The following is a 247,484-nucleotide window of genomic DNA, read 5'->3' on the forward strand; positions in this document are numbered from 1 at the left end:
TTGCAACTCTGTCATTAACTTGCAGCACAATGCGATGTTCTTAAGAGTTCACTGCTCTAGAACTCATTCAGGTTGAAAGTGTATGGTCTAGTGGAGTCATGGCTATGAAAGATGATATTTTAATTTGCCCTCCTGGCTTGCTATCCTTTCTCCCCACATGACCTTGACAGACAATGAAGCCTTAACATGAATGAAAGCTGGTTAATATTTAATGCCCATTTCTATTATTACTTAAGCTTGGAGAAGCAGAGCTGACATACATACTTGTTTTACTTGATTGTGTGTGTGTGTGTGTGTGTGTGTGTGTGTGTGTGTGTGTGTGTGTGTGTGTGTGTGTGTGTGTGTGTGTGTGTGTGTGTGTGTGTAAACATGATTTAGTTATTGCTAGGATAGAAACCTTTTTTTGTTTGGAGATAACCAACAGAAAGGTCTAAAATTATTAGTGCTGTAATGGTTAAAAAATTATTATGTCAGCATCAGTAGGAATGACTCTGGAAAACAAATCATTAAAAAAACTGAAAGTAAAAATAGCTCTGGATGATCATTTCTTTGAGATTTCCCTTTTCCTAATATTCCCTTTTTGGTGCAGTGTGAGAGAACAGGAGAGGCAGAGAGTAATGGAGTAATTGTACTCAGACTATAGGAAGCAGGCTTTCTGGCTTCTGTCTGTCAGAGGCAGCTGGTTTGTCACTTCATTTAAGAGTCAGATGTCTCAGCCACCTGTGTGAGGGCTCGTACATAAGCTGAAAAATGTTCCATTACAAAGGCTGTAATGGAGTCCAGGAACAAGTAGTGCAGACAGGGAACTTCCTTTTAACACATCTTTAAACTGAACGTACTTTTAACACGTCTGTTCCTGTTACACTGAATCACTATCAAGTGGGCTTCAGTCTGTTTTCACTGAGCACTAATATAGAGAATTTATGCCTGATTGCAAAGATGGCCTTGTGCCAAGAAAGCTGACTTCTATGACAACTTCATATCAATATCTGTGTCTCATGTGAGGACTAATTATGTAATGAAACCACTGCACTTGCTCATTGCCATCTAAATTAGAGTCTGGTAACTCAAAGGCTAAATTAGAAACTGATATGTTGCTGTACTTTTCTATAAAAAATCCTTCTCATCTCATCTTCCACCACTGGATGACGATAAGTACAGAAATACAACAGAACAACAGAGAAGGTCTTTATGAGTTTACCTAATAGGAACAATGAGTGTGAGCACACATTGCTGGAAGTCTGTCAGAATTTTGCTTTAAGACCTGATCTAAAAATTGTCACCCACAGCTGCCACTGATGGCTTCCAAATTGAAAATTAGCCTTTGGATGTGTTTCATGTTAATGCACTGTGTAGATTTTCTCCTGAATTGATTTAATTTTAATCCAAATAACAATGCCTCGCAATCTTTTTACCTTCTTAGGTAACAGCCAAAGTGCACACACTAACAGTGTGTGTGCCACACAGAAACTAGCCCCAGTCTTTATTATCTCAGCCTTGTTTGCATCCAGTGTCCATCTCTGCTTGCCAGCATTTGCTAGGCAAATTCTGAACATGATTCAGGTTGACCATCCTTCACCTAATGTCCTGTGAACTGCAGCCGGTAACAGGGTCCACAGAAGTAAATCGCTATGTTGTATTTCCCAATGAGTTCATTAAGAGATGATTTTGTTCTCATTGCAGTTATTGGCGTTATAAATGTTTTAAAGGTGTAGCATCCTGCAAAAAAAAAAGACAAAAAAGATGTAGAGCTTGCAGAAGACATTTTGAACAAGGGTTCAAACTTCAAAAACACCAGATGGTATATTTTCAGTAAAGGTCCCATACTATGCCCCTTTCAGCAAATTGAAGCCTCAAATAACCCTAGAGTATGTCTTTCAGTTTTTCAGCAAAATATACTACAAAGACGGTTCATTTCACCAAGACTGTATAACCCTTGGTTTTAGTCTAAACGAACTGTGTCAGTGTCTGTGGTTTTAAATGCAGAGGAACTGCTGCTGTCCACACCCCCTTCAGGAAGAAAACTCTCTCTGCGTCCGTAACTGACAGCACAGAGCAGAACAACTGACCACTTGTTGTTAATATGTAGTCATAATGGGCTGCTTTCACTCACTAACAGAAACAAAAAGTTAAGTAAAGGAGAACAGTAATATTGTGAATTTGGCTGTATTTAAATACAGTATATGTGAGCACAGAGAGCAGGAGAGAAGCTAACAAACCACAATACTGGCCAAGTTTAAGTAGCACAGAAGCATATAATGTGACATGCGAACACAGTAACCAACAAAGTCCTTGTTATTTTTGGTTAGATATTGGTCTTAATGTTTCCACCATCTCTGAAAGTCCCTCAGTGTTAGTTTCCACAGAGCTCTGACCTGTTGGTATACTATCAATATTAATAGAGACATTAGCCACATTAAGTGCACATCATGCTAACACTAAGCCATCAAAAATGAAAGCATTTCACTAGATGCTTAGTTCCTCAGATTCTGGGACTGCATGAAGACTTTTGAGTTCAGTCTTGCAGCTAACAGCAGAACATTTGGTGAGCTTTGCTTGTGCTTGAGACATTTTAGACTAAGCAGAAGCAGCTCCACTGTAAATTTACCTAGTAAGCTGTGAGGCAGCAACTCATTAGGTATGACTCACCTAAAGCCAGTGAGGGGGATATGTAACTATACAAATTCTGTGCTAGAGGACTATTGGTTTGTGGTGATAATCAGCAGTTCAGTGAAACTATGTACAGCTGGAGTCTGTCTTGTGGGGGGCTTGAGTAATGGCAGAGGTAAACATCTTTATATCTTAACAGCTTTAAGTCCACCCCTCCAAGTTTCCAATAACCACAAAGCAAAAAAAAAAAAAAAAAAAAAAAAATAGATTTCCATCATATGGGACCTTCAATGCAGCTTAGTAGTCCTTTCTTTTGATTCTCCATGCCTGTTCAAAGCCTATAGGTTGTTTGTGTGAAGAGTACACCACATTCGGCCTTGAAATCCTGAGAGAAGAAAAAACACAGCTGATTTGAAAATAGAACAGCAACAGTGTTACTGACATCATCAGCTCAGTAAGTTCTGATGAACACAACTGTACAAATGCCTTGTAACAAACTAAAACAAAATAAAAAATAAAAACCTCACTGGGGGCTTTCAGTCACATTATATAAAGCGTACCATGTTGCCTTTTATTTATAAGGATCTGTAAACAAGAGAGAATTTTCTGAGAGTTGACAAAGCAGAGCCATTGAGGATAATGACAGGCTAAACAGTACAGAAAAGTAACTGACTTGAACTAAACTTCATGTATAAAATCAGTGGCATGCCACTTTAAAATCCTTGTTTCCTTGACATCATAGGAACCACCAGTGATTTGGTTTGCCTAATTCTATGCAGCTTTTCCTGCTGCTTTACCTAAAACAAATAAAGTGGATTATTTTACATAGAAGAAACTTTAAAGCCCATTCTCTGCTATGCAGTGAAAACAGGTGGAATCATCTCACTACACTGGCAGATTTCTGTAGTGTGGGTGCCACCTTTGACAACAGAAGGATGATTATACTGTAACATGACTGCTCCTACTCATTTTGCTGTACTCTCCATCTCGTCCTTTCCTGTGTCCTGCTGTACTGCGCTTTACTGCACTGAGCTGAGCTTTGCATCTAGGCCATGTAGGCAAGCAGCCTTCTGCTGCGAGTGTCTGAAACTGAGCTCTGTACTGGGAAGAGAGCAATATAATCAGGGCAGGGTTTTATTTAAAGGCTGTAACGTGGGCAGCGGCAATTCTCAGGGGTTTTGATGGCTCACAGCACAGCTCTCATAGAGGTGATCAGACCTCCTACTAACTTTTAACACCTCAGCCTTTGCTACCCCAACTTGGAATCTGGTGCAATCTGGAACTTGATAGTCACTTTCTGCAGAACACTTCATGGTTTCTTAGAAGCATCATAAGTGATATTGAAGGATTGGAGAACAGCAAGACAAAGGGATGCTTTAAGCAAAAGTTGATGGCAGGACGGGCATTACGATTTAATCCTGGAACCAGGAATTCCAGGTTCCCATATCTAAACTGGAATCCTGGTGTCCGGGAATGGGACACAGGGAAAAAAATCAGGAATGTGCCTGTTTCATTTTGCAAGTGCTGCCTGTACAAAAGTCCCAAAAACAGAGATAAGTAAGATCAAACACTTTCCCAGGAATGTCTTGTAAGTTGCTTCCTGACTGTGAAATTGTTACATTCTGTGTCTGAACTTTAAGTAGCATCAATTTGTCACTACTATATTATATTGATGAAACAAATCACTTGCTTTAAGTTGCGATAAAACACCTTGTGACATCTCGTATACATTTGGCCAGCCTTGTAAGAAATGGCCTCCCGACAGAATGCATCACCTGCTTGGGCCTACTTCATTCACAAAGGTGGGGATAAAGCTAAGTGCAAGAAATGTTTTAAGAGCTTGTCGACGGCAGGGGGCTCAACAGGAGGGCTCGTAAAGCATAAGATGTTGGTTCATGATGTGGTCATAAAGCGATCAAGCAAGGAGCCCAGAGCATTCTATACCAGGCACTACTAACTGCACCACTGAACTCAGTTGAATCAGAGTGAAGCTTCTCCTCTGCTGGGAATTTTGTGACCAAAATCCGAGACTTGGGGATATTCTTCGAACTAGACCTCGTATTCCTCAAGAACTACCTCCAGGCAAGGAAGAACAAGACAAAGAAGAACTAGGTAAAATCTTTGCACCATTCTGTTTTGTAGGTAGTATAGTATACATTGTGACTAAACAGACCAAAGACAAGTTTTATTGAAGTTATAACTTTTCCTAAAGTGCCTGCATTTCCACCATTGTCCATTGTGTAACTTGTGTTCTGAATATACCAAATTAAGATAAGTTTTGAATAAAGAAATTGATTTATCTACGAGTTCTTGTTTGTCTGTCCTTATTTTTATTTTTTACCACTCCATGAAGGCCATGTTTGTAAGCCGACTCCAAAATTCATGCCATTTTCCAACAAATTCTATGCTGTTATGAAAATCAGGAAATTGCTGGTTCCCGGTTATAGACTACAATTTTTCCCGGTTATTATATATCAAAACCTTACATGCATCTGTTTTGCATATATCTCCATTTGTCACATGTGTTTATGTGTGCAAGATTAGTGACCTAATATGTTTCATTAGTGCTGCAAAAAGTGTAAGTCACACTTCCTGATGTACCTGTAAAAACCTGACAGAGAGGAACCTCATTCATGACATTTCTTTTTTATTTTTTCTGTGAATGTGACCCTTTCTGTAGATGTCAGAGGCCTGGCTGCTACAGGAACAACAATAATGACTCCCATTATAATGTCAGGATCAGCACAAAAGCTGCAGCACCAAAAAGTACAAACTGCTCTAGAAGTTCACCAAAGATAAACATTCAATGGTAAATGGTTGCATCTTCAGAAATGTATGTGTAATAGAAGGAAATTAGCTTTTCTTCACAGGCACAAATCAGATCCACATCTGCAGAAGGATGCAAAATGTAGCTCAGTGGGGATACAGCACAGGAAAAAAGGTGTCTGCTACAGTTTTAAAGCCACTGAATGCCTGGTTTCTGATTCTGAGTGTTTTGTTTATATTAAAGTAACAGCCACGTGCCAGAATTCAAAGTTTCCCAGCAGAGCAGTGCACTGGATTGAGATGATCAGTCTTATTGACTTTACCCTTCAGTGGTTTTAATATTGTGGCTGATGGGTGTATTTGAAAGACACTGGCAGTGCACATACAGCTCTCTGGTCAGTGTGCCAGATTTGCAAAAGTGTTGCTAAAGAGAGCTTCTGTCTTGTAGTATCACACATCCAGAGAGCTGTTGAGTACACAGGTATAAAACAGAGGGGCAGAAGGAGAGAGTGTGGGAAATGTGAGAGTTTGAAAGTCTAATATGTGAGAAAAGGAGGAGTTGGATTCCCAAAAGTGCTCTTAGGACTGATCTTGAGAAAAGTTTTTTCTTTCTTCCAAAAAATCTGATTACACAACATTGTGCTGTTTTCTTGTTGTGATATTATATAAGTTGTCAATAAGGGCATATACACAAGGACAATCAAAGCAAATGTTTTTACTTAATAGGGCTTACAATGAAAGAAATAAAGATTTAGGCTGCAAATATAATCATAGTTCTGAGGTTTATCTTCTCAACAATTAGTGCTTGATGGCTGTGTTAGAGTTATCATTTTCCAGACAGCTCTTTACTTCAAAACTCATTGCACATTTTATAGTACTTTTTCTATTGTGTATTTAGTTTTGGTGGATTTTAGGTTTCCATGTCCTTGTCAGTGGCTTCAATGGCTGCTATGTGATACTAAAGAGATACATGTCAGCTGCTTTTTTTCCCTAACAAATTAATATCTAAGATGTTTTCCAGTTCAGCTATTTCTTTTACGTCAAAGTTATACTTGAAAGTTTTCTAAGCCTCTGTGTTTCTCTACTTGTTCCCCACATCCTCCCCAGCAGATAGTCCCTGACAAAGGGTCAGATTTGCACTTAGGTGTAATAACAATCTTTTGAACAATTGCAGAGTAGCAGGGTGAACTTTTATGACACACTAGACTGGCTGTCAGGGTCGCTGATGGGTAATTTGTCCCATAATCAGACACATCACTCTTTACTTCTCATCTGGAGGAATAAACCTGCTGGTGGTTTGCTTGTTAACACTGTCATCAGCAATGGGCAGACTTTGTGTTGCCAGATTGTTCTCCACACTTTGCTGGAATGTTTTGTTTTGTTTTTAGATGAATTAATCTTGTAGTTGAAGAACAATGTCAACACATCTCATCATCTGCGGAACTGAAAACCAAATTTTCGGTGCTTGATCTGTGTAATAATATCTTCTTTTCAATCAGATTTTATTTTATTAAAAGTCTGTATTTGCTGCTCTGGTTGACAATCAATATGATAATGATCTTAAAAACAGTCATTACTATCATCATCAAACCTTTCTGCAGAACTGTTTAATTTGATATTCATTGTACAAGGCTCTTTTGATTATAAGTTTAAGTTCACATACATGTCAGAATTCAAGTTTTGTCAACAGAACACTGATGATCAGTGTTATTCAGTTCACTTGTCAGGGGTGTTAATGTGGTGGCCAACTGATGCATTTAATGAGCTAATCATATACAGAAAACCAAAACCTGCAAAACAGTGACCATGCCTGTCACATTAATATATGGGGGTTCTGTGCCTTCTCCATGCATCTATACACCATGAACAATGGAGGAAAATTGTTTAGTTATTTTAATCTTTTAATTTTTTTGTATTTTTTCTATAGAGCATGGTTTTAGTTTTGTTAAATGAACTTTTTTTTTTTTACAGTGCCATCTTAAGCCTTTGACAACTGTGCAAACAGTTGTTGCTATCATGCTACTTTTCTATTCCACTTGGAAGACTATGTTCCGTCAATGCCTAGTCGACTGGTGTCTACATGTTCCACATGTGTACATTTCTGCTGAACATGTGCATTGCTGTCCTTGTAACAAATGGTAGTGGACACAAAATTTGGACTGCAGGGGTTAATGTGCACTCCCATGGACTTGGGCAGATGTTCAAATTTATGTCACGCAGACCCCAGTAGACCTTCATGTACTCGCTGACAACAGAAGTATAGCATTGGCCTTGATTATGCTCTCCTGGGGGGCTCACACAGACAGCTACAGGCACCACAGAGACATAGTTATCGATTTATTTTATTTCTATACTCTATTGATAAATTATCTTTTTACATAACCCAGGAAGTTGGGGAGCGCAGGGTCAGCCACACTAAGGTGTCCCTGAAGCAGACAGAGTTAAGAGTAAAGGGTTGCTCAGGGACCCAACATTGGCAGCATGTTGGTGCTGGAGCTTGAATTCCTGGCCTCCTGATCTCTAGGTCAAAGCCTTAACCCCTGAGCTACCATGATGAAGATGAAGATAGGAGTATAGTGTGCTTAATATACTAAATTCTAGTCTGCATGGAATCTGCTTGGAGGACTGTGTTCCAGTAGGTTGTAAATACATGTTCTGTTCATGCACACTTGTAGTGTCACACTTGCACAAACTGTCCACGCAGACACACATTTTGGGCTGCACTTACACATCTTGGGGGTCAAACTGAAAAAAGAGCACACTCACAGTCTTAGAAAGTTTTACATTGGTCTTCAATGCCTTTTCGTATTATATTTAGTGAGCTGGACCCTCCCTTTGGTTATTGTACTTTGCACCACCTGATGTAGGACCGTTTAGTCTTGCTGGAGTCTATCGTACAGAACCAAAAGCAGAACTCTTGAGTACTTTGGTAATTCACCAGAGTCAAGAGGCAACAGAAGAAGACCAGATCTAGACAGTAGTCATCATTTTCTGTATGCCCATCTGTTGTTGTAGAAAAGATTAAAATAGCACAGGGCCCACCCAGAGTTCTCATAGGAGGACATACATGTGTGAGTGTGCACCAACATTTATGCTGTTTTTTTTAGTGTCAGATCCTCAAAAATGTAGGTTCTTCCAGCAAAAACAGCAGGAAATTTTCCATCCATTTCCCCTACACTCAAAATATGCTTTCCCTATTTCTAATTGAACTGTGCAGAAAGATATTTGAGCAGAGTTTGACACTTGAAGGGTATTTTCTCATCCATCTGCTTCAGGAAGAAAAGCTGTTTTGTATTTACACATTTAACACATCATGCATACAGATACATGGTATATAACCACTTTGTCATCCAATTTTGATGTATGACTTACGTATACATGCAGGAACTTGAAACCTCCAGTGCCTGTACACTAGAGAACAATATTTACATATCCATAGATTCTGGATTTATTTAATGTGACAAATCCAGTTGTACATTCAGCAGCGTTTACACAGAGATCACTATTTGTTTATTGAGTCTTTTTGAATCTTTGCTGCTCAGCCCATTTCATCAACATCATCCACCAGTTCCATGGTGACATAATGAGTTGAGTGATCGTTTAATGGCCTGCAGTCTCATACAGTCCAGAACAGATACTTACACATGTCAAATTAATGCTTCAACAAGGTGAACTGGTGGAAGAAGTTCTCAGATCCTTTATATGAGCAAATGTATTACTACCATAATGCAAAAATACTCCAGGTTAATGTTTTACATTTATAGCTTAGATTAAAAGTGCTACATCATGTAGCATTGACAGAACCATATGAATTACACCGTTGGACTGTTTTTACAGATACATTAAGGTCCAAGTAGGATTTTAATGCTGAAACTTTATAAGTATTTGTTATACAGTGGGATGGGAAATTATTTGATAAATTGTACATTTCTGCAGTGTGCAAATGCAAAATCTAAATTAAAATTATGTCCTTAAAGTATCTCTGTATAGTTACTTGATTAGAAGAGCCCTGTCTCAAATTAAAATACAGTTTTAATACCTTCTTATACATATAAATGTTGGGTGGTTTAATTTACAGCAATGCATTTTACACCAATCAGCCAAAACATTAAAACTACTTGTCTAAAATTGTGTATGTCCCCATAATGCCACCCAAACAATAGTGACCCATCAGCCCATGGACAGGAGACCTTTAGGTGTCGTGTGGTGTCTGACACTGGGATGTTGGCAGTGGATTCTTTGGGTCCTGTGGGTTACTGGGTGGGTCCTACATTGATTGGACTGGTTCTGATGCACCCTGCAAATGCTTGATCAGATTGAGAACTCGGGGAAGTCATTGTCTTGGGCTCTTGGTCATGTTCCTCAACCCATTGCTGGGCAGTTTATTGGTGTCAGGCTGCAACTATGTTTTCATGACTGGTACTTGTCAAAACAATATCCACATAAATGCCAGGACACAAAGCTTCGCTGCAGAATATTGTAACCAGATGATCAATGTTATTTGTATCACCTGTCAGTGGTTTTATTGATGTGGTTGATCAGTGTATTTCATGAGCTAATAACATATATAAAACCTCCACTAAAAGTAGCGGAGGAAAAATTACAGCATTTCTGTTTGGTATGTAGTGGAATAGGAGCATAAGTAAAGCAAAGGTACCTCAAAGTGTACTTGGTTGAGTAAACGTATCCAGTTTTTACTATTGACAGGGAGGAACATTACCAGACTACAAAATGACATGAAAGCATGAAGAAGATGGACATGGTGTGCAAGCCCCTCTAGCAATAAAACTAGAAACTCCTAATTTGGAGAGTGCAGTCAACTAAAATGTTAGAACAAGTAAGTGGAGGCTGTCACTGGATTTGATAGAAACCCACTGTGTTTACAGATGTGTTTGCATGTGTGACTGAGAATAAGATAACTGGAGAGACAGGAGGTGAGCTGTAAAAGCGTGACACCTCTCCACCCCCGTCCACTCCTCAGAGCTCAGCCAGAACTTTGAAAGCTCCAGCTCAGCTCACAGCTTGTTAGGCTGGACTGTCTGCTCATGTTGTCCCACCCACAGACAAGCTGCAGCCTCTCACTCTTCTGGTAGCTTGTGTGGTGCCTGTGTGTGTGTGTGTGTGTGTGTGTGTGTGTGTGTGTGTGTGTGTGTGTGTGTGTGTGTGTGTGTGTGTGTGTGTGTGTGTGTGTGTGTGTGTGTGTGTGTGTGTGTGTGTGTGTGTGTGTGTGTGTGTGTGTGTGCACTACACTATGCACACTCTCACTCCGCTCACATGTGTGCTTCTGGGATTGCCTCGTCCTTTTCTCACATTCCATTTGTGAATTTCTTTACATAACTGCATATTCCTCCTCTCACAGACATTCTCTTAATATTCTTCACTGCATAAATCTCCAGTGTTACATCACATGTGCCATTTATGTCTGATAACAGTAAAGTAAACAGTGACTCTCCCAGGCTGCCTCCTCAGGGAGTGGAACACTGAATGAGAGAGTCATGCAGTACATGTGCAGTGTTTATTTGAACAGTCCTTCCGGACACTATAAGGGAAAGTCATGGGAAGAGTGCAGCATTTTAAACACAAACACAACTATTATGTTGGCTTTCCTTGAGAAGGAGAAAGATGGATAGCAGAGAAACAAAATGAATTAAAAATGAGGTGTCAGGCAGCCCATATGGGATCTGAGCAGCTCCTCCGGCCGGTCTATAAAAAGAATGAGACTTCCCAGAGGACCAGCACTCCCTGAGGAATCAACATCCGTCGGCCTAATCTCTAACCTCCATCACTATCACTCCTCCTCTCTTCCTCTTTCCACTCTCCTCATACCTGCAGCCATGGAGACACTTTTGGCTGGAGAGCACCACTAAGTCCACAATGGAAGCCCTTTCCAATGATATTATGACATGACAAATTATCAGGGTTAATTATCTGTCTGAGTCTGATGGCGTGACAGCTCATTAAGGCAATACAAGGCAGCATAATCTCCCCTGTCCCTCTCTTTCTCTGTTAAAATTCAGTCTGTGCTGCGAGGCCTCTGATTGGAAACATCCCTGAGAAGATAAGCTGAGCATGACCAGACAGGCAAGGTCAAGAAGCAAAGCAGGTACGATCTAACATTCATGACTGAGCATGCTTGTGTGTCTCAACAGCTCCAAACAAGGCAAGGGAGAAAGGTTTCTCTACCACTGAGCTGTGATTTCACTTTGCTGTGCAGCTCCATAAAAACCGATAACAAAAAAACAAGGTGAAAAAGACTAATGGAAAAGCATTTAAAATGGTTGTATTTTGTAGAGGATGACAACACAGCAAAATAATGACTCTTTGATTTAGAACTGGCAAAGTGTTTAAGTTAATGTCCTTGTCATTTTGAACGGAGCAGCTCCAGACTGTACTACATCGGTGTGTGTTCATAAAAATGTGTACTATACAACAGTAAGACGCAGGCATGACAATGTAATGAAAAACTTCTTTCCACTGAAGAAGCACAGGAAATCCATTTACATATACTGGATCCATGGGCAAAAATACAAATCATATGAACGAGAGGAGGGCAAAATAAATTCCAGAATGAAGCCTTCAGGAGGCTGTTGATGAAATGAAACTGACTCAAACTTTGGATCTTTCTTGTTACCTAAAATTTTATTTGCAAATGTTATCATTCATAACATTACCAGTGTACTGTCAGCTTGTCAGCTTTTAATTACCAAAGCAGTGAAATGTCTGTCAGTCATCTGAATAGTTTAAATTTTCTTAAATGTTGTACAGTATCTGTGAGAAACAGATGAAACATTCTTCCAAACCTAGTTAACACCTGCCAGGATTTCACTTAAGACTGAGAACTGAATAAAATTCAGTCTGATCATCAACGCAGTCAGGCAGTTTTTATAGGGGTGTCCAGGCTGAGACCATTACTCACACAGGGGTGGCACAGAAATTAATATTTAGTTAATATATTTTTGTCCTGCTCAACAAATCACTTCAGCCAAAATAGTCTTTTTTTTTGGATAATTAATCACTTTATGCTTTCATGACTGCCAAGCAGAAGTACACCATGAGGATATACAGTAAGTTTCTTTATGTAACCCCTTAACCAATTAAAACAAAAAATCCTTGAACAGTTGCTTCTAGTTACATGCTTTTTTAAATTGGCTGGTATTACAACTTCAATTATATTAGTTTTAATATACAACTACAGTTATGTTATTAAGCGCATAGCCCTAATGGCCTTCGCTATATGTGGTTGTTTGGGGTGACCCTTTGATGTGAGGTCACTGTGGCTTTCATTTAACATCTCTATTTGCCCACTTATCAACCAGCTGAAATGCCTTTACAATGTCAATGTGGCTCAAAACCCACAAATTTCATTAACCATTTTTGTTTACTTGTTGGTTGAGATGGAGACAATGTTAATTAGCGTAAAAGTATTTCTCCAAAGTCAAGTTGCATTGGTAAGTTATGTTCATTATCATCATCTTTGACAGCCCGTCCTGCATTACAGAAATGTCTGGCTTGTTTGTAATCATCTTGGTCAAACATAAGTGCAGGATGTGGCTTCAGTGTTTCCTCAAAATAGTGAAAGGCCAGTTGGTTTAGTAGAACATTTGCATGCAGAAAGATGAAATCTATGATCAACATGGCTAACTGACCAAAATAAATGAATGAATGAATGAATGAATGAATGAATGAATGAATGAATGAATGAATGAATGAATGAATAAATAAATAAATAAATAAATAAAAGCAGGGCTGCTTTACTGTGCTTTCCAAATCAAAAAGTTTCTGCTATGATCCTTCTGTTTTTTTCTATTGGTCCCCCTTGTCATTGGTCAGGCTTCAAAATAACAGTAAATTATATTATCAATTTTCACTATTGCATAGCCCAGTGAAATATAATGTAAATGTAAATATTCAGTCAGTGTATACAAATATTGATAACAGTCAGTGAAAAAACGGTTTAAACACATTTTAAACAGAGACCATCATTTCATTTTAACATATTTTCAGCATAATAATGCTCAAAGGTTCATACTGACATACATATACATTTCTAATATGTCCCTTATGTGACTTTTTAAAAATCAGGAACTCATTGTCTTGACTTCTCCTCACAGCTTTTTGGTCAGTTTGTTTTCATTCATTAAAAGTCATTAGGTTTCATTTGTTCACAATATATTCCATTATCATGGCTTCCTGCTCTGAATATTCAACCTGGATTTTTGAATTTTCTCTCACAATTATGAAATGACACCTGTTTGTTCGAAATCTATGGTAGGATTTTTATTTATGTTTATTCCATGTGTATTAAGCAGACAGCATTTCTTGAGCCTCTCTTTTCCAGCAGTTTTTAAAAAAAATCTACCTGTTCTCTTTCTCTCTGCATATATATATATATATATATGAAGAACTCTTCAGTTACTTCAGTATTTCTCTGGAGTCCAGATATTGTGAAGAATTAGCCTAATTGCACTAGACTCTTCTGTACTTTTCCACACAGTCGCTATTTTCATGTCTATTGTGAGAGTGGAACACATCTTGGATGCACCTGCCTGCAAGTCTCACTCCTCCCCTTCCTGCTATTCTTTCCTTTGCTGTATAACTCTGTAGCCATGGCTGGCAGCGCACAAACCTCACAAGTGTGGTTTAAAGTCAGTGCTGCAGTGTCTGGGGTGGATGAAAAGACATCTGCTGTTGTTTGGCATCTTTGCATGTTGATATTTATTAGTTTAGGATGTAGCTATGGATTATTTGACCAGTTTTATCTTTCAGATTTGTTTGCTATAAAACTGGGGAAAAAAATCAGCACTTTTGTCTGAATGTTACTGATACTAATGACTAAATTTAAGCTGTGGTTTTGAATTTGTTGCTGTTGTGTTTGAATGTTGGTGCTTTAGCTGTATAATATGAATATGTTCATAAAGCAGCTATATTTCAGATTTTTTGTCAAACATTTTAACAAATGGCTCTGTGTATTGTGAACATCATTGCTAATAGTGATTTTTCACCTGACTGACTTTTCAGAGCAACTTTCAGTTAATTGTTTCAATTTCTGGGCACTCAGCTTCACTGTCTGGATTATCTTTTTCTGTTCTGGTGTCATAGTTTTTTCCAAAACTGACAAAATTAGTGGCTACCAGGTGAACATGATGAAGCATTTTAGCTGATAAAAAGTTCCAGATAGCTCCTCTAGGAGTTGGTAGAGACCAAGAGAGTTAGGGTTAGGGTACGCATACAGTGGTGGAATTTTTTTTTCGACACCCTTAAAATTTTACACAGTCTCAAATATTATCAGGAAATATTTGTCGAAAAATCTGTTTCAGAAGGTGTGGCTGCATTAGACAGACACAAACAAGTACAACTTTTTTGTTTATTTTGTTTATTGTTTACAAGAAAAACTAACAAAACTAAATTCTTGACAGTTTCAATATGTCAGTTCTCAACATTGTTGGTATCAAAGTCAACAAATAACAGATAATGTGTTTAAAACTGAACAAAAATAAATAAACCACCACATCATCAAATTAATATTTAGTATCTTGCCATTAGCACGCAGTGAAGCTCTACTTCTGGCTGGTATGTTCCCCACAAGCCTTTCACACTGTTCAGGGGTAATGTTGTCCTATTCTACTTGAATTACTGCTTTTAGTTCTTCTATAGTCTTTGGTTTACGCTTTGAAACAGACCTTTTGATAATCCACCACAGATTTTCAGTGGGGCTCATGTCCAGGGATTGAGCTGGCCACTCTAAGACCTGGATACTGAACTCCTGCAGCTAATGATTATTTACATTCTGGATTAATTTCCTGTTTACATTCTACATTGATAGAAATTTTGTTATCCACAGCCCAAAGTGATATCTTTATATTTTTATGTTTGGTTCAGCCAACAATCAACTCTAAAATACTTAAAGGAAAAGCGATAAATTATTACATGACAGAAGTTGCAGCTCATTAAATGTTGGTATTTCTGTTTGATGTGATGTAAGTGATGTAAACCTGCAGTGTGGAACTTTTGTCTCCTCCTTCTGACAGTGAGAGTAATGAAAAAACACATGCTTTTGTCCTGTGCCTTTTATAGACTGTACTCCATCTCTGAACATGGAGTTTCTTTTTCATCTGCAGCATTACAAGATAACTGAAGTATGTCTTGGACCCTTCCAGGGTTCTCTGCCTCCTCTATACTCGTAAATACTGCAGTCTAATATGTCTCCAGATGGTTGCTCCCCATTTCAGATCTGGTTGACATAAAACTTCACTATTGGTGCACCAGTCCTGAAATGTCACCACAGACAGCAGATTTAAAACTCTAGTAGACTGCAAAATATAGAGAGATTAGTTCTTAGGTAGCACTGTGTGAACTTGTTCAATAAGAACTTTATTATAATCAACAACACATTTTAAAAGCTCTTCATATGTTTAGTGTGTCAAAATCTTCTGAAACACATGTAATGGAGTAAAAAGTAAAATATTTGTATTTGAATTGCAGTGAAGCAGTATGATGTAGCATGAAAAAATGCTTAAGTAAATGACATGGACCTCAAATTTGTACAATAAATGTATTTAGTTTTATAACTCAATTGCAGAAACCCAACTACAAATGAATGCCAACGTCCACTGTTCCCAAGACAAAAAGTTATAGTAACTTTAAAGCCTCCTCTGCTCAAAGTGCATTTTGCTTCGTGTTTCCTCCCTTGAATGTTTCACTGTGCAGAAGACAATAAATTATCTTTATTGTGCCTGAAGTGAATTGTGAGCACACTGAGCTGCTGATGTTAGTCATGAAAAAACAACCACTAACATTCAAACAACAGCCATCAGGAGGACGTCTCATACAAAGACACCAAGGTAAAATAAAATAAACAAGATATATATAGGTGTACACAACGACTAGCAGCAGAGAGATACTGCACGTGTCCTGTGGAAAATCTAAGGTGGCCAAAAATATTTAAGCCCAATATAATACAACACACAAAATCTAAAAACACTAAGATTTGAAATGACCAGAGTCTGTATTATATTCATTTCAATTCAATTCAATTCATTCTATTTATATAGCACCAGCTCACAACACAAGTCATCTCAGTGCACTTCACATAGTAGGTGAAAAACTCCTTGTGAAACTAAAGAAACTTCGGACAGAACCATTTTCAGGAAGGGCGGCCATCTGCCTCAACAGGTTAGGGTGAGGGTCAAGCTGAGAGAGAAAATGATAGTAGAGCAAAAACAGGCAAATAGCATGTAAAAAAACAATCAACAGTGGCAAGGTTGGTGAGACTGCAGATCAGAAACGTGTAGCTCCAGATTCAGAGATACTTCCGGAGAGAACAAAACACAAACTACAGGAGAGAGAAGTTATTGATGGTGATATATAAATGCATAGAGAAAGATGAGGAGAGGGGCTCAGTGCATCATGGGATGTACCCATCTAGACCTATAGCAGCGCAACTCTGTGATGGCTCAGGTTCACCAGACCACGCCTAAGTAGAAGCTTTGCACAGAGAGTTTTAAGTCTAATCTTAAAAGTAGACTGTGTGTCTGCCTTCTGAACCCAGACTGGGAGCTGATTCCACAATAGAGGAGCTGATAACTGAAGACTCTGCTTCCTGTGACAATTTTGGGAATTGCAATTGACCCTGAACTCTGAAGTGAAGTTCTCTATTTGGATAATATGGTGCATGGTGTGTTCTATTTAACAGCTTAAAGAAGTTTAGACTGCCTAATGTATTAATCCTATTCTTACCTCTTATTTATAATGAGATGTGTTTGAAATGGTAATTTCCTCTGATGTGCAGCAAACAGGAATGTCGTTCACATGACATGACGTGCAGAGTATGGAGCCCTCGAAGGGAGAACGATTCTCTCTGCTCACTTTAAACCTCTGAGTTTGGGTTGTATGTACCAGTAAAGTTTAAGACATCTTCTGTGTAATAGTTGCATTTTTAAATTGAAAAAACTTTTGCATGATCTATGCTTCTGGATTTTTTTCATATCTAATATTTTTAATGATGTATTTTTATGAGGCAGAGTGTTTTTATATGCATATCAGATACTGTAACTTGTTTACTGAAATATGGAAAGGGAAAAAACTACATAAAATAATAGTAATGATTGTAATTGTTTCTCAAATTATTACTGTCTTTCGCTGCACAGTAGCTCCTTCAGACATCTTGGACAAAGTATAGTGCTTAACTGCATTAGTCTTCCATAGAAATAATTAAAGCTTTCTTTTCTATCCTCTAAGGGTGCACAGTGCATCCTCCAGTATGTGTCTTTTACTTCCTGCAGGTCAATGAGTTAAACTGACAGGATAAACTTGTCGTCACAGTGTTGCACAGAATCTAATCAAACCCAGGGGAGCTCAGTCATGAAATGGATAAAACCTGCTCTCCACAGCAGCAGCACTCTGCTGACAGGGAGACAGGACTCACAGGGAGGAAGCGTGTCTCTCTCGGACTATTTGAAAAGGTCACGCATTTATTCTAAAAGAGGGAGTGTTGATATTCAAACTCAAGAGTTACTATCCATCTGTTCCACCTGACAATACTTGTCATGTCAGTCCTGAAAGACATCTCCGAGTACACACCAAACAACACCTTCTGTACTTTCACTGGGGAGGGATGTTCCTTCATCAAGGGCTGCACACTTTGCTGCCAGAGCTTCTGCCATTGAGGCGCTGATGCTCTGCTTTGCTTTGTTACTCTGTACACTGATGAGGAGATGATGAATAGAAGAGGTGCTGACAGAGAAGAGCCATCTGTCCCTCATTAAAAATGGTGGCAGGGAGGGGAGAGTCGGGTCACCGCTGGACACAGCAGCCCTAATGCAGAGCAGCATACATAGACACTGAGAGAGAAACATCTCCCCTGGGATACAAGATCAAGGATGACTCCCTGTCTGCCATAGTAACTTTGAGAGCAGAAAGACTAATAAGAGTTGTTTCCTTGTTAGGAAGCTCGAGCAGTTAGTGACTGGAGGTCTGTGAACATGCCCTGAGTCTTGTCTTACAGGAAGACATCTTTGATTTGCATCTCGTATAAGCTGTAAACTAAATCTACACTTTGGTAAAGCATCTGCTATGGTGATTTGGCAGCTTTTATTCGAATGCTAGCCTATGTGAATGTTTTTATTGTACAATCCAGGGCTACAATTGACTATTACCGGTAAAATGAGTGGCTACCTGAAATTATAGAGCCTGTAACTGATATTTTATGATAGAATGAATCAAATGACCAATATGAAATGTGCTGATTGTTATGATGAACCTACAGAAAATAATTTTACTGCACAAGAGATTCAAATCTTTCCTGCACACTATTTGACCAGCAGTAGTTTGCAAACAGATGCAGTTACAGCCTTCTTCTCCAAAAAATTACCTCATTGTACAAGTAAACTGCATTTTTAAGTATGTTTTGAGGGAAACTAGGTGAGTTTGATGATAGATCACAAATGTTTCAAATGAACATATCTTTTCCATTTATTGCATTACTTTACATTTCAGCCAACCAGTAAGATGTTACATGAGGTGGGACGCATCACCATGGCAACCCATAAAATGGAGGGGAAGCTTCAAACATGTCATATTTTAACCTAAACTATACAATTTTCCTAAACCTAACCAAGTAGCTTTGATACCTAAACTGAACAAAGCTTCTAACATGTAGGAATCATTGTGACAGGGTCAAAAAAAAAAAAAAAAGGTGTATTTTTCTACACCTAACCACGTAGATTTGGTGCCTGAACCTGAACAAGCAATGAGTGAAAAATAAAACCTTAGAATGAAGGTCACAGCACAAACCCTGGTCCTCTGGGTGAGAGGCCTGTTGCTGACTTATTCCACTTTCTTGTTGATCCTCACACAGACACCTGATTAATGCACGGTTGCTGTTTTACACTACATTTAGTCCATGGGAGTCTGCCAGGAGGACTCCATTCCATACAAGTGCAATAGGCCATATTCCATTCATGCACACTACAGCCCTAGTGATGTAAATTTTGGACTGCATGTGCACTTTTGCAGACTTTTTGAAATTTAGTCTTCTGTACTCAGGGATTCAAAAATTGTGACAATCACCTTATTTGGACTTTCACTTTGGACCAACTCTTCCAAGCTGGAAGCCTTTCCTTCCCACAGGTACATAATTGCTGCTATTATAATGCTTTTCCAGCATGCTGGAGTCTGCTTGGAAGAATCCATTCTGTACATGTGCAATAGGTCATATTTACATACATTTACATACTCTGTGCATGCACACTACTGATGACCACACGGACCATCGTCTATGTAATATAACTTCCAAAAACATAAATTATGGGCTGCACCTGTGTCTAAGTCTGGCAGAGTCCGATGGACTTAGGGAGATGGTTAAATTTACATCATACTACCCTCACGGACACAGAAAATACACTGGCTTTATATTTCAGGGAGAAGAAATTACTCCATATCTGAATGGCATCAATGTGATTGACAGAGAACGTTTTCTTCTCTTGTTTTTTAGTAAAGAGAGAAAGGACTCAAATTTGACAGAGGATGGCACGTGCAAGGAGCCCAAACCAAACTCTCTCCAGTCACCTTCAGTGGATCTGATGTTGAAATATTGTCAGCAGCCCTCAGCACACTCATTCAGTGGGATCTTACATTATTACTTTCTGTATTGCCTGCTTCTCTCCGGCCACCCCTCCCTCCACCACGCCATCTATCTCCCAGGTCACTGATTGGTAATTGGAACTGTCTGACAGCAAGTGATAGCCTCTGCTGCTGTTGTGCTCTGTCTGATGTGATGCAAAGAAGCGTGCTCATTAGTCATTTACATAAAAGCCTTTGGAGGGACTGAACGGCCCGGCACCTGATTTTCTTTAAAGGCCCAGTCTGTCCTTGGTGGTGATCAGCGTGGAATAAAGATTAGAGCAGGCAGGGGACCAACGCCAGAGCAGGACTGACTTTCAAGAAACAAACATATCGAAAGAGGTGATTGTTCAAAGCAACACTTCTACAGAAAGTCTTACTTTTCATAACCAATCACAGAGGTGGGCATCGCCATCAGTTCTGACATTGAAATGATGACACCTTTCAAAGCACACAGGCTGACTTCTGAACAAGTTCTGTCTGCATATTTACACCAGCTGCTGTAATGTCAAGTCAGATACCCAAAGTTCTGAAACCTCTGCGCTTGTTGACAGCATTTCATGCTGGAGTTAATTGGTGTAGATGACCTGTCAAAGTGGCAGCTTCTGGCTATTGCTGAAGAGCTCAAGAGGAGATGGAAGGAGCCCTGTGAGGTTGATGATCATCAGTGCTATTATTAGTGTGCTTGAAGACAAGCTACAAGAGCAAATCCAGAATACAAAATGCAATCCATCACCTTTATATGACAATAGCACCAACATTCATTATTCGGCATTGTCCTTCGTTTGCCTGAGGATAGTTCAGCTTATTGTGTTTCTGAAGCACAGCAGTCCATTTTTCTTGTGTCTGAATGTGTGCAACTGTTGACATACAGCTCTGTAGTCTTACAGTGATTGAAAAGGCTTCAAGAAGATTTAGCCCTGATGCAGTATGGTTTCACATCGTTTGGTTTCAGATTGGTTAATAAAATTATAAAAATTAAGAGCATCTCATTGTTAACAAAATTTGCATGCACAAAGTTACTCTCCCATTTGTCATTACTGGGATCACCCCAAAGCTGTACATCTTTGTGGCATAAGGAAATTACATTCTCTGGGTTTTTGGCCTCTAATAAAGATTAAAAGCTGCTCAGATTCACAGCTATGGATTGAAAAATTTGTTCCCAGTTCATCATACTGTAATGTGCCCAGAGTGAGTTGCAACAGAGGTGAGATGATTTTAATAAGCTTGGGTGTCCTGACAAAACATTGATTTCATGGGCAAAAAACAAGAGGCAACATTGTCAGTTATCAGGTTCACAAAGATGAGCATGTACACTATTCATCCTTATGTGAAAGTGAAGAAACTTTCTTTTTTTCTGTAAGTGACTAAAATATAGATTAGAGACATATTAAAGGAAAAAAAGCAGCATAAAATGTCTTATTAAGTTTTCAGGTGACCACGTGAAATCTGAACAACTTCAGCGCTCCTTGGCATTGATTCTCCAAGTCTCTTAACTCTACTGGAAGGATGAACACCTTTCTTCCAAAGCTATTCACTCATTTGGTGTTTTGATGATGGTGGTGTAGAGTGCTGACCAACACATGGGAAAAAATCTCCCAGAGGTGTTCAGCTGGGTTGAGATCTGGTGACTGTAAAGGCCATAACTTCTGATTCATATCATTTTCATCAAACCATTCACTGAACCTTGGGGGGTGGATGGGAATGTCATCCTTGAAAAGACCACTCCCATTATGATAGAAATGTCTCTTCATGTAAAGAATTTGCATCTTCCCTCTACTGGGACCAGTGGAACCAAACCATACCAGCAAATTGCTTCCCACAGCATAACAGAGCCCCCAGATCTCCTCGCTATGGGTTCAGGATTTTCCTTTACGTTGTCATCTGTCCCTATGTCCTCTAATACATGGTTCTTTATTTGTGCTCTTTTTCATTCAAATGCATAACAATGACCAGAGTCTTTTAAGAGCTGTTTGGCGGTGATTTAACATGGTGCTTCAGAGACCAGTAATTTGATTGTGGGCTGACTGGATAGTGGGCTGAGCTCTGAGGCAGAGATGCAAGAATAATGACCCTGTAATATAGATGTCAGCTTCTTTTCTTTGATGATGCCAAAGCACTGCAATAAACCATTTTAAAGGACTACAGCAAAAAAAAAAAAATCTGTTTATTGCTTATTTTGTTTGACAAGCATTCAAGAAGTGAGAAATATTCCATCAACAAAGACTAAACACAAGATAATCAAAATCTCACATTGTGAAAAATGACTTCATTACAGTAATTAACACCAGCTGATCACTAGTTGAATTTGAGATTTTTAGGTCAGGTGTTTGACAGTCAACCATGTCTTTTATTACAAACAAGTGATCTGATGCTGGTGAAAAGCTGTGAGTGCAGTATCTACTCTGCTTCTGTGTGTGGCACCAAATGCACAGCACAGACCTGCACTGGGCTGCCTATTAAACACACATCATTGGTAATTGCTTCATATGCCGCATTTGATTCCATCACAGATGGACTGATTGACAGGATGAGCCCCGTCATTGCATGGTGACTCATCCTGTCCAAAAAAGATTGAGCAGCAAACAGCATGCCTGCCTGCCTGATTGTGGTGGTGATCATGATGATGATGTGTGTGATGCTGTATTAAAATGTTGACTTGAGGGAGGAAATGAATTGTGACAAATGTAGAAAGTGAACTTTCAAAGGCTGTGTGGTTTAATTACATCACACACAAATATCAACATTAATAATTGGCCAATATATTCGCTCTGATTATTTCAAATGGTTTATTTGGGCGATATTGGAGGGAGTAAAAATGACTAATAGAAGCCACGCTGAAACAGCCTCCATGGAGTTTAACATGCAATTTGAGTTTAATGCTCTTTAACGTCACTGGTGTCCTTTGAAACACTAAAATATATGGACCGAGAGACAAACTTAACTCTAAACACATCTGATTGATTGGTTTCAAATAACTTGGTGGTGTCAAATCGAGTGAAATTGTAACGTTGAAGGAAGCATGAACACATACATTGCTGACTTAAAAGTAAAAAGTTAAACTTGTAAGTCTACAAAATGTACCATTTAGAGGTTTTGCCATTAGTTTATTGAAGCAAATCTCAGCCAGTCTTACCAAGCTTTAGATAAATATTGTATTACTGTGTAAATTACATTACTGTGTCACTTTCCTGACTTTTGTTGTGTACCATTATCTTGTTATTACCCCTTGTAGCCACAGTGCACTACTGTTTATCAAAGGTTGCATAGCCTAATTTTACAGATGCAACTCATGTGAAGTTACTTTGACATCTTAATTTTTTGAGTATTCAGTCTTGTCTGCCAAATTTTTTGAAAAGCGTACAATGTGAATGTTAGGCAGTGATTGTATTCCAGCCGCAGTAATATGATGCGTTTGTATGTTCATGAAGTATTAGATTGTAGACTTCAGGGAAGCAATTGCTTGAAAGTAAAATATCTTTAGAGGAAATCTTCAAAGCTCTTTAATCAGACACATCCATACAACACTGATTCTGAGCATCAAAGTATGTTTAGAGTTGTATGAAGCCTTTCATGGCTTTAAAGAAAGTCTAATTAATTGCCTTAGAAGACATCACTCGATTCAGCACCAGTTGGATTCATAGACTGTATATAAAAAATGGATCTAGCCTCTGGGTCAGGAAAGCTAACATGGATGTGGCTTAAACTTGCATTTTTTTTTTCAAACAGCAAGCAGGGGGCGCCTACTTTGGTTGCAGAAAGAAGTCTGATTGTATGAAGGTTTATGAGAAATTGAACTTACCTCTCACTCGATTTGTTGTTTCAGTCAACATTTTCCTGGTGAGATTATGGTCTCAAATCACTAATTTCCTTCCAGCACGATGCTCATTTTGTAAATTATGGTTCCATTCAGAGCAAAATAGACAATAAAGCAGGGTTAGTTTTAGCAATGTATCAGTGTGTATCAGTGTGTCCTCAGGTTGTTAATCAGATCCTCATTACATCAAGGCTTCAAAACATAGTCCACAAAACAACGGTAACACCATGGTTGATATGTCGATCATTTATATGCAGTCTGTGATTGGAAAATGGAGTTAGAAAGCCCTCTGTGGCGCATCCTTCATGTCTGCTCGGACAAACAGCTTCAGACTGTATTAACCCATGGACAATATATAAAAGATAGACATAGTAGTATAGTATGACGTATTTGCACTTTTTGTATTTGCACTTAGCACGTTACTTAATTGTGTTGTTTCTTTCTCTTCATTCAATCTTTTATTCTTATTGTCTTACTTGTTTTACATATATATATATATATATATATATATATATATATATATATATATATATATATATATATATATATATTATGTGTCAGTTTTCCAGTTATGGGCCTGAAGTCCCATGTTGAGGCCGGTTTACCATCGGAGTGGATGCTATAATATATATATATATATATATATATATATATATATATATATATATATATATATATATATATATATATATATATATATATATATATATATATATATATATATATTTTTTTTTTTTTTTTTTTTTTTATATACCTTCTAGATAAGGTTGGGGAAATGGAGATTGGGGCAGGTGCAGAGCTAGCAACAGCAGCAGCAGTTTTTTTCTTTCTTTTTTTCTTCCCCCCCATCAAACGTGTTTTATACAAGGTATATATATATATATTTTTTTTTTTTTTGAATTAATTAATTAATTTATTTTTTTATATATATATATATATATATCCATCCATCCATTATCTATACACCGCTTAATCCTCACTAGGGTCGCGGGGGGGGCTGGAGCCTATCCCAGCTGACTCGGGCGAAGGCAGGGGACACCCTAGACAGGTCGCCAGTCTGTCGCAGGGCTACATATATAAACAAACAAGCACTCTCACATTCACACCTACGAGCAATTTAGAGTAATCAATTAACCTCAGCATATTTTTGGACTGTGGGAGGAAGCCGGAGTACCCGGAGAAAACCCACGCATGCACAGGGAGAACATGCAAACTCCATGCAGAAAGATCCCGGGAAAGCCGGGACGCGAACCAGGGATCTTCTCGCTGCAAGGCGAAAGTGCTAACCACTACGCCACTGTGCAGCCCTATATATATATATATATATATATATATATATATATATATATATATATATATATATATACTGTGTCTGCTGTTGGTATTTCTTTTTATCTGTGATTTCATTGCAAATAATGACACAACTTGTTAAATTATGTCTTATTGAATCTGTTAAGTAACATGTTCACATTTAAAATCTTTGCATCTGTAGCAGATCTGCACTTTGGGAAATGTGTGATGACTTTGTGGCGTAAAATAGAAGCTGGGTGCAATGCATCCAGGTTTCTGCAAGAGTAGATAGTGTTTTGTTATCTGTGCATCCATCCTGAATATGACACAGATATACAATATGTCTTTCTTTTGCTCTTAGAGATTCATGTCTTCTTTACACTGTACTGCTATTTAAAATATCATTCAAGACTTGGATTTAAAATATTCAGTTCTTGTTAAGATGGCATTAAGGCAGACATTTGTCCCCAGACATAAAACATTCCCCATTTTTTCTTGGGGCTGACAAACAGCGAAGCATCCTGCTGCACCAGACTGTAAAATGATGACTTTCTCACATATGTGCAGAACCCCCAAAGGAGAAACAGGTGAAAGAGAATGGGGGGAAAGAGGAGAGAGGTTTATTAATGGCAATGTGGCTGGGCGGGGTTGACTTGCTGCTTAGGCTGCTTGTCAGGTACAGCTGCTCCAGACTATTGGCGACTCACATCACCATCATCTCCTTGATTCAAAGTCAATGGCAGCAGCAGCTGTTTGTTCCCAAGTCTGCAGCACCGGCAGCAGAACTCCATGAAAAACATCAAGACTGGCTGTTTTTCTGAGTTGAACTTAAAATAATCTTGCTGTTGTATCGAACTCTCACGTCCACAGGCACAGAGAACATCATGCCTTGTCTTAGATGGAGGTACAGTAGGTTTGTGAAACATCACGTGCAAGGTGGAGGGAAATTTCTTTTTTTTATGCTTGGGAGGCCACAGTTCATTTCCCTCATGCAAATGAATGCTGCAAGCAAAAGGGGAAGGCAAATGGTATTGGAAGGCTGACAGTGCTGTGTGGAAAATGTTGTATGACTGGCACTGAGGCTAGCACAGTCCCCCAGTGTGTGCCACAGAAGGGAAAGAGGGAGCGAGCCAAAGAGGGGGGTCAGGGTGGGGATTTCCTTTTCATAAGAGCTTTGGCATTGAAGGGGTTCTCTTGAAATGTATGTCACTGTGAGGACTAATGCAAAGTTTTTAGCTCACACAAACACAAGTTTATGGAGAACTTCATACCATAAGTCAATACTGCTGATGACTAACCAGAATCGCACTCCTTGACTGTGCATGTGAGTGGGCAGTGAGCAGCATAAGTGGAACTTGTGGATGTAGCCTCGATTGTCTGCTAGGGATCTGTCCTAGTGAGGTCTGCTTTTTAAAGTAGAAATCTTTGAATCTGAATATTGAAGGAGAGGCAAAGACAGAACCTCTAAAGCAAGCGAGAGGGCACTTGTAGACACTTAGCATCTAAGAACTTCATGTAGCCAGCTACCATCCTCCAGACGGCAGTTCTGGAAGTTACGTAAGTTCCAGATATAAATACACTTTTTTTTTTGCTGTGAGAGAAGAGGCCAGCTGTGAGCAGGGACAGAATTGGAGCACCCTGTTCCTTTTATACTTTGTGCCCAACCAGGTCCCAGTCCAGCTCCTGTGATCTCCAACAGTAGACCCATTTCAGAGTCCGCATACTGTGGGGAGATAGTGCTGCAGTAACCTTACACTTAGGATAAAGTGATGGAAGGGAAATCTGGAACACCGTTTTCCCTGCTTGTGTTCAGCTGGCTGATTCCTCCCTAGTCGACCATGAATGGGTAAATTCATCAAGCTTCTGGCATAGCATCAATAAACTGCTGATTTCCCCCAAAAGTGCCAACTTACAGGCGCTTCACATTCAGACAGTGCAGAGCAGTGTAAACAGTAAGAAGTAAATGGAGGTTTGTAATTGATTGAGGCAAGCTGATGAGGTATCATTCAGCAGGTTCAACCAATGAGATACCAGTCGAGGGAGAACAGGCACTAAAGGGCAGGAGAGTTGTAAGTTACAGTCACACCCACTGTGCATGTTATATGAGGTCACCTTTACTGTTTTCCAGGAAACGACAGGTTTCCAGGAAGTTCAAGTCCCCAAAGGGGCTTAGTAAATGAGATGCAAAATAATTTTCTGTGCACACAGAGAGTAGTCTTGCACTTTTTTCTGATGCAGTGAGGATCCAATTATGACAGAATATAAGTGATGCCTGGATTCACATGGAATGAATGTTTTGATGTGTTGTGCTGTAAGTTTATGTGTGTCTGGTTGAAATAGTCAGCTGCAGTGGACCAAAGAATGTGATTTGGACCAAAATAGATAAGGAAAATGATTTAATGCTGTAAGTAATTTGCCACAAATGATGGATTCATAAAAATGAATCATTTTAGCCCCAGGGTGCAACACTTGTGATGGCTGGGGGAAGATAAACTATCATAACAACTTTGGGCAATATTTTGCCACTAGGGTTAGGGTTAGGGTTAGATAGCACATTTTGTAAGCTGTGATATTTAACAAGAAGTCAAAGAATCTAAATATCACAAAAAGCAACAACTGGAGACTAGAAAAAGACGTGTCTAATTGTTTTTGTCTTTTGTGCCTCATTAATCATCTCACGACTCCTCAGGTGTTGAGATCCACTGTGATCTTCAACCCACTGAAGGGGCCTCAAGCTGTAGGCTGGAAACCCCTGAACCAGTCTACCAAACTGTACATAAAGTAAACTGACTGAAACTGCGTGAGCTACAACCAAAATGGTACTTACAATATACATTGATATTAATTTTAGTTATCAACTGATGCCATGTATAATAATGTATAATAATGTATCAATCAAGGAGGCACAGATATCTGTAGTTTTAATTACCATAAGTAAACTTTTGAATTCAAAACTGTATTGAATGTCAGTCAAAACCTGGGAGGAGATGCTAAGAGGAAGACTCTATGATCCGGCTGGATTTCATCACCCAGATGTTAGGTCAAATCAGGACGGACAAGGCATAGTAGGAGTCTGAAACACACACTGAACATCGCTTCATCTGAGAACTTTCACGAATACCACAGCTCAATATAACTTTTTAAAACAATTTGATAACTTTTCAGTACTATTCTTCACAGAACTGTTAAATGAAATGACAGCTGTCAATGTTTACAAGATAGACCTATATCACTGTGGACGGGGAGGATGAATGAGTGGGATTTATAGGTGTGTGTGTGTGTGTGTGTGTGTGTGTGTGTGTGTGCGTGTGCGCGTGTGCGTGCATGAGTGTCTGAAGCTGTTTAGTTAGCGGGACTGTGTGCCTTTTGTCTGATGTCTCCCTCTCTGATGCATGGTCAGTGTGTCTATTTGGTGCTGTTTTTATCATAATGTAATTATCACTGATACCTGTAAGAAATGTAAACTGCAAATTGTTGGCTTTGCAGTTTACACTGCATGAGCTACAACACTAAAATGGTACTTACAATATACATTAATATTAATGTTTAATTATCAACTGATATCATGTATAATAATGTATAATAATGTATCAATCAAGGAGACACAGATATCTGTAGTTTTACTTACCATAAGTAAACTTTTGAATTCAAAACTGTATTAAGAACATTTTTTCTTGTATTGTTACAGTGTTTCACAGACCATTATTTTCAGTAATAATATTTTGATTGGTCAATTCTATACTTTTTTAACTTTACATATATGCAATGACTCCTGTTTAGAAATCATATTGTTCAGTCTCTCATATTTTGCTAATGTAAAGCCTGCTGCCAGAAATTTGGAGGTAGTAATTGATTCTTATCTAACCTTTGAGCCACAGATCAAAAAAGTGGTCCAGTCCTACTTCCTTCAGTTAAGAGCCATCTCCAAAATAAAATTGATGTTCTCATATTCCACTTCAGAATGCAGCAGCTCAGCTCCTTACTGGTTTTAAACATCCCAACACCTCAGTTCTGACTTCTCCTGTTCGTTTTAGAAATGATGATAAGATCATACTGATCACCTTTAAAGCTCATCTGTATTTGGTTACAGGCTACATAGCAGAAATGTTGACCTCATAGGAGCCATCTCAGAGCTTTAGATCCTTAGGTGGGGCCTCTGGCTGTTTCAATGCCGAGGCTTAAATCTGAAATCTAAAGGGGGCATCAGGGACCCTGAGCTTTGGAATGACCTGCCTGAGGAGCTAAGGCTGCATAATCAATTACTTTTAAATTACTTGTTTAAACCCATTTTTATGAACTAGCTTTTATATGATGCCATCTCTTTATTGCTTATTTATATGTTTAGTAGTTAAGATTTTATTGCTTTTATATACTACCGTTCAAAGGTTTGGGGTCACCCAGGCAATTTCATGTTTTCCATGAAAACTCACACTTTCATTCATGTGCTAACATAATTGCACAAGGGTTTTCTAATCATCAATTGTGTTCTTAAATGCTGCTAGCAAACATAGGTTGCTATGTTAAATTCTAGGTATCCTACTTTTGCTTGTTCGGTCAAAGCACTTTGTACTTCAGCTCATTTTCCCTGCAGATGAACTGTCCTCTCACTGGACTTCCTGAGTTCAGACCCTGCATCTACAAACATCCTCTGAGTCAGTGGCATTCAACCTTGGTCCTGAGAACTCAAAGGATGTTTCTCAGTACCAGCACAGCCAAGAATGGACTTGAGAAGGACGCTCTTGCCAGTCCCCTTGAGAGAACAGCCTGGCTACATCGCAAGGCTGTAGAACACAGCTGTCAGAGTTTGAGACATTGTGCAGCTCAAAATGCAACTTAGTGACAGGCAGTGACAAACTATATTTATTTTGCGGTTTGACAACTCATATTCTATTAATTTTTGTTATTTTGGTATATGCTAACTGTTCCTATTGAATTTTCCTGTTTACAAAAGTGTTTATCTTGCAAATAAATACAATAAACATGAGAAAACACAACAGAAACTATTTATGTTACTGTCCCTGATCTTACAGCAGTTACAGCATCAAGCCTCCTCTCCACAAATGTCTACGCCTTGTTTCCAATTATCTGCAGCTTGAAGAAAATATATCAAGCTTTAGCAATTACTGTTTGCTGTTCATGGCTTCAGTATCTTTAGTTCAGTACACAAATACAGCAATAATTGGGAATAAGAACACAATAAACTCTGCTGTCCCTGCTGGCCATCATTCTTGTGTGACTGCCTGGGCAGTCTTAATGGTTCAAATCTCACAGATATATTTGCTCTCTCATTCTCGACTATTACAGCTAATTATTATTAAACTAGAAACAAAGCTTTGAGTTCAAGTTCCTCCACTCTTCATTTGTACATTTACTGAAAGAGTTAAGAAGTTAGAAGGGTAATTAATTGGGGATATTCAGTAATGAGTGAAACAAATGCACTAATTCAAAAAGCCATGCTGTCCATGGAAATATTTCCTTTGTGACTCTGCAGAATTGCCATCAAAATCTAATTACAGGCGATGTTTTGTCCGCTTCCCGACCGTGGTGAGGACAGCTTCTGAGTGGAAACACCCTGAAGGGTGGAGCTGCTATCTGAAAATCAGTCCGGCTCGTTTTTGTCTTGCAGCATTTCGAAGGAAAACTAAAACCGACCTAATTTACTCGATCAACATAGTCGTTGTGCAACTGGCCTCGGGGCTGCGTTCTGTTCACATTGTACACAACTAACACTCTGCGTCATAAACAGCGGCAGTTTGCATTGTATGCTGAGGGCTTTAAAACCACTGTTTGCATGTGACCCTGAAAGACACACTTTCTCCCCGTGTCAGCTGTGTTGCACTTAAACTCAAGCAGATAAATTCCCCCATCAGGAGGAATAAACGTGACAACAGACGTAAAAGTCCTGACGCTCCACAACACTAAACACTTTACGTGTCCTGATGTTTGAAGTGGCTGCGGGAGGCAGCGGCACCGTGCGCTCAGGTATGCGCAGCCAATCGGAGCGCAGGAAGGAGTGCACAACAGCGGAGAGGCGGTCCGCGCCGGCACAGACATAGCACACCTTCAGATGGAGATGAAGTAGCAACGGCAGTCGAGCAATAGTGAGACAACAGCGTCTGAACTGCGGATCGAGAGCTTTTCTTCAGGGGGGGACAGACAGGTGACATAGCAGACCGAGCCGCTTCAACGTCCATCGTTGGAAATTACTGCTAATTCACCCCCCTACACACCCCAGGTTGTCACAATAGATGGTACTCAGCTGCATGCATTTCGACCTGATCATCTAAGCCCACTCCACGAAAATGGAAAATGCGCATACTAAATCGGCGACTGAAGTTTTAGACAACTTCAGTGTGAACGAAAACACCGGCCTGACTCTGGAGCAGGTCAAAGTCGGTTTGGAGAAATATGGGCCGAACGGTGAGTAATTTTCTACATTATTTCCCTTCTTTATTTTCAGTCAGAGGTGGTGCGTATTAGAGTGTGCATCGATTCATTTGCCAGGAAACCCCTCAACTGCCGTTAGATTTCAAGCTGAGCCAGATCGTGCGCGTAAAAAGCAACCATATTCCCCGTGGCGCACAGTCAGTGGAAATAGAAGTGGCACATTCATTGATGCACATGCCTGCATTGAGTTATTCACCTCACACCGCACCGGTTAAAGTTGAGAAACGCATCTGTAAATGAGAAATACAATACAAATAAACTCATTTCATGAAGTAACGCAGCTTCCTCTTTATTCAGTCACTCCTCCGAGCTCACCTCATGTCAGGGCCACTCTAAAACTATGTCAAGTGGCTCACACAGCAGTTCCGCGCAGCCGAAAAAGCTGATATCTCATCGAAAACAAAGCGTCCCTCACTGAGTATTGACACAGTACGTGCAGCTGTGTGAGGACAGACATCCCAGGCTGTCATACACGGATCAGGAAGTGCAGAGCAGGCAGGCTACTGGGGTGGAAGAAGAAGTGCTGAAGATAATGAAACAGAAGATCTTGAACAACCTGTTTTCACTTTCAACAGTTGTGCTTTATGTGTCCTATACTTTGCAGTTCAAATTACAAGATAACAGAGAGCAGTGCCTGTGTTATTTAAAATGTACTGTTTTGGAGTGATGAAGATCACAACCAGCATGTAAAGTTGCTATTTAAGTGCCTTTTAGATGAATATAGTATTTCTGTTCAGTTGTGTGGATCATGAAGCGGCTTATACACACACACCGAGTATTTCATGCTAAGGTCGGACCTGACATCAGCACACCTTTCCCTCCTCTCCTGTCATTTGCATGTGTGGCCAAGCTGTGGAGCAGAGCGGCACATTGTGCCAAACAGTGGCCCTTTTGTTGCAGCCAGCCACTCTAGCCAGGGGCTTGTGATGACTTCATGGAAAAAAGCAACGTCTTGCCGCAGATAACATCTCTTTTGCTTTTAGCTGTGAACTTCCTGCCTTATGTGAACGCGTTGTAGATAAATACTAGAGGGAGGGAATACCCTTTTTCCATTTTGGGACTCCACTAACAACAACTAACTAACTACAACAGGGTTTATGCACTGCTTCTTTACATGCCACAGATGTTAAAAACAGCATCAGTGGGTTTACTGCTTCAGTGCATTTCTCTGCAGAGTAATGTACGGCAGCTAAAGGGCTCCTTCCCCTCTGCTCACAAACCACAAACTGTGTAGATGAGGCAAGGACTCCATGTGAGTCTTGGGGGTTTAGTTCCAGCAAGCATCCATTCAGAGCAGTTTGCAGGAGGGCGCTTACCTTGCTCCCTGACATGTGCATACTGTCTGGTTAGCAGGATCTCATTATCAGCAGGGTCATTAACCTGAAATGTTTGTCCACAAACAAGATCTCCACTGTGGGACTGAGCTCAGTGTTTGGACACAAGAGGGCAAGTAGGAGGTGAAAATGATGATCTGCTGCTCTGAGTGTCTGCATAAGAGGGCATCGACATGCTAGAAGATGTGAAAGGTTTGACTCAGACATAAGACCCGTCTGTGGGCCTGGATCTCTGGGATGGATGAGAGAGTTTAGTTGTGGCTGATTTAGTTAGTCGTCTCCTCAATTAAAATGTGATGAGAGTGTGTCTTGCCTCATTACTTCTAGAGATAATTTGGAGGTCAAAAATGGGGTGAAACCACCATGTTGTTGCATATTTTTGCCTGGTTTTGGTTTTTCCCCTCTCATGATATACATGGCAACATTCACTTGACTATAGTATCCAATAATTTGTCTTATTAGGAAGAACAACTTCAAATAATTTATTTGACTTTTTCTGGATGGATTTTTCCTTTTTATGATGTTAGGAAAACACATACAATGTTAGTTTTCAGTGCTGAGTTTATATGTAAAGACAGGTGAGAGATGTCTCTGTTTTGTGGCTTCATGTTGACGCTTTCATGTGCTGTTAAAGAGAGAACACCCTTTCAGTTGTTGATTCCTTTCTGAGATTTTGGAAAGTTAGCTTAGCCACCACATCTGGGCAGCCTTTTCTGTAGCGCTGAAAGGAGAAAGGAGGCAGCTGGCCTATTATTCACACCTTCCATTTATGGTATACTTCTCTGAGTTCATTCACAGACGCACACATCCAGCTAATTTACTGTGGAGAACTGCAAGCACCTCAATTTACAAGACAGTTTATCAATTTCATTGTGAAGTGATAGTTGGTTCTGATGTAGTGGAGGAGAGAGGAAGTCGCAAGCCTCTCTAAGACGCACGCACACACGCACACACACACACACACACACACACGCACGCATGCATGCACGCACGCACACGCATGCACGCTGTCTTGCTGTGTGTGGGTGCACTGAGGAGCTTTGTGCTGTTACAGCTTGCGGTTCTTGATGATTGTGTCCTGTGCACTCACAACCCCTATTTCAAAAGTGCGCTGCGTTCATTTTTAGAAAGTGTCAGTAAAAGGGCACATTGTTCCCGTGAGCAATCAACTTTTTTATTTATTTATTTTTTTAAGGTAAGGTCTTTTGACAGCAATTTTCAAAGAAACTGACTTTCAGGTGAAGTAGTGTCCAGGGAAGATGGCCTTTTTCACAGAATGCGTTGATTGATTCATCTTCTATTCTAACATTTAAAATCTAAAAGAAGTTCCTCCATTATGATTAAGTCCTTCAGACTTTAAAGTGTTCAAGCGTAATTGAATTAAGAAGCATTATTAATCAAAGGATGTTAAATAAATCCTTCTCTGTCTTTCTTTTTAAAAAAATTACAGCACAGCTGTATACCTTCACAATTTGGCTGTAAAAATGTCACCTGACACACCCTTCAGGAGCGGAGTACAATTGTGCAACATATTCAGGGTAAACAACCTACAAATGCATGTCATTGCATCATCATGATACAGTGTCTCATGTTAGATGTGTTCAAGATTAAGGCAATGAAAACAACCCAGTCAACCATCTCTTCTATTATCAAACTCTGTACCTGAGCCTCTGTTGATTGATTTTATTGCGTAAAAGAAGAGACCTGTGTTTTCCAAAAGTGAAAATGCAATAAACTTTGGCACCAAAAAGGTGTTTGTCTTCCGTCCCTAATGGAAATCCAAAGAGTACCTACTGTTACTGTTAGGTGATACCATCCTTGGCAAAATTCTGAATTGCTGCAGCACTTTCTTCACTCTAGTTTCTGCTACAAGTATGAATTACAACTTCCTCTAGTGGGATCTCTCTCACTGTGTTGTTTCTCTTCCTGTTGTGCAACTCAACATGAAAGCGGCCTGACTTACTCGCTCCGGTGTTTGAAATGTGAGAGACGTTGTACTGTTTCCTGCTCTTCCTCCTCCCTCATACCGGCATACTCATGATAGCACATTGCCTCCTCAGTTATGGGCCGTCGGCCTCCACTCCACTGAAAATTGTCCAGTCGAGAGTTAAACTGTGGTAATAGTATCGGTGTTATGTGGGCTGAGAAAAGAGAGTTAAAAGTAATTTAAAGTCCTTTGGGTGTTGAGTCACTTCCCTGTACTAGTGGGCTCTGTGTGTGCCTGCCCAGCTGCCTTCAAAGGAACTGTGATCCTGTTCGAGCTTGTCACTTGTCTTGCCTTCTTCCCTCCCACCTCTGCATCTGTCAGTCATCGTTATGCTCCCATGCTGAGATAATGTTGAGTCACGCCACTCGAACACTCTGCCTGGATGCTCTGCTACTGCGCAGTCCAGTCCACTGTGGAGATGGATACTCAAGGGTGTTTGTGTTTCAAGGGGTCTGCTATGTGTACACAGACCATACATGCTGTATATTACCATGAAGTGATATACATTGAAGTTCAGTAAATAGCGTTCAGAGGGAGATCTGAGCACAGGATAATGAGCTGAATGTAAAATAATGTGTGTGGCTTGTTATTATCTGGAAAAATAAGTAAATGCTAGAAAAGTCATGTGTTTGGATCTTAAGCCCTCTGTTTACATCTTTTCTGCCATCCCACACATGAGAACATCCTGCTTAGCGCAGTAGAATTAGATTTGACTTTATTGGCCAAGAATGTGAACACAATTTAGCAAATTTTTCTCCATTACTCTTACGGCACTTACACAAAAAAGCAACAGATTAAAGAATGGAAGTGAGCGTTTAGCTATATGTGCAGCTGTAGATGTGTGTAAAAGTACGCATTTAAAAGTAAACCAGAAGTTTAGAGCAAATTGTGTAGATTGTGATCCTATCATTTTAACAGTTTTGTTAAACTGGCAAGGGTAAATTTTGTGTTGTAGTTTGTGTTCTAAATTATAACACCAAAGCTTTATTTTTTAATGCAAATGTTTACAGTTCCAGCTCATGAAAGAAAACAAAAACACACCAGTCGACCCCTAAACACTAACCTATAGAGAATTTCGAATAAAATGTCACCATAATGTCACCTTTTAAGATATGATGGCTGTTTTTCAATTGTAAAGCTACAGAAATGTAGATTTTGGTTTAGATTTTTATCGAATTCTATTAAAAGACCAAAACAAAACAGGGTAGTCCATCTCTCAGTACTTTCCCTACTTCTTCTGCCTGTCTGTGGTGCATAGCCTCACGCCTACAGGTCCCGACTGAAAATGTCCATTTTTAAAAACTGTCACAAATGTAGACTTTCATTTTTAAGGGTATAAGAGCTGGGCACTGTGGTTTTTAGCAGATGTTACTTACACGTGCATTTATTGGGATAAATTTTCAGCGGCAGATTTGGTGCTCTAGTAGTGTCAGTATTGAGTACTTATGGCAGCAGACCGCCATATGTATAATTGTTTCAGAAAAACTACAGTGTCCTGATTTGTTGTATTACTGGAACATGTCGCCCAGTAGGACACCGTGGTTCACTGGTGAGATTCTAAATATTTTTGTACAACAATGGAGCTCCATGGCACCGAACAATGAGATACTGTTTATCTGTGTTGGCTGCGCAAAACAGACTTGTTTGTAGGATCAAGTCGTTATTAGTTTTGTCCTATTCATTAGGTTTGTTAAAAATATAGCATATCACTCAACTTAATTTCATTTTGGCAAGTCAAAGGAGAGTCTAATTCTACATGGGCATGCTAGAAATGTAACTTGTGTCACACCATCTGCTCGTGTCAGTTGGTGTACATGTTTTGTTTTATTCTTATTTAGTTTGAAATTTCACTACATTGATTAGATAGCATTGCCTTAGGGTTCAGATCCGTAAAGTTATACTGTACCAGGCATTTGAGTGGATAAAAGTGTCGCTCTGGTTTCTAAACCTAGAATAAACCCTATTTATAGCTTGGTGTTAACTCAGATATTTCGGTCTGCCATTTGGGGGATTGCTGACTATTTTTCACAGTATTCAGCCTCTCCATTTGGCTACTGGGTGGCTGGGTGCCATCCTGCTAGCCTGTCGAAATGTTCAAAAAAATGGCTCCTTGCACAGCAGTGACCTTAAAGAGGAAGCTTTGGGCTCTGACAAGATATCAGCTCTGTGCTAATCACCTCATGCATGTCCTGTTCAGTTGACAGGCCCTTTTCCTTTTCCTCTGTAACTTGCCAGCAGAGCTGATCGTACTGTGAAAATTAGGGGCAAGGTCCTGTTTTTGAGTGTGTTAGAGTGTTTGCTTAAACCTGAAATTAATGTGCAATGAGCAGTATATGTGTGCAGCCAGAGACCATATTTATTTACAGTATCTGCATAAACACAGATGTCGTATCTTCGGTAATTATCAGCAGTTTCACTCTATCACAGCTTGGATCATGTATGGTGGTCAAAGGTCAAACCAGTGACCTAAAATGTGTTGTTTATTTAAAAGATAAAATAAAATATACAGGACACTCGCATGCATGGGTAGATCTTTCACAGGACAAATATGAGAGTGATGCTGCAGTTTGATTTCAACATGCACTATCCTGAGCAACAATCAAAGGAAAAATCCAGTCTGTTTTTCCCTGACCACAGCTTGATGACGTCAGGAAGAGTCCAGCCAATCGGCAGCTGCAGCAGCCACTGAGCTGAGTCTCATGTTATTTGCTGTCTTAATTGGCTAGAGAAGATAAAATCTCCCATTTCACGCTAATTCTCTTCTTTTGACACAACAGTCTTTCAGAGATGAACGCCACAAAAGAGTTTATCTCGGTGCAACTTTGACAGTTGATGGAAATTCCTCTCTGTGTCCACAGCATAAGGAGAATTACAAACTGATCAGTTAATCAAACGTAGCAGCTAAAATAATATTAATTGTACTGGGCTCCTTTTCGCTCCTTTTCCACTGTTGTCCTTTTTCCTGCTGTGCATGTTAATGTATTTTGCCTCTCACTAAAATTAAACCATTATTACTTTCCTTTGTTGAGTATGCAAAACATTTCAGAGTGTTGGTCTGGATGTGTTAGCAGTTTTGAAAAGTTTGCTTAATGGTAGTTAGAAAAATGTTACTGCAGCTTCAGATCCATTGTGTTGTTGTGGAAACTCTACTGTGGGCTAAAACCAATTTTGACCTATTACATTTAATTTGACACTCTCTGGTGTGGTGCTTCAAAGACTTTGAGTTGGTATTTCAAAATTAGTTATAAAACCCTCAAATATGTCGCAATTGTTTCCAAATAATTCAGTGAATGGTGCAATTATTTCTTGTAATTAATTATGGCTAGTTATAAACTGTACTATGCTTCCAACATTTGAATGAAGGGAAAAACCATCATAAAGTATCTTTGTAAGGGGTTGGACCACCAAGTGCCACCAGAATAGTTTCAGTGCTATTTAGCATTGGTTCTCCGAGTCTCTGAACTCTACTGGATGGTGAACATCATTCTTCCAAAAGATATTCCCTCATTTGGTGGTTTGATGATGACTGGGGAGAGAACAGTCGAACATATTGACTTAAAATCTCCTATAAGTGTTGAGATCTGGTGACTGTAAAGGCCATAGCATATGATTCACATCATTTTCATCAAACCAGTCAGTGACCATTTATGTTCTATGGATACTTGCTTCTTATTTCGATAAAGATAACCGCTCAGAACACCTGTACTGTCACTTGTCCACCTAAGGGGACAAGTGGACCCAAACCACGACAGAAAAATTCCCCCCAAAGCATAACGGAGCCACCACACTACCTGATTGTAGGAGTCAATGTTTTAGGTTTTTCCTTTAATTTGTCGCCCATCTGCACATACTAATATAATTACCAGCCATTTAAAAATTGAAAACAGTTCCTCAATTGTTTACATTCCTTTAAAATTTGAAGTGGCTTGGCTTAATTCAGTGGTGATAGTGCATCAGGGGGTCGTGAAATACAGACTGAAATGAATGATGAAGGGATAGACTGTTTATAAAACCCAGATCTAGCCTCTGAGTCTAAAAAGTAAGGCCAATAAGAGGTGCCTTACACCTGCATTCTTTCTAAAAGCCAGCAGGTGGTAACTCAAGATGTCAGATTGTATATAAATCTATAAGAAAATTACCTTACTTGTCATCTGATTTACTAGTCCCAGATACTGATAAAAATGAAAGCAATTAGGAATCAGATCCTGGACATTTATAATGAAGAATCAGAGAAAAAATATAAATTTCTAAAACAATCGTATTACGAGGTAAGTCCCAAAGCTACATAATTATTAGCTACGAAAATACAAAAAAAAAAAACAGACCTCACAATCAGTAGTCAAAATATTAGACCCTGACTCTGGAAAAACAGTTAATAATCTAGATGAAATCGATACTGCATTCCAGACATACTATATAGCTCTGTATACACAATCAAAGAAAGAAAGTAAAGAGAATATAAAATCTTTTCTAAGTTCGTTGGATTTGCCCTCAATTGGAGAACATCAGAACGAGTCCCTGATATCACAAATTACAAGAAAAAAACTGGAGAATGCACTGAATAAATTAAAAAATAAGACACCAGGAAGCGACAGTCTACCAGCTGAATGGTATAAGATGTTTAGAGAAGAGTTGACTCCGGTACTTTTGAATTCTTGTAATTGGACTCTTAATGAAATGTCAGCCCCTCCCTCATGGAGAGAGGCTGTCATCTCTGTCATCCTAAAGGAGGGCAAGAACAAAACTATGTAGCTCATACAGACCGATTTCAATCTTAAATCAAGACTACAAATTGTATGCGTCCATCATGTCCAGGAGATTAGACTCCTTTATACCAGATCTAATTGACAATGACCAAACTGGTTTTGTCCGGGGACACGAAACACAAAATAATATTAGATCTTCTCTTCATATAATTGAAAATATCAGAAAAAAAAAATCAAATGCTGTGTTGATCAGCCTAGACGCTGAAAAAGCTTTTGATCGTGTGAATTGGGAATATTTGTTTTTGCTCTTGGAATGATTTGGTTTTGCTGAAAAGTCTATTAACATTTTTAAAACTTTATATTCAGCTCCTACGGTAAGAATCAGGATAAATGGACGAATTACTGATCGCATAAAATTGAAAAGATCTACTCGTCAAGGATGCCCTCTCTCACCAATCCTTTTTGCACTCTACATCTTGGCACAAGTAATAAGAGAAAATTGTAATATACAGGGAGTTCCAATAAATAATAAGGAACATGAGATAGCATTGTATGCCGATGATGTTTTATTATATATCCAAATCCAGGTGTCTGCCTTCATCCCCTTTTAGATTTCCTGCACATATTCGGTACATATTCAGGATATAAGTTAAATATACAAAAAATACAAGTATTAACATTTAATTACAACCCAGCACCTGAGGTAAAACAAAGACTACCAATCAACTGGCCTCAAGAAGCAATCAAATACCTTGGAGTTTGGTTAGCACACTGTCCTAACGCTCTGTATAAAAAACATTATGAAACCATGAATAAGAAAATTAAAGAGGCTCTTTGTAATTGGTCAACATCCCTGCTGTCCATTAGTGCAAGAATTGACATTGTAAAGATGTCAATTTTACCTAGATTACTGTATTTATTTATGTCACTACCAGTTAAAGTTCCAACCAGTCAGTTTCAAGAATGGGACAAACAAATTTCCAGATTTATTTGGAATGGAGAGAAACCAAGGATTAAATATAGTACACTAACGATCAGCAGGGAAGGAGGTGGTATGTCTCTCCCTAACCTGAGAGACTATTACCATTCTGCCCAATTAAGAATATAGTCGGTTGGTGTGATAGTGGATATGAGGCTAAATGGAAGGAGATGGAAAGTGAATGCAAGGGTGTCCCAATTAATGTCAAATTACCGAGACCATCTGAACTCCATAACCTTATTTACCTTACATACTTGGTTTGAGGTTATAAAGCAGTTAAATTTGTGGACCCAGTTAAAAACACTCAGATGGCTTGGATATGATACAGAATTTAAACCAAACAGTATAGATTCTAGATGTAGATATTGGACAAATCAGGGTATTACTGCTTATTGTACTATGATGGAGAAAAACACTTTGCATAACTTCCAGATGCTCAAGGGACAATACAATTTGCAACATCATGACTTTTATAGATACTTACAGCTATGCCAGTACTATTTAAAAGAAATTAGGAAAAACGAAGCAACTACAGAACTAAGTGGCATGATACAGTTGGTGGTACAGGCATACACTGCTGGGACTAAATCTTTAGTCTCAAAATTGTATCAGAACATCACAAAATGCAGAAGAACTACCACAACATACATCAAGCAGACATGGGAGAGAGAAGTAAATGAGAAAATATCCAATCAACAATGGGAGAGTATGTGTGAAACAATTTTTTCTACATCCTGTTCTACGTACTGACACAAGTTTGGTTGGAAGAATCTTGTTCGTTTTTTTTTGTCACTCCTAAAATGAAAGCACACTTAATATCAACGAGACGTACATGTTGGAGAGATTGTGGGGGGAAGGGGTGGGCCATCACCACATTTTCTGGAGCTGCCCTAAGATACAAATATTTTGGGAACATATTTGGAGAATTATGCAGCATGTCCTTGGTCAACAGATCCCAATGACATGCATGTCACTTTATTTGGGTGATCTACCAGAAGGAATATCAGGAAATGATAAATACCTCCTGAAAATATTATCTGTAGCAGCAAAAAAAGCGATCACTCATAAATGGTTACAATCCACCCCACCTACAGTAGATGATTTGAAGGAAATTGTTAAGGAGATTCATGAGATGGAAAGACTGACCTTCCTTCTGAGACTGAGAAAAGATGTATACACTGCAAGATGGACAAAATGGATAAAACACTTGTCAGGATAGGGAGTGTGGTTAATGCCCCCCTCTTTATGGTTCAAACTTCTCCGTAGGTTGCAAACGTCATTCACCTTCCACCTTTTGCATATTTCATGAGTCATCCAGAACTAGACACATATTTTGAACTGATTGTATAAAAATGCCCCTGTACACATTTACCAATTTAAACTGGGACTGACATTTGTGCATAGCATAGTGCTTGGCAATTTTGTTTGTGGTACTGTATGTTTGTTTTGTTTGTTTTATGTTTTGCTGCCTGTTCTTCTTGTCAAAAAATACTAATAAAATCTAAGTATCAAAAAAGAATATTATATCTAGAAAAAATGATCATAACAGGATTTTCATTGTCCACATATTAGCATGTTGGCATTAAGCTCAAAGTTAGCTTCACAAAGCCACCAACACAGTCATTAGTCTTGTTTGATCTACGTGATTGAGCAGCTTTAATCCAAAATGACAGATTCCTGGGCCTTTAATGACTGAAGAGAAGCTGCATATGAGGCCTTCATGTCCTTGTTTCATTATACAGCAGAGGAGTAATTAGTGGATGTGGTCCACTGCTGCTGTTCTGATATCAAGAGTTGCTCTCACAGGTCATTGGGGTGCCTGAAGATAACTGGCTGACTGTGGACTTTTGCCCACTTAACATGGTTGTGTATGACTTCTTCTGAGAAGGAAAGCCCTCTACTGACGCTTACGTAAATGAACATTGACTTTGCCAGACACCAGACATCTCTTCTGCAGTTACTGCAATGCTCTCAGTGTAGCAGAGATAACAATGTTAGGCTCGAGAATGAGGTACATTTATCATTCACATTTGAAATGGTTAATGCATGCAGACCTTTTCTGGTGGGGGAATACATTAGGAGATTAAAACTATCATTAGGGGTTACCATCATGGTATTTATAGGGCTGTTTTACTTTCTTAAAGTGTATGGAGAGGGATTTTGGAGCTAAAGCAACACGTCTTACTTCTGTACCTGCATACACCCACTGCTCCTGTGCCTCATTGTTCACACTTCAACTGCCTGACTGCTAGTTGTTTATGTTGGCGTGTCAGCTTGTCTGCATGCTACCATTCATGCTAACAACGTATCAGCAGCCTGCAATGGCCAGAAATGCGCTGGTCCACATCAGAACATGTGGTTTTTGATTCTTGCAGTCGAGCATGCTGCATGAAGGCCTTGCTGATTGCGTAATAGTTATTCTTGGTCAGTTTTGACAGACACTGGCACATTACCTTGTGAAATGCTTGTTTTCAATGAGTCTTCATAAGCCAAGTTGCCATGGCAACTGCTGAAAACTTTCTCATGTTTGTAATTTTCGCAAGGCAGCTTGAACTGCAGCTTGTTAACACTGCCTAACCACACTCAAATGTGATGTTTACTGGGGGTTCTTAATAATCTGGAGTGTAATTTGTTAATGGACTCTGAGTACAAAGAGAGGGGAGAGAAAGACTTGCACTGAGAGCTCCTTTATCAGCACATTGTTTGCAGTGCATATAGTTAGATGGACAGCTTCCTGCTTTGCTTCCTGAGTCTCTGGACACAGAAACCATCTCCCTGTTGTTGTTGTTGTTGGCAACTGTCTCCAGGAAGTGTCTCCCCTCTGCTCGGCACTGCTCACTTTCTGCCGTGCGTAAACAACCTCTTTTATTCATTGTCTGGGCCGGGAGGGGGAGGTGGAAAGGAGCTGTGGGGACCTAGAGAGAGCGAGAGGTGAAGTCAGTATTCAGGAATGTGCCTGGGCAAGCCTCGCGTTGACACAGCCCAGATGACTGGGAGGGAATCCTTGGCAGGGGGAAGCCGGGGAACCCCGTTCAACACCTCCAGCTTTTTCCCTCTCGTTAACCCTCTCCCCTTACCCTCTCTTCTGTCTTGTCCTTTCAGTCAGTCCATCTTTGTCTCCAGCACTCGAGTCCCAGCCAGCCTGTCTGCCATAAAACATTATACAACCAGAGAGGCACAGTAATGGGGAAACAGGCTTATGTCAGACTGGTGAAGCATGGAAAACAGTGAAACCCACTTCTCTACATTTCTGCTGCTGCTGGCAGAGTGCAGCAAAATGTCCCCCGTGAGTTCAACCGTGTCCAACCTGAACTCTATGTGATGTGTCACTCTTCACAGTGACTCATCAGCTATTATTACATGGGCTGAGGACCGTCTTTAGTGGAGCAGAGGTACAACCTCTGCACAAGGGTCAGTCTCCCCAAGAAGGTTGTTTTCTAATAGATTATGCAGAGCTAATGTTGGGTTTTAATGCCCATGTAAGAACTTATCTGTTCTTAAAGCTTGTGTGATGGGAACACTATATTCTACTGGTTTTACTATAGTTTCTGCTGATTCAAGGTGCCAGGTGTTATTCTTTTGCATATTTTCTGTATTATCTGTGTGCTCTCTAATGTGGAGGCTTGTCTCTCATCCACTCCTGTTTGTGCTGAGGAGGCAAGCTTGACCCTGACACTTTAGAGTGTACAGGAGGCCTTATCTTGTCTGTTGAAGGCCCACACAAAGAGTTCTGTTGAGACGTCAGAGTGCCTCGTTAATGGAAGAGTCAGACACAGCTGTTAGAAACTGACCCCCACCTTGTTTCCATCTGCTGTGAGGGCTAAGAGTGACAAACTTTTTTATAAGATTGAATGTCACTTTATACCTTTGCCTCCTGCTTCTGGAAGGCCCAAGTCCTGATTGCATACGTATGGTTTATTGCAATAAATAACTCAAGTGGAAAGTTGCTCTTACTATATTGTGGATGTTTAATATGCTGCTGGTTTCTTGAATTTCCCTCGAGATCAATTAGGTACCTACCTACCACCAACTTGACCACCTACAGAAAAGTTTTAGTTTTCGTCAGTTTGTAGAATTTCCACAACATCTTGCTCGAACTGTAAGCATCATCCCCCTCATCTTTTTAAATCAACTTGGGAAAATTATTCCACCTGAAATGATCGAACTTTTTCATTTTATTGGGAAAACACTAAAAAATTAACCCTAACCCAAATTGCTATATCAGTCTAATGACCACCAAAAAACGCGTTTTATTCTGAAATATCTTGATAAATCATATTATTTCTGTTTCCACTAGTGGCACATAAGTGGCTGCAGTATTTTTGTTTTTGGAAGGAGATTGCGGGCTCACGTCATGGCCCTCCCTCTTTCCAGCCCCTGCCTATACAGGGTCACGTTTGATACTCGTGCTGTACAGTGTGGTCAAAACATGCAGAGAAGCACGAGGTTTCCACCGCTCAAAAGGAGAAAACTGCCGTCATTTAGGGCTACCAGCCCACTGCCTGCTAAATATAGCTGCTTTTCCACAACCATTCTGTAATGAATGCTGTAATTCAAGCTTTTACTTTCTGTATTTACTGTATAATAAGCTTTTCTGAGAAGGCATGGATTAAAGAATAGAAATGCTGTAAAGATATTATTCTGCGGTTGAGACTCGTGCTTCCTCCAGTTTCGGGTCGTATGAAATCCCACCGTTCCTCCAAAAATATATCATGATGAAAGTTGGATCTCAAACATATGCACATAATCAAGCAGAAACCAAGCCAATCAAACTGATGTTAACAACATTCAATCAAGTTCTTCAGATGTGATGGATGTTGTTTGTTACATTGACCTGTTCAGTCATAACTTTGCGTTGGACTTGATGAGAACCTGACAAGCGCAGTGACTAAGCATGTCTGTGTATCATTGTGGTGACACTGATCAACAGTACTTGTCAATTGGAACGTTTTTAGAACATGACTGATGTGTTTTCTACTCACACCAGTGACTCATGAGTGTAGTGGGTGTTCGGATCAGAGTGGATAAGATGCTCAGCCAGTCTCAAAATGCCAAAAAACAAAACAAAAAAAATATTGCAACTTTCCCTTTTGAAAGAAAGATAGAAAGTGACAAGAGTGATATGAAAGAAATGATGAATGTGTTGGAATTCTTGGGTTTGTTTTTGTGGGATCCTACTCACTCTCTGATGCAAAGAAGCCGAGTAAATGCAGTAGACAGAATCTGCACTGAAGTAAACCCCAACAGTTTAGAGGCTGAGGCTGCACCATGAATGTCAATGACATCACAGTAGCTCTGATAAAGAAAAAGTTTTTCCTGTATAGATGATGTCTAGAATAAAGGTTACCTTTTTCAAAGGGCTGGGATTATTGATTATTGCCATTATTGTTAAATCTTTTGATTATTTCTCATTTGATTAAAAATGTGAGTAACTCTGTTGAAAAGGAAAAAAGTACAAAATGTTTATTACAAATTGCCACATGTCTAATGAGGTCTTCAGTCAGTCCAGAACAATTCATCTTACAATTGCAGAAAAAAGCCCCAAATTGTTACATCCAAGAGGCCTGAACCAGTGAATATTTAGCCTTTTTACTGATTTTTGGTTTGTTTGTGTGTATTTTAAGACCGTATCATGCAAATAATTTAAGCTTAATTTATTTAGCACTTTAACACAATTAAAACGTTTCACACACAAAACATAAAAAAACAATAAAAACTAAATAAGAATAAATGACACAATGAAACATAGGGAGATGTACCAAAACAAAAGACATGGATGGAAGTATTTAAAAAGGTTCACTGGTTTTTAGAAGCCACTAAAAACTATAATTAGTTTCCATGTTAGTTGTACTTTGCATTTATCATCTGTCTTATCATGCATGTATTAAACTGTGTGTTTTATGGTACTTGTGTCCCCCCTACCTCTCTATCTCTATCCCTCTACCCCTGTCCCTCTACCTCCACTTCTAACGCTCTATCTCTACTCCTCTATCTCTATCCCTCTACCTCTCTACCTCTTCTGTCCCTCTCAACCCGCCCGGCCAGCAGGCAGATGGGTCCCCCCACATTAGAGCCGGGTTCTGCTCGAGGTTTTTTTCCCTGTTAAAAGGGTGTTTTCCTTGCCACTGTCACCTTTTGGCTTGCTCTGGGGGTCAGGCATATGGGTTCTGTAAAGCGTCTTGAGACAATTTGACTGTAATTGGCGCTATATAAATAAAATTGAATTGAATTGAATTAAAATCAGGCTAAAGATACAGCAAATGTGACTGAATGACAAAGATTTCAAAAGGTTGGGACTAAAAATTGAAATAAGTGACTACCTTTTGTTTTGCAGTTGAAGCAAGTGTTGGATAAATAGACAAGACTCATAGTGGTTGAGAAGTGGAGTGAGAAACAAAGAAATTAAAGTGTTACTGGGGGCAAGTCATACAGTGCCCTACATGTAATCTTGTTATTTAGTCTAACTTTTATAGTGTAGGGATGCAGGAGCAAGAGTAATGTGGTACTGATGTCTACTTCCTGTTAGTAACCTGGCAACTGACATTAACTTATTTAGAGTAGGTTGATACAGAGAATTAAAATAATGTAGAGAGGAGTGATCCAATTATGTGGGTAAGACACTGCTCTGCTTTCTTGGAAAAGTTTATTCCAGGGTACTGGAAAAGAGTTTCTCACCAATCGACAAACCTCAGTTTCAGTATGGAGCACTGCGATCCATCCTTAGGCTTGCTGTAGCTGGAGTGAGGTGTGTTTCCAGGCCTGGTTTGGGAACCTCAGTCGCATCAGTGGTTTTTAGAGATGATCTGTTTCCACTGGTCAACTGGGATGAGAGTCGGCACATGCAAGCCTGAGGCCATAGTTCTCTGCTGGAAACTGGTGGGTTGCTCCCTCTGCTTGAAGTGAAGGCATTAAAGCATCTTAGGATGTTGTTTGTGTGATGGGAGAGTAGAACAATAGACAGATGGACTGGTGTAGCATCAGCATTTAGTCAGACATTGCATCACACTGTTGTGGTAAAGAGGGAGCTGAGCCAGAAAGCAAAGCCCTTGATTTTCAAGATAAACATTCCAACAATCACTTATGGTCATGAGCTCTGGGAAGTGAGTGGAAGAATGAGATTGTGGATACAAGTTGAAATGGGTTACCTCTGCAGTGCGACTAGATTCAGTTATAGAGTTGTGAAGAGGAGTTTGGACATCCACAGAGAGCTTTGAGTGGAGTCACTGTTGCCTTGTTTTGAAAGGACCCAGCTGAGGTGAATCAGGCGTCTGATTAGGATGCCTCCTGCATGCTTTCGTTTGGAGGTTTTCTGGGCATCTCCAGTTGGAAGACGACTTGAGGGTGGACCCAGAACTCACTAAAGGGATTGCATATCTCATCTGGCCTGGGAATGCCTTGAAATCCCCCAGGAGGAAAATGTTGCTGTCACTCAGTATGAATTAATAGTTAAAGATCTATAAGACAAGGTTTTAGATATTCCCTAGCAGAACAGGACTGGGCATGCTTTCTAAAGGGATAGTCATTTGCTTATGAAAAATGATACCAAGAATCTTAGTGGTAGGTTTTATAATATAGTAAAATGGAAAAAAAATGGCAAGGTCCAATCAGAAAATTTTCTTTTTTATGAGAGTTGAGGTGGAGAAAATTAAGGGACATCCAACCTTTGGTGGTCGAGCAAGCATGATTAACTGAGTGTTAAGGGGCTCTAGATGATATACATATTAAAGTTGAAATTAGTATATGATTGACCAAAAAATTGTGTTTTTTTTGGACAGTCTAATAATTGTTTCAGTGAATTCATTAAGGAAAAATACAACAGCTTCTCATCTCTTAAATGTAAATATATGTTGTATATTTGTATCTCCTACTGTTCGTCACACAAAAACAACAAATCTGAATAGACCAACATGACCATATACAATGCATGTTGAACATTTTATGAAAATATTCTCATTTTTTTCTTTTCCCTTCACTTTATAGGCCAAATGAATATTCCAGAAATTAACAGACAGATAATTGATGGTGAAACCAACTGTTATAGTCTGTAGTCTGTAAAAGATTTACAAAATACAGGGTACATGTCTATAGAACATCTGAATCTGTAAGAAATATGAGCTAAATAAAATAACTGGAATTAGTTTTATAACTGAGATACTTATTTTATGAGAGGACACACTCAATCTGCTTCATTGTAGTGCTATTTCACAGGTGATTTAAAAACAGTTGTGAGCTGACAATCGGTGATTGCAGTTAACCATTACAAGATGAGCAGTCATACTATTATCAAAGGCTTATGAAGATGTTTGTTATTGCAATATTCATGTAATGTTCTCTGACAGTTGAGTTGATACTGGATGCCTTTAGCTACAATCAGTATACTAAAGGTGGAATTTAAAACATCTTGAGGTGAGCATCCATGAATAAATCCTAGAATTGGATTTCATAGCTATTCACATCAGTAACAACGTGACTACAGACTTTAATACTTAGTAACTTGAAAAACAACAGTGTTGCTGTTGGGCCTCCCTACATGGAGCTTTTAATCATCATAACCAAGCGCAACCATTTGTATTTGTCCGTGCATCTCAAAGTCAGGCTGAGTTAATCAAATGTATTAACTGCTCTTTGTCTTTCTCCTCCACCTGACAACCCCACCCTCTACACCCACTCGACTCTCTCCGACCTGGCCAATTATATTCCTCTCCAACCGGCATGGTGTGACATCCACAGAGCTCCCAGCTGAAGAAGGTAAATATTGATTTTTCTGCTGAGCTGCGATCTTCCTCCCTTTACTGCCTGATTGCGTGTCTTGAACCTGGATCTTTTCTGTAAACTTTGCAAGTGTACACTACAGCAGTTTTCCACCCATGGACACACATCACTACTCCTCTGTAAATACAGTTATAGTCTTGCTTTACAGCTGCCTGTCATTATTAAAGAGCTAATGTCAATAGGTCTTGCAGATCCATTCCACCCTCAAGCATAAGGACACACTTTAAACCCTTGACACTGAAAGGCTCAAACTTTAAATAAAGTATGATGCATTAAGATATGTGATGTATATTTGCATATTTCAGGAAAGTCCCTGTGGGAGCTGGTGGTGGAGCAGTTTGAAGACCTCCTGGTCAGGATCCTGCTGTTAGCTGCCTGCGTCTCCTTTGTAAGTACAATGTAGTTGATTAAAATGCCAGTGACTCTCAACATGTTGGTTCTCTATGTCGATTCTCAAATGAACCCTTATGGGATTCTAGACCCTAATTGGACAATGGCCAGCCTAATAGACCACTCTATTAGTCTTAGGCAGCTTTATTTCCCTGTTAGAACTCTGCTCAACCTAGTTTGCAGTCCCTTTTCATGTGGAAACTTGTGTATTACCAGCTTTTCCACCCAGTGTTGATGGTTTCAGTGAGGGAACAGGCGCAGTACTTCTGCCGAACTGGAAACAAAACTGTCAATGAAAGCTGCCTCTGCTGCTTCACCCCAGACTGTGACCTTGGTTGGAAACCGAGGGTGGTGAAGGTCGGAGAAGGGTGGAGTGGGGGAATCCTTGCGGCATAATAACTTTTTTCCATCTATTACAGCATGTCCCTGGTGTCTCCGAATGGAATTGCTGTTGCTATTTCTGAAAGTAGGAAAACTGCTCTAAAAATGTAGATGATACAATGTATCTATAACTGTTTCTCGGTTAGCAAGAAGCTCAGGGTGCAGGCGTGGGCATGACTCTGGAGTGTGGGCTCACTTTTCCTTGTGTAAATCTGGCTCTTTTTACTTTAAAAAGATTGTTTATAGTGAAACACGGCCCATATTTCAATGTCAAATAGACTCTAAAATGCTTTAAAATGTCATTGTTGCTTGGAGAGGTTTCAGCTTAGTAACTGTAAAGCAAAGGTCCTTGTGACCTGATGTGACTTGTAATCTAAAATGTGTCACACTTCGCTGCAGTTTTTTGAGCCCCTCTGTTAAAAAATTACATCCGTAAAGTCCTTTTACAACTTTTTAGCTTTCCTGTTTACTCACTGTTTTGTATGTCCCCAGTAAAATCATATAATCAGGGAGTGGCTAAAGCTGAATGAACTGGAGTTAAACCCCAACCTCAGACTCATTTGGCTGATATTTTGAATTTATTCAAATTTGTTTCCTTTGCATGACACACCAGTGAAAGGATGGTGAGGACACCTTTATAATGTTTAATGTCAATACATATACAGAAAGAAATTCACAAACAATTAAATAAGCTATATCTTTTACAGTACCTCAATTTCTGAAGCAACTATGTTTTTTTAAAGATAAAAATATACCTTTTATGTATAAAAAGTTGCAGCAGTTGACCCTAAATGTGTTTTTTCTGGTCAATTTGGTATAAAGAAATTTTTTTTCTCTTTTGCTGAGGCCCTTGTGATGTTCGAAAACTCTGGAGATGTTCAGCTATAATGGGTCCTCTGTCAGCATGTGTCGACATTCAGTTATGCATGTGGGGTGTGAAGAGTGCAGTGTTTAAAGTTGGAAGGAGATGCTTATTTTGGTGGAGGCTTTTATTTCCAAACCCAGTGATGAAACTAGGCTTTATTTTGTCTCTGATTGCCAAGCACAAGCAGGTGATTTTCCACCAGATTCCCGCATTAAATACTGAAATCCAAAAGAAACTCTACTCTGCTCTCCATTTGAACTCCCATTCAGCATGAAAGCAGGACTTAGGTATTCAAACCACTCTCTGAATGTGTGCTGATAGTGTGAAGTGTCTTTTCAACTGTCCTTACTGAGAGGACTGCCATTGTTGCCCTCCAATCTCAGCTCAGTCATACAGCAGATTTACCGTCCCAGATGATGGGGAATGATGAGCTATCGATCGAGCTCAGGCTGCCGTGACGTATACTGGTGCTCAGTACTCTGCAGAGAATATATTCCTCAATCATTTGATAAGCCCCATCAGATCATCGAAACATAGATCTACTTTATTCACTTCTTTGTCTCTGCTGCTTTTGTGGTGCAGTCATTTTGGTTTCTACATCTGCCATTGATAAAATAATGGAAATATTAGCATGAAATCATTTCTGCATTCCAGTAGGTGTCTTTTTCTTTCATCTCCAAAGATGTATTCATTGCCTTATTAGAGTTCTTTAGTATTCAGCTACAAACTATATTTAGCTTTAGTGGAATGGCAAAAACACAGCAACATAAAAAAGATTAAGTTGTATATTAACCTTGAAAGAGTAGAGGGAGAAAAAAATTATTGGAAGATTATTAAATACCAATGACACTTCAGTTTGACATCATGGACTCTTTCGAGGCATGACTTTAAAGCAGCTCTAATCTATAGTTTTGTAACAGCAAAGGACTGCACAACTGCTTATAAGTGAACAATGTTGCTCGTAGCCAAAAAACACCCAAAGAATAATCACCAAACTGTAGTTTCTCTGTTCATAGCAACTTGAAGCTGATTATTTATACTTTTCTGGCTTATAACCTTTCCATTTTAATTCAGTCTCTCTGTCCTCATCAGTATCTTTTTTTTTCCACTGCAGGCACTTGTGGTGTCAGTCAAAAAAATGACTGTAAAATATTTTTTCTTTTAAAGCTACATTTAACTGCAGTGTTTTAAATCCTGCATTATTTTCATCTGTGTTAGCCAGCAATCTTTTTCTCTGCCTTTTGTAGGTATAAATGCTGGACTTATTGAAGCATTACCATCACCAGCAATGTAGATATGGGGAATAATAGGAAATCCTGGGTAGGATTGTGTATTATGTACACAGGGGTATGAACTCCATAGGGTGCTTTTAAAAGTTGATAATAGTTATGCCATTGTTGCGTTTACAGGTTCTTTTTACTGTCCTCGGGTGGCTAGCAAATTAGCTCTTGCAGTGCGTGTAGACAGTTTTGTTCACCCTGTCCTTAATTAGTATGACAGTAGTAAGTTATGAAGGGTGAATTGCTGTGCCTTCCATCTGCGAGCAGTAGGATCAGCAGAGTAAGAAACTGTATATGAGGACCATGTAACAACATGTAATGTAAATTGGATAATTTTGAACCAAACTGATGCTATAAAGACACAGTTTAAGGTTTAAGGTTTATTGTATACATTTTCAATAACTCAACAATGATGCTGGCACACACATAGTTTGCATCATCAGAAATCATATGCATCTCATCAAACAGAACTCATAATGGACATCTTAACTGTGTCATGTCAAAGGACCTTTACAAGGTTATCTGATTGGAAAGTAATTTAATATGTGGTTGACATCCCAAATATTTGCCTCTGTCTTAGAGGTTGAGCATAAGTTTTCATTAAAACATAGTTGAGTTTCACTATTTTAGCAGTTGGGTGTCCTGTCATGCAAACCCTCATGGTTCATTGTCAGGCACACTGTCATCCTAAAACACACTGCACCACTGAAAGAAGTTGATCTTGCTAAATCCTTATGTAAATGTTAATTTGTGTGTGATTTTCCTACCATCTAAGAGCTTTGGTGAACAGGATCTACATTCACGAATTACACTCCTGCAAAACTGGGCTTCATAAGGAGACAGTGTATTAAATTAGTCCAGTTCATTCAGTGCAATCCCAATTATTTTATTTGCCCAGTGATCTCATTTCCTGCAGGATTTAATTTATTTTTATTGCCGTTGTCATTTCAGGCATTGTCATTGTGCTCCAACATTAAATTTGTGTGGGTGTGTGTGTGTGTGTGCGCACATGTGTGTGTGTGTGCGTGCACACGTGTGTGAGGATTTTTTTATTCTAAAGGATTTATTTTTCAATCCCACTTTTCATTTGATTTAATTTAGTTTGATCATTTGAAATGAACTTGCAAATTTAAAAACTTACAGGCAGAAGTAAAAAAAGACTACTGAATGAATAGAGAAATGCTCACTACACTAATTACAACTGCATAATTTAATAATATTTGCTCTGAATCCTGACACCCATCGTAAAAAGTAAAAACACAAAAATAAAAAACAATATATGGTGTGTTTTGCTGGCTTTCTTGGGGTTTCAGTCTACTCTGAACTATCTTTCTGTTGCAGTGTGAAATGTCTGCAGCCCCTAACTATATATTTACTGCAGAAGAACAGGCTTGCACCCTCTGGCCATTTCACAGCCTTTTTGTTTTGAGTGCTCAGGTTCTAACTATTGCAGGTTGTGAGTGGATCTCTCTTGACTTCAGCCACAGTTTATCACCTGCTCTTGTAGTGGAGGTCAGAGTATCTCTGCAGTCACTATAGACCAGTCATTTCCAACCAGAGCAATTTGTACTGCAGAATATTTCGGTAGTTGTCAAATTATTAGCCAAGAGTGATCAGTAAACAGTACAACTAATTAGCTAAAAGGATTGTGTGAATACTTGACATTATCCAGACAGAAGTTAATGGATAAATGATTGAAAAAACACACAAAAGGTAAGGTAACTAATGGATAGATAATGGAATAACTAACTAAATCAGGTAAGCCATCATTAAGCTAATGGATAAACAGCTAAAATAATAAGCTAGCAGTAAGTAAATGAATTAATGCTTGAAACTTTAAGCTGATAGCAAGCTAGCGGATAGACGGTTGAAATATTAAACCAACATTAAGCTAATGAATAAATGTTAAAACAAGTAATGCGCAAACAGTAAGCTAATGGATAAATGTTTGAAATAATATGTAACAGTAAGCTAATGGATAAACAGTAGAAATAATAAGGCGGATGGATAAAAAGCTGAAGTGATAAACAATCTAAACATATGTTCATGGTGAAATAGTTAAAAGAATGAGCTAAAAGTAATAGTAAATGATTAAAATATAGTTCAAAGCAGTGGAAATGATTTGCTAAAAGTAAGTTACTTAATGGATATATGGTTAAAGTAAACATGGGTACATAAAATGTTGAACAAATTAAAAAATATGGATAAATGTCCACCCCAAGTATGAATGCAAACGTACAGCATACGTGAAAGTACTTGTGTCTGTCTGATAGAACTGTGGGGGTAAAACAGACAGAAAATGTGAGCACTTCATACTAAATGGTACACACTTATTGGAACTAAGCTGCGCTGCTCTGTCCAAATGCCGTTTAAATTTGGTTTGTTTCCTCCATTATGTCCTTCAGTAACACTCAAAAATCTTTTATTTCCAATGTTTCAAAGCAAAGCTTCCTCGAAAAATGTGTTCGAGCTGCCATTGGAGTTATGGAATGGATGTGTAACATGTTAGCTAAGCTAATGTGTGCTCTATGTTCATCTAGGTGTTGGCTCTGTTTGAAGAAGGAGAGGAGACAACCACTGCCTTTGTAGAGCCTGTTGTCATTCTTCTTATCCTCATCGCCAATGCTGTTATTGGGGTCTGGCAGGTGAGATATGCTCCTCATCCTATGTCTGTGTGTAATGTGTATACACATTGGTTCTTTCTATTTAACATCCATGTGGTTACTAAGGCTAAAAATAGCAAAGATGGTAGTAAGGTTAAAACATGTATCCTCTACCAGCTATTGCCGTGTACATGAGTTCATGGATGTCTTATTCATGAAATATATTGAAAACGAGACTGTGTTAGCAAGTGCTGCCGTCTGTATTTTTAAAGCAGTCAAATTTGTGCATAAAGTCAAATCATTAACAAACCATGGAGCTCATGCAAAATACTCTCTATTTATCTGTGTTGAAGAAGCAGCAGGAATTTTTGATGCACCCATCTCAAACACCGTTATTGGAATGAAGACATTGCTCAGAGTTTATCCTGGTTTGTTGTTTGGACACAATGTAGCAAGTCACTTTTTAAAGCAATACCAGCATTTGTACAGACATTGGTGTCTCAACAGTACATAGCATTTCTTTTACAAAAGCATCTCTTCCCCTTTGTGTGTTTGCTTTACACATTTTTTCATGATCTAAAGTAAAGAAAAACTTTTATTGTACATCATTCAAAAAGAAATTTTATAATTGTCTTTGACGTGACTTTTTCTTTTCCACATCTCTACACAGGAGCGAAATGCAGAGAACGCAATCGAGGCTCTAAAAGAGTACGAACCAGAGATGGGAAAGGTGTATCGCATGAACCGCAAGGCTGTCCAAAGGATCAAAGCCAGAGATATCGTCCCAGGAGACATAGTGGAGGTGGCAGGTTAGCTGCAGCTGCACCCAGCCAAACTTTTACTGTCACTCACTGAGACTAATTTATGCTTTATGTGCCTCCAGAGGAGGCTCATTGCTGTCACCTAGCTGCCTGTGTGCTCCTGTTGTCACTGGCATGCACAAAAACACACCCACAAAGCCTTTGCCACCCATTCATAAGTCTGGAGCCACTATTGGAATATCTCAAACTAGATTACATAAGAGTCTTTTCTCTAGATGTGCAGGTGCCAGGGCTGCTATCCAGTCATGTCTGTTTGTGTGTGTGTGAGGTTCTGTGCAAGTGTCTGTGGTCAGTTCTTGTATTTAAGGGCCGGTTTAGTTTTCCACAGCTTTCCCCTTCCCTTTGCTTTCCATGCTCTCAGTCTCACCACCTGGACGCTGCTGGATGTTTGTCAGTTCCTCACTCACACTCCTCCATGTTACATGCACATACAGACAATCTCCCTGCTGTAAACTCACCCATGTGTGGGCAGCTTTGGCTAAAAATAGTCTGGTTGTTACTCTGACTCCAGAACATCTGTGTATGCCAGAGTAAATGTGCACACACACGCAGGGCCAAGGAGATCAATTTGCCATCAACATGACCGGTTTTTGGAGTGTAATCCTCAGCTTTGCATGGCTTGTGATTCGTCTAAGCTGGCTCTGAGTGATGTGTGGAAAAAGAGGGAGAATTCAGAATGTGTGTGAGAGATTGCAGTGTTTATTCATAATCACAAAGAGTGGCATAGAGAGGGATAATACACAGCAGTGGTCGCAGTGAAGGTGTGGATTTCAGCTCAAGGTTTCAAAAGTAAAAAATGTAATTATCCATATAAGTAACTATCACTGATGGCACTCAAACCATTTCCCACAGGCAAGTCAGTTATAAATAATATTCACTAAATATTTTTACAGAGAATTTAGTTTACATTAAGCTGAAAAGACTTATCTTGTGTGTGGTTTTTGTGACGGATGGCACTTCCTTGAAATTTGAGCTTGTTACAGCTGGTGTCCTCACTCATACATGCATGCGCTCACAGCCAGGCACAGACAAGCCCACACAGGTAACTAGCACCAAAATGACTCTCCTCAGCCCCCACCTACCGCCACTACCATCACTGTCAGTGTCAGCACCAACAGCATCACCATGACAACATTCTCTGCTCCGTTCAGTTTATCTGTAGTACTGAAGTTCATGACACATGAACCATCTGCTGTTTAAATAAGGGTTTAATATTATTGCTGACTGTCAGCAGCTGGTAGTGGGTCAATGAGGACTGTCCTGTTGTGAAAGAAAGGAGGAGCATACAGCAACAATGGCTAATTTTGATATTCAGTATTGTATTATGATTATTTTAGGATTAGTAGGTGTAGGTGTAGATGTGTAGACAGATTTGCTTTTATTAGTAGAAAAATAATGACATTGGCCTGACTTAAACTCATGCAAATGTTATGGTTGATAGATGAATGACAGTTTATACCAAATATGGCATAAACTGCAAAAGTATGTCTCTTTTGATGACAAAGCAATGGCTGAAGCTGGAAATCCTGCTTGTCTCATCTACGGAATGTATTTACTGTCAAAGTTTACTTCAGAGCAGGTATGATAGCGGTGCATCTTTGTAAAATATACTCTGCATATCCAGCACTTCGTTCTGTCTGACATAATGTTGTTGCTAAGCACTTTTAAACAGGCGTAAACAGCTGAGGTAGTTACTGAACCACACTTTTCTCACTTAGAAAAAAATGTATGTCAAGCATCTTCAAGCTCACTCCACTGACTAAGACATGTAGGTATATGATGACAAAGAAAACAAATGATTGTTTTTGCTACATCACTCCATTGATTTCCCAGCCTTTCATGATCTTAAGATCAGCCTATGGTTGTTCCACCCAACTTGATACTGGGGGTAAAATAATCGCTATGGAGGTATTGGAAAAGGATGTTGTTGATCACAAGTGCCTTTGAGGAGAGAAAAGAACATAAATATATTTACTTAACTTTCCACCACTCCTGTCTGCCTGCCTTCATGTAGACTGCCTGCGATGCCAGCCATGGTTACGACACAGTTGTGATTTGCACTTCCACTGGAACTTTCCTTGGCTTTTTAAATGGTTTGACTGCCACGGTCAGGTTGTCGGGAACTCCTAGAGGATTTACACAGGACCTGAATAGAAGGAAAGCTGCAATGAGCCATTCCATGTAACAAGTCACGGTTCTCCTGCATGTGAAGGAAGATCCCTTTTGCAGCATCTTATGCAATATTTTCAGATCTTGTTTGGTGTCCAGTTTTACTAAATGGAAGGAGAGCTCTGTCTGCCCAAACAAGCTGACTTCATCATTTGCTTGGCGAGCCAGTAAATTAGTGACTACTGAGGTACAATGATGTTTTAAAATATTTTTCCTGACGTTTGAAATTCAAACTTCTAACAATAACATCCAGGCAAATTTTTGATCTTCATAATATTTAAAAGTCTGCATATCTGAACTCAGTGTGACTGTATTGAGATTTAAATCTCTCTTCTCGCACATGGAGGATGTCTGTGGGAGGCCATGGCAGAAAGGGGAGCCAGAGTCTGTGGGTAGGCGTTTGAAAAGCCTCTCTTTTCTGCTATCGGCCAGTCCTGCTACAGTGAACCTATAACCTCCAGCCATCTCCCACACAAACACAAAACACACCTCCCCCTCTGCCTCTCCCACTCTTGTTCTCTCACAATCCATGGATAGCTGACAGTGAAATGTTGAGAAATACGGAAATGGAAGTAGTGGCTGTTAAGCTACACACATTTCTCTCTCATTCTCCATCTCTGTCTCTCATCAGGAAAATATGTTGCAAAATTCACTTCGAGTCTCAGATAACTAAGGAAATGTGAAGAGGAGATGATGAAGCTCGTAGAGATGGAGAAAAAAAAGAAGATTCTGACACTTATCAGCATGAGGCCACTTTGAAAAGTTAGGTGTGCCAATAGTTAGGTGTGCCCATAAAGAAGACATACTCCTTGTTCAGTGACTTTTAGTGCGTATATGTGTAGATGCAAAGCAGAAAACGAGCAAGATGTCCAAACCTTTTCATGTTGAAAAACTGGCAGATTTAGTAGGGAGTCCTTGTTTTTGTTGTGATTAATGCTGAGAAGTAAAGACGGCTGAGGACTCTGAGTTGGCATTAATGAGACGCTTATTATACAAAGTAATGAGGAGATCTTTTCTCCTCCCTGTCATACCGGAAAGAAACAACTAAAGAATGTTACATCTGTCTGCAGCAGTTTCCCACTCCTCTGCTCTGAGATCATCATCACTGATTGCATCAAACGATCCATTTTTCACAAGTCTGCTCTGTCCTGCTAGTAAGAGAATATTTCCATTAAATGTTCAGTGTCAGGCTTTAACAAAGAGCAAATAGCCATTTTGTTTTGGGGCATTGGATGCATATAATTCTCTGGCTTTGAAATATGAGTTTAATATGCAGGCTTAATAAGGAGACTGTTACACTGTGGTGCGGAAGATGAAAGGCATTTTATACATTTAATGAAGGCTGCATCTGTAGTTTGTCTGACGTGTGAGGAAGTGGTGTATGAGAGGAACAGGGAGAGGTGCACGGAGAAGAGAGAACAAGAGGTAGGGGAAATAATCGATCATTTTAAAACAGCAATGTGACTCCATCAAGGTTGTATCGAGCTGTTGTTTACCTGCGGCTGCAGCCTGAGCCTGGACTGAACACACCAATGTTTCTTTGCTCAAAGGATTTATTTTTTGAACACTGAAATTCAATAAGGTGTAACTGAGTGTTCACCTGCAGCAATACTTACAGGTGCAAGATTTTCCTATAGGGTTTAGCACAAATCAAATCTTTAGATGGCAAACTTATTAGAAGTACATATTGTCTCTTCACTCTCCTGTATCTGTCTATTATTATATACAGTCAGCAGTAGTAGTAGTACAGATACTCATGGTACCCATAGCCTGAAGTGTTCCTGGTGTAATACCCCAGCCTTTCTTCTAGTGCCACCAGCAGAGTAACATTTTCACTTGTTTAGTGAGAAAAGTTGACATCTACTAGATGGTTGTATAGTTGTTTTGATTTATGTACATTCTCGTGACTTTTCTGAGCCCCTCTTCTGCCTTTTGATTGACATATCTCAATAACTATTGCATCAGTCAGTCTTGTAGGGGCTGGAGAGGGCAGTTAGAGACCTCTACCTCACTGCCAGGTTGTGTTGTTGGTCTCTTCAGTGCTTCGCTCTGCTGTGCCCTGGAGCAGGTTCTTGGCCAGAGGGTCATAACTATTGGATCAATTGTTGTAGAATTTGTCACAGATATCCTGCAAAACTAATGCTATCACAACATCCTCAGCTGTATTTTACACCTACTGTTTTCTAATTAGCAAATGTTAGTATGCTAGTATGTTAGTATATCAGGTAAACCAAGAAAATGGACATAATAAAGGTTGAAAGTCTGCGTGTTAGTATTGTCACTGTGAGCGGGATGGCATTTACAGTTTGCTGTGGTAGTCGCTTTTTAAGTACAGCCTCACAGCTGCTAGCATGGATGCAGATTCTTGTTGACCTTCAGCAAACGTGTTTTCTTTTAACATTTTGACATAAATTTTTATTCGTCTCAGCCTGATGTGTTTTTATTATTATTATTTTTTGGTTAGTTGGTGACAAGGTGCCTGCTGACATCAGAGTGACCTCAATAAAGTCCACCACCCTGCGGGTAGACCAGTCCATCCTCACAGGTACTTCTCATCTCTCACCAAACACCAAACAATCTTGCTTCAAGGCTTTCACCTAATTGTGAAGGATTTGCTCTTGTCTTTTTATTGTATGAACTTAGAAGACCTAAAGTCATAAGCAGTCTGCAGCAGTGTGTTTTTGTGATATTGTCTATGATAATTTGCACCCTTGAAGATCTAACCATACACAATCTAATCCTGTTTTTTTTTTTTTTTAGGGGAGTCTGTCTCTGTCATCAAACATACTGACCCTGTTCCTGACCCCAGAGCTGTAAACCAGGACAAAAAGAACATGCTGTTTTCTGTAAGCACGTCCCCTGTAGCTCCTCGAGTAATGTTTATCTTCTGCTTCCATATCAGGAAAAGATGTCATCAAAGACAAAACTGTACAACCATGACATTTGTCACGTATTTAAATGTAATTACTGCAGTTTTTTAGAAAACTTTGCATCGCTTGTCCGATGATCTAAAGCCATTTCTTTAGGGGTACACTTAGGCCACTTGATTTGGCAATATAAGTTTATATGACTTTATTTTACAACTGATTTGGTCAGAGAGATACAAAAATAAGTTTCTCCAATATTTATTTTGTCAAATGTATTTCTGCTGCACATCTTTGCACTTATTTGTTGATCTTTCATGTCTCAGGGCACAAACATTGCTGCAGGTCGTGCCATAGGCGTCGTAGTTGCTACGGGTGTCACCACAGAGATCGGTAAGATCCGTAATCAGATGGCAGCCACAGAGCAAGAGAAGACACCGCTGCAGCAGAAGCTGGATGAGTTCGGACAGCAGCTCTCAAAGGTCATCTCTCTAATTTGTGTGGCTGTGTGGGTCATCAACATTGGCCACTTTGGAGACCCTGTCCATGGTGGTTCCTGGGTCCGAGGGGCGATCTATTATTTTAAAATCGCTGTGGCCCTGGCTGTGGCTGCCATCCCTGAGGGCTTGCCTGCTGTCATCACCACCTGCTTGGCCCTTGGCACACGTCGCATGGCCAAGAAGAATGCAATTGTTCGCAGCCTGCCCTCTGTGGAGACCCTGGGCTGTACCTCTGTTATCTGCTCTGACAAAACAGGCACCCTCACAACCAACCAGATGTCCGTCTGCAGAGTAAGTGACAATCAGGAATCTAAAATTGCTCTTGATCGATTGAGGATTTGACTATACATAATCAGCTTAGCTTAGAGATTTACATGTTGTGTCATATCTTTAATACATCTGAACAGGTTCACAGGAGCACAAACTGATGAATTTAATTTCCACATGCTATCATAACATTGACACTTGAAAAAACTTATTGCCAACCTGTACAGTTCACCCATCTTTGAGGTTTTTCTTTTTTTTCCATGTGTGTTTTTTCTTTTTCCCTTTCATACAAGTAGGGCTTAGAGAAGGCTGGAAAATCCTTGTGGTGTTGTAATGTTTACCTTTACTTGGCAGGTTTGTGGTAGCTAATGGTGGAGTAGTACAGGCTGGCATGACCCGGCAGCACCTAGAGCTTTGCAGCATATCACCAGATTAGCTAACACATGCACCAGGAAGCTTTCCAAAATGTCATGTCGCTTAAATAAACACAGTACAGTGATCCATACCTTGAACTGTACTGTAAATTTCAGTGTACTAATGATGTGTGTGTGTGTGTATATATGCAGTATAATTACATTGGACAAGAAACGCAGAAAGATCTTATCCACAACTATTCATGTGTATTTCTGTAGCATGTGGCCTCACCCTTTCCTTTGTCTGTTAGTGTGTATGTGTGTGTGTGTGTGTGTGTGTGTGATGCTTGATTACCGACTTTACTCCAAGCACAGAGTAAATGCTAGTGCTGCGGTTTGTCTTGGCTCCTGTTAAGTGTTCAGCACACACACACACACACACACACACACACACATACACACACACACACACACACACACACACACACACACACACACACACACACACACACACACACACACACACACACACACATATGCACACACACTCCTAATCTCAGTTAGTACCTCCTGCCCTTCCATCCTCTGTCTTATCTCTCATCTCAAATGATGACAGAGTTACTGGCCAGTTTTAGTAGTACAACATCATACACTGCTTAAGAGGAGTGGATGTACCCTCCTCAACATACCTCAAATTTAGCATTTTGGCTGTTTTTTTGGCACCAGAAGAGAGCATATTTAGATGAGAGGGTGGAATACCCTGCTTTATCAACTATTTTCCTCTAATTTTAAAAAATGAGCATGATTCGGTCTTCAAAAAATCTTGAAACTAGCAATTGAGACCATAAACTCGTTAGAAAAATATTTATTGAGGTAATAAATCATTTGAGAAGTAGGGTCATTTTCTCATAGACATCCATACAGTTGGACTTTCTGCAACCAGAGCAGTCGCCCCCTGCTGATTGCTGCAGAATGCAGGTTGAAGACCTTTCCATAGTGGCTTCACTTTTTAGACCAGAAGGCTGCGTCCATCTTCAATATATTGTCTATGAAGAAGACGTCAAACTAGTGATTGAAACCATACACTCAGTAAGAAAGTATTTATTGTGGTAACAAATCAAGTAAAAACTTCTATGCAACTGGACTTTTTGTTTTTTAAATCAGAAATTGCCCCCTGTAAGCTGTTATAGAGAATGTAGATTAAAGCACTTTAGCTTCACTTTTCAGACCCGGAAGCTCTGTCCACTTCTTTGTGCAGCTAAGAAAAGGACTCAAAGAGGAGTCATTACCAATAATCGAGGGCAGTTATTTTGTATCTAGTATTGATCCGACAGTGCAAAACTTTAGCAAAATTTTTTAGAAAAGCATAGACTTGCCATTTAACATCACAAATCATTTCCTGTTTACAAGCAGTGGCCAACAGTAATGCAATGATAACTTCCTGAGAACAAATAAGCAGGGAAAATAACTAATGTAACAAATAAATGATGATTTACGTGTCAGGGACAAAATATATATAAATTGTAATCTTTATTTACCAAATCAAGAACAGTCCCTTAGATATTACTCGATCAGATTTTACTGAGTGTAATTTGGAACCTCAGAACTGAATGGATCAATAAAGTGCTCTCCTGTAGACGTGAGTTTACTGTTTTACAACCTTTTGCTGATTGCTCCAAGCCAAGTAAAATTGAGTTCTGGAGTTTCAAAATATTTTTTCAAATATGCCTAAGAAAACATATTCAATCTATAATACATCTGTGGTAATATGGTTGTTACTAAGCAAAAAAATAAATCTAAAAAATGTTTAGTCCATTTCAAAATGGAGTTAGGTTCAAAGGACTGTGTAATTCCTGTACGGTTGACTCTCCGCTCATTTCGTATAAAAGCCCGCCCCTTGTTGCTCCCCCAGATGACGTGGAGTGTCTGAGTGATTAATACGTAGCTGCAGGGAGTTCCCTCTAGCAGGAGGAACATGGAGGAGTGATCTCACCACAACCCTGAAACCCTCCCACACAGAAAAAGAGTGAAGCAGGCTGGCGCTGGGTAAACATTGACCTTCTGCTTCCACCTATGCTCCTTGGCTTGCTGCTTTCAGCTCTCTGATGGGAGACAACAGTGCACATACACATTCACATTCTCACAAAGCCAAATCAAACTTCCGCTTTTCGGGTTTTTTTCATCATGGTGTTTCCTGGAGATAGTATTTTTGTGGTTATTTAACTGGTCCCTCCTCATGTTCGTCATGCCTTTACCACAGCGAGTCTGCGCTGTTTTTATAGTTTCTGTGCGTCACATGTTTGCCCAAGCTTATCCATCTGTGCTTATTCCTGGACTGGTCTCCAGCCAGTAACCCTGATAGTGCCATGTGTCTCCCTGGCCACGGCGGTATCCCCATATCAGCAGGATTTCCAGGGATTCCCCTCTGTGTCCTGACACTGTACTTCCCTTTTCCCTTCACACACACACACACACACACACACACACACACGTACGTACGTATATAAAAAGGGTTAGCCACTATTCATCCCCACACAAGCTCAGAGGACACGAGTAGAATAATACAAACTTCTTCCGCTACCACTTCGTCACATGGATCACACTGTGCCTTGTTTCCTTGGAGACCGGATCAGACAGGGAGAGAAAACTGACCATGGATGAAAGAACAGTGTAATTTTATTTTTTTAGCCTCTGTTTCGTGTGTATAGTATGTCCTTTTATGGAAGTTTTTGAGCCCATGAGTTGGTATTGTTGGTTTGTTAGAGAATAGTGGAACAGAGAGTACCTAGCCTGATGACCTTTGTGAAATTAAGGATTGAACAGAAGGTTGAAGTTGTGTAAAGGGCAGCACATCCTGAAATGAAACAGAAAATCAGGGAATTATGGGGCCACAAGAATGCACAGTCAAAGATCCTGTTTACACATCAGTACTGTAACCAGTCTGCTTTTGCTGCCGAATATTTGTTTTAGTTGTTAATTATAAGTCAGGGAAGGACTACAGAAATTGAAAAATGTACTAGGTTGCCAACTAATGAGCTAACTTAGTGTGATGAAAGTCACTTTTTGAAGTTTTAGTCACTGTTGATTGATTTGGCCACACCTGTGTTTACTTGTGGTGCAGTGTGTGGTTTAATACAAGTCCAAGAATTCTTGTGGTAGCAAATACTGCTACTTGGTCAACTGTTGTAAAAGAATAAATCACTATTTGTAAAGTATAAAGATGTGGATATTATTCCAGATTTTGGCCATTTTTCATTTTTATTTTCGTGAGCTAAAGGATGTCCTGTTTTTCTCATCTATAACATTTTTATAGTATAATAGTTGAAAGCTGTTATGTCCAGTTACTCCAACGTACCCATATGTACACTATCGCTCAAAGATTTGGGCTCACCCAGGCAATTTCATGTTTTCCATGAATAATCACACTTTTATTAATGTATTAACACAATTGCACAAGGGTTTTCTAATCATCAATTAGCCTTTCAACACCATTAGCTAACACAATGTAGCATTAGAACACAGGAGTGATGGTTGCTGGAAATGTTCCTCTGTACCCCTATGGAGATATTACATTAAAAATCAGCCCTTTCCAACTAGAATAGTCATTTACCACATTAACAATGTCTACAGTGTATTTCTGATTAATTTAATATTATCTTCATTGAAAAAAACTGCCTTTTTCAAAAATAAGGACATTTCTCAGTAACCCCAAACTTTTGACCGGTAGTGTATGTTTCATCTTGTCCAGAGATGACATCAGTGGACTAAATGTAGTAACCCTGGAAATAAATACTCCATTAGAACGCTTTAGCTTACTTTTTATGCTCTTGTTCTGGAGGAACATCTGCATCCGATCTTAAGTCTTCCATTGATCTTGTGTTCTTTTTAAATTGATGGCTGCTGTTAAGTCAGTGACACACACACACACACACACACACACACACACACACACACACACACACACACACACACACACACACACACATAGAGTAGAATCGAGAAGGAAGGAAAGTTTAACCAAATAACTGCTTCATTAATTCTTCAATCAGTGTAATTTAATTGAGTGTTAAACAGAGTTGAGCTAGGTCGTAGGAGTGTGTGTGCAACTCAATATTAATTACGGACTGAAGGTCAGGAGCAGTCACTCATCCTATTGTAAAGTTATGTATGTCATTCAGGTAAGGTGTTTAGATACGCAGAGAGGTATTGGACTATGAATGATGGTGTATCTTGTATAAAACAACAGCCACTGCACTCCCTCTTTGTTTTATCAGTATATTAGTATTACCAGTGTATCGTGAACCACGTTTCCTGGGGGAATTTCAGGAAGAAGATTTGACAACAAAGCGGCCAACAAAGCAAATCCTTGGACAGCTCTGGGACTGAGCTCTTTCTCCCTTCTTCTCTGACTTCTGCTGTGTTTTCTAGCGGTTAACTGGAGCGTGTTTGGCAGTGTGAGTGCCTGATGAAGCCTTGCATCCAGGCATATGAGTACTGCAACTCCCATGTTGCATTCATTGTTTAGAAATGCTAAAGTGGGCAAAGAAGTGAAAGTACAGAGAGCTGCACAAACTAGTGTACATTGTGGTTTGTTTTTGACTCTGAATCATTGTAGATTTTCCTTCAGTCACTGGTTGCAGGTTGAAATCCTTCCTTTCAGTAACCACTTGTTGAAGCTAGTTCTTCTTATGTGGTATTACTGCATTTAATATACGGTACATGTGTGTGGATCTGACCGATATTTGCTCACACACCACGCTTTGGTAATGATGATGAATTCACTAGAGGATTTATTTCTATGTCTGTGCTGCATTGTGTTGATTTGGCAATTTCTGTGATAACCAGGGTAATAGATTGTGTTTCCAAAAATTTCTGTTTTATATTGCGATCTATAGATAATTACTTGAAGACAGATATAGCCATGGTAGCCCCTTTGGGGAAAACTGTAATGTTTTTTTCTGACAAATATTGGGATTGGATTTGCAATACATTTTTTACAATCAGACTTCAGTCACTATATAAAAGATATAAAACGTGATGGAGAAATACCTCATGAGATACCATCGATAGCATGACTCACACATTTGCTAAATTACTGACTTTGCAATTTGCTGTTTGAATTGTTGCGAATCATGACTTTTGATTTGCAATCAATCAGTTGTTCAGCCTTTATTCACAGTGACAATCATAACACCTATAAGCCTCAGCTGTACTGTATTTTTATGACAAACTCTTGGTTGCACTTGCTGAAGTTGTCACAGTTACAGAGAATAAAACATTTCTTCAAATAAAATATTGAGTGCAGCCAGTAATTGAACTACATCTCAGTCTACCAGACCATGTCACTGGGTCCACTTCAGCCCTCCATTAACTATTAAAATTAAAAGGCTATTTTTTACGTCTCTAAACACAGGCGGACTCGCATATTTCTTCATTTGATCCAACATAACCTTTTAACAGCAGTAGGCAGCTACAGCACACAAAGACCAACCATAGTTTTGATTAATTAGCTAACTATGCCACCTCTGTTTGTGTTTGTCTTTCTTCTTCTCCAGATGTTCATTGCGGACAAGGTGGATGATTCAAGTTGCACCCTGCATGAGTTCTCTATAACTGGTTCTACATATGCCCCTGAGGGACAAATGTAAGTGGGACACTTTAAAGTCTTATTACTTGATTACGAAAAGACATGAAGTTCATTTTAATGACTCATTTCTTGAAACGTGTGTCAGTGGGATTTCCAAATTTTACTTAAGTAAAAATTTTTAATTTACATGCATCACTCGTTTTCCCTTATTTCCTGGTTCTTTCTTGTTTTTAGAACATGATAAAATTTAAATGGATGCAGTCAAGCAAAATGTATTGTGGTCTGTGAGCCAACATTTGTTACATCACTTCTAATGAGTCTGAAAAGTTGCTTTTAGCTATGCTCTGTTGATATGGAAATTACTGAGAGAACCAGGAAAATGGCAGTTCCAAATACTTCTGTTGCATTCTGTTATGTGTGCAAACTGCTTGTATATCCATACATTCATAGCAACAATCATAGTACCCATAAGCCTCGGCTGTACTGTTGTACTATTACACACCTTGTTGGTTGAAGCTGTTGAAGTGTAGAGTGAACTAGGGTAAACAGATTTTCCGTTGTGTGGCTGTTTGGATCTATACTATGTCAGATTTTTTTAAATCTTAGTAAATATGTATTTGTGAAGGACTGCATTCAAACTCATTAGACAGAAGAAGGTTTTCAGCAGTTCATTATGTATGCACGTTGTTTATTTTACTGTTTGGTGAGTACGACGTTCTGAGTCCGCATGAACATGTCAATTTCATAACAGCAGAGTGTGGGTTATTGTGTGGGAGCTTTGCTAGCAACCGTTGCAGTCTCTACTGGGAAGGGATCCATGGTTGTCATGCAGTTGGCACACACACACACACACACACACACACACACACACACACACACACACACACACACACATTCAAATACACTGTTTACTACTGTACCACCACAGTTTCTCCAGTCAACTTTGGAATGCTAAACAACCGAATGTTGTCTAGACTCATAAATATTCAGTAGACTACTGTGTGAACTGTGAAATGTTTTTTCCTTGTGTTTTGCTGTTGTGAGTGATGCTTGTGTGCGTGTATCTGTTTTTCTTTCAGACTTGCAGGAAACAGGCCTGTCCAGTGTGGAGACTATGATGGACTTTTGGAGTTGGCTACAGTATGCTCTATGTGCAATGACTCTTCACTGGACTACAATGAGGTCATTAACACACCAACATGTTTAATTTTCTATGCAAAATAGATCCATGTGTAGCAGATTGTGGAAGTCTGGTCTTTGCAAATTCCTTTGTGCATCTACACACTGCAGTGACTTCATAAAACGTAGCACTTGAATTCACACACATACTGCTTTCTTTTCTTCAGCTGAGCTAATTTTACTCCAATATATGATCTTTTTCTCTGGTTTGGATTGCTTTTCTCACCTCTTTGTCATCACCACGGTATCATGGTAACCATGCTGAGGAGAGAGGCTAGGGATACAGCACTTCTCAACCTCTATAAATCTTCCCTAGACTAACTGTCTCTGTTCTTGTAAATAGTCGTTTTGCCACCAATTTTCTACATTTTTGAATAAAGGCAGTGTGTGATCAGAGAGGAAAAGAAATAGGAGCCAAGTGCTGGAGGGGAGGGAGGTGTTTTATTGCTGTCTTTAGTTGGCCACACAAACAAATAATGTCTAGTTTGTCATCACTGCTCCATCTTAACTACTCCACATCTCAGCTCGCAGGGTTACATATTTGAAAACACTTTGCATATATGACTCAGTGTTTATGGTTGAGGTAAAGGTGAATGACCTGCAGATTTGCTCACTGCATGTTTGTCTAGGATTTGTTTCATGTGAATAGGGTCTCTCACACTTAACAATGGGTCATGTACGTGACTTAAAGGATTTTTTCCCCTTTAGGTTTCACTTAAAATACATCATTTTAATGACTTCACTTTGATGGTTGAGACAACTGGGGGATTACAATACTTTGAGCAGTCCTCAAATGCTTGAAACTTCTGTTCTCTTACAGACCAAAGGGGTATATGAGAAGGTGGGTGAGGCCACAGAAACAGCTCTCACTACCTTGGTGGAGAAGATGAACGTCTTCAAGACTGACCTGTCTGGACTCACCAAAGTGGAACGTGCTGGGGCCTGCAACTCAGTAAGTTACACTGGAAGATGCTTGTAACCCTGCAATCTGATCGTTATCTATATCTAAAGGTCTCTGGGAGTACTTCTGCTTACGTGAAAAAACTTGTGTGACTTGAGAGAGAGCTGTACGAAGTCTAACGAATAGCTGTTTGAGGATTAAGATCTAAATAGAGGATTCAGACACCTCATGTGCAGTCCAGTTGTATTGTGACACCATAGACACATTTCTGAGAACATGATAACTCGGCTCAAACTTCACTGGCTACTTAACAGCACCCAGTACTCCATATGGAATGGATGATTTAATTAGATTTTGGAGCACATTTCTACATGAATTTGCATATTAGGTAGGGAACAGTGATTTCCCAGAAATTGCTCCTTTACACATTAGGCTAAAAAGTTCAAATTGAAACCAGATATGTAGCATGCAATGACTAATGTGTTGGTATAAAGTCTTTGCAACTTAATCCAATTAGCTCAATTAAAAGGAGACTGGTTTTAACTTGTGAACATGATAAACTCAAGAACAATATATAGTAAAAACTTCATACTGACAGAAAATGACTAATTATGTAGGCTGTAGGTTTTGGTCTTCTCAGCATGAATGTGCCAGTGAGACTTTAATTACTCATTTTACCATACTGTATACTGCCAGAAAGGGAGGACATAATGACTTAGTGTGTGCGCCTACTTATATATCCATCCATTATCTATACACCGCTTAATCCTCACTAGGGTCGCGGGGGGTGCTGGAGTCTATCCCAGCTGACTCGGGCGAAGGCAGGGGACACCCTAGACAGGTCGCCAGTCTGTCGCAGGGCTACATACAAAGACAAACAAGCACTCTCACATTCACACCTACGGGCAATTTAGAATAATCAATTAACCTCAGCATATTTTTGGACTGTGGGAGGAAGCCGGAGTACCCGGAGAGAACCCATGCATGCACAGGGAGAACATGCAAACTCCATGCAGAAAGATCCCGGGAAAGCCGGGACGCGAACCAGGGACCTTCTTGCTGCAAGGCGAAAGTGCTACTTATATATATTTCTACTAATTACATTTTACATTTAAATAATGTTTTATCAAGGGTGACTTAGCAGGTCAGGCTTTTGTGTGTTACACAGGGACTATTTAATGATACACAAAGCTGCTGACCAACACACATGACTTCAGGCTTGGAAATTTGGTTTAAAAACATCATGCACAAGAAAAATTAAAAAAAATAAACAGCTGTAGAAACATCAAGCTTTAGTGCAGCATTTCTTGGAGTTTGGGCTGGTTTTACACCAATCTAGCTGCAGCAAATTACACTTTTTATTTCCAGCTGATGTGGAAAGTGTTGAACGTGGCCTGTGCTGTGCAGAGGTGGGTAGTAACAAGTTATGTTTACTCCGTTACATTTACTTGAGTAACTTTTAGAAAAAAAAAGGTACTTCTGACAGTAGTTTTACTCTGCCATACTTTTTACTTTCACTTGAGTAGATTTGTGAAGAAGAAACGCGACTCTTAGTCCGTTACAGTGGGCTACACTCGACTCGTTACTTTTTTATTTACCACATTAGATATGCTTTATTTTGCCAGAGAGATGCCCCCAGTGGATCTACCACATGACTGTGTTTCACCCATCAGAAATACAGCATGCACATACAGTCTATGAGCATGCAGTACATCTTGTCACTGGAAATAGTTTGTACTGTTCAAGCATACAAACGTTACCTTACTACAGGTATTTGTTTCAAAAGCTTTATGTTGTGAATAACTGAGATTTGGAAATTTGTGTTTATTGTGCCTTAACTTGTCATTTTGTAAAGATGTTGTCTATTTTTGCTTTTTTTATTTTATTATTTAGAAATACCAGAATTTGCACATTATTTTACATTTTTGTCAGTTTTATCACATCATTTCTAAAAAAATTAATCTGACATTACAATGAAACAGTTACTCAGTACTTGAGTAGTCTTTTCACCAAATACTTTTTTACTCTTACTTGAGTAATTTTTAGGATGACTAGTTTTTACTTCTACTTGAGTGAAATTATTTTGAAATAACGTTACTCTTACCTGAGTACAATTTTTGGCTACTCTTCCCACCTCTGGTGCTGTGTGAGTGACCAATGGATGGCTAAGCTGATGTTGATGTTTCAGTGCTGAGGGGCTCCAGTTCTAAGCTTGTTCACTCCAGGCTCCAAGGTTATTAGAATCTCTGTTGTTCTCACTTTTTAGAAGCGTAGGAGGGATGGAGGCTGTGGAGTCTCAGATGGAAAGAGCCTTGTAGTGACAGAGGAGTACAGATGTAAATGTCTCACTGAATGTTTTTGTTTTCATTTTAAACCTCTAAATTTCTGCATTGTACCTGCTCAGAGGACAAATAACTTAATGTGGGACATTAGTCAACATTAACTTAGATGTTCAGCAAATCCTAGATGAGATGAGTTGACCTAAGCTTTCCAAATCTCTGCTGGGTTTACACAGCTAGCAAAGAGAAGAAAGAGCAAGAGAATGATTTCCCCAGCATGGCATGCCAAGACTCATACCACTCTCTCTGTTTGATAGAGCAAAAAAATTTGTCATAGTGACAGATTTTAGGACATCCATCAGATGTCTATAGTCCCCTGACAGGGTGTGTGTACACCACAACCATCTGGCTGGACAAGAGAGTATAATCAGTTTTAACCTTTCAGCCTTTTTTGTTCACTCGACTCAGTACAGACTCTGAACTAGAGGGACACCTACTGGTGGAAAATGACTTGACATTAAATGCAGATAATAGACTATATGAATAAGAGAGGTGTTTTTAGGCTGAGCTTTGGTCTTGCAGTAAGCCTGCAAACATTTTTTATTAGCATTTTACAATTATATTTCCATATACGTTCATATGTTACTGCCAATCATTCTTACAAGGGTCAGGATCATCTATGTTGCTGTACACAGACATCTGAGGCAGCAGTCAGACATCTAGACAAGGTGGCTGAGTGGTTTGAAGTGTCATCCTTCAGCTGTTAGTAGTGCAGCCAAACCTCTCAGTCCCCCACCAGCTGCCACTCTGACAAATGCCCAGGAATGTTGCTCAGCTCTGTCTCTTTTCATCATCTTCTTCTTCTCTGTCATTTCTACCTCATCTCACTCTTTTTTTCGTCCATTAGGTGATCAGGCAGTTGATGAAGAAGGAGTTCACCCTGGAGTTCTCTCGTGACCGCAAGTCCATGTCTGTGTACTGCACCCCTGTCAAACCAGGCTCCCAGAGCAAAATGTTCATTAAGGCATGACTAACTATAACACTTTCAGATAAACACATAAACATACCTGTCATCACTACCATTTTCATTATTGTTTCATGTTCTACTTCCCTGTCATTTACAATGTGTCTCCACAGGGTGCTCCAGAGAGTGTAATTGAGCGATGTCAGTACCTGCGGGTTGGAACAGGAAAGGTGACATTGACACCAGCTGTGCGCGACCAGCTGATGTCTAAGATCAGGGACTGGGGGACAGGAAGGGACACGCTGCGCTGCCTGGCACTGGCCACACATGACAACCCGCCACGCAAAGAAGACATGGACTTAGAGAATTCCAGCAAATTTGCAGAGTATGAGGTACAGCAGAGGATTGTGGGAACATGTAATGTTTAGATCAGACTGTCCATGTTGATCAAAGAGGGTTATATTTCAATCTATTTTCTGTAACAAAATGACTTACAGTTTTGATGGGTAATGCAGTTTTAAAATCAATGTCAATGTGATAAAGATAAATAAAGATGCAAAATGCATCTACTATACTCTACGTTCCTGTTTAAAAATGAAATCTAGCGAAAAGTATGTCCAGCTGTTCACATAATGTCAAATTTACTGCTTTTTCTTTTTAGTTTGAATCAGTTGTGACTGGTTAAATATTTTACATTTGATTCTTACATCCTTGAACAATTCCTTTGCTGTGTAAAAAAACAAAAAACAAAAAAAAAAACAGTTTGAGCAGCAGTACAATTAGAAAATGGTTAGTGGCATTTCAGAGGCATCAGAGAGAGAGTCTGTTTTCAGATATTGCCCTGTGACAGTTAATCTCTTCCCCTCTCTCTCCTTATTCTCCCTTCAGTTGGGGCTCACATTTGTTGGCTGTGTGGGCATGCTCGACCCGCCCAGGAAGGAGGTGATTGGTTCAGTGAAACTGTGCAACGAGGCAGGTATCCGCGTTATCATGATCACAGGAGACAACAAGGGCACAGCTGTGGCTATCTGCAGACGAATTGGCATCTTTGGTGAGGATGAAGACGTGACTGGAAAGGCCTACACGGGCCGCGAGTTTGATGATCTCCCATCAGAGGCACAGAGGGAAGCTGTCAAACGTGCGCGATGCTTCGCCCGTGTCGAGCCAGCTCACAAGTCCAAAATTGTTGGGTACTTGCAGTCATTCGATGAGATCACTGCAATGGTGAGGAGAACGAATGACAGCTTGCTCAACTCATAGCTTTAATGGCTACTCTGAATCTCTTCTTTTCCCCTGCACCGGCACCTCCTCACTTCAACTATTAGTCTTTCTCTGCTTGCTGCAGATCTACACGTTGTATACTTCTTTCTCAAATATTTTATTTTTCATGGCAGTTGTGAGGCAAAAAGATATTTCCTCCTCCTTTAGCTGTTTGTTATGTGAATGACTTGTCAAAGATGCATGGGAAGAGGCCAGTGAGGCGTGACATGTTTCAGGTCTCTCTGAGGCTGCTCTCTCAGACAATGCTATCAGAACCTGTCATCTGCAGTCCGCTCTGCTGCTTTCTATCTGACACGTCTCAGAAGAGGGGCTGATCCGAAGGAAAGATGGGAGGGAGGGAGACAACAATATCACTATTTGCCTGTCAGACTTACCCTACCATGCACAGCAGTCTAAAGCTGGTTTCAGGCTCTGCCATGACAGATAAATATCTCTCTTGCTCAGCTTTAGCTTAATTCTGTCTGAATCTCAAAGGATAATGAGACTTTGCATAGTTAGATAGAAGCTTATTTGCAGCCATCCTTTGTTTGACTCATCACTGTTTATAGAACAATCTTCACCAAAACTTTCATGTGGGCTCAATATTTCAAGAACGAACAACTCTTTTTGAACAAATTCTGTTTCGTGTGCCACATTGAATAGGCCACACAACACTGGTTTATGAGTGACTAAGAAGTAGTTTAAGCTTTTAGTATTTATCCTTTTTCTATCTATTATTTATCCAAATTTCTGATCCTAAAAAAATCCTTTGTTCTTTGAAACAAGTTTTTATCTATGAGATATCTTCCTCTTTACAACCTCTGAAAACATTTCTTTCTTGAGTCTTTATGCAAATATTATGTGTTGGATTTGAAGATTGTTTACTAATAAGAAGATCAAAAAAATCTTGTGACTCATGTTTTTGATGCATTAATGACAGATATGGTCCCTTATCTTACCAGACAGGAGATGGTGTGAACGACGCCCCGGCCCTGAAGAAAGCAGAGATCGGCATTGCCATGGGTTCTGGTACAGCAGTGGCCAAGTCAGCCTCTGAGATGGTGCTGTCTGACGATAACTTCTCCACTATTGTGGCTGCTGTGGAGGAAGGCAGAGCCATCTACAACAACATGAAGCAGTTCATTAGATATCTTATCTCTTCCAATGTGGGAGAAGTTGTCTGGTGAGCACAAAGATGCCCTGACACTCAGTTGTCTTGTTGGACCATCGTCACTATCCGTTTGGCGTCCTTGGCTGAAACCTCTTCTTTCTGTCTGTCCACAGCATCTTCCTGACCGCCATCCTGGGTCTCCCTGAGGCTTTGATTCCAGTACAACTGCTGTGGGTAAATCTGGTGACTGATGGGCTGCCTGCCACAGCCCTGGGCTTTAACCCCCCAGACCTGGATATCATGGACAAGCCTCCCCGCAACCCCAAGGAGCCTCTCATCTCTGGCTGGCTCTTCTTCAGATACCTGGCCATTGGAGGTAGTCCTCGCTCTGATTTAACTGCTAATCAGTATGTGCTTATGTCAGAGTGTAGACAAGTTTCCAGTTTAAGTTACAATGCATTTACAGCAAGGAGCTAAAAAAGAACCACAATGATGTGATAGTTTGTGTACTTGCTGCTAGGATTTTAACTACATCACTCATGCTTACAGTCATCTGTTAACTCTTACTAGCTAAGATGACATGGAGAAATGACCACAGCTAGCAGTAATAATGCCAGCTGAGACTGAACAAACTTCATGATCTATCATTAAATTCAAGTACATATTATTATATAAAACTTGTGCTGTTTGTCTGCCTTAGTTAAGAGTACAGCAGCCCCATTCTGGAAATGATGCTGCATTTACATTTTGTGGGAGGGAATGGAATGTGTACAAATTGCATTCATGCGAATGGACAATTCAATAAGGCAGCCGCCAGTCTTTTTGTGTTGTTGTTTCTTACTCTTTACTGGACATTCCAGCAGTCTTAACCAAAAAGCCCCAACAAAATAAAGCAGAAAGTAAGTCATCCATGTTTTCTTGTTCTTGCTGGCACTTATATATTTTGGAGTTGGATACATTAGACCTTTTACAAAAAATTTACTTTTGTAGACGATCCGGCTTGGATGTTGAAGTAAAAAACTCTAAGTTACTTGTGTAACCCATGTTCTCAGAGTAGCATGAATGAGATGCCTCACTATGGGATACGATCTCTGCATATGCTTCAGAAGCATTATCTCATTACGGCAATCCCGATTGACTGGTGATCACGAGCCTGTGTCAGGTGGAGCCACCTACCCTTTAGTAGCTGCGCTACCACGTAGGATCACTCAAAATAAGCACCTTCTCTGTTTGCCCAGAAGGGCTGTCTGATGAGACATCTCACTCATGCTACTCTGAGAACCAGGGTTACCCCTTTACATAGGGCCCAGGATGCACCCAGGCCATGTGTAGAATGAGAGGTGTAGGCCAGGGCAACTGCTCCCACAATCCAGTGAGAGAGCCGCTGCATGAAGAGGTGTTTTAGTGATGCTGTGTGGTAGCGCAGACTAAAGGGTAGGTGGCTCCACTTGATGCAGGCGTCGCAATCACCAGCCAATCAGGACTGGCGCAAGAAATAAATGCTTTTGAGGCATACGGATGGAGCGTATCCCATAGTGAGACATTGAAACAAACACTAGGAATGAGATCTAGTAATTAAAGTAAGTCCAGTGTGACATGACTACAGCAGTAGCATGCACATTTAACATTAGACTATACCAAACACTACATGGGATATATGCCAGATTACTTTTGCTAACAAGAAAAAATCCACTCAAGCTATGTAAATATAGACTCTAATATGCATAATTTATTAGTCAAATAAGGCCATGAAAACAGACTCTACAGCTGTTTGTGATATTTCTTTTCTAAAAGCAAAAATGTGATGGATTTTCCAAAACCATTAATCTACAGCTCCGTCAGTGGTCACCAAGCCTACTTTGACACACTAGACATGCATGATACTGATCTGCAAACACTTGTATTTGTAGTATTCATTAAACAGCCATAACAGTGTGTTAAAACAACCATGTTGTCATCACAACTTTGTGCTACATGCCAGTAGTAGATCATGCATTCTTTGCTAACAAGGAGGTTTCCCTCATTGGATACTGACTATTTTCCAAAAGATTTGTGCATTTTAAAGCACAAACATCAATTCTAGTGTTAATTTTTTCTGTAAGCTCAGTCGTTCTCTTTTGTTTTCTATCTCTGCATACATATCACAATAATGGTGCATAGTACAGTATAGAATCATAAATAAGACTATTTATGTATCTGCCTGTCTAGTTACAATATTTTTGTCTGAAGCTATCTTTGGCTGTTTTTTCTTGTAGGATATGTGGGCCTGGGAACAGTCAGTGCAGCTACTTGGTGGTATCTGTTTGATGAAGAGGGTCCACAAGTGTCTTTCTATCAGCTGGTGAGTTAAAAAACATAGTTCTGCCCAGCCTGTGTTCTTTAATCTGATGTAACCCAGTCTTGTCCTCAGAGGATAGGAGTTTATTTTCTGTAATATTCTCATAAGCTCTGTGATTTCTTTAAATTCTCTGTGGTTGGACGCAAAAGTGTTTGGTGATCCCAGCAGTGGACAGAAATAGGAAGGGAAGGAAGACCCATGTTGTTTGATCGCACACAGGGTGGAACGAGGCCAAGGTTCTGCACATGTTACCCAATCAGATCTGAGTTCCATCAAACCAGGTCACAGAGGTCCTGGTGACATCCTGCCCACACACATGCAGGAGTGCGCACACAGGCACTCATGCACACTAACTCCCATCTGTCTGTTTCTTTACAGCGACACTTCATGCAGTGTACTGAGGAGAACCCCATGTTCCAGGAAATCGATTGTGAGGTCTTTGAATCCCGCTACCCCACAACCATGGCACTGTCTGTGCTGGTCACTATCGAAATGTTCAACGCACTCAACAGGTCAGTGTCTTCTGTTGTGATGTCAGTTCAAACAATCCTTAAATGTCACGACTGGCAGATGTGGGGAAAAAAAGTGACACTCATCTAACAAGACAGCACTCCCTTTGATTTTTTTAAATGCTGCATTTGGTAAATGTGTCAAAAGAATCAAGGTTAGCCACACAGCATAAGAAATTGGGGAGGCACAAAATGGATGGAACAGTGGTATGAAGGAAAAAGTCCTCATCTTTTTGCCAGGATCATGATGCAAAAGCAAAATATATGTCAGTAGCTGCATATAGAAAGAAATGCTAATGTGTCACTTAAGAAAGAATCTGAGAAAGGAAAGCTTAAAATACATGACTGTCTCATGCACTGCATCATATTAATTCCAAACGCAGTCTAATTAAGGTTTCCATTATATCTCAGTTGTACTGTGGTACATGATAGAAACCGTTCATGTAAGTCACAAATGTCAAACTGAGCAGCTAAATTGTCAAAATGTTAGAATTTCTTCAAACTTCTGTCTTCTAGTTTGTCAGAGAACCAGTCCCTGGTCAGGATGCCTCCCTGGGTCAACATTTGGCTGCTGGGAGCCATCATTCTCTCTCTCTCCCTCCACTTTCTCATCCTCTATGTTGAGCCACTGCCGGTGAGTTCTCAGGACAGTTGTTTGAGGAGGAGGTAAACTCTGCTGCTGTCAGTAAGGCTAGTTTAGATCTATGCAATAGTGTGAAAAATGAGTAGTGTTAATTTTGTCCTCTGACATTGATTTAGTTTTGTTTAGAAAATGTGCTTTAATTGTAGTCAAATATTAGTAAATAGTTCTTGCTAGTTTTAGTCAGAAAAACATCTAGTCTATTTGCTTATTTTTAAAAATCTTCTAACCATTTTAAGGGTTATGGGCTGTTATTGTCTTTGTCTACAGTTATCATGGTTACATGTGTTATTTTCGTCTATGGTGAGGTTCATGAAAAAGGCTCAGTGTCGCTCTGTTGTGCAGTGAAACAACAAATGGACTCTGCAGTAAATCCAGTTATCATTTCCAAACTCTGAGCCACTGTCTCACTGTTCATCCTGCTCTCTTAGTATTAGCAGCTACCTGTCCTCTCCTCTGAAGAGCAGCAACTCATTTAGATGATGATTTATCATTTACTTACAAACTGTTGCTAAATTATTAGAGTGGTGGTCCCTCACTATCACGGTTCACTTCTCGCAGTCTCACTATATCGCAGATTTTTGGATTGGGTTTGGTTCCGCGAATGTTTCATTCTATCGCAGAATTTTTAAGTACAGATATTTTTTCTGTTGTTCTTACTGTGACAAGTTGCATTAAAAGGTAACGCTAGACAACATGTACCTACTCTTTAGGAACATTATAATTGCCGAGAGCTTTTATTTTGATACAAACTACAGTATAAATGTGGCAGGAAGTCATCAAACACACTACACTTCACACTCACGGTCCTGACATGACATTTAATCAAACTAACTAGGCTGACTAAACCCCAAAAACACAATAAAACCTAAATACTAATAACACTGGAACACTAACATAAACCACAATAATGACATTTAAAGCCCCAACAGCCCGAACTCCCATGGTGCATTGCAGCACAATAGTTCAGTCATAGCGACCAGCGTACAGCGCTGGGCTCTGATTGGCTCAGCGACCGTAGTCAGTCTCCTCCGTCTCCCCTGAGTATAGTGCGTATGGTATAGCGGCATTCAGTATCTGGCCTGTCCGTCTCACACAGACGTCTGATTGCTGCATAGTGTTGCTCTGCGGTGATGTGAGGTGTGTCTGGAGGATTTATAAAGCCTTAAAATGTATATCAACAAGAAAAACACTCAGAGAGCGCAATACTCCGCCACGACTGTTCATTCTCTGACCTGGCGCTGAACACAGATGTGTGTTATGCATGTGTGCGTGAATCGCCTGACCTAAATATGTAGCGGGACATATGTGATGGACTCAAAAAACCTCACAATTTAATCAATCAATCAATTGTTCCTTGTATCAATTCCAATAAGTCGGCAACGGCAGATTTGTAGTAGGATCACATGATCATCAGCAGGGAGCTGAGGCAGCGTTCACTTGTTGTCCTGGTTACAGTGACGCATGCCGGCCACTGTATCTCGCAATGGGAAATCTTTAACAAATCCGTGGATCCAGACTATAAGCCGCATCACTGCCAAAATCTAACCACTTGGTCCTTGTGTCATTTCTGAGCTTCCCTGAAAATTTCATCCAAATCCATTGGTCTGTTTTGAGTAATATTGCACAGGACAGACAGATTCACAGAGAAACGTACACTGATCGTCACATAACTCTGCCACGTTCCTTGGCAGATTTATAATAAAATGAATATTCTAGTATTGGATTTGTGTATGATTGTGTTTATTTGCATGTACTTTATTTTGTTTATTATTTTTGTGTTTATTTATGTTGTGCCGGTAAGAGCGGTCCGTGTTTGTTGTACTGAGCGGTGAATAAAACCTGCAGAAAACTGTCCTGTCCTACTGAGGGATGTTTAGCATGGAAGACAGCAAAAGACATGAGCATAAAAACGCAAAATAATTGTAACCGGCCTGACCTACAGCCCTGGAGATGGGTGAGTCAACCAATATTTAAGGGTTACAATGTGGTCCCTATATCACGGATTTTCGTCTATCGCTGGAGGGTCTGGAACGTAACCCAAGCGATATACGAGGGAACACTGTACCATTAATAATTCATAGTGATATTTTTCGAGTGAACATGTAGAGGAGGATTTCAATGGACAACTGGCAATAATCCTGGAGCTAACTCATCCCTTCTGTCAGTAAAGATATCCAACTGATAGTAACATACACATTAGCTTACCTTTTCGTTTGAGTGCACAATATTAGATTTTTGCTGATATCTGGTATGTCAGTGTTTTCCAACTCATTTTGGCTGATTGTTTGTACCGATATATGTACAAATTCTTTACACCTGGTTGCAGAGAACATCATGTCTCTCTTGAAAGTAACACATTATTATACCTGCTCCTATTGTGATGGCCAACTAGACATAAAATACAACACTTTTTAAATCTATTTATTCACTGGGCAAGATAAGAAAACTACTTGAATGTACACCTAAAACAGGTGGTATTTATTTGTAGATGAGATTTTCATCCCCTGCCTGTGTTCTCTTTGAGTCACTGGGGATAATTGATTTAAAGCTTTCATCAGCTGATACTGATGACGTGTCAATATCATCATGCATCACTTTTTATAAATCTCAGCTGCTGCCTGCTTGTTCATAGTTTACTTGCTTTGTTTTTGCTTTTTGTTTAATTCTCACTGAGTTTAGTTTATAACTCTGTAAATCTTTCAAGAAGTGGTAATATCAGATAAGACTTTTGACAGAAACATGATTGTGCTGATTGTGACAAGTTTCTTATTAATGGCAGTACAACTGGTCAGTCACATATGTCTACTGATCAAGAGATATTTTGGGCAGCAGAGGAGGCTTTCACTGATCAGGAGCTTCAGTGTGTGATTCCACGGATTCATTGAATGAGACTTTGTATTAAAATGGTGATTAATTAATTTGTTTGTTTGTCTGTCTTGAACATTTTTGTTTAGTATCTGTTGCTTAAAAATGCGAAACATTTGATCATAGTTCTAGACTTTGGACATTTCTGTCCTTATTAGGTCATCAATAGTTATTTTTGCCACATTTTTCTTTGACGAAATTAACGCTGATGCTTTTTTTACATAGTCCAAATGCATGAATTGTTTTTTAAAGACAGATTCTGCCTACCATAGATGACACAAATGCTTTCTGATTGCAGTAATATTTTAAGATATAGGTTTGATTGCCTTGAAAGATTTATGTAATACACGCAAACAGACAAAATGTCAAGAAGATCTGAACTGCATATTATACCACATGTCTAGTATCATACAAAAACAGAGGCAGATACAGAAAAAAACTGCCAACCACACAAATGCTTCAAGTCACACAGAATGTGTTACAAAACAACAGAAGTTACCAGGGGACACTGACTATATTTAGTTGTGTTTTCTCATTTTCCAGTATTTTTTTTTTCCTAGAGTGATGCGCATGCATTACCAAGTCAGAGAAGATTTTTTTGGCTTTTGAATGTCTTTTTCTGAGTTTTAATGTGTTGAGCTTTCAGACTTTATTGTACAGAGTCTGCTGTTGCTGTGTAGCATTACGAGTTCGTGACTGTTGGATTTTCTCTGCCCTTCAGCTGATCTTCCAGGTGACCCCTTTGCGCTGGTCCCAGTGGATCGTGGTCCTGAAGATTTCCATTCCAGTCATCCTTCTGGATGAGGCACTAAAATATGTCTCCAGGAACCATCTAGAAGGTACTTTGAATGTTTTTTGTCCAGTTTAGGAAAATAAATGAATTTGGCAAATAGTCAAAATTACTATATACACCGATCAGGCATAACATTATGACCACCTGCCTAATATTGTGTTGGTCCCCGTTTTTGCTGCCAAAACTGCCCTGACCCACTGAGGCATGGACTTCACTAGACCCCTGAAGGTGTGCTGTGGTATCTGAGTCCTGTAAGTTAGGAGGTGGGGCCTCCGTGGATTGGACATTTTTATCCAGCACATCCCACAGATGCTGGATGTGCATGCCAAGTCACCTCCTCAAACTCACTGTTGTGTGCCTCAAATCATTCCTGAACCATTTTTGCTTTGTGGCAAGATGCATTATCCTGCTGAAAGAGGCTACAGCCATCAAGGAATACCATTTCCACGAAAGGGTGTACATGGTCTGCAACAATGCTTAGGTAGGTGGTATGTGTCAAAGTAACATCCACATGGATGGCAGAACCCACGGTTTCCCAGCAGAACATTGCCCAAAGCATCATACAGCCTCCGCTGGCTTGCATTCTTCCCACACTGCATCCTGGGGCCATTTGTTCACAAGGTAAGCGACGTACACGCACCTGGCCATCCATGTGATGTAAAAGAAAACGTGATTCATCAGACCAGACCACCTTTTTTGCTCCATGGTACAGTTCTGATGCTTATGTTCCCATTGTTGGCACTTTTGGCGCTGCACAGGGGTCAGCATGGGCACCCTGACTGGTCTACACCTATGCAGACCCGTACGCAAACAACTGCGAAGCGCCGTGTATTCTGACACCTTTCCATGAGAACCAGCATTAATGTCTTGAGCAATCTGAGCACAACAGTAGCTCGTCTGTTGGATTGGACCTCACTGGCCAGCCTTCCCCCCCACAAGCATCAATGAGTCTTGGCCACTCATGACCCTGTTGCTATCTCACCACTGTTCCTTCTTTGGACCACTTTTGATAGATATTGACCACTGCAAACCAGGAACATCTCACAAGAGCTGCAGTTTTGGAGAAGCTTTGACCCAGTCGTCTAGCCATCACAATTTGGTCCTTGTCAATCTCACTCAAATCCTTACGCTTGCCCATTTTTCCTGCTTCGAACACATCAACTTTGAGGACAAAATGTTCACTTGCTGTCTAATATATCCAACCCACTAACAGGTGCCATGATGAAGAGATAATCAGTGTTATTCACTTCATCTGTCGGTGGTCAGAATGTTTTGCCTGATCTGTGTGTATTTACATTTCTTTAAATCAATAAATGTTTTTGTGATGCTGATCTGATTAATTTGTCTACTCATGCTTTCTTCTACTCTTTTTTCCTTTCTCTTGCATTTCTAATTCAGCCTAAATTCATTTTGTCTCACCTTCCGTCAAAAGGTACTACAACTTCTTTGTGCCTTCTTCTCTCTCCAGTAGAACCTGACATCTATAGACTAATCATACTAGTTACTATGGCTTCAAACTGATGCATGTTTTTCTTTATCCCCGGTAGGTGATGAGGAGAAGAAATATTGCAGGAGATGGCAGCTGAACTAAGACCTCTCCCTCAACAAACTCACACAGTAGACACACACAGCTACCCTCTTCCCTTTATGACCTAGGAACCTTTCTCTCCTCTGCCCTCAGTCCCCACTCCTGCATGTCCGACCAACCACCACTAGAAATGAGCAGGCCTTGCATGAGAATGAGTGTGGAAGAAAGAGTGTGTTCTTGCGAGCATGGCTTTGTGCAAGTGTGTGAGTAGATGAGCTCTGAGTGTGTGGGTCTGAGAGAAACCTGGCAAACATGTCTTAATACTTGCGAGAGCGAGAAACAACTGCAGAAAAAAAGAAAACTGCCCATGGCTCTGCTTTTTAAAGATTTTTGCTTATTGAATTTTTTTTGTACAGTACAAACGTAGTGGTGTGCAACTGGACTTTGGGGAGGGAAGGAGAGGGAGGACAGGGGACATTGATAATACTGGGTGGGGGGAGGGTTTTAAGTCAGCACAGAGACCGAAAGAGAGACTGAGAGATGAAGCCTGTCATGGAGAAGAGAATGGTGGACACACTGATGAAAGATGAGCATCAGCAAGAATGTGGAAGGTGAAAACAGCCAGCCCTGGAGGCAGCGTGAGTGTGGGAGAGCCACCGTATCCGTGTGTGTCCACAAAAGCATTATCTCAAGGTGCTGCCCAGGCATGTGCCGCCCACACTACTGGCAGTGAATCCCAGCCTTGTCAGCACAGCACAATATATGTATCTCTGGACAGTTTGTTACAGCGTTGCTCCTTCATCGCTCTTTGTCTTCACTTTCACCACAAACTCCTGTTGTTTTATGCAGAATTACTCTTCTTCTGCCTTCCTCCTTCTCTCCGTCTCTCTTTCTTGCTCTCTGTTTGAGGAGGCAGCTGTGGGCCTGGGGACCGTGACGCTGTCGGGCTCTTGAGTTTGGGGTGTGGAGATGTTGCTCCGCCTGAAGGTGTGAATAGCTTTACGCTGCTTAGCCGCTTCCTTCGGCTCTTAATTCGAGGAGCTGAGGTCAGCTGACACACTTGGCAGAAGTAAAATTTAAAAAACAGAAAGAAAAATGTCAAACAGCAACCAAACCAGCATATCAGTAGAGTAGTTGTCAGCCAGCCCATCTAGCTGGCCTTGTTTAGCCTCAATGTAATGTCCATCTGCTGTGCTGGCACTGGAGGTTTAACTTTGAAAGATCTCAGAAAATCATTTCATGTGTAAATTTAAGGTAGATCTGAACAATAACATGATGCTCAGTGACACAACGTCTTGGAGCATTGTGCTGTTTTTCTTCCTTAGATTCATTCAGTTGTTTCTGACCCTGAACCAGCGCTAAAATGTCTGTGCATATAGCCTTACTTGAATAAATTAGTCGATTTTGACGTGATAGGCTTTTCGGTCTTTGAATTGCACAGATGATGTAGTTAAAGTAAGTTAAGGAAGTAAATGGCTTGATTGTCTCACTTTGATCATGAATCATTTATATATTAAGCACATGAAACATCCATGCCTTATACAGCCCACTGCACCTCCACATTGAAGATGTGGTCCAAATGAATGTGTTTCTGTAAACCTTTAATGAGCTCTGTACCCAACAACACCTATTTCACTCATACATACCCCAACAGTGACTCATACTGATCATATGAATGTCAACTTGGTCCGAGACATGGTTAATAGGAAACTCCCTTTTTTGTTGTTGTGCTTTGTGCACTGCTCCCTCTGCTCCTCCTGCTCTCTCAGTGCTTTAGCGATTCACATGGCTGTTGTTTTTTAATTACTAAATAATAATGTATTTGACTGAATGAACCCACTGGGTTTGGATTGTGTCTTTTTAAATCTCAAGTATGGTTTAGTGTAGGGCCCTGGTGCTCTGTGGACTGGGTCAGAGGTGTTTTTGGTCTCTTGTTGCGTCCACATATTGTATTGTAGACGAGTGTGCACATTGATAAATATAGGTCACAACCAGGTATCTGCACACTGTGTCTGTTGTAGTCGGAGATATTCAAACTAAATACGACATGTAATGGCTGCAGCCTTTGCTTTATGATAATATGATTTTTTGCAGTTTTCTGATCATTTTTTGGACAAGGAGAACATAATCATACTGTTTTCTGACAACAACAATAACCGTTAGTTGCAGCCTGACTTCAAGGCAACTGTTCAAATGAAATTTGAAACTTGAATTACTGACACAGTGTGCAGATCTTTATTCTTTTCCCTCCCTTTTCTGGATATCTGATCTGATTTCAACAAGCAGGACTCATTTTCACTTGGAGCATGTTTAGAATCTGAAGGAAAATCCATCCTTTAACACAGTAGCGACCAATCTGCTGTTGCTTACTGTTCTGTATGCATTTGTACTCACCTATTTTGCTGCTGCTTGGTGATGTTTTAGTCCTACTCCAGGGGATAATCGGCTTCTGTGGCATGAGATCATGGAGTGTAGATGCCTCCACTTTCAAATACTCTGAAGTCATTCTTGGAACATTAGAAAATCTGCTTAATAAGTAAAAGTAGATGAAACAAAGTGAGGAAAAGTACACTATAAAGTTCATTACCAGATATGTTAACATTTTGATTTGAGGGTGAACTCTTCCTTTAATATTAGACTAGACGTTGGAGTAAATAATGATGATTTTGATGATACTTGACATAAAAGAGCCTTTATTTTCAGCGATTTCTTCAGTAAGTTTTGTCACCACCATGAGAATATGGCACCTCTGTTCAGGCCAGCAGACCTCTTGTCCTTGTCCCAGGTCTCCATGGCTCTGTAACAATGCTGGCCCTCTGGCCTCCAGGCATTATGGGTCTGTATAGCCTTGTAATTTACTACTGAATCCTTAACTCTGTACAGATGACAAGAATATGATCGCATGGAACCTTGTTACTGTAATAATAACCTATACAGTATATAATATTTAATTTTTGATAACTTGCATCAATGAAATCTACTTGCCAACAGACAGACTTGTGAGAAAGCATTTTTTATCTTTTCTTTTGAGCACATGGTATCTAAGGATCTCCTCTGTTTTTGTTTGTTTGTTTTGTAGAATAGAAAGGTTGTTTCTTCATTGTTCCCATTTGGTTTTTACAGTTGCTGGGGTTTTGTGTCTTTTAATGTAGGGAAAAGAATATGACGTTTTCATGTATAAGATAGACAAGAATAATGCTTATGCTAGTTAATGGCGATGACACGGATCGTTTCAGCGATAGCTATCTGGTGTGAGAACGTTCAAGAATTTTGAAGAACTGTGTCTGGTTTACACTGAGTGATATGCAGTGATGAATCCTGGGTTATGAAGTTTTATGACTGTATATTGAAGGGCTTGGTGGGATGCAGGCTCTAGAGACTCCTGACAATCCTTTTGGGTCTGGCATTTGGGAAGTTGCACAGCTCTTCAGCATGGTACTCACAGTCCTCCCCAATCCTTAAAACAATTAACTCCCTTACTACAGGGAAGGAGCCTTCAGGGTCTGTAACATTTGACCAACGCTTCCTTTTCTCTGTCTACAAATGAACAGTCTCTAGAGCCTGAGTTCCACCTCTGAGAAATTAAAAGGATTCTCTGTGTTGCCTTGTTAATATTAATTGTGGACACATAATTTTATAAATGACAAAGACGTGGAAATAAAGATTATTTATCTTGTTATTTATTCAGAAGTTGTGTCTTTTTATGTATATTTTTATATACGAAGTATTTTTTTCTGTCTCAACATCCTTTTAAGCACTACTGTCTTAAGAAGAAATATTTGTTATAATGTCTTTTTAGTGGTACTACTAAATCAAAACCCAAAGAAATAAAAACATTTATCTCTTTACAAACAGGTACGGTAGAGTTTTTTCAGTGTTAGACAGTGATGGAAAATTTACTCAAATACTGTTCTTAAGTACAATTTTGTCATGCTTATACATGAGTATTTCTATTGTAAGTCTACTCCACTACATTCATGAGGAAAATCTACTTTCTATAGCACAACAATTATTGAATAACCTTGGTTACTTTTATGATGAAGATTTTGCACATTAAATAATGTAACAAGCTTTATAATACAACACATAGATAAACATCAAATCAGCACTTCAGCCTTTTGGTTTCTCACTAAATCACTGTGTAGCTAGGTTCAGACTTTAGATGTCTGAGTTGTTAACAGATCCACCAAATAAAAGGAATCATCCAAAAAAATATATATTTTAATACACTTTTCCCATGTGTATGTATATATCTCAGAAAGTCATTTCATGTGTAAATGTGTAAATTTAAGGTAGATCTGAACAGATCTACCTGAGCAACTGAGAGCAGTTGCTCTCTCTCACCTGCACTGGATAAACAGCCCTGTGATTGGCTAAAGCATCCCATCACAGATTAGATTTAAGATTTCCGCTCAGACTAATGCTGAAAGGTTAGATGCCAAAAAAATACTATAAAAAATGCATTTGAGTTGTAGTTGAGGTAAAGTACTTCTCCAAATGAATCTCATATTTTCCTGCTTTGATGAAGACACCTTACGTTTGTGGATTCCGTCAACTTGAAATTACACTTTGTCCTGAACTCATATTTTAATTTTGGAGAAAGCGTAAAGATTAGGTTTACTGCTCAGTTAGCATGGTGTGTCTCATGTCCACATTTCTTCACAATTATCTGCAGCAGCTCAACCTTTGTTTTCTTGAAGTAGGATGACAAAGTAAGGAAATGAATGTTAAGCCCAATGACAAAATCAAATTTTATATTTTACATTTGGGTAAAGTAAATAGCTAAAGTGTGAAAATTGGAATCTTTAAGTTGACTTTCGTTTAATGTTAATTTTATCTGTTATTGTTTTCAATGTGACTATGCTGCTGCCCTCTTGGCCAGGCCTCCCTTGTAAAGGAGATCTCTGATCTCAGTGGGACTAACCTGGTTAAATAAACGCTAAATAAATAAAAATAAATAAAAAATTTTCCTTCAAATGAAGTTGCAATAGTGTTCATTTGAGAACATTAAAATGATTTATCTATTTAAACCTGCGGACTTAATATCACTTACTCACTTAATTCAAAAAACTTATCTCAATTGCATCTCTCAAACTAAGGCATTTTATTTAGGTTGATCCAAAATATATCTCTCTCTTTTTTTTTAAGCGAGCCTGCCGTCAGTTCAATGTTAGAATACATTGTGTTGATGAGGGTCCTCACGATGATAGAAGTACAAACATGATGATACATGATGATCACAGGAATAGAAATACAAACATGACAGCACACTCTAGCAGACATTTAAAAAGACTAGTTATCTGATGTTCACACAACCCTCCATCACAGCTGCTTCATGCCCTTTGCATGTGGCTTCATACAGGTTATGAAGGTTTTTTTTTTCCTCTTCATATTTTTGAATCTGCCACAACATTAGAAACTGAATTCTCTTCACTGTGAGCAGAAAACTCTGGCCTGCTATCTACACTTGTTTAGAGCGTTTGAAAAGCATCCTTTCACTGTGAATATCGTGTAAAATGAATCATTAAAAACTAGGCGAATGCTTTTGAATTATGCTCACCACACCAGTGCATCTGCAGAATTAGAGAAAACTGAGGCACAGTGATAACAGCAGGCCAGCAGGGGGAGATGTGAGACCACAGTCCTCTCTGGATGACGCCACAGGGTGACTGACCCTGTCCAGATGTCGAATATGTGCTCATTACTCTCAAGCAGCGGGACGGATTGTGTTCTGTAATGAAAACCCAACAGTGACAACACAAGCAGAGGAAATGAAACTTCTTTATCACATTTCAGCTGGACAGTCCAGAAGGACACCTGAGTTTTTTCTCTTTGACTTTTCCAATAATACACTCACATATGCACACAACTGCCACACAGTCAAGAGTCATGCTTCCCCAGATCTTATATGTGAGAATGACACACTCTCTAGAGGAGGAAGTTCCTGGTGTGAGGGAGGGTCCCATGGGCTGCAGGGAGAATAAAAGAGGATCTCATTAGTATTAGGCTGGTACTTTCACTGAGCCTCAGAGGGAGGCAGGATGGGAACGTCAGCAGGGACACTGTCCCAATGAGAGGCACACAAACACACCCGGCCGAAGACAGCAGCTGAGAAAACTTAACACAAATAATGGAAAGAAAGCACACTCTAGCAGACATTGTGTTGGAGTGGAATCAGACTTATCTCACAAGACACAAGTGAATCCTTTGTGTCTTTGTGTTGCTCATTTCATACGTCAACATGGACAAATTCCTGCATTATTGAACTGAAGTCACAGCAGCAGCACTCTGAAAAGCAGAAAAAAAATGATCAATATTCTGTCCAATTCTTTCACAGTGCTGCTGGTTTCATGCTACATATCAGCGTGAAAACTGCCCCTGATAAGGATCTTTCAGCAATGAGTATTTCTTCTATATTCATACAGAGATAAAAGACTGAAAGGAATCCATTAGACATGTCGATGAAATGCTGATGAACACAAGAGAAACCCTGACACCCTGGACCAACTTTGTGCAGGTGAAATAACTGGCTCCCCGGAGCTCACTTCTAAAATCAAAATCAAAGCAGAATATCAAACGCAAACAAAAGCTAAGCCGAGCTGGATGGCAAACACATCAGCAGAAAGATAACGGAATGAAATTTGAGTTTACTCGGAACATTTCCAGCATTTTTGGTCTGTGAGGATTTTTGCTTCCACCTTGTTTCCTCTGAATGACTCACATAATTCTTTGTTTTTCTGAAACTGACTCTAATGATTATGAATTGTTTAGTTTTGGAAAAGACCATAAATATTAATGTTAAAGCATTAAAATCATCCCTGCAGCTGAACAAGCTCTAACACAAGCAGATCTTGGATAGTGATGTGTTCGTGACGCATGCCTGTTTGTTACTTGTGGCCGGCCTCATTGTGCACATACAAGGCTGTGCGGTGGCTGATTTGTACTATGACTCATATGAGAACAAGCAGATGCTGCTTGCAGTGCAGCGAGCTCTGTGAGGACAGGCATCTAAAACATCGCCTCGAGACAGAAAAGCCTGGAAAGGACTTTAAATTTGCGGGGCAGTTGTGCTGTGAGGGAGGACATTCTGCCCTTATCCCATGGTGTCAGCCTGTGTTGTGCTCTGAAGCTCAAGCTGCTGCCAAGAAACCAAATGAACTTGCTATGAACTTCCATCACGGCTGCAACAGGGAAGAGGAAGTGTTCTTGAAGGCTGTGGCACATATCCACCAGTTACTGCTGGGTGTCAGCTGATAAGTCTTATATAGTGTACAGCGGGGCCACAGAGACCATTTAAAACCACCAGCTCTGGTGTCCTCCTTCAGCTCAGTCTCACCTCCCCTCATTCCTCCCTCTCTGACTCAGTCTCACTTCCCTTCCCCCAGCTCGTCCACCATCTCATCCTTAACAATCCAGCTATTTCAGATGAAAAGGGAACTGGGCAGGCTGAAACAGGGCAAAGCAGCTGGTCCTGATGGTATCAGCCCCAGACTACTGAAGACCTGCTCCATTCAGCTGTGTGACATTCTCACATACCAGTTCAACCTCAGTCTGAATCTGTAGAAGATCCTCACACTGTGGAAAACATCCTGCATAGTCCCTGTCCCCAAGAGGAGATATCCTACTGACTCCTGTGACTACAGACCTGTAGCCCTCACTTCTCACATCATGAAGACACTTGAGAGACTGGTCTTTTCCCATCTAAGACCAAGGGTGAGGACGTAGACAGACCCCCTGCAGGGGGCATATCAGCCCAGCGTTGGTGTGGATGACATCCTCATCTACATGCTACAGAGGGCCTATGGACATCTGGATGCTGTAGATGCAACTGTGAGGATTTTTTTGATTTTTCAAGTGCCTTCAACACTAACAAGCCAGCGCTGCTTGGTGAGAAGATGAGGATGATGCAGGTGGAGTCACCACTGGTCTCCTGGATCATGGACTATCCAGCCATGCAGACCACAGTATGTTTGTCTGCAGAAACGTGTGTCCAACAAAATCCTCAGCAACACAGGGGCCCCACAAGGAACTGTCCTGTCCCCTTCCCTCTGCACATTATATACGTCTAACTTCCAGTATAACTCAAACAACTGCTCTCTTCAGAAATATTCTGACGACTCTGCAGTTGTCAGCTGTTTCTGAGGAGGACATGAGGAGGAGTACAGAGACATGATCATGGACTTTATTGACTGGTGCAACCTCAACCACCTTATACTGAACACCTCTAAAACCAAGGAAATGGTGATTGACATCAGTAGGATGAAGTCCTCACAGGCCCCAGTCACCATTCTTGGCGCAGAGGTGGAGGGTGTCTCCACCTATAGGTACCCGGGAATTGCAGCTGGACAGCAAGCTGAAGCTGTCCAGACACATGGAGGCATTGTACAAGAGAGGCCAAAGCAGACTTTATTTCCTGCGAAGGCTAAGGTCTTTTAACATCAGCAGGCCTCTTCTATGTACATTTCCATTCCATTTCCATTTACCAGACTGTGGTGGCCAGTGTTTTATTCTTTGGGGTTGTGTATAGGGGTGAGGGGGCTCGCTCCAGGGACAGAAACAGGCTGAATAAGCTGATTAAGAAGGCAAGCTCCACAACTGGTTTTGAGCTGGAATCAGTCCAACAGGTGGCTGGGGTGAGAATGCTCAGGAAACTGAACTCTATTATGAGCAATGCTTCTCACCCACTACACAATCTGAAGGTGTTTCAGCAGAGCACCTTCAGCCACAGACTCATCCCCTCTCAGCAAGTCTGAGCACAGCAGGAAGTCCTTCCTACCAGCTGCAATCAGGCTTTTCAATTCACATTAATATTTTAACTTATGATGTATATGCTGTGTAAACGTTTTAACTTTTATAATTTTTTAAAATAACTTACTATGTATATGTGTTACGCCCGCAGCTGCGGGTGCCAGGTAACCACAGTTCTCTCCCCCTCCCCCATGTGTTTTGGTTTTCCTACTAATTAGGTGTTCTTGGGCACAGAGGCTGGCAGCAGGTGATTCACATCCCCAATCAGTGTGAGCTCTGACAAGCAGGTGGGAGCGGTTTAATCAACCAGTTCATCTCCTCCATATAAGCTGACACCACTCTACCACTCTTCACTCAGAACTGGACTGTGACAGTATCTGGAGTCAGTACTGCGTTTTTCCTCAGTTCTGGCTTTTGGTTTTTTGCATTTAGTAATCTTTAGTGGTGGTGAAATCGAAGCTTCATGAAGCAATGAACCACTTTGACACAACTGCTTCAAGAATGACACACTGCTTCGAAGCATTTGAAACAACCAGAAGAGCGACATCTGCTGGCTCTGTGTCAGAACTGCATCTAAGCGGAAATAACTGAAAAAGCCTCAGGACTGCTTGTCTCACACTGCTTTGTACTTGCAATAAAGGTTTTAAAACGTTATATATGTTTGTTTGCATGCATGTATATTTATTTTGTGTGTATATATATATATATATATACACATATATATGTGTGTGTGTGTGTGTGTGTGTGTGTGTATAGACATACATACATATGGTGTGTATAGAGGTACTGGGGGACAGGAAAGTGCTTGTGCTACTTTGTGTGGGACACTAGTATTACGTGATGTGGAAGTGAATAGTAGTACTTCTACAACTTTGCCACTGTGGCAGTATAAATGGATTGGAAAACCAGGGAGTGCATGGTTTCTGTCCGTTTCTTTTGTGGCTGACTACCTCTCCAGCTTTGGAGAATACCCGCTCACATGGCACAGATGTTGCTGGCATGAGGAGATATTTTTTGGCCATCCTGAAGTGGTTTGGATACAGTTTGACGTGATGCCCAGTAAGTGAACGGGTCTTCTCCTCTGGAGAGGTAGGGCTCAGATAGACACCTTGCACTCTCACAACTCACAACACACTCTTTCAACCACTCAGACTACTCTCTCTATGTACCTATCTATAACCTATTCTACTATACATCTAGTGTGTTTTTATGAATGAATTAATGTGTTGTGTATGTGTGAATCTATGTGTATGATTCTATGAGTGTTATTTAGTGTATGAAATGTAACTAAATCTATCTAAACTTAATTCTACCTAAATGTGTTCTCTCTCTGACTTCTTTCCAAATGGCAAATGTATTAGTGTAATCTCCTCCCAAAAACCCAGTTTGAGGAGTGAATAAGACCCCTTTTAAGACATGGACAGATTGAAATGTCCAACCCCTTGATAATTCCCACGAAGCACCGCCATATACAGTCTATGACAGTGATTCTTAACCTGGGTTCGATCGAACCCTAGGGGTTTGGTGAGTCAGTCTCAGAGGTTCGACGGAGGTCAAGACACACAGCCGACTCATATGATTCGTGATAACACGCCCTGCTTGGCCATCACTGGCTGCAGGTGATCACGCTACATTGCTTGGCCAATCTGTGCTGCAGGGAATTTGGTACGTTCAGTAATAGACTTGTGACTGTCGTAATGGTACGTCGTGTGATTTCTTTCTTAATATTTTAATCCATACTATGTTGAGCAAAAAAAGAAAGTGGTCGGACGAATATGTACAACATGGATTCACATGTATAACGGAACGTGATGGGAGTCAGCGTCCTATCTGCATGATTTGCAATGCCAAGTTAAGCAATTCTAGTCTAGCACCGGCAAAACTAAAGGAACACTTCCTTAAAGGGATAGTTCGGGATTTTTGACATGAATCTCTATGGCATCCCTATCATTAGTAACGTACACTCTCACTGTCTTACCCCCGACAGTGTCCCGTGAGCCGAGTTCTGGTCCAGTTCTGGTCGCGGCGAAAGTAGTCCGGCAGGTTTCCAGGGTCACTTAAATAAAACGTATTTCTTCTAAAAACAGCATGTGTTCAAAAGAGTGATTTATTTGCAGTACAAGGATAACAGTACAGGAGAGGTTGTCAGAGACAGAGGCGGAACAGATCAGGCTTAAGGTGTTGGCAGCACTCTCCAGTGCCAAGTTACCCCCGTCCAACATCTCCGCACAGGAGAAACGGGCACTGATATCTCTGCAGAAGGATCCCAACATCACAATCCTACCTGCAGATAAGGTGAGATGTACTGTTATCCTTAACACAGCTGACTATCACTCAAAGGTCAGCAGCCTCCTATGTGACTCAGCAACTTATGAGACCCTAAAATGAGACCCCACCAACACCTACAAACTCAAAGTGGTTAACTGCCTGCAAAAACTGGAGAAAGGTCAGATCATCGACCGGGCCCTGTACTACAAACTCTATCCAGGCGATGCTATCCCTTGCATATACGGGCTGCCAAAAATTCACAAAGAGGGCGCCCCTCTGAGACCAATTGTAAGCAGCATCAACTCTGTGACATACAACATTGCTAAGTATCTTGCCACCATCCTTTCCCCATTGGTGGGGGATACCCCCCACCACATAAGGAACTCGATGGACTTTACAAACAAGGTCAGAAAAATCAGCTTAGACCCTGAGGAAACTATGGTTTCATATGACGTGACTTCGCTTTTTACTTGCATTCCCACTGGAGATGCAATACAGACAGTAAAGAGAAAACTGTTGCTTGACAACTCTCTGTCTGAGAGGACCAACCTCTCCCCCGAACAGGTGTGTGACCTCCTTAACCTTTGCCTCAGCACCACTTATTTCCAGTACAACAATGGTTTCTACAGGCAAAAACACGGCTGTGTCATGGGATCCCCTGTATCCCCCATTGTAGCTAACCTGTACATGGAAGAAATGGAGATTGTGGCACTGAGAACATTCAGTGGCCACTCCCCGAGGCACTGGTTCAGATATGTGGATGACACATGGGTCACCATCAGGAAGGGTGAGGTCGAACCTTTCACAGAACACCTCAACTCGGTGGATAAAAACATCAAGTTCACAAGAGAGGATGTCCAAGACAACTGTCTGGCGTTTCTAGATTGCGTGGTACGCATTGAAACCAATGGGGAACTCAACATTGGGGTCTACAGAAAACCCACTCACACAGACCAGTACCTCCTGTTTGATTCACACCACCCACTAGAACACAAGTTGCGGGTGATCCGTACCTTAAAGCACAGAGCACAGAACATCCCATCAGAAGCGGATGGAAAAAGAAGGGAACACAAACATATTCACTCTGCTCTTCAAACTTGTGGCTATCCAAACTGGGCTTTTATCAAAACAGCAAAAAAGCGCAGGGAGGATAAGAAAGACGAGGACCACAAAAAGAGAAACAACATTGTCATCCCCTATGTGGCAGGAATTTCAGAGAAACTCAGGAGGATCTTTAACACCCACCAGATCCCAGTACACTTCAAGCCCAGCAACACTCTGAGGCAAAAGCTGGTCCATCCCAAGGACAAAATTCCAAGGGAGAAACAGAGCAATGTGGTGTACGCAGTGCAGTGCAATGAGGAATGCTCTGACCTGTACATTGGAGAGACCAAGCAGCCATTACACAAGCGCATGGCACAACACAGGAGGGCCACGACCACAGGCCAGGACTCAGCAGTCCACCTCCACCTCAAGGAGAAGGGGCACTCCTTTGATGACCACAAGGTGCGCATTCTAGCCAGAGAGGACAGATGGTTTGAGAGAGGGGTAAAAGAAGCCATTCATGTCAAACTAGAACGGCCATCTTTGAACAGAGGAGGGGGCCTCAGACACCACTTGTCTCCCACTTACAACGCTGTTCTTAGAGCCCTCCCAAGGAGGTGCAGCCATCTGTCCCACTTGCAGTCAGGTGACCCCCAACCACCCTCCTAGAGGGCTGGGAGGGGTAACGACCGCCCATCAAAGGCTAACGACTCACATTAACACCTAACGAGTCTGTTGGTTTCGGGTCTTTGTCCACTTGTTTTTGCCACCACCCTCCTGGTGGATAAATATCTGGTACTCCCCACCAGGCTTTCAGAACTGAAGAAGCCTCTTGGATGAGAGGTGAAACGTTTTCGACTCACACGAGGTTAGTCCAGTTGCCATAACTTATGCTTGCTTGAGACTTATCATGACCTGGATGACTGAGAACATCCACAGATTTACTCAGTGTCCATATAGGGTTCAACTGCCCATGTGCAAACCAGCATGTCTCTCTTTAAACCCAACTTTTTGATTACAGTTTTTCTCAGTTGATTTGGTACATTTCTCGAATCATCCTCGACATTTGCAAAACAATAAATGCATTTCTCAAAACAATTCAAACAAATAGCAAAACACCATGGATTACCTGCAAAAGCCAGTCTCTTGCTCAAAATCCTTTGTTCATCTCTCAAAAGTAAATATCTGTGTCAATGAACATGTCAGTGCCATCAGAATGACAAGTCCTTGTGTCATTGTGTATGGACAAGACAATCAAATTGCTTGGTCATGTTGCCTTATATTACATTGTACTCTGGAGGGATGTTCTGATGTAAACTATGGCTAAAATTTTGACAACAATTTTTTTAAATTGTAAGTTGCACCTTCGTGTATGTAGGTGATTGATTGCAAGAGACTGGACAAGAGTCACATTTACGCTTTTACTGTTTCTATTGTAATTTGTTGACAGGCCATGTCACTGTGATACAGAAAGGAAAACAGTGCTGCATAGCACAAAGAAAAAAACAAAAGTAGAAATGTGAACATAGGACAATCTCCTTAGGGAAAGCTGTACATGCAGTGCTGTAGGAAGAACAGTGCAGTCTTCCTACACCTCCTGACGTTCCTGTCTGTTGGGCCACAAATTCTCATCCATATCATTGACTATCTTCTCCTGTGTTTTTGAGTGATTTCAGAAAATCCTAACCCTTCACACATTTCCCTTCGTTAGAGAAAATCAAGATTCACCTGGGAGCAATTTACCAATTCAGGACAGATTTAGAAAAAAAGTCTCATGGAAATGTATAGAAATATCCTTGACATATTATGACAACTTGTTCAACCTTTTTGCATGTAAAGACTTATGCAATGAACTAATGCCTAAATGTTGTAGGGGGTGAGACTGTTCAACAGAGACCCATTATAATAAATTTTGATTAACATGACATAAGCAGTTGATAATGTAGGAAATAGCAGATAATTGTACTTGATGTGCACAAGTGACAAAATGACATGAAGGTTGAACAGTTTTGAAAATTTAAATTCTGATCTGAGAAATGTACCAAAGCAACTGAGAAAAACTGTAAGATGCAGCTGATTTCTGTGTCTATTAACAAGAAGTAACACTAGCACAGTTTTACGATACCTTTAGTCCACAGATACAGATTTACTTTTAGTTCCATGCTGTTATTATGAATGGTTTCTTTGCTTCTTTTTTTTTTTTGCCTCAGACAAAGTTTAAATCTCCAAATTGCTCAGTACAGAAATATTCAAGGCAGTAGAAAAGAGTTTTCTAATTCTATCCTCTAATATATGAGTGCAAATAAAAGCCGTGATAACAATCATGGTGTATTTATTGAAACTAATGTTGTCAAATGGAAGACACACACAAGTTAGAACCAACATTAAGATAAAACTAGGGCTGGAAAGAAAAGTAGATAAGACCAGAAACAAAAGTACAAGAGCACCTTCACATAAAGAGAAGCTTTGAGAGGAGACTTTAAAGACAATACTGTCACCTACAACTGGGGAAAACTGCTGAAAAAAGAAAACTACCACCATCAATAACGCCTACTTTTACAGAGGGAACTGAAATCCTATGTTATAAATCTTCAGTGAAGTCAGTTTGTGGATCCAAAACACTTCTCAATGTAAAGTTTTGTCATCTTCTTTTGGGAACTCAAGAATTCTCTCTTTCTGTTTTTTGTTGAAACAGCTGCAAAGACAAAGACACTACTTCTGTATTTCATCTCAAAGGGCTATAGTTGTGTAAAATATGATAAAATGATGAAGCTAAAGCTGTGTATCCTGAGCTGTATTCTTGTTCATGAGAGTTTCTTCTCTATCCTTCTTCCATGATGCTGATCCTCCTTCCCTCCATCTCGCTCTGCAGGAGGAGCTCATCCTAACTGTGGCTCCATTGGATCAGAGTTGGAAGATGTTCCTGGGTGACCTTTAAGCCTCAGATTCAGGCTGCTTATTAGTTATTTATCTGTGTTTTGGGACTTTATGTGAACTTTTTTTCATCAGCACATGCATCTCTTCTCTAGAACTAGTTAAAGGGCTTGTTACCCAAATTATTATGAAATAAACTTATTTAAAAAATATTGTAAGAATTAATAACCTTTAAGATATACAATCTCACTCCAGCCGGTAGATAAATGTTGGCAACACTGGTCTTCCTCAGTGATTCCTCAATGTTTTGTGTGAAAAGGCACACCTTTACAATGAATATAGATGTAAATAAACACAACTGACATGGAGAACCAGAGATGTAAAGGCTCTCCAAGGCTCTCTTTGACAATCACTGTTCTCACCGGCAGCCACTGTGATATTAATGTGAATACTGGATTAAGCAGAGAGAGAGAGATGGGCATGGCCTCACTCTGTAGGAAAGCACAGTGTCTCACTGTTTATATTCATTTACTCTTAAACTGGAGCAGTCATCAGGTTAAAATCTGTAACATGATAATGGAACTGCAATCTGAAGATTTATGGGCTGACTTGAGCCCCCATTATTTCAAGATCCTAACAGCACCTCTGTTTAATACAGTAAAACAGAAATGTTACCAAGTTGATGTTTTTTAGATGTTTTAACACAGAAGGTGATTTCAGGTCAAAGAAGCTCAAACGTCCAGAAAATATCTGTGTAACAACTGACCCCAGTCTCCTGTACATATACACTACCATTCAAAAGTTTAAGGTCACCCAAACAATTTCATGTTTTCCATGAAAGCTCACACTTATATTCATGCTAATATAATTGTACAAGGGTTTTCTAATCATCAATAAGCCTTTTAACCCGATTAGCTAACACAATGTACCATTAGAAGACCAGGACTGATGGTTGCTGGAAATGGGCCTCTGTACCCTTGTATAGATATTCCATTAAAAATCAGCCATTTTAAGCTACAATAGTCATTTGCTATATTAACAAATGTGTAGACTGGATTTATGATTCATTTCATGTTATCGTCATTGAAAAAAATGCTTTTCTTTCAAAAATAACGACATATCTAAGTGACCCCAAACTTTTGAAAGGTAGTATATGTAAAACAGAACAACCAGAAGTGTTCAATAAGAAAAGAAAAAGCGTATTTCCCAAAAATATCAAACTGTTCCTTTGAATAAATACATCAGCAGCAGTGGGATACTGATGGCTCCAAGATGAATTTGTTGCCTCCAACATGCTAACTATGACGACAAATTCTTGTTTTTTTCAGTGACAACCTACACTACCCCTGATTTAGCTCCATAGTTATTCAGTGTCCAGCGGAGGGTCAGTAATTAGACTGTTGCTGTGACTCTGCTTATCTCCACTAATTACTCAGGACTTCATCGGCATTCTGTTGTTGGGGAAATGAAGCAGGAATGTGTCCACTAGAGGCGCTGTTTACTCTGCAGTCACTGTCCAGGCTTAATGGAGGAGCAGAGAAAAGAGGCCACATCAGGCACCTGTGATAATTAAATCTTTCATGTAATTCAGGACATATTTAATGCTGTATTACTGAGTATAAAGGAGGAGTGGTGCCCCAGCAGCACCCTGCAGCTGTCGAAGAGTCACGGCTCTGTGCTGATGTTGTGCAGAAACGGGGCGGACGTTAGGACCCGTGGAGTCCCTCCTGTGGAATAATAAAAGTTGGAGGGTCCGTCGACGTGCGACGGAGTCAAAGTGTATCCCGACCCTGCTGCTGCTGTGTGCACGTTGCAGTGGTGCAGCAGCAGCGGCAACAGAAGCAGTGTGTAGCGGGGTATGTGTGGGCGTGGGTGTGGGTGTGTGTCCGCCGCTGAGTGTCTTCACTCTGCAGCCTGATCTGTTCTGTCTGTGTTTTCCGGAAGACAGGGTGTGAAACATGGGACAGAGCTCCGGTCAGCAGCTGATCCTGAAACACACCTAACAGAGGAGAGTCTCCACCTCTGGTGCTGACAGGGACACAATCAGACTGGCACCGCGCCTGGATGGGACCTGCGTGATCCCTGCGGACCGTCGGACCGGGAGGCTGCTGCTGCTGCGTGTTCGGGTGAGTGAAACTTTCCGGATCGAGTGATTCCTGGTGCGTTTGTCTCGCAGGGCCAGTGTGTGCTGAGCCAACATGGGGAAGTAACGCTGGATGTGCTCTTGTGCAATGCAGGGATGTGACTGCACGTGCTTCCTGGCTGGGTTTTATTGATGTTCAGCGAATCTCCCACAGTGGAAACAGAGATGATGCGCAGGTTAGATGAGAAGCAGTCAGCTGCAGGACTGGTGTTCCTCTGATGTGTGTCAGACAGCTGGTCTGAGGTGAAGCTGCTCGCACACACATTGGACACAAAGACTTTAATGCTTTACAAACTCTGTGCAGCCAGGAGGTTTAACATAATCTGAGGATTTCCTATTAGTCTGCAGCCTGAGATGTTTTTACATGTCAGATTTGATCACGTGTGTGTGTGTGTGTGTGTGTGTGTGTGTGTGTGTGTGTGTGTGTGTGTGTGTGTGTGTGTGTGTGTGTGTGTGTATCAAGGTGTCTGATATAAAAGTGAAGATTCATTAATTAGTCAGCCGAAAATGAACCCTCAAATTTAACACTAATTAGTATTGATTCATCTTTCGAGTCATTTATGAAGCAAAAATGCCAAACTGTTACTGCCTCCAGCCTATCAAATGTGAGGATTTGCAGCTTTTTCTTCCCCTTTTAATGTTGCAAATTGGATATCTTTTGCATTTTGGACATTTAGTTGCTCAAATGAATCAGTTTAAGCATGAGCATTTTCAGTATGTTCTAGCATTTTTTGATAAAATGATGAGACATTTTTTGCTGCAGCCCCTGTAAACATATTTAGGGGCCCTGGCTGTAAAGATGATCTGTCTACACTGGTGATAATATCTCTCAAAGAACCAATCTGAATCAGCTGACGGCCCCTCAGAGTGTCTCTGTTTAAAAGCCACAAAAAGCAAGTGTTTGTCTCTACATGGTTGTTCATTATTCCTCTGTGTCTGATTATTTCATGTCTGCCTCAAGTGGAGCTCATTTTCTCCTGCTCACAGGTTGTTTAATCCCTCATTCACTAGGCGGAGTTGATCCTTTTGAAGTCACTTGAAAGATGACTTGAAAATGAACTGACTTCTCCGGTGCTACACCTTCAAAAACAATCAGCGAATGCATAAATGACTCGCAGCAAATTATTGACACTAAAGATCGTGCACAGAGAAAACCAGTTTCAGTTTTCTGGTTGACAGTATGATGACCTAAATCCCCACAGGCCATTATTTAAAATGGGTTCAGCTGAATTGGCCTGGAGGCTGTGTTGTAGCAGTGCTGATGCATCCGTGAGTGTTGTCGCTGAGCAGGTCAGCCTCCCTCTTGTGGGCTCATTTAATGTTATGTATGCAGCTATATGAGTATTAAATGTCAGAAACAGGACTGGGAAACAGCACGAAGCGGCTTGTATGAAGACTTAGGGGAAGATTAACTGGTTTTCCAGTATGAACAAACTGTCGGCAAGAGGCTAGCTTGCATTTGGTCCCTGTTGAGGCACATTTGCTGAATCTTGCTGAAAAACAATGTGGTTTGTGCTGTGTGTCAGCAGAAGAACATCAGACAATGTGCCCAAAAGTCCACAGTATATTACTAGTAGCGGTTTATTTAGTATAGATTTTTAGTTTTTCTATCATTTTCCAGCTACATTTTGCTCTATAAAGCAAGGCTTATTAAGTAAGTCATCACTTCTGTTCCCCCTGCTCATTTTTTTTCTCTTTCTGAATGTGCTGACAGCTTTAACCTTCCCTCTTAACATGGGTTTTGCTAACCATAATAGAGTAGCCCAGCTACTAAAAAAGAGGACATGTCAACAGCTCCCAGCTCCCTCAGCCCCTCTGGGAAATCATTCGCACAAGACGGGAAGAAGAAATCACTCTCGTGTGGGTTTTATGTGTGTTTCCTTGAGTGTTTAATCATATTAACACATTAAAGCCTTTAATAAATGTCTTAAACTGTTTTACATGCAGCCCTGAACATAATTCAGCCATATGCCGTCTAACACAGTGTCACTCTGAGAGAATTAGCAGTGAGGAAACCTGCTGCTCTGATCTGCTGCTCTATTTTGTTCTGCAGATTCTCTTACTGAGATCATTTTCTGTTTTCACTCATTAATTGTCATCTCTAAATGTCTGTAGACCTGCATAGAATTAGCAGAATGTGTATATATTTGATAGACTCAAACTGAAAGAGCCTTACATTCGTGTAAGCTGTAATTGCTTGATGTATCCTTGTGATTATCACCAGCAAGGGTGGCACCTCTACCTCTTAGTGTGTGTGTGTGTGTGTGTGCGTGCGTGCGTGCGTGCGTGCGTGTGTGTGTCCCATCTGTGCTGAGGCACTGATGGGATTTGATGCTTTAGTACTCAAAGGAAGCCTATATTAAAAACACGGAGAAGTTCAATCCCACTGATCCTTTGTTTCTTGGAGATCTCAAGCTTACTGAGTCATTCTTAATAAGCACAAGAGCAGCATGAATATATTTACAGAGATTTTCCTCTCAGGGATGTAAAACAACTGGTGAGGTGCCACTTGTTTTCTAGTGTGGGGCGTTGAGGTGCTCAGGCCTGTTGTATCCATAGCAAGGAGCATTATTGGATGTCTCACAGGCTCTCGTGTTACAGCTGTGAGAAAAGAGCAGCAGCTGTACATGCTGGAGTGTGTTAGTGCTGTTGGAGGACATTTCATTATTAGTGAAAGGTCTGCTGTGCTCTTTCGTGTATTGTTGCAGGATTCCTGTTGATGCACCCACTGTGCTGTGTGTCAGTCACTTGTCACAGAAGTGATGTGAATCAAACCGTTGTTGACATGATTTCAAACCTTCCCTCAGTCTTTCATGGTAGATATCCAGTCCTCATCATTTAGAGAAATTAAATGATGAAGATTTGGGGAAATCGTCTAATTTAAATTCTTCTGACAGATGCTGTGATTGAATTTGCTATTTCATTTAAAAAAAATCCTTCTTCAGTTCAGTACCAGAAGATGGTATGAATTAGTAAAAGCACTGCCACAGCAGTTTAAACTCTTTGTCAGACGGTGTGGCCATTAAAGAATGAGAACCACAGTGAACATCGCTGATTAATGGGAAAGCAGAAACAATTCCTGTACATTTAATTTTACTTAAATTAAATTGATCTACAGCATTAGTGTCACTATTTAATAGCCACATCTTGTATATCCTAAACTGCAGTTTTTGCAATTTGCATTGTTTTAAACAGCAATTTGAAATCAATTCATTGTTTATCCTCCTCTCTATGTAATTAGTTACATATGAAATTACCATTAACTACAAACAGATTATTACAGGTGTTGGATAGAACAGATAGGTACATCAGTATACTACATGCTTTTCAGTTATTTTGTCCATCACATTTCTAGTAGCCTAATTAATATAAGGACCTCTCTGTATAATGCATTATCAGCATTATAGCATTATCACAAAGTACATCCTTAATATGTGTCATCCATAGTAATAGCTAGTTTACAAGTAGAGCAAATTTGTTCAGTTGGGAATAAAGACAAGAAAACAGTTTGTTTGAGAAAGATACAGAGGCAGCACTGTTGTACAATGTTAAAGTTAAATAAAAATGAGTCATAAGCATTGAAATTTCTAAAGGAGCTGCTGAGTTAATGGTGTTCTTGGTGGGGTACTATGAGCGCAGACTGCCTGTCTTCTCCATAGCTGGTGAGGCATCGTAGTGAGAACCCACATCTCCAAAAACATTGGAGCACATGTTCAAGTAGGATCTATCTTGTTAAGTCAACCACTGAACCAAAACCAAACAAGTATATTCAAACCTAAATACTGTGACACAACAATAATTGTATTTCAAAAGGATAGCTTACAGTTTTGAATTTTTCTCCAGTGATTGTTTGTTTCTTGTGACACAAGTCTCATCCCCATGCTTCTTGATGAAGTGGGTGGAGCAAAAACACATCTGGGTCTTTGGATTGTATTTGGCTTAATGAGAACTTTGAATTTGAACAGTACTTGGACTGCAGGTGATGACGTTTCACAAGAACATAAGTACATACAAGAATGCTTATTGAGAAATGTCTTGGTGGTCTGTGTCTTTAAGTCACCTAACTTTATGCAAATGCAGTCCTAATTTGTCAAATGAATCCTTAAAATGATCTGTGTTCTCATTGCCAGTCCCTCCTCAACTCTTGACATCTCAGCTCTGAGACACCCAACAAATTTAGTCCACATGACCATAAAACAGCACTTCATTGAAGCAGCATATACAGTAGTGATTCTTGTTCTGTTCTTTTGTGTCGAGTCCACGTTGTACAACTAAGAAATTAACACCCTAATAAAAAGCAGTCTTTAGCAAAACACTAAATTCAATGTTTATGAATGAAGGTAAAACAAATGTACAAAGACCTATTAATTTAAAAATACTACCAAATCAATAAAAGATGTTTCATCAGTGACTAATCTAGTGCTGTTGTTTTTTTTTTTTTAAATATAGTTTCCCATACACATGCAGCTGACATGGACAATCCCAACGAGACTTAAGTAAGGCATGCAGATAAACACATACCTGATTACAACGCGGTAGCTAAATTAGGTGTTAAATATTCTTCACTCATGCTTTAAATGAAGAAATATGGTGTTACATCTGATTTGACTGCATAACCCGACATTTATAACCAGCCACCATATAACCACAACCATATATTACCAGCACATTATGATCCCAGTGCTCTTTGGGAGCTGTGACAGTCTTTTATTGCCCACAGTCAGAGAGAAACAAGGAAACACCGAGCGGTGAGGAGGGACTGTAGGACTGGCAGGGAATTTAGACCACATGTTTCAATTTGCCTCCTAATACATGGAGCCTATAGACAGACTGGTGGATCGAGGGATTTGCAGCTTTGCCACTTTGCTGTCTTGACATTGTTTTCTGGCTGCAGTCACAGAATATTAGAACATAGAACATTAAAAACACCTACCTAATATTGCTTAGGTCCCCTTTGTGCCACCAAAACAGCTCTGAGCTGTCGGGCCACTGACACCAGACCTCTGGAATTGTCCTTGGTGTCTGGCACTGGGACGTTGGCAGCAAATCATTTGGGTTCTGTGGGTTGCAATATGGAGCATCTGTGGATCAGGTTTGTTCCAGAACATCCTACGGAAGCTCCATCAGATTGAGATCTCGGGAGTTTGGAGGTCGGGTAAACAGTTTTTGCAGTGTGGCAGGACACATTGTCCTGCTGTGGGAGGCCGCTGGCAGTGGGGAGTGCTGTTGCCATGTGAGGAAAGGTGTGCTTAGTCTGGAACAATGTTGATGTGGGTAGTGTGTGTCCAAGTAACATCCACATGAATGCCAGGACCCGAAGTTTCCCAGCAGAACATTATATTGTAACAAGTTGATTGGCATTATTCACTTGACCTGTCAGTGGTTTTAATGCTGTGGCTGATCTGTAGAAATGGCAGCGCTGCTTTGTTGGTAAATGGAAATGTTGTTGAATCCTAATGACTAGGATGATGCCCTGACTTTCCCTCTAGCACCACTAACACGTCAACATGTTCATGGAAACCTGTGGAGTATCACAACATCCCCTAGATGGATTCATGCCCTCCAGAGGATGAATCCTTAAAAGAACGCCTGGCTTTCCTTGTACCACCACCATGAGGTCGACTTGTGCGACTTATGAGTGAAAATCTGGTTTTGGCACGTACAGAGTCATAGTCTTTGTTCTACATCAAGGGCAAAGTTACAGTGAGCTGGGCATCCTGCTGCAAGTGAATATTACCGTCTACTCTTGCACCTTTGCATCATATTCCAAATATAATTTTAAATGTCAGCTACACTGAAAAAAAACGTAATTATGAAACTTGAAGTGTCACTTACGAGTGTTTTTGGGTGTTTGTAGAGAGTGAGTGCTTGAATACATTTACAGGTCCTCATTAGTTCATCCTGTACCAGGCGTACATCCACATCTGCATATCAGCCTTCATTATTCAAAGCACGACCAGTAAGGACTCTGGGGGTTCTCAGATCTCTCAGTTAACCTCATCCAAGTGCTCGCTGGCTCTCCACCCCATTTGCACTTCTACCTTGCTCTCATTAGTCTGTGGATGAGAGACACCAGCATGCACGAGATGCCCACTGGGAACCTATACTAGTTCATTTGCCTGATGAGGGCACATTATTGAAAGAACATGTCTGAATTGTATGAAGTTGATTAATATTTTTCTGCTGTTTTATCCAGTTCTTGGACCAGCCTTAGATATCTGAGAGGTTAAACTGGCTCTATCCTCCTTTAGCTGTAAACAATGCTTTTGTGTGGATAGTTCAACATAACAGTGCTTGTTAAAAGACTACATGAACAGCATTGTCAAGTTAAAAAATTGCCAGCGAAAGTGGCACAGAATACATAGCCATCCATAGAAAGATGAATCTATTTAAATTTATTTCTATTCATGTCCTTTGAGCTCCAGATGTTATTCCACTGCATGTCCCCAAAACTCTGCTGTTATTTCCATATGGCTAACTGAAATAATTGATGACTGGTTGACTTTGTGTCCATCCTCTAGAAAGGCTTGTCTGTGTGCTGTCCAAAACTCTCCCACAAACTCTGACACCAGCTTCTCCTCAGTGACGACTTGTCACAGTGAACTCCTTTGGGTTTTACTACAGATAGCTGAAGCCCTCCCTCCCCTCTAGGTTAGCTACACTCCAACACATTTCAGTTCCTTCTAGAAGCACTGACAACGTGCAGAAAGCTATTGATCTAAGCTTATATGATGCATATTTAAACATAGTAAATGCATATCTCCTTGGTTTCAAGTGAGTGCCCACATGCTCACAGAGGCTTCTGCAGTTTGCCACCCAACCCACGTGACAGCTCTGTGATACATACGGTAGTAATGAGCTGTGCATTAACAGATGGTATTTTCTTTGTTTACATGTGATTCAAGTGATGCATGGGAGGGCTTGTTTGTGTGGATAGTTTTTCTATTAAGGTAGTTGTGTGCTGCATAGAACAGGGGGTGTTTGGCACATTCTGGCTCCTGTGTAAATAAAAATGGATTTGTTCCATGTAGCTGAAGTAGTTTGCAGGGATAAAATCAGCAGGCATTGAGGCTATCTCTACTGAGTGGATTTATTCTTAATGGGCAGATTCTTACTGAATTGGTACTGCGATTGCAATTAACTGATTTGCAGTTGCTGCATTCTGGAATACTGCACTTTGTGCAGCTGGTCATTATTAGTCACGCAGTCTGACTGTAGGGATAGTGGTCTATTATGTTGGATGCAGACTGAAATATACAGGGTAAAGTAAAACTTTTTGATGAGAGAAAGCACAAGGGGTTCTGAAGATATACTATGCTGATACATCTAGTGGAATAAATGAACTCTAAGCTAAACATGGTAGGTGAAAAGAGATCAACCAATTTAATACAACCCATCTCGATGCAATAATTGATGAGCTATTGTACTCTAAACCATAATTATAAACCTGCTGAAGATTGATTAGGATTCATCCATTGGAGGTCATGAATATGTGTACTGTACAGGGTGTCTCTAAAGTCTGGACACATAGGAAATCTCATTTACTATAATTTTTTGCCTCCACAGATTAAATATGGCTTTGTCAAAAGAAGAAAGAGTTGAATTGGTACTTCTCAGTAGACATGAAGGATGAACATATTGAACACATCAATTGTTGGTATATCTTCAGAACCCCTTGTGCTTTAACACATCAAACATTTTTTTCACCTGCTACTGCTTTAAATTGTGTGTGCAGTGATGGTGGAGGTTCCGGCAGGTTATCTTTTACCTCGTAGCAGTGACAGCATTGTTACAGGAGGAATCGGTTCTCATGGCTCCAAAGACAGGCTTATGATTTTAGAGAGTTCTGCCAGCTAAAGCGAAGGAGCTTAAACCTCTGCTAAGGTTTCTGCTCACAGTTCCCCCTCTTCAGCTTTTCTATAGGACATGCTTTACAATTTTGGCTCAGGTGCTCTTGCAGTAGCCCCCCATATAAATATCCCTCTGTGTGGATGATGGAATTGCATAAAAGAGCAGAGCTGGTAGTCTTTTTGATGAAATCCTGGAGGAGTGAAAGGCAGAATCTGACCCAGGGCCAGCTGACACCAGTGCTCTCCTTTTGAGAAAGAAGCCTATTTTAGTGAGCAAACTGTTCCTCACATCCATTCCAGTTCTGGAGAATCGACCAACCTCGGCTCTCCTCTCCGGGCTCCTGCATCAAAATTTCTCTTTGTAGCTTACACCAGGGTGGAGAATAAGAGACTCTTCAATGCTGGCACTAACATTTATGATGAAGGCAGAAAGAGGCTCACAGTTCAGAGCGCTGAAATTCTTGTATTTCTCAAGAAAAAAACTGGCCCTTGTGCTGTAGGAAGAAAATCAGAACTGGCAGGACAGAGCTGAGGATTACATTAGTCACTAATTGTGCTTGCAACAGTACATCTTTGGAAAAAAAAGGAGACATTCAGTGTTGTGTGCTACTTCACAGTCTTTTTATTTACTCTTGGTAATATAAGGAAGCTTAGTTGTAGTGACTTCATGTTTTCTGCAGTAGCCTGGAGAGACAATAATTGTTAGCTAATAACACGAATGTTCAGACTGTTTACAACAAAACAAAACATAAAAATTAATTGTTGAAAAAAATCCTTTATTAATTTGTTCGTTCACTTTTCAAATAATCAGTCATTTGGTGTACAGGGTGTCCCTAAAGTCTGGACACATAGGAAATCTCTTGAACTATAATTTTTTTGCCTTCACAGATTAAATTTGGCTATAATATTAAATATATATTTGATTAATTATCAAATATATATTAATCCTTTAACACCCAAGGGTCATACAGGCCCCCTGGATTTTTTTATTTGGGCCGTAAAAGAATCAGAAATCATACTATGAGTGATTGCTTTTACCCCTTTTTTCAGAACAACCTAAGCTTTCAATATCTGGCAATATCTGACATAAACTATGTGTTTCGACAATGTAACAATAGTTTAAAGTGGAAAAAAACAAAAAACTGATTTGGATTTTTCAGGATTTTACTAAATTAGGAAATGGATGTTGAACATGAACAAAATATTTGACAACAAAAATTTAAAATATGAACTATAATAAATATTTACAAGAATTTTAATTTTATAATACTTGTAAAACGGGAGCGGTGCCGCTCCTGTGAGATTTTGTGATGGACGTCGTTGCACGTGGTTCCTTTGACATACTGTAATACCCCATAAAGTGCATCTTCTCTTCTTTGAGGAACCGTTTGAATTTTCTCTGTAGCGCAAATAGTTCAGGAGTTACAATAATTTAAAGAGCACTCGTAAAATGGGAGCGTCGCCACTCCCGTGTGATTTAAAGGGTTCAATTCAATATATTAAAAAATTGATATATTGAATAAAATGTTAAAAATTTCATTTTTTGAAAATATGTCTTTTTGCGTATGTGTCCAGACTTTCGGGACACCCTGTATAAACTGTAAGAAAATAATAAAAAAAAATCCATTTCTTTTATTTTGATTCAAAGATGATAACAGGTAATGACTTGTTTTGTCCAACATTTGGTCAGAAATCCGAAGATATTCCATTAATAGTGATGTAAGACACGTAAACAACAACCCTTTTGCACGCTTGCTTGAAAAATCTGTTAAGTTTTTAATTATATAAAAATGTTGTAGAATATTTGTCTTGCTAATTGTTGCAAAGACCTTTGACTTTTTCCACTTTTATCATACTGAAAAATTTGTGCTATCTGTCAGTGTCACACACAGCTCCAAATAAGCATGTCTTCATAGTAAGAAATGTAAATGAGGATTTGTAATCGGATGAGCTGTAAATAATATAAACAAGAAAAGCATTCAGAGAGCGCAGTACTCCGCCAAGGCTGCTCAGTCATTGTATCATTTCCGAAGGATGAAATGTTCAAAAAAGTTGTGGACGAAATCATGGCACTATAGAATGTGGCCATTTAATACAGATTTACCCACAAACAAAATGACCTTAAGCACAGGCATGTTTTATGCATGTGTACGCTATGTACGGATAACGAATCGCGTGACCTAAATATGTAACGGGCGGTAGCAATTGATGGGACTCGGAAACATTCCCACAATTTAATCAATTGTTCCTTGTATCATTTCCAACTTATAAGTCCACAACATTCCATTTGGAGTAGGATCACAGTCATGTGATCTTCAGCAGGCAGCTGACGTGTTCACTTATTGTCATAGTTACAGTGACGCTGTGCCACTATCTTGCAATGATACAGAAATCTTTAACAAATCTATGGATCCAGACTATAAGCTGCATCACTGCCAAAATCTAATTTACTTAGTCCTTGTGTCATTTATGACCTTCCCTGAAAATTTCATCCAAATCCGTTTTTGAGTAATGTTGCTAACAGACAGATAGTCAGACAGACAAACCAACACCGGTCGTCACATAACTCCGCCTCCTTGGCGGAGTAATAATGATGTCTGTATTTGAGGAATAACATTATTAAGATGAGTCATCAAAGGGCTGCTGGGCTAAACACTCTGTGATAGCAGCTGCTCATGGTGAAGCCTGCATCATCCTCAGCCTGTGACCTTTCCCCAGACAAAAAACACAATCACACATCTGAATTTATTTCTAAGAGTGTTTGCAGCTTTGTTTGTTTTTATTTAAACCGCCAAATGCACATTTAGGAACCTGTTCTAAAGAGATAAGAGCTCAAAAAATGAACATTTGTTTTGATGATTTAAATGGCGCAACAGACAAATGAACTTAAATTAGCTTGAGAAGAGTGTTGTCTTTGCAGTGATTTTGTGAAAGACAACTCAGGATGGAACTCACTTTAGCCAGCAGGCGGAGAAGTGATAATTACATCAAGGGCCAGACCGAGTCACAGGAGCAAATCTAACTGGCTGTAACCCGGTAGGTGTAATTATATGGCTAATTGTGTTCATTGTGTTAGATCACTATCAACAGTCAGAGACTGTGAACAGTATTCCTGTCGCCATTATAGAGACCTATACTATAATCTTCACACGCTCACACAGTCAGGTCACACTCATTAGCCTATAAACACACTTTTGTGTATAAAGATGCAGTGAGGATAAAACACCTGTGGCTGCGTGAGACATCTGGGTTAAATTAGGGCACCGCTATAGATTGCCCAGAACATCAAACCTACACAGAGGAAAATCATCAGCACCAACATGACAACAACTGAGAATAACAAAAGTAACAGGATGACAAACCAATAACAGGAACATGCATAGATTCCCCTGTGTCCTTTCTCCGAGTGTCCCTCGTCCCAGAACTGGATGCTTCTGATTTGTGGTTGCGGTCCCTCCAACTGGCTTAGTCTCCATCATGTCCACTGTGGGATGCTGCTGCTGACCTTCCTGCAGCCCACTGCTACCAGCTGCCCATTTCCATCAGTCTACTCTGCTTTGCCCTTACTATACTTGATATGCGCATCTACACCCTGTTTGCATCTTATTACCAGCTATATATGCAGTATGTTTAATGTCAGAGCCTCATGCCATAACAGTAAACTTATTAATCAGTTTACATGTCTGCTTGTACTTTGTATGTATCATCTATGTTACTGTTATCATGCATCTATGCCAGTGTGTGTTATATGCTTCCCAATGATGTCCTGAAATTTTAGCCAGTGCTGTCATCAGATCAGAAATTCAGTGTTTTTGGCAGAAAATACTGGTAAAACTAATTTCCCAATGTTGTTCAACCAGCTGGAGGGAAATTGTTATTTTATGGCTTTTTGCAGTGAAACAGAATCTCCAGTGCAAATCAGTAAATGTGTTTACTTTGTGTCTTGCCTCTGTTCTTTTGCTATTTACTGTATGTGTATGGTTATGCTTTTAGATGCCATACCACTGTAAATATGGTCAGATATTGCATAACAAAGCAGTAAACATGAAAAGAATCTGTAAAACAAACTACACAGTGCTGAAAAATATTAGAAAATAGAATGAAATGTATGCTGTATATGCTAGGGGTGGGCGACTGGATGAATATGTCTGCTATTGCACTGTAAAACATCAAACAGGAATTTAGTTAACTTGTTTATATGAAAGTTTGATTCATTTCAATGTAATTCAACCTGAAATGTCAAATATTTATTTGCAGTTTACTTTTTGGACTTACAGACATTCATTATTTGATTTGTGATCCTTGGAATAAAGAAATGAGTTCAGTTAATCTGCGGCTGAGAGTTTAATCAACTCATTAAGTCAAGTTTTTAAAGAAACAAAGCTAGAATGCTAGCAGACTTCCCACCATGCATTGTTAGAGAATTAAAACTGTGTATAATTTAAGATGTATTAAATCTTGGTTGTTTCATTACATGATACTGAAAAGGGTGCTAACAATGTTTTCAGTCCCTTCTCCTGTGGACATCATTTAAAACAAACACTTTTAATGGAGCAGATAGTTCTTCAAGTCAACTAAAGAAGTGGCTCCTTAATCAGAAAATATAAACGACACAGTTGATTCATTTTCATGTTTCAAGTTGGTTGGGTTTGTTCACTTAAAGTCATTTTTCAACCTAAGTTCAGTTAACTCTTATTTTGAAGGTAGCAGGAGCACTACTGTTTCGAAGTTAAGGAAACTTCAAATGATTTATGATGAGCTGAGTCTATCTCTGGTTGCTTTTATATTTGTCATGTTATTGTGCTAATTAAATGGTCTTTCTGTATAACTCTTAAACGTAGTGTGCCGTGTTCACTGCTTAAGAAAAGGAGATAAAGGCTGCTTCATCCTGCATGATAACGGCATCTCTTTGCTCTCTTCTTCACTGCAGAGTTGGTACGGACACTAAAGAATAGGTAGCAGCTAAGAGTCAGACTACATTAAAGACATTTAGCATTTTAAACCAGAGGTCTCCCTGCTGTGGTTAGGAGCTGCAGACCTGGAAACGTAATCTGGATTGATTGTACAACATTAATTCTTCTCATTCTTGATTTGGTTCAAGGGTGCAGCTCCACAAAGAAATAAGACTTCACCCATTTTTACAAGACAGTCAATATTGATGTTATGATGGGCTGCGACAAATGCATCACTGTGTGCAAAAGACTGATCTAATGCCACCGTATGATTTTTAAAATAGTGTCAGACTTCTCAGAGAATATTTTGGCAATTGCTGGTCATTGGACTGATGGCGGCTGATTGAACAATTGTCACTTATCGCTTAACCCTAATCTATAGACTGATGAGCCTAAACATTACGACCCACACACAGATCACATGAATAACACTGATCATCTTTTAACAAGCGCACAACTGCTCAGAGTCTGCAAACCATCTCCTACCTGCTGACAGTGAAGCAGGGACACACCGTGATCCTGCAGCAGGGTGTTATGCACTCTAACAAGTCTGATCTGCGGCAACTCACAGGACATCTTCAGAGGTCTTCATAGTCCATGCCTCGGCTTGTAGAAATTTTTGCAGCACATGAAGGACCAACAGTAAATTATGTGGCTCATAATGTTTTGGCATTTCATTTGTCAGCTGGCATGCTGATCTACATATGGATCTTAGCTCCATAAGACCTTAAAAATGTACCATATTTGCTTATTATTGTTTTTTAGCACTTGCTCCTGTGCATTTTTATTGCTAAGCCTGTAATGAATACAGAAAGCTGGACTTGTTTTCTGACTACAGCTCACAGTTCGCTGGAGACTGAATCAGTCAGTTAGATGCTGGTAAGCTGCAGTAAGCAACAGCCTCTGTACATCAGGACTAACCTGGCAGCCTGCCTGCTCTTACCACAGGTTTCTAACAGCGATGAGGAGGGATCAAGATCACTGGGATATTCTGCCTCTCTGAGGGATTTAGAGCATCACTCCCAAGGGGAAAGATAGATGGCTTCTCATTTTCCGCAGCAACAGATTAATCCTCTGCTGGTTCACATCATCACAGATTTGTATCATCATTATTTTGAGGAAATTTTGCGAGTTGATGAGAGATGAGTTGCATTGTGTTTCTATTCTATATATTATTCTATATTATTATATATTCTATATATTCTCTTTCTAACCCTTCACCCCAGCGCTATCTGCTCCTAAAAATAGATGACCAGCTAGTAGCAGGTTCAGCCGCGGGCCAGCCTGAACGATGTCACAGGGATAGTAGGTGGAGCCTCAGTGAACGCCCGCCCCACCTGAAAATACAGTGAGTCCTCCACAACACAGATCTGCTGAACTGTCTGGTGGTGGGGGTTAGAGGGACCCTTGTCAGGCGACATTTCTAGGATTCCAGGAAGGTCAACCATGCTGGAAGGAACAGGCTCATTGTCCGTGTGAGTAGAAGAGAAGTAATTGGCTCATCCAACTTGCCAGTTTGCACTCTTCTATCCTGTATAATCCTGGGCTTATTATTGCCCAGGGCAGCCAACGTCGGAGAGAGTGGCCCTGGATTTGTTTGGGATTGTCCCAGGGTGTATTTCTGTCCAGTCAGATTGATCACTGCTCATGGACCCAGTGTCTATTGTCTAGTCTAGAAATGTCACCTCTCTCATTACATCACATTGATTGGCTATGCAAGGACGTGTTTAATAGGTTTACGGATGCAACTAGTCGAATCTCACACAGTTGCCTGCTAATCCTGTGGGTTGTATTAAAGAGTTCAGGGATTAATGTGGGTCAGGTGAACATTGGTTATGTTTTCTACTGGAAAGTACTTCAATGATGGTGTTTATCCCTCTGTGTTAAAGCTATATTTAGTGGAGATGATTTTGTTGTTGGACAGGAGCTTCACATACTATCAGTTTTAATTGTTGATCATCAGCAACATAAAGAATAGAGTGTTTAACTCAGCCAGGACCTGAGCTGCTCTGGGTATTAACCTGTAGCAGTGGTTGTTGGTTTTCACATTTTCACATTGTTTTTTCTAGTGCACTCATCCAAGATATGACACTCCTTTGTAGTTCTTTGGGAGAAATGAATCCAGGGTGAATTGTGATCACTTTGAGAATCGCCTTGACTTTTCATCTAGTGATACCATCAGTTCAAAGTGTCCCAAAGGGAACTTAAGAGTGGATCAAAGCTGCTGGTGTGATGCAGTGAGTATCAGTGACTCTGATGAGGCATTTTTGATAATGATGTGTCATTCTTCATCTGTTGTTGCCCCTAAGAATAAACTGTCTTTGACTTAATATATATTCATCAGTATTCATAGCGCTGGGAGTTTTCCCTTGATCACAGTTGATGGCTGATTACTAGGTTTCCAGAGGCCCTTAAGATGCTGTACATTCTGCTCCATATGAATGAGACTCACTCAGTCAAACATGATGAGGCATAATCGCTGCCAACTGTTTGTTACCACAACGGGAGGAACATGGGGGAAAGCTAATTCCAGTGTGCACGTGTGTGAGTAGAGGGATGAAATGTCTCTCTCAATCTTTTTTTGAAAAAACAAAAACAAAATCAAGCATGTGTGTGTGGGTGGACAGGTGTGTGTGTGTACTGACACACAAAAGCCATGCAAATCCATGCTGTTTGCATGGAGGCTCGCTCTGTCGTCCATCAGGAGCAGCCTGTTGACGTTCCTGCTGGGCTTTCCACCCTTCTTATTCCTGTGAGTTGTTTTTTTCTCAGCAGTTAATGTGACCTGTTCTTGGTTTGAGTAATATGAAAGGTGACGGGAGGAAAACCTGATCAACCTGCGATCCCAGAGACAGTGGAGCAGCAAGAGGGAAAAAATCTCTGTAGTATAAGAGCTCTGAAATGTTAAGGATGTGTTGGTTTGGTGTGGGGCTGCACAGTGGCGTAGTGGTTAGCACTTTCGCCTTGCAGCAAGAAGGTCCCTGGTTCGCGTCCCGGCTTTCCCGGGATCTTTCTGCATGGAGTTTGCATGTTCTCCCTGTTCATGCGTGGGTTCTCTCCGGGTACTCCGGCTTCCTCCCACAGTCCAAAAATATGCTGAGGTTAATTGATTATTCTAAATTGCCCGTAGGTGTGAATGTGAGAGTGATTGTTTGTCTTTGTATGTAGCTCTGCGACAGACTGGCGACCTGTCTAGGGTGTCCCCTGCCTTCGCCCGAGTCAGCTGGGATAGGCTCCAGCCCCCTCCGCGACCCTAGTGAGGATTAAGCGGTGTATAGATAATGGATGGATGGATGGTTTGGTGTGACTCTGGTCTTCTATTTATTTTGGGATAAAAGCCAGGGAGACTTTAGTCTGGAGTCTGTAAAACCTTGCAGTAAAAATGTGTTTCCTCTATAGTCTTTTAACAAGATTGTCACAGCCTAAAAGAATTTCATTAGTAGAGATTTTCTTAACCGCATTAACACAATGTTTACACCTACAACACTGCAAATGCTGGAGCCAGAGCACTGAATCCTTGTTATTTTGCCATTGACTTGATATTTACATGGTCATGAATTAAGACAAACTATTGTGCAAGTGCAGGTTTGTGATGTTAATATCAGCAGCTTCGCCACAGCACTGTCTGCACTGGTGGTCAGCTGTGACACTAATGTGCTTGCATAGTCAGTTAAGTAGGTTTCATTGTACAAATGAAGTCAATCTGATTACAATGCCCTTTAATTAGACAGCCAGGCATTCCTGACATTTGTCCTTTAATCAGCTTTGAATGTTATTTGTAATGATGTGAACAGTTGAGATAAAGCGGTGAATATCCATGGCAGCACAGTGTGGTGAGACCTTGATGTTAACTTTTGATTAGGACTAAGACACTAAATGCATTAGTGGAGTCCTAGGCAACAGCATATAAGAGATTTAACAGTCTGATGTACAGAGGTTGGCTCAGCAGGAGGACTGGAAATGTTTAGGATTCAGTCCTCTCTGTAAGGTGCAGCAGGGATCAAAAGTCCGATGATTCTGTTCGTACTTTCAAACCTGAGATAAGGCATAGTCTATTTTATATTTGTTAATACATTTACTGAGTTGTTGGTCTGGTTACATTGCAGAGAGTCCTTCAACCCTCTGACACATATGATACCAGCAGCCACACAGTAGCTGTTAAACATCACTGTAGAAAAGTATGCCACAAGCCATTTTATTAGATCAAACACCAAAGGGTAGGTTTGGTTTAAAAACAGCTCAGTTAGGATTGGGGCATGGTTTGACTTAATGTCAGTACTTTGCTAAGGCAGTTGGACAAATGTCGTCGTGGTTGCAATTACAGCCGGACTGATAGTGCAATCACAGATATATTGGTCTCGCTGGAACTCCTGTGCTGTCATTTGGCAGTTTTCCCTGCACATGCAGATCAGGATGCAATCATTTCTTGCTGAAGAAACCCTTGGATACCCAGATCTTGGTTTCTCTACCAAGCTGTTGGTTTGTGTATCCAACTGTTGAAAGACTGCATCCTTCCTGGCTATCTGGCAGCAGCTGTACCCTTCCTGGCTGAGAATCTGTATCTTCAGGCGTGTTTCCTGCTTTAGTTCCTTGTTTTAGCCATTTTTGTCTCTGAAGAGCTTTCAAATGAGCTTGCTTTATGTAGACAGGAAGCATGGCAATAAAAATTGTATCTGCTAGTAAAACGGATGACCTTCATTAGTGGATCACTGGTACCGAAATGACTCAATACTCAAAATTTCTTGTCTATTTTTATGGAACCAATTAATTTTCAGTTTTTAATTGCTTTTTTAGGATTTGTTTCATATTTTGGCTGTGACTGTAGTAAAATAAATTGCGCTTGGAGACCTAAGAGTGATTCTTAATGCAATATTTCATAAATGCATGGGGCATCTGAAAACTTTTTTCCACCACTGTAGATATCTGATTTGTTGATCTGTCAATTCACTCCATCCTTCTCTCTATATACATACTCTCGATTTATATCACCTGATATCCTCCTTTACTTTGGCAGTTTTGATAAACTGTAATTACTGTACACGCGAGGAGCTTCACTTGAATATAAACATGCAAGAAACAGTTTTGTTTACTTAGCTTTACTTTGACGGTTTTCCCGTCTTTCATTTGATAGTATTTTGCTACAGTCACCGAGAGTACCAATGTTTCAGGGGCCCCTCCTCGGTCTCTGCATCTGCCCCCACCTGACCTCCTTTTACCTCCCTCTTCCCCTCATTCTTTTGCTCTCCCTCTTTCTGTTCTCCCTCTCTTTCCCCTCACCACTCTGCTCTCTCTCCTGTCTGCGCCACTCTCCGGGCGCTGTTATTGATCAAACACTTGAATCATCAGGAACTCCAGACAGCTGCAGATCAGCACACCTACCTCATCACCAGCTCCATAAAATCTGGCTCATAGCTCAAATCCCTGCCAGATCGTAGCATCAGCTTTGCTTTCCGCTGACCACACTGTCAGGTTCTGCCCCAACTCCGTCAAACCTGGCCGTCCGCCTGATAACCTGGACCTTCCTCCTGATAGAGGATCTGGACCCCCTGTCTGCTCTGTCTGACCCAGTGTAACAGGCCAGATTAACCCCCCCGGCCAAAGTATACCTGGTGGATACTTTAGCCTAGGCCAGTTCATACCCCTCTTGGCCAAAGTATGCCCCGGGGTATACTCTGGCCAAGGCCAGCTTATACCCCTTGAGGCCAGTTTATACCTGTTGACACATAAAGATTAAGCATGTTAAACTCTTAGTTGTTAAGTCTTTTTTTTTTTTTTTACACAAAGACATATGCTCAGCTAGCAAATCATTATGAAAGAACATAACTAGAATGTCCTTGAGCTAACTACAATGAAAATAGCATGAACCAAAGGAAAATCTAAATTGCAAACTAAGATAAAATAATGCTGTAAGCAAAACATTATCAAAGAAGATAAGCATTGACAATTGTTGTTATAACTGATTTCAATACAATATTTATTTATACTATCTTTGTATTATGCTTAAATTAAGGCTTGATTTGTGCTTTATCAATAAAGCACAAAGGGGTCTTTAAGGAGCTCCTTCAGCAGCAGACTGAGACATCCACCCTGCAAGAAGGAGCGCTATCGCAGGTCCTTCATCCCATCTGCTATAAGACTTTATAACATCAGCATCACTGGCTGATGTTAACATAAACTGGACTCATATTATATCACCCCAAACCATAAAATTTGCACAGACATTCTTGCACTGCTACATCTTTGCACTTTTTAAACTTATTTTTTTTAAGCCACTTTATATTGCATTGTCTTACAGTGTGTCACTACTGCACTATTTCATTCTCATTTCTCATCCCTGTACATATTGTAAATATTATTACTACTGTTCTATTATTATTTTGTTTCTATTACTACGTCTATTGCTACATAAGCTGCTGTAACAATGTGAATTTCCCCTGGCGTGGGGAGAAATAAAGGACTTATCTATCTTATTGCATCACTATAATGTCTCATAGTATATTTTTCCTAAAATACATCCATCCATTAGCTATACACTGCTTAATCCTCATTAGGGTCGTGGTGGGAATGGAGTCCATCCCAGCTGACTTAGGGTGAAGGTAGAGAACACCTGGACAGGTACCAGTCTATCACAGGGCTACACATAAAGACAAACAATCACACTCGCATTCACACCTACAGACAATTTAGAGTAATCAATTAACCTCAGCATGTTTCTGGACTGTGGGAGGAAGCTGGAGAACCCGGAGAAAACCCACGCATGCACAGGGAGAACATGCAAACTCCATACAGAAAGATCCCAGGCCCAGGCTGGGACGCAAACCTGGGATCTTTTAGCTGCAAGGCAACAGTGCTAACCACTGGGCTACTGTGCAGCCCTATTTTGCCTAAAATGTTTGATTTATTTTCATTGATTTGTGCTTAAATTAAGATAAAATTCATTTGATTGATGTAATCTCATAATACATGGGATGTATTTTAGCCTGGAAGGGTATATTCTCAGTCAGGCTATAACAGCCCCCGGGGTATAAACTGGGCTAAGCTAAAGTATACTTTGTCCGAGGGTTTAATCCAGCCTGTTACATACAGATCAAGTCAATCTTAGTTTAAGCACAAATCAAAGACAATACAAAGAAATACTGAAATCTGTTATACAGAAACAATTGAAAGCAATATCAGCCAATGTGGATGTTCTTTCATAATGTTTTGCTTAAATTTTTCTTGGTTTTTGATTCAGTTGTTCCTTTGATTTGAGCTTTTTTCATTGTAATTTGCTTAAGACCATTCTAGTTATGTTCTTTCATAATGATTTGCTAGCTGAGCATACCTCTTTGTGTAAAAAACAAAACAAAAACAAGACTAAATAACTTAAAAATTAAGAGTTTAACATGCTTAATCTTTACGTATCAACTGGTATAAACTGGCCTCGAGGGGTGTAAGTTGGCCTCGGCCAGAGTATACCCGGGGTATACTTTGGCCTGGAGGGGTATAAAGTGGCCTAAGCCAAAGTATACCCTGGGGTATAAATGGGCCTAGGCCAGAATATACCACGGGGTATAGTTTGGCCTAGGCCAGTTTATACCCAGGTATATTTTGGTCGGGGGCTTGGTTTGGCCTGTTATACCGGCCGTCCGCCGGTGTATCTGGACTTTCCTCCTGAAGAAGTTCTGGACCCCGACCGCTCTCTCCAACCTGGCCGGTTACCTGAACACCCCCCCGGTGTATAGATAATGCATGGATGGATGGATAATTCCACCTGTCTCTGCCTGCTCTGTGTGCTCTCGCTTTGGGTTCACCACCTACGCCCTGACACACTGAAACTAAATATTATGGAAGCAAAGGGAATAACAAACTTTGAATTTCAAAATGGGGGATTATTGCTAGTTTCCTGATTTCAATCAGTTTTTCAATGATGATGATTTGTTCCCCATCCCCAAATGCTTCTTTACTATTGTAACCTTGATGACATGTTGTCCATTAATATGTGCTCTGTCCTGCCTCAGGAGTTCACAGTTTGTCAGTAGGACTGTATGAGCATAAGCCTCCAGTCTTAGAACACAGAGCATCACAATAATCCTGACTAATGTCACATTATGCACCTTTACTGTGTTTTCCTGTGTTACGCAAATGGAAAATAAAATCTATTTTCAAGTCATTTTTAGGGTAAATGTTTCTTCACCAATATGTAAAATGTATCATGAATGTTTCAGTGAAATGGGTTTTGAATACTTGTGCAGAATTATTACACAGTCTAAATGATATTCGACCAGTGAAATACTTACATCAGATTAACATAATAATGCAGCATACGAAGCAGCTCTGGTTGCACTGTAAAGAAGAGCTTCAAGAATTGTAGGGAAATTATTTAAGCTGAAGATTATTTATAAAAGCTCGGTAGCTGGAATCTATACACGTTACAGACTGAAATGTGAACAACAAAACAGTGGAGTTACTCAACTTATATTTATGTACATTTATTAAATAGCCAACACAATACTGTGACAACTATGACGCAACAGTAACACACATCAAGACAAACAGTGCAAAACAATGAGTTGAGTTTGAGTGAGGAAAAGGGGAAGGAAGAGAACACAATATTACACACAATATTTGGGGTTAATATTATGTTGTAATATGATGTTCTGAAATGAAGGCATAAATAGACCACACCTGAAAGAAGCTGCTAATGTGATGGTTAAATAGGGATAATTTAATCTGTAAAATATATCTTTGTGATAAAACATAATTTGAGAAAGTTGCACCACATTTCAGTGACTGAAAGTTACTTTGTTACTTTGAATCCTAAAACTAGGTCCAGTATACATCCTGCATGTGTGGAGGTGTGTGTTGTGGAATCTGTTTGTCTGCTTTTTCATGGCCTTTTCTTGATAACATCTTCACACCACCCTGCCAGATCTAGAAGGTGTCTTACTTTACGGTTCCACATCTGGTGGGGTGCTTTGGTGTCTCTGCTCTTTCTTTGCTTTGAATCTAATCATGGCTAGTTGATCCTACACATTACAATGCAGATTGTGTTCCAATCACATTTTTGCAATCAGAGAACAATCAGAGTTGATTGCATTTGATTCTGACATGTTGAGTAAGGTAGTGCACATCACTTAAAATATTCAGTTTCAGGAGACAGTGAAGAAGAAATTCACTATTGCTTAGCTTTAAGGGCGAGAGAACCAAACATGCTTTCAACGCACAGCCTTGCCCTCTGCCCTCAACATCTCCTTGTAATTCACAGTTACACGGATAAAGACAATATGTTTCAGAAAACATAAATCACAGGAGGCTTGCCAGGTCAGACACCTCTATTAGCTGAAACATGAAGCTTTCATCCACCCGTTGAATATGTAATGTGTCAGCTCTTTGCATTTTGTCAAGGAAGAGACACATAAAAAGATATGGAGAACCATTAAACATGAGCATAGTGAATGATTCTTTGGGTACATCAGTTTGCTTTGTTCCACACTTCTCTCTGCCTTTTTCCCAGTGAAAAAGGGATTTCATTTTGATTCTGGCCTTGGATGTCTGTATTTGCTGTCTGCACACCACCAAATGATGGGGGAGAGAAATTGAAGGCGGGTTAAGGGTGAAAGTGGTTTACTAATGGAAGCCAAATGGATTCATTTGTTCACCCTCCAAAACCCACTCTCCCCTCTTTCTGTAATTGGCTCTGCTGAATCCTCTTTCCATCTAAACCGAGTTGAAAAAAGGCATTGAAAACACTTACATCTGTGCAGTTTCAAGGTTCTTGCTGGTTTAATCTCTCTGCTTTTTTCTCTGTTTGTTTCCCTGATTAAAACAAGATCTCATACAATCATATGTGTTTGATAATATTGAAATTTGCCTCTGCAACAACACATTTTGTTGAGAGAAAGCATCAATCTACTTAATTGTTGCCATTAGCATCAAAACACTTTATTTCATCTTGTTCCTCTGTGTGTCTCAGTTTTTTGGTTGATTGCATTGGAAACATGGAATTAAACATTTTCATATCCACTGTACACATACTATTTGATCTTGTTCCTAATTGTAAATGAATATATCAATTATTTACAGAAAAAATACAAATGAGAAGGAGGAGATGACTTATAAAACGGGCTTTTCTGATGCTCAGCGAGATGATCAATGGTCAAAAGAAAGTCTGCTTCAACAAAGTACCAAAGACTTTATTATAACAGCTGCATTAGAAAAACAAGACTAATGAGTAACGACCACACATCAGTCTTCTTCATGGTCAGGCATCAGTCAGACCCAGGAGGATTTTGAATTTAATTACAAATGTCACAGACAGACCATGAAGTAGAAAATATATACAAGTAAACACCTTGACAGATAGTAGAAGAAGAAATATGTATTAAAAGCAGCATTTCCTTGAAATCACATTTTACCTAAACAATCCAGGCCTAATTAAAACTACAACACTCATTTCTCCAGTAACAAGATTCATACTGTATGTGTAGTTCATGATAGTCAGGTTCAGCATCCTAGTAAAACCGGCCTTTCTGTAAACAGGTGTTAAGTCTTTAAAATGGTAACGCCTCTGTAACTTGCTTCCACTAGTATTACTGGAAAGCAAGACAGCTAACATTAACCACCTTTGATCTTTGGTTTTGGACTTGTTACAGAATCTAACATCCGAATCTCAAAGAACCACACATTGCTCCTATTGTCCTAGTGCTGGAATAAGTTTGTCATGCTGCCACTTTTAGTTTGAACTTTACGCAGATGATCAGCTTACTTTACAGAACTGACCCATTTCCTTTTAACTGAAGTAACATGACAACATTTCTTTGACTGTTGCTTTCATGATTCTGTATCTCACTACTGGTTTTGGTGTGAGAGACAGCACAGGAAGTGCATCTTAATTGTGCAAATGAAAATTTGTCATAACCAAATTAGTTTGATACAATGAGACAGATCAACTCCTCAAGTCCTCACTAGGGCCAGGATATATGGTGGTTACAATACTCAAAGTTTCCTTTCGTAATTGTCTTTACAACCTGTTGCCACAGGCTGCCACATAACCAGGTATGATTTCACTGACCATAACTTTGAAAGAATACTCAGCAGATTTAACTCCTACACTGTTGCACTTGTGGGATCCACCAGCCATTAACAACGGTGAAACAGAACCAGAGCAGATTTTCTTAAATCAGAACCAACAAAGACAATTATCCCACAGTTCTGGACTTAACTCTTTTTTATGTACATCCATTTCACATAACAACTGAACTTTTCTGTAACATCATGGTCAATCTATATCCTGCCTTGTCTTTAATCTTTTATTTTTCCTGATGTAGTATCAACATTAGAATTTTTACCATGTCTGCCATTCACATGGTCATGTTTGGTATCGTTCTGATCAGCTGTCTGTCAGTAATGCACCCGGATAAATTATGTTCACCTAATTACAGTATTTTGGAGTTATAGACACCATGAAATTATCTGCAAATGTAACTCTGCGAGGGACGTCTGGCCTGCAGCCCTCCCAGCGGAGGTTGGTCCAGAACCCCATTTTCTTAATGATATGCAAAAGTCTGTTTTAAAAGACCGTACCTGAACGCACCATTTTGAGTTCTCCTGACTATTGAAGTCTACTTGCTATTCATTGTAGTCATCTTTGAGTGCCGTCAGCTTTCTCTAAAATCACCCAAGTTTGCTGAGATGACTCTGAGGCTCCACTCTCTCGTCGTCATCAAAGATACAATTTACAGGTTAACAAATTAGCCTATTATCAAATTTACGGCTGCTTTCAGGTGTGGTCTCCTAATTCCTTCCTCCTGGAGTGCCATATTAAAATGTGCTATTTTCCCAATAGTGCATCGTAATATTGTGTTCTCTTCCTTCCCTTCCATGTCATTCACATTTCACCGCCTTGTTTGTTTTGTGTTGTTGTTTGTCTTAATGTGTGTTGTTGTTGTGTCATAGTTAGTTGTTATTGTGTAGTTTAATAAATGCACATAAATACAAGTTCGGTGCCTCAATTGTTTTGTTTTGATGTTCATATTTTGGTCCCTAACTTGTATAGATTCCACCTACTGAAATTTTATACATAACCTGCTAAGTTAAATAATTCCACTACAATTCTTGAAGCTCTTCTTGACAGCCCAACAGAGGTGCTTCATATGCTGAGTTACTATATTTGTCTAATCTAAATACTTCGCTGGCTGAATATCAATTAGACTATTAGATAATTCTGCATAAAGTAACCTTAACCACATTGGAACAAACATTTACCCTGCATTTTCTAATTTGTTGGGGAAACATAATTTAATAATCTTACCGTTATAATTGGTGGAGAAATATTAACAAGAAACATAAACAAATAATCCTGGACATATAATGGTGAAGAACCAGACCCACAACACTACTCGATGGGTGACAATCACAGTATCTTTAAATCTTCCTTGTATGCGTTTCTCACCAAATCACTTACATGAACTTTCAAGTCTATTACAGGACAGTAGTGGCGTAAGAGTTTTCTTCATGTAATAATTTTAATTTATCTGAGCTGTGTTCCTCCTTGAAGGCAGTACGATTGTGCAGATTGATTTAATTGTATAAGTGACAAGTAAGTTATGTGATAACTAAAGAATATAACAACCATGAAGAGCCCTTTCCAGTGAATGAGTTTTGGACTATTGCTGGTAGACGTTATCTTTCATGTGTTAAACTCTCAAAGATGACAATAAACCGATCTACCTAGTATGATGCTTTGCTTACATACCAACGCAACGGTATGTCACAGCTGTGTGGCAGAACATTTATCTGGCGAGATAGATAGAGGCAGTAAAAAGAAAAAGGTTAGATGTGAAAGGAAATATTCAACTTCATGAAAAATTTCCTGCATAATGGAAATGTGTTCTAACCTGCTTCTGCAAACAAATAGAAATCGGAACGCAGCTAAAAGTAATAACCATACCACTGCTTCTCCTCCATCTCCCACTTCTGCCAGGATATAGCTCACTCATGCAGCGGGCTGAATGGCGCTGCACTGGAGAGAACCTGTTTCAACAGACACATAATCACTAGTTGTTATACAAATTAGCAAAATATGACAGTTCCTTTTTGTTTTTTCTCAAATGAGTCAGGAGTCAAATTATGCATTTCCCCCTCACTCCTGCCAGTTAAGGTTTTTTCTGCACTCGAAATTTCCATAGTTTTAGTAACAGTCATTTCAAATACGCAAATGGAAATGGGCAAATTATTATGTGTGTGCGTGTGTCATGGGCCAGCAGCGGCCCTGATACACACAAGAATCAATATATAATATGACATTTGTGATCAGGATTTCCACTTGAATAGAGCTTTTATTGATATTGTTGGAATCAAACATTATGGTGAGACCAGCATGTAATATTAAGTAACTTTCCACCTTTTGCTGCAGATCACACCTCCTCTGTAAGGAGGTTTAGTTTCTGTACTGTGTTCCTCTTGTAACGATTCCAGCTGATGGCTGTTATACGTTGATATATCTACTAGTAAACTTCAGGCTTTTACCAAAGCTATTGTTACTATTCACGTTGCACTGAATTATAATAACTGTGTTTAAAGACCCACTATGGTGAAAATATTTTTTTTTCTTTGTTAACGTGTTGATATGATGTTTATTATATGGTGGAACTGATGGCCAGTGCCATGGTTGAGCATTTCCATCTTGAAATCACAATTTGTACAGAAGTCTATGACAACACAATCTACTTGTCACTTGATGTCTTACCTCAGTAAACATGTTCTTATGCTATCATGTGCTAGCTTCAAGACTTTTTGAATACAGCCTGGTGTTCATTTTGTAAATTATGTCCATATTTAACATAACAATGGCTATGTCTATCTTTTATGTACAGTCTATGCAATGCACAGCATCTGTAAGTGTACTTACAACATTAGAGCTAACTACCTAATACTGTCTTGGTCTTTCTTGTGCTGACAAAACAGCTCTAACCCATCGATAGACACAGTACCTTGTGTTCATGCAGATGGTGTGGATGTCCTGCAGTTTCTGCCAGTAGCTTGACAGCAGTATCTTTGGTTCTTGTGGGTTACAAGGTGGGACCTTCGTGGATGGGGCTTGTTCCCATTGATGCTTGTTAGGGGTTTGTGGAGTTTGGTGGCCAGGTCAACACTTTGGGCCCTTTTTTCATGTTTTTTATTATCCTTAAGCTGTTCCTGAGCAGTTTTTGTTAGTTGAGGCCACAGCTATTGAGGATTACCATTGCCATGGAAGGTGCTTGGTCTGCGGCAATTTTTAGCTGGCCATTATTAGTCAAAGCACATCTGCATAAATGCCAGGACCCCAGGTTTCCCAGCAGAACATTGCATTGTATCAAGATGATCAATGCAATTCACTTCACCTCTCAGTGGTTTTAATGCTGTGGCTGATCAGTGTACATTGTGACTGAACATTTTGCAGACCAGTTTTCTACACTAAACAAGTTTTCTTTTACTTTACACACTCATTTATTAAATGCATTTCCTCATTTTGTTGCTAAACCAGCTATAATTGGGTAGAATTATGTTCCTCAATTGGCATATTTGCTGTTCCAAATTAGTATTTCAGCATAATTTTGTGGAACCAGATTTAAAAGCAAAAATAATTAGACAAATTGAAACAGCCCCACTGGCAGCGAACAAATCAAGCAGCACCATCACCCCTGCTTCTTGCTCATCACTGTGGGCATGTCAGTGCTCACAAAGTAGATGGTAGCATGCTAGTTAATATTATGTAAATAAGAATACTGTGACATTCCTCAACAGTTAATGCCAGTTTGTGCCAAGCAGCATATTATTTTTGTTTGTATCTGTAATGTTTGAGGCAAGAGACACATAAAAGCAGAATCCAAGAAACTACAATAATAATCTTGTTCTCTACCAACATTCATCCCCTGTGGGCAAAGACCAAACTTGCTGTTCCATGACTGCATCACTTTTTTGTCATCTTTATTTTTCAGCAAGTCATTTTGCCGCCTCCTGGCTAATTTTGTCTTCGTTTGCATGAAGATAAAGATGTTTAACTTTCCAACCCATTTGTGTACACAGTAATCTGCCAGTTCTGCCTGTACTGGAATCCCACAAGGTCTTGTGAAGCAGTGGACTGGAAGTGACAAGCTTCAACTGACGGCTCGCATGGTAGCAACTAATTACAGCAATCAGCCACAACATTAAAACCACTGAAGGGTGACACAGATAACACTGATTATCTCGTTACAGTTGCACCTGTCAGTAAGTGAGATATATGAAGAGGAAAGTCAGCAATCAGTTCTTAAAGTTGATGTGTTAAAGTGGGAAAAAGGAGCAAGTGAAAAGATCTGAGTGACTTTGGCAAGCAGAACTGTGATGGCTAGACAGCCTGATCTGAGCATCTCCAAAACAGAAGGTCTTGTGGAGCATTTCCAGTATACTGTAGTTGGTACCTTCCAAAGGTGGATATGGTCACAGGCACTCAAGGCTCATGGATGTACGTGGTACACTGCAGCTTGCTGTGTATGGGTATTGTGCAGCTGCAGTTTGTTGTAGCTTACAACAGTATGTCTGCTGTCATGTGCTTCAACAGTGGACACATGAGCATCACAGCTGGACTACAGATCAGTGGAAGAAGATAATTTGGTCTGGTCACATTGCCTTTTACGTCACATAGACAACCAGTTGCGTGTTTGTCCTTTTTCTTGGAGAAACGTTCCAAGCAAAATACACTTTAGAAGAAGGCAATGTGATGGTCTAAGCAATGCAGGGAAACCTTATGTCCTGTATTCATGTGGATGTTACTTTGACAGTTACCGCCTACCCAAACATTGTTGTAGACCACTTACACCTTTTGTCGGCAAACACATTCCCTGATGGCAGTGGATTCATTCAGCTAGACAATGCTCTCTGTCATAAGTGTTAATATTGTTCAGGAATGGTGTTATGATCCAACCTCTAGGGGATGGCTGGATGCAACAAAATAACCAGAATGTTATTGGCTCAGGTAGATGAATTTATTGCTTAGTAGCAAATGGAACATAAAAGTGATGATAAAGAACACAAGACTGGTGAGTGTTGCTAGATCAAAGAACAGAATAAAACCAGCGTCTTTGAGCTTTTGGAAAAGCGCTTTATAAATAAAATTTATTATTATTAAATGAAGGCTAACAGAGTTTCTAAATTATCTAAACACAAACAAAGTAACTAAACTCCCTAGCCAAACATAAGTACATCAGTGACATCAGTTTGAGTAGCAAAGGGTCTCAAAATTAATCAGGTATGAATCCAGTAGAGTGTCTGTGGGACATGCTGGGGAAACAAATTTAATCCATGTAGGCTCCATGGATGTGTTGATAATCACTTAGTCCCTAATGACACAGAATTAGAATTAGAATTAGAATTAGACTGGCTTTATTGTCATCATGCATGGCATGACGAAAATATAAATAGCTTCCACTGGACAGTGCACAACAACAAGCAATAAGTAATAAAATATCAACATTAAATAATGAAATCAAATATCCATATATAACAAAACAATATTAAAAAAGACGATATCTGCAAAGGAGGCCATATTTGTGCAATATGAGAGGTAAATGAAATGGAATAAGAACCAGTAGAATATGATAAATATGTTATGAAATTGCACGAAAGCAGCAAAAAGTGACATTGTGCATTCAGGTAGACAGGTGTTTTTAGTTCAGGAGTCTGATGGACCATGGGTAGAAATTGTTCCTAAGCCTGTTTTCCTGCATTTTGAGGATCTCAGTCTCTTTCCCTGATGGCAGCAGGCTGAACAGCTTCTGGTCAGGGTGTTTGCTGTCTGTCCAGATCTTTTTCCCTCTGCTGATGCAGCGGGAGGTTGCGATGTTCTCCAGAGGGGGTAGAGGGCAGCCGATGATTTTCTCTGCTGTACTGATAACCCTCTGCAGAGCCTTCCTGTCTGCGGCGGAGCAGGCTGCGAACCAGACAGTCACACAGTAGGTCAGCAGACTCTACGGTGGCCCGGTAGAAAGACACCTGCAGTCTCTCCTCCAGATGGTTCCTCCTCAGCACTTGGAGGAAGTGGAGTCTCTGCTGTCCATTTTTAACTAGTGCTGCTGTGTTGACTGTCCAGGTGAGGTCCTCAGATAAATGAGTCCCCAGGAACTTGAAGGAGGCCACTCTTTCCACACAAACCCCGTTGATGGATAGTGGAGCATGGTCCCCCTTATGCCTCCTGAAATCAATGACCATCTCTTTGGTCATCTTGGTGTTCAGCTCCAGGTTGTTCCTGAAACACCACCCAGCCAACTCCTGTATTTTCTCGCTGTGCGCCATTTCATCACCCCCCAAGATGAGGCCAACCACAGTGGTATCATCGGCGAACTTAATGATGGTGTTCGAGGGGTGGATGGGTGTACAGTCGTATGTGTAGAGGGCGTACAGGAGGGGACTCAGCACACAGCCCTGGGGAGAACCAGTGCTGAGTGTCAGGGTGAATGAGAAGAGCTGATCCACCTTCACAACCTCGGTTAGTCAAGAAGTTCTCGATCCAGGAGCACATCAGGGGGTCCAAGTCCAGGTCCACCAGCTTCTCCACCAGAATGTCAGGGCTGATGGTGTTGAACGCTGAGCTATAGTCGATGAACAGCATCCTGAAGTAGGTTCCTGGGAGCTCTAGGTGGCTCAGGGCTGTGTGAAGAGCTGTGCTGATGGCGTCCTCCATGGACCAGTTTGCCCTATAGGCAAACTGGTGTGGATCAAAGTTCCGGGGGAGACAGGGTTTAAGGTGCTGGAGAACAAGCCTTTCAAAGCACTTCATCACTACAGACAGTGCCACTGGTCTGTAGCCATTAAGGTCTTTAATGGCTGTAGTCTTGAGCAGGACACCTTCAGAAGTTCTGAAACACCACAGGGACAAAAATCCTGTTGCGGAAAGACATATTGAGACCAATATCCTCCAGGGATCCAACCATTTATGTGGCCTGTGTGCAACCAAAGTTTTTGGCTTCAAGGAAAGTACAGGGTGTCCCAAAAAAAAATTGACATCATTTGAGATGTCTATATTGGAGTGACGACATGGTCAGGAGAAATTATGCTTAATAGGATTTATTTTGGACATGAAATGTTTTATTCTACAAATTTCAAATGAAAAATTCTGGGGGATGGGAATTTTACAGTGTTCCAAAGTTATTACAAATGTTCAATGTGTGCACCGCTTGTGACGTGGCACACATCAAGTCGGTAGTGAAGTTCCTGCCACACTCGCTGCAGCATGTCGTGAGTAACATTCTCCAGAGCCTCAGTGACTCTCTTGAGTTCCTCTACACATGTGGGAAATGGTGGGATATAGACCAGTCCTTTCACGTAACCCCACAGAAAGAAATCGCACGGTATGAATAATAATAATAATAATAATAATAATAATAATAATAATAATAATAATAATAATAATAATAATAATAATAATAAATAAACAATAAAATGAAAATAAATTTTAAAAATTGCACGTTTTTGAGCAAAAAGAGCAAACAAATTCAAAACAAATTATTAGGTGATGAAATGATGCCACTTTTTTTGGGACACCCTGTATTGTTGAATTCCATCTCTAAATCATGTAGCTAAATGTTTGTGGTTTTTGCTTTTCCATGGTAAAAGTTGCTTAATAGGATTCTACGTGTTTGGCTTCCATGGGAAAAAGATAGTGAAAACTACTGTTCCGGACCAAAGTGGTTGACAGACAGACTGGCAATGCCATCCAGAGAGCTATGCCACTTTATGATTTAGTATTGAGCAGCTGGTACTGAGCTATGGCTGAGTGAATACATGAATGACTATGACACACCTGGACAAAGTGGAACAGTTATTTTTGAATGTGAAGCTCAACCTTCCTGACACACTTCAAACATAGCTTAACATGGCCCATTTCTGAACACCTCATGAGTGACTTTGTATTTGGCTCCATTGTCTCTCTACAGACTGTGTTTTTTAGTGGCACATATACAGACCCAGGTGGCTCCTCTTGGATGAAAACACTCTTGATTCCTGCTATTACATAGATGGATATTGTGTGAGGATGTGCCCTTTTCCTTGGATGGCTGGGCTATGCTCACATTGCATCTCTGTGTTCTTTCGTATGGAGAACACAACCTGAACCAGATGTATTAGAGAGCTTTGATATTCCCTGTTTGTCGCAATCTGCCGCTGACTTGATATTTATTAAGGATGAAAGGGGAAACACAATAAACAAATCCTGCTAAATGTGTCCATAGTGTACACACACACACACACACACACACACACACACACACACACACACACATAATATGTGCACACAATACCTTCAGTCTTTTTCTGTGTGCATTTCTTTGTGTCAGTCTGCCCACACACATTTGACAGGGATACAGGGAACCATGTGACCAAAGCCATAAAGCATAATTAGCTTTGCAGTAAATAGGTTGGATTTTATCATGGGGACATTTATTTGATTTTATGAGTGCATGTCTACTGTAGGTAACTTGACCCAGCACCCCACCCACACAAACACAAAGATGGCATTTGCTCTTTAATCTGACTGCTTGATTAAACTCCAGTCTCCTGTTTACTCAGTTTTACTGACACAAATAAACCTTCAGCAGCACCATGTTAAATAATGCAAACCGAGCCATTATTTTACACTGTTCCCTAAATAGTATATTTATTGTGTGTATATTTATATCAGTATTAGTGCTGCAGCTGTCTATTATTTTAGTAATCAAGGATTCTATCGATAATTCTGGCGATTAATCCAGTAAACGGATTCCTCAGTTGGCATGCACGTTACAGCATCAACAGCAGAGGTGAGTGTGATGTGCAACAAAAATAACCATCTTGGCATACATCTGTGGTGTGTTGTACATATATAATATAGTACAGGTGTGTTGTGTGTGTGTGTGTGTGTGTGTGTGTGTGTGTATATATATATATATATATATATATGTATGTATTAGTGGTGGGACGCGATCAAAAAATCTAATTAATTACAGGCTTTGTAATTAATTGCAATAATCGCATTTTTTGTCAAAAAGCAATATTTGACACAATAAGTAATTATTTTCAATTCAAATAAATTTTGGTTGACAGTTGAATCAATGAATAGACATATACGTGTGTATAATTTAACATTTATAAAGTTAATACAATTTTAAAATGAGACATGTAGAAAAAGAGTGATTTTGATGATTTAAAGCCTGGATTTAGTTTGTTTTTGTCCACTGTATGGCACATAACAAAAGCATAAGTAGTTCAAGGAGCTTCAGAAAGTTGAAAATCCACAGATTCATTCTGTTTTCATAGTTTCTGGGTCTGATAAATGGTGTCATTTTGATGGTTCTTTTTTTAGGAATATCATTTTTTTAAAAAAAAAAAAACAAAAATATTTTTTCATAAACTAAACGTTTATAATTAAGTTATTAAAAGATAGACATTTTTGTGGTTTAACTTACTACTCTGCCAAGGCTCCGCCTTTTTGGCAGTGTAATAACTTAAACCACAAAAATGTTCGTTTCATTTCTATTTATCTGCATTTTTCATCTGTCTGCTACATTCACAGATTAGTGCAAACTCAAAATGCAATTATAGTGATTATATTCAACATTTTAAGACTTTGTAAACTAAAGCACTTTGAGTGTCTTCTAAAGTGGTCTATTATGGGATGGCTACACCGTTAGCTGTTAGCCGTTAGCAGGACTGTCGTAGCTAACGTTAGCTCTTGTGCTAACAGCAACATGTTTAGCATTGAAGTGATGCTGTCGGCTTGAAGTGCTGCGATGATCAGAAAACTCTTTGTTGCACAATTTGCAAACAACCACGCTTTATCGAAGTTGACATCGGGAAGATTTTTAAAAGAAAACTTTCCTCCCAACAAGCTCAATGAGTCTCATCTTTCTTCACTGTTTACCAAACCAGTGTTGCCAACTCCTCAGTAAGGAAAGTAGCTATTGGCTGTCCTAAAAGTCGCTAGAAGTCGCTAAATGACGTCATCACCTAATTTGCATAATTTTCCGTTTGCATGTAGTTGTAATCAACATTGTAGGAGAGAGGAATAACATTGTGGGAGAGACAAAAAGTGAATATAAAACACCCAAAATATTTTTTTATACTAGAGGCTAAATACAGTGATTTTTTTTTTAGTATGACAGTGAATAAACATTTTCATTTACATCCCCCTCTGTAAGCCAGGACGGGATTTGCAACGACTTTGCGCATACGCGAGTCATCTGCTGTGTGGCCCCAGAGCGATCTAATCAGACAGTGGGACTGCTGCAGGGTTACTGGACTGACCGGCTGTGCTTTGGGATGGGGAGGAGCTCACAGCAGCACCTGCTGCTCGTTGAGGACAGTAACTGCAGAATGATCCGAGCTTTCATGTCAATAGTCTCTGAAACATCAGAAAAAGTCGCTAGATTTGTCGCTAGTCGCTTTTGACAACAAAAAGTCGCCAGGAGGCTTTGGAAAGTCTCCAGATTTAGTGAGAAAGTCGTCAAGTTGGCAACACTGTGCCAAACCTCCTTGTGGGCTGTGTGTCTTCTTCACTGCAGACCATAGACCGTATGCTGCAGACAGACTTTAGGTTCATTACCGCCACCTATTGATGTTCATCAGTGTTACCGGTGTGCCACAAATTAGGGAACTGAGAAAGGTGCGATTGAATGCGTTCTTTAACGCGTTATTTCGGCTGTAATTAATTAATTACTTAATTAATTAATCGAAATTAACGCATTATTATATATGTGTGTATATATATATATATATATATATATATATATATATATATATATATATATATATATGTATGTATGTGTATATATATATATATATATATATATATATATATATATATATATATATATATATATATAGTTAGTACAGGTATATTGTACATATATAATTCAATTCAATTCAATTCAATTTTATTTATATAGCGCCAATTACAGTCAAATTGTCTCGAGACGCTTTACAGAACCCATATGCCTGACCCCTAGAGCAAGCCAAAAGGCGACAGTGGCAAGGAAAACACCCTTTTAACAGGGAAAAAAACCTCGAGCAGAACCCGGCTCTAATGTGGGGGGACCCATCTGCCTGCTGGCCGGGCGGGTTGAGAGGGACAGAAGAAGTAGAGAGGTAGAGATAGAGGGGTAGAGGTAGAGATAGAGGGATACAGATAGAGGGGTAGAGATAGAGAGGTGGGGGGGTGGGACACAAGGACCATAAAACACAGCCACACATCTGAAGCATCCAGCATCCAGCTCTGGGACCAGGGACACTCGGAGAAAGGACACAGAAAGAAACAGAGTGAATGTAATGCAATAATGGTATATATAGTAAATACATAGGTAGTTAGAGAAGGGCTCAGTGCATCCAGAGAGGTTCCCCAGCAGCCTAGGCCTATAGCAGCATAACTAGGGGCAAACTAAAGGGACGTCAAGAGGGGAAGTCAGTTGTGCAAATGAAAACACCAGCTCACCCCGTCAGGGTCACCCAGTCAGCCCTAACTATAAGCTTTGTCGAAAAGGAAGGTTTTAAGCCTGGTCTTAAAAGTAGAGAGGGTGTCCGCCTCCCGAACCCAAACTGGGAGCTGGTTCCACAGGAGAGGTGCCTGATAACTGAAGGCTCTGCCTCCCATTCTACTTTTAGAGATTCTAGGAACAACAAGTAAGCCTGCAGTCTGAGAGCGAAGAGTTCTGCTAGGGTAATATGGTACTATCAGATCTTTAAGATATGATGGAGATTGGTTGTTAAGAGCTTTATATGTCAGAAGAAGGATTTTGAATTCTATTCTAGATTTAACAGGGAGCCAATGAAGAGAAACCAATATAGGAGAAATATGATCTCTCTTGCTAACTCCCGTCAGTACTCTGGCTGCAGCGTTTTGGATCAGCTGTAGATGTTTCAGAGAGCTATTGGGACAACCTGATAATAAGGAATTACAGTAGTCAAGCCTAGAAGTAACAAATGCATGGACTAGTTTTTCTGCATCACTCTGAGACAGGATGTTCCTGATTTTCACAATATTTCTCAGGTGGAAAAAGGAAGTCCTACAGATTTGTTTTATGTGCGAGTTAAAGGACATGTCCTGGTCAAAGATAACACCGAGGTTCCTCACAGTAGTACTGGAGGCCAATGTAATGCCATCCAGAGTAACTATATGCTTTGAAAGCAATTCTCTAAGATGTTTGGGGCCAAATACAATGACTTCAGTCTTGTCTGAATTTAGTAGTAAGAAATTATAGGTCATCCAGGTCTTTATGTCCTTAAGACAATCTTGCAGTCTAGCTAGCTGATTAGTTTCATTTGGCTTCATAGATAAATACAATTGAGTGTTGTCAGCATAACAATGGAAATTAATACAGTGCTTCCTAATAATGTTGCCTAAGGGAAGCATGTATAATGTGAACAGTATTGGTCCTAAGACAGAACCCTGAGGAACTCCATGATTAACCCTAGTATGCTCAGAAGAGTCATTGTTGACATGCACAAACTGGAACCTGTTTGATAAGTAGGATTTAAACCAGTCCAGTGCTGTCCCTTTAATGCCAATAGAATGTTCTAGTCGCTGTAATAAAAGTTTGTGGTCGATTGTATCGAATGCTGCACTAAGGTCCAATAAAATAAGTATAGAGACCAGTCCATTATCTGACGCTATGAGAAGGTCATTAGTAACTTTCACCAGAGCTGTTTCTGTGCTATGATGCACTCTGAAGCCTGACTGAAACTCTTCAAACAGGCTATTCCTTTGTAAATGTTCATATAATTGATTTGCAACTGTTCTTTCCAGAATTTTAGAGAGAAATGGGAGGTTGGAAATTGGTCTATAGTTGGCTAAAACATCTGGATCTAGAGTGGGCTTTTTAAGTAAAGGTTTGATTACAGCAACCTTAAAAGCCTGTGGTACATAACCTGTTACTAGAGAGAGATTAATCAGATCTAACATTGAGGAATTAATTAAAGGTAAAGCCTCCTTGAACAGTCTAGTTGGGATAGGATCTAAAAGACATGTTGATGGTTTGGATGTAGAAACTATTGAAAGGAGTTCAGAGAGATGTATGGGGGTGAAAAATTCTAAATATCCATCTGGTCTTACAGCCAATTCTAAAGTATCTGTACTCGATGATACATCTGTGACATTTGCAGGAAGGGCCAGATTAATTTTTTCTCTAATCGTAATAATTTTATTTGTAAAGAAGCTCATGAAGTTGTTACTGCTCAAAGCTAAAGGAATACAAGTTTCAACAGAGCTCTGACTCTTTGTCAGCCTGGCTACAGTGCTGAAGAGAAACCTGGGGTTGTTCTTGTTTTCCTCTATTAAAGATGAATAATATGTTGTCCTGGCATTACGAAGAGCTTTTTTATAAATTACTAGACTTTTTTTCCAAGCTACATAAACTTCCTCTAAATTAGTGGAGTACCACTTCCTTTCCAGCTTTCGGGACGCCTGCTTTAAAGTCCGCAGCTGGGAATTATACCAAGGAGCAGGTCCTCTCTGAGATAGAACTTTCTTTTTTACAGGTGCAACACTATCAAGTGTTGTACGCAGTGAGGCTGCAGCATTATTAACAATATAATCCACTTCTGTGGGGGTAAAATTATAATATTTCCCTTCCATTATATCAGTAAGTGGTGCTGGACTAAATAGAGAGGGTATTATTTCCTTAAATTTAGTCACCGAATTGTGAGACAGACATCTACTGTAATGATATTTATTCTTAACTCCTATACAATCTATTGTTGTAAATTGAAATGTTATCATAAAATGGTCAGAAAGAAGAGGGTTCCGGGGAAATACTGTTAACTGTTTGATTTCTATGCCATAAGTCAGAACGAGGTCAAGGGTATGATTAAAACTATGAGTTGGTTTATTTACATGTTGAGAAAACCCAATTGAGTCTAATATTGAATTAAAAGCAGTCGTAAGGCTGTCACTGTCCACGTCAACATGAATGTTGAAGTCACCCACAATAATGACTTTATCTGAGCTGAGCACTAAATCAGATAAAAAGTCTGAGAATTGAGATAAAAACTCAGAGTAAGGAGCAGGAGGACGATATACAACAACAAATAAAACTGGTTTCTGAGCTTTTAAATCTGGATGAGAGAGACTGAGAGTAAGATTTTCAAATGAACTGTAACTAGGTTTAGGTCTCTGGTTCATTTTTAAGCTAGAGAGGTAAATTGCTGCCACTCCTCCTCCTCGGCCCGTGATTCGAGGAACATGACAGTTAGTATGACTAGTAGGAGTTGATTCATTTAGACTAACATATTCTTCCTGCTGCAACCAGGTTTCAGTCAAACAGAACAAATCAATCTGGTTATCAGTTATCAAATCATTTACTAACAGAGATTTAGACGAGAGAGATCTAATATTTAACAGACCACATTTAATTGTCCTGTTTCTTCGCTCAGTTGAAATAGTGGTATTAATTTTAATTCGATTTTTATGGTTACTATGTCTTTTGTTTAGTTTTGATTTGCTTAATTTATTGAATTTTGGTGGTCGGGGGACAGACACAGTCTCAATAAAGCTAAGTGATTTACTGGAGGGTGACAGCTGAGAGGAAACTGCAGAGAGGTGTGGAAGACTACAACTCTGCATCCTGGTCTGAACTCTGGGTTGTCATGCTTTAGGAGTTCTAATAAAATCAGCCATATTTCTAGAAATGAGAGCTGCACCAGCCAACGTGGGATGGATGCCGTCTCTCCTAATCAGACCAGGTTTTCCCCAGAAAGAGCTCCAATTGTTTATAAAGCCAACGTCGTTTGCAGTACACCACGTAGACGACCAGCGGCGAAACGATGACATACGGGTAAACATATCATCGCTTGTCAGATCAGGCAGGGGTCCAGAGAAAACTACGGAGTCCGACATGGTTTTGGCAAAGTTACACACCGATGCCACACTAACTTTGGTGACCTCCGATTGGCGTAACCGGGTGTCATTACCGCCGACATGAATAACAATATTACTGTATTTACGATTATCTTTAGCCAGCAGTTTCAAATTTGCTTCTATGTCGCCCGCTCTGGCTCCTGGGAGGCATTTTACTATGGTCGCTGGTGTCGCTAGCTTCACGTTTCTGACTACGGAGCTGCCAATGATCAGAGTTGGTTTCTCAGCGGGTGTGTCATTGAGTGGGGAAAAACGATTAGAAACGTGAAGCGGTTTGTGGTGTGCCGGGACAGCGGGCTTGAGCTTAGGACTACGTTTCCTACGAACTGTCACCCAGCTACCCTGACTTCCCGGCTGCTCGGGAGCTGCTAGGGTACGGCTAGCAGAAGCTACACTAGCAGCTATATTATTGCGGTCCGCACCGGCTAAGGGAGCCTGGCTAACAGCTAGCGGGGTGTTTTCCATGGTGCGGAGCCGCGCTTCCAATTCAGAGAGCCTCGCCTCCAAAGCTACAAACAGACTGCATTTATTACAGGTATCATTATCACTAAAGGAGGCAGAGGAGTAACTAAACATGTGACACACTGAGCAGGAAAGAGAAGGAGAGGAAGAGGGAGAAGCCATGCTAACTGCTAAGTGCTAGGCTAGCGGACAGAGATAACAGATTAACTTAGAATTAAGTACTGAGAGGGTGCGTGAAGAAAACGAGTGTATGTTACGATTCAAATATTACCGCTACACACAGATTTAATGAATATCAAATTAGATGGAGTGGATAAGCTACAACAGTCACAGAACACAACACAGCGCTACAACAGGAAGTGACGCAATACGCTCACCGTAACGTCAGACGTCAGCAGGGAGAAACATCCAAGAGGCAACAGGATGAGCAGCGGCAGAGAAAACCAAACGGCAGAGAGAAAATATATAGTATAGGACAAGGGTATTCAACAAAAACTAAAGCCATGGGAACCTCACATTTGGTACATTTAAACTACTGGTACTTCAGCTGATACAACACACATAAGAAAACTGATTAGTTTATCAGTTTATATAACAGAGATTATACTATCAGTAACATTAGTTTCACTTTGATTTGGCAACAAATTAAAGTGATTTCTTTCATTATGACACAGTGTCAAACCTACATGCACTTTAATACAGTATCATGTTTGAATTTATAAAGTTTGATAGTTTTATTGTGCAGCTGTCAGAAATCATCAGTTGCATTGTTCGGTAAAATACATTATGCACATTTAACAATTTACTACCAGCATTCCAATCTTACATAATTTCCAGTCACAGTGCTATTTATCATCATACATGTCTGTATTCCTCGTTGTTCTCCATTAAACAACCTGTTGACTGAAGCAGCTGAACACGATCGTTTCATTTTGTGTGGAAAATGCGTCAAATCATGCATTAAACGCTCCTGTTTGTCTGGACGAGTTTGAAGCAGAAAGTCTGAGTTAACAAAAAAAGTTGATAACCACCTTCATACCTGTTAACTCTGACTGATGTTTTAGTTTTTGTCGAGCCAACTCACACAAAGAAAGCCTGACTAAGTCAAACTGCCTTCGTAGTTCAGCCGTCTGTTCTGCTAAATGCTGTAAACACCAGGAAAGCTGCACTGGTTAAAATTGAAGCATCCTGTCAAATTTAAAATCCCCTTATAATTTGATGATTATAGGTCCAGGTCCGTATAGGATGAAGTCTGGGAATGGACTCGGACCACTAGTTAGTGACCTGGGGTGGAGTATGTAGTGAACTAAACGAAACCTTGATTCAGAGAATTTTGCCTCGTGGAATTTTAGTAATTGAATTACTTGAATAACTTGAGGAATCGTTTCAGCCCCAATCAATATAATAAATTGATTGTATTACTTTCCAAATGAATGGTGCTGTATTTGCCTTTGTGCTTTGTTATTTTTTTTTTTAGGAAACTGAAAAATATTCATAACATACTGTGCAATAAATTATTTATTCACACAAGAAACATGCTGAGGAATTTGCATTGTCTTTACAGTCCTGAGTTGTGCTTGCAGGTCTTTCAAAGGTGTGGCAAGAGCCAATATGTACAAAGTATTAGAGATGAAATTAAGGTACTTAAGAAAAGTTAGAAAATTACTCACTGTTCTTTGTAAATGTTGATGACAGTTACATTACCAAGTCCTCTCTCCTCTCGACTGGATATTGGCAGCGAGACAATGTGAAGATAGTATTTTGAAAAGTTTTAGTGATTAAATCAACCTTGAAATTCAGCCAAGATTGTAAGAAAATATACTGCTGGGACATTTCTGTTCGCTTCTCACTGAACTAACAGCCACTTTCCTTCTGTCCCTCCAGCTCTGCTGAGACCCAGATCTCTGCGACGGCAGCCTGGCCCAGGCCACGTTGATGCTGGTGGGTGCTCTAGGGCTCTCTCACTGCCACCTGCTCCTGCACCACTCCCACCTACTCAGCCGCCATGGCTATGAGCAGTGACCCTGGCTGTGAGAGGCTGGACCCCGACTCTTCCACACAGGCCAGTAGTCTCACAGACATCATGGCTGCCATGACCACAAAAGACTTGGACGACTCAGCTGCCAACGGCTCGAAGAGCAGCAGGGCTCCGCAGGACGGGGCTCAGGGCAAGAGGACACACCCAATGCGGCCTCACCTGACTGGGAGGAAGCTGTCGCTGCAGGAGAGGGGTACCTACCTGTCAGGCTCTGGAGGAAGCTACACCCACATTTCCCCTCGTGTGGCTCGCAGGCCCACAGTAGAGTCTAAACGTGTCTCCATATCAGACTCTCAGGTGAGAACAACACATGTTCATTTTAATACTGTGGAGACACAAGACATGACAGGTTTTCCTTTTACAGCAGCAGCAGTGTCAAGGCAGGTGTCACAATCCTGGCCACTTTGCTCAAAAACAGGACCAACAAAAGCAAAGAACAATCAAAAAGCTTTAAAACTGCTTCCAAACCTTTCTTTCTGTCATCTATAATCTTCTGATTTGGAATTCTGAGGATGAATTTCTACTTTTGGATATGACAGGTGGTACCATAGCAGGGAGTAAGAAAGCCAATTCATCATGCTCATGACAGAAGGTGTCCAAACCAGCAGCACACAGCTCGATACCTCTGACTTATCACACATGATATGCGTTAATGCATCATTAGCCCAGCCTTTTTCATGAATGTACATCCTATATCAGATTCTCCTCTCAGCACTGGTCGCAGATGTGGGCCATAATGACATGTGAGAGCTTTGTGTTCTGGCTGTGATACATGACATGCATTACAGACAGCACTGTGGAAGTGAGGGGTTGGGATGGGAGCAGCTAATGACGTCATCATGTGGACCATTTGTACCTGTTTTCCTGCGTGCACGTCTCTCTGTTTAAATGACATGGAATATGATGCAGCTTTGGTGACATCTGATGCTCTTCCTACTCTACATGCCATAGTTTCAGATTTACATAGGTTTGGGAAAGGCATTCCTTTTGCTGTGTTGTGTTATACTGGAAACTTTACATTCCCCTTGCATCTCTGCCATTTTTACACCACATTCTGCAAAGAAATCCACACTGTCAAACCTGTGAAACTACCTGCCTCATTGCATGCTTTCCAAAACTTCACAGAGGCAGGAGTGAACTAACAAACACACAGTGATGCACACAGCACATAGCAACTGGAGGTGCACTGGCTCTAGGCTGTTTGTGTTTGCATACATTTTGGTGTGTGCATTTGTATATCCACATACAGTTTAACAATTACGAACAATCTAAGCAATTTGACACTTGTTTGGTGCATACTGTAACTAATTATTTTATCAGTGATGCCTTGCATTACATCATGTTAGCTTTTTAGAGCCTGTTAAACATTGTTTTAGGGAAAACAGTTGTGCATCTGCATAGTCATGCCTGTTGCAACTTAAAGAATTAGTTTAATTTTCTTAATAAGAAAAAGCTTGTATTTAGGATCACGACTCATGTTTGGACACTAAAATTGCTTTTGTTTTCTTGAGGCTAGAACCACAGGATAGTTAGTGCACGTTGGACACAATGAGCATGGTGGAAAAGCTAGCCAGCCTCAAAATAACAATGCGTACCCTCTGAGGCTCAATAATTAGCACAGTGTATGTTAATTCTTTGAATATCTCCAAGACATGATTGCAACTGGCCAAGAAATAGTCCCACACATATAGTAATCTTCTGCAAAAACCAGTCACTATTGTTTTTACATGTACAGAATAACCAAACAAGATGTAATATGTTAATGTTATTGATAGCTTTGGACAGAGCCAAGTTACCTGTTTCCCCTATTTCCTTCATGCTATGCTAAGCTAACTTTGTGTGGTATTAATCCTTTTAACTAACTGTTGGCAATAAATTTAAGAAGTGTATTTCTTTAAACGGGATGTACTATTTTCTGTCATATACAGTCACAGAAAAAATTATTAGACCACCTTTGTTTTCTTCAATTTTTTGTTCATTTTAATGCCAAGGTACATTTGTTTGGACAAATATAATGATAACAACAAAAATAGCTCATTAGAGTTTAATTTAAGAGCTGATATATAGCCTTTTTCTATGGTTTTCTTGATAATTACCAAAATTAGTTAAGTTCTAGGGCTGGGCAATATGGCCTAAAAAAAAATCTCAGATTTTTTCACAAAAAATCCCGATTCACGATTTATGCGTTTTGTTTTTTTTTTACCCCCTACCTAATCTCTGCACACCGGAGTCCAGTGTGCAGACTTCTACTTTATGCAAATTGCATGCGGCGTGCGGAGATTCCACGCATCGTTAAACTGTCCTCAAACTTCTGAACTAGGCGTCGGTGACCTAAAACGAGGACACATTCAGCTGCTGCAGATTATTTCTCGCTTCAAATGCTTTCAGAAATACTTTTCGCTGATGTGTTTTTTGAAATAAAAGGGAAAGTTTGCGGCTGAGCCGCTGTGTTTATCCGACTTGTCTGCAGGACTGTCCAGCTGAAAGCTCGGTCACGTGACCATGTAGCGGCCCGCTGTTGCTCAGCGCTGTCATGTGACCATGTTGTGGTCCGCTAGTGACCGCCCGCCGTCCGTGTGATTTTCAGATGTGGTGCGTTGCCGTGCGGGAAAATCGCATCTAGTGGACACGCGCCTTTAGATCTGCGCCGCTCGCCGCCATGTTGTTTGTGTATCAAGCGCGGGGGGGAGGGGGGCGCACTCTGAACTACGGGAGCCCAGCGGGAAGGCGTTGGTGGCGGATGTTGATGAGAAAATCGATTTTCATTAAAACAAATCGACATTAAGTACAAACTCGAATTAATCGATAAAATCGATTTATCGCCCAGCCCTAAGTTCTTCCATCAATAGCTATGGCATTGTATTACCAAAACAGTGCTTTTAGGCATTCCATGTTTTCTTTTCTGTCTGTTTTAGTCACATGATACACATAAGAGTTAGTACTTGTTTTTGATGACTGCAGCCATGCATCTTGGCATGCTCTCCACCAGCTTCTGACATTGTTCTGCTGTCACAGCAGCCCATTCCTGTTGCACAAATTCAAACAAATTTGCTTTGTTTTTGGGCTTGTGGTTCTCCATTTTGCGTTTGATGGTTTTCCACAGGTTTTCAGTTGGATTTAGATCTGGTAGATTGAGCAGGCCAAGGCATGGTTTGAATGTTCTGGTTCTCCATCCAGGCTTTAACTAACCTTGCCGTGTGGCAAGGGGTATTATCTTGTTGGAAAATCCAGTCATTTGAAGCAAGAAAGAGTTTCTCAGCTGATGGAAGAAGGCTGTTTTTCATAGTAGCCCTGTACATGACCTGGTTCATTCACGCTTCACACAGCTGCATTTGACCTGTTCCACAAATACTGAAACAACCCCAGATGGTCACTGATCCACCCCCATGTTTTACTGTAGAGGCAAGACAGTCTGGTTTGTAGACTTCTTCCTAACCAGTAAGTTGGCTGGAGTGGGCGCCAACTGAAAATTGAATTAATCACTGAAGAGAACCTTAGCCCAATTATCAACAGTTCAATCCTCGTGATCCCCAACAAAGAGTAACCAGGCTTTCATTGATGAAGGGCTTCTTCCGTGCCCTGTGTGACTTCAGACCAGCTTCAAGAAGTTAGTTTCGAATTGTCCCTGCCGAACAAGTCACATTTATCGACAGTGCCCACTCATTTTAAGGTCCCTGGAGGTCTGACGACGATTCCTGACACAGGAACGGATGAGTGCATAGTCATCTCGTGGAACAGAAAGACATTTCCTGTCATGACCAGCTAGAAAATTGGGAGTACCATGTTCAGCTCATTTTTTCTTGGTGTAATGAACAGCTGCCTTGGAGATCTTCAGTTTTTTCGTGACCTGTCTCTCACTCATGCCAATATCCAGCAGTGCCAAGATGGCTGCCTTTGTGGCTCCACATATTTCTTTTGTTTTAGGCATTATTTGAGAGCTGACAACTTCTGAGTTGTGCTACAGCTTGAATGTCAGCAGGAAACCACTCTAGGCCTTTGCATGTGCGGTGCTGCTTATGACATGAAATGGCCTCTTATATACCCAGGGAATACAATTAAGTTTAAGCATGTCAAATAGGACATAAAATATTATGTAATCAGCTGCATTTTTTTGTCATGTTCATTGTATTTGTCAAATAATATACCTTTAGTGGTACCAGGCATTAAAATGAACAAGAAATTGAAGAAAACAAGGGCGGTCTAATCATTTTTTTCCATGATTGTATATGTTACAGAGTTAGATGTTCAAAGTAAAGTCTCCTAATTAAATTCTATGATTTTTTTATATGATCCGCTATATGTTGCACGATTTACAATTTGTATTTAGAACTTCCACACTGGCATGAGAATGAGGCCATGCTCACAAGTACTGGGTGTTGGCAAAACAAGGTGATCTTCTGGGGATGGAGTCATGAACCCTTTAAACATATCTATGAATCCAAATTTACATCCCTTCTCCTTGGTTGAAGCATTCAGTGCAGTAATGTGTAGTTCATATCACATGAAACTTCATGACCCTTCCAATTAGACTAGTTTCTTGCCTGTTAGACAAAGTGTTTGGTGGGAAAGACTATTTAGCATCAATTTTAATTATAGCTACAATTTGCTTACAGCCCTATGTCCATCTGCATACCAATTACTTTTGTTTTAATGACTCATTCATGACCTTGAAGAAGGAAAAGAATCGGAGGTTTGTAAGGATTGGAAACATTGAAAACAATTCCTTTTGTTGCCAAAATATTTTTTCTCTTGATATAAAGGTTTAAATAAATAATCTGTAAAAATTATCACATCATATGGCGGAAGATGTGGATTGCCTAGACTGCTCTGAACAAAACAGGATACAGCATTTGTGGTTAGCCCTTAACATCACCAAGAAACAGTTAGTGCTTACAAGTAAAAGAAGTGAAATTACCCTGAAAACAGCTTACGGTTCATATGGTTAAAGAGCCTAATATTGCTTGTTTCAGGCCGAGGCTCAAGTGAGGGTCATATGACAGCCAGTTTCAGATGCATTTTTTTGAACTGTGAATCATGTAAAGCTACTCTAGTGGAGTCTTGGAATGAAAATACAGTATATAGAGCTGGAAATAAACATAATATGGCCCCTTGAAAATGTCAAACTATTCATTTACAACAGAATCTCTGGGGGTGGTTCTGGATTTATTATTAACACTGATGATTATCATGTAGAAAATATGAAGTTGAAAACCTGAAATATCAGTCTGGTATGAATTAACTCATTCAAACTAGCAGGAGTATTATGTGGCTGTGGGTGCGTCCTGAGTCTCCATTTTCCTTTTGCTATTTCCAATTCAGAGTGAACATTAAAAATTCATGATGTCTGTCAGGATGTGGAACCCCTCTGAATTTAACAGACTGCTGCCCTCTGAATTTAACGGACTGCTGCCACAGACTCGCAGACCTGTCATTCTTATCAGATTCCTATCTGAAAATGGAGCTGCAGCTATCACCCTGAACTGAAAAAACTCAGTGTTGCTAGTATTTGGCTCCTTTCACTGGATCTACAGTTTGACACAGCAGAGAGAGGGAGGAACATTCCCTGCTCTCAGGAACATCAGTAATAACATTTCTTGAGACCTGAGAGGAATATATAGTGGACATTTTTCAGTTTGTTCCTTTCTCATAGTCTTGCCAGGTACACTGACATTTCCATACATGTCATTGTTATGTAATATTGCAGTGGGTAACAGAATGTGAAAATAAATTAGAATAATTTACACCTACATGTTTTCAATTTCACCTTTACTAAAAACAAAAAAAAGGATCCTTACTGAGTAATTTGCGAAACCCTGCATCAAACCAATGAGCAATGTGAGAAACAGCATTTGCTGATGTATCTCAGACTGTTTTGTACACATTGTGTACACATAATTTTCTCCCATCATGGGAATCGAGATGAATTTTTAACACAAAAACTTCTTTGTTCTATGGTTTAAAGCTAGGATTAAAACAGAATTACCAAAATAAAGAAAATTACATGTGTGCCTTCATGTTTGTGTGAAGACAGAACACAGTTTATTTAAGGATTCTCCAGGACTAAATGAACAATTACATTAACCAGTAATGCTTTAAATGTGTGTATGGACATGTCAGAATCACAAGAATGTCTTTATTGTCATTGTATGAGAACAACAAAATTGAAAATGCAGTCCTTAAGGTGCATTAAAAAAAAACAAAACAAAAAAAAAACGTAACAATTAAGACCATCCATATACAAACATTCTTACAAAACATTCATAAAAGCATCCAGTGAAAACCTATTAAACACTAGAATTATTTAATGTTTCCTGTGTTTCGGCATTTGCATAGAAACTGTTTCTGAGTCTGTTTGTTTTTGTTTTCAGAGCTGTAACGAAGTTCAAACAGGTGATATCCAGGGTGGGAGGGGTCTCTGATTATATTTTGTGCCTTCCTGAGGGAGCAAGAGCTGTACAGTTCATTAAGGGAAGGCAGAGGACAACCGGTGATTTTCTCAGTTGTATTGACGAACCTCTGGAGAGCCTTCCTGTCTGCTATTGTGCAGCTGGCAAACCAAACACACATGCAGTAAGTGAAAACACTCTCTATGGAGCAGCAATAAAAGGCCACCAGCAGTTTTTGCAGCAGGTTGTTGTTCCTGAGGACCGTCAGGAAGTGCAGCCTCTGCTGTGCCTCCTTCACAGTGGTTGCTGTGTTTGCGTTCCAGGTCAGGTTGTCCTAAATGTGCACATCCAAGAAGCGAACATCAGAAACCCTCTGCACAGTCCACATAAATGAGCAGTGGCTGAATGTCTGCCTTCTTCTTTCTGTAGTCCACAAAAATCTCCTTTGTTTTGGTTATTTTCAGGACCAAGTTATTCTGTTGAGTTTTTTATGTCCTATGTGACATAAATCATCTTATGTTCAGTTCTGTGAGAGTCTGCATGGACCTTTCCACAGCTGTCTGCATGCAGCCCAAAATTACCTAGATGACAGCTATCCTGCAAGGGTAGTAATAGGGTAGTAGTAGCTAGGGTCTGCTGCAGCTTCTGCTTAAACATGTAAAATGATGGAAGAGCTGACAGTTTGATAGATTTTTGGAGGGAATTCCAATCGATTGCTGCAGCAAAGCGAAAGGAATTCTGGTCAGAGACAGTGTGAACCTTGGGGATAGAAAGTGTTAAGAGATAACTGGACCTCAGTTGGTAGTTGTTATGGGACGGCTGTAGGAGGTTGGAGAGGTATTGAGGTGTCTTCCCTGACAGGGTCTTGTCGATGAGTAAAAGCCAGGGCTGGAGTTGCCTGTGTGACGGGAGAGCCAACCCACCAGATTGTAAAGGTCACAATAGTCGGTGGAGAAAGGTGGACCGGAAGCAAGACAGATGGCTGAGTGATAGACCTGCATCAAACCTGTTAAGGGCACACCTAGGGGCCATTTTATATATGACATCGTCGCAGTCAAACATGGGGAGGATGGTCATCTTCACAAGAGTGTTTTTGGCAGAGTATGTAAAGGAGGAGTTAGTACGGTAAAGGAACTCCAGTCTGGATTTGATTTTAGCCTATAGAATATTGATGTGAGAAGTGAAAGAAGGTGAAGAGCCCAGCCAGAGGCCAAGGTACTTGTAGGAGTTGACAAACTTCAGATCTGAGCCATCTGCACGGTTGTTCTTTGGGGGGCTGGAGGCACTGTTTGTCTGGTTGAATAGCATACATTTTGTTTTCTTGGAATTGAGGCACAAGTGAAGGTCATGAAAAGACTCCTCGATTGAAGTAAGGCTGAGCTGAAGGGTAGATGCAGCAGAGTGAAGTGATGCGCCAGTGAAGTATATAATGGTGTCATCAACATTGAAGTATATCCGGGAGGCATCAATAGCCTTGGCCACATCATTTATATAGATGAAAAACAAAGTTGGGCCCAAGATGGAGCCTTGAGATACACCCTTAGCTATGATCAGGGGTTCTGGCATAAAGTTCTTTGACTTTCCTTGCTGTATACAATTATTAAGGTAGATCACAAACCAGTTAATACAGCTTGAGGACAGTCCAATGCTAGAGAGCCTTTACAACAGGATCATGTCATCTACTGAATCGAAGGCCTTGGCCATGTCTATGAAGGTGGCTATGCAGAGCTGCTTATTGTTCATAGCGGTGAAGATGACATTGAGGACCTTCAGGATAGTGGTGATGTACCCATGGCCAGTTCTGAAACCTGACTGCAAATCTGACAGGATATGGGTCGAGTGAATGAAATGGCTTAGCTGTTTATGAAATAGCCTCTCCATGACTTTGGCCAAGCAAAGCAAGATGGAGATTGGCCTGTAACAGTTGGGGTCAGAGCCAGAGCCTTTGAGGAGAGGGATGATTATGTCTGATTTCCAGTCAGAAGGGAAAACTGACAGACAAATAGACAAGTTAAACAAGCGTGTAATCGGAGCAGCAATAGTGTGAGCAGCTACTTTTGAAAATAAGAGGTTGATCCTTTCAGAACCAGCAGATTTGTTAGAATCCAGCTTGGAAAGTTCCTCCAGTACTTCTGAGAACAAGATTGGTTGTCGAGAGAAGCTGACATCACTGGAAGGAGGAGGATTGTATGAATGAGCAGTGTCAAAGGCCAGAGCAGTAAAGACCTGTGATGAGTTCATGAAATGTTGTTTGGAGAGCAAGGCCATACGTGACTTATCAGTGACAATTACGCTACCAGGCAAAAGTTTGGACACACCCTCTAATTCAATGCTATTTATTTATTTGTATTATTTTCTACATTGTAGATTAATGCTGAAGATTAAGACTTTTTTGTTTACAACATATTTCCATATGTATTTTCATATAGTTTTGTTATCTTCAGTATTAATCTACAATGTATAAAATAATTAAATGAAAACCATTGAATAAGAAGGTATGTCCAAACTTTTGACTGGTCGTGTACATCACTAAATTTCATGGAGACGGGAAGTTGGGGAGGAGTACATTGGTTTTTCATAGACTGGACTGTTTTCCAAAATTTCTCGGCATCAGAGCCACAACCTGAGAGTTTCTCCCTGAAGTGGTTGGTTTTGGCTGTCCTGATCGCCTGCGTGGTTTTATTCCTACATTACTTAAAGGCAAGCCAGTCGACAGGAGACTGGGAGCACCTAGCTCTCCGCCATAAGGCATTTTTCTGATGGATCAAGTCAGCCAGGTCAGGGGAAAACCAGAGACTGTGGTGATTCTTGATCCTGAATCTTTTCATGGGGACGTGTTTGTCAATGATCAGCTTGAATGAATCCTTTAAATAAGACCAAGCATCATCAATAGAGGGAATTAAGTTCATTCTGGCCCAGCTCTCAGCTACCATACCATGTAGAAAGGCCTGAATGTCAAACTTCTTCAGTGAGCATTTTTTCACGGTCAAAGGCGGGCGTTGGACTGAGAGACTACAGCCAATGCCTGCTGTAGCACAGTAATCACTCAGGTCTTGACAGAAGACTCTATATTGGCATTTGGATGGCATGTTGGTCAGGATAATGTGGCAGCTGAGGGAGATTTTAAATTATATCTGGTTGACTCATATAATTTGAAATAGGTTTTGTGCGTCAAATTGTTGTGAAAATAAATCAGAAGGGTTGGACATATACCACTTTAAATCATCCATAAGGACAAACTCAGAGGAGATGTGAGGAGCCACAAATTCACTGAAAGAAGTTAGTGCACAAGCTGGGGCAGAGGGTGGTCTATAGCAAGCTGCAACCAAGAGAGAAAAGTTTTTTTTAATAGTTTACTCTTTAAAATTAGCAATTCAGATTGCTTTGGAACTGACTTAGACAGGGATACAGAGCATTGCAAAGATAACCACACCCCAACCCTTAGTGCCTCTATCCTGGCGAAAAACATTATGGCCTGGTATTAAGATTTCAGAGTTGGTAACACTTTTCTTGAACCATGATTATGAGACAGAAAAAACATCTGGGTTAGCAGTGTGTACTCAAGATTTTACCAGATTAAGTTTAGGTAACAAACTACAGCTATTTACATGTAAAAAGCCCAAGGATTTGCATTCACAGAAATCAGTAAATGTCAAATTAGAAGCAATAGGATGAGCATCACCATTAGTAGGCCCTGGGTTTGGATGAACATTGCCAGATATAAACAACATGAAGATTATTAACATTCATCGGAAAAAAGTATATAGAAATATATAAATATAGTATACTGATTGGAAAAAAAAATCACTGAGGAAACTGGACATATTCACTGGATCTCATCTAGCAAGACTCTGAGGACTCTCAGTGTGACTGTGCAAAATAGATTTTTGCAGTCCTTCACTGATGATTATCTGCTTATACTTGTCTCCACAGCCTGAAACATTTTGTCGGCTTTTACACCAGAATGGATTAACATAAAATACTTTGTTATGTCTGACTAACTGTATGTTAAAACTAGCTGTAGAGGAAATAATTTTTTCCATTTACACCAGAATATAATGTGTAACGCTGCATAGAATAAACCATCTTTTTTTGTTTTCCATCGGCTATTGTACCAATCTATCAAAAATGGATTTTAAAGTGACAGCTTGCTGAAATTCTTTTACACTTTCAGGCTTTAAATACCATCAAACACAAGTTCCACTTTTTATCACATACTTCCTGAGTATGTGATAAAGCTGGTATGCTCCTTAATTGTCATAATGCATGGCCTTTGATTTTTAAATGGCACGGTGGCAGTAATCTATTTGCTATGCACTGATATTAATCAGTTGTTGAGTAATGGATGGAGAGTTTGGTATAGATCAGATACAGAGGCGGACAAAGTGAGCTATGAAGGGAAATAGGCAATGGATGGGGGCTGCGCTGTTAATGTAAAGCAAAATTGTAAAGTGACAGCAGGAGCAAAAAGGGCCTCTAAAGATTTAATGAGGCCCAGTGAAGCATCTGAGTTTGATTTATACGTGCAGGGTGTGCATGTGTGGCAGATGTATTTAGGGCTTTCTGCATCAGCCTCTTTATCCATCCACCCTCAGAGAGTATTAACTACAATGCTGCATCCATTGAACATGTGCCGACTGTGAACCCAATGGAAGTCCTCTCAGACAATCCCTCCTGCTGCTCTTTTCTTTGTATTCTCCTCATTTGCTTTTCCTCTTTATCCTTCACTGCCCTATTTTCTTTACTTTTTCAAATCTCCCTTCAACCAATCAAAGCAATCCTTTTCTAAGTTGCATTCACCTTCCAAAGCTCCCATCTTCTATTCTATCTCTCCCCTTTTGTTATAATCCCTGCCCACAGTACTTCGCACCATCATACCCTACAGTGCATAACCCTCCACTGCACAATCCTCGCATCTCCTGCAGCATCAGCAGTAATATTCCAGTACAGGCTACATAACCAACAAGTTATGTAACCCACTACAATGAAATACCTTGCCTGGTGGCGTCCTGTCCTACACTATGAGTCGGTGGTGTACTTTCAGTGCTGCCACATTGTTACATATATGCTCTTCTACAACTTCTCATCCTGTAAACACATGAATGTGTATAAATATGAATATAAACATATGAAGCTTCCAGCGCTGGTCTGTCTCCTAAGCTGTCAACACCCCCGGCTGTAATGAGAGAACCACTTTCAATCCATTTTCTCCTCTTCTACATCTCCATCTTTTTTCACACTTCCATCCCTGCTTACTTTCTGCTCATTGACTTTGCCGTCTGTGCGCCCCACCTCTCAGGCCCACCCCCTTCATGAAATGTTCCCCACCACTAAACTCTCACCTTGTCTCGCCTCGCCTGCTGTGGTCTGCTTTCTTGTGCTGTGCCCCCGGCTGACTCTGTGCTGTAGCGCTGGTTGCTATGGAACTGCAAATCAGCCATTTAAGCAGTAGCCCTCTAATGGATTTGCAGACAGTAAACAGAAACTAGAGTGTATCGTTACCTACATCTCAGGAATAAATGACTTTCAGCACAAATGCAAACACGCAGTGGGAACGTTTTGTTCCTGTACAAAAGACAGTCCTGTTTCTCTTTGCTTTAGATGCTGAAAGCGTCAACTCTGCTGCCTGTTATGTCTGTACTGATGATTTATGCCCCACCTCCTCTCTTCCCCCTCACAGGACTGTATCCAGCTGAACCAGTATAAGCTGAAGAGTGAGATTGGAAAGGTGAGTGTGTCCACGGTCTGCCTTTTGCCTGTTTAATTTCAAGTACTTTGGAAAAATAGCAGCAGCTTGGGGATGGTTGACCTTTTGTAAGTGAGAAAATGGACACTGAATTTATTCACAGCATGTGCACAAAAGTCGTGAGCTATCTTTATTTTGTGCCTGTCACATTGTCAAATTTCACAAGTAAACTGTCTTGTGAGAGGAGGAAAGTTTGATAGTGAAACTTTTCTGGTCCAGTTTTCCACTGTATCATTAGCTTTAGTTGTATACACTTAACCTATTAATGCTATTTCACATTTTCTCCCTGCGTGTAAACCACCAGGTCATATTTCGCTGCAGGAACATACGAGCCATTTAGGACATGCCACAACTTTGTGCATGTTTTGACTACAAGAACTGGCCCTTTTGGGGAATAAAAAATCACTCACTCCAGGGTAGAGACTTCTCAGTGGTGTTCAAAACCTTCTGTGCGGGTTCCGATGTATGGAGCTAAAACAGAGACAGTATAGGTTGTCATTGGAAAAAAAGAGAATTTGTCATTGAAAATGACATTATAATTTTCAGACTTTTTCTTCATGTCTGGCTTTCAAAAACAAATGTTTTTTTACACTCAAAGTTTTTTTTAGTTACAATGTTTCAGAGTTCTGTTTTCAGTGACAACTTTCTGTACCTCTTTTGGCGTGGAGGGACAAGGAATGCCTCATTAACATGTCATTTGCATATTGAGGACCACTTCATTTACATATCATGTAGATTTGGGGCAGCGGAGTATCCCATGATGCATTTCACACCAACCAGTGGAAAAGGTCAAGGAGAAAGCCTAAAAAGGTAATAGAATTTTTTGTAAATACTACTGTTGTTGTGACACAAAATGTAGTTTTAAAATTATTTTAGTGTAGAAAGTAGTTGTATAAGCGTCATATCTCTGATCAAATTATCAAGATGAAGCTTGCTTAAAAATTTACTCCAACGATTTCGGAGATGTGAGTGTCCTGGTCAGGCAGCCAGCAGACATTATAAACTATTCAGATGGCTGGATAGTTAGCGCTCACAGCAGCCTGCTGAGAGCAGCCTTATCTTGGCAAGACTTTTCAGATTGCGGACTTTGTACTTCTGAATTATTGTCTTGTCTTCATTAAATGAAGTACGCCTTTGTTCTATTCATATGACTGTCACTGTGCATTAAAAATAACATTTGAGCAATATTTTATTTGAGGGACAGCTGGAAAAAACCCAGATCCTCACTGACTGCTGGGAGTCTCCACAGATAGAACATCAACAGCTACATCCGTTGACCTTCAGCAGCAGCATCTGTACCCACATGGTGGTGTTGCTGGAAACTGAAGCTGATCAGCTCCGCTAAAGAACATCAGGAGGAGGAGAAGCATCATGTTTGTCATCTCTATGTTTCATAAGAGACTTTAGTCCTGTTACAACATGGATTGTCCTTCAGTTAAAATCAATTTTTAAATATGTTTTCAACTGTATTCTAAATTCTACACTTCTGAATGGTTTGATATGAATTGCTGAAGCTAGAATTAAATTTTCCTCTAACATCAGACGTGTTTTAACAGATACTGCTTATGTTTGAAAAGGTTTCTGTTTTGTTACTTGACAGGCAGAGGAAGAGCTCACTTGCGAGAGCTCACCCATGTTTAGGTTCGGAGTAAAGCAGTTGACATGAAATATTCTATAGTGATGAGTGATAATGTTCAGTATGTGGCACAGGTGAGGTGTGGGTGATTACATTAATTTATAGTGATGTTCGTGCAGACTATAAACCTCTGGATGTTTGAAGACAAATAGCAGCTATGTATGTAGAATGTAGACTAATGTATTTTAGTAATGTTAGTAATAAAACTATATACCCATCCATCCCTGTTTATGAGGTGTATTCAGATAAAACACATGTGCTCCTATGAAACAGTCCTGCATTAGGTGGTGTTCTCTGCAAGGTTAGGTAATTATTCAGTAATTAATTACTGCTAAGTTTTTGTGATCAACTGATATAACTGAAAATAAGATAGTACAGTACAGCTGTCGATAAGTCAACACCTCTAAACATTAAATATTTAGAAAAATCTTGGAAACCTCAAAAACACATATTTATGAATTATTTTCATACTAAAACATAAAGAGGCAGGGCTGTGTATCCTGAACTTGCAGTCAGATCAATCACTTACTGGCGGGTTCTGCACACTCTTTGATATATGTAAATGATATGTAAATGAGGCACTCCATGCCTCTCCTCTCAGACTCCTCCCCTCCATGCCAAAAGAAGGACAGAAAGTTATCATTGAAAACAGAACTTTGAAACATAAAAAAAAAACTTTTGAGTGTAAAAAAAGTAATTTGCCTCTGAAAGCACAGACATGAAGAAAAACACTGAAAAGGATCATTTCAGTGCATTTTTTTTCCAATAACAAATTTTATTTTCAATGACAAATTCTTTTTTTTCAATGACAACCTATACTGTCTCTGTTTTAGCCCAATATTGATGCTGGTTGGTTAAACTCTGACTGAGAAGATGCTTATTGGCTTAAAATTAGGAGAGGACAGCAAGCACCATTTAAAGTTCAACATAAAGGCTAACAGAACGAACCCCTGCTATATTCAGTATCCAATAACTACTATTTGTAATTGTTTTTGGCACTCAGAGCTAACATTGTGGTTGAAGCTGTTGGATTCTATACTCCAACGGAAACAGAAAGGCTAAATGTTGGCACCACTTCATGCCAGCACTAATTTCCTGCAGTGGAAAGCCGCCTATTGGCTATATTTACCTTTTACAACCTCACGTTTTCCTGTTGTAGAAATATTTTCCTATTATCAAACAAGTAAGGGTCTACAGTCAAGCTAGCACAGCAGTATCTTAAATGGTGTTGAAATGGCCAATCTTCAACATTTTAGGGTAGAGGATCATCCTGGAGATGTTTGCTCTCTGCTCCAGTTTGAGAACCATGGTGAAATCATACATGTGCACCGATCTGTACACACAACACAAGTTCCTCTGATGATTTATGTGCAACCACGATGCACTATGAACAGTGTCAGAGCTTTTTGATTGCACCTGTAATAAAAAAAATTGTACCAAATATTAGTATTCTGCGGGGGCTGACATAAACACTATATATACAGCAAACTTTACAGAAGGCACACTCAGCAGCTGTTAGTGCTGTAAATCTGATCCACTCAGGGTGCACGTGTCAGAGTCACATTTAGTGATAATCATTTTTGTGGTTAACACATGCAGAAATGTAACAGATATAGAATTTATAACAGATAACATTTGGAAAACTAAGAAATTGAAAAGAGTGAAGTGCTCATCATACAAGGCGAGGCCAGGCATTTGCAAAAAGCATCAATTTTAGGTAGGCATGTCAAACAAAAGGCTCTGCAGAGATGTCGTCAGATCAAACAGATAAAACATGAATATGAGATTGATATATTTCTTTTGCAGGTATTCATTTGGGATCTGAAGAGAATTTGAAGGTGTTAACCTGAAGCAGTGAGCAGAATGATCAGGGTGGATTTTGATTTTAACAGCCTTGTTGTCGCATTTGTAAAATGTTGAGTATAGAGTTCCAAGGACAAATAAATGAGTCAAGTGGCACTTTTGAGTGTCCAAACTGTCACAGTTTCTTAATTTCTTCGAACATTTGGCTGCCTTGTTACTAATTTGCACTCATCCAAGAAGAAAACTTTTAAAAACAAAAAGGGCTCTGACGGTAAACACACCTCCTCGGGAAGCGTGTGTGTGGGAGGAGCCATTCTGTGCAGCCAAATAATAAAAATATTGTTTTTGAATGCAAACAGTGCTGCCTTGAAAGCATTCTGTCAGTATGGTGCTGCCGTCTGTTTGCCAATTGATGCTTTCAGAATCTAACCAGAAGATCTCAGCAGTTCTGCTCTTTAACTACGATATTTTACTGTGGATTTGGGTTTATCATTAAGTTATCAGTGAATTTTTTGTCTAGCTATGTCCTCCTATGAATATCAGTCTTGTTGTTGTGTTGCAGGGCTCTTACGGTGTGGTCAAACTTGCCTACAATGAAGATGATGACAAACACTATGTAAGTGGATGCAGTAACTTCTTTGTGAATAATCGTAGAAATGCATTCTCTCTGTCACACAGCTTCACTTCTCTGAGTTCAAGCCTCTCAGCCTGCTTTGTCTAGACAGAGGACCAGTGCTATTGATTTTTTTTTTCTTGCTCCTTGTTGCCTAGCTGTGAGTTTCATTCCCTTGAATTGCATCAGTTGCTGTGGAAGAAATTTGGAAATGAAAGTGGCTTCTGGTGCCATTTGAAGTGCATCCAAGTTCAAAGCAGTGCTGTTGTTGCTATGTGTATGATCCACACTGAGGTCTGTTGACAAAGAAGAGTGTGGATACGAGGCAGCACACGGACACAGGGTCATTTTAGGCGTTTCCATCAAGGTGAATTACCCTGTAATATGTCAGCCTCTTCCAAACGTAAGCTGTTTTGGCTTTGACATAACTAGGCTGGCCTGTACAGTAACAACAATGGAAGTGTTTGGAGTTATGTCGACTAAAGCTGCAAACTCTGGATGGGTTCAAGATGTAATCTTGAGCTGGAGCCAGAAGGAGCTCAACACAACCCAACACCAAAATGGGAGCTGGTAAATGTACTGATGCAGAATAGTAAACAGCAGGATGTTTATATCAGGACACAGATGAACCCTACACACTGAAGGAAAATGCACCAAAGGGGAGCTTATAAACTTAGACACTTTAGTGGAATAATGACATGCTTAAATGATGCTGACCTGCAGAGCTGTTCAGATACACAACAGTATGTAACCCAGTCTCACATGGAGGTAGTAATTTGCAACAGCAAATGCTTATTTCTCCCTAAAGAATGTTTTATTAACATAATGTGGATGTCTTAAGTAATATATCTGGCAAGATATTGATAAAATAATCATACTGAATATATCAGCAAAATGTTCACTGAGAGTTTCTACCAGATTTCCTTCAATATTTCCTGCTCTCCCCCACAGCATAATTATATATGGCTATATATATATATATATATATATATATATATATATATATATATATAGTCTATATGACCCTGCCTTTGAAGCATCTTTGCCTGGCTTCAAAACTGGGACCACCACTGCCTGCTTCCAGGAACTAGGAAGAGTTCCCTTCTTCCAAATATTATTTACAAGCGATAATATTTCTTCTAACATTATATCACTTGTTCTCTTAAGGATCTCATAACTTATGCCGTCCTTACCAGTATGGAGGACTAAAAGTGCCAAAATTAAATAAATAAATACATCATTAAATAATTAATTAAATATTTCATTAATTAATTAAAATTGGAATTAAATATTTCATTAATTAATTAAAATTGGAATTAAATATGTCATTAATTAATTAAAAATGGAATTAAATACTTAAATGTGTTATTAAATAAATATATCATTAAATAATTAAATATGTCATTAATTAGTTAAAATTGGAATTAAATATGTCATTAATTAATTAAAATTGGAATTAAATACATAAATGTGTTATTAAATATGTCATTAATTTATTAAAATAACAATTATTTTAAGTAAAAAACATATTTCATTATTTCACTATTTAATTAATTATTTCATGGTCCTTGCGTTGCAGTGGATCATGAATTTATTTTATCTGTCAACCTCGCCCGTCAAAGTCCGTGGGCGGATCCTAACACCTGATTGGTTACCCTGCACATCAAGTCAAGGCAAATCGATTCCAGATAATGGATTGACGCAGAGCTTGTGAACACATTCCGATACACTGGGTGGCACTATTCACCTCTACGTTGGTTTGGATACTCAATAAAACAAAACTTAATTAGCAACCGCTAAAGACTCGGTCCTCTTTCCCAAATGTTGATACTTGCGGTGCAAGACAAATTTTCCTTTAGCATTTCCTTTAGCATCTACTCGGCGCGCCACGGCTCGTCTCGGTTTAGTTGTTTTTCCATTACATTGAGAACCACCTCATCGTGGGTTGAGTCGTCATAGCACGGGGGCCCGAAAGTCCCTTACCGTCATTTCTGTGCGACACAAACGCAATGCAACAATGTACATGGAGGCGATAGTACACCTGCTGCTCGGTCTGTGGCTTTCTGTCAGATTCAGAGTAATAGAAGAGTCGGAGAAAGCTGAGAGCGGCGAGTCGAAACACTGAGGAGACACGCAGGAGAGTTTGGGAGGCGATGCAGCAGTATCAAGCCGAAGACAAGAGGATATGAACTAGACGACATATGAGGGTAAGCTAATGCTAGTTCGCTAGCTATCGTATATTAGTCCTGTGAACGACCCTGTAATGGCTGCAGTTTATCGCTATTAGGTATTAAAATATGTATGCTGTGTATGTGTTTCAGATGCTCTCTGATGAGACTTCATGGGATTTACCTGAAGCAGCAGCACATGAGCCTGCAGTGGCACAAGGTGTAGAGGAGGAGGACAGAAATGTACAGGATGCACTACGTGTCATGCAAAGTTATTCTTCTTGTTATACTTCTGTTTTTCTGTCCCCGGACCGCTATTGTTTTCTTTAATGCAGTTCTGACAATAAACTTTTGTAGATGTGTCTGTGCTATTGTTTGTGAAGATTAGCAAGATTAAATAAAAAATTAAACGCCAAAACATTAAAACAGCTGTTTTAAGAAAATTCCAGTTTGATAAATCAGTATTGCTTTGGTGTAATTCAGTCACCGGAATTATGCACCATAAAGGAGTTTGTGTTAAAACATGTTAAATCCCATTAAACACAAATACATTATTAGGGAATATAGAATTGTTTGGTTCAGACTGTTGACTCTTTTCCTACCAGTGTCTTAACAGACAAAATGAGAAGTTATGATGCAGTCACATAAGTCACAAAATAGTTTATTAGTCAGCAGCAAAATCAAAACTATTTACAATGTGCAAAGTACAAACTGTGGTGGGCCTGTCCTACAGTGGAGGGCTAAAAGTAAAACTATATACAACTACAGGTGCTGCTCATATAATTAGAATATCATGAAAAAAGTTGTTCATTATTTCAGTAATTCCATTCAAAAAGTGAAACTTGTATATTATACTCATTCATTACACAGAGACTGATATATTTCAAATGTTTATTTCTCTTAACTTTGATGATTATACCTGAATACTAACAAAAATCTCAAATTTGGTATCTCTGAAAATTAGAATATTGTAGAAAGGTTCAATATTGAAGACACCTCTAATCAGCTAATTAACTCAAAACACCTGCAAAGGCCTTTAAATGGTCTCTCAGCCTAGTTTTGTAGGCTACACAATCATGGGGAAGACTGCTGACCTGACAGTTGTCCAAAAGACCAGCTTTTTCATGATATTCTAATTATATGACCAGCATTTGTAAATCTCAAGTCTATGGGAGGTGGACTCGCTCACACTCGCCGGCTGCCCACTGCCTACCCAGCTACCCCAGCTGCCCCAGCACACCCAGGAATGACTGGTTGAAGGCAGTATTCTGGGCCATCTCCTCCCGCTGCAAGGCCGCTTCATTCTCTCTTGCCTCGCTGAGGAGCAACCAGATGTTCTCATCATGCTGGGCATGACTCCACTCCTCCTCAGCCTGCATCTCCACAAGTACGCTAGGAAGGTCCAATTTTCTGTGGCCCCCTTTCCTCTTGCCTAGACCAAAGACAGAAAAGTGATCAGAGTCAGCTTTAATGGCCAAGTAAGTACACAATATACACGGAATTTGGTTTCGGCTGTTGGTGTCATCCTCGGAATATGGAAGAGAATAATAAAAAATAAACAATAGAAAGAGGAACAGGGAGGAAAAAGAAATAGTAGTAAAATAGAACACAATATAAACAGAAATGTACAGCTAGACTGGAATGTATGAACACATTAGCAAAATGGTAATTGCTATAAACACAGTAGTGGTCATTTTTGTGTACAGGGCTCTGTAGTCCAAATGTCCAGGGTGAGTGGGGTCTCTGATGATGTTTTCTGCAGTCCGTACTATGGGCTGTAGTCTGTTTCTGTCCTGCTGTGTGGTTGATCCAGAGGTGCACAGGACAGATCGGATGACTGCAGTGTAGAACTAGATCAACAGCTCCTGTGGCAGGCCATGTCTCCTCAGCTGTTGTAGGAAATACATCCTCTGCTGAGCCTTTTTCAGGAGGTCCTGAGAGATTGTAGTCCCCAGGAGCTGGAAGGACTCCACAGCTATGATGTGATGTGTTTAGCCACCCGTCCATCCATTTTCAATCATGATCATGTCTTTGATACTTTAATAAACTTCTGGCACTCTTCGCTTTAACCAAAGCACAAGCAGTAACTCCTCCACCACAAACAAAAACGACGTGGTGTGAACTTCATTTCATCCTGTGCACATTTTGGAGTTGGTAAGAACAGCTGTGTTTTCTCATTTTTATGTATATTTTCATTCAGTTTCACAGCTACCTAGTGACTATAAGAAGAATGGTTGCAATACTACACTGCACCAGAACGTAAATTAATTAGAGTGACTTACTTGTTAAGTCAATGGAAAATAAATGCAGCTGCATGTGTTCTGTTTATGTGTCACTGTAGCTACATGTAGCTTTCATCAGGCGTTCTTGAGCTGGCTGCTGCACAGTTTACATTTACACCTGCCTCAATTCTTGGTCATTGGTCTCACTGTTTTGATCATGCTTGCAGGCATTTACACCTGTAGTAATAATACGAAAATCAACCATGCTCTCTGTTTACCGTGTCTTACCGGTGATAAGACGTTGCTGTGACGTGCTGGTGTCGGTGTCCGAGCTGGTGCTGGAGAGGAGACAGGGCAGCCGGGGGCTCCGCGACGGAGGTGGAGTAGGCTTCGCATGTGGAAAGGGATTCTTGAACAGAAATAAACACTCACTCTAAGTACAAGAAAAACACGGCATGCTGACTGAAGTATTAGCTTCTGAGAGCTAAACGTTAGAAACAGCAGCACGAAATACAAGCAGAGCACGGAGTTAGCGCCGATGGCTAACTAGCTATCTTATTGTCTGCTACAGGAGACAACGACGTTACTTTCTAAATATACTTGTTTGCTTAAAAGAAGGTTGCCACCAATGGAATAAATGATGTATAAGTTTCTTGAAGTCACAAAACACTCACCGTCCTCGAACGTCTCCAACAATGCAGCGGCTGAGTCTCCCTCCTGTTGCTCGCCGGTGCGGTGCCAGTAAATAGCTTCCATTAAACCTCTTCCAACACCTCCTGGTTGACCCACGCCGGCCGTTGTGGTCCTGGGTGGACCGATGGTCACTTTTGAGCTTTTTCAGCTTCTCCCTACACTGCTTCTGTCCTCTTTATATACAGTCTACTGTATATGTGAGCGGCCATCCGCTCAGAGACCTCCTGATAAACTTTCTCCGTCCAGCTCTCTCTGTATTCTTTGGTCCGCCACCAAAGACAAAGTCTCGACCTCTTCATTCACCCACGGTACAGGTCTGGCTGTCACATTAAAATTATGAAGAACAGAGAGTTTCGTGAAGAGCAATGCACACCGTCGCTGTTTACAGTCATTTTTTAATGCAGGATTTTGTTTTCGTGCTGGAGTTGCTCTGTGTGTCGTCACTCCCTGCCCAATCAGTGGCCTGCACTATGTAAACGCCACATTATCGGCTCATCTCAGCTCGCTGGGAACCTCAGCCGAGAAGGTGCTGAAAATTAGTCCGTATGGAAGCGCTCGCAAACAAAGATGAGACGAGCCGTACCGTGCCGAGTAGATGCTTGTGGAATCGCGGCTAAACAAAGACGAGCGGAGCCGTGCCGCGCCGAGTAGGTCCTAAAGGAAAAGCGCTCGACACTCCGAGCATCGCTGCAATTTGACAGGCTGGTAATCCACAAAGAACGTGATGTTCCAGAACTTCCCTCGGTATGTCAAACGCCCTGGTCCCTGTGTGTGCTCCTGTTGCACCCTGGTACCAGAAAACCGGCGGAGTACTTCCTCTAAATTTGCAGTCACTCTACGGTCAACATCTTGGTCGGAAAGTGCGGAAATAACTTCAACAACTTCAATAAATTCCTCTGCTTTACACGCTACATGCTCGCGGTCAGCAGGTCCTGCTTCCACATACTCTGCAAGGTCTAAAATATCTCTCACCAACTCTCTAGAAAGTTCACAGCGACTCTCCCTCTACACAGCCTCCATGTTTAGAAAGACTTCTACTTCCGGTTTCAAGGCAGACAAAAGCAGTGGATTAGACTAGATTCACGTTAGTCCCGCCCACGGACTTTGACGGGCGAGGTTGACAGATAAAATTAATTCATGATCCACTGCAACACAAGGACCATGAAATAATTAATTAAATCGTGAAATAATGAAATATGTTTTTTACTTAAAATAATTGTTATTTTAATAAATTAATGACATATTTAATAACACATTTATGTATTTAATTCCAATTTTAATTAATTAATGACATATTTAATTCCAATTTTAACTAATTAATGACATATTTAATTATTTAATGATATATTTATTTAATAACACATTTAAGTATTTAATTCCAATTTTAATTAATTAATGACATATTTAATTCCAATTTTAATTAATTAATGAAATATTTAATTCCAATTTTAATTAATTAATGACATATTTAATTAATTATTTAATGATGTATTTATTTATTTAATTTTGGCACTTTTAGTCCTCCATATACCAGGGGCTGATCTCCTCCCTTTTTTTATTGCTCTACGCAATTCCTCCAATGAAAAATAGAGATTACAACTCTCGCTGTTATCGTCATTTTCCTCAATTTTATGCATGTTTTGTTTAAATGTCGCATTTCTTTCTGACTTCACTCAGTGCTTCCTGTGCATCTTCTTCATGGCTACAAACAGACTTTAGGTTCATTACCGCCACCTACTGGGCTGGAGTGTTCATCAGAGTTACCAGTGTGCCAGAAATGAGGGAACTGAGGAGGGTGCAATTAATTGTTATTATTTTTACGCGTTAAAGTCCCAGCCCTAATATATATATATATATATATATATATATATATGTATTTATGGGGACAGACAGTGTGTCTGTCCTGACCAATATACATAATATACATAATATCACTGATACAATGTAGTTATTCAAACAGTTGATTAGGACATTGTAGTCCACCATGACAGAGGCTGAACTGAAGTAAAGGACAGTTTAAATAGAGAACAATCAGCATGGATCAGTGGAAGGCAGTAAGCACTTAGTGTTCTTGATTTGATCAGGTCTAAATTTAAAAAAAAAAATTATTGTTCATAAAAGATGGAGACTATATTATCTCAAATCTAAATGACAGCTTAGAGATGGGTCAGAAATTACTTTGAAACAAAGGATCCAGAGAGGTCTTCTTAATGAGAAGGTAAACAGCAGCATGTTTAAAACTGTGAGGGAGAATGCCAGTCAACAGACTGTTTTTGAAAAATGGTTTAGGCTGGTGGAGAGATTTCTTTGTGAGTTGAAGCTGGAAAGGAGTCAAATCTCAAAATCCTGAATTACACACTGGAAGTGTAGTTTGGGAGTAGTGGGATATAAGAGGAATCTAAAGAGTTATGCTATTAGGTTGCATTATAGCGACTGTAGGATACAGTGTTTTTCAAAACTTCACCCATTATGTAAATTAAATGTCAGCATATTTGGAGATCTGCTTCTTTCATTTTCACAATTTTCTTGACTGTTTGTCACAAGCCTCACACTTTATTCAACAGTAAGGCTAAATCTCTGGAGTATTCATTTAACCAAAGAGCTTTTGTTGTCTCATCCATATATCTTCATTGTCAAAGTACGTTTCCATTCACCTGTTATGCATATTTTCAGTTTGCACATCAATAAACTTAAACTTAAATTAAAAAGCAATTGAAACCATTTTTGGTGAATGAATAATGATGTACACAATAAAGTGAGTAAAACATCACTAAACTGTCACTCTTCTGGAGAAAAGACCTCAGACAAAAGCATCTGATCAGTGTTGATTCATGTGTGAACTGTAACCTTCCCCAACAAATGCCAATGCCACATTTTCATTTCTTTGTTTTACTACTAAATCAATGTTTTGCTAGGAATTTACTATCAGACAAATGACCCATTTTTATCTAAATGGCAGCTGTTCTAAGTTGTCTTTTTTGTACTCATGAATCCCCTCTCATCTTTTCTTGTTCTCTATCAAGTTAAGAAAAAAATATGTATTTAGAAGAAAACATGGAAGGTAATTTTATTGACTCTATGACATCAAACATGTTATAGCAGTTTTGTTTTTTTTTTAACTGGCATTCTTTTAATTATATCATCTTTCTGTGCTCTCTTCTTCTGCAAATGTATAATTGCACAAACTGGAGTACTGTTTTTCCCAATACAGTTACGGTCAAAATTTTAAGTCCCCCTTGTGAAATCAGACAAAACCCTTGATTTCACCACAAAAATGACCATTAACACACGTTTCTAATTTGTTTATGAAATAACAAACACAAAATGTATACCAAGTTTGATTAAGATATTTTATTGATTCAATAAGCTGAAACAAGAAAAGGCAAAAATGACATTGCCAAAAGGATTAGCCCCCTGGACATTAATATCATCAGTAGTGTACCCTTTCTGAGCCACGACTGACAGCAACCTCCTCGAGTAGTTCTTTACCACGTTAGCACATGTCTCTCCAGGGATTTTGGTTCATTCTTCCAATGCAGATTGTTCCAGCTGGTCCAAACTGCATGTTTTCTGAGCATGGACATCCACTTTGAGCACCCACACAGATTTTCAATAGGATTGAGATGTGGGCTCTGTGTGGGCCACTCCAGGATCTTGGTTTTGGTGTCCTTTAAGATCTGTTGGACCAATTTTGACATATGCTTTTGGTCGTTGTTTTGTTGAAAAACCCAGCGACAACTTAGGCCTAGACTAAAAGCAGATTTCTTCATATTATTCCTAAAAATGTCAACATAAATTTCTTCTTTCAATGATGCCATTGCAGCAGAACAAGGCTCCCTGTGCCTGAGGCTTCAGAACAGCCCCACAGCATGATGCTCCCATCACTATATCTGATATGAAGCAAGCCTTAAAAAATTATTTTTAAATTTCCAAATGTACCAAAAGCTACTAAATATCACTGGTGAATGTTTGATTATGTCAAACAGAATTTTAGGAAAATGTTTTGTAAATCCTATAGGGCTAATAATTTTGTCCTCAACTATAGTTCATCTGAATGCAAAAGCAGCGCTCAAAAAATATCCATTTTAACAATGGTGGATGGAAACGAGCATAAATCAGATTTTCTTTTGTGAATTTTGCTGGAAATGTGGTTAAAACATTTGGATAGGCTCCTGACTAACTCCTCTACTTTGTACACCCACCATCTGCACCCAGCTAGTGTCTCTTACATAAATGTACCAACTCCGCTACTAGGAAAAACTTGCCTTTCAAATAATGTTTCCTTATAAAAATATCACCAGGAAAACACAGTAGTAGTATATATAAACATATGTAAACAGAGAAGGCAGAGAATGTAGCAATATAAGAGAATCCAGCTTTAAATGGAGCCTTCGCCTTGTCAGAATGACTCAGTCTGACGCCTGAGATCCTGAAAATGAATGAAAATTTTTTCTTCCACCTCAGCCTACTTCTTCTATCTGCAGTAATTCTAGGTGTCTGTAGGTACTTTTAGGTTTTTACTGCACGTGTCTACATTTAGTTTTCCTGTTTTTGTTTCAGTCTGTGTGGGATGTCTCGTGTTTGACGCAGATTATTGACACTAATAGAAAATGTTATCTTCCGGGACAGATTGTGGGTTACTGCAAACTGGCTCAAATGACAGACGCATCTGAAATGACGACAGGAATCAGGAAAGGAGGAGATGAGTAATGGCAGCATGGAAGGTTGATTCTATTTCCTGGCAATCAGAATTGGCTTATAAAACTGATTGCATTTTTGCATACATAGTGTCTGCATGTGAGTCCACATACAATATGCACAAACATCACACGCAGGAAAGACCATATCTAAAGACTGACCATGACAGATTTTATTGTTTATTTAAGAACATTTAGGCTGTTTGTGAGAAAGAATGTTTTGTGTAAAGCTTAGTTGCTTCAGTTCTCAGTCTTGGCATCAGCATCACTAGAAGGATACTGATGATTATTTATGTTGATGAAGCAGCAGTGGTCAGTTTTAAAGTGAATGAAAATGGCACAATTTTTGATTCCACAATAAAATCTTGTCTAAAATCTTGTGAGTGTTGGAGGACTTAGTGGCACATTACTTATGGTCTTTGAGTCATGCATATGCTGGCTGCAGCGTCCTGCATTGTGTAATTACAGGGCTCACAACTTGATTGCGGGAGGAAGCAGCTCGGACAAAGTGAGCCTTTCTTACTATGAGCTGATAACAGATTGAAAAACAGGCAAGCAACAACACGCAGAATAAAAGCTGAGTTTACGGTGTGAACAAAAGGTTCAGAAAACTCAAAGCAACAGAGGAGAAGAATGCAGCTGATCTGACAAGTGAAAAGGGAAGATGCTGGACTATAAATACACAAAGGACTGATTGACTAATGACACGCAGGTTACACAAAAAAACTGGTGGGAAAAGCTGAAAGAGAGGAAGTAAAACAACAATGTACACCAGAAACAACTTCAGCTAAAACCCCAAACTATGACACATTGGCAGATATCCAACTGTGATTATGTCCTTTATCACTTTTTATTGGCCAAAGTAAACTTAATTCATAACATATTCACTTAACTCATTATAAACTGTTGGGAGGAGGAATTTAAACCTCTGAACATGACAGGTCTGCTGGCGGGTTTGAAAGGTAGTTTTTTGGGGTTTTTTTAAATCTCCAAAATACCCCATTTATTAGAACCAGAAACTGTAAAATGTGATGTGAATGTCAACGTGTTTTTTTTTTTGTGTGTGTTTAAACAAAGCTTACAATTTAGATTTTTCATAATTAGTGACTCAGCTGCAACCTCACTTTTTGGCTGAACTGGGCTGAACTGCAGACTGTGTTTACATGAAGCAGATAGGAGACAAGTATGGAAACAAATTAAAAATGTAAATAGTAAAATATCCATAGTATGTAGAGCCACCATTTCTTTTTAGTAATGCTAACACCTGTGAACACTTACAAAAATGTTGCATGTGTTGATCACAGTTTTTTTCTAATTTTGCACAATAAATTTAACTACCATGTTTTAAGATTTATGGCATTCTAATTGTGTTAAGTTTTCTATACTTCTAGCAACAGTTGTGCTGTCTCCATTGAGGTGCACTTTGTGAGTTTGAGAATTAAAATGGTATAAACAATAAAGTTCTAATCCTTGTTCTGTGAAAGCCTTGCAGATTTTTTGCAGCAGTCATCCCCTCACTGTATAGCAGGTTTCACTGATAGTAGTGGAATCTCCCACTAACTGCACAATCAGTTTGCAGATGCTCTCGAGATATCTTCTGTGGAAATCTTGCAAGAGACCCTTAATATAATAATAATATTAAGTATGTCATTTAATATTACATTTGCATCTTGGTTTATAGTCAATTCATTTTTGTATAATCAAAAATGAATTTTAACTCATTGAAATATACCTCTTCCATGTAATTGGAGCTGTACATATTGTACAGAGAATGACAGGAGTTGTGGTCAATATGGAACCACAGCTTATTTTTGCCCTGGAGCTCAATCCAGTCCTGCTGTCAACACACAGCAAAGGTTACCTTATTCAACCTTTATACTTTGAGGATAACATTTTGTGATTTTGTCTCTGATCACACACTGCTGCACACAAGTCTTGTTTACTTGTAAAGCTTTGCTGGTCTCCAGATTAGAGTGATGAAGACTTCAGAGAGGGCTAAGTGGTGCAGTGAAGGAACAATATGATGCCTTAAATCTTACTCAAACCATCTTGTCTTCCACCTACCATAAAATATAGTTGCTACTGTCGCACTTTTGGCTGCCTTTGATCAGCACCACACACAACTCTCAATACCTCATCAGCATAAGACTGATTTTCAGCTGAACTCACAAGTCATTCTGATTGTCAATGCTGTTGTGCTTTGCACAAATACTGCCATGTTTTGTTGGAAAAGTAAAATACAGTCATCCTCAATTTCAAGTTTGGTAAAATAAATGATGCACCAACACCTACCTACGCAGTCAAAATGTGGCTTTTGTAAAGGAAGCTATCTTCTAAAGATCCAAATGTTAGTGCCTCTATAAAGACATGAGCTTTTCAGCTGCAGGAATTCTGATCATTGCTGGACAATTTTTAACTGTCTGATGACTGTGTGCCGGAGAGGTGCTTCATTTCCCCACATTAACCACCCTCCCACAAGTCAGCGCACACACAAATGTTCAGGCAGCACACCATGGCAACTGTCTACAGGGGAGGTTCTGCTTTCTTTGCCAAACCTGTTTTTTTTTTTTTTTTTTTGCACAGTCATAGTCATGGCGAATTTTAAAAGAAACCGCTGAGCTGTACATCAGTCACACAGTTTGTGGTGTGCAAATAGCAGAAAAAAATTGCTCGACTTTATCATGAATTACTAATCAATGAAAACACATTGACAGTCTTGTTATATTATTTTCTTTCTTCTTCATTTGCATGACCAGTTCCTTGCAACAAGATGCCATTATTATGTTGAGTTTCCTCTCACTGCGACAAACACACACGCACACACACACACACACACACACACACACACACACACACACACACACACACACACACACACACACACACACACACACACACACACACACACACACACACACACACACACACACACACACACACACACACACTGTTGTTCTGTCCCAAGTGATGCTTTTTATTCCATGAAAGATTCAATGGCCTCAGTTAGTCAACTGACCTTTTACAAAACAGAATAACACAGATAGTAAATACACTTGTGCTTAACTTTCATGTTTCCTGCTTTGATGTATCTTGTGTTAACACTGCTGAAGGTTGCATTTGCAATTTAGTTTCTAGTTTAATCTTGACTGTGTTTTAAGTTATTTAAGGTCAGATATAATGACCTTACATGGTCTGCATTAGGATGTTTTGTAGTTTACATCTAAACTCAGAGTTTATTTTGTTTAATTGCTTGCCAAGATAACTTCTTCTCATTTGGAGTATTAACTTACTGCATTTGGTCATCCCCTATGATCTAAATCCCTTTTCACTTTCCCAGGCCATGAAGGTGGTGTCCAAGAAGAAGTTAATGAAACAGTGTGGTTTTCCACGTAAGTCCTCATTTATTCTGTTGTATTCTAATGAAGAAGAAAGCAGAGAAAAACAGGTCAACATAGTTTTAACTAGTAATATCGAATACAACAAAAGAAAGTGAAGCAGGTAAGAGTGGAAGAAAAGGAACCTCCAGGAATTTCTGTATTCCTGGAGGTTCCTGCACCATCATCTGTTTTCTATTAATGGCACTACAAACTGCTGAAAGTGTGCAAAGATGAATGAGCCACACCAACACATGAGACACTCACACAATTCACTGTCGAAGCGTTTACAATGGATGTTAACCAGTAATCACAATTACAAATTGCACCATTAAGGAGTGTGAGGTTGGGATGACTGCCATTTATCTAACGGTATTTGTCAGGTGGAGAAGAGCCCTGACAGTCAGCGTGCAGATATGCAGATGCAGAGACTTTTCAAAGAAGCATAGACAACTAACAGATCTGCAAAGAAGTGTGATCATCTGTGCTGGTCTGCAGGTGCATTACAGAATTATTTGTGTAAAGATGAACGTTTTTTAAAATGTGTAAAAAGTGACACATTTCTAAACAGTAGTTTGAAAGCCCTCCAAAATGACAGACATAAAGTGGGGGGCTGATGTGATTAGCATACAACAAAATATAAGCAATGTTATGTCAGAATTTTAATTGTGTTATAACAAGACTGAGCATGTGTGTCTCTGTGGTGGTCTGCAGGTCGCCCACCCCCAAGAGGACCAAAGGCAGCCCAGGGGGAGCATCCCAAAATCTTAGGACCCCTGGAAAGGGTCTACCAAGAGATTGCCATCCTTAAAAAACTTGACCATGTCAACATTGTAAAGCTGGTGGAGGTGAGGGCTTCTCTGTGTTTTTGTTGTTGTTGAGGACAAAAAAGAAAATGATTGCTGCACTTACATTCAGATGCCAACCCATGCAGTAGTCCTATTAGACTTAATGCGATTAGATGTAGTGGTGTATTAATATTGGAAAGTGGTCAAATTGTAGTTGTCCAAACAGCCTCACCAGCTGAGCAGAGTTTAGATGAATTGAAGCAAAAAGCAGTAAAAAATGAAACAAACTGTATTTTTATTTATTTATTTATTTTTTAACATTAACATGCAAAAAACAACATATTTCCTGAGTGACACTTGGACAAAACACTGCTAAAAATCAGCATGTTAGCGTTGTTATTGTGAGCATGCTGTTAACTGTACTGTAGATTGGGAGGAACTCTTGGAGCTTGTAGCTTTTCCGCTTCACTTCCACATAGTTTTGCTTCATGTCTGTAAGTCTGTATATGCACTATGCCCCTGTTGTTCAAAGCAAGTAACTGTATTTCATTATAGATGGATGTAAGCTGCACTTCAGCCGCAGGAGAGAAGAGAATCAGAGGCTAATCAGCTTTTATCTTCCAGTAACATTGTGACAAAAACAGATTATTCAGCCACATGTGAAACCAGTTTAGTGAAATATTTTGTTATAAGATGTATGGATCACCACAGTATGTGTGTTCTCTGTATGTTACATAGCTAGCATGTGCTAAACTAGCCTAACTAGTGTCAACATAGCACCCCCATCTCAATGTGCGTCACCCTACGATATACCTTCACATACTATAGGAGCTATTTTATCGGAAATGCCACAGCAAATGAATCATGCTTTTCACACTTGTTTTTCTATTTTGTTGATATTTTAAGCTGAATTAAAGTAAGTGATCTCCTGCCCTAGTATAATGTGTCACATCATATTGGATAGTAGCAGGTGGACATTCACAACAGGTTTAAAACCTACTTTGCTCAGATTATCCTTTACCACTCTATCATCAGGTAACCGTCCTTGCTGTGCGTATTTATGTCCAATCAGTTTGTCAGATGAAAAAGGTGTATAAGCCCTGTGCTGCCAGGAAGCGGGTGGGCAAAATGTGATAGGTTGACTCTGCGGCACATTTATCATGCTTATGATGTTTGGAAAAACAAAAGCTCCCACCCTGTAAATGGATTCTTAAAGTTCAAACTGAGTTTGGAAGTTTAAAAGATGGATAGACTTTCAGGATCTGCAGAGGTGGTTGTTTGGAAAGATGATAAGCAATTTTGAAGACGTGACTCAAGGTGCACACCGCTCCCCTGGGATATCACCAGAGTGTTGTTCAGTTGGGGCCAGATGGTGGGGGCACCGCCGCTGTGCTCGGGAGTTAAGCTTATGCAGTCAGTCAGTGGGAAAATAGTCTGGCTTGCTTGGGTGAAATGCGTGCCAGAGTTTTTATGTAGCAGAGGAGTACTTGTGCTTGTGTGTGCTCACTCTAGCAGAGAACACTCTCACTCTCATAATGGGCATATGTGGGGAATAGGAGAACCTGTCTCTCCATCTCTGTTCATCCATTTAAATGCGCTGTGCTTGGGTCAGGATCACATTCATTAGATGCATCCAACTGATTCCTGTGAGATGGCAGTCCAGTCCACTTAATTATGAATAGACTGTTTCGTTTTGAAACATTAAAGCCCACGCTGAGTGGAAAAGATTAAAACTGATGAAAGTGATATGGTCATTTGTCACAGATGGTTGGGAAGAGACAGTCAAAGCGTTCCTGTTCTCACCGTGGCATTCAGTTGTTCTGAGAGTAGACAGTTCCATTAAAATCCCAAGCTCAATGTGTGTCATTTCCCCAAAAGCCGAGGTCCCCTTTTAATACATCTTAGTCACTGCAATAATCATCTGCTTCACAGAAAATGACTATGCTTTTAATGGGCTGCTTTTTGTATGCACCAACAGCAATTCATCTACTGTTTAGAACATTTTGTACTTTGGGCACAAAAACAGAAATACAGGTGGTAATGCAAAAGGAACAGCATTTAAGTGAACTTCGTTGAACTGTGTTAGCAAACATTTACACTGTGACAGTTTCAAGGTCTGCTGAAACTAACGTGTTAGTTATTGTCAATTTACAGGTGATTTCCAGCAGGATCTGTAGCACTGTGTGTCCTTGACAGACACGTCACCATGGCCATTTAAATTCACCAGGTCATTGTATTTAAACAGCTTTGCTGTGAGCAGTTTCTTTGCACCTTAAAGCAAAGCCTGAGCTGTGCAGTCCAGTAGGAATGCCTGTTTTCATGAACCTGGCTGAAGCCGGATTGTCAGCCCTGACAGCTCCTGCTTACTTTATGTCAACCAGTTTGTGTGAATGTAATTAAATATTTGTGGAAATATTTCCACTAAGGCTCAATATTAACTACAAGAATGGACCTTAAGGCCTCATTTACACCACACTAATATTAAATCATAACATTTTGAAATTGCTCCCCCACGGCTGTGTTTCAACCAACGCATTGGCATGAGATAAGCAAAATCGGATTCAGTGACATTGCGCCTGGATATGGTATGAATAGGCTGTTGTGCAATAACTGTAGAGCCTTTTGAAAGACACCAAAATGTTCCTTACTCTTGCTGCCATGTATGTCATCCATCTCATCATCCCTTGACATTTTACTCTTCCAATGGATTTGAACTTTCTGTAAAAGGGTCCTCACACTGTGTAGTGACATGAACCTTGAGAATTTGCTGCCAAAATCCTGTCAGATCTTTCATTTATAAAGAAAGAGGCTGAAAGAATTTGCAGAAAAAAACAAAGAACTTCAGGACATCGCAGATGTACTCTCTCTCTTTTAATTCTCAAAACTCGGTACCTGCATTACCATCCATACATTTTTTTCCGCTTATGCGGAGCCAGGAGGCAGCAGGCGAAGCAGGTCATTCCAGACGTCCCTCCCCCCAGCAATGCTGTCCAGCTGTTCCTGGGGGATCCCGAGGTGGTCCCAGGCCAGACGAGATATATAATCCCTCCAGTGAGTTCTGGGTCTGCCACGGGGTCTCTTCCCACGCGGACCTCCAAAGGAGGCATCCAAATTAGATGTCCAAACCACCTCAACTGGCTCCTCCACTGCCCAGAGCTCATGACCATAGACAAGGGTTGGAACATAGATTGACTGGTAAATCAAGAGCTTCGCCTTGCAGCTCAGTTCCCTCTTTACCACGACGGCTCGGTACAATGCCCGCATTACTGCTGACGCCGCACCAATCCACCTGTCCATCTCTCGCTCCATTTTCCCATCACTCGTGAACAAGATCCCGAGATACTTGAACTCCTTCACTTTGGGTAGCAACTCCCCTCCAACCCGGAGGGAGCAGTCCACCGGTTTCCGGCAGAGAATCCATGGCCTCAGACTTGGAGGTGCTGCATTCCTCACAATGCAACCACAGCAGCTGTCAAACTGAACAACACGTCTGGAGCCGCTAGCCTTAAGCAGCAGTAAAGGGTGGGCTACCTATTTGGCTGGATATGAGCACACAGAATGCTCTTCTATTCGTCTGCATTCACCATGCTGCATTTGCTAGGGATGTTAAGCAGGTTTATACTCACAGTCTACGTGCAGAGAGTCAGTTGTGTCTAAGCAGTTATTGGAGACAAACCTAACTCACCTTTTTAAAAATGTTTTCAAAAATGGGCTATCTGACCCATGTATGCAGCCGCCTGGGTTTCATTCCAGCACACGGCCCTTTACTGCATGTCTTCCCCTCATTCTTCTCCCTGCTTTCCTGTCTGCCTCTCGGCTGTGCCTATCAAATAAAGCAAACAAAAGGCCAAAAAAATAACTTTAAAAAAATGTTTTCAAAAATTTGCTTTAAATCTATTTGACAATTACATGTAAATACAGCTATTTTCTCATATTCCTGCACACAACTGGCAAACCAACTACATTTTTATCACTCTGACAGCTTTGCTTTAGACTCATTTCTGTCTTTCATGGTCACATTGTAGTACTCACACTGACTTCACCTCAGTCTAAATGACTGAGACGGAGTTGTCTTTGCTGGCACCTGTGAGCCACATCTGAGCTGGTACGATGAACAACTTCCCAAGTACCATTTAGTAGCCATGTGTCCAATAACTTTTAAAATCTGCATTTTGGGTGATAGGTGTTAAATGGCTGTGGTGTAATCAATGTGTTCTTCAATAGAAAAACTTCAAAACTTGATCAGAGAGTCATTGGAATTGGGGCTAAAGGGACCCAGCAGCTCATTTTTGCACTTGGTGCAGGTGCATTCAAGTGTTGACTGCAGAGATGTCAGTTTGCACCAATCATGCCAAGCTGGTGTTTTAAATTACAGCTCTCAGCAGCGTCCGAGTTGTTGAGAATTACAAGCAGCTTTCATGTGACTAAGAGAATTCAAGGAAGAACAGACTTTCAATATCTGCACTGTGTTGGTCCTGAATGCATGCTGTCAGATTTTAAATAATCCAGAGAAAGTCAAAATATTCTATTATTTTATCTTTTTTGATATATGTTTTTGTTTTGTTCACAATCACCTGTACCTTTGGAGTTTCCAACTGAATATTCTCTATTCATGGCGATTATGTTAATGTTGCAGGTGCTAGACGATCCATCGGAGGACAATCTTCACATGGGTATGCACGACATGTTTTCTTTGTCCAAATCTGTCACTCTGTCCCTGCCGTCTTTTTTTCTCTGCCTTTGGTTCTTGACACATATGCCAACAAGTGTTTATATAATTTATTCAGAATTCATCTCTTGCTTCCTTCCACACCACCTCAGGGCATACACATCATGCAGACAACCTTCCATTGGCAATTCCAAGTCACTGCTTGGACGTTTGTTCTTGTGCAACATCAAATTCTTTATGAGCTAATGAAGACTATTGATGTGAAACTTGGGCATCGCCTGAGTGGCAGCAGTGGTCAAACCCAGCTGAACAAATGAATAGATGAATAAAATATTTGGTCTTATGTGTTCCTGATTCCTTCTCCCTCCTTTTTTCTGACAGTGTTTGAGTTGATGCGTAAAGGGTGAGTAGAGCATGTCCTTTTACTTTTGAATAATTTAAAGCTCATCCCTCTGTTCCCCCACCTTCACCTTCTCATTCCTGCATCCCTGCCTCGGTCTCATTCTGCCTCATGACTCTAGGCTGACACAGTGCGGGTGTTTGTTCCATCTCAGGCTTCAAAGTGATTCATAATGTTCTTAGGTTTTCACAGTTATTACCAGTGGGAGCCAGCCCTTTAAGTGTTTCAGCTCCTGATGCATGAGTCGTTCCTTCCTACACCACTAAAAATTGCGATGATCTAATGATTTGAGACCTTTTGTTTTGATAAGCGAATGTAGGTGGGAGGGGGGAGCTGGTGTTATTCACATATGTGCATGCATAAGTCATATTCTCCTTTTACAAAAAAAGACAGGCCCTATTTGTTTACTTTTTTGTTAAGCGAAAGTGTTTCCTCTCTCTTTGCCTCTGGGGAAAAGATGATAGATATTTGACTGATTCACACAGCTTTTACTATATCTTCGATAAATAGTCGTGCTATATTGATATACCATTCATGTAGTATAGCTAAGAACTATTTTGCTTTCATATTTACGATGTTTAAGTGCTGCAACTGCTCATTTTACAACTATTAACACTTCTACTAATACTGGTGGCAGGGGTCCCTTCAGACTTTTTTTGTAGGGGTCGAAAGATGGGGAAACAAATATCTCAGGGTGGCGGTGGCACAAAAACTAAAACACGTAGCTGAGTTAAAGGAATTCTATTATGCTGTTGTATTATAGATGGTCATTGAAAACTATGTCCATATGAGAATTCAGAACTCAAATACTAATATAATTTGGTTTTGTATTTTTACAGTTAATCCTAAGTTTCTGTAAGTTTCTGGACTACTGATCAGAAGGTTAGAGGATCAAACCTCAATGCGGCCGCTGTTGGGCCCTTGAACAAGGGCCTTAACCCTTCCTGCTCCAGGGTCGCTATTTGTGACAAATAAAGGCAAATTATTATGTGCATAGACTAATACAGGCACAATTAGCGTTTTCGTTGTCTGGGTGGCTAAAACAGCCCAGGAGAAGATGCTGTGGCATGTCGGAAGGGGAAAGTTCAGCCATTAGCAAAAGACCAAATTCATTTATGGTTTTAATACTGAAAATTTTTAGACCATGAGTAATGCTAATTTTGCGAATAACTACAGCAACATATGGCACACTCAAATGTGTTTTCAGTGTTGCATAGCTAACTGTTGTCATATTTTTCTAGTTACTTCAATGATTAGAGAGGCCATGCTCTGTAATGCAGCCATACACACAACAATGTCACTGCTACAAGTCTCCCAAATTAAAAAAAACTCAGATATCATAGATGCATTTACTGCAACGCTGGATTTTCAGTGATTGAATCTGACCAGATCTGGGGTGGCCAATGAGATTTGATGTGTGGCTGTGGACTTCTCCATCGGTGGTACCTACGACTGTTGGTGCAACTAATTCTACCACATCTAACACACATTGCTAATATTTGTACCTGTACCATAACAGCAGTAGACATGTTTCTAGTATTAGTGTTGTGATCTCTAATGCTGATACTGTATTTATTGCTACTCTGGTACTATGAAAAACAGTGTTGCGACATCTAATAAGGACTTGAGATAACTTGATGGACTCGCTGAATTACACTACCAGTCAAAAATTCTAGAACAGTTTTTTTTAATTGTAAATTATGCATGATAACGTCTCGTTTGTTACGGGAGAAGCTGGAGAACCCAGGCGCAGACACAGAGAGACTGGCAGACAGGTGAATAACGGAGAGAGTTTTATTTAACAAGATAACTAAACTAGTACATAAATGGAGAGCTGAACTGGCAGAACAAAACTAAACCTAACTACTCAAAACCTGACAAACACACACTATGAATACAAAAACGGAAGTCAACCAATACTAAACTGGATTAACAAAACTAAACTAAGGAGGGGTACTCACAAGCTCCGCGAATGAAAGCACAGAGCTCAAATAGCTGGAGGAGAGGTAGAAAACAGGTGAAAGGAGTGAACTAATTACTGCAGCTGATGTACATTACTGCAATCAGCAAGATGCAGGTGAGTGAGACAAGGGAGACAGACAGACGCAGAGACCAACAGACACAAACAGAGGGAGCCAGAGGGACAAGACAAGGAGAGAGAGACAACAGGGAGAGAGATGACAAAATGAGTGAGAAAAATACAAGAGAGGCAGATGACAAAGACAGGAAGGAGAGACAATGAGGAATGTGGAAGGAGAAGAATAGGCCTAGAGCAGGGATCATAACATCATTGTATTCTGAAATAAAAGCACAGAACAAATATACAGATGAAGTAAAAAAAAAAACAAAAACAATTTGGAAACCAAAATGTATTCCCAACTTTTAACCCATCAAACTTTTAACTCACCACCTTTGGCAGATATAACAGCTGAACACACTTGTAGCATTCTTTCCACAATGGAAATCAAATATTCTTCAGAAAGTTCTTCCAAACTCTGTTGCAGAAGTTCCAATAAATGTGTGGCACTTGAAGGTTACTTTGCTTTCACTCTTCTGTCCAGTTCATCCTAAACCAGCTCCATGGGGTTTTAATTCTGGAGACTGTGCTAGACACTCCATGTTTATAAGCTTATCATCTTGTTCTTTTTTCCTGAGGTAGTTCTGGCATAGCTTGGACTTATGTTTTGGGTCATTATCTTGCTGTCGGATGAACCCCTGACCAACTAGGAACATACCAGAGGTTACTGCATGGCACTGCAGAATGCTGTGGTAGTCATTTTAGTTCAGGGTACCTCTCATTCTGTACAAGTCACCAACCCTGGATCCAGTAAAACAGCCCCAGACCATCATGCTTCCTCCTCCATGTTTGACAGTTGATGTCACACACTGAGGAACCATCCTTTCTCCTACTCGACGGTGTACAAATATCTTGCGTGATGAACCAGAGATTTCAAATTTTGATTCATCAGTCCATAATACCTTCTTCCAGTCTTGAGTAGTCCATTAGCGGTGTTTCATGGCCCAGACAAGCTTCTTTTTCTTATTCTGATGTCTGAGCAGTGGCTTTCTTGCTGCAACTCGATCTGTGAAACCTGCAACTCCAAGTGTTCTCTTCACAGTTGAAAGTGAGACTTCCTACTACAACCACTATTAAGCTGTGCTTGAAGTTGTTGTCCTGTGAGCCACCTATCACCAAGCTGCTGACTCTCAGAAACTTGTCTTCTGATTCAACAGAACTTGTCTTCTGATTCTGTTGTGGCTTTAGGTCTTCCAGATCTCTTCCTGTCAGAGTTTCCCCCAGTTTCTGAGTGCCTTTTGATGGTGAAGAAAACTGTACTTACTGACACCTTGACTTTTTTCGCAATTTGTCTGTAGGAAAGACCTTCCTTTTCAAGTGTTATGATGGTCTGTCTCTTCTATTGTTAATTGTCTTTTCCTCACCATTTTAGGGGTTGTAAGTAATCAAGAAAAGTTGGGACACCTGTAGGACTGAGTTGCACCAGCTTTCAAGGCTTGATCAACCTCCATTGCCGCAGAACAGCTTTAAGTTGTTAACCCATTTCTTGTTCCCTGAAGAAGGCCTTCTAATTCTGAAATGTACCCTATTTTTTCAGTTTTGGGTCACCTTACCTTTTTTTCTTTTTTTTTTTTTTTTTAAATCTCTGGCAGTTCATGACTTACCTTTGTACCATTTCAAGCTATTCATTGGACTTGAACTACTTGAATTTCAATTTAAAAAAATGAAAAAGTTGGGGCGTTCTAGAAATTTTTGACCAGTAGTGTAGGTTTTCTCTTCAAATCACAAAATATTAGTCAGTCTACAGTACATTTACACAGTGGATTCATACTTAAGTCATTAATCAAGTAAAATTGTTTCCATGCTACTAAAACTAGTAATATTTTAATTCCAACACCCCCCTGAGCGTGTTCAAGCACTATATAAACAATCAATAAATGTTTTTTAACATAATCAAAGAACATTTTTTCAGCTGTATTTGTAGCATTCATATCTGATATACACAGAATTATTGATACCTCAGTATAACATTACTGTATAAACATATGTCCTTGCTGTATTTGCATAATTTTGCATTCTGTTTTAAAGCATTTATATGGGAACTAGGCTCACTGGAGTATATGTGCAGTTGAGTATGGAGTCAGTTTCTTGCAGAAAGCTGGCTGAAGACAATGATACTTATTTGTAATAAACAAATTATTAGCTTGTGGTCAAGAGACACGAGTGAACTGTTCTGCAACTCTGTTGAGGCTGGGTTTTAGAGCTAAAACCATGACTTTGGTTTGCTCAGAGACTCTGTGTTTATTCTGGTATGCAGAGCGATGAGCTCTCTATAGTCCTTTTTTCTGAGGGCTGCACAATACTTTATTAAGATGAAAACAGATATTGATTTTGTAAATGGATGATACACAAAGACTGAGCTGGTTATTCACATATGAAACACATGAATGACTTGGAGAAAGCATGAGAGAAAAACAGCACTTTGTCATGATTTCTTCCACAGAAAAATGCTATTTGGAAGCAGTTTTTTTCCTTTAAAAAAAAAAAAACAACTGAGTGCCTTGTTTTGTAAAGTAGCTCCATCTTCTAATCCCATGTGGGAAAGGGAGACCCTATTAAACACTTACTAAATATGTGATACATTACACTGCAAAATTGTCATCAGCTAATAAATAATAGTCTTGATTAAGAAATGTCATAGCTATTCTAGATTTAACTTGAAATTGTATTGCATTGCTTTTGCTTTACACATTTTCTTTTTTATACTTTTACAAAATCCCTGTTTCCATCCTACATTTATGTCAGTGGTGGAACTTCTATTCATATTTCAAAAAGGAGAAGTTTTTGTAATTAACAAAGACATAATAAACATGCGTACTGCTTACAGATCCAATATAGCATTTTTTTGAGTTTATAGCCTTGTAGCCATTGTCAGTCTAATGCTTTATAGTGACAAATGTTACTGAAGTGATAATAAAGTATTCATCTATGAAAAAAATAATCTTTACTTATATTTTAAGTATACATAGTAATTTATTTTTGCATAGTAAGGAGTCTTACCTCATCCATTTAAATATTAAACTGTCTTGGGTTAGATTTACTGTTTACTGTTGACAGTCTGTGATGTTTGACAAAGATGATTAAATCTGCATTCCATTTGAATATCTCGAGTGCCAATCATGGTACCACTAATACACGTAATCTGTATATTTTCTGCCACACTGTTTGTGTGTCTGTTTGTTTTCTCTGCTTGCGGTGGATTTGTAGTCCAGTGATGGAGGTGCCCTCAGATGAACCTTTGTCAGAAGAGCAAGCTCGCTTGTACTTCAGAGACGTCATCCTGGGCATGGAGTACTGTAAGTAGCTCCACACACAAAGTGGCTAAAGAAAATCAGAGTGTGGCCTATCTGTGGCTCTGTGAAGCATTTCTGTTAAGTGTTAGGTAAAATAAACTTGCACATTTTTGCAGATTACTTTTTTCGTGCCACCTAGATGTAGTTTTCAAGGTGTTTCCAGTAGCTAGAAACGTGTTAGATATGACATATCTAATAATGTCTCTTATACATTAGGATATTCAAAGTTTGGCAGAAACATTTCCTAAAACATGCTGTCTTTCTGCGTTTACAAAACAGTGATAATAGTTTCCTTTTTATCTTAAAGAACAAATGGTTCTTGACCCTGTGCTATTTTACCTTGTGATCTGGCTGCAGTCTGCTGTCCACCTCCTCATCAGTACTGAGCTTATGCTTAGTGGAATGGTTTGTCTCAAGCTGGGTGCTCATTTGCTGTTGATGATCAATTTCAGCAGGCTGAGCCTAACGATTGGCGATTGATGCTGCCTCTGTCTGAGCTTTGAGGTCCACGTTTGAAATAAAGAAAACACGTCATTTATACATTTCATCTAAAAGCACTTGTTGAATGTCTAAACCTCATTCATCATCATGATTGAGGCTCAAGAGTGCTTCAGAAGGGCGAATGAACCCGGTACTGCTGGTTACAAAGCACTTTTAAACACTTGACCTTTTCTTTAGAGGAAAGATGAATTTCCAATTCAAACCTAAAATATGTTGATGAAACCCTAAAATATTCAATATCAAATAAATACCAAAACAAATTTCAAACAAATATATTTAATTTACACTTTCCTGATTTCAAAATGCTCTTTTCTAAAAATCCGTTTTTAATGTTATACCACATATCCATCCATCATCTATACACCACTTAATCCTCATTAGGGTCGCGGAGGTCTGGAGTCTATCCCAGCTGTCTTAGGGTGAAGGCAGGGGACACCCTGAACAGGTCACCAGTCTGTCACAGGGCTACACAATAGACAAACAGTCACACTTACATTTACACCTACAGATAATTTAGAGTTACCAATTAACCTCAGCATGTTTTTGGGAGGAAGCTGGAGAACCCGAAGAAAACCCATGCTCAAGTCTCCTCCAATACAGCATGATGTTCTTTTAGTCAGTTCTGCTGTATTTTGAGTAAACTAGACAATAAAGCAGGGCATGCTTTAGGCTGTGGCTACCTTATGGTTGACAAGTTGTTGTCATGGGGACATATTTTACCCTCTCAGTGTCCTCATTGAGTAGCAGTCTTGTCCTCTATGACAATGCTATCTTCAGCGTAAGGCTAGCACAAGAAACCTCCACTGTTCTATTTCCTACGTGCTAATAGAAATTAATAACTGTCGATGTCTTGGGGGACACAGAGTTAACGTCATGGTTGAAGCTGTCTGTAAAATCCTGTCTAATATCAAATCAAAATGTTAAAAATAAAGCATTTGAGAACAACTGATGTAACATCATAATATGTTTATAAGCTTAGTAATTATTTTACTAATAATTAGTTTAATTGATAAATACACTATTCATTCATGTGACTACTTATGTTATAATGACTTCTTTATTTGATATTGAACATTTATGGGCTGCATAACTAACTCAGTAGTGAATGTCTGTTGATATACTGTTGATCACCTGTATTTAATGTGCCATTTGTGTCAAAATGAAAATAAAATAGTATGTCCTCTTTAACCTAAATTATTCATGCCAGCAACATGCAATTGCCAAGGCCTTTTCATAAGTCAAGTATGCCATGTTCCATTAAGACCTCCTCAGACAAAAGGCACTGCTTATCCAATCAGTGAAGTGGCCAAGGCTAAGCTCCAAATGGCTGTTAAGTATAAAGCTGAGAGAAGATAACCTTCAGTGCAGTCCTCTTATCATTCTCATACTGCAGCGATCAAACCAAGGTCAACGAAATAATTTCTGCCCTGCTGTGTTCACAATTTCTGTCTCCTATATGCTATTTAATATAAATTAGAGGTCTATCTGTATCTTATCAACTCCTCCCTGGAGAAGGAAAGAAAACTGTGATTTGTGTTCCTACCCTAAAATCTAGAAAATTGATTTTAATATGATACAGATAGAACAAAATGTTGTTGTAGCTTATTACTTTTTATTAAACACGTGAATGCTGGATTGGACAGAAGTCCTCAAGTACTATACCTAACTATTATTGAGATTCTGTTTGATTTCTAGTTCATTACATTTATTTGATAGCTCTAGTTACTGATTCACTTTTTTAAAAAGGTTTTTAACTATGGTAAATATAAAATGCAATGTATTCTGAAAGACTAAAATCATTTCCAACCTTTTTGGCTTGTGGAGCCTGGTCTCAATCCCAATTTGTCCCTTTCGGCTGCTTTGTCATGACTCCTTGGCATCATGTTTGAACGTCCTAGATATTTTTTAATGTTATTTGTCAAGACCTATAAAAATCTATCAACATCAGAAATGGATGCCATGAGTCTGCAGCCAAGCCTTGATCTTTCCCTAAACTTCACCAAGGAGTATTGGTGCCTAAACTTAGCGAAGCAATGTTGGTGCCTTGTAACCGAACACTGAGTGAAAGAAAGACTGAAGTCAAAAAATGCAACAAAACTAATAAGCTGTTGTTTGATATATGACACAAGTCTCAGTCTTGTGGGTAAAAGTCCTTGACTTGCGCTGCCACCACCCCTCCCACCTCACTTTTACATCTAAAATGTTGTGGTGGGTCGCACCATGAAAACTAAACAGTGTACAAATAATGAACAGTAATTTGTGTATAAAAATGTTCTTCCCATGACTCCCCAGATTGTGACCTATTACCTAAGTAGAATTTTCACTGCAGGACGTTTATTGTAATATTGTATTTCTGCATTGTTGTAGTGATATGTTTACTTAACTTAGTACTTCCTCCATTACTGTTCACAGCAGATGTGTCTGTCCAACATTTTGGTCCAAACAGATTTTTTGCTGATGCATCAACAACTTATGGTCACAATGAATCTTCCATTTGCTGTGGATATCCGCCACAGTATGATTCCCAATTTTTTATAGTGGTCCCCAACATTCTATCCACCACTATGTTGCTCCATGACAAACTGTCTCAATAATACAGTTGAAGACAAAATGATTAGCTCCCCTATGAAATTTTTCCAGGTGCATTTTTACCAGAGCACAGGATTTTCAACATAGCACTTCTAAACATACTAGTTTTCTTCAGATAGCATAAATTAATTGTTTTTCTGCAAAATAACAGAATAATTTTAGAAAAATGACAAGGGTCAATATTCTTAACCCCCTTAAGAACTGACCTTTTTATTGAACCCAAGCACAAACCACTGTTGTGCAATCATGTGCTTTAGCTTTGTATTGCTCACAGCTTGTAATCAGTCAATCAATCAAGTTAAAACTGAAGGTTGTCCTACACTTTACAGACAGTATAAAAACTTCATTAAGGATTTGAGTTGTCATATGAGAAAGCATCATGCCAAAAACAAAAGAAATCAGCTTAGACTTGAGAAAAAGAATTGTTGATGTTTACAAAGCAGGAAAAGGGTACACAATGTTATGACAGTGTTTTCAAGTGTCAAGAAGTGAAGTGAAAAGTATCATCAAGAAATTCAAAGAGAGCCACACAGTACAGAACAAGTCTGGCAGAAGGAGGAAGCAAACGATTTCAAAGACTCTGCAAAGAAAACTTGTGAGAGATGTGTCTAAAGATGCTAGAAACAACCACCAAATCACTAGTTAATGACTTAGCCAAGTCAGGAATTCTAGTGTGAAAGAAGACAGTCACTAGAGCCCTATACAGAAATGGACTGCATGGGTGCAGGCCAAGAAAAAAACTCCACTTCTACAGAAGAGACACCTTCAAGGACAATCCGGAGAAAGATTATGAATACTGGAAGCAGATCCTTTGGTCAGATGAGACCAAACTAGAGCTCTTTGGCCATAGAGACGTTGCTTATGTTTGAAGAAAGAAGCGAGCGGCGTATAACCCAAAGAACACCATCCCTATAGTTAAACATGGTGGTGGCAGTATTATGCTGTGGAGATGCTTTAGTGTGTCTGGAACTGTTAATCTTGTCAAGATTGAAGGAATCATGAGGAAAGAAGGATATATGGAGATTTTGAAAGAAAACCTCAAGTCAGTTGCAAAACTGGGTCTGGATGGTTGCTTTGTCTTCCAACATGACAATACCCAAAACATACGTCGCTCCTGGTGAAGAAGTACCTCCAGACTGGCCTGCACAAAGCCCTGACTTGAATCCCATTGAAAATCTGTGGGGTCAGCTGAAGACCAGGATCAAATCTGGAGGAGCTTGAGAGATTTGCCAAAGAAGAATGGGCTGGGATTCCTCAGGAGATGTGTCAGAGACTTGTTACAAACTACAACAAACAACTGCAAGCTGTTATCCAGCAAAAAGGATACACAACTGACTATTAACATCAAGGCAGCTACTAGTTTTGACTCTGGTAGTTTTTTTGTTATTTGTTAAATAATTTTGTTTCTGTGTGTAAAGTAAAATAATGTAAGCATCCAAAATTAAACTAGGATATTTGGAAAAGCTGTGCTAAAAATTCCTTGATCTTTTTAACAGCACTTGGGAATTTTTTGAACAAAAGAACAAAAATTTCATAGGGGGTTAATAATTTTGTCTTCAGCTGTATATGTATACACATATACAAACATATACATACAAACATATACCTACATATTTTATTTTTTTAATTTTATTTTATTATCCGTTGTTAATCCCACGAGGGGAAATTCTGATTTTCGCATATCTCCCAATTGGGGGGAGTCAGAGCAATGGGTCAGCCACAGTACAGCGCCCCTGGAGCAGGAAGGGTTAAGGGCCTTGCTCAAGGGCCCAACAGTGGCCATATCGGGGCTTGAACCTCTGACCTTCTGATCAGTAGTCCAGAGACTTAACTGTTGCACCACCACTGGCCCCCCCCAACACTTTTTTTTAATATACATATATATATACAGATATACACACGTGTATGAACTCTCCTGCACACATGTACCCATACTAATTAGACAGGAAGTAGAGAGAAAAGTTAAGACTTATAACAACCGTTGCTTGCACCCAGGAAGCCCTATGTGGACTAGGATCTTGACGTCGGCGGTACGCCAATGCCCATCTCTGTCATTGTCATTTGCTGGCACAGGAGATCTCAAAGGGGCCGTGTGGCAAACGGGCAGCAAGGCAGGCATTCACCACACAAACACAAGAGAAAGGCAACATCATGCGTCCCCCTCGAGGAAGCGTGTCGCAGGGAGCCAATTGGCATAGTCAATTAATGGTCTCCAAGTTGAGTAGAATTTATCAGAAGAACCTATCAGTGAGAATTTAATTTTCTCCAGTTTGAGGAGGTACATGACATCCTGTAGCCAAGATTTAAATGAAGGGGGCAAAGGGGCCTTCCAGAGAAAAAGGATTTTCTGACATGCAATCAAAGAGGTGAATGCAATAACAGTATGTTTTACTTTTGTTGTGGAAAGTTCATCTGGAGGTTTACCAAATATTGCTATATGAGGGCAAGGGTGTACAGCTATATTTGAAATTTCTGACATCGCGTCAAAAAAAGATTTCCAGAAGTCAGTCAGTTTGGGGCAGGACCAGAACATATGAGTCAGGTTACAGGGTGTTTGTGCACACCTATCGCATCTATCCTCCAGTCTGCCTGGATAAATCCTAGAAAGTTTAGCCTTACCGTAATGGAGGCAATGGAGTACTTTAAATTGATGAGACTGAGTCTAGCGCAGCTGCAGGATGAGTTGACTCCTCTCAGAGCTTCAATCCAGAAATCATCCGAAAAGACAATCTGCAGTTCTTCCTGCCATTTGGTCCTGATCCTGTCGACCGCAGATTTGTCCACCGTCAACAAGAGAGTATAATAGTAGGAGACATGGCGCTTGGGCAAGTTGCGAGCCTCAAGTAGTAAATCTGCACCACTAGGCGGGGAGATTTGGGGGAACTCGGGGGAATGAGTTCTGGCAAAGTCCCACAGCTGAAAGTATCTAAAAAAGTCAGATGTGTTTAATCCAAAAGCATCACCTAATTGGTCAAAGCTGGCAAATTGGTTGTCTAAGAACAAGTTACCAAGGTGTTGAATTCCCTTTCGTTCAAAGCATGCAAATCTAGGGTCGCTTCTAGCAGGTAAAAGCAGATGATTGTTACAAATAGGGGTCACTTGGGGTAGAGACAGCCACCCATAGTGGCGTCTAGTCTGAGCCCAAGTTTTCAGAGTGGCAGTAACAATGGGATTTGTTGAGAAGTAGGAGGGGATTAGGGGCAAAGAGCTGCATACCAGGGCTTGCAATGAGGATGAGGAACATGAGTCAACGTCGAGCTGATACCACTTGCCCTGGGGTGAGGTGCACCAAAACATATTTTGTATGCGTTGGTGGCCCAGTAATAACCTAAAAGTCTGGGTAAGCCAAGCCCGCCACATGACCTATTCCTGTGTAGCAGGGATTTACCTACTCTTGCATGTCCACTAGCCCAAATAAATGAAGAGATAATGCTGTTAATATTACTAAAAACGGATCTGGGGAGGAAGATGGGGAGACATTGAAAGATATACAAGTATCGAGGTAAGATGTTCATTTTAACAGTTTGTACTCTTCCAGCTAAAGAGAGTGGTAGATTGCTCCATCTCTGTAGATCAGCTTTGACTAATGCTGTCAGAGTTATAAGGTTTTGCTCCTTTAACGATTTAATTGATTTAGTAATTGCGATACCCAGATATTTAATCTCTGTGCCAGAAAGTCTAAAAGGAAGTGAGGACAATGGTAGGTCAGACGCCAGTTGGTTAACAGGGCAGCACTCACTCTTTTGGATGTTCAATTTATAACCAGACAGGCAACCAAAAGACTCTAAAAATGAAAGGATATGATGAATACTAGACACTGGGTCACATACATATAATAGTAAGTCATTGGGATTTCTTGGCGTCTAGTGATATAACCGCTTCTAATTCATCAAGGAGTGTGGATAACACTAAGAAGTCTCCGTACATTAGTAAAAGAATGCCTCCCCTTAATAAATTCAGTCTGATCATCAGATATAATTGCAGGCACGACAGACTCTAATCGGCGAGCGAAGATCTTAGCCAGAATTTTCACATCAACAGATAGAAGTGAGATCGGACGGTACGATGCGCAGTTCAATGGGTCCTTGTCCTTCTTGGAAATAAGAGAGATACAAGCCTGCGTGAGAGTGAGTGGAAGTGAACCCCGAGAGTAAGAACAATTAAACATTTCAAGCAACAGTGGGGTCAGCTGATCTAAGAATTTTTTATAGAATTCAATCGGGTACCCATCAGGACTTGGTGACTTACTGCTGTGCATTGAATTAATCGCCTCTTTGATTTCATTAAGGTTTAAGGGGGCGTCAAGCTTTTGTTGGTCTGTAGCGAGATCTTAGGCATGTCCAAGTTATTAAAGAAAGACAATAACTGAGCTTCATCTTCAGAGAATTCAGAAGTGTAAAGCTGGGAATAAAATGACTGAAAGATGTTATTGATTTCATCTGGGTCAGAAGTTAGTGAACCTGACTTGTCTTGTATCTGAGTAATATGGCTCAAGGCCATTTTGGCTTTCAGTTGGTGAGCCAGAAGTCGGCCAGATTTGTGACTGTATTCATACATGGTGCCACGGGATTGAAGTAGGAGGCGCTCTGCATCTCTTGAGAGCAGAAGATTGAGCTCTGTTTGGAGTCCAATAATCTCCTTATAGTGGTCAGTTGATGTTTAGTTGAGTATTGGTTAATCAGGTTAGCAACAGACTCTTTTAGCTCCCTCTGGCGCGTTTTGTGCAATCTGTTGGTGCGAGATGTGTAAGAAATGATTTTACCTCTTATGACTGCTTTAAGTGTTTCCCAAAGCAGAGATGCAGAAGTGTCCTCATTCTTGTTTGTCTCACAGAAGAATGTGATTGATTCAGAAACATAATTGCAAAAGTTTGCATCTGACAGTGAAAGACAGTCTAAACGCCATGGTCTAAATTCTCTAGGTTTGAGGTCAAAGTGTATATCCAAAATCACTGTGGAATGGTCTGACACCATTAAAGGTGAATACTGGATAGAAGTTATAGATGGGATAAGGGTTCTGTCCACGACGAAATTATCGATGCGTGAGAACCAGTGGTGTACATGAGAGAAAAAAAAGAGTATGTTCTAGCCAAGGGCTTTAAGAATCTCCATGGATCGACATAGCCATACTGATCCATAAAAGTGGAAAGGGTCTGAGAGACTTTTGAAGGTGACATACTGTAACTCTAGGACTCGATCTGTCAAGTGTTGGGGTCCAGGACACAATTCATGTCTCCTACTAGTATGAGTAGATGTGAGTTTAGATTTGGATGGAGGACAGCAGTTGCTTCATAAAATTGTGATTGTCCCAAATGGGGACATAAATAGACACTAAAATTGCTGGTTTTTGATAGAGAACACCGGAAGCGATAACATATCGGCCATTTACATCTGATATGACAGTATCTCTTCAACTGTATATGACCTAGTTTTCATATTATGGGTCCCCAAAGACGGAAGGGAGGAAGAAAAACAAAAATTTTTATTGTGTCAGACTGCCATGAAATTTATTGAGTTCATTCACACTTTCCCAGGGGAGAAACCTTTTGTTTTCGATACTTGAGCTTTTCTGCACCCTCTGGGCACAGCCTAGACAAATGACATTCCTCTTTCTTATCATCAGTGCACTACCAGAAGATTGTCCATCGGGACATCAAGCCTTCTAACTTGTTACTGGGGGATGATGGCCATGTGAAGATAGCAGACTTTGGCGTCAGCAACCAGTTTGAGGGCAACGACGCATTGCTATCCAGCACTGCTGGCACTCCTGCATTTATGGCACCAGAGACCTTGTCAGATAAGCGCAAGAGTTTCAGTGGCAAAGTAAGTCAACTCTGAATATACACAGTCTTAAAAACTGATGTCTGTCTTAGACATTAGATATGTGTAGCTGTTTCTGTTTGTGTACCTGCATTTAATTGAACTGAACTGCAAATTCTGCCTTAAGCCTTAAGTGACCTGAGAAAGATGAAATATGCCCACCTGCTAACCCAGGAACAAATTATCAGATGTGCTGACCGGTATCAGTAGTTGGAACCAGAATTAAGGAATGGGAGAATGTAATCAGTTTGATTTCATGTTTTTTAAATGTTATGTAAATGGAATTCAGAACTACGGTGGCTGAGGGGTGCAAACGCAGCACAAAAATGGAACGCCCTGCAAGAGACAAAAACACCCACAAAAAATAAATGCTGCACGATAGAAAACACCTACAAAAGAGAAATGCTGCAGGAGACATAACACCTACCAAAATGAAACGCACTTCACAACAGAAACGGACTGCAAATCAGAAACGCACTGCAAATCAGAAACGTGCCACAAATAGGATAACACTATGGAGGGGATTCCACAACGGAAGTGCTCCAGGTCACTAGATGGCAGAGCTGAGTTTCAACACCAGAAACAGATAACGAGTGAATAAGAAAGTTGAAGTTGGAGGGAGAAACTACTTGAATAGGTATACTTTTCTCTTTCCTACGTTTTTACGTGTCTCTCAGATGTTGCTGTGAAAATACTTGTGTAGGTATAGTTGATTTACATAGCTGATTTTAGTGGGGTTGAGATTGTGAATACTGTAACTAACATTATGGGACACACCAGGTGTGTGTGTTGCATTCATTTTAGTTTACATTCATTTAATTTAATCACTTTATGTGTTTTTGAAGCAGTCCACAATTATCAATGCTTCTCTTCTAGGCTGCCATGTCCCATGCGCGAGTCGTCCAGGTACCTTGTTAAATTCCTGGTGTGTCCCAGAAATTAATGTTTGTTACAGTAACGTTAACATTACAAATTCACTTCTCACAACCCCAAACCCACTAAAATCAGCTGTGTAAATCAGCAAAACCTACACAAGTATTTTCACAGCAGCATCTGAGGGCCACATGTAAAAACTTAGGAAAGAGAAAAGTATACCTTTTCAAGTTGTCTCTCCAATTTCAGTAAGATTTAAACAACTTCGAGCCGTGTATTAGACTGCTCTAAGCCACAGGTTGGAGTGGGAAAGCCACGGCAAGCTGCAGATCAGGAACACCAGGACAAGCTGCGGATCAGGAACACCAGGACAAGCTGCGGACTGGGAACACCAGGACAAGCTGCGGACTGCGAACACTACAACGTGCAGCAGAGAGGTGTCACTCCACAGAGTGGTGTTACTCTGCAGACGGCCTTCAACTCCCTACTGGCTCCAACTTGTTTAATCCACCTATACCATGGTCCCAGAAAACTGAAAACATTAAAACAAATATTGAATGATTTTTCTAAACTTTCTAAATGTGCTTAAGTATAGAAACATTTCTTTGTTGTTCTACAACTTTTGTTTTTAGGTGTTAGCAAAAAATGTCAAGAGAAATGGAGAGGCCCCATAATGTTTTTTTTAATTCACAACCCAAAAAACAACGAATAAATATTTCTATTTTTTTTTTTTTTTGCAGGTGTTTTGTCTCTTGAAGCATTTATCTTTTGTGTGTTTCTGTTTCGTAGTACGTTTCTGTTTGCAGTGCGTTCCTGTTGTGAAGTGGGTTTCATTTTGGTAGGTGTTATGTCTCCTGCAGCATTTCTCTTTTGTAGGTGTTTTCTATCTTGCAGCATTTATTTTTTGTGGGTGTTTTTGTCTCTTGCAGGGCGTTCCGTTTTTGTGCAGCGTTTGCACCCCTCGGCCACCGTACAGAACCACTAGATTTCACCTCTCATTTTCAACCCGAATGTTTTTGTACACGAGGATCAACAAAATATAAATCAGCCACAACCATTAGGCCACGCTAGCATCTAAAATACACAAGGTTGTGATCACCTCAAATATTTTAACTTTCTCTTCCATCTGGTCCATGTGTGTCCCTTTCTTCTGCTGTTTTGCTGCTCTCCTCTGTGTCACCCTCATTCTGCTATCTGCTCTGCCCTGGTCCATATGTGTCTGTTTCACACAGCAGAGTAAACACAGTGACCAGACCAGAGCAGAGCAGACAGTAGAATGAAGGAAAACCAGAGGAATGCTGTAGATACTCACACTGAGCAGAAATTAAACAAGGGCACGTATCATATGAAGAAGATATTAATAAAACATACGAGTTCACATAGAACAGGGAAGAATTACAATACACACAGGAGTGTAACTTCATGTGTTACACCGTTATACCACTTTATCTTTACAAAGGAAATTGTTGTTTGTTGCTATATTAATGCAATAAATGCTATAAAATCGACCAGAATCTTGTATCTAGCACATTTAAAGATACATTTTCCCCTTATGTTCAATAAGTGAATTGAATTCCACTTGCCTCCAGAGTAAAAGAATATAGTATTTGCAAACCAGCTAGTCACAGAACTTTAATTTTTATTACATCTAAAAGAACTGATTTCATGCAACAGCTGGTTAGTAACTGCCTTCTGCAGTAGTTAGGTATGAACTATAAATCTCTTTAAATCTTTCATTTCCTGATACTTTATGTGCACATGGTACATTAATATTAGAAATAATAGAAAGAGGTTGGAAGACACCTTTAAATAATCACAGTGCTTACAAAGATGGATTTTTTTCTTTTTACACATTTGTAGCTTTTAAGTTGCCAGTAATTTTGACACCTGCATTTGTATGATATAGTCCATGGTTTTGACAAATAAGCATCTTGTTGAAGAGATTATAGATTTCACACATTAGGGGCCCGTGCAGAAAGGAGTTAATCAGGAGATACCCATTTTCCATTGGATTTGGGTCACTTTTGACCCAGGTTGTGCATCAAAGGGTTAAAGACTCTCCCCAAGTCTCAATGCTGCTATCAAATTCTTCTTTGACATTGTGATATGGGTCATATTTTTTTCCTCCAGTAGTTATGGAAAATGGCAGACTTGTGGATTTGCTCAAGAAGGACCTTACATGTCCATAAAAGAGTAGCCTGAATAGAACATTTGATTGCAGACAAGCTGTCAGGTTGAAAGGGCCACTCAAGCAGCTCAGCCTGCCTTTACCTCCAGCTCTCTAGAAATATATTCATTTCTCTCTGATTAGACTTGCATTCTTTCAGATTTGAATTCAGTCAAACCATGTTCCAAAGATAAAAATTGGCAGTGAAATCTTTAATATCTGCCACTTGTATGTCACCCCCCGCCCCCCAGTTGTCAGTTGCAGTAGTACAGCTTATTTCTGATAACAGATGTTTTTGGCATTGAGGTAAAGTTCACAGGTTCAGACACCTAGTTTAATCATTCTATGTGTATCAGAAAAAGAAATGGATTTTAAATTGAGCAGAGGGATGCTGAATGGAATATAAAGAGCCTGGCTGGTAGCAGCTGTGCCTCTGCTATCTGATTGCACAAATCCATCTTAAAGGTATCTGACAGTAAACGCACCCAAACATTACCTCAAAATGCCTCATAAATCAGTGTCGGCAGTCTGCATCGATTCAGGTCCATGCGTTTGTCTGGAAAAGTGGGTGTTGGCTTCACTGCAGTGTGTTTCTAAATGAATGCTGTTCAGTCTGTTGCATTAGCATCACTGTTGGCACTTTCTTAAAGGCACTGGATGTGTGGGCCATGGGAGTTACCCTCTACTGCTTCGTCTTTGGGAAGGCAAGTCTGCAGATTTCAAGTCAAGAATCTTTATTGTCATTATGCAATTAATTTTGAGCAATCACATAATGAAATTATTTGGTAGTACCGCCTTAAAAATCAAACTTAAAAGACGTGGACAGTAAAACAGCTTTCTCATGTAATGGTTCATTTTAATGAACACTAGGAACTGATTACTGCTGTTGTTTGTTTCAGCTGTCTGTAGGGGTTCAGATTTTCTCTGGCACAGTACAAAATCAGTGTACCTTCCTCGTGGTTTTCACTCTCTTTCCTCTGTTCCACCTGCAGTGCCCGTTTATTGACGAGTACATATTGGCTTTGCACAATAAGATAAGGACCAAGCTTGTGGATTTCCCAGAGATGTAAGTCCATCTCCTGCATCCCTCCCTCTCTTCCACTTTATTAAAAACGACAGCAGTGTTGCTTCAGCCAGCTCGTCTTTACCTTCAGCTTTCATCTCATCTGCATCTCAGTTATAAAACCATTTTCTTCTTTTTCTCCATCACAAATTGCACGAACAGAAATATAAATAGCTTTCCACAGCGGCAACCACCAGCACACAGTAAATGTCACCTGCATATGATCAAGACAAGCATTGACAAAGCAAACTGAGGGATCAGCAGCCTGGACACACACAAGCTGCTGAGAGTCCCTGCTCCTCCTTTTGACTAAAGGGCTAAAGAAAAGCAGAGAAGGTCTTTGACAGAAAACAGTGAAAGCAAAAGAAGTGAAGGCAAGAACAGGATAGATGGTGGTGGTAGTGAAGACAAGAACAGGATAGATGGTGGTGGTAAAGCGAAGGAGCACACTACTAAAGTTCAAATCTAGTGAAAGTGAAGCACCTGCGAGTAGCAGCTGGAATATGTGTCAGGAGAGTGACATGTTGTTAATCAGTGTTCTCCGACTGTGGGCTCAAGAGACTTCATGGCTGTGCAGAAAGCCTCTTCATTACATGCTACCATCCATCTAAACAGAATATAGCACATCACATAATGAAGTCATCTCTATGCTGTGCCAAGCAGTGATATTAAGCAGGACTGACAGCACAGTACCATTACAGTACGACTAGTATACTGTAGGTGTGCTGCAGGTAATGTCATGCCTCTGTCATTATGATTAGTGGCTGAACTCACATTCATTTATTTACTTTTCTTCTTAATTTTATTTCTATGTTCATTACCACTGAAATGCAACATGGATGGTGAATCTTTATAAGCATTGTAGACATGTTATTTGACAGTTTCAAATACAGTCATAGAAAAAAAATATTAGACCACCCTCTTTTCTTTAATTTCTTGCTCATTTCGATGCCTGGTACTACTAAAGATATATTATGTGAAGAATACAATGAACACGACAAAAAATGCAGCTAATTATACATAATACTTTATGTCCTATTTGACATGCTGCAGCTTAATTGTATTCCCAGAGTGTATAAGAGGTCATTTGATGTCATAAGCAGCACTGCACACGCAAAGGCCTAGAGTGGTTTCCTGCTTACATTCAAGCTGTAGCACAACTCAGAAGTTGTCAGCTCTCACGTAAGCCCTAAAACAAAAGAATCATCTGAAGCCACAAAGGCAGCCATCTTGGCATTGCTGGAAATTGGCATGAGTGAGAGACAGGTAGCGAAAAAACTGAAGATCTCCAAGACAGCCGTTCATTACACCAAGAAAAAACAAGCGGAACATGGTACTACCAAATTGCTAGCTGGTTGTGGCAGGAAACGTCTTTCTACCCCTCAAGATGACCATGCACTTATCCGTTCCTGTGTCAGGAATCGTCGTCAGACCTCCAGGGACCTTAAAAATGAGTGGGCACTGTTGAGAAATGTGACTTGTTCAGCAGGGACAGTTCGAAACTGACTTCTTGAAGCTGGTCTGAACTCACACAGGGCACGGAAGAAGCTCTTCATCAACGAAAGGCAGAGGAAAGCCTGGTTACTCTTTGTTGGGGATCACAAAGATTGGACTGTTGATAATTGGGCTAAAGTTCTCTTCAATGATTAATCCAATTTTCAGTTGATGCCCACTCCAGCCAACTTACTGGCTTGGAGGAAGCCTGCAGAAGCCTACAAACCAGACTGTCTTGCCCCTACAGTGAAACATGGGTGTGGATCAGTGACCATCTGGGGTAGTTTCAGTATAGATGGAACAGGGCAAATTCAATTGTGTGAAGGGCGAATGAACCAGGTCATGTACAGGGCTACTATGAAAAACAGCCTTTTTCCATCAGCTGGGAAAGTCTTTCTTGCTTCGAATGACTGGATTTTCCAACAAGACAATGCCCCTTGCCACAGGGCAAGGTCAGATAAAGCCTGGATGGAGAACCAGAACATTGGAACCATGCCTTGGCCTGCTCAATCACCATTTCTAAATCCAATTGAAAACCTGTGGAAAATCATCAAACGCAAAATGGAGAACCACAAGCCCAAAACAAAGCAAATTTGTTTGAATATGCGCAACAGGAATGGGCTGTTGTGACAGCAGAACAATGTCAGATGCTGGTGGAGAGCATGCCAAGATGCACGGCTGCAGTCATCAGAAGCAATGGTTGTGCAATCAAGTACTAACTCCTGTGTCTATCATGTGATTAAAAAAGACATAAAATAAAACATGAAATGATTAAAGCAATGTTTTTGGCAGTATAATGCCATAGCTATTGATGTAAGAACTTAAGCAATTTTGGTTATTCTCAAGAAAACCATGGGAAATGGCTAGATAACAGCTCTTAACTTAAACTCTTATGAGCTATTTTTGTTATCATTATATTTGTCCAAATAAATGTATCTTTAGTTATACCAGGCATTAAAATGAACAAGAAACTGAAGAAAACAGGGTTGGTCTAATATTTTTTTTTCCATGACTGGGTATTATATTCTAGCAATGCATCCATTGATTTTATCCAATTGTTATAGACAGGATTTTAGCCAAGTATTTAAACTGTTTTATCTCTAGTTTTTAGTAATTATTTTTTGCTAGCTATTCAGACATTAATTTTAAATGTTTTAACCATAATTTTTGCTAGCAACTAAAACCATTTATCTATAACCAACTGTTTAAGCTATACAGTATATTCATAATGTCATTGCCATTACCTTTAGCTATTTCCTCTATTTATCCTTTAAAAACAAGTTATCTAGCTATTTTACCCATGCTGGTACTTTAAGCTAGCTCTATTTTAACCATTTAGCGGCTAAATAAAAGTAGAGGTAAAATTTTAGCCTCTACTTTTAGCTAACTATTTCACTATTTATCCATTACTTTTGGCTAACTATTGCTACTAGCTGCTTGGTGCTTTTCGACCACATGGTATTAGGTGCTATGGCTGACTATAGAAAAATTGCTTTTGTTCTTGTTTTCAACAAATTCACTATCAATGTTCTAACTTTCTTTCAGGTGATTCAAAAGCCTTTTCACAGTGAGCTTGTAACAGCTCCTTTAAGTTTTGAAAGTTAACAAGGAAATCTATACCAAAGTTATTCCCAGGCCATCATTTCTTTTCCAAGCCCAGTCCAGGATGCTCACAACTGCATGTTGAGTGACAGTAAGAAACAAGTATTAAACTTCAGTTTTAACTTACTTCATATGAAAAACCTGTTAAAGTTTAGTTTTAGAGAGTAAATCTTCCATGTGTGGTTACAGGCAACCCAATGATATCTACAACAATTACAGGACAACTGACAACCAAATGCTTCTCAGGTTGGCTCAAATTCTAAAATTGTGGATATTTTGATCAGTGGTTGACCGATTATTGAATTTTGCAGCATTCAGCATTTTTCTGAATATTACTGTTAGTATAGTTTTTCCCACTTCCAGAAAAATAAAATTATTTAGAAATCTGCTACTTTGGATCTGATGCAGCCACCTCTTTCTACATGTAGTCACCATTCTGTGGTCTTGAGCAATGTCCCACCTACAGCGCTGTCTGATTGGTTGCATGTCATGAGTAACAACCTATCAACACTAATGGATAAATGTTTAAAAGTTTTCCTTTAATTAAAATATAAATTGTTTGTGATATTCCAAATTTTGACATCAAAATTTTCATTTTTACTGCAAATGCATTTTGGTTCCTTCCTTGATCACCAATAATTGGTGCTGATATTGCCCCTGAAAAACCGTATCAGTTCACCCCAAATTTTGATTAGTCCAAAACTTTTACTTATGAGTCAAACAAATAAGTCAGTCATGTTTTGTATGTTTCTGGATTAACTTCAGTATGTTGGAATAGGCAGGAAGAAACCTTATTTTCCCTCCAGTTCTGTTGACAGCATCAATATATGTAGTGAAATGGAGATATTATTCATAACTGTCTTAAATGAGTCAGACAGAACTTTGGAATATTTATTGTGATAACCATCTGTGGAGAATATAAGTGATTTTAAGGTAAGATTATCAGCGGTTATCTAAATCTGAGACGGGGCTAATTATTGTCCCTTCTGTTTTTTTTTTGTTTTGTTTTTTTTGTTACCTGTGTGACATGGTGCTACAGATAGATAAATCATTTTGTAGCACTCAAAATGCTGTTTAAAAAGGTGCAGCTTCGGTTAGTTTTTTTTTTTTTTTAATATCCTGCCCTAGCTTGCCTAATGCACAGATGATATAATCATAAGATACTGGAAGTACGTAAAGCATTGTGTAACATGTGTACTAGCAAACTTGTCTCCCCAAAACTCTTTCCAAATCATTATCTTGTGTTTTTTGCAGACCAAAGATCAGTGAAGAGCTGCGGACTCTGATCTTGCGAATGCTAGATAAAAACCCAGACACCAGGATCACCCTTCCTGAGATCAAGGTAAATGGAGAAGAAAGCAGTTGTGAAATAGACCATGAGAGTAGACACCTGGTATTTGAGATGGTGGGCAGCTAATTTGAACATGATAATCACTCATACTAACATGCAATACGATGCTCTTCTCCCCTCGGAAACTCCTGAGTGTTGTATTTGCAGTAGGTTCTTTAGAGATGCTGTGTTACTCCGGGGCATGATTAAACCTGTCTGTCCCTGTGGAGGACTGGGCTAAAACTCCACAGTAGATTGCCAGGAGGAATCCAGGACCAGCAACGGACGGATGACATTCCCCACTTCCCACTGTGTTTCTGTGATACAATCTAGTGGTGTGTCAGTGCTACATTTTCTGACCAGAGGCTCTGATTGCATTTATGGAACAGGAGATAATGAGGCTGTCGGGCATCATGTGTGACCTTGAACAAAACACACACACACACACACACACACACACACACACACACACACACACACACACACACACACACACACACACACACACACACACACACACACACACACACACGCGTACACAAATTCTTTTCTTGACACGAGATACAAAAGTCAGCTCAGCACAGCCTTAGAATCAGAAGAAGACTAAGAGGTCAAATCAAAGTGTGGCTGTTAGTCACATCACATTTCATAACAACAGCTAAATCAAACTAATGCAATTTAACTCCTAATTTTGTTTAAACCAAAATTACATATGTTCTTTCATTTTATTGCTGTTCATCTCCATAACAATATCACATATTTTTTGAGGCTTGTATTCATGTCACAGTAGAAAAGTAAACTTGCACAACTTGCTTGAGTTATGTAACACATGAATACACACAATCTGCCGAGTAGATATACTATGAATCATAATGACACTCACTGATTTGAAGCATTCCTGTGTCTTCCTGAATGATGATTGTGTGAACTATTAAATATTTGTGGTCATCTTCCAAGATGTAGATGTCAGAGCTTCTGAACCAGCATGTAAATGCAGGCATTTTAAAGAATCATTTATCTTAAAGAATCCATATTATCCACATTTACATGGTTAGAATTTTATTTTTGGGGTCTACTAAAATATGTTTATACACTTTAATGTTAAAAAAAAAAGAGATGGTACATTTTAGTTCCTGTCCCTCTCCTGAAAAGCCAAGTCCTACTGATTTGTCAGCTGGCAGGACGAAAGCAAGGCAACACTGGTTACATACCATAACTTCAGATCTCTGAATATAAGGCCATGAGACGTAGAGCCAGTAATGGAATAGTGGTGGACTGTGAGGAAGCTGCTCATTTAGTTGGAGGCCAAACTACCTGCTAGGCAGGCACTACACAAATATGGAACATGGTGATTTAGATAAGTAACAGAGGAAAAGCCTGGACTTCAAGTGAGCTATTTCAGGCAAGTAAGGAGTGTTTTGTGGGAGACAATAACTCCCTTTGGTGAGGGCCTTGGATTTTGTAAGTTTGCATAACTTTTACATGCACAAAAGGGCAATACACAACAAAGGAAAGGGAAAAACAAAAAATCAGATATGGACTCTTTAACACTAGCAAATCCAATGTTGAAACTGCAACAATAAGTATTGCCTTTAAAATCAATCAAATCACTTTATTGTCATTGTACATTGTGCAATATAATTCTGTTTGATACTCTTTGTATTAAAACAACAGATGACAACTAAAAAAGAATGGGCCATAAAACCAACAAACAATAAACGTAGATGTATTCCCTCCTGACTCTTGCATATGTCAATAGAATATCAGCTTCCACTATCACACAGACAGCGTTCAGATCTATCTATGCTCTGAACACCGTGATGCTGCAATACTGAGTTCATTTCACAAAATTTCCTGCAGCTAAATGAAGAAAACACAGAGGTATTGATCATGGGTCAATTTAGTGCAACTAACTACCAAATAGTCTTGGTTCTGTGTCACATTCAGTAGCTCAGCATTGCAGAAATCTCAGTGTATTTGAGATCAAAGCTGCAGCTTAGACAAACATGTTTAATCAATGCTCATGTCAGAAACATTTATTTCTACAAAAAAATCTGGGTACTTATGTGTTGATTGAGTAGACTCCTGTCATTCTTTATTTTCTGAAATCAGGAAAAAGAAGCTCTCTCCAGCCTCCAGTTCACCCAGAGCTCCCAGTACTTTTTTCTAGGTTAGAAAATATGAGCACATCTCACTGATCCTTCCTTTTGCTTCAGTACACTGGTTACTCTCAGAACTTATTTCAACTTATTGCTGATTATTTACAAATCCCTGGGAAGCTATTGGTCAAATCTTTTATGATCTTTTGATTTGACTGATACACAAAGGTGAGAGAGCCTTTGCATTTACTGCTCCTAGATTTTGAAATGATCAGCTAAAAGGACTATAATGTCTTATATTTCAAATCACTTTTAACAAACCAACTTTTTACCAATTGCTTGTCTGTGATTTTGCTTCATGACAGTTTCACTAATTTTTGCTGGAATTCCACCTGTTTTTGAGTCTTTCCCCACTGACAAGTCAAAGCGTCTGCCATGGAAAAGGTCTACATAGACAGCAAATCACATCAGAGGAAAAAATGTTCTAGACAGTGGCACTGTTTCATGCTGTCTGTTCACTGAAAACTACAGTGCCCAGCTGTTTCAAGAATCCTTTTAGCCTTTTATGAAAAATGAAGTGTGTGTATATATGTGTGTGTGTGTGTGTGTGTGTGTGTGTGTGTGTGTGTGTGTGTGTGTGTGTGTGTGTGTGTGTGTGTGTGTGTGTGTGTGTGTGTGTGTGTGTGTGTGTGTGTGTGTGTGTGTGTGTATGCATGATTTGTCTTTGAAGATACTGGTAATATGTTTGATGTAGAACTGAAAAGGCTCGAGCTGTAAGACAGTACAGACAGAATGGGGAAGTCAGAAAATGCAGAAATACAGGGTATCAGCCCGATAATAGCCCAAATCAAAACACAGAGGGCAGCCTCAGATGTGCCTCTGGCACTACAATCGATCACTTATCCCAATGTCATAATAAAAAGACAAGCCTGTCAGATTTTTCTACCTTTTTTTGCATTGTATGTCAGCTTCCACAACATGTTCCATGATGTCATCCAACTGAAAAAAACAGAACAAAAGGCATTCTGAAGGACTGTGGTTTGGTGCGACCCACAAATAGATCTCCATGACATTTTGCAGGTCAGAAAAGATAGCAAGCTATTAAAATGTTATATTAGTATGTAGTCTGTCATGTCTCTCAGCCAACTCATTGCAAGAATTTCTGACTTTATGTTTTACTCAAATCTGACAAAGTAACTACCTCACAGGACATAGTGATGCATTATCTGTCCTAAGGAACTGTTAAATCTTTGCAGTGGGGATTTTGTAGCATAAGAATAGTAAAATATGGAACACTAAGAGCAAGGCTTCCTACTGAGATGCAAACTACTGCACCAAATGTAAATCATAGATTCACTGAACACTAGTGTGAGTTTTTGTCATACCTCTGGGTAATTGCCATGTCATGGAGCTGTCCTGGTTCAATACTGTCTCTGTGTTTAGATGGACCAGTGGGTGACCCAGGGAGGCACTGACCCCTTGCCACTGGAGGAGGAGCACTGCTCGGTGGTGGAGGTTACAGAGGAGGATATCCAGAACTCAGTGAAGTTTGTTCCCAGCCTCTCTGCAGTGGTAGGAAACACAGTGTCTATTCCTTTCATCAAGCACTTTTGTGTCAAATTGATGACTTAAGTAGTATAGCTGTGTCTTTACAAATAAAACTTGAATTGTGACAAAGCACAGCAATACAAGGCAGCCTTGTTAACCACTGTAGAGGACAAGGTTGCCTTTATCAGTGCTCAACCTTGGAATTAAAAAAATAAATGCACCTCAGTGCCCCTGGTTTGAATCATGTGTTTTCCTGTACCTTGAAAGCTTTTTGTTTGGTTTACCACAATCAAACTGAAAACTGGATTCTGCAGCGTCTGGCTCCAGTAATGCTTGAATGTTGGATTATTAAAGCATTATTGGGATCTCAATTTTGTGAGTGAGTGCAAAGATAAAAAGCATTAATAATTATAAAAGAAATGTTGTGTATACCCACTGCCATTATATGAAATTAATGGCATTGTGTATACACAACATTGCCTTCATAATTATTAGTGCTTTTTTTCTTTACACTCTGTATACAGATTAAGAAGCAGGTAAAGAAGGGGAGGACAACAGGTCGTTGCAATGTCATGATAGCTTATATGTAAAAGCCAACCATTAAAATGACATTTTAGAGCTTCGTTAGAGTTCAGTGCTTGTATTTCTGAAGCTTTTTTACTGTACACCTCATGTTGATAGACATGGCTAGCTCTAGCTACTCAACATGAAAAATGGCAGCCACTACTAGCAGTGATAATGCTAACTGAGACTAGAGCTACCATCTTGTCACCAATGATTCGTGACATATCATTTTAAAGCCTTGAGTTTGGAATTTAGACATCATCATAATGAGTGAGGGATGTATCTGACTAAGAAGTCCAAAACACTATGCATTATGATACAGTAAAACGTATCCTGTTTTATCATATATTTTTCTCTAAATGGGACACTAATTTACCAAAATAAACATAATGCTTTAATAAAGCGGATTTGAAACTACTGGTAAACAACTGGCAAAATAAAAAACAAACAACTAATGCTGCCATGTGTAACAAACCTGTAGTTTGTCTTTTGTATAGGTTAAAAGCACATTATCGTCCTCATTCTGGATGTTAGCAATGCTAGCATTCATGAACCTTTTGCTGTTTAGCACCAAAATACTGAATACTATGCAACAGATATATGCCAGTGTCCTATGCTACAAACCGCTAGGATATGAGCAGTGTTAATATGCAACTTTCTTTACATTGATGTTGTCAATAAATGATGTAACCACAGGCTGTTTATAGACAGAAAAACCCTTCATGACAGTGCCCAAAGGTTTCCTGAAGAGTGGTTTTAAAATTCTCTGTGGTGGCTCCAGGGGTTGCCATTTTACCATGGAGATCTATGGGGATCGACTTGTGTAACCAGTGAAAGATTCAAGTGAACATTCAAGGAACTAAAGTTTATAGCTCTTCAGCATTGACTTCATTTTTGGATGTTGAAAGAAAGGACTCTATACACCTGTTTATGATTTTTTTTCCCCTAAATGTTTTAAGTTTAAAAACTTGATGCAGTTTTCATCCAAAGCCATCACCTTGCACCTCTATCACTGGTCAGAGTAAACACATAGGCTTGCTCTTGGAGTATTGACCATTTTCCAGGTACATTTGACATGTGCGCAGTCTATGACTGCTTTTCATGATTTGGTTTTTACCCCTCACTTGAACATCTTACGATGATGTCACTGGGAAATCCACCTGCTTGATGCACAGAACCATCTGCTAAAAACAAAAACCTTCTGCACATCTTTGTAACCATCCTGTGTTTGTGAATTTTTCAGATCTTGGTAAAAGCCATGCTGAGGAAACGCTCCTTCAGTAACCCCTTTGAGTGTCCGAGCAGGCGGGAGGAGAGGTCCATGTCTGCACCAAGCAGTCTGCTTATGTAAGCACACAGTCCACCTTCCTGACATCATCAAGTCCAGATCTCTCTTGCATGTGTAATACTTGCATATCTCATCCATGAAGATACAACCACATAAGCCCAGTCTTATTGCCAGTAGTGCTTAAGATTCTGACACAGATTGGTACTTCACACCTGTCTCTTCTTTCTGCTGTATCAGGTTAACCAGCAGTCATTCTTGCAGTAACACCTGCTGCTTTGTATTGCCATAGCACCATGATTCATTCTTTCATTGTATGCAGCGGAGCTTACAGCATTTGTAAGTGTTTCTTTGTGTGTTGCTTTTAGCCTTCATCCAGAAGGATTCAGAGTAACACAATGATATAGACCCATTAGTGTCTCAGGCTGACCTTGGATTCACTTTTCTATAGATTGCAAGCATCACAGGGGAAACACCCAATATATGCATATATAGCCAAGGGCAAACTGGAGCATCTATAGCTGTATTGCAAGCATCCTTGAGATAAAATTCTGTTAGGTGTCTAGCAGACTGTGCTATGAAGATAGACCAATGTTGTTCTCAATGTGGAGCAGACTCTTATCTTCCATTGTGAGGGGTTTATTAGATGATCTCTCCTCTATCTAGGCTGAGGTTTCCCCTGTTATTCACCAAGCTGTCAGAGAGATGCTATCTAAGGTGAAGGTGTTTTCAGAGGACATGGTAGGAATTTGAAATAACATTGCCCCCTGCTGGAAAAGAAAAAAATAAGGTCTTGTGTGCCCACTATGAAGCCATGCTCTTTGAGTGTTGAGTCTGTATCGATACGGAGGACTGACTAAAGTAATAATTTTTATTATGAGACATTATTGATGTACAGCCTCGAGACGTGAAAAGCAAACTAAAGTTTAAGTCTTCAATTTTTTGAGAATGGCAGGTGGAACAAATGAATGTCTGAAAAGAACAAACAATGTCTTACTCATCAAAGTGAAAGAAAAGACCGCTGCAGGCAGAGTAATTGCCGCTACCCTTTTCCTGGCAGGAATCAGTTGGATTTATGGGGGATACAGCTGCACATTCTAAGACTGATTCCAGCAATCATGATCTAATAGTAATATTACGTATACAAAAATATCACAGATTATTTTTTAAAAATAGTAATCCGATTAACACTGCAGACATTGTGTGTATTATTCTGACTAAACTAATGTTATACAGTACATGAGGCAGCCTCTGTTGTTAATCTACCTACATTATGTTGATCTATCCAATAAAGCCCAGATGACACTGCAAAGTTTTCTCTCAAATGTCTCACAGACAGCCAATTCAACCGCTTACATTGGGCTGGGTGATGTAGCTGAAAAATTTATCATGATAATAATGATAATAATTACTGATAATTTTTAAGATTAGGAGAAGAGAGTTTCATTTGAATTTCACCACTTTACTTTAAATTAGCCACTTAAGCTAATTTTAAGTAATACGTTTACACACAAAAATAAAAATAAATATGGATGAAGGAATGATCCCACCTGATACACAGAAAATAATTCAGAAAGTAAAACCCTGAGGCACATAGAAGGTGACCACCATGATGAATCTGCTGCACCACAGTCAGGTTAAGGTTCAAAGTGTCTGACTTGGACCAGGTATCACCAGACAAAGACCTTTTGTCTTTAAGCCTGCCAGTCAGAGCCACGTTTGGGTGGAGAACATCTGATGATGGGTGTTTTTAGACCATGAAGTACATCTCTCAAATGCACCAGTCCCCACCAAACAGTGTCTAAAAGTTAAACTGAACAGAGTATAACACTTTTCTAGTAATGCACATTTTCAAAGTGCCCTCCGCAGTTTGTAATGCAGGCTTTGCAATGATGTGTGAGAGAGATACGAGGAAGAGATGCAAGAACAAAGGAGGCGAAGCTGCTAAATGGGAAATCCTAAGTTCCATAGCTTCAGTCTTCAACAAAGGCAGTTATTTAAAAAAACCTGCTGCACAATTTTATCACCTGTCAGATCACTCCAACACCCACAAACATGTTGTATTCATACATCATGCCACTTGATAAAACACTTCCACTTCTGAAAAATCTATATTCTCACTTCAAGCTCCCTCTGTCCTCACTCCTTGACATCTTAAGGTGAGCATAAGTAATTGGAAGCTCCTCTGTAGTGGTGTATTTCTGGGTCCTGGAAGGAGAGAGAACGCCAGGATGCATATGTTAGCATATTGAAAAGCATGTTTTGTGTTAGAAAATAGGTACAAATATAAAACAGGAAATAGTTTCCTACTTCCGATAACCCTAATGACATCACCATTGTCATGGTGTTCCTTTAAAACAAAATTTTTTTTAAATTTAAAATGTTAAAAAAGCTTATTTTGTCCTACAATATTCAGTTGACATTGGTATAAAGATTAACCTAAAAAGAATGAATATTGAAATGTAAAAGATCTTCTCCCAGCACCTTTACATTGAGGAGGTGGGTCATCTCCACCAGTTACCATGTCTTTGCCCTCTCACCTGTGACTTCTCCATCTTTTCTCCCACTTTGCTGCAGGGACTCGTGGCCCTTCCGGCCCACTTTAAAACTTCACCCCTCACTCAGGTAACACTTTGTGCAAAGCAGTCTGGCACGCTGTCTGTCGCACATCTACCAGCCGCTCATCATCTTAGACCCCTCAGCTCTCGCTTGTCCCCATCATGAGAGGTGATGGAGGAGCCTTTCCCCAGCTGTCATCTCAGAGATCTTTTTTCTCATATCCCTACTGCTGTCATTAAAACACTGTGTTACATTGATAAAGCATCCTGTGTGTTTTTCACATTCATCTTGTAGCAAAAAAAAAGGGAGAAGAGCTTCTCTGATCGCCATGCTGCATTTGGAGAGAGGAAAGCTTAATAGTGTTCCCATTTAGATCTCTGCCCTCATTCTCCAGCTTTAAATGACCAAAGAGCTGCCGGTTTTGACGTGTTTCTCTCTTTTTGTCTCTTTTATTTGTTTCTTTTAGAAAGGGCAGCACAGGAGAAGGACCCAGAGAAGGAGAACTGGAGGACCTATATGAAGATGAGCCATCCTCTTGAGTCTTAATGGCACTCCTGTAAACAGAGCTTTGTCTGAAACACCATCTGCTTTACATCCCTTTGACTGAACCACTGCGCACTTAGGCCTTCTTCCAAGCTTTTCTTTCAAGTTAGTGACACAATATCAGTCTGTACACGTGAGATTTAAAAACTCAAGCTTTTCAATCGTACATATTGCTTGTGTTAACATTCAGTTGATCAGACTTGATTTTTCTTTTGCTTCCAGTTAGCCTGATAAAACCTGCTTTTACCCCCATTTTTGCAGCTCCACTGTGGAGTTTGTAAGTTTAATCTTTCTTGTCTTAACGGCTCAACCACTTCCTGTTGTGACTGGCATCAAGTGGACCATTTGAGGAACTCTTCCAATCCTCTGGATCATTACCAGTTCAAATCAGTGTTGCAGGAAAAGATGAGAACATGTTTGTCAGCGGGGTTTACACTGATGTAAAAAAAAAGAAAACTTTTTTATCTTCATGCATGGTGAATAATTAGACATGTTCATTAGACTATCTACAGCTATCTGTCACAATCACAAGGAGAAAAGACTTAAGCATGTACATGACATTGTATTGTGTTTTCAGTGGACTTGCAGGCTTTTATTTCCTGGTCAGTGGTCAGTTATTTTTAAGATTGTACATAGACGTCTTGAAGTGTGTTCTGTGTGATTGTCATGCCCCTTTTCTTGTATCTGTGCCATTGGTCACTTTTTTTTAAAGCGGGGTCATAAAGGTCCTTTCTTTCCTGCGTTCACAGACCTTGACCAGCACAACTTCTCTGATTATCTGGCTGTCAGAGGGCAATCATGGTGGGAGGACGGTGGCTTTGCTGTGCTTGAAAACATTTCAAAGTGATTTTCTCTGCCACGTGATTTATAATTATGTTTGTGTTAGGGGTCATTCCACGCTTCTTCTCCTACTCCTATTTTTCTGTGTTGTTTTGTCTCATGAGGTCTCCTCTCCAACACTGTTGGGTTTGATGTGTCGCTATTGTGACAGAAATTAGAAAATTTTGAAGTGCATCTTGTTTGGATGGCGAGTGTGAAGAGATGGAAAAAACTAATGTGATTGCCTATACTGTGTGTATATCCAATTTAAAGCATATTCTACAACATTCTTGGATGCAGAGTGGATTTTAAAGCATAAGTAATCTCAGTGTTCAAACTACACATCGATGAGTTCCCTTGCAGAAGACATTGAATGAACTCATATGAGGTTATCTAACATAAAGGGAGTGTAACAAATTTTTCAGAGGGAAAGCTGTGCATGTTTGCTTTTTGCTCTAGGAAGTGACCTTTTTTAGCCAAACAGAGAAGGTTCTTTTTGTTTTTTAATGACCAACATTTTTATGCCAGTAATCTCTTGTGGGATTAATTCTTAAAAAACAAAGGAATCAGGTCACAGTCTGTGGCTCTGGTGTGCACAGTGAGTCATAAAAGTGCACTATGCCAATTAGACCTTATCCTTTTTGTTAAGAGAATTCTGATGTTGCAATTATGAGAAAACTAGCTCATAATTACAGGATAATGTACAATAGACTAATGGTGCAGAAACACTACAGAAACTGCCTGGGAATATTCAGCATCATCAACAAACAGTGGATTTAGTGTACTTGACTCCCCAAATGTGCACAATAATAAGCTAATGTTGCAGCGTATAGTGCAACATTATACTTCCTGCTTCTAGAAATAGATTTAATTTGTTCACACCGGTGAAGACTTTAAATGTGACTTCTTTTTTTTTTTTTTTTTTTTTTTTTAGAATACTCCTCATTATGAAAGAGCAAGTCAATTACAAGATTTGTATAATTACAAGACAGATATCTCCATACATATATAGATGACCCATGATCTAATCAATTTCATTGTTTTTCTGTCTTTACCATGAATGCAGAAACTGCTAATTCCACCTCAGATTTGCCGATTTGCGGGATGATTGCTATGGTGAAAAAAATGAATCCATTAATTTGTTAGGCTTCAAGGCTGATCACATGGTCTAAACTTCTCAGGCCTTGCCTTTCTCACTTTCACCAATACAGCACCGTAAGTCTTTTGAAATCAGGTGGGTACAGTTTATTGTTGAGTCAAGGTTAGGATCCAAGAAAAAGTAAATAGTTTGTGCAATGTAAAAAGTTAAAATATAAGATTTAACCTCCCTCCACAAATATCTTGGCTTGTAATTTTCATGCAGACCCTGACTAGTTAGTCCTGGCTGACTAGTCCTGGCTGGTTAGGTCCAACAAACTATGCTGAAATTGTAAATCATTCTAATCCTTTGAGATGTTGGTGTGATGGATAAATGAAAGAGAAGTGTATTTATTTTATGTGATTTCACTGTTTGTCATTCCACATGTCTAATGCCAGATCTGTTATTTGGTCTACAGTAAATGAGAAAAGTTCTTCCTGAGCCGCAGCTTTGCCTCAGATACACTCCCCTCCAAAAGTATTTAAACACTGTGGCCAATCCCTTTATTTTTTACTGTCGACTGAAAACATTTGGGTTGACATCAAATGATGAATTTGAAATGAGATCACCATTTCAGCTTTTATTTCCAGGTATGTACATCTGGATCTGATACATAACTTAGACATTCTACTTTTGTGATGCTTTTTCAGGCTCTCACTGCAGCCTCTTTCAGTTGTTTGTTCTGGGCGGTTACTCCCTTCAGTCTTCTTTTTAGCAGGTAAAATGCAGTTCTATAGCGTTTAAGTCTGGAGATTGACTTGACCAGTCTACAGCCTTCGACTTCTTGCCCCTGATGAACTCCTTCATCATTTTGGCAATTTGTTTTGGGTCATTATCTTGTTGCATGATGAAGGATCTCCTCATAACTTTGGTTGTATCTTTCTTTAAATTGACAGACAAAATGTTTCTGTAGACTTCTGAGATAATTTTGCTATTGTCATCATGTGTTACATCATCAATGAAGGTTAATGAGTAGGTCCCAGAAGAAGTCATGCAAGCCCTAGACATAACATTAACTCCAGTGTGTTTCACAGATGAGCTTGAATGTTTGGGATCATGAGCAGATCCTTTCTTTCTCCAAACGTTAGCCTTTCCATCACTTTGCTAAAGGTTCATCTTTGTCTCATCAGTCCATAAAACTTTGTCCCAGAATTTTTGAGGTTCGTCTCTATACTTTTTTGCCAAATTCCAGCCTGGCCATCCTGTTCCTCTTGTTAATGAGTGGTATGCATCTTCTGTTGTAGCCTCTGTACTTTTGTTCATGACTTCTTCTGCTAACAGTAGATTGTGATACCTTCACTCCTGCCATCTGGAGGTTGTTGCCAATGTCACCAGCAGTTGTTTCAGGGTCTTTCTTTATAGCTCTCACAACATTTCTGTCGTCAACTGCTGCTGTCTTCCTTGGTCTACCCGTTAGACATCTGTTACTTAGTACACTGGTTTCTTTCTTCTTCAGGGCATTCTAAACGGTTGTGCTGGCTATGGCCAATGTTTGTGCAATGGCTCTGATGGATTTTCTATCTTTTCGCCCATAGACAGCTCTCTGGTTTTGATGTTGGTTACACCTCTAACTATAGATGCAGTCTACACAGGCAAAACCCAAATCTGAAACTAAACGTAAACATTGAGCACTATTTATTGTTTGAATAATCAAGGTAAGAGGACACACCGGGGCAACAAAAGACACCTTGTCAGGCACATGTTCCAATACTTTTGCTCATATGAAAAATGGGTGGGTTCAAACAACAGGTGCTATCTTCTAAGTTGTATATCACATCCAGATGTAAATACCTGGAAATAAAAGCTGAAATGTTGATCTTTTGTCTCATATTCATTGTTTGATGTCAAATACAAATGTTTTCAGTCTACAACAAAAATAAAGGAATTGGCCTCACTATTCCAATACTTTTGGAGGGGACTGTAGGTATTTATGAAGCTCCTCTGCCACCACCCTGGCACGTTGCCCCTGTGAAAGAAAGACATGTTAGCTAGCGGAGGGCTCTGCTCCCAATCAATGCCATGATTAGGCTCAGGCTGCCAACAAACACTTCTCCGCCCACTTCAGCGCCATCCCCAAAGTGGCTGATTAGAGACAGAGTGCAACCCTTTGCATCTCTTCTATTAGTGCTGCCGTCAGTGTCCTGCAGTGATGGATGAGGTGCAGAGGACGGACAAGTGGAGTCTAAAAGAAAAAAGCTCTTCACATGGCACTGCTGAGCTGCTGTGTTTGGAGGTTTATGGCCACAGAGGCATAAAAATCATGGATGGCGTTGACATTAGAGCATAAATTCTATTATCATGTGGCTACTGGAGAATGTAAAGCTTTGTATTTGTTTTTATATTAATGTTCAGTGAAAGATGTAATTGAGACAAATCTGAATGAAAGTAAACACTGATAGGAGTTGGAGTTACATGTCTGTATGCAGAGTGGTCTTCTGTGAGGGTCTGTTTGAACCAAAAAGTGTGAGATGATGTGTTAGATTTGCTGTATTTATTTGCTTAAAACCACTTCTTAAGAGTGTTCTTTTAATCTGCCATTTGTGTATCGGTGTCAGAGGTGCAATATTGTTGTTGTCTTTGTCATCGCTGCCTCATTCCTCTGCTGTCAGACCACTCAGGCCACTCCTCCTTTAATGTTGTTGAGAGATTAGCACTGCTTACATTTAAATATTTGCACTTTTCCACTTACAGATACATATTGTGATGACATTGAACCATAGTGGCAGCCGTTTCACCATATATAGTTTATGATAAAGAGGAAAAACTGTGGTTCACCTGTAAAAGACCACATTTACTGTGCTATTAAATGCATTACTCTTTACTATTGATCTGCATGTCACAGCATTGCTACTTGGTTTTTGAGACCTTTTTATAATTGATTTCTCCTGTCTGTGTTATAAGGTTGTAAAAGCTGCAAGATTGGTTTTAAATAGTTGGGGGTTTTTTTGTGCATATCCATACTAGAGCAGAATACTGAATGTTGTATAACTGGGGCAAAGGAACTTCTAGGTTTTACTGTTGAAAATATGCTGAAACACTGTAAAAAAAAAATAAATAAATAAAAAACCTCTTTATGAGTACAGGATCAGGTAGAAGGGACTGCTTTGTGTTCAGGATCTTTTAAAGAGACACAGTAATGGATGATCACAAGCTGCCCTTGATGATGAAACATTTAATCCTCGAGATATGGAGCAGTTACTTTGTTACGTCTGTTTTCTGTCTATCATCTAGTTAGTTATCAGTATAAATCTACAGCACCTGTATTTGGGGCAGATTACACTACCATTTAAAGTTTACTTCCCGTATTGAGGCATGCAAGAAAAAGCAAAATCCTTTTTTCATTATTGCTTAGTCCGATATGTGTCAGTCAGTATGCACAAGTCACATTTCTTTCTGCCTGGAGAGAGGTCCCTTTAAATTTTTGCCAATTTTCACTGAATGTTTTTCTTTTTTGTACATGTAACACTCAAAACCCCTGAACGCATCATGTTTGGGTGGTTCTGCAGCACATAAATCCAAAAGGCCATAACTCTGTGGCCACCTGTAAATGCAGCATAATTCATCCTTCATACTTCCAGGTTTCAGGTGGCAGATCTGTGATCCCCATGTACAACAATGGCTCAAACATACAAACTGTGCAGCCCAGACAGAGGTTTACTCTCTCAATAAATGCTCTCCAGCTTTGTGTTGTTGCTGCAGAGAATCACAGGAGGGAGAAAAATCAACGAGTGCAGTTACTGAAGCACAGAGTGGGTGGCAGGGCTAATTTATATCATGATTTCAGGTCATAATTATATCCAAAGGAGAAGGACTGAGGAAGAGTGTGTACATAGTATGAAGTCAGGGACTGTGCGATCACTGCTGTTTTGTGACTGTCCTGATGTGTTGAAGGTGCCTGCTGTCTCTGTGTTTGTGTCTCATGTCGTCTCGTGGATTTCTCTGAATGTACTCACTCGCCTGTGTCAAGTCGCAAAAATGAAAGCATGGCACATCCCTATGGAATGCAGTTATTACAATGTAAATATGTACCTATATATATAATGAGCTATTTTTTGCATGCTTTTTGTACACCTAAACATAAAGACAGTAAATAAATAAAAAACCTGAATCTGTTTGATTATTTTTCTCTGTTTCTGCGTGATAAAATTGAAAACCACAAATGTAGCTGTACAATTTTTTATTGAGTTCCACTGTTGATCACAAGGTGCACACAAGGGATGAATCACTCTGACAGTAACACATCCATCCACAGGTTATGTGTGTATATCTTGAACTGACAAAGACAATGACAGAAATAATGGACAATCTGTATACACAGCAGCACTCAAGTGCCAGAAATTCTTCTTTCACCTGATACGGAGACGGTTATAGAGCCGGAGGTTACACCCAAAGTAAGAACAAAAGCAAACTGAGCTACACCCAAAAAAAAAGTACACATACAGCTTAGCTAGGCTATCTGTGGCTCTACACAACAACAAGAGTCACAGTCACTCAGGATGGCTTCAAGAGTGGGAGGATGTTATTGGCAGAAGACGCTGCTGGAGATCAGAAAGAAACACGGGACGCAATGTCTTTATGTTCTTTTCTGTCTCAGGAGTCCATTTAAGTTGTGTGTGCGTGTGTGTGTGTGTGTGAGAGAGAGAGAGAGAGAGAGAGAGAGAGAGGGTCTATGGTGGCGTTCCAGTGCAGCACACCTTCAAAAGCAGCATGGCTTGTTTGCTCCCAGGTCACTTCTGCACAGGAACAGAAAGATAACACATCAGGCATCACAGCAAATCAAAGCCCCGAGGCTTTAGTGTTCTACAAAAACCGATGAATCCCTTACTTTAGATACCTCAGTCTCTGTGCTACCTGCCTCTGAATCAGGATCCTGTGGGATAGAAGTCAGAGCCACAGGACAGGAGCCATTTAGACCTCTAAGGTAATGTGCAAAACAACTCTCCTCATCATGACATGATAGAAAACTTTTTTTTTTTTTTATAAAGAGTATCTGCTATACTGTCCACACCATCATGCACTCACGTTGGACTGGTCAGTGCCTTGGGCTTGTCTTGCGTTTGCGTCAAGGGTGTAATAGACGCTTGTGTCTAAACCGAGCGACTCGCTGTCTTGCTGTAAATACAAAACGTTCTGCCTGGTTCAGTTAAACAGGGAAGCTGTCTGGGTGGGATAGGCGCAGATATCATCCTTTATCAGATAACTAGCTGCACTGTGCTGAGCACAGAGGCCTCTGCAATTCTCATGAATGTTATGGGAATAAACATAGCCATAATCTGACGGTTACTGTGTGCTGGTGGCGTTTCTAACTGGGCCGTATGTGGCGTTCAACAGTAATACATCTAAAAGGTGTTCAGAGGAAGAATTTGATCTTTAAATAATTTGTGGAGCCTGTTGTGTCTGTCTGGACTGTTATGTGTCTCTCTGCTACCATCTTGTGCACAAACTAAACAAGTATTATTTATAGTTTATAAACAAAATGAGCTTACCTGTGTATGTGTGTCTGTGTATTTGAATTTCATGTTCTTGTAAAATTCTCTTTTTGGTAGCAAATAGAGCAGCACCAAGTCACATACTACAGTTGCCTGGAGAGGAAAATAACAGAATCATATTACTTTTATGTGAATATTCCATAGACTGTAATTATATAACTCTGAAGATAACATACCACTCCAAAGATTCCCACTCCAGAGCCTATCGCTGTCAATGTTGGGATGATATCAAATTTTCGTGCCTGTGAAGGACAGTGATACAAAACTCCGTTTGATTATTTCTCAAGTAAGAAATCCATAAAAATGAAATTAATCAGATGTGTTACATACCAGTGACTGTACAATGATATCGAACCTGATGCCAAACACCTTCAGAAGGGTTCTTTTCTGAATTCTGTCCTCCATATAATGCTTTGCATATCTACAAGAAGAAATTTAAAGGCATTAGGCAGGTTAAAGGAAGATTCAAGGAAAATCCTAAACCCTTGACCAATACAATGAGGGGATCCAGTGGCTCTGTTACTCTGTTGGTGGCATTTTACTGGTGTGGTTTGGCCCATAGAGGGAAGGTTCACTGTAAAGCTATACAAAGTGGTTCTAAGTTATCATCTTTATCAGTAGGTGAAGGTTTGGTTTGAACACTGAAGGGACACATTAAGTGGGAAGTCTGAGTATCGTCCACCAGGATATTTTAGCACCAAGTATTTCATTCGTTGCATTCTAGTGAAAAATACTAAATACTGAATAGTGAACCAAGTTCCTGGGTATATACGTCTCAGAAAATCTCTCCTGGACCAGAAACACAACATCACTGGTCAGGAAGGCACAACAACGTCTCTACTTCCGAGAGACAGCGAGATCCCAAAATGGCTTTTGCCATATGGCCGAGCGGTTTTGCCATATGGCAGAGCGGTTTTGCCATATGGCAAAATGGCTTTTGCCATATGGCCGAGCGGTTTTGCCATATGGCATTCAGCAGTGGCTTATGACAGACTCAGGATTGGTATATGGCGAAATTGTGTGACTAATCATTGTTGACGCTAGTCACAAAATACTGTCATGCAATGTGCTTTTGATTCACGTGCAGTGCGATTTAGGTTTACTATATTTTTTATGTTTCTCACACTGACGTCTGTACACGTATGACCGCCGATGAGTACCGTAACGTCACAGGCCGTGTTAGGTGGCTAGGCTAACCGTGTTAGACACCGGAGCCAGCCTAGCCTTAACCGGCCATATGCCCTAATAGTCTATACACTGTATATACTGTGTGTGTGTGTGTGTGTGTGTGCAATCGCAAGACGTATGCTTGCACTTTTGTTTTTTTATGAACGACTGTACATTATTAATAGCGCTATATTAAAACTGTTACAGTTGCATGTCATTTTTAAGGGTCATAAAGACATTCTTTTAATTTTGAAATCAGCCATATACAGTTTCACTTGTGAAATATAAGCCACACAGTTTGCACCACATCTACCAATTCTACAGCGATTGGTAGTAATAATATTACTAATAAAGGCAGGGACAGGCCTTGCGTGTATGTACAGATGATACTTATTTTTTCACTGAAATATCCGCTGTATGAAAAAACTGTGCTTCTTTCACACGGTCAGATATCTGCCAGTAGGGGGCGTCGTTGGTGTATTTTTCCATGTCAACAATGACACAGTTTTAGAGGTTTCTTAGGTGAAAGATGAGAGATTGCAGAGAGATGACTCAGAATTGAAACTCAGTACACGCCATTTTTAATTCCTCTACTTATCCACCACCGCCACATGGTTGATTGTGACCAGTGACATTATATACGCCATTACCAGTGGAATACAGTGCCACACGCCATCATCCTTGCCATATACCGTTTCAGGTTTGCCATGTGCCGTTGCATTTTTGCCATCTGGCATTTCGGTCTTGCCACATGGCACTTCTGGTTTGCCATCTGGCATTTCGGTTTTGCCACATGGCATTTCCTTTTGCCACATGGCATTTCTGGTTTGCCATCTGGCATTTCATTTTGCCACATGGCATTTCTGGTTTGCCATCTGGCATTTAGGTTTTGCCACATGGCAATATATATAAGTCCTTTATTTCTCCCCACGCCAGGGGAAATTCACATTGTTACAGCAGTTTATGTAGCAATAGACGTAGTAGTAGAAATAAAATAATAATAGAACAGTAGTAATAATATTTAGGAGGGTGGCAGGGGGAGGGGTGATGGTGGTGGTGGGGGGTGAGACAAGGAGGGGTGATGGGGCTGTATGTAGAGTCCGGAGGTGGTGGAGGATGGAGGAGAGGTGGTGGTGGTGTTGGTGGTAGAGAGCTGAGGTGTGAAGAAGGAGTTGGCTGGTCGGTGCTTTGATGAGAGGGGGGAGGAGTGGGAGCAGAGTCAAATCTCTTAAAGAACAGATTCAGCTCATTGATCCACTCCCGGCCTCCTGCTGCAGCTCCCCTCTCATGGCCTCTGCTGGAACCAGAGATGGATCTCAGGTCTCTCCAGACCTCCCTTGTGTTATTGTCCTGCAGGTAAGATTCCATCTTGGTCCTGTAGCTGGCCTTGTCCGCCTTGATCTTCGTCTTTATCTCCTTCTGCACCCTCCTCAGCTCCTCTTTGTCCCCAGATCCAAAAACCCTCCTTTTCTCCTTCAGCAGGGCCTTCAGTTCCAGGGACACCCAGGGTTTGCTGTTAGAGAAACACAGTACTTTCCTGGTCGGTACGATGTTCTCTGCACAGAATTTAATGTAGTCCGTAATAGTGTCAGTCAGTGAATCAATGTCCTCCCCATGTGGACCACACAGCACATCCCAGTCTGTGGTCTCAAAGCAGTCCTGCAGCACCTCAGTGGCCTCGTCAGACCACTTCTTCACATACCTGATGGTGGGGGGTTGTTTCTTCACCATAGGTATGTAAATGGGCTGCAGTCTCACCAGGTTGTGATCTGAGTGGCCCAGCGGGGGGAGGAGCTGTATGCATCCTTGATGTTTGCATACAGCAGGTCCAGGGTTTTATTGTGTCTGGTATGGCAGGTCACGTACTGGGTGAACGTGGGGAGAGTGGCAGAGAGCGATGCATGATTAAAGTCTCCTGAGATGATGATAAGAGACTGAGGGTGAGATGTTTGCAGCTGGGACGCTTCAATGTGGATGAGTTCACAGGCTGCAGTCGCATCAGCTGAGGGAGGGATGTACTGTGTACATCCCTCCCTCGCCTGTAATGGCTATTACATGTGATAGCTATATGTATATATATATATATATATATATATATATATATATATATATATATATATATATATATATATATATATATATATATATATATATATATATATATATATATATATCATGGCATATATAACACATATACCAGTGGTACCAGATCCATTAGAGGTGGGAGGGCCATGGAGGTTGTTGTGCAAACCAGGGGCACATACTCAGTTTTGTCACACTGTAATGTCAGTGCGTATTTCCAATGACAATCATTGGATTATTGATTAAAGTGCTACATTTCTCTTAAATATGAGAATGTTTTAAACTGTGGATAGATATTTCTCCTTTGTTGCAAATTCGAGCAGAAATGTGTATATAAACGTGTATATAATTTGCCTTGTTTTTCTCACTTTAATTATTCTATGTTTCTACAGAAATACCTTCAAGTAAAGTTACAGAAAGTGAGATCCTTGACTTCAGCTTTTAAATTGTCACTCTGACACTCTGTTGGTCTTGATCATTACATCATTGCTATTCATTGTTCTGAGATTCAACGCAGCATGAGAGACAGATTTCGAGAACTTCAGCTGTGCCTTAAACTGGCAGAACCGGTTCTTCAGGGATGGAGGTGAGGGTTTCACACATCAGCAGAAGTGTGAATGGCCCTAATTAGCATTTGAATCTTGCTGTTGTCTGTCATGACTGGTTGCCACACACACTTCAAGATTCAAGATTCCTACCTCTTAGTATACAAGTACACAAAAATAAAACGAGAACGAAAACCCCACTGCAGTGCAGCAGTGCAGTGCAGCAGACGTCCTCTGCAAGCTGCCACTCATCTAAGAAACAGTGTTGATTGATTTGTTTGGTTTCCGTACAAGGAAATGACATGCAACTGTAACAGTTTTAATTGCCATATGGCAAAAGCCGTTGCCATATGGCAAAAGCCATTGCCATATGGCAAGCCATTTTGCCATATGGCAACGGCTTTTGCCATATGGCAAAAGCCATTGCCATATGGCAAGCCATTTTGCCATATGGCAAAAGCCGTTGCCATATGGCAAAAGCCGTTGCCATATGGCAAGCCATTTTGCCATATGGCAAAAGCCGTTGCCATATGGCAAGCCATTTTGCCATATGGCAAAAGCCGTTGCCATATGGCAAGCCATTTTGCCATATGGCAAAAGCCGTTGCCATATGGCAAAAGCCGTTGCCATATGGCAAGCCATTTTGCCATATGGCAAAAGCCGTTGCCATATGGCAAAAGCCGTTGCCATATGGCAAGCCATTTCGCCATATGGCAAAAGCCGTTGCCATATGGCAAAAGCCATTTTGGGATCTCGGCGCTGCTGCTACTTCCTGCGTAAGCTGAGAAGAGCCAGTGCCCCACCCCCCATCATGTCAACCTTCTATAGAGGCACCATGGAGAGCATCCTGTCCAGCAGCATCACAGCGTGGTACGACTCCTGCACCTCCTCCTGCTGCAGGACCCTCCAGCACGTCATGAAAGCAGCAGAAAGGATTGTCGGTGTCTCTCTCCCCTCACTCCAGGACATCTACAGCACCCGCCTCACTCCCAAAGCACTAAGCATTGCAGGTGACCCCACACACCCATCCCACAACCTCTTCAGCCTGCTGCCATCAGGGAGGAGACTGAAGAGTCTGAGGACCAGGACCAGCTGACTGAGCAACAGCTTCATCCACCAGGCTGTCGGGAAGCTGAACTCTCTCCCCTCTCTGCCCTCTCTACCACCCGCTTCCCCCGCATACACAAACTCTGGTCAATAACCTCTGATCTGCACTGAAATAGCACATTTAACCGTCAAGCATATTTGCACTTCTTGGACTGTTACTTATTTGCACTGTTCTGAGTATTCTGCACTAAATCCGTCACTTTATCTCATAGTCATGTTTACATTTCACTCAGTTCTGCTTTTGTTAGTTCTTAGTTGTTGCTCGGCTCTAATTTTGCTTCCTTTGTTCTTTTTTGCCCTTTAATATCTTATTTTCTAAGTCTTTATTTAATGTCTACTGTTGCATGAAGAAAGAGTAACGAAATTTCGATTCTTGGTATGTCATGTACATATTGAAGAATTGACAATAAAGCTGACTTTGACTTTGACTTTGACAATATGCATCCGTATTGTTGCATCTTTGAGTAATGCTATTGTGATTTTTGAAAATAAAAGCCGTCTGCTTCTTTCATGTTTTTTCATGAAAGCATAAATGCCCATCTAGCAGTATTTTGTTCATAACCAAATGAGGGAGTTTCTTTTGGAAGAACTGTGTTCATTCCTCCAGCAGAGTTCCAGGGACTTGGAGAATTATTGCTAAGAAGCACTGAAGCTGTTCTGACAGCACCTTACCAAAAGGTTGAATTTTGGTTTTCTTTTAATGTGTCACCAGTTTGTATTTGTCAAAGTGTCTGGTAAATATTCACCAATTACCAATCTCACTAACTTAACTAGTTTAAAAAAAATAGTGCTTTTACTCAATTCAGAATATTACCAGTAAATAAATGAAAAGTTTCACTCCTTTGTCTAGTATTACCTCACTAGATAATAAAAACTGTTCTAATTCATTGTTACTAATAACAAACTATGGAAGCTAACCATACAATTATTGAATAATCAACACCCCAAAACCCAAATAGTGCTTCTTAAATAAAAGCTATGGCTGTGAGTGGGCTAAGAGAGCAGACTGAATCACAGTCAACAACATGAAATAGCAGTTTGAGACAAATCTCAGAGCGCCACATGGAGCTGTTTTACTGAGAGCAAGCAAACATCATAACTCCAGGCAATCTGTGCTCTGCAAGCTCAACAGGCCTGAGGCTGACCAATACCAGGAGTAAACAGCGAGTGAAGTCCAGCCCGTGGAAATTAACGTCAGCGGTAGCAGTAACACAGGATTTAGTGACAGTATATCAACATGAAAACAGAAATACCCATCAGCAGTGTTTTGTTCATGTTTACCAGGCAGTGAATGCAGATTGAAAGTGAGGTTCTGTTTTTGTTTGTTTTCTAGAAATAGTAAATTATTTCATTAAATTATGTCAGATAAATATTACATATATTTTATTCTTGCAAGGAGACGACATGATGACGACATGCAACTGAGCTAAGTGTTACGGGCCTGCCTCAGTCGTGAGAGACACCGGGACGTGCAAGGTTGGCGAGAGCCTGCAGCCGCCGGAGCAGCCTGTTTTCCCCCAGCCGTCCTTGGGAGGAAGGACATGGACCCCTGTCGCCCCCGTAGAGAGATGGCGTGGACCTTTCCCCCCGGACTGCCCCGATCGGCCAGCGTGAAACCCCCCCCCCCCCCCCCCCCCCCCGGACTGCCGCTCCCCTGGAGCCTGACTCTTTTCCCCGTTCGAGCGAGTGAGTGCTGGCCGTTGTTGACTTCATTATTACTTTGAAAAGTAAATTCTGTTTAGACCTGCCTTCAGACTCCTCTGGTGATCTCACTTTGGGTTCGAAATTCCACACGTCCCTTGACACTAAGCTTAGAATGAACGGTGTTAAACAGCTCACATAGCTATGTCTAAAGGTAAATCCATCTACAAGTTCCTCTAAAGCTCATTAATTAATCCTGAGAACCCAACAGACACACTTTGTGTCCACATTCACATCCCTGCTTCTCAGACAAATTGCTCTGGACATATACATCAGAGTAATATATTGTGCATAACAAATGAATCATATAAGCCCTGGGATATTTTCGGTGTAATTTCACTCCCTTTACTTTAAAACGCATATCTTGGTCAGGCTAGCCATTTGTGCTGTGTCCTTGTCTTTTTCCTTTTCAGAAAGATCTAGGTTCTACTGATCATTTAATACTGTATTACTTTCAGATTTTTTTTATCTGTTGAATGAAATTATTGTTTGTAAATGTTTCATATGTTAAAGGCTTATATTCTAAAATGCCTTCAGCAGAGATATTTTTCATAACTGTGTGTGCAAGTGACATTAGTTTGCAGAAGTTTAATCTGTCTTCATAACATTACTCCTTCCATATGTACAAATATGCAACAAGCATGATAACAAAGCTCTGGATCTGCTTGCTCTTGTGCAATGTTAAGGGATCATTGCACTGATTTTTAACATATCTATGCAGTGAAGCGTTAATATGTAAATCAAGCAACAGTAATGAGTGCAAATGGGGCAGTGGTGGCGCAACGGTTAAGTCTCTGGACTACTGATCAGAAGGTCAGAGGTTCAAGCCCCAATGTGGCCACTGTTGGGCCCTTGAGCAAGGCCCTTAACCCTTCCTGCTCCAGGGGCGCTGTACTGCGCCTGACCCGTCACTCTGACTCCCCCCAATTGGGAGATATGCGAAAATCAGAATTTCCCCTCGTGGGATTAATAAGGGATAATAAATAAAAATAAAAAATAAAAAATGAAAAAAAATCAAAGAAGAGCTGTATGCAGGTAGGAGCGATGATTAAATTCAACATATATTCAAAATTGTGTTTTTCACCAATTCTTCATTGCGTAGACAAGTAACTAGCTTTGTTGGAAAGGTAAAGTTGTGCATTTTAACCTGTGTTATAAACAGTTTGCTTCACTGCATAAAAATGAAGCATAAAAACAACACTTTTTCACTTCTTTACAGTGTTAACAGAACAAGACTAACTCTTTCCCTCCCTTTCCAGTCTTTATGCTAAGCTAAGCTAAACAGCTTTCTATAGCTAACCCTCAAGACGAAGCAAGAAAGTGAAGTCACATCTGTCAGCATGTCAAACTCCTGGTTTAAACCCAATAAGCTGCTAAAGGTTTTTTGTTCTTCTTCGTTCCAATTGTTAGCCACTGTGGACTCATTTTCATTGCTACACAAAGTCCTTTAGCTGTCTGGTACGGTGGCCGAGAGGTGCAAACCTAATTTACATAATGCAAAACACTTTTACAAAGCTTGAGACAAATTTACATTTAGGAAAACATTTTTACATATCATAAAACAAAATTACAAGTTCTGAAACAAATTTACATTTTAGATAAACAATTTCACAAGATGCAAAACACTTTTACAAAGCTTGAGACAAATTTACATTTAGGAAAACATTTTTACATATCATAAAACAAAATTACAAGTTCTGTAACAAATTTACATTTTAGAAAAACAATTTCACAAGATGCGAAACACTTTTACAACCTCCAAGACAAATTTACAAGCGACAAAACACTTTTACAAATCCAAAAACAAATTTACAAATTAAATTTAACCGGAAAGGGAACGTCCCAACTCCGGGTTTGAGCCGGAAGTGACAACGAGGAGCGCCATGGTTGAGATGTCTCCTGTGTTTATGCTCTGTCGGTCTGATCAGCGCCATTTAAACACTCTAAAGACCGACCACACGAAAAAAAAAACGCGTCAATCGGCTCATATGTTCCCCACAAAACGGGCAAAACATCACCCGCTCGTTGTCCATCTTGGTTCACCATCAACAACAGCCAAAAGTCGCATTAGCCGCTCCTCGTTATCACTTCCGGTTCAACACCGGAGTTGGGACATTCCCTTTCCGGTTAAATTTAATTTGTAAAATTGTTTTTGGATATGTAAAAGTGTTTCGTCACTTGTAAATTTGTCTTGGAGGTTGTAAATGTGTTTTGCATCTTGTACATTTTTTTTCTAAAATGTACATTTGTTTCAGAACTTGTAATTGTGTTTTATGATATGTAAAAATGTTTTCCTAAATGTAAATTTGTCTCAAGCTTTGTAAAAGTGTTTTGCATAATGTAAATTTGGTTTGCACCTCTCGGCCACCGTAGTCTGACTCCATGGAAACAGTACAGCCATGGCTAGGAGCAGAGAGAACCGTAAAATATCCTTTGTATGATTTAACAAAGTTGTAATGCCATGAATCATAGCAAAAGAAAAATTTTAAAAAACAAAACAAAACCTAGAGTCAATACATGCAGCATTTTGGAAACATTAGTGGAAAGAAAGGTAAAACATTTTATAACTATTTTACTACTTACATTTTTGTTTTTGTTGGTTATACTTGTCTTCTATCTGCTCTGTGTGAACACAGTCTGCAGTTCAGCCCAGTTCAGCCAAAACGTCCCTGAATATTTGTTATGTGACTGTTGGTTGCAGCAAAGTGACTAATAGCTTCATGATTTTGCAGAAGTGCTTTGAATTGTTTTTCTGTGAAATCTTTTAAACTCAAACAATTCTTGGCATATTCTTAAATGAGACATGCATTTTTAAGGAAATATTGCGAGCTTCATCTTACACTTAGTTCTCCGAAGGGCGAGCAACTGAAGAACTGCTGAGAATTCCCTTTTTACAGTAAAATGGTCTAATTTTGTCCATTTAAAAAAAAAAAAAAAAAAAAAAAAAAAGAAAGCATACTTGACCCCAAAACCAACTGCCGGCAGGTTTTGGGGTTCAGAAAGATTAAACACCGTAGCAAGAGCCAAGCATACAGAGCTGGACATGTATTACTGCAGTGTGACACCTTTAGTGCAGTATGTTTACACACACCTGAAGTTGTAGCCCACCGATGCTCTGGCTTTGTCCGTCTCAGCAGGGTTTCCATAGAGACCATGAAAGTTGTACTGAGGTTTACAGTGTTTTACATCCACATCCAGGTTACATGTCCAGTCAACTACAATCCCTATGGCCCCTCCCTGTCAGGACACAAGCACATGCCACACAAGAAATAAAACGTCTGAAGACAAAATGCAACATGAGCAGCTGTGATTAAACAAGGATCTGCTTCTTCATCAGTGAATCATTTCCACTCACAGTAAGGATTTAATGCTGCAGACTTACCACTCGGGCTATTGTTTCAAAGCTGAAGCCAGACAGTTTAACTATGTCTCCCAGTCTGAATATGGGACACAGTGGAGCCTTTTTTGGATCGTGAAGGCATTTGCTGATGTAGTCAGCATCTATACCCTCCACCAGGTTACTCCTGAAAATACATCAGAAAACACAGTCCAGGATCACATAGTAACATATAGTACATTTGTTTTTTTTTTTGCATGTAATGCACCACTGATTACTGATTTTTATTAATTTTTTTCCAAAAAAATTGTGATTTCAGAATTACTTCTCTGCAGGTTAAGTCCCCTAAAAGTGTTGGTCCTTTATCCTTCACCCTCATCTTTTGAATGACTGAGGTGTGTTTGAAAAGTATTTTTTTTAAGGAGACAGCAAGTTTTTGTGTGTATGCATGTTAACTCTTTTGTATTTAAAGACAATATAATGAATGTCGTGACATTTTGCTTTCTTGTTTTTACGATTAACACAGGTTTAAACCACTGGTATGGCAACAACTAAAAGAGAATTCCAGTTTATTTCAACCTGGCATATTGCCTATTAATGGAGCTATCTTGGTTCCATGAGTTGTTCAGACTTTAAACTCTTTATCTATGTTCAGGAAAGCTTGAGGAAATGAAGGGTCAAACAAACCAGCCAGTGGACACTGTTCATTTGGGAAATTTAGCATGACCTTCCCGCGTCTTTCTAAAAAAGTACCATTTTTACAAGAATCATTTTAAATATTAGTTTTTCAGTCTGAAAGAAAACACAGAAATTAACTACCTGGAACAACAAACATTTTGCTAACTACATTAGTGATCTCTATCTGGGAACACTTGGCGGTTGACCTAAAAACTACCATATTCATCTGCAGATGGTGGTTTGTTTCTTTGTGTGAGGCAGACTTTGACTGTGGAGATGAAGGCAGAAAAACAGCAGGACATCCTGAAGACAGCATACATCGAGAAACTAGTGGTGATCCTGCGCTCGCTGCTCTGCTCCCGACTGAGGAGGAAAACTGTTGCAGTTCAGACTGCGATGTGTTGATGGCAGACTTAGAAAATCACAGACAGCTTTGATAAACATTGTCAATCTGACATGTTTTGTGCCTCTTACCTCAAGACCAACTTGGAAGGAAAGATCAAGAACAGCCGGCTTTCTGTACAGCCGGTGAAATAGATAATATCAGTACAGTTAGAAAAATGTCTGTTCCAGCTGAGAAATTTTTGTGTCTGCCTTTGGTCAGACTGTAAGCAAATATTTAAAAGGATTCATCTTTGGAAAGCTGCAGGAAGCTTATGTTAAATGCTGTTTCCCTGAGTCTCTACAGCAGAGATGAGTTACCATGGAAACAGCAGCCAGATTAAATGTAAATGCCAGGTTCAAATAATCCAGAATTCTCCTTTAAAGGTGGACTACAACTATTCAGTATCACAGTTTTTTTTTTTTTTTAAAAAGACACCTTGTAAAACACAACTTTTAAAAATGAAAAAAAAATAATTGCAGCAGGAACCCAGGTATCCAGACTTTTAATTAAGATCCAACTCCTAAAATCCAGGATCCTACAATGCACATCAGTAAAATCTTCGATCAGATTACTCCAGCCCTCTTCTTTCTAACTTATTGCCCTCACAGACATCAAGAGAACACACATTTTTAGTCAAATATTGGAAATCTCAAACCTAGCTCAAGATCACCCATGGTGGAGCTATCAGGGCAAATTAAATCTCAGAAGAAAACTGATGGAGTGTCCGTTTAAAAATGTCTTTTAGCATAATTTTTCAGGCGTGCATGTACACATGTAGGCATTCAATAGAGATGTATCTATATATGCCAAAATCTGTCTTATTTGTATTGATTTTGCTAGATTTTAATTATTTATTTTACATTCTTAGCATCTGCAGGGCTAAATTTACTGTAACGTGAATGAGGTCCATCACCTTGTGACACCAAATAAGGGGAAAGTTACAGAGTTTTTGATGAACAATGTGTAGTTCTCTGCAGACATCAGCAGAGGAGGACTGGAACACAAGAGAGAAGAGAATCAAATGTGGCAATATGTTGCTGCGTGATATTTGTCATGAACAGACTATTATATGATCCGAAACACATGACAAAATCATTACAAATTCAATCATCAACAGTCGGCATCAGACTGCAGTATGATTAATTCACCGTCCACATACTCTGGGATGTTGTGATCATCCTCAACTGGACACCAAGCCAAGACCTCACAGGTCTTAGTGCCTTCCACACAGACTCCAGTCATTTGCCCTTGAAACAGAAACATACAAAGAGTTTGTCTTTAGAGACACAACTTCAAATTGAAGCAAAAGTATAACATGTATTTGTAGCAGCAGCAAAGAACAGGACAGAGAGCTTTAACACTGACACAATTTTTCTGCCTCCACTTCTCATCTTATCTCAAATTAACATCAACAGCAGTAAGCAAGATATAAAAGTGAAGCAAAGCAAAATCTGAAATAGCTGTTTCCTTTATCTCACCCTGATCCTTACATATCATTTCTCTGCATGTGATTAGCTCTGCTGCTATCAGCCGCTCTCATCGAGTGCCGGATGAGTTCACAGACAGTTCCAGCAGGCGTTTGGTCACTCGGCTTCAATCTCTGACCCCTTACTGGAGCCCACCAGCATGTTTAACTGCAGGGATGCCCCCACATGTTTACTCATCTACCAGCGCAGAGACAGAACGCCGGCTCTAAAGGGACACTGGCACCTCAAGGTGAATTTAACTGGTATGAGACAGGCAGATGTAAAGCTCTGACTAACACTGGTCTTATTGAAGGCGATGTGGAACACAGGGGACTTGAAAGGCTCAGAGTTTAACCCTGGGACAGATGGAGGACAATACATCTATATAACTGCTCTTTGAACTCTCCATTAACTCTGTATAATTTTGGACCTATTAAAAAAGCCCATGTCTTGAAAGTTATTTGTCTTGAATGTCTCGGCGACTGTGTCTGCTCACATGTATGAGAGTTATAGCAACATCTGTGGCTGTGCTTATATATACATACATGTGACTGCTTGCTTAAGGTGAGGTTTTTCCTTGCTTGCTTCAGTGACTAATAACCATGATGCAAACACACTCGCCAAATGTTTGGTTGCTAAGACTTAGGTTGTTGATTTGAATCCATTTTTTACACAGCTCTAGACGAGAGGGATCCATAAGGTTTGTCTAAATGTTTACATTGGCAGTGGTGAGTCACATCTGGTGCATTTTAGATTCTACTGCATGAGTCTAAATTAAAGCACCTCTCGAGAGCCACAGCCCATTTTGCAAATACATAAACTGACATGATCTTCTACCTCCCTCGGGACATCACAAAAGGCATTCGCATTTGGCAAACCAAAGCAAGATAATAAGAAGCTGAAGATCTGGACCAATCTGAGTTTGGCACAGACGGTCACTCAGTGAGGACAGCCGAGGTCACACACTGTCAGGCCGTCATCATTTACCATGTCCCGTACGTTTGAAACTCCCTCCTTCACAGTCGCTGTCTGAGTTGCAGTTGTGCTTGCCTTTGAGCTGTTGTAAACAAGAGACTGCGGTTAGTGTGTGAGCAAGACTGTGCAATGTCAAGAAATCAGTATTTCTGAACAGGAAAACAACATGACAAAAATCCAGTTTTGCAAGTGTTGTGACATTCAGCAACCTACACATACTGCTGTGTCATATTGAGACCATTAATCTTGAATTGACCTTTTCTGCTTTGCAACAGCGGCACAATTACCCAATTACACAAACAGTCTTGGAATGAGACACAATTTCCGTTTTATTTGACTATTTATGGCAGTGTATAAGTCAGAGGGAGATGGCGAAAACAGAGAGAAAATGAAGGAAAGAGAAACAAAAATAAATCTCTGACATACCTCTGGACACTTTCCCATCTTCTGGCCCTCAGTTATGATGTAGTTGGTCATCACTACAAAAGAGGAATCTCCCTGAAGTTTTAGATTAGAAGAAGGAATGCATTACAGTCATTTATTCTCGCATATTTGTTCTATAAAATCACATAATAAATCATGCAGGAACTGTTATGCAGCTGCTCAGCTGAGCTGTAGGCCGACTGTCAAACAGTACTCAGCTGTAGCCACTGGTGAGCCTGCTGATATCACAAACAGCCTTAAATAGAATTTTTTACTTCCCAGACAGTCCTGTGTTGTTTCATTCTTGGTCAGTTTTCAGCTGAAGGACACAGGTCAACATTTCTTCTTCTGGCTTCTTAGCTATTTTGCAAATGGAGAAGAAGGCTCGGCTGTTCTTCGATACAGGAAGTACAGGGAAGCCCAAACCTTTGAGCGTGTTCTAATGCAAGAGCCACTCCTCTAAAACCTCATTTGGGGTTATTTTTGGGGAACAACAGAGTGCCTGCTCCAGGGCAGATACTTCTAAGTGGCCCTAAAAACTGCTGTGTGCAGCTCTGTACTAATGGGTTAAACTCAAAAACAATTACTGCCATTTATTTCTATCTATCCTTGTTGATTGTTAAATTTTGTTTATAACTGTTTGTATAATTTCATAAACTTCTTTGTTTGATCCCAAGGGAATTCTCTTGAGATGCAATTATTGGTGATAACATGATGAAAAAAAGATTCTACACTACAAAATGGTGAACATCAGGTTCATGGTGACGTTAGATAAGACCTGTTTGAAATCTCTCTTTATGTGCATTAACATGATGATCCCAGGGAATAATCTCACAAAGAGGTGGATTTCAGAATACAGCTGATGCCTACTTGATCAAAGTGTACTAAAAAGAAAAGTAAGCCTTTCATGTCATTGGTCAGGTTTATGACACTGAGCCATGTGCTAACCCCACTCTGAATCGAAACAGGGACACACCTGCACCTCAAAGCAAATAGGACAAACATCATTGTGTCTTCTTTATTTCTTTCCCACAGATAACAGCACTCAGCAACATTTTAGGTAAACAATGAAATGTATTTGAGCCAAGTGTCCCTATTAGTTGGATGTTTGCTTAACTCTTGCACGCAATGACTTTTGGAAAGTACGTATACACCTCCAATGTTGACAAAACCAGATTGCCCTCAGGGTCAATTTTATAAAGTCTCAGTAACTGTCAGTATGTCTGTACTTCCTTGTAGTGTTATTACTGATTGGATCTAACATTAAATCATGACAGCACATACGTTTTTGTGATGTTTAAACTTTGTCATGATCTGACTAGTGATTATTTTTCTTTAGGGAGCAAAGAGTTTTGACATTTCTGTCTGACTCATCATGGCATTTATTCACTCTAACAGTTGGATTCATTTACTGTGGATGCTGACTTTTTGACACCTAACTTGACTCGTATCATATGCAAAAGTAATTATTGGCCCATTTGGAGCACATATTCAGATGCACGAATTCAGAAAAGCTTCATCCAACTAGTGTCTCACCTGAGGGGGGAAGACGTAGTCAGCCACATCCCAGACCCTCTCGCTTCCACTTACATTTGTGTAGCCCACACCTTTCATTTTGGTGAAGACGGAGCTGACTGCTGTGTCTGTGGACTGGTAACCTTTCTCATAGATAAAAACCCACCTGTGCAAGACATAGAAAGCAGCCTGTCAGTTCTGTCAGCACCCACGGACTCCCATTGAAACATTCAATCCCACAGGCAAGGGTATGCATATGGGTGATGCTGCTGTGACACTCTACACATCCAGCAGCAAACCTAACAGGGACACATGTGGTCGGGTGATGTCATGATGATTCTGCTTGTCCTTTTTCACCAGCATTTGGACAAATATGACATGCTGAATCTCAGAGTGCTGACATTTACCAGCTTCAGAATACGCCAGAAAGAATCATAATAGGGCTGCAGCAAACTGTTAAGAAAGTAAAAGCAGCTCAAGTAGACAGTAAATCATATGCTTTATCACAGTTGTGATCAGTGGGGATACAGTACTGATTGCTGCCTGGGAACCATAATGAAAGTTTCCCAGATGATAGCACAGACAGTGTTTCTGAAGAATGTGAATGTCACATTAAAATGCCAGATTGCATGTCTGGCAGAAGGATTTTGTGATAATCGGTTGTGGAAGCTCATTCAAGTAAGTAAGTTACTTTTGTAGTATATCTTTTTATACTACTTTACAGTCCACATAATCTCAGAGGGGAAAAATGAAACATGTAACTGTACTACAATTGTTTGACAACTACAGTCCTCAGTTAGGGTTTAGGTTAAGATTTTACTCAAAAAAAAAAAATTACAGAATATAGTTAGTTATAGCATACAATCCATTACTGAAGATCAAACCAATGGTTCCCAATCTTTTTGGCTTGTTGCCCATTAGGGCCTCCTGTCTCATTTCAGATGACTATGGGCTGTTAGCAGTTCCTCAAAAGGGATGCTTTCGGTGCAAACTTCCCACATGGATTTCAAAAGTACAAAACACTGAACAAAAATGTAGAGCACAGTTTAAGCAATTTACAAATCAATGCTTTTACATCAAATGATGTCACAGATAATAATATATTATTTGCAATGGCACATTTTATGCACTTTCATATATTTTAATGGTGTGAGTAAAATATTAAGAATTCATTTGTAGTCACAGGCACATCACCATCCATTATAACCTCAATAAAAAAAATGCATAATAGAGGTAAAGGCCCTCTTTTGTCAATGTTGCATATTTAAAAGATTGCTCTGTGAAAAGAATTCTTTCCTCCCTTAAAATGCATTAGATGTAACCAATGATTCCTCAGGTTTGTTATATGTCAAACCTTGGAGGTCTGAACCTGTGTTTTAGAGACTGTCACCAGTACACTGCAGTTTCAGTGTGGAAATGCTCAGGGCTGGTCCTCACTGCTTATTTCATTCAGGATTTCATGACATGGACTTGAAATACATGATTTTTTATCAGAGGAAACATGTGCAGAACATCTTTTTGACAATGTCAACAACACATAGAAAAAAGTAGCAAAAAAGTTGTATCATATTTGACAGGTGTTGTGGCCAGTGATTGTATATTTTAACTGGGTATTTTGTGAAGAATTTCAGTGCTTATAATAGTTTAAAGTGCTCTGAAATCCAGAGCAGAACTTCTGGTTGACTAAATACACCAACTGGATAAACATTCCAGGTTTGTCCTGATGAAAAATGCAGTTATTTTAAGTTGACAAAGTGAAACCTGAACCTTTTGTCACATAAAAGGATTCCCATATAGCAAAAAAGCTTCATACTTGGGGTGCAACACTTTTTGATTTCTGCAGAGTGAAGCTTCTTATTGTGTTTTGTGTGTGTGTGTGCGTGTGTGTGTGTGTGTGTGTGTGTGTGTGTGTGTGTGTGTGTGTGTGTGTGTGTGTGTGTGTGTGTGTGTGTGTGTGTGTGTGTAGCCAGGAGGTATGGCCAACAGCTGGTGTGTACTGACAAGATACTGTATGTACACACACACACACACACACACACACACACACACACGCACACACACACACACACACACACACACACACACTGTTGAACATGCAGAGTTATTTTATATAGAATGTGAAAAGCAATTACTGCCTGCCAGGACGCCTACAGGAGAGCGTGCATTGCAGCACATGTTCATTTGTCTGTGGACAATGAAAGCCCCTCACAGCAACAGACCAATGACACATCTTTCAAACTGCAGAGTGAAATAAGGTGTGCACAAAAGCCGCATTTGCTATTGGCGAGGCAAATCAAATTATGTAAGTTCAAGCTTACGTTGATGTGGAAATGAAGAAAAAATAGAGCGCATTAATGGAATAAAGAAACTGATGAGCGTGGAAATAATGGAAAGATCTTCCAAAACAGCAGTCTAAGTGAGATCTGTATCTGCTGCGACAGAAGGAGAACAGTGAGGCAGGGAGGAGGCTTCTTGATGTGCACAAGGCTTTTTCTTCCGCCACTGTGGTGCTGAGATTAGTCTCCATTTTATGACAAATTAAAATAAAAAGGAATCAATCAACCTTCAAGTTAAGCTAAAAAGGCAAACAGTGGATCGACATTGTTATTAACTTCAAAGTGACAAAGAATGCTGAAGCTGCTGTTCTCTATTAAATTAGTCCTTGTTTTTGGACTATTTTGATTGATGCTTTCACTCACAGATATTTCCAGAACCTTTCATGTGGGATTTATTAGTGAGAGGTTTATTTAAAACATTGGGGAGTGGCAGCCCGAGGATGCTTCATTTTAAAGCTGAGATAATGAAATCTAAACATTAAACAGTAGCCCAAAGAAACCTTTTCTTATTCTTGCTGACTGAAATTACATGTTGTGCAGCCAATCTGAGGTCAAAATGAGTATAAAAATGAACATTCCCGACAAAACAACTGATTCAGTGGATCCCCGCTGAGCATCAGAGAGACACAGGCTGGCTTCTGCTCTGACCTGTCTGCCTGCTGCTTCAGTTCTGAAGAGAAGAATCCTGACAGCTTCACAATCACATCTCCTCTCTTGCACATCAGCGCCTGGCCTTAATGTGGCCTGATGGCTGCAAAAGGCAGGTGATAGATAGAAGGAGGAGGCAGAGCAGAGATCTGTCATGCAAGAGCAGCCTGGATACCAAATCTACGAAAGACACTGAATTGTTTCTAGTTTTATCATTACAGAAACTAATACAACCTTCCAACTTTTTCAAGATTAGAACTTTAAGATCATCATGAACTTTTTCTAATTGTACAGACTGATAAGGTTAAAGCCCCAACACCAGCATCTCAGAATAATCCCAATCAATTCACTTTTCCTAAATAAAAAGAGATATCTTCCCAAATGTGTCCCTCTCTCTTCCATTTCTGGTCACCATCATGAACACCAGCAGAAGGTAGCACATCTCTGTGCTGTTTGGCAGGGGAGTGGGTCACAGTTGATTGTTATCTGTGCTAGCATATGCCTCAGCGTGTTCATCACATGCAACTCCTCAGGTTGTGCTGCTTGGAGGGGCAGGAAGAAAAATCACATTCACACAGTTACACACACACCCACTCATGACAAATTCCAGCTTAGCCCAAATGGAAACCTAGATGCTATGCTGTTTAAGTGAAGTGAGATGATGAAAAAAACCTGACTCTCCCTTCTTTACCAAGGAAGTCTCCAGCATGTCAAAGCAGGTGTCTGCAGACAGTGCGTGACTCCGTAAGCTAACAAGCATGCTGTTGTTTTTTGTCTCAACTTGAGCAAGCAGTGCTGACCTGATGCACTCGTCCCTTCTGTTATCAGTTCATTTCCAGAGCCTGTTTGCTGTGTCAACAGGACCTAACAAGTTACAGTATGTATGTGTGACCATGGTGGGACTCTGATGAACAAATCTTCCATTTGTTTTGTTCTAGCAGTTTCATCCTTGTTGCTCAGTGCAAAATTAGGACATGTCCCAAACCAGGGGGAAAAAAAACTTGCAGGGTCACTCTTGGAGGTTAAACAAACCGAAACATGCAAAACAATGCAGTGCAGACTCTCATACCTGCCTCTGAGCATTTTATAAAGAAAATGTGGGTCTTACCCAATAATGTAAGCCAGGACCCCCAGCTGGATCAGCCGACACACCACTCCCACCCTCCTGTTCCTCACCAGCACCTGGCGTGGGGTCTCGTACTCAAAGAAGAAGTCAGAGAGGGCATTGGTGATTTGGTTCTTCATGTTCTCTCTGCGGCTGACCCACAAACTGGAGGGTCTCACTGGTCACCCCACTTGCATATAAAAACACTCAAGAATCCCTTTCTTTCCCTCTCGGCCGTCTTTACCTTTTTCCTCACTAGTGGCGTGGGTCCACTTCCTTTTCTCAAAAGTAATGTCTGACACGCTTCATGAGAAGTCCTGAAGAGCAGGACTTCCTCCCTCCCACACTGCTCTCTCTCTCTCTCTCTCTCTCTCTCTCTCTCTCACTCACTTTCTGTCTCTCTCTCTCTCTCTCTCTCTCTCTCTCTCTCTCTCTCTCACTCACTTTCTGTCTCTCTCTCTCTCTCTGTGCAAGGTCTCCCTCTCTTCACATTTGTGCATCTTCCCATTATCCTTATTCCTGCATCTCCTGTCTTTTCATTGTATCTTGTAAGCACACTAAATTAGCAGAAACACATTTGTTGGAATTCAAGTCTGAATAGCTCAACAGCTGCCAGACAAGCACCGGACCTCCTCCTCTCGTTGTGCAATCAAACCTTATCATCTCCACTGACACTCTCTTCCTGCATGCTTAGCAGAGATAGAAAGCAACACAAACTCAACACAAACACATTGTTTCTATTCCACAGTTTTGCCTGTTTGCCTACACTCATGTCACCATATGTCAGACATTAAGCCTTCTTATGTTTTATCATCAGTTTGTGTGGGGGAACGCAGACAACACTTTCAACAATCCACTCTCTCTCCTTTCATATACTATGAGATGCTTTGCATTTTAATCTGTGAAGTGGCAAACACTCAGAAAAGTGAACTGCTTTATTCCAGTATAAATAAGCTGGATATTAGTTATTTTATATTTAAGGTTTCCCATCAGAACTATGTTTTGCTAACATGGTGCTCTCAGTGCTTTCTGATCACAAGAGATTAATAAATGGAACATCTTATTTTGGAATTATGATTAAAATCTATCAGTCTAAAATCTAGATCTATTTAAAGCCTATTCAATGAGACATTTGCATATATGTTCACTCTAAAATTGTTGTACCCGTAATTTGGTCGGATTGCAAGGATTTGGTAGGATTGTAAGGATTTTAGGATTGCAAAAAAGGACCATATGGCAATCTAAATAAAAACCTAAATGCTCTGATTGGAAGAATGTAATAAGCGTTCTGTGGCACAAATATAGAAACAAATTAGGGTCAAAAGTATTGTAGATGAATGTCTGAAATCATGAATGCATTTAAACAGGTGAATGTGTAAAAATATTTTGACCAATTGAATTCCAATAATTTGATCACCACTCAAAGGTAATATTTTAATTTTGTGGATTTTCATATATAGTTTGGTTGGATTGAATTTTTAGAGTAGTCAGATAATCTGTTAGAGTATGTAATATTGTAGGTTCTTAGGTATATTTGTATTCTATATAAGATTGTATAGTCTTAATCTGTTGAAACTTGTTAGCTAAATTCATAACATTCATTTTCTTTTTTCTTGACTAGAACACACTTTGGCTCGACAACTGTTGTTTTAGACATATGAATATGTATGAATGAATATGCAATATACACAGAAAATTTTCCTTGCTGCGGGATCAATGAAGGTTTAATCTATCTATCTATCTATCTATCTATCTATCTATCTATCTATCTATCTATCTATCTGTCTATCTATCTATCTATCTATCTATCTATCTATCTATCTATCTATCTATCTATCTATCTATCTATCTATCTATCTATCTATCTATCTATAATGATGACTTGACTTGATAAATGTTTGAATGTGTAAAAGTATCTGCACAAATAGATTTAATTTTAAAATCAAGGAATTCTGTGGGTATGCACAACATTTTGTAACAACATTTTAAAAGATTTGCACAGATATTTTCCAGTGTGAGTGAATAAAGAAGATTCAAAGGTGTGCAGTTACACATTTATCTGTTTGTGGGTGACAAAAGATCTCACAGAACTCACATGTGAAGCCCAAGTTCACCACTGTAAATGAAATCTACAAGTAGTTAAATACTTTTGTCCCGCATTTAATGCTTTCTCCTAATTAGTAGATGTGTTCTTTTTAAAGGTACATTTGGAAATAAACAGTTAAGAAACAAGAGTGACTTTATGTCTAGAAACACTAATGTTTACTAAATAGTCCTTTTTATTTATGTTGATTCAGAGTGTGCAAATTTGTCCACTATGGCCTAACAAAGAACAACAAAAAAATCATATACTGCCAGTTGTTAGCAGATAATAGAGTATATGTATTGGGCTTTGTGTTTGTTTGAAGATGCACATGGGAATTTGGACTCTAAAATAAAATGGTGAAATGTTAATGTAGTGCATTATGTACTAAACAGGACTGTCTAATAGGACATACTGAACATCTATAGTGGTGGAAAAAAGTTTTTGGGCACTCCATGCATTTGTGAAATATTGCAATAAGAATCAGTCTTTGGTCTTCAAGGGCAATTTATTTCAGTAGAGTCACAGCTAAAACACTAAACTAATCCTTAAAAAAGCCAATTACAGTTTTTCTCAGTTGCTTTGGTACATTTCTCGAATCATCCTCGACATTTGCAAAACAGTAAGTGCATTTCTCAAAACAATTTGTACAAATAGCAAAACACAATGGATTACCTGCAAAAGCCAGTCTCATGCTCAAAGTCCTTAGTTTATCTCTCAAAAGTAAATATCTGTGTCAATGAACATTGACACAGAATGACAAGTCTTTGTGTCATTGTGTATGGATAAGACAGGCAAATTGCTTAGTCATGATGTCATTATAACAGTGAACTCTGGAGGGATGTTCTGATGTAAACTATGGCTAAAGTTTTGATGACAATTATTATCACATTAGTGCATGTGGGAGACTGATTGCAAGAGACTGGACAAGATTCACACTTACGCTTTTACTGTTTGTATTGTAACTTGTTGACAGACCACTTTATTGCAATACAGAAAGGAAAACGGTGCTGCATAGCACAAAGAAAAAAACAAAAAATGAAAGTAGAAATGTGAACATAGGAGAATCTCCTTAGGGAAAGCTGTACATGCAGTGCTGTAGGAATTACAGTGCAGTCTTCCTACACCTCCTGACGTTCAGTCTGTTTTGCCACAAATTGTGATCCACATCACAAATCTCTTCTCTTGTGTCTTTGAGCGATTTCAGAAAATCCTAACCCTTCACACATTTCCCTTTGTTAGAGAAAGTCAAGATTCACCTGGGACCAATTTACCAATTTTTTTTTTCTGTTTTCCTTTCTGTATCGCAATGACATGGTCTGTCAACAAATTACAACAGTAAAAGCGTAAATGTGAATGTTGTCCAGTCTCTTGCAATCAATCTCCCACATACACTAAGGTGTAACTTACAATTTAAACTTTAGCCATAGTTTACATCAGAACATCCCTCCAGAGTACACTGTAATATAAGGCAACATGACCAAGCAATTTGATTGTCTTATCCATACGCAGTGACACAAGGACTTGTCATTCTGATGGCACTGATATGTTCATTGACACAGATATTTACTTTTGAGAGATGAACAAAGGATTTTGAGCAAGAGACTGGCTTTTGCAGGTAATCCATGGTGTTTTTCTATTTGTACTAACTGTTTTGAGAAATGCACTTACTGTTTTGCAAATGTCGAGGATGATTCGAGAAATGTACCAAAGCGACTGAGAAAAACTGTATTATCTAGTAGTCCTGCCATTAGCTGCAGTAGAGCTCTAATCCTGATTGGCATATTCCCCATGAGCCTTTCACACTGTTGAGGGCTAATATTGTCCCATTCTCCTTGAATTACTGCTTTTAATTCTTCTAAATTCATTGGTTTACGGTTTGAAACAGACTTTTTGATAATCCACCACAGATTTTTAGTGGGTCTCATATCTGGAGATTAAGGTGGAGAGCTGGATACTGTGCTCCTGCAGCCAAGTTCTACTGGGCCTGGATGTGTGGCTAGGGACATTATCTTGTTGAAACACTCAATATGGACCTCGACGGAACAGTGCATGCGTAGAAGGGAGCTGGTGGATTACGAGAATGGCACAATACTTGGCAGAGCTCAATGTGCCATCACAGACAGTGAGATGACCAACACCAGCAGCACTCAAACCATGATACTGTCCCCACCATGCTTGACAGTAGGTACTGTACATGCTGGAGATAATGCTTTGCCTGGCCTTCTGCATACCTCACATTAGCAGGAGGAAGATAAAGCTGGAAACTGGACTCATCTGACCACAGAATCTTCTTCCAATTCCCGGCTGTCAGTCCTTGTGTACTTGAGCCAAATGACACCAGGCTAGCATCTGTCTCTCACTGATCACGGGCTTCTTGACAGCCTTGTAGGACCTTAAACTATGATGTAAAAGTTGATTACGTACAGTGCGGTTTGAACACTGGACGCCAATTTGGTTTGACCACTGCTGCTGAAGCTCCTGTGATGTCATTCAGTGCTTTTCCCTACACATGTGCATCTGGTTGTGTTCATTTCTTGATTAAGAAACCCTTGACGCCCAGATCTTGGTTTGTCTTCAAGCTTTTGTTTCGTCTGCATTTCTGCAGAGTGTATCCAACTGCTGAAGGACTGCATCTGTACTTCCTGGCTATCTGGCGGTAGCTGTACCCTTCCTGGCTGAGAATCTGTATCTTCAAGCGTGCTTCCTGTGTTAGGTTCCTTGTATTAGCCATTTTTGTCTCTGAAGAACTTTCAAATGTTCTGGCTTTATACAGACATGAAGTACAGCAACAAAAATTGGGTCTTTTAATAAAACACATGACCTTCATTAGTGGATCACTGGTACCAAAATGACCCAATACTCCAAATTTCTTATGTATTTTTATGGTACCAATCAATAAGATTTACAGTTTTTCTCAGTTGCTTTGGTACATGTCTCAGATCAGAATTGAAATTCTCAAAACTACTTGTTCAATCTTCACATCATTATGTCACTTGTGCACATCAAAAAATTCAATTCAATTTTTTAAATTTTATTTATATAGCGCCAATTACAGGTCAAATTGTCTCAAGACGCTTTACAGAACCCATATGCCTGAACCCCCAAAGCAAGCCCTACGGTGACAGTGGCAAGAAAAATACCCTTTTAACAGGGAAAAAAAAGCCTTGAGCAGAACCCAGCTCTTTATGTGGGGGGACCCATCTGCCTGCTGGCCGGGCGGGTTGAGAGGGACAGAAGAGGTAGAGAGGTAGAGAGGGGGAGGGATGGGAGAAGAGGGGGGTGGGGAACAAGGAACATATAACACACATCTGGATACATGTATGATAAGCTAGATGATACATACAAAGTACAAGCTAACATTGAAATTGATTCATAGTTCACTGTTATGGTGTACGGCTCTAGCATTAAATATACTACATATATAGCTGGTAGTAAAATTCAAGCAGTGTGTAGATTAGCATATCAAGTGTAGGGAGAGTGATGCAGAGTAGATTGGTGGAAATGGGCAGCTGGAAGCAGTGGGCTGGAGGAAAGTCAGCAGCAGCATCCCACGGTGGACATGGTGGAGACGAGGCCAGTTGGTGGGACAGCATCCGCAGATCTGAAATATATTAAATATAAAGGTAGACAGAGAAGGGCTCAGTGCATCCAGAGAGGTCCCCCAGCAGCCTAGGCCTATAGCAGTGTAACTAGGGGCAGAAGTAAGGGACGTCGAAAGGGAAAGTCAGTTGTGCAAATGAAGACTCCAGCTGACCCCCTGAGGATCACCCAAGTCAGCCCTAACTATAAGATTTGTCAAAAAGGAAGGTTTTAAGCCTGGTCTTAAAAGTAGAGACGGTGTCTGCCTCCCAAACCCAAACTGGGAGCTGGTTCCACAGGAGAAGCACCTGATAACTAATAAAAAGCAGTTTCTCATTTTTTTGAACAAGTTGCAAATGCATTGGTACATCTATGCAAATGATTGTGTACAATTCTCTGCTGTTTCCTACATTATCAACTGCTTATGTCATGTTGATCAAAATGTATTATAGTTTTTCTCAGACGCTTTGGTATATTTTTCGAATCATCCTCGACATTTGCAAAACAGTAAGTGCATTTCTTAAAACAGTTCGTACAAATAGCAAAACACCATGGATTACCTGCAAAAGCCAGTCTCTTGCTCAAAATCCTTACTATCTCTCAAAAGTAAATATCTGTGTCAATGAACATGTCAGTGCCATCAGAATGACAAGTCCTTGTGTCATTGTGTATGGATAAGACAATCAAATTGCTTGGTCATGTTGCCTTATATTACATTGTACTCTGGAGGGATGTTCTGATGTAAACTATGGCTAAAGTTTTGATGACAATTATTGTAAATTGTAAGGTACACCTTAGTGTATGTGGGAGATTGATTGCAAGAGACTGGACAAGATTCACATTTACACTTTTACTGTTGTAAGTTGTTGACAGACCACGTCATTGTGATACAGAAAGGAAAACAGTGCTGCATAGCACAAAGAAAAAAAACAAAAAAACTAAAGTAGAAATGTGAACATAGGACAATCTCCTCAGGGAAAACTGTGCAAGCAGTGCTGTAGGAATTACAGTACAGTCTTCCTACACCTCCTGATGTTTCTGTCTGTTGGGCCACAAATTCTCATCCACATCATGGTTTCTTCTCTTGTGTCTTTGAGCAATTTCAGAAAATCCTAACCCTTCATACATTTCCTTTCTTAGAGAAATTAAAGATTCACCTGGGAGCAATTTATCACTTCAGGACCGATTTAGAAAAAAAGTCTAATGGAAATGTATAGAAATATTCTTGACATATTATGACAACTTGTTCAACCTTTTTGCATGTAAAGACTTATGCAATGAACTAATGCCTAAATGTTGTAGGGGGTGAGACTATTCAACAGAGACCCGTTATAATAAATTTTGATTAACATGACATAGGCAATTGATAATGTAGGAAATAGCAGAGAACCATACATAATCATTTGCATGGATGTACCAAAGTATTTGCAACTTGTTCAAAGAAATGAGAAACTGCTTTTTTGATGTGCACTAAGTGGCATAATGACGTGAAGATTGAACAAGTAGTTTTGAGAATTTCAATCCTCATCTGAGAAATGTACCAAAGCGACTGAGAAAAACTGTAATTTGATGACGCAATGGTTTATTTATCTTCTGTTCAGTTTTGAACACATTCTCTGTTATTTGTTGGTTTTGATACCAGCAATGTTGTGAACTGACATATTGAAACTTCTTGAAATTCCATTTTATTAGTTTTTCTTGTAAACAATAAACAAAAAATACATCATTTGTATTTGTTTGTGTCTGTCTTATGCAGTCACACCTTTTGAAACACAAAAAAAGATTTTTCCACAAATATTTCATGATAATATTTGAGATTGAGATTGAGATTGAGATTGAGATTTTTTCCACCACTGTATATTGCTTTCTCAATAATATTCCACTGGAGTTGGCAGGAGGTGGAGTCCAGAGACCGGAATAGACATTATGCTCTTGTCTTTTAGGCAAGAAAAGCACTATTAATTTTAGTGAGAGAAGACAGCTTTTATGTATTAAACCAGATCATATACCATTCCTAACCTCTAAATCAATCTTTGGTCTTTGATTGAACTTCTAATACCTCATTTCTGTGTATCAAAATTACATAATTACAAGTTTTTCCCATCTTGCTTTAAAATGGCTTAGATGTAGCCCTACACTGTTGTGTATTCAAGAATGTGCAGGTCTGTGAAGTGTCTTTACGTCCACCTTTTAACACTCGCTTCAGTCTGAGCACACCATCTCACCCATGACTCTGCCCAAACACTGTACAACTACTCTGAGCTGCACAATTTCCACTTGTAATATTGGAGTAACTCAGCTTTACGTGTTTAAACCAGAAATGGATTCTGATGAAAAATGATTACCAAGAAAGCCTCACCCTGCAAGTTGTGAGAACTTGTTCTTCAGCTTTGTTACATGTGAAATTCTGAAAGTCTGAATCAGTGTTTTTCAGACTATCATCAGTACACTGCAGTTTTAAGTTGGAGCTTCAGTCATGGTGTTGACTATTTCGTTTGCTAAAAATGATGTCTTCCAACATAGGAAAAACAACATATGGACATGTTAACAAGGTAAAAATCCTGATTTTAACTTGAGAATGTCTTTGACCATGCACTGAGTGCCAAAACATAGCAATAAAAACATTTAATAATGCTGTAGTCACAGATGTTATGTTACGTATGAATGTCCTGCCAATATTTCTTCATTATGTCAAAAGATAATGTGGTCTGGTGACCATTACACTTTCTTGACAGTACAGAATTTGTTGTTGCAGTTTAGTTCTATAAAAGCATAAATTCTAGGAACAGTCCAGTACAGTTGAGGCAGTTGGGAATGTCAATGGTCAGTAATTAAACAGGACAAAGTAAAATTTTGACCTGATGATGGTTTCTACATTAAAAGTTAAAAGATCACCAAAGTCTATAGGATTCACAGATTCATCCTCTCAGGGCCATGAATGTCTGAACAAACTTTAATTAAAATCCATCAAACAGTTGCTCAGATGTCTCAGTCTGGACCAAATTGGTGGTAAGACCTGAATGCTCATTCCCATCAGAAAGTTGTATTTATGACAGACAAGAGTGATCAACTTTTTGTTTTTAAACCTTAAAAGCGAACATCATATTCACATGCAGAGTAGCATTTGCAGAGCTTCCAGTGTAAGTTGAGTCACTGGTCGATGGCATAGTCGATACTGACAGTGTATGGGATGGCAGTAATGACATAAATAAGATGTAGATCATCTTAATTCACTTGCAGGTTGTCTAAGCAGGGATGTATTAAAGTGACTGGTCATCTATGGATGCCACTGATTCTGTATCAGCAAGGATGTCTAATCTGTGAAACCCAAAGGTTACTGAGGCTATTGAGAAGTGGGACATCTGTTCACCTACACAGAAGGAAAGGAACATCAGATAATTACAAACTGCATGTCCACTGTTTCTACTGCATGTGAGTGATGAGCCAAAAAGAATTTGTTGCACAATCTCTCGTGTGTTGCTTCACGAAGCATTCTTAACCAAGAGCAAGTTGGTGCTTGAACTGTTCCTTTAAATTCCACTAAGGCATTGCAAAAAGCCTTTCAAAATGAAAGCGCATTTTAAAAGTCACACCACATTGGTATGTCAGGGTGTGTTGACATACATTCATACTGAGCTGTTTGAGGGCCTTTTCCTTCCCTTCTCTGGATGTAAATGTTGTTGCTTAAATAAGACTGTTGACACAATGACCAGGGGCAGCAGAGGTGATAGTAACGGTTCTAATTAGATTGGAAATAGAAAGGAAGCTATTGAAGTTGGAAGGGTCGGCACCAGCTTTTTTCAAAAAAATAAATAAATAAAACTGGGGGAATAGTAGCAGTTTTGAAGGATGTATGGACAGTTCCGGGGTGAGTGATGAGTGGATGATGGCAGAAATGAGGGGGACCACAGAAGGGAGGCAGGCTTTAATCAGTTGTGTGGGGAAGGGGTCCAGGTGGATGGATTGGATTTCTGGATGAGCTCTGTGATCAGCCAATAACACGTAATGCAATAAATATTGTGTATTTCCCTTTCATTTACTCATATTCATAGTTAAAAGAAAAACTGATGTCATGTAGCTTTTCCTTCTAATAATTGAATTATGTAATTTGACATGAATTTGTCACATTAAACAATAAATGGATTATCAGGGGCCAGTGATTGGTTTTGCTCTGACAACAAAACAAAATGCCAAATTTCTGAAAATTATAGTAAATATGAAAATCGCTTTCGTGTAAGTAAGTTATGTATTTCACTAGTGAACAGTTTTGGACATTAGTGGTGACATTTCATCTGTTAGTTGGTTCTCCTCTTTTGAATTGCTCAGCATTTATTGTTAGCCAAAACATAATAAACAAAAAAAGCACTCAGAGAGTGCAGTACTCCACCAAGGCTGCTCAGTCTTTGTATTATGTCTGACATGAAATCTTTAATAAAAAATGACCTTGCGCTGAGCACAGGCATGTGCTATGCATGTGTACGTTACGTACAGATACCAAATTGCATGACCTAAATATGTAGCGGGCGACGGGAATTGATGGGACTCGGAATAACCCTCACAATTTAATCAATTGTTCCTCATATCATTTCCGATGGATATATTCCTTGTCATTTCTGAAAATTTCATCCAAATCTGTTAGTCTGTTTTTGAGTAATGTTGCACACAGAAAGACAGATTCACAGACGGACAGACAAACATACGCCAATTGTCACATACCTCTGCTGCGTTCCTTGGTGGAGTAATATTTCTAATTACATATCAGTGCAGAGAATTCTGCTAAATAATTTAAACTGGCTGCACAACTTTCATCTGTATAACCGTTATTTATCACATCAGGTCTCATGCACAAATGTAAGAAAATGTACAGTAAATCTACAGGTGTCATTTTATGACAGTGGTCTAAAGGGGAAAATAGTTTGTGGGCTGCAGAAAATTTTTTGTTGCAATACTGTAACAAATTAACAGAAAAGCTGAGTTGTAGCTCTTCTAATGGACTTTTGTCATGTGTCTGTTACAATTTCTGTGAGGCTCAAGCGCAGGAAAGAGATGAGACAGTCAGGAACAGCTTAAACAGTTTATTTACAGAGAATGGATTACAGGAACGGGCTGCACAGTGGTGTAGTGGTTAGCACTTTCGCCTTGCAGCGAGAAGATCCCTGGTTTGCGTCCCGGCTTTCCCGGGATCTTTCTGCATGGAGTTTGCATGTTCTCCCTGTGCATGCGTGGGTTTTCTCCGGGTACTCCGGCTTCCTCCCACAGTCCAAAAATATGCTGAGGTTAATTGATCATTCTAAATTGCCCGTAGGTGTGAATGTGAGAGTGATTGTTTGTCTCTGTATGTGGCCCTGTGACAGACTGGCGACCTGTCTAGGGTGTCCCCTGCCTTCACCTGAGTCAGCTGGGATAGGCTCCAGCACCCCCCCCCCGCGACCCTAGTGAGGATTAAACAGTGTATAGATGATGGATGGATTACAGGAACAGAACTAGGATTCAACCGAAAGTGGTAGACTAAGGAACTAACTAATAGTTCAACTAAACATTGCCTCAAGAGGCAGGCAGACTAAACAAGGAATATGTAGAAATTAAGAAAATTACCCCACAACAGGTAACATCTAGGCAGGGATGCAGAAACAGATTCAGAGATTCGAAGTACCAAGAACTAGAACTAACTAGATAAGCCTAGGATACGCAACACAGAATGAATTACTACACCCATCAAAACACAGAACGTCAAACCAGAATACTACTAATTATACGAACCTGAATAAGAGCTATGAACAGGGCTGGTGTACAACAAACAACACAAAAGAGTGACTACACTCATCAAAATACAGAACACCAAACCTGAATACTTACTAACCTGAATAAGGGTTATGAACAGTGCTGGTGTACAACGAACAACACTGGGTTCAGAAGTTGAGCAATGGCGGTTCAGGATGAGCTGTGAGGTCCGAGTGGCCAAGAACAGATTGCACTGAAAGCAACAACAGCTGGAAAGACTGAGTCAACAACTGACTGGTTCATTCAACGATCCAGCATCAAGTGGTGAGAGGCGTCTGGTTATATTGCAGTGGAGATGAATTCTGATTGGCTTGGTCCACCTGCTAGCGCTTCTGCTGATTATTGATTGCCGATCAGAATCACCTGCCATCACAGCCTCCATACCAGGCACACCTAAAAAGGAAGCAGAAGGAAGGAGAAGGAGGAGCCCTATCCAGAGCCTGCAGAGGCAGGCCTGACAGTGTCATAACAAAAAACACACACAAA

At 39.8% G+C, this 247,484-nt stretch overlaps 3 protein-coding genes across 14 annotated transcripts; 2 read left to right on the forward strand and 1 right to left on the reverse strand.

The window, feature by feature from the left end:
• The first annotated feature begins 31,154 nt into the window (after window positions 1-31,154).
• atp2a3 (ATPase sarcoplasmic/endoplasmic reticulum Ca2+ transporting 3) lies at window positions 31,155-87,460 on the forward strand. Of its 2 annotated transcripts, XM_035945737.2 has the most exons (22): window positions 31,155-31,522; window positions 49,286-49,303; window positions 49,633-49,715; window positions 54,784-54,888; window positions 55,517-55,655; window positions 60,301-60,381; window positions 60,597-60,682; window positions 61,027-61,491; window positions 67,376-67,464; window positions 68,487-68,589; window positions 69,407-69,538; window positions 72,674-72,790; window positions 72,904-73,122; window positions 73,619-73,954; window positions 74,953-75,173; window positions 75,275-75,477; window positions 77,357-77,442; window positions 77,818-77,951; window positions 78,465-78,582; window positions 82,178-82,295; window positions 83,648-83,681; window positions 83,797-87,460. In XM_035945737.2, exons 1-21 carry the CDS (start codon window positions 31,405-31,407, stop codon window positions 83,650-83,652), a joined length of 2,976 nt encoding a protein of 991 aa, XP_035801630.2. In that variant the 5' UTR covers window positions 31,155-31,404; the 3' UTR covers window positions 83,653-83,681; window positions 83,797-87,460. The 2 variants fall into 2 exon arrangements, with proteins under 2 accessions (XP_035801630.2, XP_023120579.2); XM_023264811.3 differs by lacking the exon at window positions 83,648-83,681.
• A 12,800-nt stretch (window positions 87,461-100,260) lies between these two features.
• On the forward strand, window positions 100,261-214,710 carry camkk1a (calcium/calmodulin-dependent protein kinase kinase 1, alpha a). Of its 6 annotated transcripts, none has more exons than XM_023264795.3 (18): window positions 100,261-100,567; window positions 100,656-100,837; window positions 141,882-142,332; window positions 154,102-154,149; window positions 158,169-158,222; window positions 171,337-171,388; window positions 172,088-172,221; window positions 176,798-176,834; window positions 177,212-177,233; window positions 182,515-182,603; window positions 191,313-191,512; window positions 195,200-195,253; window positions 195,542-195,615; window positions 199,963-200,050; window positions 203,581-203,709; window positions 205,493-205,596; window positions 208,112-208,159; window positions 208,560-214,710. In XM_023264795.3, exons 3-18 carry the CDS (start codon window positions 142,003-142,005, stop codon window positions 208,630-208,632), a joined length of 1,536 nt encoding a protein of 511 aa, XP_023120563.1. In that variant the 5' UTR covers window positions 100,261-100,567; window positions 100,656-100,837; window positions 141,882-142,002; the 3' UTR covers window positions 208,633-214,710. The 6 variants fall into 6 exon arrangements, with proteins under 6 accessions (XP_023120563.1, XP_023120562.1, XP_023120561.1 ...); XM_023264794.3 differs by having other exon boundaries at window positions 100,660-100,837; XM_023264793.3 differs by having other exon boundaries at window positions 100,261-100,837.
• A 43-nt stretch (window positions 214,711-214,753) lies between these two features.
• On the reverse strand, window positions 214,754-235,943 carry p2rx1 (purinergic receptor P2X, ligand-gated ion channel, 1). Of its 6 annotated transcripts, none has more exons than XM_023264799.3 (14): window positions 235,556-235,943; window positions 231,485-231,629; window positions 229,952-230,023; window positions 229,550-229,607; window positions 228,244-228,331; window positions 227,998-228,078; window positions 226,067-226,208; window positions 225,776-225,921; window positions 216,413-216,503; window positions 216,259-216,324; window positions 216,080-216,175; window positions 215,616-215,705; window positions 215,419-215,463; window positions 214,754-215,326 (listed from the first exon to the last, which is right to left on the reverse strand). In XM_023264799.3, the coding sequence occupies exons 1-14, from the start codon at window positions 235,690-235,692 to the stop codon at window positions 215,321-215,323; spliced, it is 1,263 nt and encodes a 420-aa protein (XP_023120567.2). In that variant the 5' UTR covers window positions 235,693-235,943; the 3' UTR covers window positions 214,754-215,320. The 6 variants fall into 6 exon arrangements, with proteins under 6 accessions (XP_023120567.2, XP_035801634.1, XP_035801633.1 ...); XM_035945741.2 differs by having other exon boundaries at window positions 215,428-215,463; window positions 229,538-229,607; XM_035945740.2 differs by having other exon boundaries at window positions 229,538-229,607; window positions 235,556-235,942.
• Between the last annotated feature and the right edge of the window lie 11,541 nt (window positions 235,944-247,484).

The sequence above is a fragment of the Amphiprion ocellaris genome, chromosome 14 (assembly GCF_022539595.1).
Source record: "Amphiprion ocellaris isolate individual 3 ecotype Okinawa chromosome 14, ASM2253959v1, whole genome shotgun sequence".
Taxonomy (NCBI): domain Eukaryota; kingdom Metazoa; phylum Chordata; class Actinopteri; family Pomacentridae; genus Amphiprion; species Amphiprion ocellaris.

What these genes read in the sequence shown, in the direction of transcription:
- atp2a3 (XM_023264811.3), top strand. Translation starts at nt 31,405, where the DNA reads ATGGAAAATGCGCATACTAAATCGGCGACTGAAGTTTTAGACAACTTC. An exon ending in GCAAATTTGCAGAGTATGAG is followed by an intron (nt 73,123 to 73,618) that starts GTACAGCAGAGG and finishes TTCTCCCTTCAG; the next exon opens with TTGGGGCTCACATTTGTTGG. An exon ending in CTCCAGGAACCATCTAGAAG is followed by an intron (nt 82,296 to 83,796) that starts GTACTTTGAATG and finishes TATCCCCGGTAG; the next exon opens with GTGATGAGGAGAAGAAATAT.
- camkk1a (XM_023264793.3), top strand. Translation starts at nt 142,003, where the DNA reads ATGGCTATGAGCAGTGACCCTGGCTGTGAGAGGCTGGACCCCGACTCT. An exon ending in ACTGCTTCGTCTTTGGGAAG is followed by an intron (nt 195,254 to 195,541) that starts GCAAGTCTGCAG and finishes TTCCACCTGCAG; the next exon opens with TGCCCGTTTATTGACGAGTA. An exon ending in AAACTTCACCCCTCACTCAG is followed by an intron (nt 208,160 to 208,559) that starts GTAACACTTTGT and finishes TGTTTCTTTTAG; the next exon opens with AAAGGGCAGCACAGGAGAAG.
- p2rx1 (XM_035945740.2), bottom strand. Translation starts at nt 235,692, where the DNA reads ATGAAGAACCAAATCACCAATGCCCTCTCTGACTTCTTCTTTGAGTAC. An exon ending in ATATCATTGTACAGTCACTG is followed by an intron (nt 216,325 to 216,412) that starts GTATGTAACACA and finishes TGTCCTTCACAG; the next exon opens with GCACGAAAATTTGATATCAT. An exon ending in GAGTGGGAATCTTTGGAGTG is followed by an intron (nt 216,176 to 216,258) that starts GTATGTTATCTT and finishes TTTCCTCTCCAG; the next exon opens with GCAACTGTAGTATGTGACTT.